The sequence below is a fragment of the Zootoca vivipara genome, chromosome 1, assembly GCF_963506605.1.
Source record: "Zootoca vivipara chromosome 1, rZooViv1.1, whole genome shotgun sequence".
Lineage (NCBI taxonomy): Eukaryota > Metazoa > Chordata > Lepidosauria > Squamata > Lacertidae > Zootoca > Zootoca vivipara.
This window is the reverse complement of record NC_083276.1, coordinates 45,372,932-45,649,543: the sequence shown is the minus strand read 5'-3', so window position 1 is coordinate 45,649,543 and position 276,612 is coordinate 45,372,932. Positions and strand designations below refer to the sequence as shown.

Sequence of the window (276,612 nt, the reverse complement as noted above, 5' to 3'; positions counted from 1 at the left end):
AGAACTGGTATATTAAAGGCTTAAAATAAAGCTGTAAGATATCAAAGACTTGCACTTACCCTTTGCCCTCACAGTCCTTTATTTCCTTATTAGGCACCAGTCATAGTGCTCATTCTGTGCAGTCCAGCCTTGTCAGACACTCTCCTGCTCGTGCCTCAGTTGCCAGCCAGTCGTCATATTGCTACAGCAGTCGTCATTCATCCCTGCGCACGTCCACTACTGGCTTTGTGCCTTGCCGACGCTCCTCCACCAGCCAGATCTCCCTTCGAAATCTTCCATCGTCCATCCAGTCGCGTCTGTCCATGGTGAACCAAATGGACCCCCCAAGCCAGACAGGTGTTGTCAGCATGCAACATGGCCTACCTTCCTCAAGCAGCTCCAGCCAAAGTATCCCTGCCTGCAAGCAGCATGCCCTCGTTGGATTTCTAGGGACAGAGGGAACGAGTAATGTTACTGATGCACAGCCAGGCACACATGTCAGCCCTGTCAACCAGACACAAACCAAAAGGGAGGATGTTAGATATAGAATTCAGGTAAATCAACTGGAGGAGGAGGAGGAGGAGGAGGAGGAGGAGGAGGAGGAGGAGGAGGAACATTTGTTATTGTTTATTTATTTTATTATTTGTACTCCACAAATCTGGTTAGGTTTCCCCAGCCACTCTGGGCTGCTTCCAGCAGAATGTTGTTGTTTAGTCGTTTAGTCGTGTCCGACTCTTCGTGACCCCATGGACCATAGCACGCCAGGCACTCCTGTCTTGCACTGCCGCCCGCAGTTTGGTCAAACTCATGTTCATAGCTTCGAGAACACTGTCCAACCATCTCGTACTCTGTCGTCCCCTTCTCCTGGTGCCCTCAATCTTTCCCAACATCAGGGTCTTTTCCAGGGAGTCTTCTCTTCTCATGATGTGGCCAAAGTATTGGAGCCTCAGCTTCACGATCTGTCCTTCCAGTGAGCACTCAGGGCTGATTTCCTTAAGAATGGATAGGTTTGATCTTCTAGCAGTCCATGGGACTCTCAAGAGTCTCCTCCAGCACCATAATTCAAAAGCATCAATTCTTCGGCGATCAGCCTTCTTTATGGTCCAGCTCTCACTTCCATACATCACTACTGGGAAAACCATAGCTTTAACTATACGGACCTTTGTCGGCAAGGTGATGTCTCTGCTTTTTAAGATGCTGGAAAAAGCTTCCAGCAGAATATAAATACATAATAAAATAAATCTGATTCCCTGTCGTCTTTAAAAATTGTAGAATCACTAGACAGTGAGTGGTAAGTTAGTTTTTTTGACCTCTTGTGTAATGCAATACTGTAGAGCAGGCACCCCCAAACTTTGGCCCTCCAGATATTTTGGACTACAATTGCCATCTTCCCCGACCACTGGTCCTGTTAGCTAGGGATCATGGGAGTTGTAGGCCAAAACATCTGGAGGGCCGCAGTTTGGGGATGCCTGCTCTAGAGAATGGAGCTGAGGTTCTTATGGTAAAGTATCTGTAGAGATTATATATTTTCTACTACTTACAAATACCTGCAGGCTCCACCAGACCAAGAAAGATATAAAGGTTTGAAAGAAGCAAGCGACTTGGCATGTTTCCAACACAGCTTTTGAGCTTCAAGGCTGCCTTATGATGATTGCCATTCTTTTCCGCATAACCCTATGTCGACTAGTAACCTTAACTGATCAGTCTGTAGTTCACAAATCCTTCAAAGCATTACATCAACTAGCTGGCCTTCCCGTACTATAGGCACAGCGTAGGAGATTAGGAATGTGTTCCTGTTTTATTCTATGTACCAAAGCTTATAAGATGAAGAGATTTGCATGCCTAGTATTAACTAGTATTGGTAACAAAATTTGGAAGATGGGGGAAATGGATTTACAATGGGGGAATATTAAATTTTGCAACCCCTCCCCTGTGTACTGAAGTGGTAAAGTCCCAGTACAATATCCTTTTTCCAATAGCAGAAGTGAGAATTTAATTTCTATTTAAACAGATTATTCCAAAATATTTTAAACTCTTTATGTTGCAGATAATGGATCCCAGCCAGGTATTGGAAGGGATCAACTTGTCCAAAAGAAAGGAACTGCAGTGGCCAGATGAGACGATACGGTTAAAAGCTGGAAGAAACAGCTGGAAAGACTGGAGTCCTCAGGAAGGCATGGAAGGCCATGTAAGTTGCTCTCTGCAGTGGATTTTTGGGATTGGAATATTTATTCTAACAGTCCCATTGAACATACAGCACAGGACTATGTATACTTCATGTTTCAGAATCATTTTGAGCACTAGGAAAAGCTCAGTTTTGCAGCCTGTAAGTTATGCTACATATATGGTGATTTTCATAACCACCATATTATAAACCTTTCAGAAAGTATATAGAAAATGGAACTCATGCATGCAATAAGTTACAGCAGTCTTGCTAACCTGACACCCATGAGTGCTGCATTGTCTGCAGAGGCTTTCATTTTCCCAGACTCTGAGATTTCAGGTAAAAAAAGAAGTAAACTCTAGCCCTCCTTGAAAGAAAGTTATGAGGCAAAATGTGGAGGTTACGTTTAAGTGATTTCTGTGAAATGCGAGTGTGAGATCTGGCCGCATTGTATATTTTTCCTGGTACTGAGGAATACTCCATATTGTTATTAGATGGTAACAGCATCAGACTCTGTGTGTGTGTGTGTGTGTGTGTGTGTGTGTGTGTGTGTGTGTGTGAGAGAGAGAGAGAGAGAGAGAGAGAGAGAGAGAGAGAGATCAGTATTGTGTACTCTCCGCAATTGGGACATAATGGGAAGCGATAAGGTTTCCAGGAGTGGATGTCTCTTTGAAATGTGCTCCCTTGTCCCAAAAAATTGCTTTAGAGATGGGATTGTTTACATTTCTTTTCTTTCTACACCTCTCCTCTTTCAGTTCTTCATGCCTCTTCTAGTGGTTGTTACACTATAAACTACTGGTCTACCACTATGAGAAGGAAAGACACCAGTGTGCGCTCTGTTCAACTGATAGATATTGAGCAGTCTTTGAGATGGGGCAGACACATCTGATGGGCAAGACATGGAAGCGAAACCTTGTTCCCCCACCAATTAGGGAGAAGATGATAATCCAGTTTGGGTCATTGCCTTGCCTCCATAGTCTTTCAGAATGAGGAAAGTTACACTATCTAAGTTTTCTGTGCTTGACCTTCCTCCAGGTGATTCACCGTTGGGTGCCTTGCAGCAGAGATCCAGGAAGTAGATCTCACATAGACAAAACCATCCTGTTGGTCCTGATTGAAGACAAATACGTTCCTGTGATTGAAACTGGAGTCCTGGAACTTGGGGCTGAAGTGTGAGCTGCTTGGACAGTTTAGCTGCTTCTTGTCCCTCCACAAGGTTTAGAAATGAGGTTGGGTTCTCAGGAGGATGCTCCTCATGCCTCAAGTAATAGAAAAAGACTTGAAATCAAAGTGGTTGTGTGTCAATCTCTGGCCCAAAAATAAATAAGGGGCGTTGCTTTTATTTTTATTTTTCAAGTTAGCTACTGAGGAAAACATTTTGCATGAAGGGTAATGTTTTGTTTTATACTTCATTTTATGCATTACAGTGCTTTAAAAGAACCCCACATTTTCCAGTTTTAAAATAGGAACATCTCGTTTTTCTAATCGTTCTGCCAAAAATGGCCATGTTTTGTCATAGTAATGTGGACTCCATTAATCTTTTCTTTTCTTAAAAAACAACCGAGTAGCGTAAAAATATTGAGTTCAGTGTAAAGCAGATTGGTGGGTTTATTCTTGGCAAGAGTGACCAGACTTAAAAGATTCTTATTTCTTGTGAGTGAGACGTTTCAGTGAGAAAACTGCACTATTTTTTTTTATGGCAATGCACTAAAAAAAAGGGTCTGAGGTTGCTCAGAACATTTATTTATATATGTATGTATAAATATATCAAAAGAAACAAATACCATTATTTAAATTGCCTTTGGGATTAACCCCCTCCCGCTCCATGTTCAAACTGGTCGTAGGACCTGTGCCATTGATCTGTTTTGTTTTTTTGGCTTAATATACTAGATTGTGCATCAGTACATTCATACTGTCCAATTCACAATATATGGCGGAGTACAAATAATTGCGGAATAGCATGCCAGACGTGCCACTCTGGGTGAAACCAATGGATGGCGCAAATGTGCAGTATTTTCACCTTGTTATGAAGGGCCCAATCACACACTACTGTGCATCTTCTGTCTCTACCTTTTGCTGCTTTCCAGCTCAGAGCCAACTAAAAGATGCTATTGGCATCCTTTGGAATAAATTTTTTACTTTTTCAAGGGAAATTGGATGAGACCCAGTGTTTTAAATGGGATAGTGGTTTTCTATGTGCATTTGGACTTCTTCCTATATTCAGTCTGGTGAAGCAGCTGGAGGGTTGTTGTTGCTGTTGCTGTTGTTGTTTTTAATTCAAGGAAAATTACAGGAGGCACAGCCTGACTGTCATATCATTTGTACCATTTCGCCTTTTAGCTCCCTTTAGTCATTCTTTTCTGTGACTTGAATTTTATTTTCAGTGATTATATATTCTATAATAACTGTACTTTGAGTATAACTGTGAAATTGAATTATGTTGCATATCTTAGGTTTTACTGTGTGTTTAGGTTTGTTTGTTTTTTTCCAGCGTGTGTGTGTGTTTTCAGGGAAACAATTTACTCAAATAACATTGGGACGAGGAGAGGAAGCCGCAGCTTCTTAATGTGCTACTATTCTGTGTCTTGCCCCCAGCAGTCATGAGAAATTGTGTTATGTAGGGATTGTTTCCTGTGTGCGATCTGGAACTCTGCAGGGCTCGATAGGAAACGCAACACAGTCTGCAGCTGTAGCTTTTAGAAGCAGCCATCTTTTTATTCTCTGGAACTTTCCAAGTATTGCCTCAGTTTAAAAGCTTTATGGGTGATCTTGCAAGGGAGTAAAATTAAAAGTAAAATTAAAAGCATTATACACCTAATGAAAGAGTTGAAGTACTTGTGACCCAATGTGTAGTAATGTCCAAATGCAACTTGCCCTATGCCATGAACTATGCAAAGGGTCAATACAATGTTGTTTCTAGTAAACTTAGGTCACACCTTAGATAAGGTCACACACTGAGCAAAGTTTTTCATTTTCCAATAATGTGAATTTCACTGCATGTTTCTCATGCATGTGAAATCACAGGCTTAACTTTGGGAGCAGGAGGCAGAACATGAATGTAAGAAAACTATTGAAAAGAATTTGCTATTCTGGCCTGGGGATACAGCCTGTTTTCATTCATTATCGCACGAGTGTCTGACTGTCTTCAGATCAGCACCTGGCTATGTTGGCATTTTCATCATTTTATAGGCATGAGAGAAACCAGCCTGTATGTTGACAGGACATTCTTGTATTCCTTCTCAATTGAAACTTTTAAATTTCATTTATCACTCCTATCTTGAGTTTCCCAAGACTGGTAAATGATGGACAACCAATCATTTTTTTTAAAAAAAACAACAACAACCCAGTGATCTCACACACTTTAACATCCATCAGTAAAAGTGTTCTTAAAAAATATATTAAAATGTCAATTTGACTAAGGCAGTGACTTGAGTACATTATGACAGGTTGTCTGTGCTAGATTTTTCTGAGGAAAAAAAATCTGCTTTCCCATTTTTAACATGCAGCTGGTGACAAGTAGCCTACAAATCTGCAACTTAGAATATTGCACTCTGGTTGCGCCTGATCCAAGACTAGATATACATAAAGATATGGTAATTTTAAGGCTTCTGATGTGTTCATATATAGATCCTTTTGTAATTTGGTGCGTTCAGTTATTGAACACAAGTCCCTAGTATGGAAGTCATTAGCTCAATGTGGTTCCAGTTGCATTAGGTAGAAATCTCATGCAGTTAGCAGTGAAAATATCACAAAAAGTATGTAACAAAAAAGTACAGTTTCACCCTCAGGTTTTTTAGGTTGCCCATATTCCATTAATTGGGAATAGCGCTCTGGCTTTCTAGGTTCTTAATGTATGGTCACCCACTTAATACATAGGGAATTTCTATCCAAAACCCATCTGCTTTTCTCTTTAAGAACTACATTAGGTGGGTTTGTTGACCAAAAAGTAAAATTCTACACAGCCTTCATTATATGGAGGCATAATATAATCCAACATTTTCATGGATTATAACCTTTCCAGCAAAATGTGCAATTTTTTGAATAATAATAACAAAACCTTAGCACTTTTCTAAACTCTGCTTTTCAGTACCTGGCAATATTGTAAGTAGCTGGTAATCTGCTGGATTAATTTTTCTCTGTGCTTAGACTAGCTTCTGCGGATAGAAATCTAGAAAGTTTGTGAAAATTAGTTTTTCTACAGGTGATATTTATAAATGTATAACGACTACCCTACCTGGGGGGAATCAATAAACATAGAAGCATGCTTAACTTCCCAGTTGATGCACTGGGAAAATAAAGCAAAGCCTTTTCTTACCTCATTTTGAAATGCTTTGTTTTTTTTCTAAAGTACACAATCCTACTCATATCTGATATTGTGGTAGTGAATTGTAGACTTTTTTGGTAAACCAGAAAATGCAAGGAAGTTTTTAACTGAAGTGTTGCTGTTTTTCATTTAAAAAAAAATCTCTTAAGAGGAGCATCTGACATGTTTCTGATTTCAATTCTGTCATGACTTTACCTCCCTGTCTTGTTATTTGGGAGCTGACAGTGACAGAAATGTACGAAAATGATGGCCAGGTGTACACTCTGAATGGTATGGCAAGAAGCCCTTAAACTTTGCTTTGGGACAAAATGTTAGGAAAACAGGCATTGAAATGAATTATTGCGAGATCAAATAGCCCAGTAATGTCAGTCTTCTTGTTAAAAGCCCTTTAAAAAAAAGGAATACCTTAACTAAATGAAGTGGTATAAATGGAAGACCCTTTCAAAGCTTATAGAAACACTTCATATTAGGTATGGGGTTAAGCCACCATGGTATTATATACCTAATTTTATTAAGGGATTTTCTTTTACCTATTATATAGGTTTCTACTTGTCTGGCCTTACTTGGTGTTTAAAAACATGATGCCCTTTGCTTTGTGATGCTAGACAGTGTAAGAAATTATAGCAGTATTTAATATGTGCCTTAGTAAAATGATGGTGGGTACATAACACCTTGGTGGGAACTACAGACCTTGACTAGTTTTCACCCAGATTTGTTTAAAAGGCTATTTTTAAGATGGCTGCTCCAGAAGGCTTCAGGGGGTGTAATGCAAATACTTTCTTTTTTAAAAAAACAACAACAACCCTGCCATTGACTTTTGACTGTGTATACACACAGCCCTGTACAGCCGCTCGCTTATGACTTCGACAGATGGAATCTCATAGCTTGAAGGTCAAACTTGTTAGCATCCTTATGAAACTTAGCCTGACAATGAACTGCAGGAGTGGGGAAAATAGAGCAAGCAAGTAAACGGAGTTTGAAACAGGATGTGGAATATATACCTTGCATCTACCAGCATATGGAGATCTTACCAGGGATAGGGGCATGTGTACTTGGTGTGTGTGTGTGTGTGTGTGTGTGTGTGTGTGTGTGTGTGTGTCTGCGTGTGTGTGCTGTTGGAAACAGCCTGTAAATATTGTAGCTGTTTAAAACTGGGGAAAGCTGGGGGGGGGCGTTGTTTTCAACATGCATTGAAAAGAACAGTATTGACAGTGGATAGAAACACTGAAATTAAAAAAAAAATCTTTTTCCCTCTTGTTGTCCTTGGTTTTGTTTTCTTTTTTACCTTTTGGTTTCTCACATCTGCTGCTTTTGTAGAAGCACAACACACGTTTTTCACACTTTACTTGTGAAGAGTAATATCAAAAAAATGGATGGCCGCCTCTTGATGCGTGAAAGGAGATGGTGACTTATTGTATGGCCACTGGCTCTGCTTGGTGCAGACTTCAGGGTTGAAGTCCAGAGCCCCGCAATCCAGAGGGATCTGAAATGTCACAAGAGAGCAACTGGCGGCTGATAGGGTGAGGGGTGGGCAAGGTGTAGCGCCCTGCTATGAAGTTAAGCACTACACCACCCAAGCTCCAGTCACTTGTGAACTTCCTTTCCTACACTGGACCCTGTAGGAATGGCATTCGCAGGGTGTGGGGCATTCTCTTCCCCCCCCCCCGGGCAGCATAAGACACACCACAGTGTGTCTCTAGCCACCGTGCCCTCTCTTTGACTTCTTTGTCTCCTCGGCAGTGTGCCGTGCCCTCTCTCTGACCTTCGCCTCCTTTGCAAAAGGGTTGCTCAACTTCCTCTTTGATGGGAACATGACGTGGTGGAACAGGCAGCGCAAGTCACAGGGCAACACCCAGAAGGCTTGGAATTGGAGGAGGACAAAGGGCAGTAGTCCTGAATGTATCTGGATGGTTTTGCCTATCTTGCTAATAAAAAGAGCTCTGCGAAGCTCCTGAGTGTGGTTCGCACAGCCCACCCGCATCAGCAACTCCTGTCTCGTCTCAAAACCTTCAGGACTCAGAGGCATTATTGGGGGGGGGGAATGGTGGGTAATCAGCCTCAGCCGGTACTTTGCTTTGTAGCTCTGTTCCCCAAAGCTTTTGTTTATTGTAAAGAGCAAGCAGGCTGGGCAGTCAAATGAATGTTCCAGCCACACAAAAGGGTTAAAGGGAAAAGGTGGGGGAGCATTTAGGGAACAGCACAGGGTGGCCAACGCAGCAAGGAAGAGAGTGACCGCCACTGTGTTGGAGGCCTCACCAGAGGCAGATTTAGGGGAGCGCAACCGGTTCAGTTACACTGGACGCCAAACCCTTGAGGGTGCCCTAGGGGCACTGAATTTTGGCATCACACAAGGTGCCGCTGAAATTTGAGGTGGGGAATCAGGTGGAGAAGCTTTAGATTTCCACTTCTTGCTCAAACTCCAGCTTCCATCAGCTCCTACAGCATGGCCCCAATCGCCAGGATCACTGGGAGTTGTCCTCCAACAGCAACCAGAGGCCCATAGCTGCTCCTTCTGTGGCCTACATCATATAAATAGTTACATTGCCTATAACAACATTATGCGATCACTGCCAATTTATTTATTTATTTATTTATTTGTCATCATTGATGAACTTTATATACCACCCTATATCTGCAGGTCTCGGGGCAGTTCACAATATATAATTACAATATGAAAACACATAATACACAGTGTATTTATTCAAGTCTAATGTGCCATTGAATCTAATGCACATCTCAAATTTCAGAACCTTGAAACCAAAAATGTAATGGCGAATATAATAATAATAATAATAATAATAATAATAATAATAATAATAATAATAATTTATTATTTATACCCCGCCCCGCCTATCTGGCTGGGTTTCCCCAGCCACTCTGGGCGGCTTCCAACAGAAAAATAAAACACAGTAATCTATTAAACATTAAAAGCCTCCCTAAACAGGGCTACCTTCAGATGTCTTCTAAAGGTCTGGTGGTAGTTTCCCTTTTTGACATCTGTTAGGAGGGCATTCCACAGGGCAGGCGCCACCACCGAGAAGGCCCTCTGCCTAGTTCCCTGCAACTTTGGCTTCTCGCAACGAGGGAACCGCCAGAAGGCCCTCGGTGCTGGACCTCAGTGTCCGGACAGAATGAAGGACGCTCCTTCAGGTATACTGGACCGAGGCCATTTAGGGCTTTAAAGGTCAGCACCATTAAAGGTGCCATCAAATGTGCCATCAAATCTAATGCACATCTTAATTTTTGCAATGTAATTTGGCCAAAAAAGGTGAGCATTAGATTTGAGTAAATGCGGTAATGAAAACAGAAATAGCCGAATAACATCCCCCTTGAAAAAACATATAAAAAGGTTTTAAACTATTTAAAAAAATTAAAAAACACAAAACCACAGTACAAATTCAGTTCTGTACTGAAAGTACAAGTCAACTTCTAAAAACCAAATTGGTGTGATTGATCATAACCATAGCACAAATTTTTCAGCTATAATTTCTACCAGGTCACATTCACATTCCCCTTGTTTTTTGAACCAGAAACCTTTCTAGAGGAAACTGCTGGGCTAGTGCAGGGCTATAATAAATATCCATAGGTTTCTCTCACCAAGTAAGACCACTGTTCCATCTTGACCAATACGGTCTACTCTGGCCATGCAGGGCCTTGGACAGAAAATCTTTCTACAGCAGCTACCTGTGGACCTTGCCTCTAGAGATAATGTACTGGATCTGGAATCTTCAGCAAGCAACCTTATGAGGTATGGCTGAACAATGAATCGTTACATTTAAAGTCTTTCAAAGCATTACATGTTCATTATTTGATTAATGTAAACACTGGCCTGTGAGCGCTCCAGTTGGAGAACAGCCTTTACCAAAGGTGTCATGGGCTTTGAAGACACTCGAACTCGGAACGCAAGGGAGAAATGTGCTAAGAGGAAGGCACGCTTGGCAAATCCACACCGTGATCAACTCCCGCCCGGAAACCAATGTCCCCACTGTGGAAGGACGTGTGGATCCAGAATTGGCCTCCACAGTCACTTATGAACTCATTGTTAAAACCGTGTTTATGGAATACAATCTTGCTCGGCTACAAGTGATCGCCAAAGAAGAAGAATGTCTCTTCTGTTATGGGTAATACCTTCTTGCAAGGGGAAGGAGGGAGTGTTGAAGGTAAAAAAATCAACATCTGTTGCTGCCTGTGTGAATTTTGGCTGAAATAAGAATTCCGTGCTCACTCCCTTACCTGCTAACTAGATAGAAAGTTGAGCTCAGCGTTGTCATTACTTTAGAGATGCTACTGAAAGCCATGAGACATAATGAAGTCTCCCCGGGGACAATGTTTATAGAGAATAACAGCAAAGTGCAAAGCCCTTGGCAACCCTAAATAAGACGAAGAGCACAAGTAATTGATGAGTAGGAAGAGAACCAGTTTGAGAACAGAATAACAGAACTTGGCAAAAAGGGAGTGAAGCAGGAGTGATAAATTCTATCAAAGGTACAGAGGAGGAGGGCTGAGTGGATTTGGGAGTGAGGAAGGCATGAGTGATTTTCATGAGGACAGTTTCAGTGGAGTGTACAGTAGTATCAAAAGCAGAACTGTAGGAGAAGTTCCTGCAAGACCTAAGCTTGTCATAGATATGAGCTTTTGTGTGCATGCGCACTTCTTCAGATACACTGAAACAGAAGTCACCAGACCCTTATGTATAGTCAGAGGGTGGGGAGGGGTATTACTCAGAAGGGTGGTGGGAATGGGTGATTGGCTGATAGGAGTGGTAAACCTGTTGACGACTGTTAACGACTGCAATTGGTCTTGCAGGAAAATTTGCAACTTATTACCAAGCTTAAAACCATGGAGAGACCTGGTCTGAATAAGGACATTGGATTCTTATCTTTCTTATGCCATCTCACCCCTTGCTTTTTCCTGCAAGACCAATTGCAGTCGTTAATAGTCGTTAACAGTCATCAACAGGTTTACCACTCCTATCAGCCATTCACCCATTCCCACCACCCTTCTGAGCATGGTTAGTAAGCTCCCTTCTCCCTCTCCAACCAGCCCCAATTTCCCTTCTACTCTGTGTTCAGTGCTCTCCCCCCTGCCCAATTTCCTGTCTATTCTTTATGCCATTGATAGCCACCTCCTCCACTTTTAAAGCCACCCATTTTGATGGCCATCACTGCCCCTTAAGAAAGCAAGTTGGTCATGCACTGTAGTTGTGGAGAAGTACTTCCTTTTCTCCTGAATCTTCCAACATTTCACTTCATCGGATGTTCATATGTTCTGCTGTTAAGATGAGTGTGTCCCAGCTTGGTATTTATTTTATTTAAAATATAACCTGCCTTTCTAGAGTCCAGGTGGTTTATTTATTGAGCAGGTGCAATGTCACATGAATAGCACTCTTTATTTATGTGAATTGCGGAGATAAAAATGAACCAGGCTATAAGTCATTTGCCACAAGCAATGTCAAAAATACAGCTTCACACTAACATGATTTTGCTCTTCCCACCTGCCAGTATACATAATTTCATGCCGAGGAAGCAGCGTTCTGCTGAATTAGGGGGAATGGGAGCCTTCATCAGTTCTTGCTGACATTTTTAGCACGGATTTGTCTGCCTAATCCTAGTGTTGATACACACACACACACACACAAACAAACAAACACACAAACACACAATCTGAGTTAAATGCAAAACCTGTTAGAAACAGGAAAATATCCAAAAAGTAATAAAGACAATTACATTTATTTTTCAAAATAGCCTCATGTATTTCAACCTGGTTCTTTTTTTATATATAAAAATGATTAGAATTACTAATACATTTTTTGATGGGGGGAGCTGTTAAGTTCAAAACACACTGGATCATTTTGAAAATAAAAACGGGTTGCCTACACACATTCAGGTACTGTACTTTTCTTCTTCTTCGGATGTTGTTTCTGGAATGAATCTAAAACGCCCAGCAGGTGGCGGCAGCAATACAATCCTGCAAATGTAAACTAATGCTGGAATTCAAGGCAGGCTTTGATTGGGAACAGTTGTGAGGCACTGTTTAATTTTGTTGAGCATAGTTCTATCCCGCTTTCCTACTGGGGTCCTCAAAGCAGCTGGAAACCTAGTCAACAAAGTGGCTGCATCTAAGAACTCCAGGTTTGTAAACCGAAAACAAACAGCAGCCCCCCCAGGAAAAGGAGCTAACAGCCCAACGTTCTTCCCCATGGGGCAGTCGATGTACTTTGGCTCTCTGGGGCTCGGAGGGGGGGGGGAGGATAATCTGACTGGAGCAGTTCCTAGGCTAGGGTCATCTCTAACTGCCTGGCTCCTCTTCTTTGCCACAGGGCAATTGCTGCAAGGTGACTGGAGAGAATTGGGGAGGGGGAGGGCAGCCCAACTAGAGGAGGTCTCAGTGGTGCCTGGGCTGGCTGGCCGGCCTCTCTTAGGAGAGGAAGCTACACTGAAGGTTTCTTTGAGAGTAAAGTATTGCCAGGATCTTCTTGAAGATGAGGCATAAATATCCGGCTTCTCCTTTGCTTGTCTTGGTCTCCTGCTCAGGTGGGGGCAGTTCTGGACCCTTCAGAGGAGCCTACGGGGCCTGTGCTTCCCTCCACCTCCTCTCTCTGCAGTGTCCGTCCCCCACTGCTTTGTCTAATTTTGCCCCCGTTCAGTTAGAGCTCCTGCTTATAAATGGCCTTGGATTCCCGCTCCAAAAAAGTTCCCTTTGATTCTGAATGTTTTGCATTAACATTTCTTTTGTTAATAACTTGCATGCAAAGATCCTCCCCCCCCCCATCTCCCTGTGCCAGACCTTTTTAACTACTGCTGTTCTGTTTTGAAAGCATCCAGATGTGTGTGTGTGTGGTTTTTTAAATATATATAAAAAAGGAATTATTGTATGACATTTCTCAGGTTTAAAGATTAGACTCTTAACATGAGATGGGTGGATCATGTCTAAGGACTCTCAGCAGCGTAGCGGGAGACTTGGTGTTGCAGCAGAGAAACTTACCTCATGTGGGGAATGAGGGAGGGAAACAGAATCCCAGCTCAAGCTAGCCACTGACATGGCCATTAAATATTTTTAAATAACATTTCTCTGACTGAAATGATTAGTTCACACTGCACCTCCACTACACCTGCTCCTTGAATCATATTTTCTTCCCCGCCCCACCACCCCCACCCCACTAAACCTTTTTTTTTATTAAGTACTGTACAGTAATTTTCAAGCTGGTATCCACATTTTATGTGGGCTGAGGCAAACGGCTGTGACAATTCTGGTAAAGCGGAGAGAACAGTTTGCTTTTGCACAAGCTTGTTATGCTATTAGTATAAATCCATAATGCAACACAATCTCTGCTTTAAAAGGGCTGCCAAATGGTGACTACCATTTCATCAGGTATTAGCCTACTAGAAAGGATTACTTTCTGCACAAGATGCATGCAGAGCTTGCTTCAGCTATAAAAAAACTACAGGCTGTATACAGTGGTACCTCAGTTTTAAAGTGTCTCAGAAGCCAAACGTTTGGGTTTTCGAATGCCAAAAACCTAGAAGTACGGTAAATGCTTACATTTTCAAACGTGCCTCGGAAGTTGAACGGCTTCCACTGCATCTTTTTCAATTTTACCCCTTGCATTTGCAGATCGCCCTTTGTGCCTCAGTTTTTGAATGTTTCAGAAGTCGATCAGTCTTCCAGAATGGATTACGTTCAAAAACCGAGGTACCACTGTACAAAATTAAAGACATTACCTATTTTGTTTTCACCAAACAGTGCCCTAACAGTTCATGATCACAACAAGGTGGTAAAGCAACTTGACTATTCATGGAAGTCGTCCCCATCTTCAGGCTTCATCTTCTATATCGGTACTTGTTGGCAGAACTGCCCAGCCTCCCAATTCTTGGTTCTGTGTATTTAAAGCCAACAGTCTTAGAGTTTGTTTGTTTTGCAAGCTATTCTCTGGAAAGTTTGTTCACGCAAACTTGTACACTCCTTAAGATACAATAACCAAATTTTGTATGATGGTTCCCAGCATCAAAGAGCTGGTTTTCAGCTTTGTTTGGACATAATTTTAATCAAGATGGCAGATTGAAGTTTTCAAAAGTGCAATTTATTTGGTTTCCAAGAATTCCTAAGCAAAGGCTGATACAAGGCTGCTAGTAAAAAATATGATTTATTGATATACTTCTTGCTAGTTGATTTTTTGCAATGGTGCCCAATTCAAAAAAGCTAATAATATTAACACACAAATCCACGTAAACAATATATATTTGGATGCAGTGAAAAGTCTATGGAAGGGGGCTCACAAAAAAGTCCCTCCTGATGCTCAGGGAACTCTGCTGAATGGAGCAGGCTGCGGTGCAGAGGAGGGCAAAGGGGAATCCCAGAAAACGGCAGAGACGCTTTCCACGAGCAAACCTAAATGAACATTTCCCCCTGTGGTCTCAAGCTATTTTCTTGTATTTGACCAAGTCTTGTTTGGGGAGCCTTTTTGCTACATATACCCAGGGAGGCAGCTACTGCCTTATAAATTAGACTCATTGCCTGAATAATTTACTGGCAAATAAATTCAGTAGTGAACAGGGATCGTCCAAGACATTTTGCTGCCCAGTATAAACACTCTGCCCCTCCCCACATAGTTCCTGTGCAGAAGCCAATCAGACTGGAAGTTGAGACTGACAGATGACTAGACCGTGGCCTCCACTGAAGTAGCAGGTTAGTTTAGAGGGTACAAGTGGGCAGCGGCAGAGGAAGGGGGGTTGGTGGGTGCAGGCCACCCCGGGTGTCACCCCTGAAGGGGGTGACAAAATGCCGGGCAGCACTCACCATGGGGCCTGTGGTGTGCCTGAGCCATGCGTCTCTCCTGGGAGAGATGCAGTGGCTTGGACATGCACAGGCTCCGCACTGCCCAAACGGTCTGCCCGCTGCCTCCCCCCAGCTGTAGGGCGGCTGAGTGGGAGGAGGCAGGCAGACTCCAGAGGCCCCACAGTGCGCCCCGCCTCCTTGCCTGGCTGGCTACTATGGTGGTCACTCAGCCGCAGACATGCCGCCCCCTGGTGCTTGCTGCCTGAGGCAATGGCCTCACCCTGTCTCAGAGTGGGCTGGCCCCGTCAGGGACTGTAGCATAGTGCTCTGATTGGCTAGAAGGGAGGAGCAAAGGAGATCGCCATCCTCACCTCACCTCTGGTTTTTCATTGTGTCGCCTTGGTCCCCTCCCTTCTAAACAGGACCCTGAAGCCATAATCACACACTCCTCTTAGTGCTCTGAGGACATGGCATCCGTCCTTCATTCACCTTACCTTCAAAGCCCTCCATTCTTGTATCACGTGACCTTTGTTCCACCACCCTTAGTTATCTGAAGGTCTCTTGAGATGCCAAAAAAATTGCTACCCTTGCTTCCTGTATGCTTGGAATTTCCTCAAAAAAAAATATCTGTATGGTACCACCTCTCCTACTTTCCTCAGATCCCTCTCAAACCCCACCTTTTGCATGAAGACTTTGGCTCAACCCCCAAGTTCCCACGCTCTACTGTATCCTAGCCTGAGCACGTAAAACTGAAATAGCCACATATTCCTTCGCTGTTTACTCCTGCCTTCACCCATATCCCATGCGTTGTGAATTTAAGACTGTAAGCTCCCCAGGGCAAAGGCCTGTCCTCTGTAGTCTGTTAGGTGCCATGAGCAGTGATTTTTTATTCTCTCTTTTGCATTTGTATGACTAGTGGCTGAATATGTAAACAATTTCCTTTAGGAATTTTGGGGGGCGGTCATTTCAAAGAGTTTTTTTAAGGGTGTTTAGAAATTGCAAGGGGGAGAGCATACTGAGTAACTAGATGCAGATTTGTTTAAGGTCGTTTAAAATGACCAAATATAAATAAAAATCACTATTAAAAACCCCAGTGCAGTCCTTGATACATCTGGGGGGGGCTACCTAAGGCGAAGCATTCCTACCCAGCTCTCCAACCCCCATGTGCAACTGTACAGTGGTACCTCTGGTTACAAACTTAATTCGTTCCGGAGGTCCGTTCTTAACCTGAAACTGTTCTTAACCTGAGGCACCACTTTAGTTAATGGGGCCTCCTGCTGCCGCCTCGCCACCAGAGCACAATTTCTGTTCTCATCCTGAAGCAAAGTTCTTAACCTGAGGTACTACTTCCGGGTTTGCGGGGTCTGTAAGCCAAAGTGTTTGTAAGCCGAGGTGTTTGTAAGCCGAGGAACCACTGTACGTATCTGAGACCTTCGCATTAGTGATGGAAGAAATCAACAAGCAGTTTGAAGTATTTCACCCCAGTGTGACACACACTTACTCAAGCCATACTGTGGTTGTGCTAGGACTGAATTGCCAGGCGAAGAAAAACTCTCATTTTAAACCCCGCTGGCATCAGTGGACTGCTGCTGCTTAAATGGCTGCCAGATTAGTCTCTCCCCCCCTCCCCAATATGCCTTTTGCTAAAGGTCAGCTACAAGGATTAAAATGTAAAGTGAATTAAGCATAGGAATATAGGTAGACTTTCTCTACTGTAACCAGCCAAGGAAAGACTTCCATGGAGAAACAGGGTTATAATTAACCTTTGTAAAAGCTATTTATTCCTTTCTGGAGACGTGTCACCTTCTGGTGTGTGGAAACAACCTCAGAATTTCACTCCCTTTGACACTTACTAATGTAACCTTATTGGAAGTTTCCAGTTCCTGTTGCAAAGCTGTGACATGACATCCCTACGAAATTTGAGGAGAGGGATGTTTGAAACTTGACTCTCTGATGGTTTAGGGGGATTTACTTATTTATTGCTGATGTTCTTTCACTGGAGTGCTATTATCAATAACCGACATTCTCTCATAGGAACGAAACGTAATGCAATGGTCCCTTTCCAGCTACAGTGATACCTCCAGTTGTGCAAGGGATCCGTTCCGGAGCTCCGGTCGGATCCCAAGGAATTTGCAACCGGAGGTGCCTGTTCTGCGCATGCGCACAGTGTGTAGAGCGCTTTGCGCATGTGCATGAGGCGAAACCCAGAAAAATACTTCCGGTTTTGCTGCGTGCATAACCTGAAGGATACGCAAACAGAGGTGTGCGTATCCAGAGGTACCACTGTATTCTTGTTCTTCAGTAGTGTTACTTATGTATGTAAAAAAAAAGCTGTAGATCAAGAATGGGAAGCTTGTGGCCCTCCCAGTTGTTGTTGGACCACCAACCCTAGAATAGTCAAGGGATGTTGTACTTCAGCAACATCCAGAGGGCCAGAGGTTCCTCATCCCTGCTGAAACATAGCTCTTCCATGAACCCGTATCTCTCCATTAGCCATGTAGCAAATGGGAGAGAGTCTCTTTATATTAGGAGCTCAATCCAACCCCCCCAGAGAACTTTCATCCACACACATCGCTCAACATAGATTCGGAACTAAGGACCTTCCCATTATGTTCCTCAGGAATTTGAATATCCTCCAAGGTTGGCACCGCAGCAATGTGGCTTTCGCAGAGTTTGCTCATTGTTATGCACACACACATAAACCATATTCAGGCATTATGCATTTTGTATGCAATTTTGCCTAATATAATGGATTTCCCTAGGTTATTTTCACTAATATGCCTTTGGCGCGCACTTCACCCTGGTAGATTTATTTTTGGACACATTTTTGTGTGCATGGAGAACTGTATTGCAAAATTCATTTCGAAGGATGGCCGTGTTTTGGTTAGTGCATTGTTTGGGGAACAGCAAATTAAGTAGATTTGCCTTTAGATGTGAACTGAACTGAATTCCTGCTCCATCCCCAGCTGCAGGTTCCCCATCTCTGTCCTATATGAGTGGGACAGCCATGCGAGCCAAACCGATGTATCTTGCCCTAAGTGGGAGTTTATACTGCACTCTCTAAACACAGTGCAAATATAAAGGTGCTGAATGATCGCCCAGATAAAGCCATTCTGAACCTACATGTCACACAGGGTTGAGATTCGCTGAGTTTCATGACAGCCGGATGTCAATAATGTCAGGAAAATGATGCCTTCTGGGATGCTCCAAGCAAAGTGGGCAAGAGCTAGGTATTTTCAGAATAGTTGGGTAATATTTTGGAGAAACTTATTTTACAGTGAATCCTAATCCAGAAGATATAAATCATTGTTGGAGAATCCGCATCATAAACTGCCTTTAGAGCAAAGCTATATTGAATGTATTCCTGCTCAGCTGTATTGCCTGGCAACAATGCATTTCTTATCCATCCTTTTCTTTTTAAACTAATTTACCTTGCTGTTTTGATAAATACTGAAGTTGAAAGGTGAAAATGATGGCGGCAGTAGTACAATGCAAAACCATGATTTTGTTGTTAAGGTGATTGCAGACAAGTTATTTCCCTTTTTCAAGGCCATGCCCTCTCGGAAACACAATTGCCTCGAGTATTAATCTTACCAAATTATCTTACAATTGGGCACAGACAGGGCCTGAATGCCAATGGAAGGAATGTGTGTAGAGCTCAACAGGTGAAAATCTATTTGCCTGTCTACTAAAGCTGGAGAAAATGACTTTGAGTTCTCAGGTGTTTAACACCCTGCTGAGCAGAAAGGTTGTCATAAATCTTACAAGCCTCTCCCTCATTCTCTGGCAATAAAAGCAAATTAAACATCTAACCATTTTGCTGCCCTTTCATGAGACCTATCTATGCTGCTTTGAGGTGGTTACTCCACTCTGCCTAATGGTAGGGCCAGCCCTGTTATGGAGACGTGCTCATGTTCAATGGGGATTGCTATGACTTATGAGTCCTAGTTGCCCACCTCCCATCCTCTGTCCCAGGGACTGTCAACACAGTGCCCTTTTGGATGTTAGATTACATCACACATCATTCCTTCCCATTGGTCATGCTGGCTGGTGCATCAGATGCATCTGAAATGTCCCATGTTGGCAACTCCTGCGCTATCCACTACAGACTTGGGAGGGACTTCAGAGGTAATGTAATTAGCATGTACTTTGGCCCTAGCTGTTGAAAAACAGGGTATGTCTGCCTTGAGCCTCAAGTCTGGTTCCTGGGAGAAGGACTGAGGCCATCCGCCACACTAGCAGAGGAATTAATGTGAGTCTAGGTGAAAACAACACTCTTGCAGCATCTTAAAGAATAACAAGTTTGTTATGGTGTGCTAGCTTTCATGGGCTGCACAGCTTATGCCATAATCATTTCTATACAGTACTGCTTTATATGTTTAAGAAAAAAAATCCCAAAGCAGTTTACAGCACATCAAAACACCAAATAAAATAAGAATAAAACATTACTGAAAAAAGACCAATCTACATTCAAAACAACGAAATTAACAGGAGACGAAAATATTATCTTAAACATTTCAAAAGAAAACATTGCAAAAGGAAGTCAACTATAAAATGCACATTTAAAACAGCATAATTAGGAAGAGAATAAGATACTACCATGAGCATTAGAACCAGGGCTGTCTTAAGTATATGTGGTGCCGGGGTGCAAAGATCCGCCCAGCACCCCACCCCACCCAGGTTGCCCAGTCCCAGGCGCGCAGGAGGGCAGAGCCGGCTGGCTGCCTCAGCGCCTCACTGGCTCAGTCGCCCCCAAACTCATGGCGCAGAGCCACCTGCAGCAGAAGAGCCCACCGCGGTGCTCTGACCGGCGGGCAGGCTCTTCCCTGGACTCAACTCTCGGGCCCCGGACTCTCGGCCTGGCGTCCCTGAGAGCCCTGCGCCTGGGTGCCCCACACCCCAAGCACCTATGGGTAAGACAGCCCTGATTAGGACGTATCTTCTGCTGTTGCTGCCAATCCCGCCAATGGTTATTCATGGTGGGTGGCAGCTGTGGAAGCTCAGGCTCAATGACCTGGGTCTGCACTAAGAGACAGTAAATATGTTGTTAAATCAGTCACATTTATGGGCTGTCCAGTTCCAGCCCAGTTTAAAGAACTTCAGTTAGATGCAGAGATTGTTTTTAAAATAGTTCAAATAAATAAATTATAAAATTACAGTTCCCAGTTTCCTTGGGGTAAAGGAAACTCTATGGAGTTAAATATTTTGATTGCACATTTTGGAGCCTTTAGTAATTCAAGCTGTAGGTTCTTCTTTAACTCATGCCCTGCGCTTGTCACATCCCTGTTTTCTCAGGGTGGCCAGCTGGAAAACTTGATAAGGCTTCTGCCACCTTTAATAGACGAGTAGAAGGGAGAATTTCAGCAGTTGTAGCTTACATGACAAATTGCCCTTGCTGAAATGCCTTCTCCTACACAGCTAGCAGGACGACTTTTCTAGACTTGGCACAAGATTCTCGTGTGAAAGAGAATGGAAATCAACGCACAAGGTGTGGCAAATCTCTTGCACAATGTCTCAAGATGTATGCACGCACTGTGCAATAGAACAACAGCACTATCAGAATTGTTGCTCCTTGCGTGCTTCCAGATCCAACTCTCAGTCTTCGGTGTGCAACAGAGCGCAATTTTATGTATTCTGTTGATTTTTCCCGCAACAGACTAATGCGGCCACTCCTCTGGAAATCTCTGCTAGTGATACGGAGCATTTTATTTTATTGGTACAAGCAGGCCTTGGTGAAAAATAGCTATATAATGTCCAGTTTTGGTTCTGGGGTCTCTTGGAGAGAAAGCAAAGGAAGGATAATTACAAAATGCCTCTAAGACCCTGAAAACAATTTGATGTTATTGTTCCAAGACTGTGTCCCATTAAGCTGAGAAAAATTGAATGGAACAGATTCTTGTCAAATTAGCAGCTTCCCGACACATTCACTAGCCAAGGCTTTTGGCAAGTTCCAGGCAGGGCAGTTTGGCCATGTGAGTTAAAGACAGATACCAACAAAATTAGCAATTCCATGTGATCACATAACCCTCTGCCCTTTGAAAGGAAAGGTTTGCCAGAGGGTTCCTATTAAAAAGTTATTTACATTGGTGTGATTTTCCCCGTTAGGCTATTTGTAACGCATTCCTTATTATTAGCCCCGTGCGCCAGAATTAATACAGTCTGTTTTTGTACCCTTTTAAAGAACTATCTGATGAATTTTCTACAGAAAATAGACATTTGCCTGCCAAAACATTATGCTGCGATAACTAAGCCTAGTTTTTGAGGTGCTAGAGGTGTGTTTGTCTGACATAGATGACCCTTAAGTACCTATCATGGAATGTCTTCCCGTGTCTGGTAGGTTTGAGGGAAATGACAGCTTCCTTTTTTAAAAATAGGTTTTTCACTTTCATGGTAAAGCAAAACATAACAGCAGCGAGCATGTTATGCGTGGACTGCCTCACGTATAATCCAGCAACCAATAATTATTGCAATTTATTGAGCATCTGCTATTAGGTATTTATGGACTGCCTGCTTGCTTCTGCCTGTGCACAGAGAAGTAAAGGCCAGTTCCATCTTCCTGATCTATGTGCATGTATAATACACACATCATATTCATCCTTTACGATTTGTATATGAACATGTCCAGTATTTTTATGTCTTCCAGAAGGGTTACATTGCGCTAGTCTGTTGCAGCAAAACAGGCTGAAGGAACTTAAAAGATTAGCACATTTATTATGACATAAGCTTTTGTGGATTAGAGTCCTCTTCATCGAATGCACGAAGCATTATCTTCACTTGGCATGTGTATATAAACATGGTGGGTGCAGAGGGAGGGGGAGAAGGAAACAGTGATGCCAAATGTCACGAAATGCAACGAGTACATCTGTTCCAAATCCACTGAAGTTTAAATGCAAGCAAAAAAAATAAGCACAGTGAAAGTTCACCACAACAGCATCTGGCAATTGCACACTCAGCTTTGCATATCTGAGTCAATTAACAGGTTAAAGAAATGGATATTAAATGCTCTGACCCAGCAAAGGAAGATTTCTGCATGCAGTTGATAGAGATTTGGATCTGTATGGAGAGGCACATCTTGATTGCTCATCCAGGCTCTGTGAAACTGGAGAGTTGTATTTAATGTAAGTGGAGTTTCACTGTTGTGGTCAAAATACTGTAATGCTAAGCAAAGCCTGAGTTCATGCCAAGTAGTTTAATTACAACAGTTGTTCAGATTCTTCTGCTTTTGGTTCTTGCCTTGCTACAAGGATAATCTGTGCATATTCTCGTTGGGTATACACCCAGGTTTTTTTGCGGTGGGAGGGACTGTTTGTCTTTTTAGTGGGTTTTTAGCTGTGGTAGTAAAAGAAAATATGATAACTGTGGACATATAAGGATTGTATGTGTTAGTGAATCTCTAACTTTATTAAAAACAGCAGAAGCTGTGTATGTGAACCCAAACACTGGTAGGTTCAGGGTAATCACAACATAATCACAACAGCTTCCAAAATATGCTTCCAAAATACTCCTAAATGCATGCTGACATTGCATAGTTCACACACACACACAGTTAGTTGTATTTATTGATTTAGGGTTTCTTTTTCCCTCAGGCTTCCCTAAATGCAATAAATAAATGCAACCATTTCTGTGCTTAAAATACTGCTGTTCTGTGTGTTTCCTCTAAAAGTTTTTGCACTTGACCAGGAAGAAATGCTCTAGCTGTGATACGCGTGTAGAATAGAATGTCCCTATTTTCATCAGAGAAATGTTGGAGGCTATGACCATTGGTCTATCTATCTCAATACTATCTGCCCTGACTGGCATGGCTCTGCAGAGTTTTAGACAGGAGTCTTCCCCCAGACCTCCCTGGAGATCAAACCCGGGATTTTCTGCATGCAAAACTGACTAGCGGCCCCATCTTCCCCATCATAGTTTGTTCTTTTCCTTTCCACCAAACAGGTTGCTTTTTCTGCCGCGGAGCATGTAATGACGCATGCTACCTTTGCTTTGCAGGCCGTGCCTATGAATAGTTCCATATGCTTGCATTAGCTCACTGTCACTTCCTCATTATGCCACTTTTGCAGAGAAGTGACTGTGCATCCTTGGGACCTTGCCTGCTGCTCCTTGCTTTCAACCAAGGAGAGCTCTAATTGCCATTCTGCTCTGCTCTCAGAAGCGCACTGGGGGTCTGCAGGGGAAAAAAATCACACTGCTAATTAAGACTACTCTAGGATGTAGAAAAGCTACAAAGTGTAAACACTCGCCCACCCTACCCCAACCCCCCGTTAAAATTTACTTGACACACATCATCAAGATGAGGGGGGTAGCGATTAAGTGAGTTTTTTTAATTCTACTGAATGGTGATGCACATGTTGAAGAAGTGATGCAGTGCTTATGTCTAAAACAGTACCTTGTCATTGTGACAAGATGCTGGGCTAGATGGGCCTTCGGTCTCACACAGCAGAGTTCTCCTTGCGTTCTAAAACTCACCATTACACAAGAACCCACAAAATATATTACAAAGGGCCTGTGCTTTCAAAACGAGACCAAGACGGCAGGCCTAAGCCTGCACACTTTGGAGCAAGTTCCATTAAACTTGGTAGGACTTCTGAAGAAAGAAGCATGTGTCCACATTGTGGCTAATTTGTATATACTAATTTAATAAATAAATAAATAAAATACAACCTATGGCCTTTTAAACTATTGGGAAGGGGGCAGGAGGCGTTTTTGTTTGCTACTGTGTTATGTATTTTTGTGAATTTATCTTGTAACAATAATAATCCTCAGATGATGACGACGATGATGATGATTTGATCCTCGGATGAAGGGCCATACAGTATATAAATTTAATTAATAAATGATGATAATGTTAGGTATGCATTTTTGGTGCAGAAAGTATTGCTCTAATGTGTAGAGATCTTTTCTATTCTAATCAATTCAAGAAGGTTCTGGAAGCTTCTCTGTGTGATACAAGTCGGTGCAAGCTGGAAGTTTATAACTGACAAGCAAGGTTATATTCTGCCTAGAAACAAGCAGAAGGTTCCTGATGTTTTGGTTATACCTTCAGAGAAGCTGTACAGCTGGTTTAAACTGGTTCTGTTATCTCTATCAAGGTCATTCTGACTATAAGAACAGGCCAGAAGAAGCCTGAGTTTCACTTTCTGTCTCTCTTTCCTTCTGGTGTAGTGGTTTGAATATAGTATTCTTAGGGTTAAGGTTTTAGTCTTATTGTAAGTTTAAGTTAATTTTGCTGCAACTGGATTTCTTATTGACTGTGGCAATCCTGAAGATATATGGATTTGTGACTATTATGCTCATTTACCTTCAGTAGTAAACCTCTGCTGGACGAAAAATTAATTGCCTCTGTTCTATTTTTTTGGGAATACTGCAACGTGTTTAAGTTTTTACTCTGCTAACTATAAGTTTGAGTCTGCTTTGGATCAACATGAGCAGTACCAAATAACAAATAATAATAACAACTATCTGAGACAGGGTTGCAAACTTTTATTCTGGTGGTGGTCTTTTGCTTGCAACATCTGCCTGAGTGGCACAAATCAAATGAATGAGATGTTTCCCACTGACTGAAAATGAAACCACTAGTACAGGGCCCCAATGAACCAAGAGAGAACTGGTCCAGATAGCTGGTCAATCTCTCCCTGTTTCAGAGTGAGGGTAACAGAGAAGCTTCTCACTGGTGTTGCCAATTCCAGCCAGCTGTGAAGTGCTGATGTGATCACTCAGTGAAGGTCTTCCCCATTTAAAAAAGAATGGCGGCAGAGAATTGCAGCACAACACCAGGGAAAGGATGGCTTTAAAAGGGCATGAAAATAGTGTGCCAAAGAGTGGAAAGTGGAGGAAGGGAAGCCGTGTGGTTTGCAAACAGGAGAAACACTTGCAGCAAACCTCAACAAAATTGGGCAAGGACAATCCAAAATAAGATGAAATGTGATAAGCGCTGCTTTGGTCATAATGCTGTGTGTTGTGACACTTGCAGCAATATCCTCAGTGTTGTCACTACTGTTCTGAATTGCCCAAATGTCACAGAAATGTTTGCAGGGCGTATGTCTTGGCAGCTATTACAGGGTGAGTTGGGAGGCATGGCAGACGTGATTAATTTGTTTGCATGCAATCTATTTGCTTTTATTCTTCACCTAAAGTCAAGCTCTGCTGGAGTGTTTGCAGACAGTCAGAGTTACCTTACAGTAGGAGCCTGTAGCAAATGGCTAAAATATTGCTCTGAATCAGAATGGCAGAATGGTTTTTTGTACACTGGGCAGCACCATGTTTGTTTTCCTGGTTAATGTAAAAATAAATAAATGGCCAAGGTCATAAATAAGCAAATAATCATGCTATATCCATGTTGGCCATTAAAAATGTGTGTCGATATAAAAAACAAAAGTGGTTAAGGAATCAACAGCAGATATAAGACAGTAACATTTCCCCTTCATCAACCAAATCTCCCAAATCACAGACTTGAATACCAGCAGTAAACTGATAGAAGCATTCAGCTTTATTTACAGAAGTCCTACAGATTTCAGTAGTGCCTCCATTTTCTGAGGAAGGCAAATAGAGGTGGCCCGTTCTGGTTATACTCTGGTTTTACCCTACCCACAACATGCAACCGGGTGTAGCCCAAACTTCCAGAATCCAAGGCTTTGCACTCTTAAGTACCATCAGCCCCAGTCACCACAACTGGGCACCAAGTTGTTATCGTTACTAATTAAATTTGTATACCACACTTCTTCATCTGAAGATCATAGGACAGTTCACAACTGAAAAATTAGACAACACTGGTGCAGAAGAAAGTGTTAGACTGGGGAGGCCTAGGTTCAGAGATTCCTTCTCAGCCGCAGCCAAACCTACATCTCAGGGTTCCTATGAGGTCAAGATGAGAGAAATATTTGTAGACTCCATAGAGGATGGGTGGAATACAAATGTTATAGGCTGTGCTGACTCTTGTTGTTTAAAAGCAGTTCTAAAGTGGCATTAGCTAACTGACCTGTTGCTATTAAGTCAGCAGCCTTTGGAAGACCAGGATATTTAGTGCTGAATGTTTCTTGTCTGCTATGGACTGCAATGCTAGAGCGGGAGTATTTTTACATAGATGATGGTCAATTAGGGAGCTAAACTGACGTGCTCGAAGTAGACATGGCAAAGATAGAATTTCACAGCTGTTCTATCTAGAGTTCTCCCTTGGGAGCCTAAGACTTAGCCAAAAGGATGACGATATATTGGCATCTGTGAAATTAATGTTAGCTGTAACTGAAATGTGGATTCCCCACTCCACCCCCCCCCCCCCCGTGCCAAGTATAGTTCTCTCAGATCTTGGGCAAATGAATGACAACTATGAAAGGAAGATGCAATAAAGAATGTATCAATTGGATTTCTGTCTGGGCCACAAGCTGAGCTTTTCACATAGGAGGGGAAATGATTCTCACCAAGCTCTAATTGCGGCCAGCCTTACCTGCTTCTGTTCACGCAAGAGACTTATGCTAGCTCGATTGATTTTGCAAATATTGCTGAATGCCATCCCAATCTCCAAGCACTGCAAGGGATTCCAGGATTCACGTTTTCTTTTGGAAATGAGGCACAGCGGAGACAGTGGTGTCTTTATGATATATGGCTTATGTACATATATATATACAACCTGAGCCTTTGATGGAGGGGTTCACAGCTTTGACACTCCAAAAGGGTCTTGTTTCTCTTGTAGCCATAGCCTTGGATTCAAACAGACATCAAACGCCGTGCTGTGCCTCTCTATCTTCCCAGCTTGCTGCTTTTGTCTCCAGCTTCTAGTTCACATAATAGCTCTCAACTCTGGCTTTATATGTTGAGGGAGCCCCGCCCCCATTTTCCATCTCATGCAACTAGCCCCTTGAGCCTTTGTTCTGTTAATCATTAATAATCATTCAGGCAATCACCTCGAAACAGGACGCTAGTCTGGTTCAATTAGCTTTTAACACTTGCTGGATCTAGGAATTAGAGAGGTCTGGCAACCATCTTAATACTCCAAACCTTGATTAAATTCTAATAGTTACAGGATCCAGGAATTTAGAAAGGTCTAGCACCCCCCCAAAAAACCCACATAACAATATCTGTTTCATTCAAAATTCTCAGTACACTAAAAACTAGTACAATATTATACCAGGATATATTGTATTCATTTTAATAAACTTTCAACCGATGCCTCTACTCCATGCAGGGATGGTCCTACCATTAGGAAGTGTGCGGCAGCTGCCCTAGGCAACCAGTGTTGGATATGAGGGTGTGGGGAGGTAGCAGCAGCAGCCCTCCCCGCTTTTCCTCCTGAGTCTCCTGGCTATTCTTCTCTGTGGGAGGAACACAGCTGTGTCACATGCATTGGGATGTGTGAATCCAGCAATTTCATTTTCTTATTTTTCCAGCCTTAAGTTCCTGAAGTATCTTTTTCCTGAAGTAACTTTTTTCCAGCCGAAAGTTTGCAACATTTTAGTGTGACTTGCTTCAAATACTGTATGCACAATTTTCTTTGCAGTCTTGTCTAATTTTTGCAATCCATTCTCTCCAATTTAATGCTTTTTATGCAGCCAGTATATGCATTTTGTACACTTGCTTGACCAGAGAACTGCATTGCAAAATTCAGAGGAGCACAAATTTTGAAGGCTTACTGCATTTCAGTTCATGTAATGTTTCAAGAAGTGTGGATTATGTAGGTTCACCTTTAAAAGTCAGTTGAGCTAAATGCCTCCTCCCCAGGGCGGCTGCCCTGTACCCCCTATGCCAGGCACCCCCAAACTTTGGCCCTCCAGATGTTTTGGACTACAATTCCCATCTTCCCCGACCACTGGTCCTGTTAGCTAGGGTTCATGGGAGTTGTAGGCCAAAACACCTGGAGGGCCGCAGTTTGGGGATGCCTGCCCTATGCTATCCTGCTGCCCTCAAGTGCAGCAGCAGAGGATGCTGTCCTGTCTCGCCTGTGTTCAAGTGAGACTCTGTACACAGAAGGTTCCCAACCCCTGATTTAGGGCCTTAAAGGCTAAAACCAACACTTTAAATCTGAGCTTGGAAACAAACAGGAAGCTAGTCCAACTGGTGCAGCAACGGCAGAACACATTTGTGAATGTGCAGGAGCCAGAATGTATTTGAAGACAGCCAAACATAGTTAGCAAATCAGTTCTGAAAAGCCCTCTAGGCACTCAGGAAGATCTCAAAATGGGTCAAGTCCATCAGCTCCTAACCTTTGCTGAAATTAATTAACTGCAGAGGGCCAAAAGGCAGGAGCAAGTGCAATCACACCTCTTGCAATGCGCTATATGTGGGGCTAGCTTTCAAGGTGACCCGAAAACTACCATTGATCCAGAATGCGGCAGCTAGACTGGTGACTGGGAGTGGCTGCCGAAACCATAGACCAGACCATAGAGTGGCGGGGTATAAATAAATTGTTGTTGTTGTTATTGTTGTTGTTATTATTATTTTTCAGAACACGATTTTGCCTACAAAATTAAGTTTCCGTTTTTATTTTCACAAATGGTGCAAAGAGATTGAGTTGTGGCCTCTTAACTTGAAAAGCAAACAAACCCACATCCATCACATGAACGCTCATCCATCACACGGATGCCACGGATACAGTAACATTCCTCTGGTGATACCTGGCATCCATTCACAAATATCCTGGGCGCTTGCCCAAGTGGAATTGCTGACAGAGGCGCTGGGCGCTCTACTGTTCTTTCTAAGCTGTTTTGCTTGTTTAATCAGCAGCTCTGAATTCAGAGGGCTTTTGCCCACCCAGTTGCTGCCGTGTGCAGTACATTTTGTACTTTGTTCTGCTATGTACAGTGCGCTGTGCTGCCTGAAGCTTCCATTGACTTCATTGTGTCTGGTAATGCACCAGGAACACTGACAAACCCAGGGCTCAATCTGACTCATGCTAAGCTACCGGAAGTCTCACTCGCTTCAACAGAACAGAGCTCAGGGCATGATTTACTCTCCTATAGAAATATAAATCATTGGGAGTTAAACATACTTATCTTTGGCTGGATTGTGCCCACGCAGATGCTGATTTCAAGTTCATTTTGCCCAACCTATGTAGAAGACAATGCAAGCATCTGCCTTAGTCACAACCATCTAATTATTACTGGTATGTATATGCTGTGGACCTCCTGAACGAAGCTCGTGAACCACTGGTGCTCTGCAGAGCACATTTTGAGAACCCCTGGCCAGGAGGCCATTGTGCAAGCTTGCCTTAGAGCCCAGGAGAATAAAGTTCTGTCAAGCCATCCCTCCATAGCTGTCAAGTTTTCCCTTTTCTCGCGAGGAAGCCTATTCAGCATAAGGGAATTTCCCTTTAAAAAAGGGAGAACTTGACAGCTATGCATCCCTCATCCCTCTAGTCTGTTTGTGGACCCAGAACTGATCTACACACAACATGGTTAGCATCAAAATGCCAACCCATATTCCACCCCACCCTCCTATTTAATCTGGGTTTACCTTTTGCAGGGGAAATCCAATACGCTTAACAAAACCTGCTGCCAACAACCCATTTGTGATATGTGAATGAGCCATTTGCAATATTAAGCCCCTGCCTGGAATCACCCTTAATACATTGCAGCTGTTTTTATTTCCCTGCTGTATGCTTCATTTGATGTTATAGTTGGAATCCATCTTGGGGGTGAGACGGGATCTTTTGATGGGGTAGGTAGAAATATGTTTTAAAACAATGGGAGGAATCCAAAATCCAAAAGAATAAAACTGGGGGGGGGGCTTGAAAAGAAAACCCCAGAGCTGATTTGAAAGGGCTCAGGGTGCAAGGGGTGGAGAAATCCCTGTTGCGCTAGCAGGAATCTCTGCACTAGGTTCTGTTAGCGGAACTATTTAGTTGAATCTGGCCCAATAAATGCCCAATAAATGCCACACAAAAGGTTGTGTTCCCCCACCTTCTCCCCCCTCAAAATGTGTCTTCTACAATGAGGTTTTGTTTTTGTTTTTTGCAATGAAAGCAGCCCCAGGTGAATCACACTCCGCCTCAGTTTCCCGTGCAAAATAAAAATAAAATAAATAGTTAGGGGATGGCCTTCATCTGAAAGTTGTTTTGAGGGAGATTTCAATAAAGAGTATAAAGGTATACCTGTGGGTATAGGGTAGTATATAATTAGTAGTAGTAGTAGTAGTAGTAGAAGTAATAAATCCATGATAAGTAGCAGTAACTTTCCCCCCTGAGCCCCATGAGCCACCTTGCACCAGTGACCTAGCAGTGCAAGCAAGACTGGAAAGCGATAGTTGTAAAGCACTTTGCACACTGAAAGAGCAGCATTAGTGATGTTAACTGTGATATTCTGGCTTGTTGAGCTAGATTGCCTTGTGGGGAGCATTTGGCTGAAAACACTAGCTGTTACTATGGAAACGCATTCTGGTATTACAGCGAGCGGGTTTATGACTCACAATTACCATAGGTAATAAACATCACAAGGAACAAACTTGAGTTGGGGCTGATGGAGGGGGAGTGGATCACATATATGTGGTCCATAGGGGGCGGAGGTTTACCAGATTCTGGGGACAAGCACATCCACTCTGCCTTCCCAGTTCTCAGGGGTATTTGGCAGCCTAGATTTGGAGACAGGGTTCAGGGCAAGGTGCATTTGTGAAGATACACATACTTCTAAAAAAAGGAAGAGTGAAATGAGCATGTGCAGAGTGCCTTTCCTGGCCACCAGGCAACCTCCACTGGCCCACCCTTGCCAGCTGCTAGTCTTGAAGTGCATCTTGAGCAGCAGTACAGCACCTCCCTTTTTAGAAACTGGCAATACCAACAGCGCTACCCTGCGCAGGTCTACTACCCAGCATGAAGTCTCAACTGCAATCAGTAGGACTTCCGCTTGGGTAAGTGCACCCTGAGAGAGATCCCAAATCACATTCATTAATCCATCTTTCAGCTGACATATTGAGCAGATAAGAAATATTGCCAAAGATTCCACAGGGTGCTTGTTGTTGGGGAACAGTTTTCTATTTATAGTAGAACACAGCCTTTTCTCAACACACAGTGTCATAAAATCTAATTCATTCAAGCATTAAAATATTAAGTGGGCAATTTATTTTACTCATTCCCTTCGCAGCGCAATCCTATGCATTTTTATGTTTGTAAACTACCCAGGGGTTATGGGCAGTCTCAGTCTAGAAATTCCCTGGGAAGATCCCTGGGAAGAGGGATTGGATGTAAATCACTCTGGAAATGGTAACTCTCAACACCCTTAACAAGTCACAGTTCCCAGGATTCTTGCGGGGAAGCCAAGACTGTTTAAAGTGGCATGATACATTTTGTTGCAGGACCCACTTGCTTGTACTATTCCCCACTCACTGCCCTAGGCTGGAATCATAGAATTGTAGAATTGGAAGATATCGCTGAGAGTCAACTAGTCCAACCCCCTGCAATGCAGGAATCTCAGCTAAAACATCCATGACAGATCCAACCTCTGCTTAAAAGCCTCCAAGGAAGGAGAGTCCACCACCTCTCAAGGGAATCCATCCCACTGTCAAAAGTTCATCCAGATGTTTAGTCGGAATCTCCTTTCTTGCAAATTGCGGCAATTGGTTGAAGTCCTACGCTCTTCCATGGGAAGAGCTACCATGTCTCCTCTCAGTCTCCTAAGCCTAGAGCAGGCATCCCCAAACTACAGCTCCTCCAGATGTTTTGGACTACAATTCCCATCATCCCTGACCACTGGTCCTGTTAGCTAGAGATCATGGGAGTTGTAGGCCAAAACATCTGGAGGGCCGTAGTTTGGGGATGCCTGGCCTAGAGCCTTAGCATCAAAAACCTGAGAACCTTCTCAAACAAACTACCAGGGAACCAGCTCCACACCCACAGAAATGTGTGGATTTACTCTGTAGAAACAGATCTGTGTGTCTCAGCTTCAAGAGGAGAGGAGAGGAGAGCAATATGTTTGCATGAGGTGGATGCTTACAGCATAATGTGCATGTCAGAGATGCCATGTTCATTTGCCTCCAGGAGCTGTTTACTTGCAACATTTCCTGTTCCAACACGTACCAACTCTGGCAAGAATCCTGTTGTAGCAGAAAATGCTACATGTTTCGGTGGACATCAGTTTATACTTCAAGCCACACATTATTCATCTCAGTTGTGATATTTATTTCATGGTTCTTTACCCTTGAAGAGTTTTTTGTGTGTGTGCTGGAATGCTTTCTAGAATAACAAGGCGATCTTTAGCAGTGCTGAATAATTCATTGCTTTGCTTGAATTTATGACTAGGCCAAAGAATTTTCCACATGCCTTGAGTGTTGCAATGATGCAAGACCTCTCTGGGATTAGAACCACACTAGTAAATCAGCCCCTTTAATATCCCTGCAATATCCTATTATAGATCTTAGCCCTAAAAAGATCCCGTCTGTGTTGTTAATTTGCTTGATGACTGCCACCTGGAGTTTTATTTGACTGACAAGTCTCTCTCATGCTAGGATGTAAAGGGTACCTTTTAAAAAACCAGTCCCTGCAAAATGACAATTTTGTCAGATAAGGCTCCCTAATAGCACTCTTTGGACTTTATGAGAGAGAATTTTTACAAGTTGCCTGCAAAAGGGGAAAATCTTCTTCCATCACAAGACCACATTAAGGTTTTCAGAGTCTCTCTCTGTTGTTTTTAATTCTTTTGAACTCCTGGTTTCAGGCTTTAGATATTCCCCAGACCACAAAAAAGTTGGCATAAAAGGGAGCTGCATAGCTGATGACTCACCACCACCAAGCCAAATACAGCCTGCCAGCAGCCATGAAGGGAGCCTCTCAACACCCTCCTGTTTTTGCTGCCTGTGTTGGACTGCCAACATAAGATTAGCACCACGCAGGGCACACTATATGACTGGAGCTGGGACCGGCCCTACCATTAGGCAATGCGAGGTGGCAGTTTGGCCTTATCACTGAAGGTTAGCAAATGGTCAGTTATTTCATTATTATTTATACCACAGTGAAAGGTACTGTTTTGCTTTGGGGCGCTGTCTCTGTATGCAGGTCAGACTCACGACATTTGTTTGCATAATTTATACACTGCTTCATATTTCAAAAGAAATCTCCAGGCCATTTGCAAATCCTAACCAAAAGGGATCAATATAAGTATGCAAAATCCACGTTCAAAACAAAACACTAGCACTGCGTTCTTGTTCTTATCCCACATTCTAAGTAATTTGCTAAGTAACATGATTAAATTACTTGTTTCTCGTAAAATAAAAGAATGCTTTCATATAAAAACATGCACATGCCAATGTAAGGGTGTATCAGGCTAGCCTGTTTTGTGCAATTTCTGCTAATATTTAAACAGGTGTCCACACCTAAACTCTTGTCCTTCCCCAAGACATTTCTAGCATGAGAGCTTTCAGAAAAATCTTATATATATACTAACTTTGTGACTGACATAGTTAAACATTGTCTCCGTTACCATCTCCTTCTGCTAGCAAGGATCCCTAGCTCATTGGAAGGGCATCTGCTTTCCATCCAGAAGGTCCTGGGTTCAAACTCTGGCATCTCCTAGACAGGCTGGAGAGACCCCTGTCTGAAGCCCTGAAGAGAGGCTGGCAGTCACTGTGGATAGTACTGAACTAGGTGGACCAATAGTCCGATTCCGTATAAGGCAGCTTTCCACATCCCTACATTAACGGTTTTGCTTCTAATTACAATTAATTTCCTAGGTAAAACAGGAAAAGTAGCATGTGGAGGAAGGGAGCAGATGGCATGTATTTGTATGCCAGTGAAACATCGATGAGTGGAGCTCAACATTTAATTAGTATGGGATGCAGGTAGCGCTGTGGTTTAAACCACTGAGCCTCTTCTTGGGCTTGCCAATCAGAAGGCTGCTCTTGTCCAGCTCCTGCCAACCTAGCAGTTCGAAAGCACGCCAGTGCAAGTAGATAAATAGGTAGTGCTGCAGCGGGAAGGTAAACTGCCTTCTCAGGCACTCTGGTTTCCGTCATGGTATTCCATTGCGCCAGAAGCAGTTTAGTCATACTGGCCACACGACCCAGAAAGCTGTCTGTGGAGATGATCGCCACAACCCCATAGTAGCCTTTGATTGGACTTAACTGTCCGGGGGGTCCTTTACTTTTACCTTATTTAATTAGTACCATTTCTTTCTTTTTCTTTTTAGGCATCTAGATTTGTTTTTTTAAAAAAAAAAAATTGCACCTGAAGATTTTTATGCAAAGTTCAAGCAGCATGACAAACCAATATCATAACATATATAAGGGGCATAGTTCAAAGACTCTCGCCAAAATGATCTACAGGTTGCAACCCCACTGACATGGGAGTAAGCCTGATTGCATCAGAAGCGAATGACTTCTAAGTAGACATGGTTAGGATGGCAACTGGAAAAGCTAAAGGCATTCCCAGCTAAAGGCCCTTCCAGGGATCCTCAGCTGGTTAAAGGTAAGGCAGCAGGGAGTAGGGACCAATTTTGCATTTCTCACCGGGGAGAGAAGTGATGAGCAGAAGGCCCCACAGGTCTGCCAAGGTGACCTGCGCAATTTAACTTCAACAGAACAAAGCAGCAACTTAAGCGGCAGCGAATGCTTGCAGTTGCAAAGGGACCCTCCTCTCAGTGACCTTTCCATTGTGCTCGGAGTGCAGGAGAGAGGAGCGAAGCAGGTGAAGTCTTGGCTCCAGCTTTTATTTCTTTTCAAGCAAAATTATAGGGCTGGATTTATTCTTTTTCTCTCTCGCACCCCCCTCCGCCTTCCTCCAGCTGCAGTGAAAATGCAGTGCATGATAAAGCACCAGATCTGACAGAGGCTGGGCTGGCGAAGCATGAACAGTAAGCAGCATTGAAAGAAAACCATGTGTTTCTTTTGCTTCACGCTTATTTTTGCTGGACCACTGCCACTGCAGGCGCCTTTCTCCGCAGCAATGTGTCCCAAAAGCAGGAGCCCAGCTAGAGAAAGAGCGAAGCAGCAGCAATGGGTCCTGCACAAACATTTGCTTTTAGCTGAATGAGAGGGCTTAGGATCGTTTTCCCATTAGACTACAGCTGAGGTTCGTATTTCTCAAAAGGGGCAGGTTCCTGGTAAGATTTAGTGAAGATAAGAAGCCAACGAAATAGGATATTTTATAGTTTGTGGAAGTTCACGGTGGGAGAAATGGAAATTGATTAGCTTTGAGGGAGGGTTGGGGGGGGCATTAAGATGGACTATACCACTGCTCTGAAAACACAGTCATACGCATGCTTATTTGGAAGAAAATCCCAATGTGACCATAGAATTTTACCCCCAGGAAGGGGGAGAAATAGATTCAGTTGTTGTTTAAAGGTGAACCTACCTAATTTGCACTTACAGAAACATTGTGAGACCCGAAACAGTCATCCTTTGAGATTTACATTCCTCTGAATTTTGCAGTGCAGCTTTCCAGCTATGTAAAGTATACAGAAATGCACATACAAGGGTGAAGCGTACATAAAAATGCATGTGTGGGTGAAAATAACATACGATCATGCATTAAAGTAAGGAAAATTTATTTGAACAAATGTGTGTATTGGGAGAAATTTACACTGAAATGCTTCTGAATTTTCATGAACATTCCTTTTTTTAAACTGCAAACTGATAGGAATATGTGAAGAAATTAGCTTAAGGGTTGAAAAATGAAAAAATGAAATTGAGAGCTTTGCCCATCCCTATGGGCGGTTGGAGGATGGATGGCGGCTAACAGATTGAGGTTGAATCCTGACAATACAGAAGTACTGTTTGTGGGGGACAGGAGGCGGGCAGGTGTGGAGGACTCCCTGGTCCTGAATGGGGTAACTGTGCCCCTGAAGGACCAGGTGCGCAGCCTGGGAGTCATTTTGGACTCACAGCTGTCCATGGAGGTGCAGGTCAATTCTGTGTCCAGGGCAGCTGTTTATCAGCTCCATCTGGTACGCAGGCTGAGACCCTACCTGCTTGCAGACTGTCTCGCCAGAGTGGTGCATGCTCTAGTTATCTCTCGCTTGGACTACTGCAATGCGCTCTACGTGGGGCTACCTTTGAAGGTGACCCGGAAACTACAACTAATCCAGAATGCGGCACCTAGACTGGTGACTGGGAGCGGCCACCGAGACCACATAACACCGGTCTTGAAAGATCTACATTGGCTCCCAGTACGTTTCCGAGCACAATTCAAGGTGTCGGTGCTGACCTTTAAAGCCCTAAATGGCCTCGGTCCAGTATACCTGAAGGAGCGTCTCCACTCCCATTGTTCTGCCCGGACACTGAGGTCCAGTACCGAGGGCCTTCTGGCGGTTCCCTCATTGTGAGAAGCCAAGTTGTGGGGAACCAGGCAGAGGGCCTTCTCGGTGGTGGCGCCCGCCCTGTGGAACGCCCTCCCATCAGATGTCAAAGAGAAAAACTGCTACCAGATTTTTAGAAGACATCTGAAGGCAGCCCTGTTTAGGGAGGCTTTTAATGTTTAATAGATTATTTTATTTCATTTTTCTGTTGGAAGCTGCCCAGAGTGGCTGGGGAAACCCAGCCAGATGGGTGGGGTATAAATAATTTAAATATTATTATTATTATTATTATTATTATTATTATTATTATTATTATTCTCTGGGATCAGGATTATGGCTTAAGTAACAAACGTAGCTAAGAGTCATTCACTTCTAAGCTGCAATTCTATACCCATGTACCTTGAAGGAACCCCCACTAACCAGCATGGAACTTGTTTCTGAGTAAATGTACATAGGGTCAGGCTGATATTTATGAGCAAGGATTTTCATAGCCACTGTGCAAAAAACCCCAAAATATCACAGGGGAACTGCAACCTTTTGAACAGAGATTAGATTTGCCTACAAAATGCAAGAGTGTGGTGATAAAAAAAATGTAAAATATTAAATCCACAGACTGTAAGTGAAAATATCTAAATACAGTATTTGGAAATTCACAGGTTTTAGGATCAAAGTGTTCAATCAAAACCAGCTGCAAAGAAAACTTGTGTAACATGCTCTTTCAGTAGTATTTATCTCCAGTCACACCACTAAAAAAATATCAATGTTGGTATGGTTATCAGTCAAGTGCAGATTTCATAATTTTATGAGAAACTGCAAGAAGATTAAAATGTACTGGAGAAAGACTTAGTCTGAAAATTAATGAAATGTTCTCCCACAATGCCCTGGGAATTAGGGTGTGTTCTTTTAGGGGGTGAAACTTAATTTTTGCAAATTCCTTCAGTGAGGGGTCTTTAAAATACGTTTTTGGGTGCGAGGAATTCAAATCTGCTATTATTATTATGATTGGAAGCTTGGTAAGTCTATGTTTGATGAAGAAGCACGTAAACTGCTTTTGGAAAGCCAAATAATTTTACTTTTACTTTTAAAAATATCAGCTAATGATAAAAAATAAAAAATAATGAATAATAGTAGTATTACTATGCAACATAACTGCAAGTACTTAGAAATCATTTTAATTTTTAATGATTTCTATGCAATTTTAAACACATTTTAAATTACCAAGTAAAACTCGATTGTATTAATATAACCAGAAAATGTTTTGAATTCCCAAGTCATGTTACAACTTTTTAGCAGCCCATATTATTGGAATTGAAAGTTGAAAAATTCAACACTCCCTCCCGAGGCATTCTTATAGGGTTAAGTCCACATTCCCAGCAGGTTTGCATTCCTGTCTCAGTGACATCTACGTTGACTTGGTCAGGCTCCCCAAAGATGTGCTGTACGGGGAGTTGGTTTCAGACACCAGGCTCTTTGGCAGACCAACTCTGTGTTACAAACAAAATAAAAAAATTCTTTCCAGTAGCAGCTTAGAGACCAACTAAGTTTGTTATTGGTATGAGCTTTCATGTGCATGGCCTGGGCCACTCCCACTCCCAACATGATTGGCTGTCTAAACTCCCAAGCTGCAAATCATGACTCAGAGTTTAAGGGCCAATGGCAGAGGCCCAAATCCTGAAATGTTCTGTGATTGGATATCATGTATCGAATCAGAACACAGGGGCTCAGAATCCTTAGTCCAGACTCAAGCTCAGTCAAACACAGACCACTGAATTCATAACATCATGCATCCATAGCAGTGACCAGAGGAGGAATAACCACTGGAAGGAGCTCAGAGAGAAGAAACGCCATGGTGCATCTGCAGCAGCACAACCAGACGCCCTCATCTGCCCCAGCTGCAAGAAAACATGTCCTCAACCATCTTGCAACAACTCCACTGTCCTAAGGGATATTGTGCAACACTTTGAGTATAAACTATTTTGAACTTCCTGCCCAAGTTCTAGCTAGGCAAGATGGGTTGCTCAAGGCGCTGCCGCCGGAATCCAGACAGAAAGTAGTAAGTGATGTGTTCAGCAAAAGGGCCAAAATGCTACCTCATCCATCTCCTGCTACAGGCTATCTGAGGAAGAAGGCAGAGAAAGAGCAAGGATAAATTAGAATCAACAGAGCGGAGAGATGGAGGTAAAAATATCAGCACCTGTTAAAGTAATAATATCCCAAACTTAGATGCTAGGAACTGTCTCAAGATTCCCCCATCTCACTTCAGTTTACTGCTGCAGTGGCCCTCTGCTTTCTGAGCTGATAGACTGGGAAGATCCTAGCGGTCCAAAGCAATATGGTTTTCTGTGATATGAGTGTTTATCTTTCAAAATACTGAGTAAACGCTTCCTGTTCAATCTCTCTGTGTTTGTATTTATTTTCACCCAGCTAATCAGCCATATTGAGCTAGTATTATTGCTGGAAAAAAGGCTATCCCATTATTTATAGCCCTTAATGCATTTTATTGATGCCTGACTCTGGGGACAGATTTTGAGCACTGAAGCAAGCATGTATGCTTGCTCAAGCTGAACAAATCTTAAATCGAGTGTGGGGAACTTTTTGGCCTCCAGATGTTGCTGAGCTACAACTCCCATCATCCCTTGTCAGTGGTCATGCTTGCTGGGGCTGACGGGAGTTGTAGTTCAGCAACATCTGGGGAGCCATATGCTCATCCACACCTGTCTTATATGGTATTAAAAATGGGGGGGGGTCTATTAGGAGTTGTAGTCCAAAGATTTGGGAGGGCACCAGGTTGGGGAAGGTTGTCCCATTGGCTGCAGTAACATATGGAGCTATTTAAGCCATCAGCATAATGGGAACTTTGGCAAAAACTGGAGCGGTTGGGAACAGAAGCTTCTGATTTTACCTGACTGTCACAAGAACCATTTGTCAGTCTGATCAATTTAAATTGCTGTCATGCTTCATTAAATGGGAGACAGGGCATAAGAAATGTATAACAATGTGCAAAATGTCCAGTCTCCAAGCAAAACTCTAGCAGAAGCCCTACAGTACATGTTTTTAAAGTTGCTTTTCAACCAAGAAAGAGCCCAGTTGTTGTTCTATAAAAAATAATAATTAAAGCAATAAGTTTGGAAACATATCTGATGATTCAAGCTGGAAAAGATATACAGTGGTACCTCGCAAGACGAATGCCCTGCAAGACGAATTTTTCACAAGATGAATGCGTCTTGCAATCTGATGGTGACTCGCAAGATGAATTTGTTTTGCGAAAAAATTATCTTGCAAATCGCGGTTTCCCATAGGAATGCATTGAAATTTAATTAATGCGTTCCTATGGGCAAAAAAAAAGAAATTACAATGCATTCCTATGGGAAACCGCGATTCGCAAAACGAATTTTTCGCAAAACGAATTGACTCGCGGAACAAATTAAATTCTTCTTGCGAGGCATCACTGTATTTGTGTCTGAGCTGAAAGAGAAAGAGGATTTTGTTGTTGGCATCCATCTGTCTCAGGAGACAATGGAGAAGTGTGCCCTTGGGGGTGAAGTCAAACCATTGGAGAGTTACAGCGCCTGCTGTGGCTGTAGAGGCCGATATGGGAGAGACATGTTTTGTTGCACCTGGGGCAAATGAAGGCGACTGGCTTTGCTGCTACAGATGCACCATAGTGTTTCTTCTCTCTGTGCTCTTCCCAGCGGTCATTCCTCCTCTGGTAGAGAAGATTTTGAACCTGGTGTGGCAGAGGACTTCATGATGAGGGGCTTGATTGAATTCAGTGGGACAGTGAATCCTAGAGCTCCAGATGTGAGGATAGGAAGGAAGGAAGGAAGGAAGGAAGGAAGGAAGGAAGGAAGGAAGGAAGGAAGGAAGGGCAAGCACTGGGTTTAAACAGCCGCAAAGAACACAAAGAACAAAAGGGACCAAGGAAAATGACACCCATTTGTCTAAGATCCTTGGAAATCTGCAACTTCAAGCTAGACAGTGGAACTGAGGCAGATACGGTACCAGAAAACACTGTAGCAATATAGGGTGCAAAAAGCAGGCACCATCAGTACATTACTTACTTGTTAAAGTACCAGAAATAAATTGAAGGGTGGAATACAGTAAAAGCTCACCGTAAAGCCTGGCTCAATGAAGCATAGCTCACACTTTTCTTTATCACTCAGAAAGAGTCCTGCACTTGCAACTAGGCTAATGTGCTGGGCCACCTGGCCTAGCTGCTGATGTGCCAAAGACTTGGGATAGACATCCATATGATGATCCACCTCTAACTGCCTAGCAATGTATACTGACAGTAATATGTTTCTGGTGCCCACTGAAAATTTAGTTATTTCTCCAGACATTTCCTATGAGAACACTGTGTATTATATATGATGATGGGTTGTATATTGTTGTTTTTTATTGTTTTAATGTATTGTTTTTTTTATAATTCTGTACACCACATTGAGTATAATAATGTGGTTTATAAATGTTTTAAAATAAAATGCTCCACCCTGGATCGCATTAGGCAAGTTCATGTGGTTCTAATGCATGCAGTGAAGAGGAAACTTCTGAAAGATTTCCTGCATCGAGCAGGAGAAAGGGCTACAAGCAGTGCATTATTTCTGGGGGTACCCAAGGGTACACAGTACCGGCCCCTTTTTTCCTAGAAGAAAAGCACTGGTTTAAAATGTGTATCAGGGTATACGAGCTGAGAAATAAGGCAGGACTCTGGAATTATGTCCTCTGTTATTAGGGACCAGAGCTTCAGGGGTCTCTAGATAGGCTGAAACAGGGGTCAGCAAACTTTTTCAGCAGGGGGCCGGTCCACTGTCCCTCAGACCTTGTGGGGGGCCGGACTATAGTTTGGAAAAATAATAATGAACGGATTCCTATGCCCCACAAATAACCCAGAGATGCATTTTAAATAAAAGGACACATTCTACTCATGTAAAAACACGCTGATTCCCAGACCATCCGCGGGCCGGTTATTGGGCCGCATCCGGCCCCTGGGCCTTAGGTTGCCTACCCATGGGCTGAAACAAGCCATTGTTCAGGTGCTCTAGCAGAGCTACAAGAAGGGCAAGTGGGCACACCCAAAAAGAGCTTGTGCTCCTGTGTGTTCCAGAGAAGACAATCCAGAGCTTGTGCATTGGGAACTTACACTCAGATTGAAAAGGAGCTGTTGGTCATTGTACTCACTCTGACCACATTCCATCAGCATGAATGTGGCATGCTTGCGAATATTCAGTCTGACCACAAGCTTCTGGAAACTATCATCACAAAGCCAATGGGGGAAATGCCTTAGAAGCTACAGTGAATAGTTCTTCTGCTACAGAAGTGTGACATACAAATTTATTACGTGGCAGAGAAGGTAACCGCAGTACTCACTCTGCATGGGCGTACCCAGGATCAAAACTAGGGGGGGGCAGGCAAGCCACGGCCCCACCCTCAGCCACCCGATTGGCTGGCTGGCAATGACATGCCCGGGATCCTCCCAGGAGGCGTGGTCACCGTCCACGCCCCCCGGAGGGGAGGGAGCGGTCACGCGGTTCTCCGCAACTCCTCCCTGCCGGCCTCTGCTCTTTTTACCCTGGAAAAAAGCAGAGTGCGCTGATGGTAGGCTGGTGTGTGTGCGCGCTCTCTCTCTTTCCCTCACACCCTCTTCCTCTCCCTCCCCCCGCTCGCTTCTGCAGCATTACAAGCTTTGCCACAGACACAGCTTTCCAGCCTTTTCCAGGCAGCCGGGGGCAACTCCCACTGCTGCCTTCTGCTGGGGTCTGTCTGCTGGGGTCTGTCTGCCTTCCGCTGGGGTCTTACGCTGTGCCCGCTGCGGCAAGATCGTGTACCCGACCGAGAAGGACAAAAGCGCGCACTGCAAGCTGTCTCCCCCCCTTTTAGCTTCTGGGGGGCAGCTGCCCCCCTGCCCCCTGGGTACGCCCATGTCACTCAGCCACTAAGCCTGCTGGGGGAATACTTGTCAAGGTGGAGCAGGGGTGTAAATGCAATCAATCAATAAACACTGAGTCAAACCTTCTGCCTGGAGAGTTTGATGGATGCTGCCTTTTATTTAAGTTAGTAAATTTATATACAGCTTCATATTTCAACAGAAATTCCTAGCCGGTTTACGAATCCTAATAAAAAGTAACCGGAAACACAATACAAACTCCATTTTCAAAACCGAACAATACTAAAAATAGTGCTTACCGTAATCCTGCATGTTAAGCAACACAATTAATTGAGCATCTCTGGAATCATCTGCTCCTGTGCTAATTATCCTGATTGGCTGTTGTTGGCATCTGTCTCGGGAGACCATGGAGGAGTGCGCCCTGATTGGCTAGGCATTGCCAATCATACAGAAAGGAACCTCAAGCCTTCTTTTCAATGGGAATATGTGGTTGTAGACCACACGGGTGCTGGTGCAGCTGGTGGTTTCCCTGCTGCTAAACAGGAATTTACATGACAGGCAGACAGAGAGTGCGTAAGTAGGCAGTGAGTGGCTTATATGGGAAGAAAAGGAGGAGAATGTGCTCTTTGGTTTCGGGAGGCTCCAGCCAGCCCTGCCAAACCTCCCTGCCACTGTACGCCAGGCCAGAGCCATGCAATGCACAAAAACTGTATGGGAGCTGTTATTTTATGGTTCATGTTTTATGGGTTCCATAGACTTTGGAAAGTGGCATTTGTCAGTTTAGCATGTTGCCTGCATTTAAAATACAAAACAACAACAACAACAACAACAACAACAACAACAACAACAACAACTTTATTTTTTATACCCCAGCCACTCTAGGCAGCTTACAGCACATTAAAAATTGTAAAACATTAGATGTTAAAAATTTCCCAATACAGAGTTGCCTTCAGATGTCTTCCAAAAGTCAAATAGTTTTTTTACTTCCTTGACATCTGATGGGAGGGCATTCCACAGGGCAGGCACCACTAACAAAAAGGCCCTCCACCTGGATCCTTTTAACCTCACTTCCAGAAAGCCCTTGGAGCTGGACCTCAGTGTCTGGACTGAACAATGGGTGTGAAGATGCTCCTTCAGGTATACAGGGCTGTGGTTGTTTAGGCCTTTAAGATTAGCACCAACACTTTGAATTGTGCTTGGAAATGAACTAGGAGCCAATGTAGGTCTTTCAGGACCGGTGTTATAGGGTCTCGGCAGCCACTCCCAGTCACCAGTCTAGCTGCTGCATTCTGGATTAATTGTGGTTTCCAAGACATCTTCAAAGGTAGCCCCATGTACTGTAGCACAAATTGCAGTAGTCCAAGCGACAGATAACCAGAGTGTGCACTTCTGGCAAGACAGTCTACGGCCATGTAGGGTCTCAGCCTGCGTACCAGATGGATCTGGTAGACAGCTGCCCTGGACACAGAATACATACGGTATTTATTTATGTATTGCTTGTGAAGCAATATATGGTTAGCCCAATATATGATAGTCCAAAACATCTAGAAGACAACAGGTTGGGGAAGACTGGCCTGGAGGCCCACATTTGGTCCCTGGACCCAAAGTTCCCCATCCCTGCTTTAATCTCTCCAGATTTTTCCTCTTTTTTTTGACATTTGGCTCCTGTCCAGATGCATAAGGCGGATGAAGGGAATAGCATCTCCTGTGCCTCTCTCCAACAGAGTAGCATTTGGTTCTACAGCTAGAGCAGTGAGCTTCTCCAAGGGAGTCCAAGCACCCGACCTCTCTGTTTCCATGGCATTTCCCTCAGGTCAGATCTTCAGCCCTAGTGCCTCCCTTGACATAATGAGTACCAAACAGGCTTCAACCAAGTGGGAGGAAAAGATGTACAGCAACTGCTGAATAAAAATGTCAAGAGTTACACAGGAACAGAGTGTCATAACAACTGGAAGGATGGAGGGGATATAGCCAAACATTTAGAAGATAATGAAAGGGTATGGGAAAGGGATTATACTTTTCAAAGATGGGAAATGGTCTCTTTTCTTTTGCAAATGTATTGCAAGAGCAAGAACAAAAAAACAAAACAAAACAAACCTTTCACAACTGGTGTGTGTGTGTGTGTGTGTGTGTGTGTGTGTGTGTGTGTGTGTGTGTGTGCATCAAGCATCTGCACTAGACGTTTAAAGCTGTATCATACCATGTTAAAATCATTTTTTCTGCCAAAGAATGTTGGGACTTGTTAAGGGTGTTGAGAGTTTTCTGACTCCTCACCAAGCTATGATTTCCAGAGTTTGCTGGGAAGAGGGATGGGCTGCTTAACTGCTCTAGGATTTGTAAGCTCTGAGGTGAATAGGGCTCCCCTGGCTATTCCCAGGACCCATAAGAAACTACAGCTCCCAGGATTCCTTGAGAGAATCTATTATTGTTTAAAGTGATATGATATTGATTTAAATGTATAGTCTGGATGGGGCCCAAGTTTGGTCCTGACAACAATGCTGCAACTGGAAATTCATCAGGCAGACTCAGCCCTATCATTAGAGAGAGTGAGGCTATCATCTCAGGTGGCAGATATGGGGAGATTGTCCTGTGGCCTTCCCTCGTGAGCCTCTGGCCTGGGATGTGTGAGATGTGGGAGGAAAACTACACTTGCTGAATTTCTGCCTGTCACGCAGCTACTCCAGGCATTGTCATGGGGCCTCTGTGGGATAGTAAATGATAGCAACCTGAATTATGAGCATGAAACTAGAGCTTGTGGGTATTCAGGATCAATTATTCCAGAACAGGAGCATCTCTAAACATCCTTCTTACTGTGCACTCATGATTATTTGTGCTCACGACGGTGTCAGGGTGCCAATACACGATCCTGCTTTCGATACTGTCAGTGCCTCCAAACGTTTTGGGGGGAACATACTGCTTCATTTCCAATCAGCGCATGTCCTGGAGCTTCCTGCTGAAATCCTGTTTCTTTTCATACCACAGATGTTCTGTGTGTGTGTGTGTGTGTGTGTACCGCTTTTATTGCGCTGTAGCACAAGAGTGCCTCACCAGCTGGCAATAATGCCTGAACACTGGGGAAGCGTCGCAAGGACAAGGCAACAGAGCCCTGCAATCCACTTTAACTGTGCAAACCTAAATACCCAGTATGTGCTTGAATCCTTCCTGCAAAATACTGATAGTCTAGTAGAAGCAAAACTATGAACAACAAGAAGGAACGTGAAAATGGCTGAAACCAATTCCTTTTCACTTGCAGTTCAACAGGCGAATACAGCCTCATTCAAAATTGACCCAGGCAGGTACTATTCACAATACAGAATACATTTTCTGGTTGAAAACTCCCATTCAGCATAAGCCCTAGGGTGTCTCACAGCTGCGCATCTCTGTGAAATCAGCACAGCCCTCTGGTCTCCTAATGTCGTATATGTATTTTAGAATTTATTTTTATAAAAACCTTTGCAATGCCATAAGGACAGAGTTATGTAAATGGGATTATTTGTCTTGAGGTTGCTGTTTGTTTGTTTTGCTGTAGAGGCAAGTTTGCAGCCTGCTTTTATTTGCAGTTTTTATCTGATTTTTAACATGTGTAGATAAAATGTACATAGGATATTCAGTAACAGAATAATGCCCCATGTCACCCACTTTCAAATTTAAGTGCTTAGAGGAGGAGAAAGCCAAGTTTCGGATGCCCAAATCAACCAATGATTTGATAATGTAAAACTAATGTTACTTTTCATACTTATACACCATAAGATTGTGTGCAGGGTATGCTTCTCACGGTGGCATGTTCCAGCCCACCAACCGGCAGCTTAGCTTCAAAGTCCTGTTGATAATGTGCTAGGAAAGTTATATTGTACAGGAATTTAGTGCTTGGCAGAGTCGAAACATTTCATTTCTGGCTACCAGCTGCATATTATAAATGGAAGTTGTACAGTTGTGGATGTTGCAAATCACCCCAGAGATCCTGCCTCGCAGAGCCCAGGTGGAGCTTACAATAACAGGACGCAGGGGGATCTTTTCCAAAATGGTGCTGGAACACAAGAACAGAAATCCCCCAGGAAGCCACAAAACCTACGTTCTGTACTGCTGGACAAAATGCCCATATCTTCACCACATAGATGCACCTCTCCAGTAACCAGTAGCCTCCAATAATATGGTGAAACAACCATCATGTTGAAAATACCAAAGATTTTTTTAAAAAATGTTGCAACAGCCGAAACATGCACTCGTTTGCAAAATGCCCCTCTCTTGAAACCTCAAAGGGTCTCTCTCTCTCTTTTTAGGGGTAATGTTTCTTTGTTTCTAGAAATACTGTATAGAATTTATTTCAATGTACGACAAGGCAAAATGGCAGACAGACCTGTAGGCTGCTGCCAACACAGACCATAAGAGAAGTTCATTTTATTAAACATTTGTTCCCTTCCAGTCAGTCCTTTTTCCTTCCCAGTGTTAGTGTTTCATCAAGAAGGGTGATCTGCAAGGCTGGAGCTTTTAAATCACTTGAGTCTTTCTCATGTGGGTGGAGATACTCAGTCTGCATTGGATGTTGCTCTAGGCTGGGAGAGGGGGAACTATACAAGAAGCAAATGCAAATTTATAAACATTTATTTATACAAAATGCCTGGAATGAAATTAATTTTGAATAAATAAAGTATTTAAAATTACTGCCTCAAATATCATCTTCATGTAGACCACGGGTGTCAAACACAAGGCCCGGGGGCCAAATCCGGCCCGCCAGACCTCGTCATGTGGCCTGCCGAGCGCCCCAGCCAGCAGGACCCAGCAGCGGGACCTTGCTGCTGAAGCGCCGCACCGACAAAGCGCCGACAAACAGCTGGGGCTGGGGGGGGGGTAGAAAGGCGGCCGGAGCAGCACTGTGTGGAGCGCCCCGAGCCACAGCAGGAGAAGGAGGAGGCAGCTTGCCGGCTCGGCGCCTGGATACAGCTGCTGCTGCTGCTGCTGCTGAAGCACAGACAAAGCACCCAGCAGCGCCGCATGGAGGAGGAGGAGGATTCAAAGTCCTACAGAGCACTGCTGCGTCCCAGAGGCTCGGGACTCTCCGCACGGCGCTGCCGGGCACCGACCCGGCAAGCCGCCGCCTCCTCCTCCTCTTGCCTCACCTCCTCCTCCTCCTGCCGCGGCTCAGCCTCCTGAACATGAGCTCAGCAGCGGCTCAGCCTCACGAACGTGCAACTCTGAGGCTTTACGCACTTCTCCTAAAACGGACACCCGCTGCCTCACGCTGCATGGGAAATGCTTTTTGCCCCTGGGTCCCTTCGCGCTCTTTTCTGGCGCTGAATCAAGGCGGCGACCCCCCTCCCTTTCTTTCTTCCTCTCTCTTGTTCTTATTCTTTCTTTCCCTCTCCTTCCTTCCTTCTTTATCTCTGTCTTCTCTCCCTCTTTCCTTCTTTATTCCTTCTTTCCTACTCTTATTTCTCTCACCTCTTTCCTTCCTCTCTCCCTCCTGCTCCCTCTTTTCTTTCTTTCTTCCTTCTTTACTTCCTTCCTTTCTTCCTCTTCCTCTCCCTCATTCTTATTCTTTCTTTCCCTCTACTTCCTTCCTTCTTTCTCCCTTTCCGTCTTCTCTCCCTCTTTCTTTTTCTTTCCTTCTTTATTCCCTTCCTTATTTCCTACTCTTCTTTCTCTCCCCTCTTTCCTTCCTTCCTCTCTCCCTCCCACTCCCTCTTTTCTTCCTTCCTTCCTCCCTTCCTCCCTCCCCTCCCCTCCCTCTCCCTCTCCCTCTCCTCAGAAACATAGGATGCTGCTTTATACTTCTGGCCCTTAAACCCTGGAACCAGGAGAGCAGCTCCAGTGAGTCAACCTCAGCCAGTCCCTTTGGTGAAGGGTGGTGGCTCACTGGCAGAACATCTGTCCTGCATGCAGAAGGACCCCAGCATCTCCAGGTACTAGTAGCTCTGCAAAGGTCCTGCATGAAACCCTAGCGAGCCTCCACCACCCAGTGCAGTTACCAAAAATCATTTTTCAATAAATTGTACAATAATTGTACATTTGAATATCTACTTGCCATTATTCTGACTATGTTTCTGCTTTCAGAGCTAGTTATTACTTACATTATTACAAAAAAAACAGTAATAATTGAATGCAGTGACAATAATTTATGATAATAAAGAGTGGACACATAGTCCTACAGATACAACCAGCCCTTTGAGGGTGACCAAACTGCTGATGCGGCCCCCGATGAATTTGAGTTTGACATCCCTGATGTAGACTGATTTGGCTTTGGGAGGTTAGTGCTTCATTCGCTACTTCCTAATCTATAAAGTTTAAATTTCTGCATTTTGGGGGGTAGGATTGTTGCTGGAGAGTCTTACATTCAGCAATAAAGCTGCGGTCTGTTCAAGTCCCAAAATACTACGCACACCCAATTCCCCATGCAGCGAGGGTAACATGGAGGCAACCTGCTCTTCACTCCTAAACTGTTGTAAATGGAGATCACTTGCCCCCCTGTTGCAGAATTGGAAGGCGGAAAAAGTTATTGTTTCCTATTGGGACAAATTTCTATGCTCATTTACCCAATGTCATCTCAGAGGGGCTGCTTACATATTTCCAGGGGGGGTGGTGGAAGGAAAATAAAATGCATAATTGAAAAACAGGGCCCTCATCTGGATAACATTGGCATTTGCTAGTTTAAGTGCAGATTTAGAAGAAATTACTATAATTTAAACACCTCATACCATAGTGGATTGGTGATTTGTCACTGGCTTTTCTTCTTATGCCTCTTTATCTTAAAAGTGGACTTGGACTGCACAGTCCTTCAAACAGAGGACTGTCCTGTATACAGTAGGACACATGGCCACCCTGAGATTTATGAACCATAGAAACTGTTGTGTATTGAGTCAAAGGATTTTATATCTGTATTACCATTGTATGTATTTGCATTAGGGTAAAGTAACTGCCTTTTGGTTCCAGAGGGTACAGCTACTATTGGTTCATTTAAGCTGCTGTATTTGGATCCTCTCTTATTGGTTTCCTCCAAAAGGCAGCCCTGTGATTGCCTGATATTGTTCCCTCCAAAATGTATCCCTTTCTAGCTAGTCCCACATCCCTATAAATGTAGCTTTCCTCTCCTCAGAGCTCAGTCTTGTTTGCTTTAATAAAAAAGTGTTACTAGAGAACTGTCTCCAGCATATTATGTCAAGAGAGCTGAAATCACGAACCCCACGTCACAACAGAAACGAACATATGTGATAAACCTCATACACAGGAAGGTCATGTCTATGCTATTTAATTATCGTTTGGGGGTGGGTGGTAGTGTAAAGAAACGTTTAGTTCTACATTTGAGCATCTCTGTTCTTTTGGGGGGGGGGGCAAGTGAACGGAACTGAAAATCCAATGTGGCAAGCTGATTCTGAAAAATGTACATGGGTGTCTCTTGACTTGAGGGATTTTGCAAACTTTCACATACATGCAATTCCTTCCCTCAATATCCAGCTAGCAGCAGCCAGGAAGTGAAGTGTTTTTGCACTGAACTCCTTCAGTATTAAGTGTTTTGATTGTTCTGCTGTCCTCATTCCTATCTCCCTTGCAATTTGGAAGCCAGTGCTTTGGAGGCCTTGCAAAGGAGAACCGAGGGTGGGGCAGGAGGGAAAGCTCCACATCAGCACATGAGCAAGACAAAGCCTGGATTAGATTGTAACTTGTTTATGGAAATGAAGGAGAAATGTACAGATCACACACATGTTAGGAGCGCAGGCACTTCCTTCCTTCAGAGGCAGAAGCCCAACAACAACAACTAATCTGTAAACACCAGATTCCTGAGTTTCAATCTTTGGTTGTAATTAGTGGTAAGAAAGAGGGGGACATTCTTTAACCCAACACCCAGGATGTTACATGACTAAAACTCCCCAGAATCTCAAAAGTTGTTGATTCTTCCCAAGGATTCAAACTTGGTCAAGTATTGTCAGATGATTTAGGAGAGCATCAATGATAGTGAATATGAAAAGCGTAGATGGCTAAATCCCTTCTTCCAGTAAGTACTAGGATCTTACTGAGTTACATTTGTGAGATGCTCAATATATGGTTACACCCCTCCCCAATCTCCGAGTGGTGCAGGATTCCAGGAGTTCCAGGCATACTTTACCCAGGCTCTATGTTTCCTTTTGGAAAACTGGGTACAGTGGAGACTGGTGTCTTTATGATATATGGTTTATTTACACATATACAGAACCTGAGCCTACCATGGAGGGGTAATAATAATAATAATAATAATAATAATAATAATAATATATTTATTCATTATTTATACCCCGCCCATCTGGCTGGGTTTCCCCAGCCACTCTGGGCGGCTTCCAACCAAATATTAAAACAGTACAGCATTAAACATTAAAAACTTCCCTAAACAGGGCTGCCTTCAGCTGTCTTCTAAAAGTAAAATAGTTACTTATTGCCTTGACATCTGCTGGGAGGGCGTTCCACAGGACGGGTGCTACTACCGAGAAGGGTTCACAGCATTAACGCCCCAAGAGGTTCTGCCTTCTCCCATAGCCACAACAGCCTGGGACTTAAGCAGACCTTAACCATTGCTGTCAAATGTTGCTTTCTGACTCTCTTTCCAGTTTACTGCTTGCTATCTCCCTAACTCCCATCCTAAACTCTGGCATTGTCTTTTAAACTAGCTCTCCGTTGAAGGAGCAAGAGAGCCAACTCATTTGCAAACGCCCTTGATCTTTTTTCGTCCTAATTGCTCATTGCCCCCAGGCTATCGGCTCACACAGGAGGCTAGTCCTGGCTTAATTAGCTTTTGACAAATTATTATTATTATTATTATTGTTATTGTTATTAGCATGTATATACCCAGTGCTTTTTTATGGGAGATGGCAGCAGGAGCACCTGAAGCCAGGATTGGGGTGCGAAGGGGGATCATCTGACATGTGTCGTCCTCTCATTGCCAACTGCCATTCTTGAAGCAAGGACCACACCTACTGACCCACCTCCCACTCACAAAGCAATATCCTGTGGGCCTTGACAGGGTGGGATAGAAAGATGCTTCACACACACATACACCAACCCAGTGAGAAATAGCAGTGATCCTGCTAGCCTGGAGCAAGGGTGGCTAGTTATTTTGAATCATCTCGTTGAGTGCTTTCCACCAGCAGATCACAGCCCTCCCTGCCACTGGATTTTATTCCTGCTTTCTTAGTATCTCCTCAGGGCCGGCTCTAGGGGTAGTCTGGGTGGCGCGGGGTGTCAGGGCACCGCCCCGGTAGGGGGGCGTTGCACGGCAGAGCCGCGCGGAAACCATGCTGCGCACTGCGCCCACCCACCAGCCGCAGCAAGAAACGGAGCGGGGAGGGGGCACCGGAGCGATCTCCGCACCACGGCACCAGGGCGCTTGGCGTGCTTGAGACGGCCCTGTATCTCCTCATCCTTCTCTGCCTTGAACTTCTCTGTCTCCTAAGCGAAAGATCCGCCTGAAGCTTACACCCCTACCTTCTCCATCTCCTATATGAGGGTTTCTCCCATGTCTTATCTCCCTTCCCTTTGCCCTTCTATTCCCACTTCTCATTTCTTTCTCTTGCAAACCATTTTATCCTACAATCCAAAATTTATCCTTTTTTGAAACAGACCAAGCTATATTTCCACTTTCCTCAGCAGCATTTTTCAACTCCCCCCCTCAGCATTCAGAATGTTTATGAATATTCCATCATAGCAGCTTGCTCAGAATCTGGAGAAGAAGGGAGTCCAGGTAGGCAAAAGTCCATGTTTAGCCCGTTGTATAAAGATTACTTTAGGCTCAGTTGTGCCACATTATTGCTCAGGTTAGAAAGTTAAATGCTGAATGGAAAGTGACTCATACAAATACTGTTGGAATGATGAAGTATTACCTTTCTTTTCATTCTCCCAATTATTTAGTGCAGCTGGAAGCTTTTATGAGTGAATCTGGAAGAAGTTCCAGAGTACTGTAAGTTGTGCTGGACTTCCCAGAAAAGGAGCTGTAAAAACCTCCAGGAATTGCCAGCAGTCATCCAGAGTTCCTTGGCTAATAATGTGAGCAAGGAACTTGCATACCCTAGTAGCATAGCATGCCTTGAAGCAGGTAAAGAAAAGCATTGTCTATCTTGGCAAAAATGTTGGTTTGAATGGTACTAGGCCTATAAAACTAGTTTGTTTTTGTGTAATTCCAGTAGGTCTCTCATTTACACAGTCCCCCTTCTCTCTCTCTCTCTCTCTCTCTCTCTCTCTCTCTCACACACACACACCAGTTTAAGTGTTCTGCGCTGTCCAAAATAACTTCTCAAAACAAGGCACCATCCAAAATCTTTTGTTTAGGTGAACAAAAATCAGGACAAGAGCCATGAAGCATATTCAGGGATCTTTTTCTCTGCTCAACTCAGAACATTTACCATCTTCTCCTTGCTCTTTTTGTGCCATTCCTTAAAATCAAATTTAAAAAACCTCTTTTCCCTTCTACTTTCTCACTGTCTTAGACTGTGCAAGCCTTTCCAAGGGGAGTGATGAAGCCCCCATATGAACTTTCTTCCTCCTTGTGCTCTCTCCTTCTCCCCTTCCATCTTTAACCCATTCCCTCTTCTCCCACAACTTCAGCTTGACTCCTCTCCACCTCCAGTTACTTGACCATATCCACGTGGTCCATGGATATATCCATCACATCCACACTATGCATTCAGAGTCCTCCTATACCATGCTACTCATGGCTTTTCCCAAAGGATCCTGGGAACCATAGTTTGTTAAGAGTGTTGAGAACTGTTAGGAGCAACAATTCTCAACACCTTTAACAAACTACGGTTCCCAGGATCCTTTGGGCGAAGTCATGATGGTTAAGTATAGGAGAGTACTTTAAATATATGGTGTGAGTGTGGCCTTGGTTTCCTCCTTCTCTACCCCTGATAATTTTTGGGAAATTTTATCATGATGGGGCAGACTACAGGGACAAAATTCTAAACACAAGTGGGAGACTTAACCACATCTATTAGAATACAGAAGAAGAAGAAGAAGAAGAAGAAGAAGAAGAAGAAGAAGAAGAAGAAGAAGAAGAAGAAGAAGAAGAAGAAGAAGAAGGCACTTACCTGCTGAATAACCCCTGCACACCATTGGCATTATTATTAATAATAATTAGTAATAATTTATATACCACCTTCATCTTCCAAGGATCTCTAGGTGGTGTACTCCTCCCCGCCATTTAATCCCCACAACAACCCTGTGAGGTAGGCTAAGCTAAGAGATGGTGACTGGCCCAACGTATCCATGGAGAGAAACAAGACCACCTGCTTTTTGCCTGCACGTGAAGCTGATTGCAAAGGTGCAGCAACCCAAATTGTAACCAGGAGGAGAGCCCAAGGCCCACTTGGAAATTTCTAGCACTGAGCAAGTTTCCTCTGTGTGGGAGTAACATTAAAAAAAAAAATGAGGCGTGACTGTGGAAAGTGTATGAAAAGTTGAAAGTTAAGAATCTGAAGGATCTATTTCTGTGTGAGGCTGAGCAGTGAGGGCAGAAAGGAGGAAACTGCTCGGAGGGACTTTTCTACCCCTGAAAACATTTCCTCCTGAGTTATTTCCTTTGCAGTGCTTTGAAAGGTTAGACTCCCAATTAGCCGTGCATTAGGCCTAACTCGCGTCCCATTATGATACGCTCAATGGACTGTGATGAATTTTCTCCCAGGTTAAAACAGACTTTCTATTAAAAGGGGAAAGAACAAATTTAAGGATCAAGTTGGTGGTAAAATGAAGGGTTCCCCCCCTCTCCTCCCTGTCAGCATACCATGCATGCCTCATTAGCTTGATTTAAAAGCAAGATATTTTTTAATAAGGCCCTTTCATATTCGCCTTTACTCTTGGTCTTCTCCAATTCATTGAATTAGTAAAGGATGCAGTTACAAGTGTTTCTCCCTGGCCTGTGATGTGCTTCCAAACCTCCATTTGGCATGCTAGAGCCACTCCTGAAGCTGCCAGCTTGGGCCTCGTCTAGACATTGTGTTTGCCATGGAGACTGGCATCCCGGGGTCAAATTCCTAATGCTCCCACACTCCCACACCCCTGCCCATCACTCTAATACGGCCTTCCCCAACCCGGCACTCTCCAGTTTCTGCTGGATCCCAATTCCCATCACCCCCAAGAGGCATGGCCAATGATCAGTGTTGATGGGAACAGTAGTCCAGCCACACCCAGAGAGCACCAGGTTGAGGAAGGCTGCATTGGACTGTATTAGAGGAGGCTGCTGTGACAGAACAACCATGTACATGAGTGGCAAACACCACTGCTGTGGAACAGAGTCTGCTAAGCTGACAGCACGACAGCCCTTCCCATTTATCCACAGTCAGAATTTGAGAATAGTACAGTAAGGAACGTCAAGCAACAGGCGGCAGCAAAGAAGCTGCAGCAGCAACTAAGGAGTACAGTGGTGCCTCGCTTTACGAATGCCTCGCACAACGAAAAACTTGCTAGACGAAAGAGTTTTGCGAGGCATTTGTAAGACGACAAAATTTTGTATGACCGCCGCTTCGTCTTACGAAGCACAGCCATAGAAAGCGGCAAAGGAAGATCAGCTGTCAGTGCGGGAAGCTGGCAGCTAATCTTCCTTTGCCAGGGGGGAGGGAGCCAAAACGCGGCGGTGCGGCGGCTCGGGGGAAGGCAAGGGGCACCTCCCCGCACCACTGGCACGGAGTGCAACTTTGGAGACCTCCAAAGTTGCGCTCCGTGTTGGGGGAGGCAGGCGGGAGGTGGCGGCGGGAGAAGGTCTTCCCCCACCGCCGCCTCTCGCCCCGCACCACCGGAGACCTCCGAAGTTGCGCTCTGTGTCGGGGGAGGCAGGCAAGGCGGTGGCTGGGAGAAGAGAGCTTCTCCCCCCCGCCGCCTTGCACACAGCCAGCATCGGACGGGGTTTCAGAGACCTTCTCCAAAGCCCCGTTGCATGTCGCTGCCAGTCCCCCAGAGCCTATAGGAATGCATTGTTTAAGTTTCAATGCATTCCTATGGGAAACTGGGACTCGCTAGACGAAAAATTCATTACACGAATTGACCCGTGGAACGAATTAATTTCGTCTAGCGAGGCACCACTGTATGAAGAAGGAACTCTAGCAGCTGACAGCAGAGGCCCTTCTGTAGTTCTGCAGCTTCAAAGCAATAGGAATTGCTAAACCAGGTATAGGGTGGTTGCAGGCTTATCTCACCAAGGTAGATCTTTGCCCATAATAACTCAGCCAGTGACGTTTGGCAATCCTCTAACTAAAGCATTTCTACAAGAAACCACTTCAACCCATCTATGTTCTCTTTAAAAGCCTACTTTCCCCCTCCCAGATTTGTGACCCTCACTTTCCAGAAGTCATAACTGGGTAGCATGAACCATCAGCAGCATTCTTAAATGAGGGTAGCTAGGGGGCAAGGCTGATCGCCGAAGAATGGATGCTTTTGAATTACGGTGCTGGAGGAGACTCTTGAGAGTCCCATGGACTGCAAGAAGATCAAACTTATCCATTCTGAAGGAAATCAGCCCTGAGTGCTCACTGGAAGGACAGATCCTGAAGCTGAGGCTCCAAGACTTTGGCCACCTCATGAGAAGGGAAGACTCCCTGGAAAAGACCCTGATGTTGGGAAAGATTGAGGGCACAAGGAGAATGGGACAACAGAGGATGAGATGGCTGGACAGTGTTCTCGAAGCTACGAACATGAGTTTGACCAAGCTGCGGGAGGCAGTGGAAGACAGGAGTGCCTGGCGTGCTCTGGTTCATGGGGTCACAAAAAGTCGGACACGACTAAACGACTAAACAACAACAAGTGGGTAAGGAGTCACAAGTGGGCAAGGAGACACCCTTCTATTTATTAATTTAGTCCAACAGTTACAATAAAAAATATTATTATTACTATCCAACATGCAAATAAAGTGTGGCATGGTGGGTTCGAACACTACCTGCTTCTCTTTGCACTATCTGCTTCTACCATTTGGTGGAGTGCATTTTCTCCACAGCTTTACATTAATTAGCGAAGAAAGTAAGCCTTCAAGGAAGTGCTGTTTTGTCGTTGGAAAGAGAGGCGGAGAGAGAGAGAGAGAAAGCTGATCAGGTTTTGGAAAGTGGAGGGGGTCTGACCCTCTAAGCCATGTCAGAAATATTGCACTTCAGCATAATAACTTGCAAGATCCTAGCAGATACAGGATGGTGATAAGAATAAAGACTGCTTGAAGTGCCTTAAAACACTTCTGAATGTAAGAAAGGTTATTTTTCCCAGATCCAGTTTCCCCCTCCCTTTGACGTGTCAGTGAAAATACACATGCTCTTAGCCATTTGCTAAACGCACATAAATCCCCACTGAAGTGAGAAACAACTTCCACAGTAATTGCTAAGGAGATGTGGAAGATCGAAGGCAGAAGCTGCCGCAGCATCGGAGTCCTGGATAATAAGATGTGATAATTGTATGGAGCCCACCTTTCTGCCTCTGCCAGAAGTGTCCATAAGCTCAAGGTCACGACACAGCAGCAGATCCCAGCAACAGTCTGGATTAATGGAGTGGAGCTGAAAGTGGCGAGTTCTTTTCCTTCAATTACCTCTGTGCTGCCATGAATGAGGATGATGACCAGTCTCTTGGGGAGATTTGTAGGAAGCTGAAGTTGGGCTCAATTATATAGCAAGTGGAAGTACACATCAAAAGCAGAAGGCCCAGAAACAGCAAATGCTTCTGTGGCTCTTTTGTGTCTACAAATGTGATAAAGAGGATTGTAAGGGTGGTTTTCCTCCGCCCCCCTTTTTCTTTTCTTTTCAGAGAAGTGAAGAAAATTATCTTTTAGGCCTTTTCGCCCATAGTTTTGTATAGCTTAATAGAAAATGATTGGGACTTAATAGAGAGTTGTATCTAAACAGAGTTGTATCTAAACAGTCACACAATGGTGAAGCCCCGTTGAGAGACGCAGTCACTAACCTCACGCCTCGGGTCAAAGTGCACCTTCTGGAATAGGGGAGGCAGCGCTGCAGATGAAGCAGGGACTCACATGATCTCAGTATAAGTTTATTAGCTGTGCCCTGAATACTGTACAACAAAACAGTCTGGCCAGTGGAACATTGGACGGGTTTAGCCTTTGTGAGACATAAATAAGTTTGATGTCTAAGAGTGAGTGGATGTATAACGTAGTGCAACTGAACCTTGATAGAGTTCCTGGAAATCTCAGGAGTGGAGAGTGCTTGTATGCTAATATTTTACTCGCTGGTTTCCCGCAGGCAACTGGTTAGCTACTGTGAGACCAGGTCACTGGACTAGATGGGCCATTGGCCTGATCCAGTAGGCTATTGTTGTGTACTTACTTAGGGTGAACTGGGGGAACCTGTAACAGCCAGGAGACCAGAGGCAGAGGCAGGAGAAGCTGCAAGACTAGAGAACGAAGAACGTTTGCAGGAGGAGGGAGAGAGAGGTCAGGCTGGTGTAGAGTCAAGGGCTTCCACACCTCCTCCTCTTCCTCCTGCCCTCACCTCTCCTGCTCCACTGCCTCCCAGGACCAAAAGAGGATTGAAGAGGGAGGAGCAGAAGGTGAAACACAGGTGGAGTCCGCACCTGCTTGTGCGCAGCTCGGATAGGAGAGATACATAAGTTGAGGTCAGGGCCTCTCTGTTGTTGTATCTGCTTCATCAGGTGCACACCTAGAAGCAGCTGAGAGACGTAGGACTATTAGACATGCCTTTTCCAAACTCCCAATTCCTCTCTGTGGACATGCCCTGCCCAAGGGTGCTGTGACAGTGGATTATGTACTATATGAGAGAAGAGGGATGGGGGTCACAAAGGGGTGCTTGCCATTCTTAGCTGTTACAAGTACTACTACTATTTAAAAAAAATTAAATCTGCCAGGTTAATCAGGGGGTACCCTGCTAGCTGATTTTTTAAATGGCTTAATCCAGCCAATTAGTGACCTGGCGTGGCTGCATTCCTAATACTCGAGACTATGAGGCAATACACTAGCAGATTGGATTTGCTGCTAGTTCCTTCCACAAAAGCGGCTCTAAGTTGAATTTAAACTAGCTTCCTTTGTACAGCCAAATGCTGAGGAAGTTGTAGACAGTGTTGCACACCTTTTCTCTCCCCCCACCCCCTTTCAGGCACATTATCTGCGCTACAAATCTTTCACATGGGTTACTGGTAGGAGATTTCTACTGGGAGAGCTACCTTTGGAGAAATGCCTCGGGCAGCTCTGCCGCCAATGCCCACGCCTCTGATTTATAGTTTTGAAATGTTTTTGCCTTTCTCCCTTATGGATTTTCTTCTCGTCTCTGTTCATTCTTCCAGAAAAGAAAAGCAACTGGTATTGACATGGGCACATGACTCTGAGCAGGCCAGTTTCTCCAGGGCGATGGGCTTCCGCTTTGCTGGGTTTCAGCAAGACTTTTCCTTCCAGTAATATGCTGTAATGTTTTAACCTTTTGGGTGGTCTGCAAACACTGTATTCCCCCCCGGGGGGGGGGCATGGTGAAGAATCCTGACCCCATGATAACAATTCCAGCCTGTCCGTGGCATGCCCTGACTGTTGTTTCATAACACGGATGCAGCCCTCCCACCTGCATCCCAGAAGGCATTTGAGCTACCTACACCAAGAAGCCAATATTAGATGAAAGGCTTTTATGCTACCCAAGAGTCAGCCTCTTCCATGTCAGGCAATAAAGCAGGGAAAGGGAAGACCAAACACCCCAATGACATTGCATGCATGCTCATCCTCACACTTACTCCTATTAATCTGCCCAACAGCCAGATCTGGAGGTCCTGTGGATTATTTGTGTGTGTGTAGAGGGAATGGAATGCTGCGGCTGAAGAGGATTTCTGATTTACCATCACCAGTCAGACTTTTACACAAGTAAAACAGCAGGAAGGATAAGCTGTATTTGCAGAATAATGATTTATAACTGAGGATTTTTGTGGGCTGACAAAGTGAAGAGTGACTCTACTTGACATTTGGGGATGGGAATATGTTATAGTTAAATAAAAAGTCTAATCAGGAATTGAAATGTATACAGCTGGTGGAAAATGAAGAAGGGGGGGAAAATAATGATAAAATGCTTTAAAAAATTAAGCATTGAAATGGTATTAGGAAATGTATGTTACATTGAGCAGTGAGTAAGGAAGGGAAAAGAAACATTGTGGGAAGTCAACTTTTAAATTTGTATTAAATTATTAATTTGATGTTAATTTGTTAACTTTTTTGAAAAGCAATAAAACATTAATTGGCAAATCATCATCACCATCATCTGTTCAACAACCCAGAGATATCACAGTGGAGGAATTCTCCCTACCAAACATTCAACATGCCCATAGTGTGGCCTTCTCTCTCACTCTGACATAACAAGAATGGCCACAATCCAAGGAGCTACAGCAAAACTGAAAGCTAGGTGGCAAATGCCTTTCATGGGAAGAGTAGGGGGCTGGCCATTGTCACACTAAGCTTGGGAAGGCATTGAGTGATGGTAGACCTACGGCCAAGTCCAGATGTTGTTGGCCTCCAGCTCTCAAAAGTTCCAGCCAGCTTAGACAACACTCAGGGATGATGGGGATCTATGGTCCAATCACATTTGGGGAGGGCTGCCGGATCCTCACCCCGGTTTAAAAAGTACAACACTGAACCAAAGGCAAAAAAGGCTAGGTGTGAAAAGCTGGGTTTTGAATTCTGTCCACAAAAAGTTGATAGTACAAACTGTTAAGTACTAATGGAATCACACAGAGATCATTATGATGCTCATCGTCACTATTTATGAAAGGAGCAGATGTGGGAAGATGACGCAAAGGGCAGGCAGCCTTTTCACTGTTGCAACTAATCGTAGACTGTGGTGACAGGCTGACAGCAGCACCACTCTAATGCAACCTTAAGCATTTTGTTCCCTGCCCCCATTGTTCCTTGCTGTTTCTATGCAGGTTTGCTGACTGTAGCTATATATGATGTGTCTGTACTTCCTTTCATGATCACCGAGCTATTCTTCCCATCTGTTGTGCAAGATGTAATGCTTTTAAAAAAAAATGCCTCAAATACATGTGCAACTAGCCTGTAGGTAGGCACTGCTAAGGTATATCCAGCTGGGCTCTATAATCCTGGTAAAGAACTGCAGAAATGGGAAGCAACCCCTCCCCCCCCCAAGACATTGTACTTGCTCCCTGAAATCGGAGCCAGGCCCAATAGCACCAGTGGGGAATCTGCCTTCTCTGTTCCTATTCTTTTAGGTAAGCTTGTACTTGCTACCTGGTGCTCAAACTATGCAATTTATGCAGAGATATTTTTCATGGCTGATGAAAGCAATATGCTGGAAAACTGATGAGCAAAGGAAAAAAGGGGAAGCCAGCATGGCAACTTTTAAAAAGCACAGCTCTCCATTTATTAACTTAAGCAATCGAAAAGACAATCAGGAGCCATGCACCTGGGAACCAAGGCCTCTGCGGTTGGCTGCATTCTTCACAACCCAGCATTTGGATGGCTTCCCAGAATAAGAAACGGGGAATGTTTTACAGAGGACAAGAGGATTCAAAAACCCTTCACCTGCCTTTTACAATCCTCTTCACTCCAATGGTTAACAGCCCAGGCCTAGCCGTGTTTACTCAGAAGTGCCCCATTGATTTAAATAGCACACATTTCAGAGTTAAATTTGCTTGGGATTGCAGCCTAAAAGCCTGAGCACAGCAGTCAAATGTGTATGACTGAACGCTTTATTTTTCAGGGAAGACCACTTTGGGAGTGGGTAAAAGTGGCGGTGGGGGGCTTAACAATATCCCTGCCTGGAACCTCCTTGTCCAGAATTGACTCACTGGATGGGGTATTAAATGTATGCTGCATTTGAACCCTGTGTTTTGCCTTCTAACATGTAATTCCGTCCTAAAAAAGATGGGCAACTTTCTCACCTTTGTTATAAGAATTCTAAGGTCTTAAATATAGAATAAATGTTGATAATTGCACAAGGTAAAAACACATACATAAGTATATAAACCACATGTCTAAAATAGTACTGGAGAGCAATCCAAAAGCCATTTTGGCTCTCCTAAAAACTAAATGATGATATTCCAGCTGAACTATTTAAAATTTTAAAAGATGATGCTGTTAAGGTGCTACACACAATATGCCAGCAAGTTTGGAAAACTCAGCAATGGCCAGAGGATTGGAGAAGATCAGTCTACATCCCAATTCCAAAGAAGGGCAGTGCCAAAGAATGCTCCAACTACCGCACAATTGCGCTCATTTCACACGCTAGCAAGGTTATGCTTAAAATTCTACAAGGCAGGCTTAGGCAGTATGTGGACCGAGAACTCCCAGAAGTGCAAGCTGGATTTCGAAGGGGCAGAGGAACCAGAGACCAAATAGCAAACATGCGCTGGATTATGGAGAAAGCTAGAGAGTTCCAGAAAAACGTCTACTTCTGCTTCATTGACTATGCAAAAGCCTTCAACTGTGTCGACCACAGCAAACTATGGCAAGTTCTTAAAGAAATGGGAGTGCCTGATCACCTCACCTGTCTCCTGAGAAATCTCTATGTGGGACAAGAAGCTACAGTTAGAACTGGATATGGAACAACTGATTGGTTCAAAATTGGGAAAGGGGTACGACAAGGTTGTATATTGTCTCCCTGCTTATTTAACCTATATGCAGAATTCATCATGCGAAAGGCTGGACTAGATGAATCCCAAGCAGGAATTAAGATTGCCGGAAGAAATATCAACAACCTCAGATATGCAGATGACACAACCTTGATGGCAGAAAGTGAGGAGGAATTAAAGAACCTTTTAATGAGGGTGAAAGAGGAGAGCGCAAAATATGGTCTGAAGCTCAACATCAAAAAAACCAAGATCATGGCCACTGGTCCCATCACCTCCTGGCAAATAGAAGGGGAAGAAATGGAGGCAGTGAGAGATTTTACTTTCTTGGACTCCTTGATCACTGCAGATGGTGACAGCAGTCACGAAATTAAAAGACGCCTGCTTCTTGGGAGAAAAGCAATGACAAACCTAGACAGCATCTTAAAAAGCAGAGACATCACCTTGCCTACAAAGGTCCGTATAGTTAAAGCTATGGTTTTCCCAGTAGTGATGTATGGAAGTGAGAGCTGGACCATAAAGAAGGCTGATCGCCGAAGAATTGATGCTTTTGAATTATGGTGCTGGAGGAGACTCTTGAGAGTCCCATGGACTGCAAGAAGATCAAACCTATCCATTCTGAAGGAAATCAGCCCTGAGTGCTCCCTGGAAGGACAGATCCTGAAGCTGAGGCTCCAATACTTTGGCCACCTCATGAGAAGAGAAGAATCTTTGGGAAAGACCTTGATGTTGGGAAAGATGGAGGGCACTAGGAGAAGGGGACGACAGAGGAAGAGATGGCTGGACAGTGTTCTCGAAGCTACAAACATGAGTTTGACCAAACTGCGGGAGGCAGTGGAAGACAGGAGTGCCTGGCGTGCTATGGTCCATGGGGTCACGAAGAGTCGGACACGACTAAACGACTAAACAACAACAACAACAAAAACTAAATACCGGTATTTTCTCTGCTTCCTTAATCCCTCTTGCCTGAGAACAGGTAGGCAGATAGCAATCAGGAGGTTTCTGAAGGGATTCCCCTCCTATATCTATGAACCTCCTTTGTATTAATTGTCATTGTTTGCCCTTTGAGGGATGTCTGACAGGCATCCTGATTGTCTTATCAAATGCTAATGTTTTGTGAAAACTGTGTCTGGAACTATGTAAAACTTGTTAAATCCTCACGAATATTACACCTTAGCCTGCCTGAGCCACAGTATGTGTGATGTGATTTCTGACTGTTTGTAGAGGGGATATGCTTCTCCAGGCCAAAATGAAAACCCTTAAAAGAGATGTTTCTTCTTGGTTCTGGGTCTCTCTTGCCTCCTTACAAGGAGGGGAGGGAACTGTTGCAACAGAAAAAGTAAGACCTGCCTTGCTTTCACCGCATTCTGCCTCCATCCATTCTTCTCTGACAGATCATTGACTTAGGGGACTCAGTCTCTTGGGGAGTTGGGCAGCAAAACTTAACCCTCCTTATTTTTTCCATATCCCGTTGAAGCAGAAGTGGGGAACCTGTAGCCCTCCAGATGTTGTCAGTGTATGTCTAGGTATAGTTTGAAGGCACACAGGTCTACCATTTTGCAGAAGCTAAGCACCTCCAGATCTGGCCAGTAACCTCCACAGTTGGAGGCAGCCATGCTTCTGAATACCAACTACAGTCATACCTCGGTTTAAGTACGCCTCGGTTTGAGTATTTTCAGTTTAAGTTTATTTTCTGTCTGGAACGGATTAATCCACTTTCCATTACTTTCAATGGGAAAGTTCGCTTCAGGTTAAGTACAGACTTCTGGAACCAATTAAAGTCATACCTCGTGTTAAGTACGCTTCTGGTTGAGTACTCCACAAACCCGTCTGGAACGGATTAATCCACTTTCCATTACTTTCAATGGGAAAGTTCGCTTCTGGTTAAGGACGCTTCAGTTTAAGTACTCCACAGACCGTCTGGAATGGATTAATCCACTTTCCATTACTTTCAATGGGAAAGTTCGCTTCAGGTTAAGTTTGCTTCAGGTTAAGTACAGACTTCCAGAACCAATTGTGTTTGTAAACCGAGGTACCACTGTACTGGAAACCACTGTGGGAGGGGAGGGTACTCTCATGCTCAAATCCTGCTCGCAGGTTTCCCATGGGGAACTGGTCAGCCACCGTGAGAACAGAATGATGGACTAGATGGAACATGGGCTGGATCCAGCAAGCTCTTCTTACTTTATTGTGGATGAGCAACTGCCTGGGAACTGTATGGACACCACCTTGGGTCGCATGATGGGAGAAATCTGGGATATAAATTCAAGAAAACGAATAATGCCTGCTAAAGAAGGTAAGAAAGTTAACACTGATTCATCCATGCACAATATTAACCACTTCTTTGTAGGAAGCCTAGCATACTTTCCCCTGTTCTACCCATCTCCAGGGAAGGAAATTCGGCAGCTTCTGCTGTTTATTGTACAGTGTTGTGTACCTGAGCAGCCCCCTCTCCCCACTTATGTACATTATTCACAGAGATGGCATCGGCATTGCAGAGGCAGAAGCTGATAATCAGGAAATGAATAGTTTGCCTTCCTCTGAGATCTCTAGGGAGAAAAGAACCCTTGTGCTGCGCTTGGAGTGACGTCTGAGCGCTGAAAGAACCCTTTTACTTAGTAAGCTAATATTGCTTCCCATCTTTCTGAATGATAAAGGGCTTGGCTTTTAATTCATGTAATGTTTCCAGTGAGAACAGTGCCTAGTTTAGTCATTTGATGAAAGCCTATAGGAGGTTAATTTGATGGGGATGGGGGGAATTAGGAGGCTTCTCTAATAGGTGAGGTCTGAGTGGCCCAAGGGGGGTGGCAGTGAGATGCCAGCTGCTTTTGAAGGTCATTTGCTCAAATTGGTCCAGGTTAAGGCAACGTCTGCGAGCTCTTTGATTGCTGTTTAAATAAAGATGAGGCTGTTACAGGTGGATGGTGTCACCACCCCAGATGTCACCTCAGTGGGTGCACTCAGGACCAAGATGAAATGAACTACTGGCCTGTTAAGAGTGAGCAAGGAGATACGTAGTCTCTCAGATAAACACAGCTATAGGCCAGTGCTCACATGCACCACCTGATTTTCCATCATTGGATTGCTTGGCAATTGACAACTTGCTGCTGAATGTGCGAATGAACAAAAACACTTGAATTTTATTTGTTTATTAAGTTTTCATCCTGCCCTTCTTCCCAAAGGAACCCCAGGTGGCAAACACATTTGTGGTATACCACTAAAAGTAAAAAAATAAGAATGCATTTAAAAACAATTTAAAGCACCCTTCATCCTCCTAGCAGTTGAGCCTATGATGGCCCAGAGCAGCCATTTCTTTGGTTCTGGGATGCATCTTGCTACCATTTGGGAATATTCTAGACCTTTTGGCTTTGCTTTTGTTTTAACCAGTTTCATATAAAATGTTTACAGGCTCCTCACTACAAGCTGCCTAAAATGGAGCATTACCAGCAATTCAGATAAACAAGGGGAGCTTTCAGGATGAAGGCAGAGCTACTCCGAGAGTTCAGCACCTCGGCAGGTTAGTTAACATATGGAAAATTAATTACCAGAAGCATGGCAGGCTTTTAAGAACTTACAAAGAAAAGGGGCCTTTGTCTGCTAAAAACGAAATTATACGCACCATCTCACTGTGTCTTTTAACACACCTTTCAAAATGTTATCACGGTGGCTAAACATTTTAGAATATCTTACGTAGCTTGTTGATTTTTCTTTTTCTAAAAGCAGAAGACCAAAGTCTTCTGACTCAAATGTATTAAGTATCTACGAGAGAAAGGCAGCATCCTGGACTATTTCCTCCTTCAATGATTGGATGTGAATGGAGGCCTTCCTCTAGTTTGCTTTTCCTGATCTTTACCCCCATGGTCTTAAAGAGCCAACCCTCTGACCTGAAGGGGAGTGATTCTTTGCCTTTCTGTGCCATCCCGCCCATAGGTGCCACTCCCTGGGGCCCTGGGTACCCGAGCACCCACAAAATTCCCCAGGAAGAGGCCAGGCACCCACAAATTTCAGTGCCAGCGCCATGCATGCTGCTTGGCACCCATGGCCCTGGGCACCCATGGTCACGGGGCCAAGTTGGCACTCCTGATCCTGCCTGTTGCACTCCCTGTGTTGACAGGCAAACATGGTAGTGCAGACGCCATTAGATTCCACCAGCAAGTCAAACTTGGCTGACAGCCTCCATGAGAGTCTCAGAATGAGTCACAAGTTCCATGGACTCTGGGACCACCAGCGTCAGACTCCGCATCAGCAACCTGGTCCAGCTGGTTGCATAGCAACCCCAGACCTGGATGGCTCCTCCTCCTCCAACTCTGAACCTAAGGATGGTGCCAGAACACTAAGTCTCCTTATTTTGGACTTTCACATTATGAGCAGGGATGAACAGACAAATCTGCAGTTGGTATTGGCAGTGCTCCTGACCTTGAGGCACCACAACACATTTACAATGTTCATGCAGCATCGAAACTGCCTCTCTGTGCTTCTTTCCCATGTGACTCTGGTGTCTGTGAAAGCTGCCCCCACATTGACAGGGATGATCTCATGAGTTTTTCCCACCCAGTTAGTACCCTGATGCTGATGAGCTGGCCAAGATCCATGCTGTCAGCCTCCAGCAACCCTGCTGCTATAAACACCCCACAACTCCACAGAGAGACAACTCCCATCTGGTTTGCTGATTTTGTGAAGGAAGCCTTAACCACCAGGGGAAAGGGGTATCAGCTACCAATGCTGCAGAGCTTCTTAAGCGTTCCACCATGGTCAACTTTTTGGAGGGCCTTTTATGTCAGTGGTGGGTGGAGCCAAAGGAGAAAGTGGGCTGAGCAACAGATGTGACTCTCCCCTTTGTACAGTAGGTTGCATCCCGCCCATGCAAAAATCAGAGGTTTCCTCTACATGCCCCACCCTCTCTCCACTTCATCATCCAGCCAGGCAAGCAAGAAGCATCGCCACACCCCGCAGAGCTGGGGTGAGGGGTCCCAAGGGCTGGATAGAGTGGCCCAGTTGGCTGCTTACAGTTCCCAGACCTGAGGTTCCTCACCCCTGACCTTGAGATGTCAATTCCCCCAATAGGCATAGCTACCAAGTTTTCCCTTTTCTCGCGAGAAAGCCTATTCAGCATAATGGAATTTACCTTTAAAAAAGGGATAACTTGGCAGCTATGCCAATAGGAATGAATTGAGAAACCAAATGTCTAATCTTTTTCAAGCTGAGAGACAGATTACTAGAGTGGTGTAGGAGCTACTTCCCTACGGTCCTCTGTGAGATGAAGCACGTGAGCTGGCTAAACATTGTGGTTCCTTTCTGCACTACAGTTGCCAGATCCAGGGATGGACCAGCTTCTGAGAGTGGGTGGAATATGTTTTTCAACTGGGCTTCAATGGAGGCTATTGTGGGTGGGAAATGTGTATGATGCCGCACAAAGTTTTTGAAGGATCAGAAAGCTGGCATGGTGGTTCCTTATGTGAGTGACCTTTGGCCCTCCAGATGTTGCTGAACTACAACTCCCACCATCCCTGGCCATTGAACAGAATTGCAGGGTCTTGTGGAAGTTGTAGTTTAGCAACATCTGGAGGGTCACTCCAGATCCTGCTGTAAGGGATAAATGAACTGGGAGTCTGTCTAGGGAGTTGAAGAGATGAGCTGGAAGGAGAGATAAATGGGGAAGTCTGGGAAGAAACCTTTTAGAAATCTGCCACAATCCTATTAAGAAACCAGAGGCCTTGGAAAAGTTGGAAAAGAAATCCCCAAGGAAGATGTTACTTGTTTTCTGTATGCCACAACAGCAGCAAGAATATTGATAGCTAAGAATTGGAAAACACAAGAGATACCAACTGTGGAAGAATGGCAAATGAAAATGATGGACTATGGTGGAAGAAGATTGGAAGAAATTTAAAGTATATTTAAAGAAATATTGCAAAATTGATTAGTATGAAGTGATTTGGAAGTGTATAGAAACTGCAGTTTTAGAATTTATAGGTTAATTTCTGAGGAAAGGTTAATATAAACTGTGTATGAGTTAAAGTTAGGGACCCAGGTGGTGCTGTGGTTAAACCACTGAGCCTAGGGCACGGGTGTCAAACACAAGGCCCGGGGGCCAAATCCGGCCCGCCAGACCTCGTCATGTGGCCCGCCGAGCGCCCCAGCCCCAGCCAGCAGGAGCACCTTGCTGCTGAAGCGCTGCGCCGACAAAGCGCCGACAAACAGCTGGGGCCTGGGGGGGTAGAAAGGCGGCCAGAGCAGCGCTGCGTGGAGCGCCCTGAGCCACAGCAGGAGGAGGAGGAGACAGCTTGCTGGGTCAGCGCCCAGCAGTGCCGCACGGAGAGTCCCGAGCCTCTGGGACACAGCAGTGCTCTGTAGCACTTTGAATCCTCCTCCTCTTGCCACGGCTCGGCGCCTGGAAACGGCTGCTGCTGCTGCTACTAAAGCACAGACAAAGCACCCAGCAGCGCCGTGTGGAGGAGGAGGAGGATTCAAAGTGCTACAGAGCACTGCTGCGTCCCAGAGGCTCGGGACTCTCTGTACGGCGCTGCCGGGCACCGACCCGGCAAGCCGCCTCCTCCTCCTCCTCTTGCCTCACCTCCTCCTCCTCCTGCCGCGGCTCAGCCTCATGAACGTGAGCTCAGCAGCGGCTCAGCCTCATGAACGTGCAACTCTGAGGCTTTACGCACGTCTCCTAAAATGGACATCCGCTGCCTCACACTGCACGGGAAATGCTTTTTGCCCCTGGGTCCCTTCGCACTCTTTTCTGGCGCTGAATCAAGGCGGCGACCCCCCCCTTGCCTTTCTTTCTCCCTCTCTCTCGTTCTTATTCTTTCTTTCCCTCTCCTTCCTTCCTTCTTTATCTCTGTCTTCTCTCCCTCTTTCTTTTTCTTTCCTTCTTTATTCCCTTCCTTCTTTCCTACTCTTCTTTCTCTCCCCTCTTTCCTTCCTCTCTCCCTCCTGCTCCCTCTTTTCTTCCTTCCTTCCTTCCTTCCTTCCTTCCTTCCTTCCGTCCTTCCCATCGTTCTTCCTCTCCCTCATTCTGATTCTTTCTTTCCCTCTCTACTTCCTTCCTTCTTTCTCCCTTTCCGTCTTCTCTCCCTCTTTCTTTTTCTTTCTTTCCTTCTTTCTTTCCTTCTTTCTTTCCTACTCTTCTTTCTCTCCCCTCTTTCCTTCCTTCCTTCCTCTCTCCCTCCCACTCCCTCTTTTCTTCCTCCTTTCCTCCCTCCCCTCCCCTCCCTCTCCCTCTCCTCAGAAACATAGGATGCTGCTTTATACTTCTGGCCCTTAAACCCTGGAACCAGGAGAGCAGCTCCAGTGAGTCAACCTCAGCCAGTCCCTTTGGTGAAGGGTGGTGGCTCACTGGCAGAACATCTGTCCTGCATGCAGAAGGACCCCAGCATCTCCAGGTACCAGTAGCTCTGCAAAGGTCCTGCATGAAACCCTAGCAAGCCTCCACCACCCAGTGCAGTTACCAAAAAATCATTTTTCATTAAATTGTACAATAATTGTACATTTGAATATCTACTTGCCATTATTCTGACTATGTTTCTGCTTTCAGAGCTAGTTATTACTTACATTATTACAAAAAACAGTAATAATTGAATGCAGTGACAATAATTTATGATAATAAAGAGTGGACACATAGTCCTACAGATACAACCGGCCCTTTGAGGGTGACCAAACTGCTGATGCGGCCCCCGATGAATTTGAGTTTGACACCCCTGGCCTAGGGCTTGCTGATCAGAAGGTCGGCGGTTCGAATCCCTGTGACGGGGTGAGCTCCCGTTGCTTGGTCCCAGCTCCTGCCAACCTAGCAGTTTGAAAGCACGTCAAAATGCAAGTAGATAAATAGGAACCGCTACAGCGGGAAGGTAAACGGCGTTTCCGTGTGCTGCTCTGGTTCGCCAGAAGCGGCTTTGTCATGCTGGCCACATGACCTGGAAGCTATACGCCGGCTCCCTTGGCCAATAATGCGAGATGAGCATGCAACCCCAGAGTCGGTCACGACTGGACCTAATGGTCAGGGGTCCCTTTACCTTTACCTTTATGAGTTAAAGTTAGGATATAGAAATTGCTAAGGATGAAGTGCAGATAGGGGGAATTCGAGGATGTCACCCCAAAATGTGAAGAAAAGATTAAGAATTGAGAAAGATATATTATTGTGTTTTTGTGTTTATTGTTATGTAATATGTTTTATTGTGGTTGCTGTTTTATTGTTTTTTAAGCATAAAAAGATTAAAAATTATTTGGGGAAAAAAAAATAGAAATCTGCCATAATCCTATGGCTGAATTGTCAGCTTACTTATCTTTTAGAGTCTTTCATGAGATGCTCTGATTGCAGCTAAGTTAATATGATCAGACCAATACGGCTGTAGCATGTGTTTGAAAAGACGTTGCACAACCGTTCAGCTTGTGGCTTCTGGCCTTCAGGTAGGAGGAATGAAGCAAAAAGCTGGAAAGCTGGCAGCATTTCCTGGCACTTCTAATGGAAGCTATAAATTATACTTTTCAGAGCAGTGGAAAATAGAAACACTCATCAATGCCTAAAAGCCAGTCCAAAAACGGGGAAATTTCAGAAGTGCGAGCGCTGGATTTCTCATGAGGAACAAATATAATATTTGCACTGTTTCCCCTGGTCTTGTGGTTTTAATAAACTAAACATATAGCTACTTCCAACAACAGTGGCTTTGCATCCAATTCCAAACCTGGCTGTCCATAACAGCTAGAAATGCAAACTATATGGAGAGGGAGCTAAACATGAAGCTGCCTTCCTAATGGTCAAGACTCAAGTGGTGGGTTCGCCATAGATTTCTATAATGGTGCCTTTTTTTAAAAATGTTGTTTTCTTTCTCTACCCCCTTTATCTCCCTGACATTCCATCTGTTTTTGACAGCTTATTATACTGATGTTTCCATGGAAGTATCCATAATTCCAACACCTGCTTTTGAGTGGTAATGGTAGTTAATTTAGAAGAAAATAGACCATTTCACATATTTTCCACTATGCACAACTTTGTACTTCACACCTGTCATTTCTCTACTTACCCTTCTAACACAGCGAGATCTTTCATTATTCCTCAGGATCTCAAATCCTGTGGTTAGCAATGCTTTCTTTGGAAGCCTGGATGTATCTAGACAAGTATGACTGCTAGTTTCTGTTTAAAAGAAAGAAAGGGGAGATCAAGATGGGGAGGAAAGAAGAGGCATCTCTCAAGGTGCTTTGCTAAAAGAAGATTGGAGCCTCCAAAATATCTGCTAAAAGACTTATGGTAAAGACAACTAGGTTATGCCGGGATTCAATAAATTGCAAAGCTACAGAAGCAGAATTACCTGACCCAAATGTTCAGAAGCTCAGAGCTATACAAACTTTGGAAAGAAAGCTGAGTCCTTTCTCTTGAAAGTTTAGAACATCTGTTTTGAAAAATCGCAAAGTAAAAAAACCCGCATTTGAAAAAGTGACCGTTGCTATTCCCAGGTTCAATTTCAGTCTCATTACGTATTAAGAATGTTGTGCCCCGCAAGATATTGGGCATAATATTCAACTTGGGAAAATTATGGAAGGAAGATCTAAAATTTACAGTGTGCTGTTCGTTGAAGGTAAACTATATGAAAATGATGTATAGATGGTATTTAACACCAGTAAAATTAGCTAAAATGTACAGAACTGCTTCTAATGTATGTTGGAAATGTAAAGAAAAAGAAGGCACATTCTACCATATGTGGTGGACATGCAAGATAACTAAAGCGTTCTGGGAAATGATGTATAACGAATTGAAGAAAATGTTTAAAATAACATTTGTGGGGAAAACCAGAGGCTCTTTTGTTAGGCATTTTAGGTATAGGGATTCCGAAAGAGCAGAAAAGATTATTCATGTATGTGATGACAGCAGCAAGAATATTACTGGCCCAGAGATGGAAAGAAGATAAAGTTAAGAATAATAATAATAATAATTCATAATAATAATTTATTATTTATACCCCGCCCATCTGGCTGCGTTTTCCCAGCCACTCTGGGCGGCTTCCAACAGAAAAATAAAACACAGTAATCTATTAAACATTAAAAGATGTCTTCTAAAAGCCAGGTAGTTGTTTTCCTCTTTGACATCTGCTGGGAGGGCGTTCCACAGGGCAGGCGCCACCACCGAGAAGGCCCTCTGCCTGGTTCCCTGCAACTTGGCTTCTTGCAACGAGAGAACCGCCAGAAGGCCCTCGGTGCTGGATCTCAGTGTCCGGGCAGAATGATGGAGGTGGAGGCGCTCCTTCAGGTATACTGGACCGAGGCCATTTAGGGCTTTAAAGGTCAGCACCAACACTTTGAATTGTGCTCCGAAATGTACTGGGAGCCAATGTAGATCTTTCAGAATGGCTAATGAAGATGATGGACTATGCCGTAATGGCAAAATTGACCGGAAGAATCAGAGACGAGGATGAGAAGAAGTTTAAGAATGGGAAAAAATTATAATTTATTTAAGAGGACACTGTAAACAGCTAAAAACTTTGGCAGGATTAGACTAATACTTGTAAGTTACAAAACACAATGGAGAAAGGTAATAATACTGTTAACAAATTAGATAAAAACGGATAAGCTGACATTGAAAACCAGAGAAGGGTGGTGGGAAGTCTAGGGATTCTGAGAATCCTAAATGTGAAGGTGAACAATATGTTTAAACTGAAATATGTTATGTAAAGCTCAATAAAAATATTTATATAAAAGAATTGTGCCCCCAAATCTGCTCCAGAGTATTGGGGTATCCTCTAGAACAGCATTGGAGGAATTAAATGGGACTCCTGGGAGGAGTTGCATGGAATCTACTATGCATTCCCCTCTCTCATCTGTTAGCCTGGCATGTGTCAACCTCCCAGTCTTGGAAGTCACCAGCTATTTTGGAGTGGAAGTTAGGTTGGGGCAGTGATCCCCTTTCCATCTCTTTTTTAACAAACCAACCCAGTTTGATGAATTTGCATGTTCTGCTCTGCAGCAATGAAATTTTCAATTTGTGCTGCTTTTCATTGTGCAGAAGACAGACTGAGTTTCTATCTAATTGAATCCTAAGTGGGGCTCTTTCTACTGCAGATAAATTAAGGGGGTGGGCAATGCAAAGGTAAAGACATTAATTGAGGCAATGTGCTGGCAGTGTGGGCCCACTGCGAATTTATCTCGCATTTGAATATATATATATATATATATATATATATATATATATATATATACACAGAGAGAGAGAGAGAGAATATATATATATGAGAATATATATGAGAAAACAGAAGATAAAAGACTCTGTGTGTGTGTGTGTGTGCGCGCACACACACACACACACACACACACACACACAAAGAGAGAGAAACGAGTCTTTTATCTTCTGTTTTCTCATTATTCAGCTCTGTTTGCAGTGGATTTTATCAAGCCAAGCAAATAATTGAAAATTGTCAATTTCCCCACAGAGAGCTTTCTTTCCTTCCCCCTTCTTTACCTAAAGGTACAGCAAATCCCTTGCCCTTTCTGAGGAGATCTGTGGAAAGTTGCCTTCTCATGGGGGAAGTGAATGTGATGTTGTTTTGAAGGACTGTGGCTAGAATTCTCTTTGCGAAGCCTAAATGGGGCCATGAAATGGAAATGCTTCAGTAATTAATTAATTAATTAATTGGCTTTTTAACTGATTAACGGATGAATTAATTGATTCCATTTAAATAAATGTACACATTGCAAACCTCAGTACTTTGCATATCCTGAAGGGGGAAATCAGTTTATCTTAAGATAAAAAGAAGAGCACCACTGAATCTGGCCCAAGGCCTTTCTGTTGTCTCCCACAGGGCCTACCAAATGTCTAGGAGAAGCTCAAAAGCAAGACAAATGGGCAATAGCCCACACTCAGTGATATTCCCCAATGACTGGTATTGAGATGTATGCTGCCTTTGAGGAGATAGATAGATATACAGAAAGAGAGGGAAGGAATAATGTTATTTTAACTTCAGATGATTTACGGACACTGAGGACCAGCGCCGAGGGCCTTCTGGCAGTTCCCTCACTGAAAGAAGTGAAGCTACAAGGAACCAGGCAGAGGGCCTTCTCGGTAGTGGCACCCACCTTGTAGTGGCACCCTCCCATAAGATGGAAAGGAAATAAGTATCTACTGTATATTACCCGTAGAAGATATCTGAAGGTCTTTTAATATAGTATAGGGAAACCTTTTAATGTGCAACCTTTTATTGTGTTTTTATATATGTTGGAAACTGCCCAGAATAGCTGAGGCAATCCAGTGAGATGGATGGGGTACAGCAACAACAACAACAACAACAACAACAACAACAACAACAACAACAACCAACATAAGTGGTAAGCACATGGGGTGGGAGATGCCAAGTTTCCTTCTTATTTCCTCGTCCAGGAAGACGAGCAGCAACTCTCCATGCCTATGTATCACAGGCAAAATACAATTTCCTCAAAAGTTCACATTTCTTCCTGATCAAGATAGGGGCTTCTCAAAAGCACGGACGGAGCCTGGCTCACTTAATCTATATCCCCTACAAAGCGTATCTCCTTACATTTTGGAGCCAGGCTCTACCTTGCTCTTTTCCAGTCAGGAATATTTTTAGAAATGCTCTTACTCTATTGATTCCAGATTATTGAGGAGGTGAATAGCATAGCGGTTGGCCGGAACCAATCCGCATTTTGCAGCTTCAGTCTCTCTGAAATCTTAGTTGGAGAAGAAGGTGAAATCTATATCCTTTCCTTGGGAGTCTTGATGAGCCAAGGGACAAAACTGATAAGAGAATGGGGACAGGTTGCTAACAGTATTGATTGTTGCCGGTAAGAGTTTCCTTTTTTTATCATGTCTTCTTGTCAAATCCTCTGGGATCCCTGAACACACTGTGGACATCATATAGGTTGAAAGGGAGAATGGCTGTGCTTTGCCTTATATATTTAATTTATGTGCTAATGGGGGGGGGGGGAGTTCCTAAAAGAGAAATGTTTATAGTTAGAAGTGCAAAAGAGCATTGGATAAGGCTTTCATGTGAGCATATAAAGTAGGGGTTGGTGCCCAGCACCCCCTATCCATCCCATGGCTTTCATCCAGGGGTACTGATCCAGGGCAATTCACCCTGGGCTAACCTGGGGACCACATATCTTACCCTGTATCCAGGGCCGTCCTTTCCATTTGGCTTAGTGGCGCGGTGTGCCAGGGCACCTCCCCATCAGGAGCGCTGGGCTGGGGCGCCCAGCAGTCCCACGCGCTGCTCATGTTTGGGGCGGGGGGAGCAGTGCCCGAAAGGGCTCCTTTCGGTGTGCTGTTCCCGCCACGTCCCCTCGCAACAGCAGGCTTGCTAGCAGTCGTTCCAACGGCGCCTAGCAAGCGGGGGGTGGGGGTGCCGGAGGGATTTTGCACCCCAGCGCTGGATACCCTTAAGACGGCCCTGCCTGTATCTAGTCCTGACGTAGTTCAGGGGCAGAGCTTATGTTTAAGAACCTTTTAACTCTTAATTGCTCTTTTCCCCACCCGCAACCTAGACCAAGCAGGGTGGTATTTTTCAGGAGTTTCTTTGTTGGTAAAGAAGCACCCGGCATCATCATCATCATCATCATCATCATCATACTTTATTATTTATACCCCGTCCATCTGGCTGGGTTTCCCCAGCCACTCTGGGCGGCTTCCAACAGAATATTAAAATACAATAATCTTTGTTGTTGTTGTTTAGTCGTTTAGTCGTGTCCGACTCTTCGTGACCCCATGGACCATAGCACGCCAGGCACTCCTGTCTTGCACTCCCTCCCGCAGTTTGGTCAAATCCATGAAGATCAATGCCTTGTCGTGGCGAAGGGGCTTGAATAACTCAGAGAAGCTATGAGCTATGCCATGCAGGGCCACCCAAGATGGACAGGTCATAGTGGAGAGTTTTGACTAAACGTGATCCACCTGGAGAAGGAACTGGCAAGCCACTCCAGTATCCCTGCCAAGAAAACTCCATGGACAAAGACAACAATAATCTATTAAACATTAAAAGCTTCCCTAAACAGGGCTGCCTTCAGATGTCTCCTAAAAGTCTGGTAGTTGTTTTTCTCTTTGACATCTGGTGGGAGGGCGTTCCACAGGGCGGGTGCCACTACCGAGAAGGCCCTCTGCCTGGTTCCCTGTAACTTCGCTTCTCACAGCGAGGGAACTGCCAGAAGGCCCTCAGCACTGGACCTCAGTGTCTGGGCAGAACGATGGGGGTGGAGACACTCCTTCAGGCAGGCAAGAAAGTCAGGTGGTGTGTTCCTACCTTCTGGGGGTGGACTGCAAGATTTCTGCAAGATTTTCCCATTCGATGCCAGATCAGGACCCATAGAGGAAGGGAGCTGTTGCTCCCATCTGTACCCCTGGTTTAGATCAGGGTGAGTTCCAATTTCACTCCGATTAGATCTTTCCTGTGTATGCAATGCTGCCATAAGATGATAGCTCTCCCTTGTAACCCACAAAGTACCTGAAGAGGACTTTGATTAAAAGTTATATGTATCCTGTTGGTCACAATTTTTAATTTTAAGAAATTATTTAAAAATACATAAAGAGTATACCTGTGCAAAATCCATTAAAACATGCAGTTGCATATTCACTTAAAACATGTAAAGCATTCATAGCAACGATTATCTGACCCAATAGAAAAATTAAGAATGGGTATTATAATTCATAAAACCATTATGCAAATCACTTACATACAATATTTTAAATATATTGTGTTACAGCCTCTATTTTTCTAGCACTAATGCATATTTTTAGATGATTTTCGTAATATACTAAAGCTTAACCCATCTCAGTTTGGTCCCCTTTTAAGCAATTATGTTATACTTGTATTTTTATTGCTCTTCTCTATTCTTGGGAAAAAATCTAATAATTAGAAGTGGGACTTGGGGAGGAAATGCAGTAAATGCTTTTCTAAAAAGTGTTTTTAAAAATACATTGAATTTTCAATAAGGCTCACCACTGCCATCTAGTGCCACATTGTAAATTGCGTTTAAAACACACTTAAAACGTTTTATTTGCAGCTGTATAGCTGAGGCCTCAGTGTTGGCCTCTCAGGGAATAAACATGCTGTGCCAATCCCCTCTATTTAACAGGGGCATACTTTTAATGGAACCATTTTTTGTTTCTAGGAAATGGTGAATTCCATCTCCCCTTGACTTTGGATAGCCCAAATGAGGCTTCTTTCTTAGCTAATGATCAGTAAATCAACTTTAATTATCCCTTTCTGAATAATTACATCTCTCCCAGTAGTCAGCAATGACAAGACAACAGTGGTATTTTGTGTTGGGGCAAAATATTACAGAAAAACACTAAAAGCTTAAAAGGGAAAGCATAAAACCACAGACTGTTTGACATTCCAAGAAAATGCATTTGTTGCGAACACTTAGGAGCTTATTTTTTTTGTTAAGGATCTTGGAGAACCCAATTGTGGGTAACGTAATTTCCATAACTGTTCTCCAGAGACTGATCCGCACAAGAGTGAAAGTGGAGGAATGAAATCTGTCCATGCAGTAATGAAGCTGCTCAGTCTGCCTCTGCTGCAGCATAGATGAGGAAACACAGAGGCATTTTATGTTTCAGTATGTACCTCCAAATGCAAAATACACAGACAAATCATCAACTGGAAAGGTTGCTGATAGAAATGAGCCATCATATCTCCCTTTAAGCTCGTTGCTTTCCTAGTTGCTGCTTTTGTATTTTTGAAAGGTAAAGGTTGTATCTTCACTATGTGGGGGTGCACTTCATAGCTGATGTTATACCTTTCTAAAAAAAGAAATGAACGAAGAGTCAGAGGTGGGCAAGTGAGAGCAGCAGTTAGAGAGGATGATTTCAGGAGCAGCGACCACTGGGGTGTAGGAGTGGAGCGAAAGTGGAGATCCAATAAATGAAAGTGGCAACAGAGAAAAGGCAAGAGGGTGACAAATCAAAGGGATCATCGGGCGCCACCACCGATAAGGCCCTCTGCCTGGTTCCCTGTAACCTTACTTCTTGCAGTGAGGGAACCGCCAGAAGTCCCTCAGCGCTGGACCTCAGTGTCTGGGTTGAATGATGGGAGTGGAGACGCTCCTTCAGGTATACAGGGCTGAGGCCATTGAGGGCTTTAAATGTCAGCACCAACACTTTGAATTGTGCCTGGAAACATCCTGGGAGCCAATGTAGGTCTTTCACGTGTTATGTGGTCTCGGCAGCCACTCCCAGTCACCAGTGTAGCTGCCGCATTCTGATGTACTAGGGTTGTTGTTGTTTAATTTCAGGGTGTGGGAACATTCAAAACGACATTCCCAGCCTGCATCTATAGCATTCTGTCATCTTCACCAAGGTTGTGAATTGAGCAGGTGACAGGAAACTTCACTATAAGGTAGACAAAAGCCAAGTGGGATTGGGTGTAACATCCTGATCAGCAACAAGCAGCTGCCAAAGAATTGAACCATGCTACAATGATGCATACAATCATTTTACCTGTGAAAAGTGAGTATGAACTATTATAACAGTTTATACCCAAGTTACCTGGCTGTATCAGGTTGAAGGCAACAGATCACCTTGCTTCACCGCCAAATTCTCATTAAAGCGGATTTACACAACCAGTTCTTCTGTTCACGTTGTTTTCTGCCCTCGAGGGAGTCACCTGCATGAGATGAAAAGGGTCCGTCATCACAGTATCACAGCTTTCAAGAATTTCATGAAAAATATGCATGACTGCATTGCATCTGTCCGTATTACATGAAAAGATCTGGAAAAGAGCTACACGGTTCTCTTGCCTGACCCTAACTGTTTGGGCTTGAGCTCTCTGGCCAGTCATTGAAGTGGGTGCTGTTCAACTCATAACCACCTAAACTTCTGATGTGAAGATCAAGGCAGCAATCAAAAGTCCACATTCTCCAGTGAACAAGAAATAATCACTGCAGTTTTTCAGGCTGTGAAAAGGGCCCACTTGACTCCCTGAAGCACTTGCTGCATTATTTCCTGTATTTTATCAGTCATTACAGCAGAAACAAAAACAACACCCATTCCAGATATAAGCAGGGAGGGGAGGAGGGTGGAAGTAATGGGGTGGAGAGGTCCGAGAGATAGCTAAACATCTGAAACCCAATGAATTCACACAGCAAAGGGAGAGGACACAGAAAGGTCACAGATGTAGCTAAGCAACAAGGAGAGAACTCCTCAGTCCTGTTGTCCCAATAAGGAATGCCACACAAAGCAAAAGGATGGCTTTGCTACTGATAAGATAAGATCGCAGTGGTGAAATGGATTCTATTCCCGACTTTTGCCAGTGTTCACCAATGACCTTTGGGAAACAAAAGTCAGATATTTTCTTCGTGAAATGTAAATCTGTTGGGACTTTTTAATCCTACATCTGGAACATGAATGTGAAACTTACATTTGCTATTGTGTGCCTTTGGCATTCAAATGGATCTCTTCTGTTCTCTAGCCTAATGAGGCACCCACAAATTGGGTGAGTGAGACACAGTGAACTAGGAATAAACTTCATTGGAAACAAAGAGCAGTTCTGAGGATTGTACAGTTAGAGGTCCTTCTCCATGTAATGCGGGGAAAACACGCATCACCCTTCTGCAGAGGCTTTGTCAGCCATGTATTTTTATATCACTTCGCTACCTCATAGAAGTCTGGAAAGTGTTAATTTCATGTTGTTTTCAAAACACCTTCGGATTCTCACATAAAAGCTGTTACAGCCATGCAGAATAATATATATATAAATTAAAGATTCCTCCCCCCTCTTTTTTAATGGATAGGCACACAACAGGAGCAGTTACAACATGTGTTTGTGTAGGAGTAAATGACTCATTTGAGTTGCTTAGAAGCTAGCTGCTAATAGTACTTAAAAACATACATCAAAATAAAAACTGACATTATAGATACGGATGGTAGAATGGTGAATGATATACTGTATGTCACATGCGACCATCTGCACCCTTATAAGTTACCGCCAGTTGCTCTAGATTGCACTTGACTACCCAATAGGTACAGGAAAGATTTCGCTGAAGGATGAAGACATCCGAAAGAGAGATTCCTAGGGAGTTCTGACCACTGGAACAATAGGCTAGTGCTGGTGAGGAATCTCTTCCCCTGAAGTGGCAGCAACAACAGCATAGAACTCAAGACTAGGAACCTGCAATTTAAAAGTGGGATTCAATGACATACTGAAAAATTCAGGTTGCACAATTAAAATAGATTTAGACTCTTGCACAGCATAGTCACTTCCAAAAAAGTGTAGTGCCTGCGTGTTATTCTACACACTTTAAACATGCATATGTACTGTCTTTATTGTAAGAGTGAGCAGCATTCTGCATAAGGATTGTTAAATGGGAAAGCTCCTTAGAAATGCAGGATTTTACAGCATTTAATCAGAAAACCCTTATGAGACTTTATACTTTGCAGCCTAGAGGGGTTTGTTAACAACTTCCTAGTATACCGGAATGTGATGCTGACATACTAGTAAAACATAATGAAGATATCCTCAGGAAGACGGGGAAAGGCACTTTGCATTTCCTCTCTTGGGAAGAAGTATTGACACTCTCCTGCTTATCTTGGCAAATCAGCCTCTGATCTTTCAACATGTGCTTCTCTTCAAGACCAAAGCGTTTTGTAGGTGTCTTTCCCAAAGCAGCAGCAGCAGAATGTGAATACAATCATTCGGGAACATAAGAACATAACGAAAGCCCTGCTATATCAAACCAAAGGCCTATTCTGTCCGGCATCCTGTTATCCACAGTGGCCAGATGCATCTTGGGAAGTACATAAGGAGCACAAGAGGGCCATAGCTGTTGTTCTTGCTGTTGTTCACCAGCAACTGGCATTCAGTGTTGATATAAGCAAAAATCTGCCCTTATGGGGTACCTTATTGTAGTTCTTATTGGGTTCTCCATCGGTCGGAGAATATAACAGAGGCCAACCAGAGAAGTTTGAGAAGCAAAGCATTTATTTTTTGCTGTTGCAACAGGGTCCTTCCCCTCACGCAGGAGAACAAGGAAGGAACCCAGAACAAAAGAGAACCTCCACTTTTATCAGTTTTCCCATCACCAAGAAACACCCCCAATACATTATTCCTACATCACAGCTATGTAATCAATACCTCACAAAAAGGAGGGTTCAAGGTAGAAATCTGAGCACTTTTGACACCTCTCCTAGTCCCCCTCTCACCTCTCCCAGGTGTGAATTCCTAAACACAAAGAGAAATTAACATTTTCGTAAGAGCTGATCACTGTCTTTTGTTTGGAGGAGTCTTCCATTGTGAATGAGATGGCTAGCAGTCTGGCACCATTGATGGGGAAATGTCCAGTTGGCAGAGCCTCCGGCTGACAGGATTATGGCTCCCAAGTTGCTAGTCATGTGGAAATGTGTGTGTGTGATTCAGTGGGGTGGGGAAAACTCCTACAACAAGATGGATATCACTTTAATTCTGGTCAGTTTGGGAGAGTCAAAATGGTTTTCAGGCCTGTCTTCCTGTACTGTTTGTGTGGTACATTTATGAACATTTATTATATATGTGTGACCTCAAAATTCTTATAACAGTGTCAATCTGTTTCTAACACTGGAGATAGTGTACAGCCTAATGGCTAATAGCCAGTGCTTTTTTTCTATAAAAAAAAACAAAAAAAACAAAAACCATTTAGGGGTACTCTCACCTCCCAACTCATATTGAAATACTGCCCCTCAATGAGGCCAAAATTAGATTCACAAAATGTTTAGGGGTATGCGTAGCCCCTGCATCCCCCCAGGAAAAAAAGCACTCTAATAGCCATTGTTAGCTTTTCCTCTGTGAATTTGAGTTTTTCCTCCTTTTTAAGCTGTGTTAGTGGCCATCATCACCTCTTGTGGTAGCAAATCCCATAGCTGATGCACTTTGTGGAGCAATATTCCTTTTTTTTTCCTTGCCCACCCTGAATTTTCCAACATTCAGCTTCTCTGGGTGCCCTTGGGTTCTAATATTATGAGAAGGAGGAAAAAACCTCTCCATCCACATTATGCATAAATATCCTCTATCATTCCCCACCCATTCTCCATTTTTTTTTCTAAACTCAAAAGCCCCCAAAGTTGTGACCCTTCCCTGTAGATGAATTTCTCCTCCACCACCCTCATTTCAGACCCTCAAAGTTAGGGCTGCCATATTTCAAAAAGTGAAAATCCAGACACAAAATTTGAAGTTTTTGAGCTATTTTTAGACTTCCCACCTGGGTTGCCATATGTCCGGATTTTCCCGGGCATTTCAGTAATATCCACCCCAGACACTGCTTCCGACTGCCGTATTCCGGGTATGTCCAGGAATTTCTGGGCATATGGCAATCCTACTCCGAGTGTCCCTATTTTCCAAGGACAGTCCTGGATTTACAGAAGCCATCCCAGTTTCTGATTTGATCCCGGAATGGAATGTCCCACTTTTCCTTAGGACGTTCCTATTTTCATCAGTGAAAGGTCAGAGCTTATGTCATTTTGGTTGCTCTCTGCCACTGCTTTTCCAGCTCTGCAACATCCTTTTGGAGAACTGCACAGAGCAGTCCAGGTATGATTACACCATAGATTGCTGTAAAGGCATTACATTATTAGCAGCTGTTATTTCCCTTCCCTTTCCTCATGAACCATTTCTATAGAATTTGCAGGTGACAGAGGAATTCTCCTATAACAGAACACGGACATGTTCTTGCACAGGTCCTTTTCACATCAGTGGGGCGTGCACAGGAGTTCATTTCCGTGGAAAGGGGAGTGGCAACCTCCTTTGCACGTACCTCCATGCACCTAGACCTGACTGCCTCTTGCATCTTCTTCTTTTAAGCAGGAATTCCTTTACAGGTGGAGGAGCTCTTTGTGTGCATTGGGGTTCCCACTCCCACAACTGGTTTTTAACAGTGGAAAATATGTGCAAAATATGCAGATTGCCTGTGGATTCCTCTCTGGTTCGTGGTCCATTTTCAATATGTTTTTGATTCTCTCCCCCCGCCCCCTCTTCATTTCTTAAACGGAAAACAACAGTGAAGATAGTTCATGACCATTATTAATGGGAAAGAACAAATCATACAAGCCTGGAGATTGTATCAGGTCAAAGGGATACTCTCCATGACAACGGGTGTTGTATTTCTCCCTAGGAAAAATAGCAAAAATAGGGACAGATAAAGCCAGAGCATGGATTGGGAAAGCTTAATGACTTTTCCAGGCATGCTTATTTATTTACCTGAGATTTCTTGGAGGGATTTAGAAATTTGAATGGCGAGGGTCTTATCTGATGCCACATGTAGCTAATAAAATGCACATCATGTACTCGGTGCATTTCTAAATGTGAGACTATGCTTGCGTTCTGGGAAGGTTCATGAAGTGATCAAAAAGAAGGTTCAGAATGAAGGACATCTATCCCTTGTCTAACATACCCTGTTTCCTTAATCTAAACTGAGTCATTCGCCTAGGAGCTTAAATCTTGTTCTGTTTCATATTGGCAACAATACACTACTAACCTCATAGTGCCAGTACTGCATTATCAGAGGCTCTTTTTAAAACAACAGCAAGAATAATATCAATAGTAATAGGAGGGGGGGCGGTGATATGTGCACTTTAATATGTGCACATGCACTTTCTTTCAGTGCTTTAAGTTAGATATAGAATTTAATAATTGCATGGCTCAAAGTTCTATGCAAAGGAAACCAGCAACTGGACTATTATGAAACTATTACAGCAAGAAGCTTCCTTCTCTTTTCCTGCAATCCTCTTAGTGCAGCTACGCTTTTTGGATGACACGATCTGCCAAGATCAGACAGTCTTAAATTGCAAGGAAATGTACATTTGTCAGCTTTATGGAAATGTTTCCCACCAATACTACAGAAAACATGCAGTAGCCATGCAAAGTACTTCCTGCCCACCTTTTTCTTTTTTTGTTCACATGTGTTGCAATCGCCTGTCTACAGGGCTTTCCCTAAATGCAACGGCAAGGGGAGTGGAGGTTTCACGAGGAGTGAGGGAGAAACTAAACGGGCGCTTGGGGTGCATATCTTCCTCTTCTGTGGTGCGTTGTCAATTTCACCAAGCTGAAATGGACAGTGCTGTACTTAGTACAGTGGAAACTTGACTTACGTACGGCTCTACTTACGTACGATTCCAGTAGGTGCTTCGACTTATGAACTTTCCTCTAGATACGAACAGAGGCCTTGCCAGCAGCCCGGAGCTCGGCCGGCTGACTGCGGAGCAGCACTGGGGCCTCTGCTTTTGGGGAGAGGCCTCCGGTTTGCCGGAGCAAACCCTGCTGGCTGCAGAGTGGCGCTGAGGCCTCTGCTGCCGGGGAGTGGGCCCCCATCCCACCCCCGAAGCTGTGGAAGAGGTGCCGCCTGCAAGAGGCACAGCAGGGCACACTGCAACCCCAAACCCCACCGAGGAACTAACCTGAGGAAGTCCAGAGAAGAACCTGGCCTGGCAAGAAAAAAAGTGACCCTGGCCGAAGTGAATCAGCTCTTTACTGACCCCAGCTTGTAGCCAGGTAAGCCTGCCTACCCTCAGTGCACATAAGGGGGGGGAATGTTAATTTTTTTCATCTACAATACTGTCTTACTTATTTTATAGTACAGTACATTGATTATTGCCTTCATTTTATGGATCTATGGTCTCGCTAGACAGTAAAATCCGTGTTAAATTGCTGTTTTAGGGGGTGTTTTTCATCGTCTAGAACGGATCAATTCACTTTTCCATTACTTTCTATGGAAAAGTGTGCCTCTACAGTACTTATGTAAGTTTCTAGTTATGACCGGACCTCCGGAACGGATTATGGTTGTAAGTAGAGGTTCCACTGTATTACTTTGTGGGCTATCGCATCGTCTTCACAATTTTAAAATAAAAAGCGAAATAACATGGAGTATTGTTGCAAGAAAGGGAGACAGCTTTGTTGATATTTCCCTCATTTTATAGAATCATAGAATCGTAGAGTTGGAAGAGACCACAAGGGCCATCCAGTCCAACCCCCTGCCGAGCAGGAAACACCATCAAAGCATTCTTGACATATGCCTGTCAAGCCTCTGCTTAAAGACCTCCAAAGAAGGAGACTCCACCACACTCCTTGGTATTAAATTCCACTGCCGAACAGCTCTTACTGTCAGGAAGTTCTTCCTAATGTTTAGATGGAATCTTCTTTCTTGTAATTTAACTGTTTGTTGGAAGAGCATGATTTCCCAGACTTAGTGAGAAAGCAGAGAGCCTATGTGGATTTTTTGTTTTTGTTTTTTAAAAAAAGATCCACAGAATAAAATTGGATGAGGGAGAAATAACTGTGGTTTCTGTTGCTAGTGAGGTCATTGGAGTGTCTGGTGTTACACGTACAACAGGTCCACAAGGCCTGTCACTGCACTGCGCAAGCACTAGTGGTGGTTGGAGTATCATTTTCCAGGCAACACCAGGCAGAAATGTATTGCTGGGACAATATGGCTTCCTCGTAAGAGAATGCTGCCTTCATGAAAGACACATAGATCCCCTGTAGCAACTGAAGAAAAATGAAATGGAAGACAAGAACAGCTAGAATAAGAATGTGAAAGCGTCAACTTTGTGTTGGACTCTCACGGCAAAAACAACAACACAGAAGATGGTGGCACCTTAAAGACTATCCAGCTGATTATAGCATAAGCTTTTGATGTACAGTCCATTTCAACAGATGCATGCCTGTTCCTGAGAAAAGGAAAGGAAAGGAAAGAAAATATCTGTTATTGTTTCAAAGAAACAGAATGGCCAAAAAGAATATTGTAGCAAGCCTCAGCTGCAAAGTTTAGCTATACAAAGTCATATTTGAGAGCAATTTCTGCTTTAAAAATAGCTGGAAGTAAAGGGAATGAATTAATGTGACAAATGACAGATCAAACCTTAGTAAACTGACACATACTGACAAGGGAATCCAATTTCTTAAGCTACCCTTCATGTTTTCTTTCCAAATCTCTTGAGATGGCAAAGTGCTCCATTTGGTACAGACAGCCCAATCTTATTTCATTTTCAGTTATTTTCCATTAGAAAAGAGTTTCAGCAAAAGGTTTCCCTCAAACATATTGTGTTCCATAAACCTTCTAAGACTTTTACAACGTTTGTTAACTAATTTGGAATTTATTGCTGCTTTCAGCTCTGTTCTCTCCACCCCTGAATCTCTTTGAGTCGTTCCGTACTGTGTTGTACCAAGGACAAACAGCCCTGTCAAAACATTTCAGCTAAGAGCTTTTTTTCCTTTTTTTAAAAGACTTTTAAATACAAATATTGACCTGAAATGTTTTAAAATAGCATTTAAACAATGCTTCAATTGCTTCTGTTCCTTAGTCTTCTTAATCTTTCAAGCATGCCTCCCCATTCCATCCCGGGAGAAATGAAACAGCAGTAATTAGAGATTAAAAAGCAAAAATTGATTTTGCAATTCCTTATTTCTAGCAGCTTCATTCTGCATTATTGGAGAATGAGAAATCATTTGGAAACACTTGCTTTCATTTTATCAAAGGGCAAGGGCTTGGGCAAGCAAAGAACAATCTGGGGATCACAGGAAAAAAACAAAAGGGTATGGTGTTGCACCTTAAACTGAGACTAACAAATTTATTATGGCCTTAGCTTACATGGACTACAGTTACCTTCATAAAATGCATGATGTGTTTATCCTGAGTTACAGATACATATCTCTCTGGATTTAGATAACTGCTGGCACCCACAGTATTTTTTATCAATATATGAGTACTGGTGCCCCAATATATTTTTTTTACTAAAAAATAATATAAAAGGCACTTGTGTGTATATATATTTAGAGAAAGAGATAGAAACAGACAGGCATGCATGGGTTCACACACACATACACGGTTGGCTTGTTGGTGGTTTGTAAACAATGGCATCCGACGGAAATGAAATGCAGGAAAATAGAGAAAGTCATAATTAAATAATTAACAGTTGTGATTCAATAAAACAGTTGTTGATAACACAGGCACCCTAGCATGGGTAAACCAGCTGAAGCATACAATGTCTCAGCTCAATCTACAAGCGAGAGCAATGAGCCTTCTGCTGTATCCGAATTCCTTGATTTCTCGTTGCATTTTCCCTTTGAAGAAAAAAGGCACTGAAGGAGCCACTGGTTGGGCAGCAAATAGCCTGAAGGAAAAGGGTGTAAAAGATGAGCAAGGTGGGTTTCAGCTGCCATTTCTCTCTTCCTGAACACGAATTTTGCTTGAACACCTTTAAGCAGAAATATCTGATGCCGCTCCAGCTTATGTGTACATGGCAAGCATTGGATATTATTTTTCACTGTTGGGTGCTATCGCAACAGATCTCAGCTCTTGGCAACCTGGATGAGGTAGAAGCTGCTTAGAACACAGATATCAGGAGGCCCTAGCAAGTTATGTTAATCTGATTCCAAACAGGCCTTGCTCAGAAGCCTCAGGTTACAGAGGCCGTCCAGTGGTAACAGTGAATGGAAACAATACTAAAAAAACTCAAAACATAAATGACTAAGAAGTAAGACATTTCCCTCTCTTTATTAATTCCCCTCCAAAGATGTAGGAAGCCTACCTGAGCATTATTTCCCAAAGTCAGAATATATTGAAGGTAATTAGCCTATACTATTAAATCTATTAAGAAGATTATTATCGATATTCTTATCAAAGCTGACATGACCGCAGCTGAGATAGACTTAGCAGAAATAAATAATGATTTCTGCATTAAAGAAAGTGAGCTTCTCTGTAATTGCACATGTTGTCTTGACGAATAAAGACGCAACATGCTTAGTGTCTTGGTATTTTTTTTTTTTTAAAAAAAGCTGTATTCCAAGTGGAAACATTTGACACAATCTCCCACTAATTACTGTTTCTCATATTTTAATAAACAGCTTAGATGCAAGAAGAGAAGGATACCACTGGCAATGATTATTCTGATTATCTGGAGTACAGTTCTAATGAAGAACAAGAGTATGGTTTAGCAGGGGCGGGGAAGGTTGTGTGTTATATACGCCTTTCTGCTGAATTAAATTAATTATTAAATTATTATTTATGCCCTGCCCATCTGGCTGGGTTTCCCCAGAGGGCTCAGACAAAAGTAAATACTGGGAAATAGAACCCAGAAACTGACAGTTCCTAAAAGATTTTGGGAAATGATTTATAATGAATTGGAAAAGATTCTTAAATACACTTTCCCCAAAAAACCTGAAGTTTTTCTATTAGGACTTACTGGACAGGAGATTGTAAAGGAGGATCAAATATTATTTTTGTATGCGACAACCGCGGCTAGGACTTTGTTAGCCCAAAAATGGAAAACCCAGGCATTACCGACAATTGAAGAGTGGCAGACAAAAATGATAGACTATGCGGAACAAGCAAGACTGACTAGCAGGATCCGAAACCAGGGAGAGGCAAAGTTCCAAAAAGACTGGAGTAAATTTGTGGATTATATGGGAAACAACTGTAGAAGTTTAAAGACACTTGCAGGACTGAAATAAATCCTACGAAATGACTTGAAATAAGGAATAAGGAACTGCGAGATAAGAGTTGGAAAGAAAACCAAATGAGGGGAGGGAGGGAAGTCAAAGCTCGGCAGAGCATTGGGAATTAGAGATATGGGAATAATTGGTAAAAAGAAAAATTTGTGTGTGTTGTATTTGTTTTTGAATGTTTTGTTTTGTTTATTTTTGTTTAATGTGTTTATTTGGAAAATTTAATAAATTGCTTTTTTTTTTTTAAAAAAAAGAAACTGACAGTTCCTTCTCCAAGGGTGGGGGCCAATGTAGGAAGATACCGGGGGGAGGGGCCAACACTCCCCAGGGACCATAGAGGGCTCAGACAAAAGTGCATGCTGGGAAACAGAACCCAGAAGCTGACAGTTCCTTCTCCAAGGGTGGGGGCCAAGGTATGGAGAAACAGGGGAGGGGCCAACACTCCCCAGAGACAACAGAGGGCTCAGACGGGGGTGGGGGAGGAGGGGGCTCGATAGCTCATGAGTCAGGACAGAGTGGGGCCAGTCACAGGGATGTGCCGCGGGGCTGGGGGGGGAAAGGGGGCTCAATAGCTCATGGGTTGGGACAGGGTGGGGGCAGTCACAGGGATGAACCAGGGGGTGGGGGAGGGGGCAAGATAAATCATGTGTCTGGACAGAGTGGGGGGAATCACAGGAAAGAATCACAACAATGCGTGGCCGGCCAGCTAGTACTAAATATAGCAAGAGATCAATTTCAAAAATGGCTGTCCCTATCTACTATTGAACCATTCTGTTAGTTTTAGAACACTCTGGAGTAAATTCTCTCTGGATTACGGGCAAAGTATGCATAATTAGGGTAAACGAGGGATGGGGAAAGTGTGGAAGATGTTGTTGGACTACAACTTCCATTATTCCTGGTCCTGCTGGCTGGGCTGGTGGGAGTTTGAGTACAAGAACATCTGAATAGGTTCCCCATCCCTGCTTCAAATAGCAGTCAGCAGAGATGGTTCACGTGCTTTGTGTATCTTTTTTAAGTCAACACAAAGCAACTGTGAGAAGGCCCTAGAACTCTACCATCTCCCACCTGCCAAGCATTTGCAAACTTATTCCTTCCATCGTGGGTAGTTAGTTACATCTACCAGCCACCCCCGTGGTTTTTCTGGCTTCTGTTAAACAATGTGCAACGTCATGACACCGAACATCCTCAACTTGAAAATAGGCAAGAGCACAACTGGTAACCATAGCAGCTGCAATTACTAAAATAAATGATAATGTGCATCTTGCTCTGTAGCTTTGCTTTCACTGCAGTATAGAATTCTGCCATGGCATTTGATGTAGAATGAAATCATCCTGTAGCTCATCACAGAAATGGGAGGGCATAGGACAAGGGCCCCAGCGAACGATATGTGTTTTATCAACTATCTCAAAGTTTAGAAGGTGCAATTTATAAGAAGGTTCTCCTGCACAGGCACCGTTAAAATGAACAGGAGCTGTGCAAGAGTTCTATTCAGCTCTGCTGCAGCTCCCATTCATTTCAATGGCCCTTGCATGGCAGAAATTCACAGTGAATGGATGTCATGCCCAGGTATCTATAATATGGAAAACGGAATCCCTGATACAGCTAAAAGATCTAAGGCACACCTACAAGATCTATCCTCTCTTTTTAAATGCTTCATAGCTTTGATAGTAGTGAGGGGCACACAGTCAAGAGCCCAGTGTTGGAAATGGGGAGTACAGTATTTAATCCTCCTCCTCCTCCTGTTTTACTGATGAACATTGCCCTCTCAAAGCTGCTGTTTGCCATATGGGGTAAAACATGCAGGTGTGGTGCCACAAATGTTGTGATGGGGGGGGGGGGATAGTAGCACTGGGAGCAATTTTCATTGGAGAAATATCACTCCGAAGATATCTAAACCCCTGTTCCAAATGTGGCTGCTCTTCTACGCATTTCCGCAATATAAGCCATACCCCCCAAAATAAGGCATGGGCATGGCGCCTCCTGGCAACAGCTCGCTGCCCTCAGCCATGCCGCACCGTGCGGATCCCTTCCCACTAGAATAAGACACCCCCTGAAAATAAGCCATAGTGTGTATTTTTGAGGAAAAATAAATATAAGACAGTCTCGTATTTTCGGGAAAACACGGTAGAATCTGAAAGGAACATAAATAGACAGATTCTCCCCTCCCCAGTGGTGCAGTGGTGGTTGTCGGTGCCTGGCCTGGCCTGGGTGGGAAGGTGCCAGCATGGCCCTCACCACTGATGCTGTTGGAGTGACTCCACCCCCACCAGAGCAAAGTGGGGCTGCACAGAGCCACCTGCTCAGGGGGGGAGGCTGGCCAGCCGACGCAGCCCTTGGTGGGTGGAGAGGAGTACCAGGCCAGCCTAGGTTCACACCCCTTGAAAAATTGTGCACTCGGAGCCACGGCCCCTCTAGCAGCCCCCCCCCCCCGGTATGCCCCTCCCCCTCCCCCTCCCTAACTCTTGACTTATTGATACCAATGGGATATTAAAAGCTTATTGATATATTGCTGCACATGTTGATTCAAAGTATGTCCCACTGAACATAATGAGGCTTTCTCCTAACTGAGCAGGTGAAGCATCACAGTCTAAATCAGGCATCTCCAAACTGCGGCCCTCCAGATGTTTTGGCCTACAATTCCCATGATCCCTAGCTAACAGGACCAGTGGTCAGGGATGATGGGAATTGTAGTCCAAAACATCTGGAGGGCCGAAGTTTGGGGGTGCCTGGTCTAAATCAATGGAATCCTATCTATGGGATACAAGTACTGCAATAATAAAAAATTAGTTTACTTATACAAGCTGTCACTGTTAATTTCTAACCTGCTGGCAACTGAAGTGATACCTTAAGACATTATTAATTAGATAGCTAGAGTTCTTTCCTAACTCTAGTCACAGGCCAATGAAAAGAAATCAAACAGAGGAGAGGCCGATCCATCCACCTTGGTGGTGCAAAGTATAGGCAGTGGAGCATTTAGATGAAGGGAAGGCAGAGCAGATTCCAATCATTGTTCAGCCACGAAGCTCTCTGCGTGGGGCTGAGAAAGTGACTACCTCAATTACAGAGTTGTTGTGGAAGCGAAGTGAGATAATTGTTAATAACTTTCATGCACCGAAATAGTCTATAGAAATTAATAATGATAGCGTTAATCATCAGTGTTGAAAATATAACAGAGAGAATAGAGATTCCATTGAATAAGCAAGCACTTACCAAAGTCAGCATTGTTGTTGCAGGCAGTAGAAATTACTGGAAGATTTGTGAAAATCTTTTGCTATCCAGCTTCTTATGTTTCTCCTCTCATTGAAACACCACTCCACGATTATAGATGTGATGGATATCTCTCCTTCTCTTCCTGATTCGGTGTTCTGTCTACCTGGGCAACAAGCACTGAGTGCAAACAGCCCTTTCCAAATTCATTTTGTAGCTTATCATTTTTAAAGCTTTCCCCCGAAGTCAAAACAAGACTTCAGAAGTATAACTAGGGTGGCAATAGATTGGTGTGTGTTTTCTTGTGGCTGTTGCAGAAACATATCAAATAGTGTTCTGGCTGACCCAAGACATTTTGCCACTTGAGGTGAAGAGCAAAGTGGTGCATTTCCCAGCATGCCCTGTAATTTTATATACAGAAGCTGAGTGGACTGGAAGCAGTTGAATCTTACAGGTCCCGGTCCCCAACCACACCCAAGAGCAGCAGGCTCTTGGGGATGAAGAGCAAGACATGTAGCACACACAGATGTGTCTTCCAGCACCTTGACACCGATTGCTCACATCTCCAGACTGACATCTGTTCACTGTTCAAACAAACGCCACATCACAGAGGCTGTGCCACCAGCACATACATTCCAGGTGTCTCTATTTTCCAGGGACTGTGGCGGAATTACAAAAGTCATCCTGGCTTCTGATTTGATTGTGGAATGTCCCTATTTTTCCCGCTAGACCTGCCGCTGCCAAGCTCAGAGAGGAGGATGAGCTGGCGCTTGTCCTGTGCAACTTCAGTGGAAGTGGCTGTGAAGGAGCATCCTGTGGCCTCTATATACTGCTGCTCCCTTGGAGGTGTGAACCAGAAGCTAGAGGCAAGAGGCTGCAGGCTGTTAAGCTGGGAGACAGAGCAATGCCACATTTCTGCTGGAATCCAGGTTTGGATTCTGCTGAAACCCAGGGTTTGTGTTTCCCTTGGGAATGAGGTACAGCAGAGAGACTGTGGTGGCTATAGTTTATTTACACATGTATATAACCTGAGCCTGCAATGGAGGGATTCACAGCATTAATAACCCAAGAGGGTCTTGTTTCTCCCATAGCTGTTGGGTTTAAGCCTTGGATTTAAACAGAAATCAAGCAGGCCTCTTTCTCTCTGGCTGCTTCTTCCTGCTGCTTTTCTAGCTCCACTGCAAACTCTCTGCCCTCAACTTCTGCTTTATTCTTCTAACTAACCGCAAGTTAGGGTCCCACCCAGTTGCATACCTGCCAGGTCTCCCGCTGGAAAATGCGGGATCAGCAGCAGCGCGGCACTGGAAGTTGCGTAGAAGCAACTTCCGGGGCCACTCTGCCCATGTGTGGACACCGGAAATAGGGCAGGGTGGCACCGGAAGTCACTTCTACGCATGCCTGGTGGCCACCACCAAGATGGCCACCAGGCATGCGTAGAAGTGACTTCTGGTGCCGCTCTGCCCTATTTCCGGTGCCCACACATGGGCGGAGCGGCACCCAAAGTTGAAACTCCCTGGCTGGTAGGAAATCCGGGGGATTTCCAGGATTTTTCTCCATTCGGGAGAACAGCAGGAAACGGATTAAAATCCGGGGGTTTCCCGCAAAAAACGGGATACTTGGCAGCTAAGCCTTTGTTCCCCTTAATGGCCCATCGCCCATGTGATCACCTCTTTAGGAAGCTAGCCTGGCTTATATTTTAGCAGTTGCTAGGTCCAGGGTTTAGAAGGGTCTCGGCATACAGCCTACTCCCCCACTCAAACTCACAATACTACTATATAATCTCTGTTTCTTTTATATTTGCTGTTGAATATGAATCAAGAATATGAACTAATTTGGCCTGTATGTTGCCCAGTCATATCTGGCTCCATGGAACATGATTGGCTTTAAAACTAAGCTGCCAATGACTAGCTTTGCAATACAAACAGAATGGATGTCAAGGAAGTATCTTTAAAATGCTGTCTGGGAATAGGAGCCTGGGGTGCACACACTTCCCAAAAACTGTGTTTGTAAAACAATTGATTGACATGCCTAGCCTAATGAGATGAGACACAAGATTGCAAGAGGTTGGCTGAAAAATACAAACAGGATATTCATGATGCTGAAATAATATTCTGAGTCAAATCTTTCAAGATTAGCTAAGGGTCAGACTGAGTTCATGATAGATAGGAATTACTGTGATGGCTGCATCCAAAACCAACTAATTTATAAGTAAAATAAAAAAATTCTTTCAGTAGCACCTTAAAGACCAACTAAGTTTATATTTTGGTATGAGCTTTCGTGTGCATGCACACTTCTTCAGATACACTAGAAACAGAAGTGTCAGACCCTATATATATACAGAGGGTGGTGGGTGGGAATGGGAGATGGGCTGATGGGAGTGGTAAACCTGTAGATGGGTGTTAATGGCTGCTGAGGTGCCATTAGTCCTGGGCTGAGGTGCTGAAGAAGTGTGCATGCACACGAAAGCTCATACCAAAATATAAACTTAGTTGGTCTTTAAGGTGCTACTGAAGGAATTTTTTTATTTTGCTTCGACTCAGACCAACACAGCTACCTACCTGTAACTAATTTATAAGTGATTAACATTGTTAAGATTTCCTATATAATAATGCTATGAAATGTTATTTCATGCAACATATATTTCATAGAGCTTCTATAAATATATATTCTTTTCATTTTAGAATGCATGATGGATTATTCTATTCTGTCTGAAGGATCTGACATGCATTACAACCTCATTTTGAAAGCATTTTGCTGCAATCACACAATGTTTCCCACACTTTTACAGTGCCATGCATAACTTTAGGCTCTGAGCAACTCAGTAATCATCTTGCCAGGCAGATAGCTGTTGCCATTTTGGACCTAAGCTGGATCTTACTGGACCACGAACAGCCTGATATCCTCTCATCTTCTCCTTCTTCCCCAGGAATTTGACGACAGGGTAAAGCTAAGTCAGACCATTGCAGGTGATGGCTCCTCCTTCTTGGGTTTTCTAGGGACCAAACTACACCTCACATTGTACCAGCTGATTGAGGGTAAGGCCAGATAACAATTTGGCCTTTGGAGCCAAAAAGGTCCCCTCCCCACCCCCGCTTGTTGTTTTCACAGAAACTGCCAGTTCAGAGGACCTGATCTGGACCAGGAACCCAGTGGGGATGAGGTGCTAGGGGACTTTAACCCTTTGATCTTTGCCATGGTCCCAATACGGACCAACCCCTCTGCACTTCCAATTTCTAGTGTTGAAGCAATGATTCTTCAACATCAACTTCGTTGGACTGGTCATGTTGTTCGGATGCCTGATTATCGTCTTCCAAAGCAGCTACTCTATTCCAAACTAAAAAATGGAAAGCGTAATGTTGGCGGTCAACAAAAGAGGTTTAAAGACCGACTCAAGGCAAATCTAAAAAACTGTATAAACACCAGCAGTTGGGAAACACTTGCCTGCGAGCACTCCTATTGGAGAACAGCCTTTACCAAAGGTGTCATGGGCTTTGAAGACAATCAAACTCAGGACGCAAGGGAGAAACGTTCTAAGAGGAAGGCACGCTTGGCAAATCCACACCGTGATCAACTCCCACCTGGAAACCAATTTCCCTACTGTGGAAGGGCATGTGGATCCAGAATTGGCCTCCACAGTCACTTACTGACTCATTGTTAAAACCATGTTTATGGAAGACAATCTTACTAGGCTACGAGTGATCGCCAAAGAAGAAGAAGAAAACTTCAAATTTACATTGGGGGGGGGGGGGAGAGAAGCTCCAGTTGGAGTGAACAGGAATTTTCTTTCAGTGCAAATTGCAGAAATAGGGGTTGATCCACCGCGGGATCGTGGGAGCGATTAAAGGTCCCTCACGATTAAAGATCTCTCACACAGGAATCAGAGGCCCCATGATGTCAATTTTGTAAAAAAACAACTGAACAACTTGTATTTAAATGCACAGCCTTGTAGCTAACATAGCAGGTAGTTTGGCCCCCAAGACCAGGAGCATGGGGGCTCCTATGCATTCTCTTTAAACAGATGCTAGCATGTAAAGCAGCTCTGAGCTGAAGCCATGATTAACTTTTCTTTAGCACCGCCAGATTTATCCAACAGGATTTGGGGACTATCATCTTCTTTAGCCTGCAGTATTCCCTGCGGATTTTACCACAGCTTCCCTTTCAGACTTTCCTTGACCTTAGCCCAACAGCTGGTTAATAACTTCAATGGGCTTCACTGCTGCCTGGAGGAACAGCCGCCTCTTAAGTTTTGTGGTTCTGAAAGCCATTCACATTCTTTTTCCTGTGGTCTTCCATTCACTGTCCCTCTGCCATTCACCTGTGGAAGAAATTCCATTACCTGAACTGAGGCTTCTCAGATGTAGGCTACAGGGGAGTATGGGGCATCTTTTCCAATTAGCACTTCCCTAGTGGCAGCTGCATTTAGTGATATTTTTGTTCCCAAGGGTTATCGCAGATAGAGTTGCTGCTGGGGGAATAAATGTTTTCTTTTTAAGTGCAGAAAAGACAATTCCAGACTCTTACTATTCTCGACTGTGGTTCAGTCCCCTACCAGCCAAATTCAGGTTGCATAATTAAAGCTGTTTGGGAGCTCTCACACAACAAACCCACAAATATTGGATGTTTTGCAATGTACAGATAGGGAAATGTACTGAAAAGCATGGGATAATGCTTGGTTGATGCCACGTCGTCTGACCTCCTTGCAGACAAATCAGAATGAAAGCTCAATAAATAGCCAATATCCTCTGACCTCCTTGCAAATGAATGCAAACAAGCCAAAGCACCTCTTCAAACTTTCTTAATTAGCCAGTCATTTTAATGATTCTTTTATGTTTTATTGTAGAAACTGTTCTGCACTACCTGGATATTTTATATGAGTTAGCAGTTTATATTTTTTTGAAAATAAATAAATGAAAATCAAGATGAATGCTCAATAAACAGTGTTTTTATTTTAGTACTGTCAAGTGGAGGGAATGTGATGGGGATAGTGGGGGAAGTGTTGAAAGTTATTTATAGAGACAAGATATTAAGATGTCCTGAGCTGTCATGGCAGGGACTTGCAATGAACTTTGCAGTGTCCCCATACTATACGGTAACCAAGGGACGCAGGTGGCACTGTAGTCTAAACCACTGAGCCTTTTGGGCTCGCCAATCAGAAGGTCGGCAGTTCAAATCCCCGCGACGGAGTGAGCTCCCATTGCTCTGTCCTAGCTCCTGCCAACCTAGCAGTTCAAAAGCATGCCAGTGAAAGTAGATAAATAGGTACTGCTGTGGAGGGAAGGTAAAAGGCATTTCCGTGTGGTCTGGCTTCCATCATGGTGTTCCATTGCGCCAGAAGTTTAGTTATACTGGCCACATGACCCGGAAAGCTGTCTGTGGACAAACATTGGCTCCCTTGGCCTGAAAGTGAGATGAGAACTGCAACCCCATAGTCGCCTTTGACTGGACTTAACTGTCCAGGGGTTCTTGGCCTTTTACCTTTGTCCTTTGACCAGGACTGATTCTGGGCTTGAAGGGAGCCTGAGTAAAGTAGCCTGGAGCCTTCCAGCTTCTCTGTTAGTGGGCCCTGACTTATCTGGTGTCAGGCATTGCAGAACTAAAACCATAGCTGCCAAGCCTCCCGTATTCACTGGGAAACCCCCGTTTTTCCAGCCATTCCCAGCTGGAAAAACGGATTTTTTTTTTGTTTTCCCCCGGTTTACTTACTGGCCGGGGGAGGCTCCTTCTGCACATGTCTGGAGTCTCTGGACATGCGCAGAAGCGATTTCTGGCACAGCGCTCATTTTGGAACTGGGCAGAGCATGCTCAGAAGCGACTTTCGATGCTGCTCTGCCCAGTTCCAAAATGGCCGCCGCGCTACTTCCGGTCTGCCGATCCCTTATTTTTCCCACAGGAACTTGGCAGGTATGACTAAAACCCAGAGACAAAATCTCTTTATAATGTATTGCAAACAAGAAAAAAATATGCATTATTTTGAAAGGTAATGATGAGAAATGCAGCCAGCTCAAGCTAAAGCATAACTTATACCTTAACAAACCTGTTGTTGGTCGTTGCAAGATGAGATTGAATGGTTCACAGTTAACACTTGTCAGCTTCTATATTAGACAGTTTTGATAGGCTAGTTGTTAAAATTGTTTTGGCTCTCACTGGCTTATCGTTAAAGGCCAACGAGCAGGCTGAGAAGGAAGATTTAAAGGTCACTGGTCAATGGGTTGTGACTGAAACTATATATAAAAGGACAGTCACACAGCATTGTTGAGGGGAATGTGATTTGGTGGTCAGTAGGGGCAGCAAGCAGCCCAAGAGCCAGGCAGAGAGTTAAGAACCCAAACAAAGCTGGTGTGAGTTAGCTAGGAGTGATCTAGGATAGCTTCTGGTCAGAATGACTAAAGTGGACAGTTGGCTTCAGGGTCAACAAAACCTGCCACACCAGGCCATCCCTCACCGACGGTGAAGACAGACGGACACGGGGTATGGAGGGTTTGTGGGGCCATGCTGTGCTTCCTGCCTACCCATGCGGGGGGGGGGAGCCCAGCTGGTTGACGCAGCCCTTGGTGGGCACATCTCCCCAACACTTGACTGCATGGCCATTCAGCGAGGAGGCCAGGCTAGGCTCTGGGGTGCAGAGACTCCTGGAGGCAAGCAGGGTAGGACAGGGATCCCAGGGGTGTGTGTGCCTGATTTGCACCCCCTCAAAATAATGTTCCCGGGACTACAGCCTCCCTGCCCCCCACTACACCCCTGGGTGAAACCACCTCCATAACACTGAACTTCAGCTTTTTATAACCTGGCTCTGTCGACTTCATACTGTCAGCCTGTGGAACTTGTTTGTTTGTTTCATCCTTGGCCAGAAGGATGAAGAGATGCCCCCATATATAGAGCGGTATCTCTACCCACTCCCTGATCCTTTCCAGCCAGCTAATGAAAGCCATCAGCTAACATCCCCCAGAAAGCCAGGACTGTAAACAAGTCCAAGGCTCTAACTAGGGTGTCACAGGAAACCCATTAACAGAAACCCAAGTCAATAATTTCCTGGCAACTCTGGTTCACCAGAAGTGGCTTTGTCATGCTGGCCACTTGACCTGGAAGCTATACGCCGGCTCCCTCGGCCAATAACGTGAGATGAGCGCCGCAACCCCAGAGTCGGTCACGACGGGACCTAATGGTCAGGGGTCCCTTTACCTTTAAGTCTATTATTTCCTGGCAACTAAATTTAGCATAGATCTGCCCCCCCTTCCCTTCTCACACTGAAAGCTCTTGCTGGGACAATGCTGTCTTAGTGATTCAGTGAGGACTATTCATTCTCCTCCACCACAGTCACTGGGTCCTGTATATTGTCACACAAGATAGCTACCAGGAAATTCTTTAAATACTCAGGCATAATTGACTGCAAAGGCATGCAATCAAATCTGTTCTACCTGTCTGTTCTAACATTGGTGCATGAGGACTGAGTGCCCCACACATCCACTGCCTTTTCTCTTGCTAGTAAGCACATGGCAGCAACAATGGAAATGCCATCATGAATGACAGAGGTGAGAAATAATGCTGAGCAACATTTTGGGGTAGCTCAAAAAAGAAAAATAAGACAGAGAAGGAGTGATAAAAAATGCTGTGAAATAGTCTCGTAGTCATCTTGTCAGTTTTTCCCTCTGCAGGGATGGGGGGGGGGAATCATTTTAAAACAATCCCACTAGTTTATTTTCCCAAAGACTCTTGGCAGGCTGTCACAGAAGGGGAAGATTATGATTAACTGAAATGTCATCAGCCTGTTATTCTCTGCAGAGGCGATATGAATGGGAATTAAGTAATGAACTTCTGCAAACACATGATAGGAGAGAAGGAGTTCCAACTAGCCAAAGCTGATTTCTTATTTTAATGCATAGCGTGTGCTGACAAGGCTGAGAGAAATTACACTCCGCCTCTCCCTCTTGATAGCTTGCCACCCAAACAGGGTGGAGGGAAAGAGAACTTTGATGGCAAATTCAAACATTAAAAAAAAGTTCTCTAATCAAACATTTACATTTCTTGAAGAATTCCTATTATTTTTCTTAAATTTTTGGTTATGCTCTGCATGCTTCCTTTTCCTTCCTTCCACAAGCATCCCATCATGATGTCTCTGTGTTTAAAGCCAGAGAATCAAAGGAATAAAGCAAACTCTGTCCTATGGGGAGTTAATACTTGATTCAATCAAACACACTTTAATTAATTTTTTTTTATCAAAAGGGGGGGGAAAGCAAATTACAAATTAGTCCATTATACAATTATAACTGGGGATGAGATCAAGCCACATAGTTTGTATCTGAATTTCAAACACGTATTATAGCTATAATGGCACTTTGCCATGTACTGTCCGTATCTAATTTCAGTCCACATCTTGTGAGTTTATAGCTACAAGCTCTGCTGCATGTACAGATCTCTGCTTGTGCGTCTTTGAGTCTGAGCCACAGAGTATTTCTCAGCTATAAAAGGCAGTCCAAATTGATAGATGCTGAAATGCCTGCACTGCAATGCAGTTGTCAGGACTTGCTGCTGCATACAGTGAAGAGGCACAAAGTCATTGGACATCATTTTTATTGCACATTCATGATGATTTCTGCTTAAGAAGCTGCCTTATCCTGAATCAGACCATTACAGTCGTACCTTGGAAGTCAAACAGAATTCGTTCCAGAAGTCTGTTTAACTTCCAAAACGTTCAGAAACCAAAGCACGGCTTCTGATTGGCTGCAGGAAGCTCCTGCAGCCAATCAGAAGCCGCAGAAGCCCCAACAGACGTTTGGCTTCCAAAAATAGTTTGCAAACCAGAACAGTAACTTCCGGGTTTCCGGCATTTGGGAGCCAAAACATTTGAGAACTAAGCTGTTTGAAAACCAGGTACGACTGTATTCCATTTAGCTCACTGAGGGTTGCCATATTTCAAAAGGTGAAAATCCAGACACAAAAGTTGTTGAGCTTTTTGGGCAAAATCGCAAAAAAGAGAGAAGTTTTTGAGCCATTTTAAAGGGAAATTGCCAAAAATGACACTGCTGGCACACCCAATTTTCGCCTGGACACTGCTTCCAACTGCAGTGTTCCAACTATGTCTGGGAAATTCTGGACATATGACAACCCTAACTCAATATTGTCTGCACTGACTGGCAGAAGCTCTCCAGAATATGAGAGATCTATCCCAGGGTATGGCAGCTCTTTCCCACACCTACCTGGAGATGTCAGGAAAAGCATGTGCTTGGCCACTGAGCTATGACCCACCCCCATGCTTCTGCATGTAACTGCTTAGCTCCTAGGTTTTTTCAGGGTCAGTGTGCTGCAAAGAGTCCAGATTTACGTAATTAAACCAAAAGAATTAGCCTATGCATCAAATTGTGTTTTATTTTTATCCTTTAGGAACTGGCTAGGCTACATTCTGTTTCGTTCCATTTTCTCAACATTGTTCTGGTGGTAGAAAGGAAGCAAGCCCAGGGAGAATTGTCCTAGTATGAAGGTTGACCCTGCAGGTATGCCCAGCTGTGTCCTATAACTGTCCCCTCATACCTCCTCTTGTAATTGGCAGAGTAGAGAAACGACTAAAACCTGCACTCTGCTAGAAAGGCACCAGTTTTACAGGACCCTGGGGAACTGATTCCATTAAGGCTCCACAAAATCAGGACAAGAGAAGCAAGTAGCTGGAAGTTTAGCAGATTTTCATTTAGCTTTCTTTGCCCGTTTTAGGCCAGGTGGTGTGCTGGTGGAAGCACAAGCATTTCCAGGTGCTTCTGAGGGTACACTTATTTCCCTGAGAAAGGATAAGAATCCTGATGGGCGCCTTATACAGTAAATGGGTGGGGTCAGATGTTTGGCATGTCAGCTTGCACACAGACACATTCCTGGTTTTTCAGTCCTGTATATTCACTGCTGATCTGCTGTTTGTTGTCCATAAAAGTGGACAGAGCTTGGCAGGAAAATATGGAGGTGTGTTTTCTATCCCATCGTATGTTTAAGTTACAGTCTTTGAGGTAATCCCTGTACTGTAAATGTATTATTTTCGGAAGAACGTCAGAAAGCAACTTTTCCAGGTTGTTGGAATTTCAATGCAACTTCATTCATGCGGCATTTGGTGCAAAGAGGCCTGCTCTTATTGTCTAAATAGCCAGAACACACACCCCCTCCCCCCAAAAATGTGCTCATCTGAGGAGCAAACAGAAGTAGGAGGCTGCCTGTCAAAATGTCATCAAGCATGTAACAAACTTCCCTCTAAAAAGAAAAGAAGCGCTTGCTAAGAAGCTTCCATGCCAGCAGTGACAGAAGATGTTGTGTGGTAAGGAGAGATCCAGATTAAATACTTTTTAAAAGAAAGTATGGGGTGACATTTTGATGACAACAATGGTGTATGAATGTGGCAAAAAACCCAAAACCCCACAGTACAGTGGTGCCTCGACTTACGAATTTAATCCGTCCTGAAGGCACCTTATAGGTCGAATAATTCGTAAGTTGAAAAGCGCCATTGGATACGTGATTTCCCATAGGAATACATTGGAAACGGAAAAATTCGTAAGTTGAAGCAACCCCAACTAAAAAATTCGTAAGTCGAAAAAACCCTATCTAAAACCTCCATGGTTTCTGTTCAGATGTTGAAAAAATCGTAAGCGTGCGGCCATTTGCCCCATTCGTAAGTCGAAAAATTGAGTTGTCAAGTCATTCGTAAGTCGAGGTACCACTGTAGTCCACAATAAACTTCCATGTGGAAGCAACCAAAGCAGGCAGAAATTCAACAGAAGCTTTCCCCTCAGTGGAGGAATGGGAATGCAGAACACTTGTTTTGTTTTTGCCAGCAGTATGTCTGCCTTTTTGGAACTAAAAACACAGGATCATAACCAGGTCCATCCCCCACTTCCTTTCAAAAGAAAAGTGTCAACTTTGATTCCTGGTAACTCACATTGATTTGTTTGTGCCTGTTCCTTTGGCCTATTGACTCATTCCTCAAGGTATAACAGTTCTCTCTAGAATTTGCTTATCCTTAACCCTTGATAGAGCCTGATGCTGATTTGGCCTGTGATCCAGTTGTGCAAAACCAAAAAGGACAACGTATCAGTATAGCAGAAAATTGAAATTTCTGTTGGTATGTCCAGCATGAGAAGCAAAATATCTGGGCAAGGGATTAATAGGATAGGAGCCTGTTACAAGGTTCCCCTGTTTGTGAAAGTTCAAGCAAGCAAGGGAATGTGGTGAGGGTCAAAGTGTATTTCAGCGAAGGATCTGAGATGACATTTAAGGCTTCGGCTTCAGCTATATGCACATCCATTTGGAAGTATCACACTTCTGAATAAAGATGCACAGGAAATGGCTGCATGAAAGATTTCATTATGTGCAGAATATAATTTCCAGACAGAAAACTGAACACTTCATGGGGCACCCCAGGATGAGATTTGACAGTGGTCACTGCTGTCTCAGTTCTGTGCTATTGATGTGTGAAAGCCTTTTAGGCATGTCTAAGAATGCATAGAATTCTGCCATCTATTTTCCTGCCAGCTCCCAATCTGTCTTTCTTCCTCCTTGCCAAAATTAGACCACGATTGTTTATTGACGAGGAGTTCCGGTTTCCTACTTACATCAGCTCCTCTTGGAATGTGACAATGGGCAGCCTGTTGCAGAATAACCTACAGCCAAGGCCAAGGGTAGAGTTCTTAAGAGAGATGGGGTTAGCAGCGTGTCTTTGGACAGGACCTGAAAAGTGCTGTTATATTAGCCTTATGGTGTGTGTGTGTGTAATATTACTGCAATGCATTATTCAACAAAGCAAGTTCAGAGTCATCGTTTTAGATTTCTATGGTGTAACCTGCCCTGGAAAATGAAGGATGGGCTAGAAATATGTTGTACACTGCTTTGTTACATTTTCAGTGACAAGTGTGGTTCAAAAATGTTCCAATAAATTAAATAAATATTTAAAGGGATACCAAACAGAGATCATATGTTGCCATGAGGAGGAGGAAGAGAAGAAGAGATGTGTGTGTGAGAGTGTGTGTGAACTGGTTGTATGCTTGTGAGTGGGATGGATGGATGGGTTGGGAGGGTAAACCTGAAAAAGTGTGATAGATTGGGGGAATGAGTTTATTTAGAAGTAATTTTGACAAATTGACTGCCTTCTGGGGTTTCTGTTGGAAAGAAAACTGCAGTTCAAATGAGTAACTTCACTTTCAGGAATGAGGAGGGGCAGAATGCAGTCACTTGAGAGTCAAAGAACATAAGGCTTTTACTTTAGCTCATAAATTTAAGGAACAACTAAGCCAATAAATGAAGCATTATAACAATAAATAACCATATCACATTGTCACAACCTCACATCAGTACTGGTTGTTCATCTCAGCACTTTTAAAAAAAGATATATGAGTCAACGATGTCAGATAACTGCTGCAGTTTGGGTGACAAAATTTCTGACCCAGTCTTTTGGTTTTTCAGAGCTCACTTTATTTTCTGCTCTCTTGTGTAATGGCTTCCTTCCCTTTCCCCCCCTTTACTTCTTTGTGACATTTGCTCTTTCTTCAGCTTCTCATCACTCTTCTCTTTCCTCACCCCTCTACACCGAGTCCTTCTTCAACAGACTTACCACCCCATACTTTTTAATTTATTTATTATTTTTTATTGAATTTATATACCACCCTATATCCAGAGGTCTCAGGGCAGTTAACAGAATGAAATCAAAATATAAAACCACAAAATACATAATCAAAATAAAAATAACAACCCAATAGCCCCATATCCCTCACAATTGCCCAGGTCATGCCAAAGAAAGGCCTTAGGCAAATTTTGCCTGACCAGTTTGAAATGGCTTTTCAGCGGAGAGGTTTTGTATACAGGAATTGATTCCCCCAACTCAGCTTGGAACTCTTGAGCAAGTTCCTTGTCCTTTGTGACTAGCCATAATCCCCATTTTCTGATGGTGCCCACAGCAATTTTTTCAAATTCTCAAATGTGCCTATATGCTGAGAAGTGAGGTGTCCCTTATTGGGGAATTGTCACACAGTAAAAAAAAGATGGGGGTGTTTCTAGGCCACACACAATGAAAAGGGCTCCAGTTGTAAAATGATTTCTCAAATATAACAAAAGTTTTCATTGCTTACACTTGCTCTAATTACACGCCTATCATCTCAAAAGGGCAGTGGGGACCCATTTTAAAAGCAAAGATAATAGATTTCACAATCCGAAACACCCTGTTAGTTGTGGCCAAATACGTTTATCTGCTCCCTGAGCCAGATTTAAATGGTGTAGATCTCAAGCAATTCCATGCAGTGTCATGAATTTATATGACAGTAATGGGTTTTATGGAACAGTTCGCTTCCACCTCTCTCTACTCCTTTGTAATTGGCAAGCAAGAAAAGGAGGCGAAGTAAGATAATTTCTCTTTAAAAAATAACAAGAAGTCATGATTTGATTGGTTAATGCTCACATTTTGTTTCAACTACCCTTCTTAGCTGGAAAACATGCTATTTTTGTAAAACTGGAGGAAGGCGACTGTGAGATGGTGTCATTCTGCAGGGAGGGGAATGCTTCCCTCCACCCCAGAATCTGTACTATCCCTCTTAGGCAGGCATCCCCAAACTTTGGCCCTCCAGATGTTTTGGACTACAATTCCCATCTTTCCTGACCACTGATCCTGTTAGCTAGGGATCATGGGAGTTGTAGGCCAAAACATCTGGAGGGCCGCAGTTTGGGGATGCCTGCTCTTAGGAGTTCAGAAACAATATTTTAACTGCCCCCCCCAAAAAAAATAAGGAAGATGTACAAGCAGATTGTGTGGTATAATATTTTGAAATAAACATAATAGATAATTTGTCTGTATCCAATTGTGTACACACACACACACACACACACACACACACACACACACACACACACTGTATTTTCTCTCCTCTTTTACTCTTGAGTTCAGTGGACTTAAGTAAGTGTGCTTAAGTTGGGGCTTAGGGAATGTTGTTCAGCCCCATGAAATGTGGGGTTTGCAATGTGAGCCTCCATAAGGTTTTATCCTCCATGCTGTTCAACATCTACATCAGGCATCCCCAAACTGCGGCCCTCCAGATGTTTTGGCCTACAACTCCCATGATCCCTAGCTAACAGGACCAGTGGTCGGGGAAGATGGGAACTGTAGTCCAAAACATCTGGAGGGCCGAAGTTTGGGGGTGCCTGATCTACATAATACTGCTGAGTGGGATAATCTCGTGTTTTTGGAATACAGTGTTAGTAATAGGCTGATGACACACAGCTCTGTTTCGTTTTTACACCTGCAGGTGTGGCAGCTGATGTGCCAGATTGTCTGGCCTGGGAAATGAACTGTTCTGAGAGCCAATAAACTGAAGTTTAAATCCAGACAAAACTGTGGCATTGTTAGTGGGTGAATCCCTAGGCAGGATGGGCAGGACATGGCCTACTGTGGATGGGGTTATACTCCAGTATACAGTACAGAGGGGGTATTTCTGGATCCATTACCATCACCAAGAATGCCCAGAGTGCCTTCCATCAGCTTTGACTGGTGGCCCAGGTGATCCCCTCTCTGGACAGAGTTAGCCTAACTTCTGTTGTCTATGTTCTGGTAACCTCTAGGTTGGATTGCTGCCATGTGTTAAACGTGGGGATACCTTTGAAGATGTTTCAGAAATGTCAGCTGGTGCAGAAATCGGAAGCCAGTTTGCTAAGCAGGGCAGGAGAGTCTGAGCATATGATAACACCAATTCCGGCACGACTGCACTGGTTATAAATTAGTTTCAAAATGCTGGTTTTGACCTATAAGGCCTAATGCCTCAAGGACTGCTTCTCTCCACATGAACTGACCCAAACCCTGCAATCTTGAGCTGAGGCCCTTCTCCATGTGCCACCTCCATGAGAGATACAGAGGGTGGCAACATGAGAGTAGGCCTTTTCAATAGTGGCTCCCTGCTTGTGAAACATTCTCCTGGCCTTATCTTTATCTATGTTAGGCACTAGGCAAAATATTTCCCCTTTGAAGGGGTTCAAGTATTTGTGGCTGCTTATAGTAGGGCAGGTTCTTGTAAGTCTTGCCTTTCATTTGTACATATATTTTTTTGGGGGGTTAGCGGTTTGTTTAAGGGATGCGGGTGGCGCTGTGGGTTAAACCACAGAGCCTAGGGCTTGCCAATCAGAAGGTCGGTGGTTTGAATCCCTGCGACCGCATGAGCTCCCGTGGCTCGGTCCCTGCTCCTGCCAACCCAGCAGTTTGAAAGCATGTCAAAGTGCAAGTAGATAAATAGGTACCGCTCCAGAGGGAAGGTAAACGGCATTTCCGTGCACTGCTCTGGTTCGCTCTGCTCAGAAGCGGCTTAGTTATGCTGGCCACATGACCCAGAAAAACTGTCTGCGGACAAACGTCGGCTCCCTCGGCCAGTAAAGCGAGATGAGCGCCGCAACCCCAGAGTCATCCGCGACTGGAACTAACGGTCAGGGGTCCCTTTACCTTTACCTATTGGTTTGTTTGCTGTAATTGGTTTTAGGGTTTAAAATGTGTTGCTAGTCACTTTGGGTCATTTTTGTGAGTAAAGTGACTAATATTAATAAATAATAACAACTTGTGGTTTGATTGTACGCCTGGCCAGGTTGCTTCACCATTGTTTTCCTGTAGTGAAAACCGTGCTGCAAACACATCCATCCAAATCTAGTCCACTGCATGATCTTTCCAATAAGAGGTTTGCAAGCAGGGCATAGCCTACCTGTCTGTCCTAATGGTAGAAAATCAGACAATTTAAACTGTCACTGTCTTTATGCAGACATCAAAACTAAGAATGGATTCAGCTGGTGACTGGTTTCTCATCAGCATCTAGCTGATCATTGGCAGTGACAAATCCCTCAAAAAGTCTAGACATCTCAAGCTTATCTCAGTTTTGGTTTATGCTTTCATGCCTTCTGAGACTAGAGAATAACAAACCTGGAGCACAGAACTTCCAATCTGTTAATGCGCTCTGTTTATTTTGTACTTTTTTATGAATCGTTGCAGTGTTGTAATACAGTCATTTCAGAGGTTAGCAACAGATGTATTGGATTTAATGAATCATACACATCTTTGTGAAGCCTAAAAAAGAGACCTCCTCCATATAACAGCATATAAAAAGAAATAGAATTTATGCAAAAAATAAATAAAAAAAGAACACCATAAGCAAAATAGACATGAGCATGTTTTAAAGGATGTTTTGCCCTGTACATTACTCAGAGGGAAATGTGCTGCAAGGTGACATTGGAGGTGCCTACCATTAAGGGATGGAAGAGAAATTTGATTTTGCTTGCATTACAATGAGAAAGTACCGAATGTGCCCTTCTTGAATCAATATGCGAATTGAAACACACCTGTCCTTTGAAAGGCAAACTCCAAATTCTGAGTTGCAGTTTTCCAAGCAAGTAATTTCTATAAAAATGCACTTATTGGGCGAAAGTGCATACAAATGCTTAGCATTTAGTGTGAACCGTGCAAAGTCCATACTGAAAATGTCAAATAGGCCCATAAAGGTAAGGTCCTGAAAAAGTAAGGCTACAATCCTAAACACACTTGCTAGAGAGTCAGTGGTACTCTTCTGAGAACTACCGTACTGCACACTGCTACCGGTAGAAGATTAGTGCATCATCTGATTTATTGCATTTTTATATTTGTTGCTGACCATCTTGGCTGATAAAGGAAGTGAGATTTAAAAGTACAGTTGTATGGAACTTGGATTGTTACCAACCAAAATGCATTTTGAAATGAAGATTAAAACAGTTATTTCTTTGGGCCACACAATACAGAACACAAGCTAATTGCTACCTCTAAAGGAGTGTCAGCTGCCCCAAGATAATTTCTTCTTCCATTGTTATGATCTGTAGAATCAGACAGAAGGGATTTCTTTAAGCTTAGAATTCCTTAGGCTCTAGTTATAGCAGCTGTTTCAGGGGAGAGAGATTTCTTGGACAGAAACCCAGATAAAGAGTTCTTCAGACATGAGAGAGGTCTTACATAGGTATTTTGTTTGGCTTGTAGTTTGTGTACTCTTGTCTTAATTAGCAAGAAGAGAATGTAGGCAGAGACATTTCTGCTGGATAGTGTTTCCTTGGGCTGGACAGGAATTTTGTAAATAAACTGGGAAGTGCAGATACTTTATTTTCCTTAACAAGGATATCCTGTGAACTTTTCTCTCTCTCCAGTCTTCTCCGTCACTGGCTAAATGCTGCAAGCTGCATAGCAGACTGTCAGACGTCCCAGAAAGTAGCATCGTTAATGGGAGCAAAGGGTCACCAGAATATTTGAAGATTCTATTTCTGAATGGTGAGCTCAGCTTTGGAGGGGCTCACTGAAGCAGATGTGGGTGTGAGTGGTTAAACAGGAATGCTGGAGCATCAAGAAAACCTTTTCATGGTTCTACAGATTCAAAACCAACTCTAGAACTACTTTTTCATTTTGTAGGGAACCCTTGTTTATAAAGTTTGAATCCAGAGACAGATATTAATATTGTTTGGGGGACATGGGCAATAATATTGTGTGTGTTTTGCATGCTTATAGTTGCCAGCTGGCTAGAATTTTACAGGCTCATTCTGAATTTTACCATCTTGGTCTCTTGCCAGAACTAGGATGTACATTGTTTGAGCTGTTGAACCGTGGTGGAAGTATGCTCACAGTGTTGTATACAAATGTACAATTTCCTGTCCAAGATCAAGCTAACAGGAGGCCAGTTCTCCCAGTTTACAGCAGAGGCTGGCTATATGCAGCACAGTTTGGCGGCACTTGAGTCGCCACTAACTTTTCTAGTCCCTGGTGCAATTTTGCAGCTCTTTTAACATGGATTTTCAGTAATAAATATAATAATGATGCAATTACCAAAATGTTTAAATGAATAGAAGATAAGTGCTGCACTTAAAACTGCTCTTTCAAAAAGCAGAAAGCTAGACAGTCCATCTGAAGATTATGGGAAGGGGTCTACTTTATGGGCAGAATTCAGTGTTGCTTTGGACGCTATTTACGACGAACATATCCCGGAAATGTCCGGAAAATCCTGGACGTATGACAGCCCTAGGAGTTCCACAGTTAAAGCCCAGTTTCTTTGTGGTTTTATGGGTGGAATATGTGCATTCACTAAGATATGCAGCTGAACCATAAGAAAATGTGGAAGCTGGAAAGCATCAGTGCGCCTTTCTCTTTAGGGGCAACTGACAGAAGCAATAAAACACAACAAAAACCATTGACGTAACCTAGTAGTTAGCATAATGTCTTTCTCTTTTTCTCTTTTTACTGTTTATCCCTCAAATGCAAGCACTGCTCAGCCTAAATAAATCTATCATACACTGATTCCCCCCCCCTTTCTCATATCACAACCTCGTCTATCTCTACATATGTCTATCATCACCTCTCAAATTTGGCTCGAATCTGTATTTTGCCTCTGCTGAAGCTGTTACTCAAACCACAGCCACTTCCTGTCACAACAGTAATGCCTATACATCTGCAGTATCTATACATAAAAGGCCAGTCGTTTTCTGTTTTCTTCAGACATGCATTGCGTGCTCAGAGAAATTAATCTTAGCGTGCATCTACATTTCCCCTGATACCAGTGTTCAAATTCTGATTTTCTTGCCAGTTGGGATCTTCACAAGAGAGGCTAATGGAAAGCCCTGAGTATATCGCTGTTTCATCTGTGTTTCTGCTTTTATCTTTCCTAGCTAATCTTCTAGTAGAGCTTTATAGTATTCACAAAAGGGCTTATTAATTGTTGGAAATCACAACATGTCTTTGGGGCACCATCAGTCAAAGAGTGCTTTTCTGAGATGAGACAGATCTGTAACTTGAGATGATGCAGCAGGACTTTTGCTACCAGATTTTGGTAGAATGAGACAAAACTGATATTCCTCTTTGTGGCTGGGTGAAGTTTCACTGAAAATTATACTGCTATACAGAAAAGTATTTGATTTATTATTACTATACAATATAATGATTAATTTAACATATTCCAGGTTATTCATTTTCTTTTAAATATTAACAATATTTGATATATTTCGGACATGCTTTCCTCTTCCAGACAACAATGCGACACAGTCTTTAGATGATAAGACTCATAGAAGCATCTGCCCTGTTTGAGAGGAAAGTTTCGGAATTTGTAAAGAGGATATGTGAGCCGTACCCCTCAGAAGTTCAGAAGGGCTGGACCATTTAAGCCGACGAGGCTTCTATCCATAATGAAAATAAAATAAAAAGTGAGAACACTAAATAAAAATAAGGCAACGAAACCAGAGTGAGTGGTTTGTTGAATCAGCTAATCTGAGAGGACATGTACATCATTGTCTAATCTTGTGCCATCAGAATTGACATATTTGTTTTAATATTTATGAATATACTTAAATCTTTAATATGACAAAATCTATGGGAGGAATTCAAAGCAGCGCTTTAGCAATCATTCAATCAACTTGCCAACTCACTGTTTTAGGGGTTCTCCTGACCACCTGAGCCAATTTAATAGTAATAGTAATAGTAATAGTAATAATAATAGTAATAGTAATAATTCTATACCATCAAAAATCACAGGGTGGTTTACAATATAAAAACACAAAAATATATACCATAATAACAGTATTGGGAGGTTTTTAACGTTTGTTGCTTTCATTATCTTTTTAGATATGCTGTAAGCCACCCAGAGTGGCTGGGGAAACCCAGACAGATGGGTGAGGTATAAATGTTGTTGTTGTTGTTGTTGTTGTTGTTGTTGTTGTTGTTGTTATCATAAGTTGCAGGTGAGTTGCTGGATCTAACAAGGATTCAATTGATGGAATAGCTAGGCAGGTTTATTGCTCATGGCCCCTACGTATGGGTCATTAGCCCTGCATGTAAAAACTTTCTATTGGTTCTTGGCTAATAGGGTGATGGGAATGGAAGTCCAGCAACATCTGGAGAGTTGAACAGATTGTTCAACCCTGCAACAGCTGCTTGTTGTAGAGAAATTAAGCAGATGGAGCCTCTGTTCCCCCCTTACTTCATCTCCTTATTATTTCATGTCCATGTCAATAAAAGTCACATTTATTTTACTTTTAAAATAATTTGGAGAATTTAGGACAGAGCTAAACTTCAAATGTATTTCTCTTTTAGAATAGTGTTAGTCAGTGCTATTTTTTTCTAGAAAAACAGGTGCCGGAACTCACTATGAACACCTCCCTTTTTGTCTTATAATGGCAATGGTACCCACCTGACAGGTGCCAGAACTGAGTTCTGGTGAGATCCAGCTTAAAAAAAGGTCCTGGTTTTACTGCCACAGATTCCCACAACAAGCCCTGGAAGCTATGCTGAGAATTCCATTAGTGATCTCTACTCCACATCACATAAATAGTGTTTTTCAGAGTTTACTGGGAGAAGGGCAATTGCTAAATTAGTTCAGGTATACAGTAGATATATCCAGGGGCAATCAGCGGCAGGGGGGGGGGTGGAATACCCCAGGAACCGACCTGGAGGGGGTGTCACTCGGGGGGCCATGCTCCCGCCCTACGATCAGCGCCTCCAAAGCCGCGCGCCTCGCCCCAGGTGTCGTGGTGCCTTGCTACACCCCTGGATATATCCCCATAGATTTAGCATGATCAAGCCTCTGGGTGGCAGCTTACTATATACAATACTCAGCTAGTAAAAGAAGGCACCCCCCCCCCCAATTTTGGTACATTTGGTACGTTTATTTACAAATATGCAAACAGATCATCACGGAAGTAAATTCTAAGAGCAGGAAGTATAAGTGTGAATCCTGTTCAGATTCTTATACCATTGCATTTCAGGGAAGCTTTGAATGTAGCCAACTCCAACTCCCAGCTCACTACATCAAATTCACAAATTCTTTTTCTGGATTTTGATTAAACCATTAATTCAAATTATGTTAAATATATGTATATGACTGTATTCACCCCTCTGATCACTTTACAATGTATCCACCAAGTTGTTATTTGGTCATGAGTGTAGCATAACTAGGCTGAGCAATCCAGCAGGGAGAGTCCAAGATGGAGGAACTGCCAATTCCTAAGTATTACTGGCTACAGTGGGATATTGTGGGGTACCACCTCCCTCCCTTGCTGTTTTTTTTTCAAAAATTCGTTCCCATTAGTTTCAGTAAGAAGTAAACAACCATTGTTGTTGTTTAGTTGTGTCCAACTCTTCGTGACCCCATGGACCAGAGCACACCAGGCACTCCTGCCTCCCACTGCCTCCCACAGTTTGGTCAAACTCATGTTCGTAGCTTTGAGAACACTGTCCAACCATCTCGTCCTCTGTCATCCTCTTCTCCTTGTGCCCTCAATCTTTCCCAACACCAGGGTCTTTACCAGGGAGTCTTCTCGTCTCATGAGGTGGCCAAAGTATTGGAGCCTCAGCTTCAGGATCTGACCTTCCAGTGAGCACTCAGGGCTGATTTCCTTAAGAGAGGATAGGTTTGATCTTCTTGCAATCCATGGGACTCTCAAGAGTCTCCTCCAACACCATAATTCAATTCTTCAGTGATCAGCCTTCTTTATGGTCCAGCTCTTACTTCCATACATCACTACTGGGAAAACCATAGCTTTAACTAAATGGACCTTTGTCCGCAAGGTGATGTCAACTATACCATAGCTTTTCTCCCATGTTGGTGGGCTTCGGATACTGTGGAGCCAGGGTCTCTTCTGCTCTGCCTCTGATGCCTTGACCTGCTGTTGGAGTGTCAGTGGAAGAGGGTTCGCAGTGGCAGAAAGACCTCCGCTGTGGACACAGGGGTCTGCAGTATTCAGTGGCTCCTCAACTACCCTCCCAAAGAGTTCAGGATTGCTCTGTTAGTCTTCCCTGCTAAACGAAATCATTGCAGGCAATATTTGTCAACAAAGATCTACCGTCAGCTAATACTAATAAGTGTCAGGCGAAAACATTCCTCTTCAACCAGGCCTTTGGATGATTAAACTATCTATGGCATTTTAAATACGTCAGGGAGGTATTGGTTTTTTACTCTTCTGATATGTATTTTGCTTTTTTAAGCTGTAAACCTTCCTGTGATCTTGGGATGCAGTATAGAAATTTAATTATTAAAAACAATTCTACTGATGCCTGTTCTCTTTAGGGAAGATAGTAAAATCCTCTTCAGCACTAAAAGAGAATAATTATTTTATAACTGTCTATATCCTAATAAAAAAATTCCTTCAGTAGCACCTTAAAGACCAACTAAGTTTTTATTTTGGTATGAGCTTTCATGTGCATGCACACTTCGTCAGATACCAATCTGTCTATATCCTGTAACTATATATAACTGTCATTTTCCTAATTATAGGCGGACCCTTAAAACACATTGCATTCTTTTGCTATGAACAATGTTGGCATTTATCAGTGAATTAATTACGCAAGTAGCCGGGTGTTCTAATCATTGTGTTTAATGTTGCTAGGGAGATCATCAAGTGATATAAAAATACTATGGCCAAATTTACAGTGCAACCAACTCAGTTCGTATTTATAATGGTTTCTATAAAATGTCTAGAGTTGTGATTGAGGCATCAATATATTTTAATCTATGAAAGGGGAAAAAGCTACAAGATGAGATTGAATAGCTCTAACAGGAACAGATTAGTTTAGGAAGATCACCGCATTAAAAGCCATATTTGCGCAGAAACCTCAGAGCTGCAAGTACAGTTAATTTTAGAAACATGTATTTATAAATGCACTTTATGTTAGTATAAGTCAGACAGATTAATTCACCCTACTGAGCTTTCAATGCTCACATGGTCGTTTGAGTCATACCAGTTGCTGGGGAACAACAGCAGGAGAAGCCTACTGTCTTCATCTCCTCCTTGCAGGTTTCCCATAAGAATGTGGTTTGTCACTGTGGGGAAACAAGATGCAGGGCTGTTCTTATGTTCTCATGGAACTCTTTGCATCACACATCCTTGATCAACAGCACACATGCTTTCTGCTTGTTGTGCACAGTGATCTGGATTAGGCTGGTTTTAGAGGAGGTGGCAGGTTCTACATTTTGGTTCGAGGTTTGACTATAAACCCTTTTGGTGACGACCAGTGCTGAGGTTCAGGGTAGAGACAGGTATGCAGCCTTGTATGTAACAACCATCCTGGCATCCATAGGCCATAGGGATTCCATGCAGATGAGCGAGTGGGCTGGCAGAGAAGGGACACTGTTCCAGCACTTGGAATTGGGACCGGGAACTAATCAGCAGCCAGTGCAGTCGGGCCACAATTGGCATTATATGTTCAAACCATTACAGTATATGCTCAAACCGTCTTGCTCTAGTGAGCACCCCCAGTGGCTGGGAGCGGTAGTGGTCTTACGGCCTCTGCGCCTGCAGCCAGTCAAAAATGATTCTCTGTAGGGATCCCATTTTGGTTGGGATGCAGGAGAAAAACTTCAGAGATGTTTTGCTACTTCTGAAAGGAACCCCAGATATGTGTTTCTTAAAGAGGTCCAAGTACCCTTTCATTTCTTCTTTTTAATGAAATAGAGGCAGCTTCCAACAGAAGGGGGGGGGGCGGAAAGAAGCCTACAATTTTCTATGTATAGAGTCGGGAAGGAAGGCGAAGGACTGTATTTATAACAATATGTTGAATGTGTGCAGAAAATAAACTGGGGGAAAAATACGTAGTATGTTTTCCCTGCTTTTTGCATGCCTACTTTATCAGCGTTAGTAGATTCTGAAAAGTTGATGGTGTCCTATTTATGTAAAATTGGAAGAAGTGTGGGCAATTTTTTTTATTTTACACACACAGGAAGAATATTTGTTGTCCTGAAATGAAAATATTATATATAGCTCCTCACCTGTGGTAAATCTTCTAATTTAAAGGCTATTTTTTGGGAATGCAACTGCGTAACTAATTTGTAATTCTTTAAACGTGTTAGGAATGTACGCTTAGCAGGCTTGTCTGCAAAGAGTGAGGAAGTGTAAGTAGATTGTGAGGAATTTATCTCCAGTTTATTATTTATTCGTTCATTCGTTCGTTCATTTGTATACTGCTTCATCATAGCTGTAACTAAGTGCTATGTATAAGATCCAATACAATAAGACTAAATATGAATTAAAAGTATCAAACTAGGATTCAAGTAAAAAGCCTGTTCACTAATTGCTGGAAGTTCAACAGGGAGTTGAACAAAGCTGGAAGGGATTTCCACCGTATTGGGCCCACAATACTGAACCCATGGCTCCTTGTGGATACAAGCCATACATCCAAGCCATGGAGGATGATTAACAGTGAATTTTCCCCAAACCTCAGTGATCAAGCAGTGACATAAGGGATCAGGCAGTCCCTGAAGTATCCTAGACCAAAGTTGTTAATGGCATTGTAAATGAATACAAGAACCTTGAAACCAGCCTGGTAGCATATGGACAGCCAGTGCAAACTTTTGAGCACCAGAGCTTTTGAGCACCAGATGCTGATGCTGTTCTAGCCATCCTCATCAGTAGTCCAGCTGTAGTGTTTTGCAGCAGCTGGAACCACTGGACAGATGAAGGGTAGCCCCAAATAGAGTGCACCACAGTAATGGGGTACTGAGGTTACCAATGCATGAATCACTGTGACCAGACTATCCCTGTCCAAGAATGGCTGTAGCTGATCTACCAGCTGTATCAGGTGAAGGGCACTCCTAGTCACTGAGGCCGTGTGAGCCACCCACGATCAAGATGGGTCCAGGAGCACCCCAAACTCAAAACCTGTTTTTTCAGAAGGTGCGCAGAACCATTCAGAGCAGGCAACTGGCCAGTCTTCTTGGCATGGGAACCACCAACCCACAGTGCCTCTGATTCTGTCCCAAAATGGCACCTGAGCCCCAACTGAAGTTGCTCTAGATGCGTAACTGGTACATAGCTGCCAAGTTATCCCTTTTTAAAAGGGATTTTCCCTTATGCTGAATAGGCTTCCTCGCGAGAAAAGGGAAAACTTGGCAGCTATGAACTGGTATTCTCCAGGAACTCCCAACAACTGCCCAGTTTTATTTTGTATCTGTGAGCTTTTCCTTAAAGATAAATATCTGTAACATCTAATATTTTGTTCTGAATAATAGAAAGTCACAATAATACTCTCACATGGATTAATTGCAATGTAATCATTTTATCTTACAGCATACCTTCTTCAAAGACTGAAAAAACAAGTCTCTATATCTATCCTTGCCATCTTGAATTAGAAGTTATATTACATTGTGACACTGAAGGCTAAATTTTTGTCTTTTATTTTATTTTTTTATCTGCGCTAATTAATGCCCTATACACCTCTCTTTTTGGAAGTATATAGTTTGCTTGCTACTGTGTTATTAACTGATAAATCACTAAAGATAGCCTACATGTCTCTTTTTGTATGCTAAACATTGGAGGGTACTTTTTTCTAATCTATTATGATAAAACCTTTTGGCACTGTTTTAGAAAGCGTAAAAAAATGATGCAGTACTTGTGGACTGCAGGACAACAAAGAAAAAAGAAGAAAGGGGAAACTTAATATTTAATATTTATGAATATGATTGAACATTTATCTGGACTAACATATGTGGCCTGCCAACATCCATCTTAACTGAATGCTTCCAGACTGATATCTCCCAAAGGATCATCCCTGAGTATATCTTTCCTTGTCATCTTTCCATTGTGTACCATATATCTGATTTCTATTCTATGATGTTTCATCTAACTTTCCTCCTTTGTAATACTTTCCATAATGCTGCATCAATACAGTTTTTATGTATTTTAAACCCCACTTTAAGGACAGGTGACAGCAATTATACACACAATAGGCTGGGTTAGCTAAACTGTAACTTGTGAATTATGTGTGGCTTGTAGGTAATTAATGTGGGGCTTCTGAGTGATTAATTAAAGTGATGAGAAATGGATTTGCAAAAACTCTGTAATGCACATGTGATAGAGGCATGTCCTTCCCACCCCCATGCTGAAGCCAAAGCAATCTAGAAGGGAAGGTAAAAGGATTTATAGTAGCAGAATCTGTGGGGATCCGGATTACAAACTCAGATTTTGCAGCAGATATTTCATGAACTAATATGTGGGAATGAACTAATTTAAGTGGTCTGCAGAAATCATAATCTCTGTTGAAAGCAAGATGCAATTATCTGCCTGAAAGCTCTGGGGAAGGAGACCATCAAGTGGGGGAGAAGGCAAAACAAGCAGAAGTTACAGAAGGAAAAGTGATAGTAGAAGCTCAGGGTCCTGTGCCTCTTGGCAAATGGAATCAGTTGTAAAAATAGGCATTGTTGTTTCTTAAGTTTAGGAACTTTAGCGATCTTTGAAATAGACAGACCTTTGTCTTATAGGACTCTTGGTTTAGCAGATCTGGAAGGAAGTACAGTAATGAGGTGCCTTCAAAATTACCGTAGTAGTGGTTGGTTGAGGGCGGGGCATCTAGAGCAGATTTGTAGGGTAGGGTGAAGGAGGAGAGGAAACAGAAGATGCATTCTTATGTTGTAAAGCTACAATTGTAGATCAATTTCTGCATGATGACCAAAATGGGAATGTAACCGAATATTGTGGATTTTAGCCACAAGACTTTTTGTAGAATAGCAGACTGATTGCCAATCCGGTCTCCTTTCCTCCCCTGGATCCTGTGTAGGTGGCCAGCATGATGTTGTTCAGATGAGAAGCTTACAGAGCAAAACACAAGTGATTCAAGAGCTGTACAGGATATAAACAGAACAAGAAGGAGAAGGAGAAGGAGAAGGAGAAGGAGAAGGAGAAGGAGAAGGAGAAGGAGAAGGAGAAGGAGAAGGAGAAGGAGAAGGAGAAGAGAATGCTGCATTTATCATCTCAAGTGGATGCTTCAAAAGCATTGCTGAAACCAACATACTCAGTATATGGGGCAAGATTCTACAGCAGCCAGAGGTTCCAACTTCTAAAAAAGATTGTGGGCGTCCAACACAATGTCCTGATGTCACACGCTCAACGTTGTGAGAAGCCAGGGGGTGGAGCTGAATGTAGTCCCAGTGGTCAGCGCCCCCCATCTTCCCCCTCCCCGTGGCGCACAAGGGAAAGATGGGAAAAGCTGCCCCTGGCCAGTGGTGGTGGCAGTGGCAGGAGGAACCACTGGCCACTGAAGCCACATCATGCCTGGCTCCACATTTGCCTTCCTCCTCCCTATGAACAATGATGGGGCCCAGCCTCCTCAAGAAAACATTGGGGGGGAGGCAAAGTGCTTATGGCGACAACTACTTCATGCACTTGTCTGTGTGCAAATGAACCAATTTAAGGTGGCTTGGTGGAGTTACCAGTACTAAGATTAGTTGGTTTAAATGCAAGTACTGTGGTTTAAGTGGTTTGTGCTTGTCACTTGAGAGGCAACTTGCTTTGAAGTGGATGGCATCCACTGATGCTAACATATTAATATCTGCAACACAAAGTGCAATCAATATTTCCAATTAATGAGACTTGGCAGCTTTTCCTATTTGCAGTGACTCAAACCAGGATGCTTGATAAGTTTTAATCTTTTCAATATTGCAATTTAAATAAAAGTCTGAAAATCTATAAGGCCTCGCTGGAAACTTTCAATCACTTCCTTTGTTTGGTTTTCAAATGACTCAGTACTTCCTTCCATATGTATATCACAAGCTGGCATCCAGTCTGATTTATATTTTGTATGAGTCCACTGGAAATTAAAATTCAAAAGTAAATAGCATGTTGATAGGAGAGAGGAGAAAGAAAGAATATTTGTGACTATGCTATTGCAAGAAGCAAACACTATAATTCACTGGCTTGTTAAGCCTTAAGGGAAGACTGGAAAACAAGAAGCCAATATGCTGTGGGCAGAGCTCAGCATGGAGAGGGAAACAAAAAATAGAAAGTACATGTTTGCCTTAAACGTAATTGATTTTATGTTAAAAATACTGAATTCTATGGTATCTTGGAAAAATTCCAAACTCTCTAATTACAGTATGAGGAAGATGGAAGGTTTGGGAGAGAAGAGTTATGTGGATTCATGTAAGCATCACTGCAACTTATATATATATGGCTTGTGTTTTCAAAGGTACCCTCATTGTTTTTCTAACTTTTTAATGAAGGGCATAAAAGCAAAGCAGGATAGGATTTTGGATATAGTGTGATGAGAGCATATTTGTGGCTATGCAGAGGGAATTAACTTGGCCAATTAAACACCATTAATACATGGGTCGTGGCTGGGAAAATTTCCAGCAAGATATAGTCCTGAGCTGCTTGAGTCTAACATTACCCTGGATTTCTTCACCTCTGATGTGTCACCTTGGATTCCCAGCACAGCAAGCAACAATAGGAATGAACTTTACTTTCCTGAGACTACATAATGAGTTTACCAGTGCTCGGGCTATGTTTTTCAATGGCTGGACACCAGGAGAAGTGATAATAAAAGAGTGACTCTGAGTATGTGTACAATGGATTCCTTTTGCTAATAAGTAACTACAACCAGGCCTCACACATTCTGAATTACAGAAAAGAGGTGGAGGGTATGCTTTCTGGGGATGTTTGACACCTACCACACCCCTCTGTTATTTAGAAAATTAAGCCCTGGAGTTCTCTCATCTTGCAAATAGCAGAGGAAGGGGAGTGTTCAGTTGGAATCATTGTGAGGTGCCTTAGACCTAGTGAAACTGTAGAATCCTCAGAAATAGGGAAGAACAGCAGTTTTATCAGCTGTAAAACATGTGAATCCCTACTCTCTTAATCCCTTAGTATTCATGCAACATCATCTGGGCTTTGCAAGCTGATGGAGTTATGAAGTGGGAACAGACTATTTCTGAGAATGCTCAGAGAACTCTCACTTCTCAAAGGGACCTATATAAAGGAAATACAAAAGCTAGCTAAGCTTCTATTGCTCCAGGTTACCATGCATGGGAAACTGGAGAAAACCCTCTCCCAAATGATTTCTGGACGCATTAGCAGAATATCTAATGGTAACGTACGTGATAGGAGGATAAGATCTGTCAGTGGAATGGACAAATATGTACTGCATTTCCTAAATTCTGCAATTATAAGATTTCACTTGTTTTGGAAAGTTCTCCTGCCGTACCTTTCATGTAATAGAAGATTCCACGATTTGGTTGGTACAGTATTGTCTTTTGATAATAATCTCCACATACATGACAATTCTTGGCCTCTTTCTATTAGGCCTACTGTGTTTTTCTCATCTTTTCCTGTACAGTCATACCTCGGTTTAAGTACGCCTCAGTTTGAGTATTTTCAGTTTAAGTACTCCGCAGACCCGTCTGGAACGGATTAATCCACTTCCACTTTCCATTACTTTCAATGGGAAAGTTTGCTTCAGGTTAAGTACGCTTCAGGTTAAGTACGGACCTCTGGAACCAATTACACTCATACCTCGGGTTAAGTACGCTTCAGATTGAGTACTCCGCGGACCCGTCTGGAACGGATTAATCCACTTTCCATTACTTTCAATGGGAAAGTTTGCTTCAGGTTAAGTACGCTTCATTTTAAGTACTCCACGGAGCATCTGGAACGGATTAATCCACTTTCCATTACTATCAATGGGAAAGTTCGCTTCAGGTTAAGTACGCTTCAGGTTAAGTACAGACTTCCGGAACCAATTGTGTTTGTAAACTGAGGTACCACTGTACCTCAGTCTTTATGCTTCTTTATACCCACACACAACCTTTCTGTAGAATGTCAGGTGTAGATATTTCCTCAGGTCTGGATTTTTGTCCTTCAGTGTTTCATTTGTGTGTACATGGTTGTTTCAACATTAAAAATAACTTATGTAGCATTTCTCTATATACAAAACCCTGTACAATGTTTCTTTATCTTCAAAGCAACACTTATGTTAGGAGAGCACTGGTATCAGGTATGTGTCAGCATTTTATTGAGGCTATTTTATTTGTAAGTTGCTAGAACAAGAGCTGTGTGCCTTACTTTGGGAACTGACCTTAATGAAGTGGAACACAATAACTTAAGTTGTGCTTCCTTTAATAGGCCATGTCTGCATTGCAGTAAACTTGTCTGTCTGATGTGGTGTTCACTTGGATTGCTTACACTGAATTTGAGCAGGCTGTCTGCTTTTCTAGTGTATCCACTAATTCTACTATTTCACATATATCTGGTGCCAGGAGTGGACTAGACCCTGCATATCAGAAATAGATGGGCAAGACAGGGTCAAGAAGGAAAAAGTGAGATGGGGGCATGCATCTTATATCCAGCTGTACTCTACTTCTAAAGGCCTTCTGAAGCATCTTAAACAATTACTTGGAAGTAAGTGCTATTGAAATTAATGAGACTTACTTGCAAATGACTTACTTGCAAATGGACAGTGTTCTCGAAACTACGAACATGAGTTTGACCAAACTGCGGGCGGCAGTGGAAGACAGGAGTGCCTGGCGTGCTAAGGTCCATGGGGTCACGAAGAGTCGGACACGACTAAACGACTAAACAACAACAACTTGCAAATGAACATTGCTAGGATTGAACCATAGACCATTCACATCACATGAAATGAACAGATTCGGGGACACTTTTTTTTTGACCAGCAAAAGCACAGAAAAATAAATATATTTGTTCAGTTTACAGGTGCATGCTGTTGTAAATGTGTACCCCCCTTTTTGCATACACAAACAGCCTGTAATCCCTCAAATTGCCCTTCTGTTCAGGGATATAATGGTTTTCCAAGTCATTGTGCACTATTTTTTACCTGTGAAAATATGGTCCTTCCCACACAGAAAGCATTCAGCGCTATTCAGATAGCTGTGTAGGATGTGGTTGCTTGAGTGCCACAGTTTAATATAGTGGTGAGCCACAAGTATCCCCTCACTCTGCAGCATTTGTTGCATTTTAGTTTAAAATAACTCTTTAATGACTGTACGGATCCAAACACATGTAGTTAAACAGCACCATGGTTACTTCCCATGCCCCCTCCCCTGCCCAATGCACGGATAGTCAGCTTGTGAAGTAGAAGGAGGTCCAGGTTCAAATCCCCCCTCTGCCATGAAGCTCCCTACACAGCCTGGGCCAGTCACTCACTCTCAACCTAAACTACATCACAGGGTTGTGTTGTGAAGATAAAACAGGGAGCAGGAGGAGCTTGTGTGTTACCCCAAGGTCCCCTTCTTGAAATGAAAAATGCATTCTCATATTTTTTTAAAAAACAAAATCTGCGTTTATTTACTTTGAAGTAAGGTCTGTGGCATCTGTTCCTGTGGCTGGATTATTGGAGCTTTATGCCTGTGTCTGCTGGTTGCAGCCGAATTCAATCAAATTGAATTTTACGCAGTTATTTGGTAGTTATTTGGGAGCAAGCCCTACAAATATCAGCGAGACTTGCAGAGTGCATAGCACTGGGTTGTTGATCGCTAATTTGTGTATCCACCCGCTGTGTGTTCGTGCATGGCTTGATGGAAAAAGCCACTGCTTTGCACGGAAGTCGCTGCACAGGAAGGCTTCTGCACTTTTTTTGCAGTAAGTTCCCAAGGACAGTCTCCGAGTCCACGCTGGATTTATGTAGGAAAAATAACGGGCGAGAATTTAGCAGCCGCATTAGGTATTATCGGTAGGTTGGCTGCATAGCCGCGAACCGGGAAGAAGCTGCTGGGGGCGCCTTTCCTCCGCCTTCGTCCGTAGAGCCACTGCTGCAACTGCAAGGGCGCGAAGCGTGCCTCGACTTTCAGAGCCGCTGCGGAGGACAGGCTACCGCAGCGACAACACCCTCCGGAGCAGAGCCCCCTTTCCCCCTTTCTTTGCCTGGGCTCGCAAGGCTTCGCGGTCCACCGCTAGGCCCGGCGCTTGGCAGTTGCCATAGTAACTGCCGAGGCTGCTCGGGTCCCACTCTTTGGCGCGGCGCGCGCCGATGGCCGCAGCCACGCGGCTTCTCGCGAGAGTTGGACTGGTAAGCAGGCGGAGCGAGGCAAGCTTGCTGGGTGAGCTCATCCCGGGCGCTGGAGAGGGAGCGAGCAGCGGCGCACGCAGAAGCAGCAGCAACTTTGTTGGGTGAGTTCTGGGGAGGGAAGCAGGGAGGCAGGTAGCTGAGCGAGGCTGGGCTGGGCAGCGGGGAGGGGGTACGGCTTCAGACCCCCCCCACCCCACTTTCCTCTGCTGCCCCCGAGTGCGGCTGAACCTGACGAGACACGCGCGCGCGCACACACACAAATATGCATGCACACATACATATTTCTAGTCTCCTCTGCATACTGACGGGGCAACGACAGCACACCAACCAACACGCCCCCCCGTCCTCCAACCTAAGTCTCCCCCCCCACAAAAAAAGCCCCTGGTAGTCGCAGCGGGAGGAACCTGAAGACCTGAATGAAACGGGTGGAGGCAACACGCCCCTCTTTCCCCGCTCTAATCCCACTTCTCCGAAAACCTTGCTCCTAAAGCGCCTTTTCCCTTCCCCCTTCCCTTTGACTCCCGAGACCTTGAGTTTTATGTGCTATTGATTTCCACCGCCCCCACCCCCACCCCGCACCTTCCCAAAGTCCTGCTGCTGCATGATGGTCGCCCCCTCTGCTCCCCAATTCATTAAACCGGGAGCCTCCCTCTCCCCCCTTCGATTCATTGGAGAGAGAAAGACTCTTTTCAGCGCCCCCTGCCCAAATATTTCCTATATCCCCGAGAATGAGCTGCACGGAAAGTCTGCGAGCTGCGCCTGCAACTGACCAGCGAGATTCGGAGCTGACTTGCTCACCCTGCCCCCAGTTTAAACAAGGAAAAAAGAAGCAGCGGTATTCACTTGGCTTTCCTTCTCTCCCCCTCCCCGGCCTTCTGGTACTCATTGGATTCATTTCTCTTCCACCCCCCCCCCAAAAAAAAGAGAGTGCGGGAGGGAGAAGAGGACTCGTATTTCTCCCAAAACCTTTTGACCAAGTTGATTATTTTTCCTGTGGGCAGAACCGATAGGCGGTTGCTGTGGAAAGGTTTTCTTCATCTGTGTTCCCCCATCATTTTTTGGGTGGTTGGGGGAATGGGTCAAAAGAGTCAGCAGTTTTAGTTGTCAGCCTTGCTGTAGTTATTTTCTTCTGAACCAGTTTGGACACTGTGATAATTATTAGCTAATTCAAAGGTAATGCCGTTGGGGATAATCTGAATGTTTATAGTGTGGGAAAGGGAGTGGAAGAATGAAACGAATGGTAGTTTCTTTCCCTGTAGTTCAGATAAGTGAATAGGGAATGCTTTAAAACTGGATCTTGTAGAACAGGTAGCTTTGAACAGGTTTGTTTTTAAAATAAAAATAGGCACACTTTTCCATTGTCTCCCGAGGCGGATGGTTGCCAACAAAATGGATTATAAGTGAAGTAAAACTACATTTTATTTTATGTTCTAAATGTTACATTTTTAGTAACAGTTCTGCCACATGGTGTAGATTTAAAATTAATGTATGCATATCTATTGGATAATCATGGATTATGTTTATTGCTGAGGAGTGCACTTGTCTGCATTTGGGGGGAATAGGACAGAAAATGCTTTTAGTAGGAAATTCTCCTTGTCTAACCTTGACTGCTGCTGTTCATTTTTTTTCTACTACAAACCCAGACTTATTTTTTTCTTACTTCATTTTGTCCAGGATGATTTAAAAATCTGACTACTGTTTCTTGGGTTTTTGGTGATTCTGCTAAGTGTGGATCCTTAGCAGAATTTCCCTTTAGAGTAGAGGTGTCAGGTTTCATTAGATTCCCAGTTAGTCTATCTGGATGAATGAAGATTGGCCCTTCCTCTTTAAATTTTGCCTTTCATGATGAAACTGACCTGGACCCTCCTCTTTTCCACTCCTGTGCACATTGCATGTGGTGCATGTTCACTTTATGGATTTAAATTGTAAACAAGCTTCATAAAGGATTTTCTTTTGGTGCTTCTTGTTGGTTGTGCAATAGGTGTCTCCAGTTTCATATAGAGTTGGGAGTATAGCAATTTATTTTTGAGCAGTGCAGTTCAACAGTACGGCTCCTTGTTCTGCCTTTGAGGCATAAGGGAAAGTGGAAACTTAAGTTTCTGACAATAGTATTTATTGCAAAAGGTTTTCATTGCATTTATATTTCACTACCTCCATTTCCTAAGTTAACTGTCCAGAGGTTAACCAGGTGCAACTTTACTATATTTTTAAAGTATTTTGAAGAAACTAGTACAGTGATGGTCAACCAGCAAGAGCCTTGTGCACACACTATTCTGTTTGAGGGGTCCTTCTTTTACCTCTGCATAGTAAATGATCAGTGCTGATCACCTGTTGGGGGAAGGAAGCAGTTGAAGAATATCCAGGAATCACTTTTCCAGATCATTTGTTTGTTGTATACAAGGTGCACGAGCACTTATACATTTGTATGTGTGTTAAATATTGGTTGCCTGCAACCAGCAGCCTTAAGTTTTTAGTTACTCATCAAATTGTGCTTGCCTGAACATGTCTATTCTTACACCCAATTGTGTTTTGCTGTGCTTATAGTTTGCCTTCTTGTTTTAACCAGTTTTTGCATAATGCAGTATAATATCATTTAGATAGTATTCAAATTTTTGTTAAAGCATCTTCTCTCTTATGCTGCCTTTGAGAGTAAACTCCTTCAAGTCAGTTTACAATAGAGGTATCAATTGTATATGCAGTTGGATTTACTTTGGGTCAGTTTACCTAAGCAGATGAACAAAGTACTGAGTAGGTAATAGCTGTATCTTTTGTTTGAAATGTTGGTGATATTGGTGGTTCAATGAATGTTACTTCTATGGTGGTGTTAGGTTTGAGCTTGATATGTAGACATTTGTACTAGCAGTTGTACATTTGAATTTGGATTAAAGAAACATATAGTACGAATTGAAATAGCATGTGGCTCTTCTTCTGTTATCCCAGCCCTGTATACAGCTCTGCATATGTGGAAAGAGATACTTTTTTTTGACAATTTCAAGCCTACCCTCCCAACTTGGATGCAGAGCTCTGGGGAAGAGCAGGGTTGCAGAATCTCTTACATAGGACCCAGAGTGGATTGGTGAACCTGTGGCCCTCTAGATCAGGCATAGGCAATTTGACTCTCCAGATGTTTTGGAACTACAACACCCATGATCCCTAGCTAACAGGGCCAGTGGTCAGGGATCATGGGAGTTGTACTACAACTCCCATGATCCCTGACCACTGGCCCTGTTAGCTAGGGATCGTGGGTGTTCTAGTTCCAAAACATCTGAAAAACCAAGGTTGCCTATGCCTGCTCTAGACACTGTTTGCCTACAACTCCCACCAACCCCAGACAGCATGGTATATTGTCAGAGATTATGTAAATTTTAGTCTGAAAACATGTGGAGGGCTATAGGTTCCCATCCCTTCCCTAGATAGAATCTAGGGGAGTATGACTGGACCTCCCACGTAATGGTCAAATGTATTACTGTATAGTGAAATACTAGAACATTTATTTTAAATGTTTTGTTAAAACCAAGACTGTTAACTTAAAAACAACAACCCCACTTTCAAACAGTTTATGAAACTGCTTTGTATCTGATGTATACCACTAGTATCTTAACTAGATTGTATCAAGTATAATTATTATTATTATTTTGAAACATGTTGGATCTTATCTTTATTTATTCTCTTCTTACTATTCTGTATGTTCAACTAGGGTTTCGTTTTTTTTGTACAGTACATGGAGAAGGACAAATTGAAAAGCTGGAAGACCGGCATTGTTTTAGACAACCTACAAACTCTGAAAGAGGGAGAGAGAGGATTGTGTGCCCCTTGAATTTCTTTTGTATCCATCCTTATTTATTTATACTACCATCGTTTGTCTCTTCAATGAGAGAAAGGGGCACAGATTTCTCCATAGCAGTAGTATAGGCTTTACACCAAGGGACTTGCTGCTTAATATTCACTGCTTACAGGACATTCAGGATACCCCACTGGGATGCAGAAAAAGCTCCAGTGTTGCTTTCAAAAGTGTAAATCCTGCAGGTTGATCACTTGTCTAACAACTATTTTCTTACCACCACCTCTAAACTATTTATAGTGAAAGTTGGGATTACTTCTGGTATGTCAGCAAAGTACTTTTTGGGTGTTATTTAGCTAGAAGCATCTATCACTGTTTATAGAAGCATCTATCACTTAACTCCAGTATAGTATATACTTGGATGTACTGAATTTTTCAAATATATAACTGGTGATTCATACCTTGGGTCCCCCCCCCCCATTAACATCATTTCAGTAGTTTTATTTTTAATTCTTCAGAAATTTGGTATATAGTTTTGTAGTGTTTTTGTAAATGTGTGTGTATGCTGGATTTCTTTTGATATCAAGCTACTGTCAACTAGGGGGAAATGCCATGCTCCTTTGAATTTTAGGTAGGGGGAGATTCTATCACAGGGTTTGTTGGCTAATTTTCTATATACTCGTAGATAGACCAATCTGTCATTTTTAAATCAGTTGAATTAATTCAATGTGAAAGGAACCTGAATGTGATGATCCATGGCTCTTGGTAGATCTGGATATATTTTTTTATTTTAAGAAGGGTAATTGTGTGTTGAGTATCATCTTATAATCAGATGAAAATGTGCTGGATTGTTCTTAGTTTCATGTTTCCAGGGAGATATGACTCAGTGAATTTGCTTCCCAAGAATCTCTGTTAACGTAAGATTCCCCAGTTGATACATATTTATACATTGTTTGCTTCATTTTGATTCTCATTTGAGATATAAAGCTGATTTTAAAAAAGTAACACTTTAGTGAATTGGACACCTGCAAGTGATAAGAAAAATAAACTTAGTGATGATTGTTCATACTGTTAATTATTTCAATAGCTATTTATTTTGTATTAAATATGGGATCTTCTAGGTTGCTCTTATTATTTTAGTTCTCTACAATTGCATCATGGAATTAACTTTCTTCACTATTGTTGGTACTCATTAGTGTGTGTTTTTTGTAATTTTTTAAATTAATTTTCACAGATAGTAAGCAATAAAAAACAGATACAGAAATCAAACCACAATTTGAACTTTTAATAAGGAATCCTACTATTTTACAAACCTTCTTTTCAGGTTCCTTAAACCTTAAGACTTCCTTCCATCCCTTTCTACTGATTCTTTACATCTTCTCTGCATTTTGTTATCATTTTTATCCAGTTGTTACTCCTTAACATTTTTTAGTTCCTTACTGCTTACAAGTACTCATTCGTTTTTGATAGCAAAGGTTTATGTACAGTAATGGTGAATCTTGTAAACATCTCATGTAACCCTGGAGCTTCCCAGATCACCTATTCAGGGTTACGTCCCTGGAATTAGATGGTGGAAAAGAAAGATAGAACTGTGTTTCATCCACATATTAATGCTACCTCTGCTCAAACCATCAGTTGCTTTCTCTCTGTGGTTTTATATACAGTACCTGTTGAAAAGCATGAGAACAAAGACAGAACTTTAGGGCTAGATGTCCAATTACCCCTAAATATCAATGGCCAAGGGATGGAACAAAAGTCTCCCAGCATCATATTCTGGGGTTTTAACCCCAGAAAGGGACCGTAGTCATATTACACTGTGCCTCCAAGTTTCATCCTAGAGAGTTGCACCAGAAAGGTTATTATGGTCAATGGCATCAGAAGCTGTAAAACGTCCAGAAGAATCAGTAGACTCACCCTCCCCCAATCAAATTCTGTGCCATAAGTTATCTAAACCAAAATTCATTGGTTCAGGTTATAGCCGGGGGAAATGAGCAAACATTCTAACAGACAAGCTAAAATAATAGAAAAAGCATACTAAAACACATGCAGTAGAACACATGAAATATAAAACATATATGCACATGTGCCATGTATCTCAGGTTGCAAGGCTAGACTCATAGGCTTTCCTGAGTTGGAAAACTATTACTGCAAACTTAGCTATATTAAACATGACAGGCAGTTGGTGTGAAGGCATTTTGATTCCTACACAAATGCAGGGGAAAATGTGGTTTGGTTTCCATTTCAAAACAAAATTTTCTTTAAGTGAAGATTTGATTTAATCCCAGCTCCACCTGGAAATATATGTAGATGCAATGATTTTGTTGAGAAATCAAATTCTACCCACCAAAGTATAATAAAAGTGTGCCACAACCATTGAGAAGGCCAGAGTTTGAAACAAATTTTAATACAGTTCTCTAGAGACCTCTCCCTCTCACCAAGAACCTAACTCTACAAACCTGACTAGGCTACGTCTAAGGTTTGATGAGGCTAATTATCCTTCTCCCACTCATCTTAAAAGTCCTTAATGATCTTAAGAATAATGAAGAGAGCTGTAGATTGAAACATGTTTGGATCTGATATTTTTCTATTAATGCTTGATACCCAGTTCTTGAGAAATGTTCTCATCACTTAACTGTCATCACTGACAGTTGACCACTTTAATTTCTGATTAATATAAATGATAGTTGTATGACTGTAGCTGGATGGGAGAACCCATGCTTTGCATGCAAAAGATCCCAGGTTCAGTCACTGGGATCTCTACTTAAGGCTGGGAATTATTCTGATCTGAAACTAAAGAGCAGTTGCTCATCATTATGATAATACTATAATCAAGCAAGATGGACAAATGTTCTGACTTGGTATAAAGCAGTTTCCTGTTTTCCCATTTGGTAATTTATCAATTGGAGAATAATGAACATGTTCATCCTTTTATTTATGCTCAGTACCTGTTGTCTGTGACTTTAAACCAGGGGTCAGCAAACTTTTTCAGCATGGGTCCGGTCCACTGTCCCTCAGACCTTGTGGGGGGCCGGACTATTTTTTTGGGGGGGGGAGAACGAATTCCTATGCCCCACAAATAACCCAGAGATGCATTTTAAATAAAAGGACACATTCTACTCATGTAAAAACACTGGGCAGGCCCGACAAATAACCCAGAGATGCATTTTAAATAAAAGGGCACATTCTAATCATGTAAAAACATGCTGATTCCTGGACTGTCTGCGGGCTGGATTTAGAAGGCGATTGGGCTGGATCTGGCCCCCAAGCTTTAGTTTGCCTACCCATGCTTTAAACCAGGCTTCCTCAACCTTGGCCCTTCAGATGTTTTTGGCCTACAACACTCATGATCCCTAGCTAGCAGGACCAGTGGTCAGGGATATGGGAATTGTAGTCTCAAAACATCTGGAGGATTGAGGAAGCCTGCTTTAAACTCTTGTTTATTCATATCACCACATTTATTTATAACATCACATAGTTTATAAACAGCATATAAACAGCAAACTGTGGAACTTACTCCCACAGGAGGCAGTGATGGTCACCAATTTTGATAGCTTCAAAAGTGGATTAGATGAATAAATGGAGAATGCTGTCAATGGCTATGAGCCATGGTGGCTATGTTCTGCCTCCACTGTTAGACGCAGTAATGCTACTGGATAGGATAGGCCTACCAGTTGCTGGAAACCACAGGAGGAGAGAGTGCCCTTGTGTGCCTCTAGGTCCTTCAAGTGTCCCAAACCATATATGTCTTTAGATGTTATAACCAGAATTTTAAACAGGGCCTGGAAACAAATACTTACGATTTTATTTTTTAAGATAGCATTAGAATATTTATTCTGAGAGTGTGTTCAGGGCACATGAGTCCTACAATCTTTGGGTTCAAATCTTTTTTTACCCTAATGCTGCTAAAAATCTTAATTTCATTCAGTTAATTGGTAGTTAGCTAAGTCAAAAGCTGACCATATCTCTTCCTTAGGTTAGGCAATATAAACTGTGTTGTGCCATCACCATAAGCAATTTAGTCTTTATATAGATCTGCTTTTGTCCTTTTTTAACTTCTCTGAGGTTTAAGTGCAGATGAGCTATTTTTGAATATAAATTGATCCAGAATTGCCATGGCTAATTTTAACTACAGTACTTAATGTTGCAATTCTGCAAAATGTAATTTTGATTATCACTACTTCTTGCAGTTGTATTTTATTGCAATCCGTCTTTGTGCCTTATAAACATGAATGAGTCCTCATGTGTTACTGGGGAATGGAGCCACTTGGATGACTCGTCCCTGAAGTTGCTTGGCTTCCCACTGTCCATGTATGGGGCATGGGCATCTACAAGGAAACAGTTTATCTGCATAGGCTCCCCTCGGAGCTGCAGTATTCCATGATCAGGGTTCTGGTTCTTGGAGAAGCCCATAGCTGTATAGACTTTCCACCTGCAGAGGTCCACACATAACATGTAGACATCAGGATAGGGTCAGGAAAGGCCATTTGACCTTACAGTCAGTTACAGTGGAACTTCGAGTTGCGGATGTAATCCATGACGGAGGCACGTCCGCAACCCGCAGCGTTCGCACCCTAAAGTGGAGCGCCAGCTCAATTTGGCGCTTCTGCGCAAGTGCGATTTAGCGCTTCCGCTTCCGCACAGGCCCAAGCAGCGAAACCAGGAAGTAACCCATTCCGCTACTTTGGGTTTCCTGCAGTCTGCAACCCAAAAACACGTAACCTGAAGCATCCGTAACATGAGGTATGACTGTATTGGTGGGGCCTCACTCCCTATGAGGACCCCTTCATGCCTTCTAAAACTTGAAAGGGACATGCTATATTTGTGCTAGCAGAATTCTTGAAAAGTGCAGAGAAACGGGTTTGGAAGTAAAAGCTTAATGCTTTTTCAGCTAAGGATTTTCTGGTTGGTTCTTTCTGCTTATCCATTTTCTGCCAGCTGTATCCTTTATATATGCCTGCCCAGACACACTGTGTCCCAGATCCTCACTACCCAGTTGCTAATCCATGGCCTTTCCCTTTGTCTTCTGTAATGCAAAAGTGATAATAGTTACTTTAATAGAGCAATTGTGTGGTCAGTGGTTTTCAAAATCTGCAATTTTATGAATTGTTCTTTTTACATATGCAGTTGTTGGGGGGGGTAGAATGCTTTAAGTCTAAGTGTTTCATAATCTGTTAAAAATGATAAAAGGAATATAAAATTAATTATTATTCGGTTATTGTGAATTGATGGCATTGTTAAGGTGGCGTTGCTGAGAGGGTGCACATGGGAATGATGCCAATATTTAAAGAACGTAGGTCCAGGTTTTTTACTCCAAAGCTAGTTTGAACCAGGAGCATCAGTACTGTTTTAAGCACCCATGCTTGGTGGGAGACAGATGGCTGTGATCTGTCTTTTTTTGAGTCTCCAAGGCAACTTCTTCAACCTAGGGCCCTCTGGATGATTTGCACTACAACTGCTGTTAGCCCCAACGAACATGGCAAGGAATGACAGGAATTGTGGTTCAACATCTGGAGGGCACTAGGTTGGGGAAGGCTGCTGTAAGCCTCGTGGTTCTGAATGCATGGGACTTGCTTGGTCCAAGGGTAGGTGGAAGGTTTGCATATTTGCCAGTAGTGTGTGATGTTTTCCAAGTGTACCTGGAGTAGCAAGATGATGACGACTGATTTACCAAATAATGAGCTGTCTGGGCAATAGCTGCCTGAGCAGCAAGCCGCTATCAATAGATCTTCTTTTTAGTGATGCAGAACTGTAATTTTGTTTTCTTTTAAAGAGTAAGTCATCGATGCAGCTGTGCTCTCACTTCTGCTGTTACTACTGGGAAGTATTTAGTACCCTGTTTCTCATATTTTAAGACATACCCATAAAATAAGCCATAGCAGGATTTTTAAGCATTCAAGGAATATAAGCCATACCCCGAAAATAAGACATAGTAATAGGCGCAGCAGCAATGCCGGCCACGGCAGGAGGAGGAGGAAAAAAATAAGACATCCCTTGAAAATAAGCTATAGTGTGTTTTTTTGAGGAAAAAATAAATATAAGACATGTCTTATAATATGAGAAACACGGTACTTGTGAAGTGGGTTGTGTTGATGTAAGTGTGCATCCTAAGGGATTTAGACCTTTCTTTAAAGGGATTCCTGGCAGTTACAATTATAATTTTCATTCTAGGTTGCCTTGACTATTGGAAAGATTGACTTTTTCGCTTATCTGCACCTCTCTGGTGTTTTATTGGAGAAAGAGCAGATTTTGTGATGCAGTGCGCACTGGTTCAACAATATTTTACAGGTGGTCGTGCATAATAGCAGCTCTTGGCTGTGCTTTCGTATGTGGGTGTTTCATGCCTATTCTTGCAGTTAAGGACTATAATATTAAACACAAACAGGGCTTGTTTTTGTATGCATTCTGTGATGCAAGACATGCATTGGAATTGGTTGGTGCACCTGCATGGGTCTGTTGATGATAAAAGGTGTGTAACAGTTTTGCTGCTGATGCTTTTTTTTTAAGTGCTCAGAAATTCACATTGATTAAAATAACAACTTAGATTTAATCTATCCCATTGCTTACAATCATTCTTAATGGCTGAAGATATTACTATATATTACTACATATTCTGTCATGCTGGCTCCCTTGGCCTGGAGCGAGATGAGCGCCACACCCCATAGTCACCTTTGACTGGACTTAACTATCCAGGGGTCTTTTATTTTTATTACTATATAAAATGAGCCCTAATTGGAGAAAGCAAATTACATGGAATATCATAGAAAGTTGAATGATTACTAATAGTATTTACACATACCTTTCAACTGATGTCACATTCCATGTTTCATTAAAAGCATTGGGGTGGGGGAATGGTACCTTTGTGTCTCTATATGAAGGGTACAGTACAGAGTTGCTCCACCTGGCCTTTGGCCTGGACCCAACTTGATTCCCTCCCCCACTTTCCCTTTCCCTTTTTCCTTTCCGTATGAGGCTGCATTTTAATTTTAATGTTGTGTTTAATCTTGTTTTTAAGTTCTATCTAAATCAATTGTTTTATATCTAGTGTTAGCCGCCCTGAGCCCGTAATGAGGCTCATTGCAATTCTTATATAAGTGTGAGCTCTTCCCCCAGCAGTCAAATACTGGCATTGTGGTATCCTAGTACAGCAGGGGAGAGGGGACCTGTGGTCCTCCAGATGACATACCCCAGCTCCCATCAGCCCCATCCAGCATGTCCAGTGGCCAGGGATGATGGGAATCTGAAAGACCACAGGTTCCATACCCCTGCAATGGAGCATTTATAGTAGTCTCTTCAACAGACATACCCAACTGACCCTTGGAAATGAGGTCCTTGTTTTTTCTATTTGTCATTGTGTTAACTGATGTGCAGAATTCCTTGCCAAAGGGCACCAGTGTAGTCTGTGACATGAATTGAATAGATTCTGTTCCCTTGATGATGCTACCGGTACAACATAATGCATTGCTTTGCTACCAGAGCTGTAGTAATAAGCTAGGATATGATTTATACGACTGGGTGACTAAAACTTGCTGATACATGTAAGTTATTCCAACACCAGTACAAACCTTTTCAAGTTATAAAGGTATAATTCACAGTGTTCATAATAACCTGTTGCCCAGAACCTGAGCTCAGTGTAAAACACACGTCTCACACTAAAGAAATACAGGTTAAAAAGACCATAGAATGCTGCATGAAAACTCAGTTTGCATATTACCTTAAGCCATAGTTAAAATAAACCATGGTTTAATGTGAAACAGCTGCTTTGCTCCTTATCTGCTTCTGCTTGTGTTGCAGCTGTGCTGCCTGTTCTTTCCAAACAAACCATGAGCAGAAGACAACGGTTCATCTTGACTTATTTCTTGCGAGTTTGTCTGGGAGAAATAAACACGACAAGTCAGACTATTGCTCTTTCCCTGGGAGTGTGGGAAGTTCAGGGGAAAAGTTTCAGCAGTGTGCACCAGCATGTTGCTCATTCACATGAAAACTGTAGCTTATTTTAATTGTGGCTTAATGTCCCATGCAAATTGCCAGTTTGTATATCTCCCCCCCCCCACTTCTTGATGACTTGGCAGAAATCACACAATCACTGCATTCTTTTACCCATGTATTTTAAACCCAATGAAACCTACTTCTGAGTAGACATTAATTTTTTAAAAAAAAATTCGTAAAATTTATATACAACTTGATTGTAGAAAAAACCCTTGAAGCAGTTTACAATATGAATATGACTGTGGTGTAAAATATCAAGCCACAGATTGGATGAAATTTAGCTATTTTTTGTGAAAAGTTTTATCTCCTTGTATAAAGGCACATAACCTTCATAATGCACTATTCAGGAAAAAAAGTTACGACAGCTCAGTGCATGTATACTGGCATACCTTAATGTTTGGTACAGAGGAGCTCCTGTACTACAGTATAATGGAGACACAAAAGTCGTGGGACTAATTTACTGGGGATTAAGTTGCATTGAATTGTCAAGTGTTGGGCTTTTCATTAATTCTGGAGAGTCAGCCTGTACAACACTTTTACTTCATTAATAAATTGGAATGAAAACACTTAAAAATTAGTCCAGTATTGAGGATGTAGTTTTATGAATTATTTCCAGCAATACAAATTATTTCCAGCATGTATTGTGAATGCTACTACCAATCTGTATCCGCATTTTTGTGTTCAACGAGGGTTGTGTTAAATACTGTGAGATGAGTAGTTGCATCTAGTTAGCTTGGAAATCTCCTCCTGATTACTTGTTTTTGATAAATGGTGAGATTAGAGCCAGCTGGGGGCCTATTGTACATAAATACTTCCTCAATTTGTTGCAGTTTAAATGTCATTAGCATAACATTAGTAAAAACTCATTCAGAAAGGATTTTGTGAGAACTGTTCTGTTCTAGATATTGACCATTGGTGTCTTATGGAAGTCTTCATTACTCGCATGTCTTACTGTTATCATTATCTCCCTATATTCTTACCCAGTTGGTAAGTGCTGTTGCTTTACTTGCTTATGTAGCCAGAACAACAGTAGCCACACTAGGAGGTATCATTAGGCTTGGAGCATCTTGAGATTTGCAAAAGTACAAAAACACTTTTGGCATATTTTCCTCCCCATCACTTTTTAATTTTTTTTTAAGCAGTCCTTGGAGTGCTCAGCATGTTCAGTGGGCAGAGAATGTTGATTAACTTGTGTGTGAGAGAGAGAGAGACCCAGACCTGGAGAACTGGAAGGGTGAGATTTGACATGAGTACCAGCATTTTGTAGATTCTTGGAGAGAGTGATGACTATGCAGGGCTTTGCATTGGATGAAGGACTTAAGTATTACCGGTAGCAAAATTTTGTTTTAAGCTGGACTGGGCATTCAAATTCTCTTTCCCTTTGGATTTGTACTAATCTCACTGTGGAACTGTGGAAATGAGTGTAGACTGGAATTCATCCCTGGACCTTTTGTATTACTAAAGAGCAAGTTGCAGGAAGGCACCAGCAATGTACCTGCAGAACTCCAAGTGAATGTTGGCATTGATTCCCACAGCACCACTTAAAAAGACGTGAATAATTAAATGTGTCGTAATAATAAATAGTTCACCTTCCATTTCGCCTAGCAGTGGTGTAATGCAGATGTGTGCTCTACCCTATTGCAGCTTTGTATGCACACTGCCAGGCCTGTTTTAGGTTGTATTTGCAAGCAGAGTCTTGTGCTGAACTTCATGTCCAAGACAGCAGGGCACCTGCCTTGCCAAGTGATTAAGAACCTCACTGAGGGGGCAGATTTATGACTTCAAGGGCAGCATTTTCCCTCTGCTAATTTCAGGCATATGTTTTTAGAAGTCACTAGCTGGCCCTGCCACACGTTGCTGTGGCTAATCCCTGTGACTGCCCCCACCCTGTGCCGATCCATGATGTATCCCGTCCCCTCCCCCCAGCTTATCCCTGTGATTCCGCCCACCCTGACCTGACCCATGACGTATCACGTCCCCTCTTCCCCCCACCCCCGGCTCATCCCTGTGAATGGTCCCACCGTGTCCTGACTTAGCCCCGTCCCCTGTCCCCTCCAACCCCCATGATATTAGGAATGCAGGAATAATGTTACCATTAGTGACACATAAAGAAAAGTGGGGAAAACTATTTGCTTCACAAGTAGTTAAAACAGTGAAAGGTGGGCTGCTCCACAACCATGCCACATTGCAATTGGTTCCCTGTTTCTCTGGTTTCTTGCAAAAACTGGAGTCCTTTCCAAGAATTATTTGAGACAGTTCAGAATGACAAGGCTCAGAGAAACAGTGGAACCTTGGTTGTTGAATGCTTCGGAAGCCGAACATTTCGAAACTCGAACGCCGACAGCCCGGAAGTGAATGCTTCCGTTTCCGAACACACCTCTGAAGTCGAACGGCTTCCGAGACGTGTTTCTCCATTTTTTCAAAGGAATTTTCCAACCGGCAATTGTGCCTCAGTTGTCGAACGTTTTGGAAGTCAAACCGTCTTCCGGAACGGATTACGTTCAACAACCGAGGTTCCACTGTACCCCCTCAGCCCTGGTTTCTCCAGCCCTTTCCCCCAAAACCTACCATTACTAATGGTGTCAGGAAGGGTAGGTTAGAGGATTCCAGCAGTGCCAGAGATACTATATTTTTAAAGGCCTGGATGCTAGAGGGGATTTCCATTGTTGCTGGGGAGCCTGGGAAATAGAGTTCTTGATATCCTCTTTGTTGCTGGAGTTGGAGGCATTAGGGATGCAGCCTCTCACATTGCCTGGTAGTACAGTGGAACCTCGGTTTATGAACACCTCGGTTTATGAATTTTCGGTTTATGAACTCCGCAGACCCATCTGGAACGGATTAATTCACTTTCCATTACTTTTAATGGGAAAGTTCGCTTCAGTTTATGAACGCTTCAGTTTATGAACAGACTTCCGGAACCAATTACACCCATGTTTCAGTTTATGAACGCTTCAGGTTGAGTAGTCCGCGGACCCGTCCAGAACGGATTAATCCACTTTCCATTACTTTCAATGGGAAAGTTCGCTTCAGTTTATGAACAGTTACTCTGCGGACCGTCTGGAACGGATTAATCCACTTTCCATTAATTTCAATGGGAAAGTTCGCTTCAGTTTATGAACGCTTCAGTTTATGAACAGACTTCCGGAACCAATTGTGTTCATAAACCGAGGTACCACTGTAATGGATTCTCTTAATGGGCACCTGGATCTCAAACATTACCTCTACTGGCAAAGATAGTATTTCTACAACATATCAGTATTCCCTGCCATTGGCCCCTACTTTTTTTGCAATGACACTTTTTGAAAAAAGGGGAGAGACAGGTGGCAGGAAGGACTCGTTGATACTGGGGTGAGCCTGTTATGAGCCATTTTTGAAATTGGGCAGGATTTGGGCCCTGCCCATGAAGGATAGTTTTCTGATCTGGGGTAATTCATTTCTGAACTTCTTCCCAGTTCTTAAATTTATCACCCTCACTGCTTAACATGTGTGCTCTTCAGGCACTACTGGCTTAAATACTGTCAGAACAATCCTGGTGTTATTGTGGTGTTTATTTTATTGGTGATTCTTCTGCACTGAAAGGAAATATAAAAATAATATCATATCATATACAGTACTGCACTTATACTGCCTTTTTATTTATATAAACTAGGCTTTGCAATTTGATTCTGGCAGGCACATGCAGGCCTTACTTCGTCTCCTTGTAGAGCTTTGTATAGCTAGGTACTTCTTTAGTTATAGAATAAGAGTAGCAGGTTGTCCCTTGCATGGTTGGAAAATAAACAAAACAGGAAGCAATGAAGAGGTTTGATGCATTTGTGTTTGGAAGTTCTTATGGTGCGTCTCATGGAGGATGTCCAAAAGAAGGTTTGATCATCTAGTGGATGGATGTGTTATATTTTGTGCATCAATATTTATATTGCTGTAATTGCACATAAAGCTTTTATTTGTTTGACACTTTCTGCTATTGATTTTGTTAGAACAGTTGGAGCAGTGCAAATTAGTTTACTACTGTAAACACTCCAGTTGTGTTCAGAGCACATTCATTATTCAGATCCTACTCAAACATGCCTCTTATTTACTGTGATAGGCTGCCAACTTTCAAAAGTTAGAGATGTGTACATTTGTGACTTGGTCCTCTGGCTTCTCATATATATTCTATTGTCTTTGATTCAAAGTTCTCAGACTGTTTCTTTTCAGGCTAACACTTTAAAAATATTTTCCATGCAGCTCTAAAAAAGTTACTGATTAAGGAATGTGGCCTTTGGGCTGAAAATGTTCCCCCACCCTGGGTTAGAGATTATGGCTTGCTTTTGTTGAAGACCTGGATTCAAGAGTTCCTAAATGTTGGCTGGTCTTTGTAATCAGCCAAAATTTATACATGCCAGGACTTTGTCCCAGAATGGTGAGATATTGTCTTTGCACTGTGGAGGCACTTGTCTGTGATCAGTATGATGTCAAAGTTAATATATCCCTTCCAAGCCAAAGGCAGAATGTTTGGGACCTTCTGTGCCACCCTGTGCTTGGAAGCATGCACTGAAGAACAATATTATAATCTGCTGCTAAGCTTGGAGTTGTCGAAGGAGTTTCTGCTCTAAAGGTACCCTTCTAGGGAAGACCTTGAACAGGGACAACTTAGTGTCTTAGCGCCTGCACACACCACCACTCTCATCTGTTAACCAGATTAAACTTTTTGATCCAAGGGCTCTTGACTGTTAACTAACCCCACACTAATCCCACAAGCCAATGGGCCAATAACAGGTCTTATAAAACCTTCCCCTCCAAATCAGCTCCTATGAGCAACTGTTTGCTTCAGTAGCAAGATCCTTGCCTCATTGCTCTCCTAGCTTATTTAACCCAGTACCAGTGATGTGGGTTTTCCAGAAATATTTGAATTGGAAAATCATCTGGAAATTTGCATAGGATAACTTGCATCAGAAAACTTTCTGATGCCCTAGAGCAGGGATTCTCAAACTTTCTTACCACTAGGGCCAACTTGAGATGGTTGACAATTACTGAGGACCACCAATCACAAAGTGGTGGTGCAGGGGTAGAGCCAATCACAGAATGGAAACAGATGGAGTCAGAATTTAGCATAATCAGCTGGAAATTGCTGACATCCCTGTCTACTGATATTTAAATTCTTTGCCTCAAAATTTTCATTGTGGAAGGAGTTCCATAATTTCCCACAAACTTCACAAATGGGGCCTCCTGCTGCGTGTGCAATTTCTGTTCGCATCCTGGGGCAAAGTTCGCAACCAGGAACAGCTACTTCCGGGTTAGTGGAGCTCACAACCCAAAGCGTTCGTAACCAGAAGCGTTTGTAACCAGAGGTACCACTGTACAGACATGTGGCTCAGCCTCCCAAATTTGCTGATCCAAAGGCTCTAAGCAGAGAAGGTGTTTTCTTTTATATTTTCCCTTCACATCCTGACATGCCTCTGAACGTATTTTACTCAGCCCTGTAATTTCTCCCATTCTCCTTATACCGTATTTTTCGCTCCATAAGACGTACTTTTTTCCTCCTAAAAAGTAAGAGGAAATGTCTGTGTGTCTTATGGAGCGAATGTGTGGTCCCTGGAGCCGAATTGCCCAGGGGCTAAAGGCAGATCGTGCTTTTTTAAAAAAATATATAGAAAGAACTAAAGGCTAACAAGGAAAAGAGTGTTGAAAGGAACCCGCTCAGCAGCTGATTGGAAGAGATCGGGGAGGGAGATAAGGGAGCTAGTTGTCACGGTCCGGTCGGCGGGCGTCAGGACCAGAGGCAAGATGGTGGTGAGGAAGCAGCAACAGGTGCAGGGCTGAGGGTCCAGCAGCAGGCAGTTGCAGGGTCAAGGAGCAAGGCAGAGACGAAGGTCCACGGGGCAAGAAGCAAGGCGAAGTCTCAAGGAACAAGAAGCAAGGCGAAGGTCCAAGGAACAAGAAGCAAGGCGAAGGTCCAAGGAACAAGAAGCAAGGCGAAGGTCCAAGGAACAAGAAGCAAGGCAAAGGTCCAAGGGTCGAGGAGCAAGGCGAAGGCGAAGGCAAAGCAAGGGTCCCAGGAGCAAGGACAAGGCGAGGGTCCAAGGAGCAGGAGGCCAGATGCAACCAGGCAGGGATAGCGTTGCTGTGGCAAAGAGCTGAAGGGAAATGCTGGGCTTTTATCCTTCCCAGCTCCTGCCACCAGGTGCAGTGAGATCTCAAGTGGCCTCACCTGGGTGACTACTCCTTGCCTCTCCAGCACAAGCTGAGGTCTTCACCTGTGTGGCCACGCCTTGCTTCCCCAGCACAAGCTGAGGCAGGCCCCAGTCCTGCAAGGCACTACAGGCCCCAGAGCCTGACTCCTGCCCATACTCCTGACACTAGTTCCCTTCCTGCCCGCCTGGCCCCTTGCCTAGGCCTCAGTTGTTGTCTGCAGAGGGAGACATGTGACTGGCTGATTAGATTATCTGTCTGGAAACTGTAGAAATTGGTCCCTTTCCTAGAGAAGCTGCAGAACTGTGATTTGAACCCCATAAAAACAGGATTTTCCCCTTTGCAAGGAAACTCAACAACTTTGAGCTGATCCTAAAAAATGGAGCTTTTCCCCTTTGCAAAAAAAAGCTGCACAACTGTGAGCTGATACTAAAAAAATGGAGCTTTCCCCCTTTGCAAAAGAAGCTTCCTCAAATATTTAATTGGGGGGGGCAAAGGCACCTAGGCCTCTAGGAGTTGGCTGCTATGCCTAGGACAATTCAAGAAAGCAAAATATTTTTTTCCTTGTTTTCCTCCTCTAAAAACTAGGTGCGTCCTATGGTCAGGTGCTTCTTATGGAGCGAAAATTACGGTACCTTATTATCCCCAGTTGTTTTCATCCCACCTCCCTTATCCTCTTACATTCAGTTCTTTCTCCTATAACAGCTTTCCTCTCTTCCTTTATGTTCCCTGTTTATTAATGTATTGTATTTGTTGTTCCCAGTTAGTTATTATTCATGGGTGTAGCCAGGATTTATGTTGCGGGGGCAGGCTTAATGTTAGTGGGTGGCAGAACGTCGGTTAAGTACGGTATTTGTATTGATTTACTTGATCTGGGGTGTATGTGGCAGCCTGGTATTGTTATACCAAGGCTTCTTGAACAAACTTACTGTACAGCAATTAATATCAGTGGCTTCTTCTGAATTCTTTAGGCTCTTTCGGTGCCCCTTATTGAATGAGTGCCTTGTTCTCACTCTGGTCTGTTAGCAGCATGCTAACAGCAACCAAATTCACTGCAATCCTTAGTTCTTGGTGCTTTATAAAGCATATGCTGAGGCTAGCAGGCCCCAATATAGTAGCAGAAATTCAGATCAGGAGTGTTACTGTTGACTCATGGTATCAGATTTAAGGACAGCCAGGACTTTTAGAAAAATTCTGCCTTGAGCACAGAGATTTGATGAGAGATTTAGAAGCTTATGGTTCATCATTCATCTAGTTACAGTACTGCAATTTGAAAATTGATTTGAGTTTTGTATGAACCCAGTCTTGGAAATAAGCACACAAGTTACTTGTTGTTGTCGTTGTTTAGTCGTTTTGTTGTGTCCAACTCTTCGTGACCCCATGGACCAGAGCTCGCCAGGCACTCCTGTCTTCCACTGCCTCCCGCAGTTTAGTCAGACTCATGTTCGTAGCTTTGAGAACACTGTCCAACTATCTCATCCTCTGTCATCCCCTTTTCCTTGTGCCCTCAATCTTTCCCAACATTAGGGTCTTTTCCAGGGAGTCTACTCTTCTCATGAGGTGGCCAAAGTATTGGAGCCTCAGCTTCACGATCTGTCCTTCCAGTGAGCTCTCAGGGCTGATTTCCTTAAGAATGGATAGGTTTGATCTTCTTGCAATCCATGGGACTCTCAATAGTCTCCTCCAGCACCATAATTCAAAAGCATCAATTCTTCGGCGATCAGCTTTCTTTATGGTCCAGCTCTCACTTCCATACATCACTACTGGGAAAACCATAGCTTTAACTATACGGACCTTTGTTGGCAAGGTGATGTCTCTGCTTTTTAAGATGCTGTCTAGGTTTGTCATTGCTTTTCTCCCAAGAAGCAGGCGTCTTTTAATTTTGTGACTGCTGTCACTATCTGCAGTGATCATGGAACCCAAGAAAGTAAAATCTCTCACTGCCTCCATTTCATCCTCTTCTATTTGCCAGGAGGTGATGGGACCAGTTACTAGCCTGCACATTTTTTACTAGCCTTTAAGAGAGGCTAGTAGTCTGCATTCCTGGTCACCTATGACTCCTAGGCAAGTTATTAAAAACAAGACAGTTATGAACCAGCATGTTTGTTTTTGCTCCAGATTTCATAAAACAGCTACAGTGAACCTCGGTTTATGAACACCTCGGTTTATGAATTTTTGGTTTACGAACGCTGTGGACCCATCGGGAACGGATTAATTCACTTTCCATTACTTTCAGTGGGAAAGTTCGCTTCAGTTTATGAATGCTTCAGTTTATGAACAGACTTTCAGAACCAATTACACCCATGCTTCGGGTTAAGTACGCTTCAGGTTGAGTACTCCGTGGACCCGTCTGGAACGGATTAATCCACTTTCCATTACTTTCAATGGGAAAGTTCGCTTCAGTTCATGAACGCTTCAGTTTATGAACAGACTTCCGGAACCAATTGTGTTCATAAACCAAGGTTCCACTTTACTTGTTTCTGTTATTGCAGGAGTGCTGCCATTACTTGATCAGTGACTTGGCTAAGTGTTGTGTTATGACTGGTTTAGCTGCCCTGGATTTATCTGCCTCAAAGGCAGAATAAATAAGTACTAAGACAATAGAAATAAAGGACTTCTGTTTTTGTATGTTGATTTATGCACAGTTGATTGTTCAGAAAATCAGCTAATAAATTTAATAAACAACTCTTAGCAAGTATGTGATTTCATATTGATTACCATATACTTAGTGGATTCCAGAACTAGAAATGGAATTTTCTTCTTTTAAATGAATGATTATTATTCTGTCTCACAATAGAAAATGATATTCACACAAACACTGCATGGACATTTTCCTATATACTGTTAGAGATATGACTATAGATAACTTGTGTTATGGTTTGAGAAAAAAACTTTCTCATGTTTCAGTATTTGAAAATATGAATGATGGGTTGAGCTGCTGGGTTTTTAAATAAACTTTTTTTTTTTAAGCATCATAAGCCTCTCTAAATGAGAAGAGACACCAGTACTTCACTAAAGTTTGACTCATTAATTGGGTCCGTGAAGCAATTCCATTAACTGTATAATCCCATAACTGAACTATCCCATCACCCTTTAATCTCCAGCACGGTAGCCACCATTTAATTACGCACTGCTGCAAATGCTTGCTTTGCAGTTTGCCCTGTGCATTTTGAGATCTTTAGGGAATGTGATATTTCTAGCAAAATCACAGGTATTATCTGTTTTGTTTTCTGTAGGGTACTTAACTTGGTTTATTTGTGGTCTTAAGTCTACAGTACTAACAAAGGCTTATACTTGTGTTTTGAATAACCAGGGCAGGGGTAGCCAATGGGATGCCTTCCAGATGTTGTGAAATAAAAATCTCATAAGCCCAGCTAGCATGACTAAAGATCAGGGATGATAGCTGTTATAATTAAACAATGTCAGGGGGGTACCATGTAGACTACTTTGAACGTAGGCATTGAAAAATGTATTTCATCATAAACCTCCAGCCAAGGTGGATTTGATTTAAATCATGATTTAAATCACTAGTCAGTAAGACTTGAGTAAATCATTTTTTAACAGACTTTTTTTTTACAAGACTACTTCTTGCTGGTATAATCTTAATATTTACAACCAGATGAAGGTTTCATTTTTGGAATAATAATTTTTCAGGGTAGTTTTTACAGTTATATAAAAAATTACTGATTTGGTTATACTATTAGAAATACATAGAGAGATAATTATGGAATTGTGAGGTTTAATAAGTTAACTTTTTATATTTGGACAAATTTTCTGCTGTACTTTATTGGAAGGAGAAAAATAACAATTTCCTTAATAACAATTTATTTAACTAGAAAAATAATATAGCATTTGTATCCATCTTTAAAAAAAACTTAGACTGAGTTTTAGCACACATGAAAAACTTAAAACAAATCCTTATTTCCTGATGAATAGCCTGTAGAGGTAGTTTGACTACAGTGCTCTCTGTCCTCATGTGTCTGCCATTCTTAAAACTTTGCTTGCACATGCGTGTGAGAGAAAAATAAGATTGCTTTGATAGTGTGCACTGGATTGGAGTCTGAATGTTCTAATGTTCTAATTCAGGAAAGGTTCTTTTATAATGGTTGTTTTTTTTTTTTTTTGCTTTTTTGGGGGAACAAAATCTGAATTGTTGGCTCTTAGAATCATAGCCATGGAAGAACTTCTGTTTATAAATTCCTGTTATAAAAACTGCCACTCTGGTGCTTTCTTGAGTGGTGCTTTTAAAATAATTCTTTTGGTAGGACATAAAACTGAACTTGTTCTAGAAATTCTGTGCATGGTTTCTGTGGGAGGAGAGAGGAACTGAGAACTCCAAAACATGAAAGAACTAGGCTAGGCTAGAGGTGGTTTATTTTCAGAGCTGTGCAAATAAGAAAAAATCTGTGCCAATAAAAGCTGAGTTTTGTGATGGGTATAAAATGGAGCACACTCACTTAAAAAAATAAAATAAAATAAAAAGTTGTGTACAGTGGGACCTCGACTTACGAATTTAATCCGTTCCGAATGCACACGCATAGGTCGAAAACTTCGCAAGTCGAGTTTCCCATAGGAAAAGCGGTTTCCCATTGGAAATGCATTGGAAACGGAAAAATTCGTAAATCGAGGAAACCGCATCTAGCTGCGAACGGGTTTTCCGTTCGGGTGCCGAGAAAATCGTAAGCGCGCAGCCACTTTTTCCGCTCGTAAGTCTAAAATGTCGGATGTCGAGTAGTTCGTAAGTCGAGGTCCCACTGTACTAAGATGAGTAAAGGTAAAGGGACCCCTGACCATTAGGTCCAGTCGTGACCGACTCTGGGGTTGTGGCACTCATCTTGCGTTATAGGCCGAGGGAGCCAGCGTGCAGCTTCCAGATCATGTGGCCAGCATGACAAAGCCGCTTCTGGCGAACCAGAGCAGCACACGGAAACGCCGTTTACCTTCCCGCTTGGAGCGGTACCTATTTATCTACTTGCACTTTGACATGCTTTTGAACTGCTAGGTTGGCAGGAGATGTAATAAGCACAGGTCAAAATATCATTCCACACCTGATGTAAATTATAAATGTATGTCTTATTTTAAAAGACAAATCACCAAGTGAAAGAAACTTTGTTTAGCTAGAATTCCAAACTTGAAGCTGCTCTGTTGAAAGAGAATATATGCATGTTCTGTGTGACAACTGGAACTGGACAACGAAACTACCGTATTACATATTACATATAACTTGCCATTGGGTCTTAGCAACCTAAATCCGTCTCCCATAATGTTTTCAATGGTTCCTGTTGAAATTTCTATTAGTTTGTTGTATATATTTGAGAGTAGACTCATAACATCTAGAATAGAGTTCAAGATCAGATGTTCAGACCTTGTTAATGGGCTGGCAGATTGTAATTTGGATTTTTTAGAAAATAAAAGCGCTAATGTGCTTGCAACCACCCCCAGGTAATTTCCCCCAAGTCTAGCCTTAATTGTACTTCAGTAACATAAACACTTTGTGTCATTGATCCAAAAGACCTTCAGTCTATATTGCCCTTTTTTCTCCAAGGCTTCTACCAATTTCCAGAAATCTGTATTTTATTTTATTTTTTAAAGCTAGCATTATATGCAATAGGTGTTAGAGGGGAAGAGATAGGAACTAATTTTCTCTGCCATTCTTTCCAGACCACCTAATAAGTGGATTAGAAAGATGGTGCATCCGAGGTAGAGTAAATGTCTGAAACAGGCCCTGCTTGCAGGTTTCCCACATATTGTGGCTGCTGTGAGAACAGCATGTTGGCCTGCTCCAGTAGACACTTCTTATATTCTTAAATGGCAAGTCTTATAGCAGAAATCTTAGAGAGTCAGTGTGGTGTAGTGGTTAAGAGCGGTAGACTCGTAATGTGGGGAACCGGGTTCGCTTCCCCGCTCCTCCACATGCAGCTGCTGGGTGACCTTGGGCTAGTCACACTTCTCTGAAGACTCTCAGCCCCACTCACCTCACAGAGTGTTTGTTGTGGGGGAGGAAGGGAAAGGAGATTGTTAGCCGCTTTGAGACTCCTTCGGGTAGTTATAAAGCGGGATATCAAATTCGAACTCTTCTTCTTCTTCTTCTTCTTCTTCTTCTTCTTCTTCTTCTTCTTCTTCTTCTTCTTCTTCTTCTTCTTCTCACCACTCACCTATCTTTCTGGCTTCTGAGCTTTCAGCAGGCACTGGCTGCACACATTCTGTAACATCTTCCCAAACATAAGGGCAAAAGTGAATTACTTTAAATGATGTTTGTCACAGAGGATGTGCTGCGACTACTCTAAAGTAACGACTCTCCAGACCGTTGCCTTTTCATGCTTTTATTGTGTGCATGCTATTTACAGTGCTGGAGCTGTACAGGGTACATGTTCTTAGTCTGACCCAGAACCCTGGAGTGGCGCTTCCCGCGTTTTCTTCCAACATAAGAGTCTGGGCACCCCAAATCTCCTTCCGCGTTTCCTCCTGCGTAATTCCGGAACTGGGGGGTAAAAGGGTCTCATTTCCATGTTTTCCTTCTCCCCCCTTTCCCCCGCTCTCTCTTCCTCTCTCACGTGCAGCAGAGGCTCTGCTATCCTGCCTGAGCCCTGTCTCCTACTTCCTCCTTCCCCACTGGACTCTTCCCCCTCCCCGCTGGCTCTGCTGCTGGTGGAAGAGCTGCTCCTCAAGATGGGAGGGGGCTCTCTGTACTGTTTCCCCCTCACAATGTTGATTCAAGTCATTAAGATGAGAGCCCTTTAAAAATCACTGGTGTACATTGAATTTTCCGTTTTGTAATTCTTATATTCTACGAACAAGATTTAGTTGCTGCAGCAATGAACACAAATTGGTTTGCAGCTAAATTATCTCACCTTGAAGCATAATCCAAGATCTCTGATCATGTATTTTGCACTACTCAATTATATCTGTCTTAGAGATGAGGTGGGGATTATGAAATTAATTTACTGGCTTTCTTGTATACATGCAAAGTCTGTAAGTAATTTCATTTGGAGCAAAGGGCCATAGTCCAGCATTTTGTGTCCAGAAGCTAGGCGGATACAGTAATTATTAGGGGGGGGGAGTGCTTTCCCACATAGGAACTGTAAATATTACACGTTCTCTGGATCTCAGCAGCTAGGAATCTTGGTGTAAAACAAACTAGTCACTTTCAAAAAAAGCCTGCTTCAAACTGTAGGTTATAAAGCTGATTTACATACAATTCTTGGTTTGCACTTAATGATAAGTTGGGATTCAGGATAATAAAGTAGTTTTGGCTGCTCTCTTCCTGCTGGCCTAATAGGAAGAAAATAGGAGGTGGGTGGGAATCCGTGAGCGCAGCACTTTGCTTTGGTTTGCTGAAGTTCTCCAATTACCACTAAATCAGCATACTTAACATGTTTATTTTACATGCAGATTTCATTTTTTGGCCAACTTTTTATCTTTTAATATAACTGAAACTGAATCTTATTTAAATAATATAATATTACATTTTAAAATTTATTCACTCTTTGAAAGGACTGGAAATGTTTTACAGTATTCCTAAATGGACACCCTTAGGAAGCTGAATTTGGCAAATACATGACTTCAAAACTCCTGTGTTTTCCATTTTTGAATGCATGAATTGGATGCAAAAAATACAGTCATTTTTTCAGCTTTTGCAGCAAGCCGGTTCATTTGACCTCTGGGGATCACAACAAAATTAACAGTAAGTTAGTTAACTTAGTTGGAGAAACTGCAATATAAATGCTGTGTAGTCGCGCCAGTAGAACAAATATGTAAGCTGATCATGGAGTGCCTTGAGGTTCTGTATAATGTAATTTATACTGTGCTGGAATTGAATGTGGGAGACCCAGACAGGTTTAAATCTCTGCTTGGGGCCGTTACTCACTATGTTCCTAGAGCTTCATCTACATTTTTTCAGTAATTTTTACAGCAGCTCTGAAGAAAGGAAGCTGAAGCTGAAAGAGAGGTTTGCTTTGGCACATCCAGTGAATGTATAGCATAGCTGAGAAGAGATTTGAACTCAAAACTATTTGGCTAAGGGTAGCTCTTAACTACTACACTTCATCTGCTCTTGGTGGTAGTTATACTGTTACAGTGAAGCACTTGGTGCAGTGAAAAGATAAAGGAGGGGAAATGCTTCATGTTGTATTCTGAAGCTCAGTGTGGTTTTGTGTTTCTAAAGTTCCAACCCAGCCACTGAAACTGCTCAGCACAGATGACTAGCTATCTGCAAAGTTTTATTAGATGAAATACTAAAAAACTTGTTGCTTTTAAAAATGTTTAGGCGCATTGACTCTTAATTGTAGATTATGCTTCTTAAGCGTTGTATGTCAAAGCACTGAATTCATTTTTGTTTAAAGATGTACAGATCTTGGCCCCTGGATTCAATTAAAAAATCTATTAGATCACAGTAGGGCTTACCAAAGCTACCGCCAAATGACACTAACCTGAAATCCCCAGAACTTGTCTCTTGCCTAAATTTGCTCAGCAGATTCTCTTCCCCAAATACTTCCGTGCCAGCCTTCTGTTTATGGGATGTGTACACAGGTACACTCATGCTGAGTTCTTTCGTGTGCCACAGCTGTTGTGCATGAAGATCTTTGTGTAGGAATAGTAAATACACAATTAGCAGGCGTGCTCCTTCATCTCTCCACCACCTGTCACATGGTAAGCTCCAGTTTCAGTCTCATATGAAGTCTACCTCCAAGGAGACTAACAGAACAAATCTGGCTAGGACTGGCATCTTTGACAGGGGAATACTTCGTACTGTATGTTCACTTGTAGGGTCTAGTGAAGAACCAATAGGCTCTGCAGATGTGGAAGGGAACTAAGGAAGTAGCAGTGCATGTTCATTGACCGTGCACAAAGGTGACGGTAAGGAACTGAGTGAATCCTCCTTCCAGCAGCTGTTAGCCTAGTGTCCAGATGTGTTGTCGCTTACCTCATTTCCATCCTTTTCATCTTGTCCCACACTTGCTGGAACCAGCTCTTTTACTGAGGGCTGGAGTCAGGAATAAATGGGAAATGCTCAAGGCAGAATGGTTTCTAGCTGTTGCCTATCTTCTGACAGCATACTCTTGTATATGGTCTTGCCTCATGGAGTATGTGGGCAGATTCATACCAGATGCTTAAGGCACATCTAATGCACATACCCCAAAAGAATCCTGGGAAATGTAGTTCTCCCTCACAGAGCTACATTTCCCAGCCCCCCTAACAAAGCACAGTGTCCATTAGTCCTTGTTCCTTTGAGCATTAAGTTGGATGCATGGAGAACCCGCTTTGGGTTTATTTTAAGCATACATCTTAAAGAATACTATGCATTCTGAAGGTGAGTACATGGTTGCTTGCCCGCCCTACAAAATACTCTGTTGCATAAGAAGAGTTGGCTCCTGTCAGTCTGGTCTGTAAGTGGCAGATCATTAGAAAAACTCATGACAAGATGATTGCTATCTAGTTTCATCTGAAAAGAATAATGATCTTGAATGCTTGATTCTCCCCCCCTCCTCCAATTTGGGGGTGTTGTACTCTAAATTAAATTAAGCAAGAGAGAAAAAAGAGTTGCACAATCTGCAAACTGCTATTTTCATTTTCACAGAGAGTCCCAGAGAGGGAAGGATGGTATACTTTTTTCCTTCCGATTTATCTGTCAACCAAAGTCCTTGTGTGTATGGTGGCAACCCTTCCAGTCTGGAGGGGGTGTTTTCGAATGCCATATCAATACGTGGTAAAATATGACCTCCCAGGATCTGACCTAGAATGTATTGCAGAGCCCTGGTTGGAAGAAGCGGATGGGTAAACATATTTTAGCTCTCTGTACCAGGTTTCTCTGTAGAGCCATCAGCTGAGGCTGTGGATGTATGGGCAGGCAGGGAAGCAGATTGCTGTGGTCTATCATAATTCCATCCACCCTGACCTAGTGCCCTGTTTGAATCATGGAGTGTTTCTTGAGGTAGGTGGCTGGCACAGAAGGGAGATTCTGTTGTATAACAGGCTCTTTATGTGATCTAGCTAGGTTAGTTGCCCATGTCGTTGGAGTTTCCCAGCCTGTTGTTACTGAATGACTTTGACATCCATGCAAAAACCACCTTGTTGGAAGTGGCTCAGGACTTTCTGCCCTCCACAGAAACTGTGGGGCTATCCCAAATTATATTGGGACTCCTTCACATAGCATTTTGTTGGATTTTGTTTTTGTTTTTGTTCTGAACAAGAGGTATGTACGGTCCTCTCTTCATTGACAGACCTTGAATGCTTGAACCTGCCTTCAGTCTGACAGGAACCTTCACAGGAGCGCAGACCTATGTAAAAAGAGTTCCTGACTACCTACAACCCCCTGTTGAAACGGTCCCCTCTAAAAAAACCCATCATGTTGGACAATTTCCAACCAATCTCAAGTTTACCATTTTTGGCAAGGTACACGAAGGCGTAGTAGAATATCAGCTTCATCCATTTCAGTCTGGCTTCATGCCTGAAGTTGGAACCAAAGCAGCTTTGGTTGACTTTATTGACAACCTCCACTGGGAACTAGACAAAGGGAGTACATCCTTATGGGTTTGCTGAACTACTCAGAATGTAGCAGTAGGTCTGTCTTACACCTATCCTGCAATGTCTGCACTGGTTGTCAGTTGTTTCTGGTCACAAATTGAGATTTCAGTGATTGCCTTTAAAGATTTAAATAGTTTGGGTCCACAATATCGGAGGAGTTACTTCCTTCCATAGTAGTATTTTGCCCGCTCCCTAAGATCAGAAGGAGATCCCCATCTCTGTGTTCAACCTGGGGTGGAGGCATGGTTGATGGGAGCATGGTTGAGAGCAGTATGAGATAGGGCCTTCTCAGCGGCTGCACCAATGTTGTGGAATATCTTGTTTCTTGAAACATGTAGCCCCCCCACCCCCGCCTGCCGGTAAATACATTCTTATTTGAGCAGGCTTTTGCCTGCTAAGTATCAGCAGCTTTGTGTAAAGGTTTGGTTATGTTTTTGGTCTTTGCTTTTGTTGTGTTTTTAGTGGGGTGGTGAAGTGGGTGGTGTTGATGTGATTTTAAGTTATTGTATGCTGTGCTGAGTTGTGCATATGCACCAGAAGGGTAGGATAGAAATTTCTATACAAAATAAATATTTTTTAAAAATATAATTATTATTCACTTGTTTCCCCCCATGTCAGTTCTCCTGTTGGATAGAATTTGAAAACAGGTGTTTATTTCAGCAGCCAATTTACCACCCAGTCCAGTATTTTTTTCAGGAAATAGTGTCATTGGTACATCTAGTGTCAGTACTGTTGACACTGCCTGGCAAAGTTTCAGCTGGGATAGAACCTATGGCGTTTTGCGTGAAAAGCCCCTCTCCTGCAGCTTAACAGATGTAAATCTTCCAGGGCATAGAAACTAGTTCAAGGGCTGATCTTTTCTTGCTTGAGCCTCAACTGATGTTGCTATAAAAATTAATCTCTTGTGGCAAAGCAACTGACTGTTTAAATTAGATATAGTAAAAAAACATTCCTGATTCGATTCTAATCTGCCCATCTTTGAGATTAAAACAAAATTTCCTCTGCAGAAAAAGCAAAAGTATACAGCATTCATATTTGGTGTAATCTAGCCTGTTGTGAAGACAGCACTTACACACAAGGTTCCTATATAGCAGTGATGGAGAACCATTTAGAGACCAAGTGCCCAAACTGCAACCCAAAACCCACTGATTTATCGCAAAGTGCCAACACGGCAATTTAGCCTGAATACTGTGGTTTTCCCCTTCATGGATCAATGCCTTGTCGTGGCGAAGGGGCTTGAATAACTCAGAGAAGCTATGAGCTATGCCATGCAGGGCCACCCAAGATGGACAGGTCATAGTGGAGAGTTTTGACTAAACGTGATCCACCTGGAGAAGGAACTGGCAAGCCACTCCAGTATCCCTGCCAAGAAAACTCCATGGACAAAGACAACAGGCATATAAAAGTTATGACGCTGGAAGATGAGCCCCTCAGGTCGGAAGGCGTCCAACATGCTACTGAGGAAGAGCGGAGGACAAGTACAAGTAGATTCAGAGCTGATGAAGCGGCTGGGCCAAAGCCGAAAGGACGCTCAGTTGCGGATATGCCTGGAAGCGAAAGGAAAGTCCGATGCTGTAAAGAAAAATATTGCATAGGAACCTGGAATGTAAGAACCATGAATAGAGGTAAGCTGGATGTGGTCAAAAATGAGATGACAAGAATAAATATCGACATCCTGGGCATCAGTGAACTAAAATGGAAGGGAATGGGCGAATTCAGTTCGGGTGACTATCATATCTACTACTGTGGGCAAGAATCCCGTAGTAGAAATGGAGTGGCCCTCATAGTCAACAAAAGAGTGGCAAAAGCTGTAATGGGATGCAATCTCAAAAATGACAGAATGATCTCGATACGAATCCAAGGCAGACCTTTTAACATCACAGTAATCCAAGTTTATGCACCAACTACCGGTGCTGAAGAAAGTGAAATTGACCAATTCTATGAAGACCTACAACACCTTCTAGAAATGACACCAAAGAAGGATGTTCTTCTCATTACAGGGGATTGGAATGCTAAAGTAGGGAATCAAGAGATAAAAGGAACAACTGGCAAGTTTGGCCTTGGAGTTCAAAATGAAGCAGGGCAAAGGCTAATAGAGTTCTGTCAAGAGAACAAGCTGGTCATCACAAACACTCTCTTCCAACAACACAAGAGACGACTCTACACATGGATATCACCAAATGGGCAGCATCGAAATCAGATTGATTATATTCTCTGCAGCCAAAGATGGAGAAGCTCTATACAGTCAGCAAAAACAAGACCTGGAGCTGACTGTAACTCAGATCATCAGCTTCTTATAGCAAAATTCCAGCTTAAACTGAAGAAAGTAGGAAAAACCACTGGGCCAGTAAGATACAATCTGAATCAAATCCCTTATGAATACACAGTGGAAGTGAGGAACAGGTTTAAGGATTTAGATTTGGTGGACAGAGTGCCTGAAGAACTATGGATGGAGGCTCGTAACATTATACAGGAGGCAGCAACAAAAACCATCCCAAGGAAAAGGAAATGCAAGAAGGCAAAATGGCTGTCCAACGAGGCCTTACGAATAGCGGAGGAGAGGAGGCAAGCAAAATGCAAGGGAGATAGGGAAAGATACAGGAAACTGAATGCAGATTTCCAAAAAACAGCAAGGAGAGATAAGAGGGTCTTCTTAAATGAGCAATGCAAAGAAATAGAGGAAAACAATAGAATGGGGAAAACCAGAGATCTGTTCAAGAAAATTGGAGATACGAAAGGAACATTTCGTACAAAGATTACCATAATCAAGGACAAAAGTGGTAAGGACCTAACGGAAGCAGAAGACATCAAGAAGAGGAATTATACCAGAAAGATATGGAGGTCTCGTACACCCCAGGTAGTGTGGTTGCTGACCTTGAGCCAGACATCTTGGAGAGTGAAGTCAAATGGGCCTTAGAAAGCACTGCTAATAACAAAGCCAGTGGAAGTGATGATATTCCAGCTGAACTATTTAAAATTTTAAAAGATGATGCTGTTAAGGTGCTACACCCAATATGCCAGCAAGTTTGGAAAACTCAGCAATGGCCAGAGGATTGGAGAAGATCAGTCTACATCCCAATTCCAAAGAAGGGCAGTGCCAAAGAATGCTCCAACTACCGCACAATTGCGCTCATTTCACACGCTAGCAAGGTTATGCTTAAAATTCTACAAGGCAGGCTTAGGCAGTATGTGGACCGAGAACTCCCAGAAGTGCAAGCTGGATTTCGAAAGGGCAGAGGAACCAGAGACCAAATAGCAAACATGCGCTGGATTATGGAGAAAGCTAGAGAGTTCCAGAAAAACGTCTACTTCTGCTTCATTGACTATGCAAAAGCCTTTGACTGTGTCGACCACAGCAAACTATGGCAAGTTCTTAAAGAAATGGGAGTGCCTGATCACCTCATCTGTCTCCTGAGAAATCTCTATGTGGGACAAGAAGCTACAGTTAGAACTGGATATGGAACAACTGATTGGTTCAAAATTGGGAAAGGATTACGACAAGGTTGTATATTGTCTCCCTGCTTGTTTAACTTATATGCAGAATTCATCATGCGAAAGGCTGGACTAGATGAATCCCAAGCAGGAATTAAGATTGCCGGAAGAAATATCAACAACCTCAGATATGCAGATGACACAACCTTGATGGCAGAAAGTGAGGAGGAATTAAAGAACCTTTTAATGAGGGTGAAAGAGGAGAGCGCAAAATATGGTCTGAAGCTGAACATCAAAAAAACCAAGATCATGGCCACTGGTCCCATCACCTCCTGGCAAATAGAAGGGGAAGAAATGGAGGCAGTGAGAGATTTTACTTTCTTGGGCTCCTTGATCACTGCAGATGGTGACAGCAGTCACGAAATTAAAAGACGCCTGCTTCTTGGGAGAAAAGCAATGACAAACCTAGACAGCATCTTAAAAAGCAGAGACATCACCTTGCCGACAAAGGTCCGTATAGTTAAAGCTATGGTTTTCCCAGTAGTGATGTATGGAAGTGAGAGCTGGACCATAAAGAAGGCTGATCGCCGAAGAATTGATGCTTTTGAATTATGGTGCTGGAGGAGACTCTTGAGAGTCCCATGGACTGCTAGAAGATCAAACCTATCAATTCTTAAGGAAATCAGCCCTGAGTGCTCCCTGGAAGGACAGATCGTGAAGCTGAGGCTCCAATACTTTGGCCACCTCATGAGAAGAGAAGAATCCTTGGAAAAGACCCTGATGTTGGGAAAGATTGAGGGCACTAGGAGAAGGGGACGACAGAGGACAAGATGGTTGGACAGTGTTCTCGAAGCTACGAACATGTGTTTGACCAAACTACGGGAGGCAGTGCAAGACAGGAGTGCCTGGCGTGCTATGGTCCATGGGGTCACGAAGAGTCGGACACGACTAAACGACTAAACAACAACAACTGTGGTTTTAGTTTATTGTGTGCATGCTTGTACATTAACATCTTTTGTATTAAAATAAAAACACAATAACAGAGCTTTCAACGATACCAGCAACTTTTTATTGAAAGGTAAAAGTTTGCATTGCTTTTGAACAATTAATGTCTGGTAAACTCTGCTGGGGCAATGGCACATGTGCCCACAGACAGGGCTCTGAGTGCCCCCTCTGGCATGCGTGCCATAGGTTCGCCACCACTGCTATATAGACTATAAGAGGTCAGTCATCCCACCCCATGGCATGCATGTATGAGCATTCAACATGCTGGGCTATTACAGCGAAGAAGAGGCCTTTTATTGGATCTCTCTCCCCCCCCCAATTCCACCCTCTGTTTCATTAAGGAGCATAGTTAATGGACCTGAAGGAGGAGGAGAACTTTATGCGGATATGAGAGATAGGAAGTACTGCACACCCTTGCAACTAGCTTGCCCTGGGCTCCTATGCTTTTCCTTTTATACTTTCTCAAGCAATTTGAGATTTTGGAGTCAAGGTGCTAGGGACACGTTTAAGACAAAAGCCAGTAACACTCCCATTAATGTATATTTATGGTGTAGTGAATATGAGTTTAACAGTATAGAAAAGGGTGGGAGTCTTGTTCTAAAAGTTGTTCTAAAAGTCAGAATTTACTATGAGGTCAAACCATTTCCTACATGGTTATAAAATAATCTTTCTCTTTTCTTTGTCCCCCTGTATTTTACAGCTGAAATGCTCCCTGGGTATATTGTACAGTGATGCTGTCAAAAGGAATAGGAACTTCAATTATGTTCATGAGTGATCAGACAAACAAAACTTGAGGTAAGAATATAAACTTTGAAGAAGCAAATACAGCTTTTCTGTGTACAATGTGTCTGAAGGCAGTCCTGTATCGGGAAATGTTTTAATGTCTGATGTTTTACAAAATAAATAACATTCCTTTCAGTAGCACATTAGAGACCAACTAAGTTTGTCATTGGTATGAGCTTTCATGGATAGCTCAGTCGGTAGAGCATGAGACTCTTAATCTCAGGGTCGTGAGTTTGAGTCCCACATTGAGCAAAAGATTCCTGCATTTCAATTCAAGGGACGCGGGTGGCGCTGTGGGTTAAACCACAGAGCCTAGGGCTTGCCGATCAGAAGGTTGGCAGTTCGAATCCCTGCGACGGGGTGAGCTCCCGTTGCTCAGTCCCAGCACCTGCCAACCTAGCAGTTCGAAAGCACATCAAAGTGCAAGTAGATAAATCGGTACCGCTACAGTGGGAAGGTAAACGACGTTTCCGTGTGCTGCTCTGGTTCGCCAGAAGCGGCTTTGAGATGCTGGCCACATGACCCAGAAGCTGTACGCCAGCTCCCTCGGCCAATAACGCTGGATTAGCGCCACAACTCCAGAGTCGGTCACGACTGGACCTAACGGTCAGGGATCCCTTTACTTTTACAACTAAGGGCAGATACCCATTGGTGTCTTGCTTATGACACAGGTCTCTTTGAATAGAAATCACTGATTCTTCAACTTCAGAGGAAAAGGAATAAGCTAAACCTAAATGCTATCTATCAGTTATGGTCAATAGGAACAAAACCTGAGCCACTAAGGTTCCTTTTAAGCTACTGAGCAGCTGCTGATTTTGAACCAACTGCTGAATGTTGGTTTCCTCTCTGTAGAGAGATCAAGGCAAGATTTTTGTAACAGAAGCATTAAATAAATGGTTAATTTAAATCAGCGGCACTTTAATGGTTTGGAAACAGAAAAAAATCTACTCATTTGCTTAATAAAACATTTGTAAACAGAGGATTAGTGTAATGTGTAATGGAGTGAGCTACAGTTTAGAAAGTTGTCTTCCTATCAAGTTAGATCATTGTTCCATCTATCTCAGTATTGCTTACATTGGTGGTCAGCCGTTCTCCAGAGTTTTAGGAAAGGTTCTTTTCCAGACCTATGGTACCTGGAGATGCAGGGGATCACACTTGAGAACATCTGAACAAAAAAGCATGTGCTCTACCACTGAAATACAGCCTTTCTCTAAAGTAAAAATCAGTAGGAATGCAGACTGATACTTGCTGCCATTAGCTGATTTTATTTTTGTCGTGAGTGCAATCTTGAGAAAGGAGAATTAAAAACATTTAAACAGTGGCTAATCCTTTGGTTTACAGTCAGTATGCTGGTTGTGGTAGATAAAAATATGCTGAACATATGGAAATGGAATGAGATTAACTATTTTCGTAGACCCTTCAAGTAACATACCAGATGGAGCTAATATTGCATGGAGCTAAGACTTGCCTGGAACTAGTGATCTTGATGCAGCGATATCTTTGCCCCATGCCCATTTTTCTAAGTTATGTAACATCTTTGAGGGTATTATATGCCCAGCCATCAATTACATGATGTTCTCGTCACCAGAACCAGTCTGCTTTGGCTCTTACAGTCTACATTTTATGGGTCTTGAATCATAGCTGCCAAGCTATCCCTTTTTTACAGGGATTTTCCCTTATGCTGAATAGGCTTTCTCGCGAGAAAAGCGAAAACTTGGCAGCTATGTCTTGAATTTCTCCCGCTTCCCACATTGGGTCAGATTCTGCCTTTATAAAGGCCATTCTAGACAAATGGCATGAAACTTCATTGCATAAAAGAACTGAATCAGTTTTGTTTTTCAGGGTGAATGCTAGTGCTTTTGATCTTCTTTAATCTGATCCTTGTTTTAGTCTTACAAGTTATCTCATGTATTGGCTACAGTGAGGTTAAGAGATACTGTGACTTACAGGATATCTCTGCAGATGCTTTGGTGTTTCAAGCATAAAATATCTTCAGGCTACTACAGCTATTCAGTTGCATAATCTGTTGGATTATGTGCTTTGAGTACCAGACTGATTACATAGCTTGTATGTAAGTCACCTCTCAGAGCTTCAGAAGCAATATATTGTGATATAAAGACACAAATAAACCAGCATCTTATTTTGCAGATATCTGCAAGAGATGCTCCATTGTATACCCAAGATTCTTCATATAAGAACAAACCGCATTGTAAATGTCTTCATTTTACAGCACACAGTCCCCTCTGGCCTTACACTCATCTCCCACAAGCCTTGATCCAAGGGCAACATTCTCATAGTAAAGAGGAATGAGCTTTGGGGCAGGGAGGTTTTGATAAGGTTGCCATACGTCCGGATTTTCCTGGACATATTTGGAATACTGTAGTTGGCAGCAGTGCCTGGGTGGAAATCGTAAAAAATATCTGGTAGAATCTGGACGTATGGCCGCTCATGTTGGCAGTGCTGTTATTGCTGTTTTTCCATAAAAATAGCTAAAAATTGCATTTTTAAAAAAGCAATTTTGCCCAAAAAGCTCAACAGCTTTGGGCAAAAGAAAAAAGCTCAGCAACTTTTCTGTCCGGATTTTCAGTGTTTGAAATATGGCATCCCTAGGTTTTGACCCGTTACTCTTTTGCCACGTGGAAGAAAAGATACTGGGTGAACACACTAGTGCTGGAGTTTTGCAGTGGGAGAGTATACAGCCACAGAAGAATGTGAATGAAGTTAAGTTTGGGATTGACAAAGGAGAGTAGTGCTGCTTGTCACAATATAATTGTAAGGCTGGCCGGCAGGGTTTTCTTTCTCTTTATTCTATGTTTTTGTATTGCTCATTACCTTGTTTCTTTTAGGCATTTTATGAATAGTTTATGTTAACATTATAGACAACAAATGATAGTTGCCTAGGGTACCTGTGCAAACCACATTTCATAGCAAAGGATGTTTTGAGGAGGGGTGGCAGAAGGAGGGGGAAGTATCACATTTTTGAAAGGTACAAAAGGTGGTGTGTTTAGTGTCAAATGTATTATTTTAGCAACATAAGCACATCCTTCAGGGAAGTAGTCTGGACTAAGCACAACACGAAAAAACTGATTGTAAACAATGAAGACATGTTGCAAGAGAAACAATGGACTATTTTAAAGTTAACGTTTTATGTTTTACCAGAGTACCTTCATGTAAAGGGCTAAGATCTATTTTTTCTTCTCTTTTTAAACTTTACATAATGATGTTTTAAAGTTACTTTACTATGGGAGCAATATTGCGCCTTGTGCTCATGGAGTGACTCCTTCAGATAAACTTTTCCAAACCCACCAGTTGTTCCCACAAAACTTCACTGAGCATGTTGTGACACTGTAGGGCAGTTGCTGGACTACAATTTACATCAACCTGGACTACTGGTTGTGCTGTCCGGGGCTAATGAGAGTTGGAGCCCAGCAACATCTGGGGGCCCAGAGTCTAATCATCCCTGCTGTAGGGCCATTCAGTAGCAGCCATTGCCATTTTGCATCCTCTTCCCCAGGCCCCCCATGTATGGCACTCTTCTCTTTAGCTATTCTGCACATCTGAATCCTGGGGCAGAGTTGGCAACACGCAGGGCATCAGCTGCTATTGAATAACCCTGCTGGGCCATAGTGTGCTCTGAAGTGCTGAGTGGAGGTAGTTGGTGAGCGAGGATTGTCATGCGCAAGACTCATATAGCCTTATGGAAACTGCTGTTTGAGCACAGAGTGCGGGGTGGCATTCTATGCCTTGGATCCTAAATTACTTTCTGTCAATGGAACTGAATGGAATGAGCCTCTCCCACCTTCCCTTCCCAATCCTAATAAACAGATTGATACCTGCAGTTCTTCCATTATGAGGCAATTACAATTACAGACAAATATGTGTTAACGTTGGGGTTTTACACCCAGTTGAAAACCAGCTGTTTCTCGATAAAGCAGAATTCCTTATGATGAAATTCATTCCTTTGGAGGCACATGAGGCTCTGGCAATGACCAGCAGAGTAACTGATCCAATAATGTGATAGGCAGTTCGCTCAGTCCTGTGATGTAATTCTGAATTTGTTGCAACTTGCTGCACCCATCATGAGGCTCAGAAGAGTAGAACTGGAAATGTTTGTGTGGCCTAATCCTCAGAGTGTTCCAGCCATGTCAGCTGTGTTACAGTTGATTGGGCTGGCAGAAACATAGCACTTTAAGGGTCAGGTCACGGAGAAATAACACTTGTTGTTAAGTCTCTCTTTGGTTACGCCCTAACTAGCAGTTGCCAAGTAAGCTTTGTGTGTATGTGTGTCACGTTTTGATATTTGATAAACAACAGCTCAAACCGGCTTCTGAACATGTATAGCAACTATTCGGTCTTGTGTATTTTAAATGATGTAATTTGAATGATTTATATAATTGAAATAACACCTGGCTATATAGCTAACACACACAGCCACTTTCTCAAGCTGGTGTTAGGCAGGCAGTCTCAGGTGTGTCTCTCCTTCCAATGTAGCCTGACCTTTTCATTCACAATTGGTTCACCTCTGGGTATACATTCCCGGTGTTAGGTGAAAAGGAGGCCAGCAAATCAGTTTTGCTGCAGGCAGTATAGCTGGCTGAACGCTGTGATGCATTTGATATATTATCAGTGGACACACAACGCTTGCATTAAAGAACACTGGTCTTCAACTGCATTAAAGAACACTGGGATCCACTAGTGGGTTGCAGCCTAATTCAAGGTGGGTCAAAACAAGAGCACTACCACCATGCAAATATATGGTAAAAGATTGATTAAGAAATGGGTCCTGAAATGCATGTTTGGGTTAAAATAAGTCCTGGGATACCTGGCTTGGATGACAGGAGGATAACACTCCACCTTGAAACGTAGAAAATATCCTTAAATTGTCTCTTCCAGCACCCCACCAAATCACTCATCATTAGCTATTGCTAAATGTTATGCTAAGATTCTCTTATGAAAGGGGTGGAGTCTGGCCATACACAGTTCAGGAAGCATTCTGATAATTGTGAGGCTAAACTTTGCAGTATGCTAGCTCATCCTAGAGGTCTGCTTGGTTTCCTTTCTCTCATGCTTTCTTGGCCACAGGGGAGCATGAATTATGCTCAGTCAGTGATGCACAAACTCATTCACAAGACCAGATTTCATGCATATCCATTACAACGCGACTTCCATAAATCATCTCGTGGATCACTAATGGCTGTATGAATTGTACTGAATAGGCAAAGCTAGCATTGCTGATAATATTCTAATGTTGATGTAGTAGTACATAACCAATGACTCAGTCTGTTAGCAGTTGTGCTGTAGAGACAGATAATGTGGAGGTGCAAAGTTCAATTCAATATTTGGAAAGCTGGGTGAATTGAGTCCTCAGCTTATTTGAGACACTAGAGTGAGGTACATGTTCAGAGCACAATTCTACGTTCCATAATTGTATACTAGTTTGACACCCATTTTCAAAGTGGGTGACACACAAAATTGACTGATGCTTGTCATCAAGCACCATATTTTGCGAGTTGTAAAAATCTTTAATTTCAGGCACCTCAAAACACTTGGTTTAAGTAGTCCTTTAACAAATCATGGCTGAGGTGTAAGTGAAATGTAATGTTGTGAACAGTATTTAAATTGGGGGGTTTAGATAGAGTGTCTTGTACAATTGGAAAGATTATTAGTAGCTGCAGACTACCTGGAATCAGGCCTTTTTTGTGATACATCAGTAGAATGTTTCTTTATCTGTTTGGAGGCCATGCTGTAACAGACTGAGAGAGAAATTAGTCTCTTAACAAATATTTTCTTGATATCAGGGACTCAGTGGAGGTTCTGAGTTTGGCCGCTGTTTGGGGTTGGATGAGGGCAAGTAAGTTAAAACTTAATTTAGGGTCAAGCAAGATAAAACTTAATTTAGGGACAATGGAGGTCCTGTTGCTTTAGGATCCCAGTGGGAGTAGGTGTATATCCTATTTTGGAAGAGTTTGCACTCACCCTTTAACATAAAGTTTGCAACTTAGAAATGCCCCTGAATCTTGTGCTTCTTTCTGGATCTACCTCTGCTTCTAGATGGCTAGGTAGCAGCTGTTGTTAGGAGTGTCTTTTGTCTGGCCACTCAGTCCATGCTTTTCTTGTTGAAAGGGAGTTCAGTTCTAATGAGGAACAGGTAAAACAAGCTTCTGCTTGGTCTGCAAAATCCATACATGCCTTGCTCATAGCAGTGGGTGGCAGATGAAAACCAAACATTGGCTGGTGAAGCATTGCATGCAAAGCTTTGTGGCTCCCTTGGGATAACTCTGCAGTCCCTGCCCACAGGTTGGGAACCACCATTCTAGATATCATTCTCTTAGTGTAGCTACAGTGTTTGACAACGTTCCAGAAAACGTTCCATTTTATGTTACGGTTTATTGCTCAGTGTTGTATGGGAAAGGTGCAGCAATTCTTCAAGTTAACATACTTTATGTATGCAGTAAGTTTTTAGGAGTTAGACATGCATATAACAAAAAATTCCCAGAAATAAATTCAAGAAAAACATTAATATTCCTGGGTTTAGCCTGTGCCCTAGCAGTAAAAAAAAAAGGTACTGAAAGCACTTTCATATTAGTTATATTAAATATATAGCAGGAAACTGAAGCTAGTCTTAGTTCTTTTGTGCACAACACGTTTGTCACATGTGTACATGATGTTTGTGAGGGAGCAGGTGGTGCTGTGGTCTAAACCACTGAGCCTCTTGGGCTTGCTGATTGGAAGGTTGGCGAGTCAAATCTGCGCAACAGGATGAGCTCCCGTTGCTCTGTCCCAGTTTCTGCCAACCTAGCAGTTTGAAAATAGATAATTACTAGGTACTGCTAGTTACTGCTGTGGTGGGAAGGTAAACAGCATTTCTGTGCGCTCCGGCTTCCATCATGGTGTTCCGTGGTGCTAGAAGCGTTTTAATCATGCTGGCCACATGATCCGGAAAGCTAGCTGTGGACAAACGCTGGTTCCCTCAGCCTGAAGTGAGATGACCGCTGCACCCCATAGTCGCCTTCGACTGCACTTAACTGTCCAGGGGTCCTTTACCTTACATGATGTCTGCTGTACAGATGTATTATTGTTGTTGTTTTAAATTTCTGTTTTTCCTTTTCTCCAAAAGGAGCCCAGGATGGCAAGCAACAAAGTGATAAAACAATACGATTAAAAAGAAAATAAAAACATTAAAAAACATAAAAACATGTAAAAGGATTATGAACATGCAAACGTGTATGGAGCAGCCCTGATTTTTTGGACAATAAACACCCTCCCCCCATTCGTAAATGTCCCCTAGGTATCTTTATGATATGGAGCAGGCACAGCAGAACTTAAAGAAACAGCTATGAGAGAGGCACCAAAGCTTGTGCTAGTTAACAGATGCTATGTGTGCCTCCAGCTGAAAGAGAGGCCAAAAAAAGTCATTCGGGATTTTTTCTTTTTGCTTGCATTGCAGACACCAAGCTATTTTAGAATAATACACTTAATCCCCTTTTAGATTTGGTTTTATTATTATCATATCCCATCTAGCAAACCCGCATAGGGCATGTTATGAGTGGTAAACAAATTTCCCCTCTATTTCTTCAGGATATTTTGTGTTGCTTAGATTTGTTATGGAAAGCATACCCTGTGTTTGTTTTATGGACTGGCTTTTTATGCCTTTTTGATACCAAGCAAAAGTTTGTAGACATTCATGGGCCTGGTTTGCACATCACATTGAACTATAGTTAAAAGCAAACTATGTTTTAATATGCAGCATGCCAATGCATACCGCTGAAAAGTTCTCAGTCTCCCTTTCAGACTTCACTGCACTTTCTCTCTTCTCCTCCTTTTGACATATCTGTGGACATCTAGGGGAGATTTGTATTAGTGGTGAACTGATGATGTGATTCTGTGTGTATGTGTCGTCTGTGGAGATGAGTTGATCAAATATAAATGTATGTGAACTAGCTTAAGGTGAGTTTTTGTCCTTTTTAGATTGTACTTAATGTTGACGCTCTTGAATCTGCTATGCTATTCCACCTGCTCACACCTAGATTTCATGGCACACCTGTATTGTCCCATCTCTTTCTTGCTGCAGCTGAATTATTTGTACTGTTCCAATTCAGAGGAAGCGTCTTGAGATGCTAAACCAGTGCAGGGTGTGTGGCTGTACTGGAGCAATTCCTGTTTTGGCTGTTTGACTGGCACAGTGATCCTTACACCTTCCTTTAACCGAGCACTTAGCATTTTCAGAGATTGTATAATTTTATCTGGAACAGAAGGCCCAAATGCCTTGTGCTTCCTGTTTCTTGGGCTCTTCGCCATTGTCCAAAATGGAACTCTCATGAGCTCCCTTCTGGATGACACAGAAGAACAGGAAACACAAAACACTTGTGCTTTTCCTGTGTCATCCTGCATTCTATAGTTTATAAAACTGCTCTTCAATCAAAGATGGGTGCCAAAAAATAATAATATGTAGATTATTTTCTATTTAAAGCCAATGATAAATAAAGGCTAGAATTGAATGCAAAGATGAAAAGAATAAGCAACTTTGGTTGTATCCAGTGTTGCTTGAGAGAAGTCAGCTGGTGCAGCAGATCATTCCCTTTTTGAAATACAACTTATTTACCCTTCTAATAATAGTAAGTACTTTAATTTCATTCCTGGAAGTTAATTCGGATATTAATGATGGGAAATTGGAAAGGAGAAAAAATTGTCAGTTGCTGTAACCACATTTCCTTAGGGGAATTTTTTTTAGTTAAGAAGAAATATACTAGTTTTGAAAGAAACCTTTGTAGAATCAAGTTCAGACCACAATTGCTCTTCGGAAGGAAGATGAAGTGGAAAAATGGTTGTATTGATGGAAAAAGCTTACTGTGGCACACTTCCCAGTTCTACCCACAAAGCTTGACCCATCTCAAAAGCCAAAATGAAAGCACTATCGTAACTATATATTTAAGATCTTAACAATAATTGTTTCTTTTTGTGGTGTTTGTGCAATGTCTAACTATGTTGGCGTCTTACACCTTAATGTTGACCATGAAATGAACAGTGCTGTTTAATTCTGTGTGCTATTGTTTTGACTGCCTATAGAATTTGCATAACATCTTCGTTGAATATACTCAGTGCAAGCTTTTTGAAAAGTGGTTTTATATACCACTTTTTTGGTCCAAGCAATATACTAATATAAAAGAAAGATACAGTAAAAGTGCAATAAAGCAATATAAAATGGCAAAATCACCCGGCGGTAACACTGCAGGTGCATTTGTGAGTTGTATTCATGCTCTCACCACAGATGTAGCTCCTCATCATTCTACCTCTCACTTGGAAGCAAGGTAAATTCACATTCTCCCTCTCAACGCCTGTCCATTGCTCCAATCTCTCACCTAGGAGTAGACCCACCCATAACTGTTCACCCATGAGGAATGCCCTTGCCCTCGTCACACCCCAAAGGAGAGATCCCAAGGGACTTTTACCCTTTCACCCTTTTGGGGTTATCCCACCACAGGTGACTCTTTGCCTCCCAAAAGCCCTTAGTGGAGCTAGCTAGCCATGCTTTCTGACTGCTTCAGTAGGTTGCCATTCACCAGGTACTATGCAACAAAAAAGGTCTGGGGAGGCAAAGGTTGGTATCCACCTCCCAGACAGCACCCATCCTGCTATTGCTGCTTAACAAGTTATAGACGTTACCGAAAAGTGATGCTGATTTGATTAACTTGTTGAGAATTTGCACGGTTCAACAGCTAGGAATAGAAAATGCACAAGTAGTCAGTGCATTTCCGTAGAGACTGACTGAAGGCCTAACTTAAAACTTTTTTTTTTAAATCAAGAGATCTGGAACATATGTCCACTTAAATTTGTTGACTTGAGCAGATGCTTCTTAGTATTCAGGGGTTCAAATTTCTGGGCAAGCATTTTTGAAGATCATATATTTAACATAGACTGAGGAACTTTAATTTTAGTGACATCTCTGTAAAGTTTATACTAGAAAGCCTAATAATAATTTTATGTTAAGTAACATGAATATGATTGTCATATTTACTCAAGCTCAAGTAGCTGTTGTTGGGGTGTGGGAATTGGAGAACAAAATATTCATTCAATTCTCACCTTTTCTCAGTGAGTTCAGGAGAGTTGGTAGAGAGTAGGGGATTTCATCTGTGTTTTTGGCTATGTTTTGCTGCTCTGAAGGTGGGCAGCAATTTACTTTTTATGGCCGCTCAACCTCCCTTTGTGCACTGCTGAAATTCATGTGGCTACACATTTGGTTTAAGTGACCTGCAGGAGCAATATAATTACTAGCTACAAAAATATTAAAAGGGACTCAGGTTGAATTTACAGGGCAATATGTTGCCACCCTTTTAAAAATAAGTAATGGAATTACATTCTTTTTCTGCTGCTAATCACTCTGAAAAAATGACCGTATGAGCTGGCTTATGAAGCTAAATACAATAAAAATACATAACCACCAATTAGAACATATTCTTAAAAACAACTCGTAAAACTTCACGCAATAACCAGAAATAAAACATTACAGGCCATATGCTGCCGATTCCTCTCCATCGTCCACAAACTGCAAAGCCTAGGTCCTGCCCCCCCCCCATCTGACATAATAGGAAGATTTTTGTTTTCTACCTTAAAAGTTTCTATGCAATGCTCTCTCTGTCTTACTCTCTCTGTGTCTCTGTCTGTGTCTGTGTCTCTGTCTCTCTTTCTGACACCCACACCTAGTTAACAAGTCACTGCTTTTTGCACTTAGCAACTGATTTTTAAAACTCTTGTTTTTGAAATCCCACTTTACAAAACTGTGGGATTTCAACATTTTGAGTCACAGACCTCCTGATGAGTCCAACATCAAATGCATTGTTTGACTCTGCTGCAATTGGGAGAAAATTGTTCTGTGCTATTTTTTCCTAGGACAGGAAAATCATCACATTAGCAGCCTGCTAACAATTGTTTGTATGGGAATCCTAACCAAGGTCATAAAATGGGTAACAACGAGCAAGAGGAACTTGATTTTAATAATTGTAAATTGCGTAGCAAATTTAAATCATAATGGAGTAATTTAAAAACAGTTTGGAAACGGTGTTAGCAGCCTTAGGAAAATCTTGTTCTTATGCATGCTTCTTTGCCAATGGAAGTACAGTACGTACAATGGAGGTGAGCAGGCTAAGTTGTGAGCAGGCAATGGAGGGGGTGGAGATGTTCTCTCCTCTCTACTAATGGCACCAGCTGAAAGCTTACCATTTCAGTCAGGCTTTTAATGATGTTGATTTCGATATGATAGGCCACTGATCCTTGGAGTGTGAATAGTTATAATGTTAGTGAGTTTTTATAGTGCTTTTATGTAATCCTTTATTCCTTTTTTATTCCTGTTTTGTTGAATTAATCTGTTTTTATCTCATGTACCCCACACTGTGTTCACTTGTTTGATGAAGGGTGGTAAAAAGTATAATAATAATAATAATAATAATAATAATAATAATAATAATAATTTATTATTTATACCCCACCCATCTGGCTGGGTTTTATTTTATACAAAAATAAAAACTGAAATGAATCCCTACTGTCCCAAGTATTGGGTCCACAAAATTTTCCTTTCAGAGATGAAGCAACAAATAGTGTACACACAAAAACAAGAAGAAGAACAACAAGAAGAACCACCTGCCATAGTGCATAGTACCCAAGCCCCAGTCACCTTTGTTGCACCATCTTATGTTTGCACAAGAAAATATTTTTGGGTAGGGTCTCCCCCCCCCCACAGACCGCCATTTGCGCTGTCTGCTTCAAAACATTTCTGTTTATATGTTTAAAAATATGTACAGTTTGTGTAAATCAGTTTTATTTTAAGTATGAGTTACTATGAGACTGAAGCTGTGAAATGAGAAGTCCTCCAGTTCTGATGAACTCAGTCCAGTTGCAGTTTAGTGCACCCTTACTAGGGAATTTCTACTTGCAATATAATGAGGATACTGAACTAACTTGGAGGTTTGTTGCGAGGATTACCTAGATAATGTGTGTGGAGCACTTTGAACACGTGAGGGTGCTTCATGAGGCTAATCATTACTCATTTCCCAAAACACCAAAACAGGAATAGTTAATCACCCTATGGCAACCCAACAGAAGTTGCTGCTGTGCAGCACCATCCTAGGCACACTTGCTCACTGGGGTATACTTCTGAGAAGACTTACATGGGACTGCCCTATTAATTTAGCAAGGAAAGGGGGTATTAGAAAACCAGCAAGTGAGAAATGAAACGAAACGAAACGAAACTCTACCTTTGGCCATCAATTTATTTCTGTGTTTGAAATTTCCTGCTGTGGAGGAGTGAGGAGGACGATGATGATTTGGCAAGCACAACAAGAACTAGCCCGGGAAAAAGAAAAGTAATTTCGTTTGTGAAACTGGAACTCAGGCTAGCAGCAGGATGTGGCCACTTACCTGAATTAGACTTCCTTTTCCTTCCCTCCCAGGGAAACAAACTCCTACAAACTTTTCTTTCTCGGTTGCCCAAAGCTCCCTCAGCTCAAAGGTAAGAAGAGGGGAGATGTTGCATTAGAGACCTTGAATTTTATGTTCTTTGCTTTCTCTTACCCATGCACAAACCAGATCATGGGGATTTCTCTCCCCATCTCTGCACCTGTCGTCTGCCACCCCCTCCTTTTTTTTTTTTAAAAAAAGCTGCTTCCGCTATCACCTATTAATGGTGAAAAAGAAATGGGAAGGTGGAGGTGAAAGCAAAATCAGCATCCCATTGCCTTTCCCACACATGATGCCCACAAATACACACTGCTTGTGCTCTTTCCCTTGCCAAGAGTCTCTCCGTCTACACCAGCCACAGCGTATACCTAGAAGCAGTTGCCCAGGCAGCTCAGTGGAGAAGACAGTGACAGCCCCCCCCCCCCCAGTGCCTGAAGAGAGGAGGTGGGACCCATCACCAGGCAGGGCGCCCTGTGGACTAGCAGTGGGTCTGCAAGGCAGGGACAGCAGCTGGCAGCAAAGCTCACAGCAGCTCTGAAGGCTGACTGGCAAAAGCAGTAGCAGCAGCAGCAGCCAGCCAAATAGCTGTAGTGGGCAGGTTGCAAGGCCTGATCTGCCTCTCCCCCTGACGCATTGCATAAGACAGATGTGTCTCATGGTGCTAATAGAAGGGCTGGCCCTGCCTAGTACCACAATTATATGTAAAATAAAAAGGGTGATGAAATGCCAACTACATTTCCTTTTTAAAAATACAGTATAAAAAGTATACTGTATACTTAAGTACACAGTAGCTTCAGTTATATAACACAAGTTACGCAACTAACAGTTAAATCTAATGCTACTGGTTGTAAGTCAGTATATCATTATTAACAATGGACTGTATTAAGTAGATTGTCATATTTTGACAGTTCATTAAATAAAATCATTACATTGTTTCTGAAATCTTTCACTTACAGTGGTAGCCAACATGATGCCCTCCAGATGTTGTGAACCACAGCTCCCATCAGCCCAGACCCATTGGCCATGCTGGCTGGAGCTGATAGGAGTAGGGAGTCCAAAACATCTGGGGGGCACTGTGTTGGCTACATCTCATTTAAAATATGGGTATTTCCGGGGATATATTTCTAGGGATAGGCTATGATTTTAAACCTCACATTCTCGTAAGATACAAACAGATTATCATATTTATTTTTGATTGCTTGATTTTGAGCATTTATACCTCACCACCTGACGTTCACAAGGCAGTTTATAAAATATTTAACACAAAAAAGACAATAGTTACTTATGGTAGGGTTCTCTGCTCTTCCAATTACTGCTCAGAAACTGAATATTCTGGCTTGGAACTGTTTGCCAAAGCAGCCACATGTTAGTTCCAGGGTTTTCTAATTGGGCTGCTGTCTTTCACAGCCTCTGATTCTGGGGGCAGATACAGAAGGTTGCTGGGGAAGCAAAGGTGTTGGGGAGTCCCCACCCCCTTTCAGATGTTCCAACTAGGTACTTTAACCCTTCTCTTCCTTCACTAAATCTTGCAGATATGTAACTTAGTTCCTGTTGGCACATTTTGTGTTGGGACAATAATCATTTTTTTATTTCTCTCAAGTCTTGCTGCATTTAATAAACTGGTCTCAAATCACCTATATAAATAAGAATTATCTGGGTGATAAAGGTAGTAAATATGACGATATAATGATTCCAGCTACCCTCTTCTAGTAATCCTATTTTTTCATTAGCTATTTCAGTATGCATCCAGTACAGTATTTTTATACGTGTGTAACAGAAAATTTAAGGTTTACTGATACAGGAGCAAGTGGACAGAATAAAAAATCTAAATGTTAAAAGATAGATATGTAATTGTTGCAGAGAGGAGATAATAGATGTTCACTGGAAAGCTTAACACCTAATTTGAGGACACAATTAAAAACTTATTAAAATATTATCTCACTTCTGTTAGGACATTTACCTCTTCTACAGTGATTCTTTTAGTTCACTTGAAAGCATAATATATGCTGCTATTTGTGGATGATCTTTTTTACATTTTGCATCTTTTCCTGGAGTATTTTATTAATTTGCAGATATTGCCTGTATGGTTTGTGATTAACTTTCATTGCACTGTATTTAATATCAATTTTGCATATTTTGTACTACAATTAAGATCAGATATTGTAGTTCATTATGTATCTGGTTTGATTTTTCTGCCCCCACTTTGTTCTTGCTGATATTTTGTTATTGTCTATCCTTTGCTAAATTGTGCTGCACGTTTGATAGCCTTTCAGTAATAACTCAGTAGTCTACTTACTGCACATTTTCAGAACTTAGGGTTGTTACAATGCCAGACCTTGACTTAGGTCTAAGACAGGCTGCTGCTAAGGTTCAGAAGAGCAGCTAAGGATCAGAAGAGCAATAATCGCAAATAGGCACCAGGACAAGAAGTTGAGGAGCAAAGTGTGACAAAGTCCATTGTGGAGTTGGAGCCTGACAAAGTTGAAGGTGCAAGGTAGTAATAGAAGTTTGAAGAACACAGAAGCAAAAGTGAGGACAGAAAATCCATAAACTAAATTCAGCAATTTTAAGTTAAAACAAAATGCAGCAAGAAAATATAATTCACAACCTAAGGAAATTGCAGAACAATAAAACAGCAAAGCAGCAGCAGTGCAAGCAAAGCGCTCAGTCCCCAGTGCACTTCACTCCTCTGCAGTGACCTGGACAAAGAGGTGGCCTCATCTGCTGACACAAAGGAAACAGTGTTGAGACAAGGTGCATCTCAGAGGGTGGACCTACCACAGAGAGAGCCCTCCTATAGACTCCTGCTGCATGGGCCTCAGTGGGCACCTTGGGGACCACCAGAAGGGCTTCCCCACTCGTTCAGTTCACAATAGATACTGCACAACAGGAAGTTGATGATAGTATTTATTGCTGTTTAGTAGATTGTCATCTTGGATCCTTTTTGTAAAGACATTTTAAAAAAGCGTGCTACCTTACAAGTACAGTGGAACCTTGGTTTTCGAACGTAATCTGTTCCGGAAATCTGTTCAACTTCTGAAATGTTTGAAAACCGAAAATCAAAGGGGTGTTGGCAAAGTGAATTGTGAAAATGGAAAAACGCACCGCGGAAGCCATTCGACTTCTGAGGCACATTCGAAAGCGGAAGCATTCAATTCCAGGTTTTTGGCGTTCGGCTTCCGAAACGTTCAGCAGCCGAGACATTTGAAAACCGAGGTTCCACTGTATCTCTGGAAGTTTAAAGAGAAACTATTTCAGTTGTCATGACTGAATGATAAGTACAGTCTTTCAAAGCAAAATTAATCTACTTGTTTTTGAGGTATACTTTGTACCACAGTCTATCCTCATTCATTTAAAAAAAATAATGTTCTAAATCCTACTTTTAGTTTGGGTTACCTTAACCATTTCAGGAAGTTTCCATTTATTTTGGTCTCATGAAAGTATGTTGACTGACAGAGTATATTCAGTTATTAATTCTGTTGCCTGACTCTCTTCAAACAGTAATGTGGTAAAGCAGGTTATGTAAGCATTTTACAGATAATAAAACATATTTCCATGCATATATTACGGAGCTGATTGCTGAAACAAGCTTGTTTCTTGAGCTTCATTTGCACATCAAGGTGTAATGATTATCTGTACTGCAGATGGGTTAAGCAATTCTCTCTTTGAAAAATGTTGTAAACTAATGCAGATTTTGAAGTGCTGGGAGTATAAAGAGTTTGATTAGCAAGACCTCTAGCTCTCTGCAATAATTTTAAATGAGATATAGATATAGATATAGATATACCGTGTTTCTCCTAAAATAAGACACGTCTTATATTTATTTTTCCTCTAAAAAAACACATCGCGGCTTATTTTCGGGGATGTCTTATTTTTTTATTGAGCATGGTACAGCATTGTTAAGTATGGTACGGGGCTTTCTTGCGCCGCCCGCTGAGCCCGCTGCTGGGTCCCTGGGCTTCGTGCAGTGCGGCGCGGCGCGGCTGGGGCTGCTGCCGGCTGCTGCCGGCTCCTGCGACTTCGTGCGCCGCCCGCTGAGCCCGCTGCCGGGTCCCTGGGCTTTGTGCGGCGCGGTGCGGCGCGGCTGGGGCTGCTGCCGGTTACTGCCGGCTACTGTGACTTTGTGCGCCGCCCGCTGAGCCCGCTGCCGGGTCCCTGGGCTTTGTGCGGTGCAGCGCGGCGCGGCTGGGGCTGCTGCCGGCTCCTGCCGGCTACTGTGACTTCGTGCTCCGCCCGCTGCCGGGTCCCTGGGCTTCGTGCGGTGCGGTGCGGCTGGGGCTGCTGCCGGCTACTGCCGGCTACTGTGACTTTGTGCGCCGCCCGCTGAGCCCGCTGCCGGGTCCCTGGGCTTTGTGCGGTGCGGCTGGGGCTCCTGCTGGCTCCTGTGACTTCGCGCTCCGCCCGCTGCAGGGTCCCTGGGCTTCGTGCGGTGCGGCGCGGCTGGGGCTGCTGCCGGCTCCTGCCGGCTCCTGCGACTTCGTGCGCCGCCCGCTGCCGGGTCCCTGGGCTTCGTGCGGTGCGGCGCGGTGCGGCTGGGGCTGCTGCCGGCTCCTGCCGGGTCCTGCGGCTTCGTGCGCCGCCCGCTGCCGGGTCCTGGGGCCCGTTCAGTTGGAGCTCGGCGCGTCTCTGTGCTGGGGCTCCCGCTGGGCTGGGGCTCGGCGCGCGCTGCTGCGTTTGCCGGCTCCCGCTGGGTTGGGTAGGTACCGGTACCCCCAACATGTCTTATTTTTGGGGGATGTCTTATATTTTTTTGCCTTTAAAAGATCGTGCCATGGCTTATTTTAGAGGCACGTCTTATTTTAGGAGAAACACGGTAGATATAGATATATAGATATCTATGTCCTTACGTAGTGCCAAAGCCAAATATGAGATCCTACCTAAGCCAAAAGCCACAGTCTCCTATTTTTGGAAATGGGTGGTGGTGGAAAGTCAAACTCCTGGTTGCATACCATACACAGCAGTTATGAAACTGCTTGGCTGATTTGTGCAGCCAAGGTGGTGGTTTCAAACTTGTTGAAATTTATTGTACAGCAATTTAACAGTCATTGCTTAGAAATGAATTCTAATTTTTATATAAAAAAAGAACTGAATTATATGGTCTCTCCAGTTCCCTTGAGTGTTCAGCTGCTTGCTTCTAGGCTATGATACTCCTCTATGATGTTAGAAAGAAGATCACCCAATGGCATAAAGAGAAGTGGAGTAGTCATGGGTTAAAAATCAAATAAATTTTACTAGTGTGCTGTTTGGTCCTGGCCCTGAAAATAACTCCACTACTGCACTTACCTTGAATCTGCTAAAGGTCTTTAGGGCCTTCAGCTGTGTGTTCAAACTTTGATTGGAAAAGCAGTTGCTCCATGCAGGAGACAAGTGAAAATCAACATGCATAGGATTCTGTCACAAGACAAGCAGAAAAGAAACCACAAACTCAAGTGACGGAATGTGGACACTTGATTCTTGCTTAGTGTTTGGAGTACTTTGGTAGAGACATTTCTCCTTACAGATGGTTATGCTTTCTGGACTACAGTGAAGCAGTTTGACACCTGTTCAAAGCAGTTGCAGAGAAGTGTCGGCTTTTAGGTTTATGGGTGGTTTTTTTTTTTACATGTTGAATGCAACCTGTACTGAGCTGAAAGTTCCGAATGCACTGTTTCTAAACTTGGAACAGTAAAATGAGTTGTCCTTACTGATTTAGGGATAACTTAGCACAAATGGTATATTAATTTACCCAGTGGGACATAAAGAAGAAACCTTTTATGATTGGATTTAGTTGACTGTTAGGCAGAAAATGCCTTCTGGGTTGCCTCTATTGGTAGACAGAATCACATGACTAGTATGCTGTAGTTTCTTTTACTAATAGTGAGGATGAACTATTAGTGTATTCATGCTGAATCATAAGGAAATGAGAAGATTCTCTTCATAGGCGCTCATCCTTTTTTTCTCACATCATTTGTGATGGGTGTTTTTTGTTGTCTTCAGGGAGGTAACTGAGAGAGGTAGCAACTATAAATGGAACAATGATAAATGTGGGTGGAACATAACATTTCATAGTAAATGCTTATCTTCAGGTCTTTTAACTGTTTCCGTATGGTGGGAGTATTTTACCTGGACATAGGATTATAGTTACTATGTGCTATCTGAATTGCTTGCTTCTGAAACCATTATTTATTAGGTGCAGTTACTGCTTAATGCCACTGCTAGATATATTATGTAACATAAAATATAGAAACTATGTTACCATGTTAAATATTGTGCCTTGCTTACGTGGTGCTTAGAATAATGTTTTTTATGCTGCAATATTTGATATACATACAGTATAAACAAGTGAGTCCTAACAACTGTTTGGCAGCCCTGTTTAGGGAAGTTTTTAATCTGTGATATTTTAATGTATTTTAATGTGTGTTGGAAGCCGCCCAGAGTGGCGGGGGGACCTGGCCAGATGGGTGGGGTCTAAATAATAAATTATTATTATTATTATTATTATTGGCATGAAATCTTCAGTGAGTGACAGCATTATATCCACTGGCACCTGCCGGTGTTGTGAGGCACGGGCAGCATTAAATCATGACCTGGTTTCGCCCTGTAGTGGCTTATTTGGGGGTGTAAATCTCAAATAAATTGGCTCCTGAGAATGGCTCTGAAATCTTTGGATGTTCATGTTACGCATTACATCCAAGTGTTTTGGAACTTGAAGGAGAGACACCAAAGCTGGATCCTGCACACTTTATTGGTAACTAACCAACAGGTTTTACAGCATTGGAAGGACTGGATGGCTCCTCTCATAGCTTGTTGGTTGGAGAATCTTTGCTCTCTTGCAGTTTATGAAAAAGCTGCTTTTGCCTAGAGGTGCAAAGGGCACGACTTTTCTGAGATCTGAGATCCCACCTAGAGCCATTGGTGCGATATGCATGTAGTACTGGCTCTGCCAGAGCTTTATCCTTTCCTGTCTGACTCCTCTCCCCTCTTCCTTCTTTTTTATTATTGGTTTCCACATGTGCCTGATTTTGTAAAATGGTTTTATGAATAGACATGTTTTGCTAATATATTTTCTTTTTCCTTCTTTGTGCTGTTAAGGGGGGAAACCAGAAAAACCAATAAAGGATGAATTTTAAAAGAAGACTTTTTAAAAGAAAATGTTAGCATGCTGAGGTGTCCATATGGCTTGATGTTGGCAGAATAATCAGGTTGACACTAGTTTTTATTTGGAGCTGTAACTTGATATATCTTTGAGTGGTCAGGATGGTAACACTGGAAAGTGATAATGAGTTTGACATCTGTTGGGACTGGTATAATTCTCAGGTTTTTGTCTTGCATGCAGCTGCAAATGAAAAGCCATTGCCCAATCTTAATGTAAAAGAGTTAGAGTTGGAAATTAAACAGAGCTGAGCCAAAGAAGTAATATGTTTGGTTTAGTTTTCTGTTGTTAGACAATATCTCTGTTTTTCGGGATGCTTTCAACTGCCTCCTTCTATTTTTCATCCAAATTCTGGACACTAGAAGGAAGTGTGCAGAAGCTCCCAAAGACTGACTTCTAAGGTTCCTATGACCTTTGCAGCCCCTGAGCTAGCTCATCGGGCATGACTCATGGAAGCTCCCAGGCCTTTGGAACAAAGGTGATGTGAAATTCCTGAGTTTGTCTTCTTAATGCTAGGTAGAAACCTGAAGTGTTGTGTAGGATTAATGCAGAACTCTTACTAATTACATCATGGCCTTGAGGGTTGCTTCCTGAGAGTAAATTAAGAAGTTCTGCTGAAGCTGTTAGTTTCTCTGGGATAGCAGTTTCCAAGAGTTGGGAGTATGGAAGCTTCCATGAGCTCTGCCCTTTTTGCTGGTCCAGGGATTGCCCTGGGACTACTACATAGCTGTGTCTAAGCTATAATTAGATGACAAACAGAGAAACACTCTTCATGTGATTTTCTTACCGTAGCTGTTGAAGGTCTCTCACTGAACAAACACATTCCTCCTTAAAGTGAAACTCGTGAAAATGCAGCTTGGCCTTTAATTACCGTCAATGAAGTGAATGATTTGAGGAGGGCTGCAGATTAGTTAAGACCTCTTTCCTTGCATATAATAATACTAACTAGAGAGGTAATTCCAAGAATAGAGCTAGTAACCACAGTTAGAAGCAGGTTTCTCAATGTTGGTTTTAACAACTAGAGGTTTAGTGCTGGTATCAGTACAGGCATAATGTTGCTTCATAGTTCTGAACAGGAAAATGTTAATTTGCATCTGAAGGGGTGGGGGAAAGGAGATGAAGAATGCTTCAGATTTCCTAACTGTAGTTAGGAGATGGGAAATGTTATGGTTGTAGTTATTATGATTAATACTATGCATCTGCCAGGATGTCATATGGCTTGTTCTTAATTGTGGTTGAAGGATTGTGCTGGCTGTAAGAGTGTGTGCTCCTTCCCGTCTTGAGTACAGATTCCCTCTCCCCTATTCCTCCTGGTCTGAGCCATTATTACACTGGCACCGCGATTTACCATGGCTAGGGCTACCCATAGCTTCCTTTTATCTGGGATTTGAAGGTGGCTTCGTATCCTGGCTAAGGTAGAGAACTCTGTAATGTGAAAAAGGTCTAGATCTAGTAGTATGTACTTGTAGAAGAGAACAGGAGGCCTATGCGTATGAGCCTCTCAGTTAAGGTAGAACATCAAGAGAATTATTAAAATTCTGTCTGGTGATTGTGACGTGTGAAAGTTATGTAAGAGAGATGCTAGAGCAGGCACCCCCAAACTTTGGCCCTCCAGATGTTTTGGACTACAATTCCCATCTTCCCTGACCACTGGTCCTGTTAGCTAGGGATCATGGGAGTTGTAGGCCAAAACATCTGGAGGGCTGCAGTTTGGGGATGCCTGTGCTGGAGCTTACTATCAGCACTAAAGAAAAAGGAGAAAAACGCACACTGAAGGCTTTCTAGTGTTTTAGTGAAATGCATCATAAGGTTGGAGGTTGCATTTGTAGTTGTACAGTATATCACTAAAGACCTGAGAGATGTTTGTGTGGGGGTGTTGATCAGAATGGAAATGACAGAGGTTGCATATCTTTACTCACTCTGAATATACACGATCTGGATTTTTGGAGAAAGATTGAGCACAAATTTACCTTAGCATTGTGGGGTTTTCTGGCTAAATTTGTATTACTCATTCATTCATTCATTTATTTCATTTTTGATCACTTCTCCTGAGGCATCCCAGGAGGGACAACAAAAACATTTTTGTTTACAGGACAGCAGTAACATACACAGAACAGCTAAAACATTTTTGTATAGAAAAACCAACCATGTACATCAAAACAATTTAAAAGAACAGCAAAATCCAAACCAGCTGGGCGAAAAGTCTCTACTTAGAAGTCTTGTTGAAAGAAGAGTGTTTTCAACAGGTACCAAAAAAACAATAGAGGAGGCTCCTGTCTGTTGGGAGGGAGTTACCTACCTTGGCGGGTAGATGCCGCCAAGCTAAAGGTAGGTAACAGAACTTGTCTGTCTGGATGAATTTATAGTTGTGTAGCAGAACTTTGGCTGTATTCTACTTACTTCAATTACATTAAGTAATGTCGTGCTGTTGGAAGACTACTCAAGAGTTCTGTTAATGATACTGAAACAGGTAATAGATTTCTAAAGCTATTTCCACATTCTTCAAGGTGGATGAAATTCCGGAAGTCTGGTTCCGGAAGTCTGTTCATAAACTGAAGCGTTCATAAACTGAAGCAAACTTTCCCATTGAAAGTAATGGAAAATGAATTAATCCATTCCAGATGGGTCTGCGGTGTTCATAAACCGAAAATTCATAAACCGAGGTGTTCATAAACCGATGTTCCACTGTACTTTGAATCAAGAGAATGTTTTCAATGGTGGTGCTAATTAAAAGACATATAGAATGGATGTGTATAAACAGTGAATGTAAAACAAGGACGTGCATGTTCATAATGTACTATATAATTCTATATTATATAATGTCCTATATGTTGTTTAGTCGTTTAGTCGTGTCCGACTCTTCGTGACCCCATGGACCATAGCACGCCAGGCACTCCTGTCTTGCACTGCCTCCCGTAGTTTGGTCAAACACATGTTCGTAGCTTCGAGAACACTGTCCAACCATCTTGTCCTCTGTCGTCCCCTTCTCCTAGTGCCCTCAATCTTTCCCAACATCAGGGTCTTTTCCAAGGATTCTTCTCTTCTCATGAGGTGGCCAAAGTATTGGAGCCTCAGCTTCACGATCTGTCCTTCCAGGGAGCACTCAGGGCTGATTTCCTTAAGAATTGATAGGTTTGATCTTCTAGCAGTCCATGGGACTCTCAAGAGTCTCCTCCAGCACCATAATTCAAAAGCATCAATTCTTCAGCGATCAGCCTTCTTTATGGTCCAGCTCTCACTTCCATACATCACTACTGGGAAAACCATAGCTTTAACTATACGGACCTTTGTCGGCAAGGTGATGTCTCTGCTTTTTAAGATGCTGTCTAGGTTTGTCACTGCTTTTCTCCCAAGAAGCAGGCGTCTTTTAATTTCGTGACTGCTGTCACCATCTGCAGTGATCAAGGAGCCCAAGAAAGTAAAATCTCTCACTGCCTCCATTTCTTCCCCTTCTATTTGCCAGGAGGTGATGGGACCAGTGGCCATGATCTTGGTTTTTTTGATGTTCAGCTTCAGACCATATTTTGCGCTCTCCTCTTTCACCCTCATTAAAAGGTTCTTTAATTCCTCCTCACTTTCTGCCATCAAGGTTGTGTCATCTGCATATCTGAGGTTGTTGATATTTCTTCCGGCAATCTTAATTCCTGCTTGGGATTCATCTAGTCCAGCCTTTCGCATGATGAATGTCCTATATAAATTCAATAAATAATAAAATTATAATAATAATTCAATAGCATAAATACACACACACATACATAATCACCAACCAGTTGCCAGTCTTCCCTTCTTGGACAAGATTCTTGAGTTGCAGGCCAGATCCAGGCACTCTTGGGGGAATCAGATTTGGTATATATATTTCAATCAGGGTTTAGGCCCAGTTCTCACACAGAAACTTCTTTGGGTTGTTATGTATGATGACGCACAGCTCTTATTTCTCCATTACATCTCCAGGTGTGGCCGTGGATCTGCTTGACTGTTATCTTGCATTGGTAATGGACTGGATGAGAGCCAACAAACTGAAGCTCAGTTCAGATAAGACTGAGGCCCTGTTTGTGGATGATTCCCTAGACCAGATCGATGGTATCGTGACCTTGAAAACAGCTGCTGCCTGTTCTCATTTACTTTACACAATCTACTGATTCTGTCATACAGAGGCGCTCCAAAGTTTTCAACTAGCACCATAATATTGTCAGGGATAGTGCTGAGTCTTATGCCAATATCAGAAATGCTTCTGTGACATCAGTAAATATGTTCCACATGTCCCAAGCTGACTTTTTGCTATTCTTGGCAAAGAATATGCTCACATCACAGCCAGTGAACACATGAAACATAGTTAATACCTATGATTTCCTTTTGCCCAAAGTGGTTGCAGTTTAATATGCTGCAATGTACCTGTGGCATTTGCCTTTGCTTTAGTCACTGGAATGTGTTGGAAGTTGGACACAGTCCCATCTGACCATGAACATTTGGTGCCCAGTATGTGCTGCATTAGATGGATGCAACATCATTAGACGTGTCAGCTTCCTTGTGTGAACTTTTGTCCTTTCTGCCAGGTGAGCATAGTATTTGGACCCCCGCAAACTACTGTACACTTGTTTGCCTTTTTTAATGGATGCAATATGGAACAGATCAGTTTTGTTTTCTTTGACTATGAAGGAAGCTGCCAGTTACTAGGCATTATTATAGCAAGATCAATTCTCTACTTAAAACTGTTCTCTTTTCTCTATATTTGCTACCTTTTGCATATGTTTGATGTAGGCATTCCGTTCTAGCGGCCTGTCCACATGCTCTAGCTGTTGATGTAGTCTAGGAACACTTCTGAGTTTCCCAGTAAAAACATTTTACTGGTAGTTGTTATGGTGTGGGCCTGCCACCATCCAACAACTAAGTGCTGTTTGCCCTATTGTACCTGCAGCTCTTTTACTAGGGCATTCATCTGTTATTTAGCCTGATCTTCCCTGTTCAATGTACACTTTGTTTTGTGTGCCACAAACAGAACAGAATTATTGGTATGCAGTTGGGTAGATTTGTGGTAATAATAATAATAATAATAATAATAATAATAATAATAATAATTTATACCCCGCCCATCTATTAAACATTAAAAGCTTCCCTAAACAGGGGGGGGGCATTCCACAGGGCGGGTGCCACTACTGAGAAGGCCCTCTGCCTGGTTCCCTGTAACTTGGCTTCTTGCAGCGAGGGAACTGGCAGAAGGCCCTCAGCACTGGACCTCAGTGTCCGGGCAGAATGATGGGGGGTGGAGACGCTCCTTCAGGTATACTGGACTGAAGCCATTTAGGGCTTCAAAGGTCAGCACCAACACTTTGAATTGTACTTTGAAAACATACTGGGAGCCAATGTAGGTCTTTCAAGACCGGTTAGTTGTAGTTTCCGGGTCACCTTCAAAGGTAGCCCCTCATAGAGCGCATTGCAGTAGTCCAAGCGAGAGATAACTAGCACATGCACCACTCTGGCGAGACAATCCACGGGCAGGTATGGTCTCAGCCTGTGTGCCAAATGGAGCTGATAAACAGCTGCCCTGGACACAGAATTGACCTGCACCTCCATGGACAGCTGTGAGTCCAAAATGACTCCCAGGCTACGCACCTGGTCCTTCAGGGGCACAGTTACCCCATTCACTACCAGGGAGTCCTCCACACCTGCCCGCCTCCAGTCCCCCACAATCAGTACTTCTGTTTTGTCAGGATTCAACCTCAATCTGTTAGCCACCATGCATGTAGATATTAGAAAGCATGGGGGAGAGGACAGAACCCTGAGGCACCCCACAAGTGAGAGCCCAGGGGTCTGAACACTCATCCCCCCCCCTTTCTGAACACAGCCCAGGAGGAAGGAGCGGAACCACTGTATGACAGTGCCCCCAGCTCCCAACCCCTCTAGACGGTCCAGAAGGATGTTATGGTCGATGGTGTCAAAAGCCGCTGAGTGATCCAGCAGAACCAGGTAACAGCTCTCACCTTTGTCCCTACATGTAAACCAAACACGTCCCTACATGTAAACCAAACATGTATGGTAGTCCCCTTCACAAAATCTTAGGATATTCTTAATTACTGTGTTCAGTCTTGTTATGCCTGAAATAAGAATAATAGATAGTAATAAACAGTGATGGTTGTGAACATGATTAAAAATTACTTCATGAGTATAGGCTAATACTTTTCATTAGCATTTTAAAGTTGTATTATCCAACTACAGAATCATCTCCTCCTCCTCCTCCTCCTCCTCCTCCTCCTCCTCCTCCTCCTCCTCCTCCTCCTCCTCCGCACAGTTACCATTGTGCCCTAGATATTTTCTGATATGCTTATTTGAAATTGTACCCATTTTTGTTATAGCCTAATCAGCTAGTAAGTTTGCTGCCTGAAATGGAGAACTTGTTGCTAAATTCCAACTCCTATCAGCCTCAACCAGCATGGCTGCTAGCTTTCCAGTGCTTTATTTTTCTGTGGAGAATTTGCCATTTTAAAAGTTTGGTTGCAACAATGAACCAGATGCCAGTTGCAAATACAATATTAAGAAAGCTTGGCACTTTCACTATTTTTAGGTTTGCTTAATAAATGCTTGTAAAATAGACATGCTAAATTAGATCACTCTGAAAGGCGGGACCCAGGTGGCGCTGTGGGTTAAACCACAGAGTCTAGGGCTTGCTGATCAGAAGGCCGGCGGTTCGAATCCCTGCAACGGGGTGAGCTCGGTCCCAGCTCCTGCCCACCTAGCAGTTCGAAAGCACATCAAAGTGCAAGTAGATAAATAGGGACCGCTCCGGCGGGAAGGTAAACGGCGTTTCCGTGCGCTGCTCTGCTTCGCCAGAAACAGCTTTGTCATGCTGGCCACATGATCCGGAAGCTGTCTGCGGACAAACGCTGGCTCCCTCGGCCTATAGAGCGAGATGAGCGCCGCAACCCCAGAGTCGGACAGGACTGGACCTGATGGTCAGGGGCCCCCTTTACCTTTAATAAATGCTTGTAAAATAGACATGCTAAATTAGATCACTCTGAAAGGCAGGGATGGAGAACCAATGATGAGGAATGATGGAATGAAGTGACCTGGACCCTGTGATCATCGTATGAGACCCTTATTTGTGTGCCTCTTCTGAGAGAGGTCCAGAGGTGGTAACACAAAAACTGACTTTTCCGTGGTGGCTCTCCCCAGGGAGGCTTGTCTGGCACCTTCCTTACATATCTTTAGGCACCAGGCAAAAACATTCCTCTTCTCCCAGGCCTTCGGCTAAACAATCTACGGTGTTTTAAACTGTGTATGGTGGGGGCATTATTGTAGGTCAGTAAGACCCGGAGGGTCACAAGTTGGTTCCTCCTTCCTGCTCTAGGGGCATCAGTAGGTTTTCTGATGCAAATAACCCTAATTTTCACAGGTTATGTTTTACAGTTCAGAATTTTCTGGGGAACCAACATTAGTGGTTGGCATACAGTATAACAATTTAAAGCTACCAACATACTGTAGAACCATGACACGTTTATGCCATACTTGGTCACCTGTTTTTCTGCTCTCATTTGCTATTAGGTTTGTGGTGCAGGCCACCTCCTAAGGGTTGTATTTGGGTCTACCACCTGTCCTTCCCTTCCTATTGTGCAGTCAAAGGGGTACTTATTAACACTCACTGAGGGTGGTATAAGGAGAGTCACCCCTGTGTCCACAGGGATTCCTGGAGACTCTCGGTTGTGAGTTACTCCACAGTGACTCATGCCCTGAAGGGCAGTGAGGTGTCTCTGTCTGGTTGTGTGTGGTGTGACACACATTGGCGGTGTCTCTCTGTATGGATTTGCATAGCCCATGCATTACTGATCTAACGGGAATGTTGCCTTGTTCTCTGCAGCTGATTTTTATGGGTGCTTGGGGAATGGCTGTCAGAATTGCAGTGTTCCCTATAGCATCCTAACAAAAAGCAATGCAGATATTAAGACTGCGGCAAGTGGGCCATAATTGTGGCGGGCCCATAGGATTGCTAGGACTGTGTCTATGATTCTTTCTGATTGCTTCCTGTGTTTCATATGAGTTGTCCTTGGCTTTATCATGCCTGTTTGGACTAAAGGGTAGCTCTATTTGTTTCCAGGCAACCAGTTACCCCATGTTTGTGAAGCCTGTTTGAGGAGGGAGGAGAGAGGCTACAATAGAGTTCAGTTTTCTTCCTTCTCGCTTCCATACACGCCTACACTATTGTGTTTTTTACCCAGTTCGGCAAGTGGTTTTTATCACTTTCTCTGCTGTGTAGGCGGCCTTCTGTGTCATACTTGAACTTTGTAAGAAATTTAAACCCTTTTTGTACGGCAGATCTATAATTTAACATTAAAGAAAAAGAAAATGGAGGGGCTGTTTTCAGAGTTGTGATGCATTTCAGTTCTAGCCAAAAAGGTTGCAGCTCTGAGAAAAGTATAAAAAGAAAAGAAAGTATTATGCAGATATATATTATGCAGATCTAAATGATGACATCACTGGGTTCCTCTTGTGAAAGATAGTCATCATTTTCCCCCCATTTGAGGTTTCTACCAAAGTAAATCAGGGCAAGATAAGCAAAAAGAGGTTTCGGTAATTTTAGAGCCCCTGATTTGGATTTCACAACCCCCTCCTACCTAGCAGCTGAAATGTTTGCCTTTTTAAAGCATGCCACATTTAGTTTACTAAACTCTAAATATCTATAAACATTTCTGGATTTGGAGTTCATTTGAGTGTCTTTCAATACATGCTCATTTATATTATTACTAATGGTATAAACAGCCTGAGCCATCTGGATTTGTTTTTCTTAAATGTCTACCTTTTGACAATAGATGAACAGGGCTTGGCTTCTCCTGTTGTCTATAAGTGGCACACTGGATCCCAGTCTCTTACTAGATTCACAGCTTTGTTTTGTTGTGCAGCATTTGACACTTAGTTGGAAACAGTGTCAGGATTTGTGATGGACTGGATTCTCATTGGAGTCAGTGGCTCAGGTACGGCAGCTTAATGTTCTGGCTTCCATTTTAGGAAATCAGCAAAACTTGGGGGTGGGGTGGGAATTCACCTAACCAGTCTCATCAGCAGAAGCCCTGTGCAAAAACTTCCACTGTTGTAATGGGGCTTCTCCCTCCTTCTGGCCCCTTTACCCCCACCCCAAATTGGCTGGAGAGAATTGGGAAAAAACCCAGAACAAAGTATGAGTGGGGAGAGGTATTGTTCTGTCTGGCAGGCTGGATTTGATTATCTTTATTTACATGCAACATTCAGGAAATGTATTAAGGACATAGCGGTGAAGAGGTATACCGCACACTGATAACTTTATAGCTGCATCCCACCCCCTATGTGAGGCACAGACAGCTGCTTGCCGTGCTGCACACTTGTAATGATAAAGGTGGTTAAGCAAGCATTTGGGCCTGTGTTGGGTTAAGTTGCACAACCTACCTCTTATGGCACATACTCTGCAAAATGTTGCATTGTTGAAGTGTACTTCATGCCTTCACTTCTGCGCCATCCTCACCTCTTTCTGCTAGGCTACGTGGCACTCCCTCCCCCAACCAAATGCACTGTGAAGCACCCCCCCCCCTTTGAGGTTCTCCTTTTGCTTCCACCTCTGTCAGTACTGAGTTAGGTAGCATAACCTCCTCCTGCCCAAGCCAACTGTGCTCTGTGTGTGCTGCAACCCTCCTCGGCCTTTCATTCTCTCTCACACACACTCACAGACTGCTGCTTGGCAAGGCATAACAGTCTAACCCAGTATAACTCATTTCCTTGCACATGGTCTGCGAATAGGCTTTGCCTCCTCCTGCCACAAAACGTGGCAAAAGGATGGCGCTGTGAAGTGATGCACAGCATTTTAGAGGGCTAGAGGGTTTACCAGGGTGGTAGGGGTGGGTCCCCCTGCCCACTTTTCCCCATTTTAAACCTTCACTCCAAGAACGAAAGGCGGTGGTGACAGCAACCAGAGCTCCATTCCTCTTCTATGCTGCTGAGCTTTTAAATAGTAGAAGAAAGAGGGGCAAGGGAATAAACATCCCAATCAAACTGTTTTGAGGCGGTCAAATCCTCCTAAATAGTCCTCAGTTCAGCACCCCATTTAAATATTTTTTTGTTTAGCAACTGTCAGCCTTTTAGATTATGTCTTAACATATTACAAAATTATGAAAAATCTTGCTTCTCTCTCCAAATCTTTTTCAGGCTAGTAATGTTTTGAATATGCAAGATAACACAGACCTCAAGTTCTGTCAAGCAGAAATAAGTAAGTTCGTACCTGCAGCTAGTCTAGAGATCAGTAATACTTAACTCCGGAAAACGAAAAAACGATTCCCCCTCCTCTCTTTAGTGTTGGCCTCAGATTAAACAGTTCATTTGCTTCAGCTGACTTTTTATGAACTTGCCATTTTTAAATACATTTCCATATCTAAACCCTCAAGTGTTTCTCTGAGTTATACTGCAAGAAGTGGGAGGACTAACAATTTAAGTAACAAATTACCACTCCTTGTAAGCCAGTGCAGTGGGAAGTGAAGCAATTTTCTGTGATTGTCCCTCTCCTTTACAGCTTTCCCCTAAAACTGCTCTAGAGCATCTTCAACCTTCTAGAGCACATTTAGGAGGGGTGCATGGAGCTGCAGGGCTAAAGAAGAATCACCAAAAATGGCTTCCCTTTTAGTTCCACTGACAGAAGCCTTGCCACCATTGGATACAACCCTGTCTTAGTAAATCTCAATCTCCCTCTCCATCCCCCCCTCCCTCTCCCTCTCCCTCTCCTGAATGGGTGCTCAAGAGTATAACTTCATGGCATGCTTTCTTGTTCACAGTACTTGTAATAAACCACAAATGGCTTTTGAAATTCCAGACAGGATACCAAGCGGCTTGCTTGGCCACTCTTTAAACATAAATAAATTGGTAGCCTGAGCGCATATGCAGTTTGCCACAACTTTTGGCAAGCTTTGGTAGCTAGCCAGAATTTGTGGTGGTCATATCTATGACCCTGCCCCTCCCTCAGCATGGAGAAGGGGTTGGGTCTCTGACATGGAGATTAGAAGCGTGTCTATGTTGTGCGAAGTTCTGTGATGCTGAGAGCTCCTCTGAAGTGCAGCATGACTAAAAGGGTGATACCATTTCTTCCCCCTCTGCCTGCCTGTAAACTTGGGAGAAGGAAGTAGCCTCCTCATGCTTGCCAGAGATGGAGGGATGGTTTGGTGGGTGAATTTGTGGAATTCTGGCCACAAGACTTTCTACACTGCATCCATAAAGTACGTATTTTATAGTATGCCGTATTTTCTTTCGAATCACACATAGTGTATTTTGAAGTTGTCTGACAAAGCATGTTACTCCCTGTGCTGTATTCGAAGTTGGAAGACTGTGCTGTTGCAAGCAGGATTTTTTTTTTTTTTAAAAAAAGGTTTCGGTAAAGCAGCAGTCTCAAAAAGCTTGTTTTGTGGCATGTATTTCTGTCGTAAATATAAATCAGTCCAGTAAACAAATACTTTGTTTGAGGAATGTAACTTGTCTTGTGACACTTTCACTTTAGCACATTTGAGTTGGTTATTCAGGGGGAAAATTGGTCTGTTGTATGCACCCTTCACTTATTTCTCCTATAAGCTATATTTTTTTTAAAAAAAAAAAGTTTACTTGTACGGCAGATTTGTTTCCATATGCGCAATGTTGTCTTCTGTATAGTTCAAAGTTTATTTGACTTTTCCTTTATTGTTTTTTCCAAGTCAGTTTAAACAGACCAGATTGCTAGGTATGATAAAGTATATCCTTTTGCTGGCTCCACAAAATATAAGTATCAGGAGTATGTGGTTATTTGCTGAAAACACTTCTTCGCATATTTGAAAACATAGGGTTTAGGGGAGAAGTTGATAGGTAACAGCTACATTCACTAAGGCAGTGAAAAACCTATAACGTGTATGCGTTAGGTGGAATTACTTATTTTTCATCCTGATGTTTCATCATTTTGTACTCCTGTGTTTCATTTCCTTTTGTTGTGCTTTCAATCAATGTTTTCCCCATTATCAGTGTAAAATCTCAGTGTAGGAAAGAGATGCCTCTGAAAAATGTGATCATATCTTGAGTATTTCTACAAAGTCGAATAAAAATATTGGCAGCGTGCCCCTCCTTGTTGGAAAGCAGTCTGGTGAAACACAGTGCGTGTCATCAAGAATGCAATTAGCTGTAACAAAGAATAGGACGATACACAAACACCTTCCCCAGTGGCATTGACCCCTACATAAAATATCAGGTATGAACCGTGTGCAGAAAGTCAAGAGAATACACATTTTTTCCTTGTTAGGAGACCTGTACAGTACTTGGGCCCATGTGAGTTGTGCCTTACTCTATTACCATCACCATATCCCTTCAGCCTAGCCCAGTACTGTAACCCCTTCTCTTCCACCACCTTTTTCTCTGTGCGTGGTTCCACTGTCTAAATCAGTGGTTCCTAATTGGTGGTCTGTGGACCCCAAGGGCTCCATGTAACCCACCCCAGGGGTCTGTGGCACCATTCACTAGGGCTGGGCAATGTCAGCTTTTCAACATCGCGGTTTGGTGATATACTGTGATGTTGAAAAAACAAGATGCCTTGGCCTCTGTCCGTGAGACACTGGGTGAAACTGCCCCAGCTCTCACCTTATGAGTTGAGGCGGTTTCACCCAGGATTTCAGGCTGGGACAATGCAACTGAGACAGCCCCGGTGCCCGCTGGAGGAAGGAACACAGTTGCCGCTGCTAGCAGAGAGACTCAGGAGCCGTGGCAGTTTCACTAGCAATATACCGTTGAGTGAAACCGACATCGCGATCTGCTCCTCATACCAGCCCTGGGCGATATACCATCCACATAACAAAAACTACCATAGAGATATCAAAAATTTCAAAAGTATGGGGTCCATGGCTTGGCTTTTGAAAATCAGGGGGTCCACAGTACTTGGAAACCATTGGTCTAACCTTTTTGCCGACCTGAAGCAGTTGCCTGTGCATAAAGGACAACCTGCACATTGCTGCTAGTTTACTAAGCCTTCATTTGTTTCCTGCCTTGCTTCCTGCTCAGCCTTGATGTTGCGCAGCTTCCATGTTAGAATCATAGAATCATAGATTTGGAAGAGACCACAAGGGCCATCCAGTCCAATCCCCTGCCAACCTGTCTTAGGTTTTAAGGTTAGGTTGGGTTGGGTGTGTGTGTTAGGTAACTGATACCTACTTGTTTTTTTTTAACAGTGACTGCTTATGCCTGTGGAAACTATGCTCCAAACTATGATGCATTCTTTTTCAGGGCTTATCCAGATGAATAAGTCGTTAAGTATGTAAATGTTTGTCTTAACTGGTATCATATCTGAAGAAGTGTGCATGCACACGAAAGCTTATACCTTTTTTTAAAATATATTTTTATTAATTTTTCCAATTAAAACCAATTATATCACATTCATTATTTCAAATTATACACATATATATCAATCAAACCGAATGTTATGCCAAATCATCTAAAAAAAATTTTTTGGGTTCCCATGCTTCAAGAAATTGGGGATTCCTCGCAACCGTCCACTGCCGTATTTTTTCTAAAGTTCAAATCGTCTCTCCGAGTTCATAATAATCCAGATCTTTCCCTTACAGTCACATAGATGTTTTCCTCTTTCAACCGATTATTTCCCAGCTGCTGAGATAAATGTCAAACAAAGTTTCACAAATGTTCTTTCTCCTGTGTGAGTTAATCAGTCCAGCCTCCCCATAAATCTTCTTGGTCTGGAGCGTCCCTATTGCGTCGACTCTCAACACGAAGCAGCGCCATCTTAAAAAAACTCAAATCACTTTCGTTTTCTCTCATAGATTAACGATCTTTATAAAATTTACAGCTTTTCCAGGCAGAAGAACCAGACCTCACACCATGCATAGACTCTTGGTAAATTAATGGATCTCCTTGCCCTATAGCTGAACTTAGCTTCAGGTCGCTGCTCCAATTCAAAGTGCGTCACAACTCATAAATCCTCCGAACGCGTCCAGGCACTCCTCCCATCCAACTAGAGGGGGGCTTTTCTCGTCAGCAACTCCTCATCTTCAAAAAATATGCTCAATAACAACAGTTTATAAAGTTCAACTCACACAGTCTTTTGCTTCTCTTTCACTCCAAACAAGCCAGGACATCACGTCTGGGAAGGTACGAAGTAACTCATATGAAAAATAAATAAAAAAGACTCGCTTCCCTTATCGCTCCGTCCCCATCAATTCTTCTTCCAGATGAAATACAGCCTTTAACTCCTCACCCTCAGCAGCATAGATTTCTCGGCAGTAAACAGAGCTTCTGCCCCTCCTTCTGAAGTATGTCCATAGATTTAAGCCTAATTATCTTCTTTAATCATGGAAATCCCCGCCATGCAGATTAGTGTCCGGGAGTCCTGGCCCTCGTAAGTGCTTCAGCCCAAGCTCCCCCCACTCCATAAACAGTTGGAGTGGGTCTGGGGGCATCGCGGGCCAGCGGCCCCTCTCCGTAACCCCCGGAGAGGGTAGGGGGTTGCCATTTACTCCCCTAGCAACCGCCAAATTCCTTACGAAGGTCAGAGGGATGGAAAACAGGTCCGCCATTCCTGCAGGCGGAAACCGGAACCCACACGAAAGCTTATACCAATGACAAACTTAGTTGGTCTCTAAGGTGCTACTGGAAGCAATTATATTGTTTTGTTTTGTTTTGTTTCAACTACGTCAGACCAACATGACTACCTGCCTATAACTGGTATCATACTGTTTGCAAACCAAGATGCAAAATCCTTTAAAGGTTTGTAGGTTCCCTGACTTGAGCAGCTGTCAATGGACCGTTAACCCAGTCTTGTTCTTCATAATGGTTTCTTGATCCCTTTAAAAATTAAGCTGTGAGCTCCCTCTTTACAGGGCTGAAGGGGAATAATGTGGTACAGGCTTTCCCCCTTCTCACCAGCAAATTTCTAGACCTGTTGCAGCAGTGTCTGCTGGGATTTCAGTCATTTCAAAAGATGCACAGCCCTAGCAGCTGTAATCTTTCCTAGCTCAGATTTGTAGCTTATTCTGATGCGGCTAGAGAGATTGGGTACATTTAAGAATTCTGCTGTGTATCCATCCTAAATAAATTGTGCTTTCACTTCAAATGAAAGACAGTAAAGGATAAAATATTTTTTAAACCATTCTCACTGCATTCCGAAGGGTGATAAATGCACTTTCATGCACTGTATTGTGGTTGGAATTTTAATTATAAAGGGATCTGCACATTCATCTTTCCCCCCTCCTTTCCCCCCTGAAGTGACAATGGTGGAGGGGGGGGAATTCACTTGGCAAAATAGCAGGCACACACTTTTTTAAAAATCTTGCTTAGCATTCTGGTTATAAAAACATTATGGCAATAACCATGGGAACATAAGAGCTGGCTAGCACTTATGTTATGTATTATGGAAGAAAGTTGTAAACGTTGAATCCTACTCGGTGTGTGTGTGTGTGTGTGTGTGTGTGTGTGTGTGTGTGTGTGTATTCTCAGTTGTACTCATACTGATATGTCTCTGTGTAGTTTCAAACTTTAAACCGAGAAAAATGTCTATCCTATTAATGATGAATTTGTTGTTGTATGACCTGCCAAGCATGGTGGTTGTCTAGGATGTATGTTGTGAATCATATTACTGCAGGAGCAAAGACATATAAACCCTTATGTATTTGAATTCTGGGAATAGAAAGGATGAAGGCTATTGATCGCAATGTAGACACAAAGAAATTGGAACCACAGATTTAGAAACAGTACAAAAGGAAATTTTCTGGATTCAGTCAGTAGACAGCCTGCAGCTTTATTAAATCAGCGTCTCTGGGAAACACATGGATATGTTTTTGTCCCATTCCTTGATTAATTCCGCCTTGGTTGGAACTCAAATGTTATCCTCAGCTGGTTACCATCATTGTACCTTCACAACTGTGCAGAGAAGAGTTCTCACAGGAATATCAGCCATGCAGCCTTATTCATAAAGGATGAAATTTTGGTCACAAAATTTAAATTTGGTGGAATGGGTGAAGATGCAGGCCATATTCTCTCTGACTGTGCCAAAGCTATGGCAATAGATCCTTGCAGGGAAAGTGAAAACTCGCAAGACCAAAGTACTGGTATATGTACTTTAGATATTTTTGAGATTGTCTAATTCAGAAATACTGCAGAATGTATTTTTTTTAATCAAGCTTGGAAACAGCCACTTGCCTGATAGCTGACAAACAGAGCTTTATTTGGAAGTTAGAATGTTCTCTACCGATAGGTGGGGCTACCTTCGAAAACTGTTTGGAAAATTCATCAGCTTAAAGGCTGGAGTTGGCTTCCGTGATCATGTGATTCCTCATTAGAGACAACTTCATGGCCTTTCAGTCTGTTTCCTGGCCCAATTCAACATGCTGGCTTTTGTTTTTAATCAGATGAGCCTGCTTTCATTTGCATCTGGCCAACCTATTGTGTGAAGAGATGAAGTTGTGGGGAAGCAGGAGGGAGCTTTCTTTGTAGCCCTGCTTTGGAATTTGTTGCCTGTCTTCCTGCTGCTTTTTATGTGGAAGACTTTTCCTTTCGGCAATCAGCCAGGACGTGTTTTTTTTTGTCAACTGGAAGAGAGTTGTTGGCCCTTTAGTCATAGGAAGGAAGGTGGGAGCAGCAGTGGGTGAGCAGAGTCCTAAGCCAACTGATGAACAGAAATTCTCTCCTACCATTGCTGCCGATTCTCTAGCTGTTTTATTTCCTGGAAAGAAACAGGGGTATAGTCAAAAGGTGGGCAACCGGTTTGGCTGCCAAAGATCTGAATTTGAGGGGCTTATTGACTGGAAGGGGGGAAAACAGCTTGTTTACAAAATTGCTGTTAGTAAAATTTACTATCCATTCTGTCTCCCTTTCTCCAAATGAAATTTTTCTCAGGGCAGAGTATGTGTTTCTGCAGTTCCTAGGAGGGGTTTGTGTAAGGAGCAGGAATTTTTGGGTACTTGATTCCATAAACCTTTTCTTTGAAAAGTGTCCAGAATGCAATTGTATGCATTATTTATATATATAAAATTCTTAGATATTTGAAATTTCTGTTTACAAGTTAAAGGCAGGTATTAGACCCAATACAGTGGTACCTCGGTTTTCTAACGGTCTGCAGAAAACTGAAAAACAAAACAAAACATGTACAGAGAGCAGAAGCCATTCGACTTCCGAGGCGTGTTTGAAAACAGAAGCATTTACTTCCGGGTTTTCGGCGTCCGGAAACCGAAACGTTCGGCTTCCAATACGCTCGAAAACCGAGGTACCACAGCATCTATTTTACAGTTTGTGATGAGCACATTTTTCGTGGATTTGGTCAGTCGGTATAGATATCCGCAGTGAAGTGTTGATAAGTTGAAACCACTTTGTTAGTTTGCCATATATTTTAGAAATTGGTTTCACAAAAGAACACCTGCTGGGCATCTGGTAATGACTCATGCAAGGTTACTGTAACCCCAAAATAGATTTGCTACCATGAGAGATTAATTTTACTATCATTCCTGCTGAGGAATTCATGGAGCCTTGATAAGTTATTCCTGAGTTATTGACCTGGAGGTGGCAGACTGGACCAGGTGGTATTGTAGGTGTATGTCTCTAGATGGGGGACTTTACTGTGGGAAATTGCTTTTTACTATCCCTGTTAAACTTATCCATGTTCCAGAACACATAGAAGGAGAGTGGCTGAAGTGTTATAATGAGATTCTTTAAAAAGCACACATTATTTTGAATACACAAAGAGAGAAGCGGGGGTTGAAGATCATGTCTGATCCTGCTGCAGCTAATCACTTCCGCTTACCCCACCATGCCCCTTCTACCAACTACCCCGAGTGAAGGATGCTGATATTTTATGTTAATATTGATTGCTGTGTGGGTTTTTTAAATTAAAAAATAGTTTAATGTTACTTGTAAGCTGCCATGGGAGGATTTGTAACCTGAAAGTCCGCACATAAATAATGTTAATAAATCAGTTCACATATATTCCTAGTAAATCCATGCCACCTCCCATATCCTATTAATATCGAAAGTTAATAAGGAAATCAGCCCTGAGTGCTCACTGGAATGACAGATCCTGAAGCTGAGGCTCCAATACTTTGGCCACCTCATGAGAAGAGAAGAATCCTTGGGAAAGACCCTGATGTTGGGAAAGATTGAGGGCACTAAGAGAAGGGAACGACAGAGGACGAGATGGTTGGACAGTGTTCTCGAAGCTACGAACATGAGTTTAACCAAACTGCGGGAGGCAGTGGAAGACAGGAGTGCCTGGCATGCTATGGTCCATGGGGTCATGAAGAGTCGGACACAACTAAACGATTAAACAACAGCAGCAGCAGGTTTATAGATCTTAGTTCTAAAAATGTTGATGTAAAATCAATTCAATGCAATTTAATTAATGCAATGTTTTTGATAGGGATAATATAAATTATGAAATATTAACCACATTCATGTAGTGTGCATGCATGTGGGGTTGTGGTTTAATGGAGGGATATGGATTAGTTACTAATTAAATCAGGAGCTTAATTCTTTGTTTAATTCTTGTCTCAATCAATGGTAAACTTCTCCATGCTTGTTTTATAGCTTTATAAATGCATGCTGCATTATGAATGATGGACATTGTTGTGTGTTAAATACTGCTGTTTGCTCAGAAAGAAAATAATACAAACTACTGACACTGCAAAATTTTCAGTAGATTTTTATTGATTATAGCCAATGGCCATCACAATACAATATATGCACAAATCATAGTTCTAGTAACAGGTAGGTAGCCGTGTTGGTCTGAGTCGAAGCAAAATAAAAAAATTCCTTCAGTAGCACCTTAAAGACCAACTAAGTTTATATTTTGGTATGAGCTTTCGTGTGCATGCACACTTCTTCAGATACACAGTGTATCTGAAGAAGTGTGCATGCACACGAAAGCTCATACCAAAATATAAACTTAGTTGGTCTTTAAGGTGCTACTGAAGGAATTTTTTTATTTTGCACAAATCATATAACTACAGAAGGAAAGACATTACACACATCAGACCAAGAGAGATCTACAATGTCCAGAATTTTTAAAAAACATTCCTTCTGTTCATCATCCCTAGGGTTTGGCTCTTGCACTATCCATAAAGGTTGCCCTTATATTTCTTGCCGCTAGTGCAAATAGTGCCACCCTATAACTGGTGCATTTATCAAGATCTGCCAACAGCCATTTAATTTTAAAGACATCTGGTTGACCTTCTGAGGCGGTCTGACGCTAGCAAGGTTATGCTTAAAATTCTACAAGGCAGGCTTAAGCAGCATGTGGACCGAGAACTCCCAGAAGTGCAAGCTGGATTTCGAAGGGGCAGAGAAACCAGAGACCAAATTGCAAACATGCGCTGGATTATGGAGAAAGCTAGAGAGTTCCAGAAAAACATTTACTTCTGCTTCATTGACTACGCAAAAGCATTTGACTGCGTTGACCACAGCAAACTATGGCAAGTTCTTAAAGAAATGGGAGTGCCTGATCATCTCATCTGTCTCCTGAGAAATCTCTATGTGGGACAAGAAGCTACAGTTAGAACTGGATATGGAATAACTGATTGGTTCAAAATTGGGAAAGGAGTACAACAAGGCTGTATATTGTCTCCCTGCTTATTTAACTTAAAAGCATAATTCATCATGCGAAAGGCTGGACTAGATGAATCCCAAACCGGAATTAAGATTGCTGGAAGAAATATCAACAACCTCAGACCAACTGGTCCCATCACCTCCTGGCAAATAGAAGGGGAAGAAATGGAGGCAGTGAGAGATTTTACTTTCTTGGGCTCCATGATCACTGCAGATGGTGACAGCAGTCACGAAATTAAAAGACGCCTCCTTCTTGGGAGAAAAGCAATGACAAACCTAGTCAGCATCTTAAAAAAGCAGAGACATCACCTTGCCAACAAAGGTCTGCATAGTTAAAGCTATGGTTTTCCCAGTAGTGATGTATGGAAGTGAGAGCTGGACCATAAAGAAGGCTGATCACCGAAGAATAGATAATTATGGTGCTGGAGGAGACTCTTGAGAGTCCCATGGACTGCAAGAAGATCAAACCTATCCATTCTGAAGGAAATCAGCCCTGAGTGCTCACTGGAAGGACAGATCGTGAAGCTGAGGCTCCAATACTTTGGCCACCTCATGAGAAAAGAAGACTCCCTAGAAAAGACCCTGATGTTGGGAAAGATGGAGGGCACAAGGGGGACGACAGAGGACAAGATGGTTGGACAGTGTTCCTGAAGCCACCAACAAGAGTCTGACCAAACTGCAGGAGGCAGTGGAAGACAGGAGTGCCTGGCGTGCTCTGGTCCATGGGATCACGAAGAGTTGGACACGACTAAACAACAACAACAACAACAACAACAACAACAACAACAACAACAACTGTTGGGATTGAATCAGATAGAAAACCTGCCCTGCCAACTCTACTTTTAATGTCAGTATTAGTATAAAGTTGTTTCACAAGATACAGCAGGTGTTTTATCAACTGAAATGGCATCTAGTTTCTTCCATAAGTGTTGCCAGTCTATTAAGTCAAACAAAGATGAAAGCTCAATAAATGTAACATAACTTCTTTAAAGCGCTGTTTACATACTTTTGTATAAGGTAATTCAAGACAAAGCACTGATCTATTGTGCTATACCCCTTACAAAACCTGCCTGTAATGGAGACAAAACCTGATGTTCTTCTACCCAACTAACTGTTCTGATTTGTGTAGTAGATGCCATACATATATATTAGCAGGGACATCAGGGAGGCTTATTGGGTGGTAGTTCTATGTGTCCTCTCGGTCACCTCTCTTATGAATTGGAACTATAATGCTAGATGTCCAACAATCTGACATTATTCCAGTTGAATGAATTGATGTGAAAAGTTTTGCCACGATTGGTGCCCAATCGGATAGAAATCCATATTTCCAAAATATGAAACCCATTTGGCCAATGGAATTTATCGCCAAATCACGATGTTGGGCTGGTGATAACATTGTGATGTTGAAAACCTGACCTTGCCCAGCCCCAGCTAGGGGGTGGTAATGGGGTGAGATCAGTCCTGGTGAAATGGTCCCATCTCTTGCTTACCTTACACTTACTGTGGTAGTGGCACCTAGATCACTACCTGCCAGATGGTGAAGAAGAGGAGATGAACCCTGTACCCCCAAATCCTTCTTTCAGGCATTGTCTGATTTCAGGAATCTCAACCTTCCTATAAACCATTCTCTGTGTACTGAGGAAGATGGTAAGCCAGGACTGGGTTTTATGTATGTGATGGCTCATCTATAAAATTAAAGCAAAAATGTGCTGAATGCTTAAAGAAATGCACAATGCAAAGGCTGTCCTTTGTATATGCTTCATATGCTGACTGAGCTCTCTGAAAAAATGACACTTCAGCCTGCCCCCCACCCCCACTTTGGCTGGTTGCATTTTTGGAAGCAGTACAGTGAAATGATTGAAAAGCTTGCATTCTTTTCATAGTCTCATAAATTAATTTTCTTCTTGTGTGAATGATTGCATTCCTGTGGCATACCATATTTCCTGGATTAATAAAGATCATGGTAGTCTGTGTTGGTATGAGTATCAGATATCCGACTTTAGGAATTACACTCAGTTTTACTGAGAGATGTTTAAGCATGTTCTCTATGCATGGTGTTAGATTTTAATTAAGTGCTTGTGATAGTTTGAATGGCTTTAATAGCAATTTTAATATGTTTTAAAGTTGTCACATGGATCTGTTCGGTTAACACCAACGGGTGGAATGCAAATTTTCTGTTGCATGAAAGTAAGGACTTCATATCCTGCTCACACCTCTAGTAATGGAAAGGGGGTTATTTTTCCAATTCACCTTTCCCCCTGCAGCCACTTTTGTTCCCTGAAAATCTGCTCCACAGGGTTGGGGGGGGGAGAGATGTCCCTCCAGAAGTGTGTGGAAGGTGACACAGTAGGTGCAGAGAGAATCACCCCTCCTTCTATTAGCAAAGACCTCTGCTAGGGTAAAGATATGACACACTTCTGTGAATGGAAGGACTCCTGTTTGCATAAGGGTACAGTTTGATACAACCCAGTTTGCACAGGTAAACTGCATAAAGTATCTGAAATAAAGGCAGGAAGACTGATTATAGTGTTCAGTGTTTTTAGAGGAGGGGAATAAAGCAAAAGTGGATGACCTTTTGCCTCTAGATATAGTTGGACTACAAGTCCCATCATTCCTGACTATTAACCATGCTGGCTGGGACTGGCGTAAGAAATAAAGGCTTGTTATTTCATTTCATCTGCATTTCTTTGTTTCCTGAAGCCTGTGGTTTTGCATCTCCCTCTAAAGCTGCCCTGGGGGCTATAGGCTCTGAGGAGGGATGTAAATATGAAAAATAACTTAACTTTCAAGGTCAGTGGGCAACTAGCTTTTGCACTCTTTCTCTACCCCACCCCTGCTGCTTCTGGGGTGCCTATTTTCCAAGACTTAACAGTTAAGTTCCAAGACTTAACAGTTTTGTCAATGAGCATCTCCATTTAACCCAGGACCTTAAGCTAATTTCAAACCCTGTTCTTTGTGGTTTTAATTCAATGTGTTTTAATTGGAAAATTTAATTAAAAGTATTTAAAAAAAGAAACAATATTTATTTAAAATACTTATTTCAAGGTGTCTCACAACAGAAAACAACAAAATGCAGTAAAATCAACAGTATATATTAAAAAATCAAATTGGAATAATCGACAGTTTCTTTTATGAGAAAATGTTTCCCATAAACACTGAACTGAGAAACTACTGTATAACATAACTTTTTGAAAAGTTGAAATACTTTCTTCTGAAATTGTTGTTCTAAAAACAGGCATGGGATTTCAAAAACCAGATAAATTTCTCGTTTCCTTTTCCAAGGATCTTTTAAGTCAAAAGAGCTGTGCAAGTAAGTTAATTGTGGGAAGAACAGAGTGAGGCATTCAATATCATGTTCCATCGGTGCAGACATTTCAGCTTGCCTCTTCTCCTCCCACTGTGTGCTGTTCAGTGGTTCTCTCGACCCTCCAGAGCAGATTTGGGAGACGTCGGCAGGAGAAGAGGAGAGGAAAACCCCATTGTGCTAGTAGAAGCCCTTGTGCTGGCTTCTGCTGGCACGCTGGGTTATTTAAATCTGGGGCCACAATGTTTTACTATTGCAAATCTAGCCTTTCCCTCCTAGACATCACTTACAGTACCTTTTCAGATATTCTTAAAGTAACCTGTAAGCCAAAGGGAGAACCTGACGAGTCTCTAAATACGCTCATCGTATTTAACATATACTCATCAACTTCAGGAACATTGGATGCAGCTGGAAACAAAGCATATGGTATCTAAACATTTTCTGTACATCTTAAAATAGCACTAAGCTGGCTGCTGGACACTTCCTATAGATTAATAACCATCTGGGCTTTCAGTACAGCCCAGCTGGCTATTAATCTGCAGAATAATATAATGGACACGAGCTTGTTAGAATTTGGCTGCTATTTGGCTGTTCTTTTGTGCATTCTTTGAGCAAAACAGAGAACTACTGTAATTGTCTTGGGCTGTGGTGTTGATCACACCTACTTGGAAGGTAGCCCTGATGAAATTAGCTGGACCTAGTTAATTGTGAGTGGGGCTGGAAATTCTTGCTTGCAGAAAATAGGTGGTTGCTTGCTTGCTTGCTTTTCAACTTTATACTGTATTTTTGTTATGACTGAATCAGTAGTGCACACTGAAGTACCGAAATGCAAAAGCTTTGTGCCAATCAGAGGTGCTGATATCTGGAGGAATTTACTGACATTTGTCTTCTTTCTGGAAAGCAGGCATTGGACTAAAAATAACAACAACCCGGTGATCTTTCGGTACAACCCTGTTTGACACAACTTATGTAAAATGTGCTCAAACCTGCATTGAAATCCTAAGGGTAGATACAGTGATGCACATTTAATTGTGTAGAATTGCTAGGTCCCAAAGGAGGAAATATTATGGATGGGCTTTTCTAACTACAAAGAGAAAATGAAAGAGAAGTTCTCTGAAGCCATGTTCGGGAGTAGATGCAGAAGTACATTTACTAGTAACAAGTATACTGGGGCAAGTTCCTATAAAAGCAAGAAGCACTTTTTCTTCCCCAGTGGGTAAGATTGCATGGGGAGCTGTTCCCTTTGTTTCTAGCTCTAGCAGGGGAACAGTTTATTGCTGGGAGCAGAAGGGAAATGTTGCTGGGTATGAATCTTTTTCTGCATCAGCCATTACATGCCCACATGCCACTTGCACCAGTCCTTTTTTTCCAATATACCATTGACAACATATGATTGTTGTTCTCATTTTAATTAGTGGGGTTTTTTTAAAGCCCAAATGTTAGTATTGTGAGATGCTGAGGATGATTAAAGTAACACCATTCACACACAGCAGAATGCTGCAGTTGGCAGTGAGCTGTATGACAATTGCACTGCTGTGAAACAATGTAGTAGCACTCTTCTGGAACAATAATAATTGCCAAACAGTTATCAGAGTTTATCTGACATTTCTATGGTAACAAATCTCTTATTTCTACATCTATGTTCAGGTACATTTCTTTCTTTTTTTAAAGAAAAGCTGTCATCTGAATCTCTTTTATCTATCCTTTTAACTTTCAGTGTTTACTGTGGTGTGTAATGTTTTAGAGAAGTAGGCCATAATAGCTTTCTTTGAACCTTCAAAGCAAGGTGCAAAGGGAACACTTGCACAGCAAATGCTTATTTGATGCTCAACAGCATATTTTTAATATGCCATGAAACATGAAGGCATTGCTGCATGCATGCTTACTTGCATTTTGACATTCAGTTGCACGACAAGTTTTTAACCAGAGGGTTGACAGGTTGGGGGTGGGGTAGTGAAGCGTATTTGTTGTTGCAATCAAAAGGAAATCTCTGCGCGAGTTTATCTGGTCCAAAAAAAGACAGGTGTATAATCTCAGGATACTGCAATTGGAAATCAAAGTTAAAAAACAAAACAAAAGAGTTTCGCTGAATGAGGGCCAACTGTGGTAGAGCGTATTCCTCTTTTTAAGATGCAAGATTTAGAGATGATCTCTTGTTCTTTCCTATATTGTCATGTGTATTAGTGAAAGACCCTGAGGCCTTTCCATAATTAATGATACTTGATCATGACTTCTTGCAGTTTATGTAATTGGGTGCCTTTAGATTAAGGTTACCAGATTTTTTTCAATGAATCCGGGGACACTTTTCAACTTCAGTGGATTTTGTATGGGGACTGATTTGTAAATCCGGGGACGTCTGGTAACCTTACTTTAGATAGTAATTTTGGTCCCCAGTAAAGGTAAAAAATGACCTCAGAGATCTTTGCAGACTGTTTCTTCATTTTATCCTGAATAAATAGAGATTGACACCATAATAATTTCTGTATAATTAATTTTAGGTTTTTTTAGGTCAGTTTGGTTGCTTACCGGTTTTTGCTTTATCTTTTGTCAAATTAGACTGGCAGTGGGATACTGTTTTGCCATATGCTTTGTTTCTCATTGCTGTATTGTGTTTACAGCAAAACAAACATAGCTGAAAGCAAGGCTAACTTCTCTTCTTCTTTGTGCATTTCTTTTTGTGTGTGTGTAAGCCTCATACCAGTGACCATTGGGTGGTTTTAGTTTGGAACTTATTTTGTTCTTATATGATATGTTTTGTATTTTATTTTTTTAAGTAATATTCCTGGTTCAAATCAGCATGAGAAAAACAAATTAAATGTTTAATTTGTTGCCTCAAAGATTATCAAAGCCTCCTTTTCAGCAAATTGATTTGGTGGGATTAAGTTGTACGTTAGGATGAAAATGTGATGTGCAAAGCCAACAAGTATAATAACATTCCATAATGAACTACTGTAAATTATATGGACAGGAGGGAGGTTCTGCTGCAATATCACAAAATGACTAAACTCAAGTGATGTATAGTAATTGGATTACTTTAGAAATAAATATATTTCAAAAGGAGGAACTACCACATGGTTTTAGCCAGCAGGATTCTGTTTTATGCACCCTTTTCATTTTTGTGTGGCTATGCCCTCATGCTGACATAAATGGAAAAGTTGAAGCCACAGTCTAGGTTCCAATTCAGATGCTTTTAAGCTGACTCATTGGAACTTGAGAAGCTGAAAACAGAATGTTTTAGACCCATGGACACATTTGTGGGGGTTTGTTTGTTTGTTTGTTTTTTGCTTTAGTGCCTTGGGTATTGTCAGGGGATTGTTGTGGCTACTCCTGAGTAAACATGCCCAAGTCCGTTCTGTCTTTAAGGGTTTTAATTGTGCATAGTATTTACAGTGCAGAGATAGCAGGAAACATGACCTCCTTGTCACTCGCAGAATCCGGCAGTGGCACCCTTCTGCTCTGGGGCCAGCATAAAAGCTTGGGCACCCTGAAACGCCGCCCTCTAACCTTGCATTTGGGCGCGCGCCTCAATTCGGGTGCCGGAAGCAGCTGTGCTCCCTCTCCTACTTGTTGGCTGGAGTGGTGCAGGGGCTCTGATACATCGCTGAGCCGTGCCTCCTCCACTCCGCTCCCATCCTCATTTCCTCCCCCGACCCGCTGCTGCCATTTTCGCTGGGCGAAGTGCTGGTCAGGATGATGGGAGGCCCTGTAGGGGAGTCCCCCTGACAGGTACCATCATGCATGCCCCCGCCCCCGGATCAGCCAGAGAAAGATGGAGAAAAAGCACACACATACACAATACTTGCTTTTCCAAGGGATCTACCTGTAAGTAAAAATCAAATCCGGTAGATTTAATTTGAGCCTTGAAAAGCCTAAAGTTAAGCAGGAAACTGTCACCCTTCCAGCTTCCTCCTTTAACAGTTTGCACTTTTCAAGAGGAAAAAGAAGTAACTTTTCTCATCACCTCATGACCAAAGGCAGTGTGTGGGGAACTCAGAGCTTTCATGGGGACCAACAGGAAGACCTCAAGGGCCACTGCACTCACAGCTACCACATTGGCTGCTGCTGCTGAACAATAAGCTTTACTAAGCCTGAATACGACCCAAAATGTTGATCTCAGAAAAGGTCTTTAGAAATTCCAAGCTTGGTCTGATGTGTTATGTTTGGCCTATACATTAAAGTTCTATGCTAAGCTTAGTTTTGAATCTCTTGGTGGCTGGCGTATTGAGTAAATGCGGAGATGAGTAAGACTGGAAGAAGCAGGGAGACTCTCTGATTTCAGCAAAGTAAAATGTCTGGGTCATTGAGATATTAGACAAACATAGGTAATGCAGTGCTCTGTTAATTCCTTTAAAAGGAGTTGAAAGGAACTGCTGCTGTGTGATAGCATCAAGCAGTATCGCTGAGGGATATCTATTAGCTGATTATGCCATGCTGACACAGCAACTAGAGATGCTTCCCCCCCCCTTCCTCCTTGAAGCTTCTCAGCTTAGTACAAAGTCACCTTCATGGGTTTGTTTTTTTGTAATGTTCCAAAGAATCTTACAGTGGCAGTGCTTGTGTAAATGGAATACTTAATATAACAAAAAAATTATTTATATAGCCCATTTCAAGTTTTCAAATAGTTACTCACACATGATCTCAGTAAGCCTCACAGCATCTCGTATTATTCCCCATATTGTCAATTAGGATGATTTACCTAAGATGTCCTGTGAGTTCATGAATTTGTGATTTGGGACAGTATCCAACAAACATGTCCTGTCAGCACAAGGATTTCCCCATCCCTCCCCAGATCTTCTCCGGAATTTTGGGGGAACCACTAGAACAGGTTTAGGGGAGGAGAGGGGGGAAGTCCTGTTGCACAAGGAGAAATCATTATATTAATGACACGTAACTTCGGTACTACTTTGGATAGAACTCTAGAACACTACCTACACCAGTTTGCATAATGCTTAAGCTTATATGCTTCTCTCTTCTTCTTTTTGTCAAAAGTTTCTGCTTTTGATTTTATGTTACAGGTGGCACCCACTTTGCATGGAGGGTCCGTTACTGGCCCCCACGCACGTCGGTGGAGTGCGCATAAGCCTGTTCTGTCCCCCATTGAGCCTTCTACCACGTCCAAAAGGACCCACACATCAATTGGATGTGTGCAAAATGGTCACTGCCTGAGATCACAGTTTCCTGTGATGATCAAATTGTGGCTTGTTTAACCTGTGTTGTGTTTGACAACCAACAAGAGCAAACCATGTTTTCAGATTCTGGTTTGTTTTCATCCCCTAGTTTAAACAGACCATAGTTCCCCAAGTTGGGAGAACATGGGCAATTCTTTCCTTTTATATCTAGACTACACTACATCATCTTTAGATGTGTCAAGTACTAACTGTGTCTCTGGGTAACTATTTCCAGTTACTTTCAATTAAGTTAGCACTTCTAAACATTTTCTTCAAATCATATCTGAAGGCGGGGATGTAAATAGTGTATCCTCTTCAGCTGTATACAAGATGCTTTATGGCACATTCTTATAGTTCATAGTAAAGAGCATTTTTAAAATGTCTCTGAAGTGTATATGTTTAGTCTGAATAATAATTGGAAGCTTTTGTACACACACCAACAACATTTCACTGCCATGGAAGGTTTCTCTCCCCCCTTCCCCTTTATTGTAATGTTGTTATCTGCCACTCATAGGAATTCACATCCATTGCCTAATCTATCTTTATTTTCTTATGAAGCCCAGCTATCCAACTGCATTCTGGTTAGTATTTCCACTAACGAAGAAAAAATTCTAACAATATTATATATATATATATATATATATATATATATATATATATATATATATATATATATATATATATATCAAGGATAAAGACCTTCCTAGTATAGAATATTGGAGCACAGATTATTTTGCTCTGAACATGTTGCATATAGTGGGTTTCAGTGTGGTGTTAAACTGTTTGCAAATCAGGTGTCACTAAGATTTGCTTGCCTAATATTAACCTGCCAATGTTCAGCACATTTGATATTCATGGACTCACCTGTAGCATTCTTTTGTTCTCATGAACCCTACCTAATTTATAATTAATAAAGTATGTTGTACATACTTATGCAAAGCAGATTCCTTGGATTCTCTTTTGCAGTTACAGAATGTTACCCAGAAATATACTCAGAGGGTTTGAAACTCGCTTCATGAGCGCTGTGACCTGCTCTGTTCCAGTCTTGCATGAATTTCCGCAGCAGGGACTTGTAAAGTTGCCAGCTGGGTGCCTGTTAGATATCTTCAATTCATTAAGCATTACACTCTTGATTTAGCGGTTAGATAAGAGACTCAGTTTGAAAAGCTGTGCTTCAATCATTTTTTGGATCCAGTGTGGTGCCTCCTAAGAGGTGACATTCTTGCCTGGAGAAAATAGCACTCTACTCATTATTTTAGCAATAGAAGGGATGTGTTGCAGCCGGCTTGCTTTAAACTAGAATTCAGTCCATTCACACTTCCAGTCCGCCTTCTGCATTATATTGGAGCCCTTCAGGCACTTACAAAAACCACACTAAATCTGGATTAATTAGTCCAGAATAAATCCATTCCCTGCTTCTGACCTAAATGCTAACTTCTTATAATTGCAACTTCGCACATTAGGGCTTTGGGCAATTCACCAGGATACCTGAAATGCTTAGCAGGGCAGAGTGCATCTTTATCCCAACTCCCAGTATGCCAGTTGTTTCTTGAAAGTTTAATTGAGCTGGAAGACTAAACCCACATAATTAAAAAAAATGGGTATCAAGTGACTTCAGCAGAAAATGTCAGATCACGGTGCATTTCAAGCTAAGGCACTCTTCATTGTAGGTTACAGTATGACATTAATAATAAAAAATGAACTCAATCATACATATACATACTCAATTATCTTATTAATAGAGAGAAACAATGTAAAACGTCCTGCAAACATGAGAAAATGGATAACCATATAAAGCTCCCATATAGTTTTTAATAACAGTTTTTTATTTGGGAGAGAAGACTGCACCCTGTACATAATTCAGCAATAAGGGAAATTGTTAAGTGATTCAAAGTGTACATGTCTACTCAGAGGTAAGCCCCCTTGGGTTCATGGGAACTTATCCCAAGTATGTTTGTACAGGATTGCAGCCTAGTTTGAATGAATACAATCTATTATTACTAGTTATTTTCTTAGTACTTACTAAAGACAGTGGTTGGTAAAAAGTCTTTCTACTGTTCTTAATGAACCCAAGTGGTTTTGGGGGTTTTGGATTAAGAAATGTATTTTATTTTATTTTAGTTACAATTGAAAATTGAAGAAAAATACTCATAATTCTTGCTAACGAATTACAGTATGTAAAAGGTTCCATTCTTTGCAACAATATACAGTATTATACACTGGATGTTAGTGAATTAAACCTGAAAGTGTCACTTCCCTATCTATATAGGCCAAGCTAGACAGTGTAGTTAATGTATTTTGGTTTTATTATTTAAATAGTAACAGAGGAGAGGCAGGGATATCAGTACTGGGACTCCACCATGTTGAAAGTGTGTGGCAGTGCAGAGTGGGAATTTTGGTCCCAGAGAGAAGGAAGATGATACAGCATGGAGATGTGGAGGGGAAGAATGAGAAGAATGAGGGGTGGGAAGTAGTGTCAGATAGAGGGAAGGTTGAGAAGCAATGGGAAGGATGGATGGAGATGAGTTGATAGGGGCATGTGCTCTATGTGGAGAAGTAATTTTCCACAGGTAGATAACCAATATATTTTAAGTCCAGTGCATCTATTTAACTTTCTTTGGCAGCCAGCCACATACTGTTTCTAATAGGGTATGTGCTTTCAAGGAACGGGGGAAAGGAACTTACTTGTAAGAGGACAAAGTTGCTGGCAATCAAACACAGTCTGTTAGAAGCTCTGTTTCTAAATCCACCATGTCTAAAACTGGCAGCCGGAAAGCAGAGCAGAATCACAATAGTGCAGTAATGTTGTTTTATTTTCTTAAACTCTTTATTTAGTCAAATTATTAGGTTTCTGTGCCTGGAAAGTTCTGATGAGACTCCCAGAATATGGCAGCCACTTTTCCCTGGAAGTATCTAGCAAATATTTTACTCAGGTACCGTCTTGTTTCAATAAATAGACGTTTAGCTGTCCCAACAACATACGGATTCTTGAAATTTACCGTAGCAATTTAAAGTCTCTCAGACGCCTATGTGGAGAGGCCATGTGGGGAAACATTGAAAGTGAGTAATGCACAAAGCACAGGAACTTTGTGATAAGATAGGAGTTCTCATAATTGGTGGATACTTTCCTTGCTTCTTTACTGTGCTTTGCTATGTACAAGCCAGTAACTGAAATAATTTTGTGTTCTTATATGTGTGGCTTTTGATGAATAATGAAAATAATAAAAATCATTGGTGTTTTTTTTTGAGATTTCTCTCCTAAAGAGATGTGTCATACCAAACATACTTGGAATTTTGCTTCGACTACATTGCAATGTAAACGTACCTTATACAAAGACTGTTCCACTCACAATACGATAGCACAGCAAAGGAGATGTGTCATATGACAGATGATGCACTAGAATTCTGGTAAGGTAAACAATGTTGTGACACTGTAGTGCTAATCAGATGATATACCTGTACAAGGAATGACAAGGTGAGTAAGCGCTGTAGAGCTGCGTGTGTCAGCCATGAATGCTGCACCATCAACCCTCCTGTGTTGAGCAGGAAGGTCTATGGACCTTCTAAGAGCACTCAGCTGAACAGGATCCTTGATAACACAGCATGTCTCTGCATATCAGTTGCTGGGAATCTTAAGTGGGGAGAGTGTTGTTGCACTCAGGTCCAACTTTGAGCTTCCCGTGAACACCTGGCTAGCCACTGTGAGTACGGGGTAACATAAGAAACTTATGGGGTATGCATGGTAGGGACAGGGTTGTTGGGGGCAGGAGGTGACATTCCCCACCCCATGTTAGCATTCCCTGTACAGATAATTTTGTGAGAAAAGCCTGATCAAGCCTCCTTGACTAAGGATGTGGTAGCAATATGCATGCATGAATTTGAGGTACAGTGGTGCCTCGCTAGACGAAATTAATTCGTTCCACGGGTCTTTTCTTATAGCGAAAAATTCATCTAGCGAATCCCATAGGGATGCATTGATTTTTTTTTGGATTTTTTTTTGCCCATAGGAACGCATTAATTGAATTTCAATGCATTCCTATGGGAAACCGCGATTCACTAGACGAATTTTTCGTAAAACGCATTCGTCTAGCGAGGCAACCTCTGCTCGAAAAATCCTTTCGTTAAGCGGAAATTTAGTTAAGCAGGGCATTCGTTAAGCGAGGCACCACTGTATTCTGGATGATGGAGTGAGTTAAAATGTGGGGATAAATAGAGCAAGAAAATAAACTTCTTGGCTTTCTTAGCAGGAATCAAAGCAATATATACTAAGCAGTTTGCAAGAATATTAGTAAATAATAAACTCTTAGACCAATGCCAAATAAAGAAGGGAACTAGACAAGGCTGCCCTCTATCCCCATTATTGTATATTACAACGTTGGAAATACTGTTGCAGAATGTAAGGGAAAACAAAGAAATCAAGGGTGTAGAACTTATAAATCAAAGGCTTTTGCGAATGATGTGGTCTTAACAATGGAACAACCTAACGTAAGTGTTCCCAAGGTTTTTAGAAGAAATTAAAAAGTTTGGAAAAGTGGCAGGCTTTAAAATAAATGTAGAAAAGACTTGTTGATTAAAAACATAGATGAGCAGTCGAAAGAGATTTTGGAAAGGTTGTCTGGTTGAAAGAATAGGTTAAAAAAAGAAGTATTGGGGGATTTGGTTGACAGTGAGAAACTTCAACATATTTCAAGATAATTATATTAACTGTGGAAAGACACTAAAAAAGAGATAAGAGATATGGGAAAGAATTCTTTCCCTATTAGGTAGAATTTCAGCCATTCAAATGAATGTATTATCTAAGATGTTATTTTTATTCCAATTGATCCCATTTGTCAACAACCCAAGCTGCCTCAGAGAATGGAAAAAAGATATTTCTATATTTGGCAGGGGGAAAAGTCTAGGATTAAACATAAAATTTTGATTGATAAAAAAGAAAGAGGAGGCTTTGCTCTGCCAAACTTGCAAATGTATTATGAGGCAGCTTGTTTATGTTGGTTAAAATAATTTGAAAGAGAACTATATGAAAATGATGCATAGGTGGTATTTAACTCCGAGTAGGTTGGTTAAAATGTACAAAGTAGGATTAGATCTGTGTTAGAAATGCAGAGAAATGGAAGGAACATTTTTCACATGTGGTGGAAATGTAAAAAGGTTTAAGACTATTGGGGAATGATCTACAATGCGTTTTTAAAAAAAGTTTAAAACAACATTCCCCCAAAAACCCTGAGGCCTTTTTGTTAGGAATAGTTCAGTCTAAAGTTCCCAGTTGTTAGAAAAAAATTATTTATGTATGCAACCACGGCGACTAGAATTTTGCTAGCCCAAAGATGGAACGTGAACGAGATCCCTAGTAAGGAAGATTGGCAACTTAAGCTGATAGAATTTGCAGAAGCAGCAGGTTTAACTTACAGAATAAGAGAGCAAGAAAAATATTTATTCAAAGAGGAGTGGAATTTTTTTGCTGAATATTTAGAAAATAACTCTGTACAATTGAAAATGCTGGTAGCATTTAGATTAATTCAACAGTACTGAATGGTAAATATTTGAAGGGTGAAAAATGGAGAAACGATTAGATTGGTTATAGTAAAATACGCAGGAATGAGAGATAAGTAAAATGAGAGAATGAGGAATGAGAGATATAGTAAAATACGCAGGAATGAGAGATAAGTAAAATGAAGTTAGTTGTTACATTGTATTATGTAAAATGTTTGTTTTGAGATGTATTAACTAAAAAATTAATACAAATTGGTATAAAAAAGAAAAAAAAAACTTCTTGAAGTGCTAAATATCCACAGTATTTTCCACGAAATGTTATACTATAAAGTTAAGACATTATTTCTGAGCAAGTGCAGAATTTGATTGTGGATGCATTATTTGAGCATCCTGACAACCTCTATTTTTCTTTTCAGCAAAAAAATTATCTCATCCTCAAACTGCAGACTAGCTCGAGCAATTCCTGGACTAGTAAAATATCTGAAGCCAAAGGGGAATTGCGGCCAGTAGCTGTGGCTTTAGCACTTTGAATTGCTTTTCGCCCTTCTTCATGACCTGCAGAAGCAGAATATATTATATAAAATAAGCAAATACATACAAGCTTGTCTCATTTGCATAATCACACAATCCATCGTGGGTTTTTTTTTTTTGGCACAGATTTAAATTTGTACAGATAGCCATAGCCCTTAATAATGATGAAATAAGGGGTACCTAATTTTGTAGCAAGTGTAGCCTGCAGCTCTTACTTAGATGCTGAAAATTCTAATGCCCAGGGCAAATCTTCTCATTAAGTGCGTTTTTATTTTGGTGATGCAAAGCATCAAATTGGTGGCATACCGTATTTATTATTTTATTACCTTTCAGAATAGAAATCGTTTGAAGACAGGTTACATGTAGCAATGCAATTTTTTTGAAACTCATGGTAAACAAACAGGACTTCTCACTGTTGGTGGAGAAATGGGAAACCGGAGTAGGATTTGAGGTGGTCCTTTCCATAGTTATGCCTGCATTGGGTTCCTTCTTCTATAAGACTATTTAGCCACTAAAATGAAATATAAAATAAAGTGATTTCTGTTCTAAAATTGTACTATTTTCAAGAAATGAGTTCAGTTAATACCCTTTTGAGCTCATATATTGTATAGAATTTTTATCTCATACCAACACATTTTGATTAATTTGGTAATTCCTTGGAATGTCAATTAAGTCTGTATTCTGCCAGTATATTGGTCCTGGCTGTTGATACCTCGAGTGATCTTTACAGTCAATAGAATATGCATAGCTCTTTTTTCATTTAAATATCACAACCTTTCTCTGTTTAATTAAGTTCTGCTCTGTTATTGTCCTCCTGTTAGATGAAACTTTTTAAACAGAAGCAATAAGGTTGTTACTTGAGGGTGTGATGAGAGCTAGGCTTAAAATGTATGTACAGTACGTTGTACGTTATGTGGATTTTAAAACGTATGTACGTTGTGGATTTTAAAATTGGCCAAGGCACAGGTTCCACACACTGTTTGTCAGGCTACCTGGCATCTCGTAAGCTCACATTTTGAATTGTAATATTGGTGATACTTTATACATGCCAAACTAACCAGCAGACTCTGCAGTGCCAAGCAAAATTAATGTGATGCTAATACTGTTTGTGGACTGGACCACCGGTCGAAGCTGATGGAAGACACTCTTAGCCCCTGAGGCCACCTGAGCCTCAAGTGACATCAATGGATCCAGAAGTACCCCCAAGCCACTCCTTCACAGGGAGTCTAACCCCATCAAGAGCAGACCACCTCCCATCCATCTGTGGTTGCACCCAGAATGGGGGACTTCAGCCTAGGGAGGTTTAGTTGGCTCCCTTCTTGATGCTTTTGCACCACCTTGTGAAGGCCTTTTATTATTCTGACAGGCATTTGTCTTCCCAGGTGGCTGGTTGATTTTGTTTAATTTTGTTAAATAAATAAAAAAAACCTTTTAACTTGCTGTCTCTGTTCTCCAATACAATTGAAAATATCATGGTTTTATTGTTTTGTATTTCTTACTGACGTAAGCCACCTTGAGTGACTCTTTTGAGACAGAAGTATGGATATAAATGAAATAAACCAGCCAAATATACTAAGCGCTATCCAATTTCCCTCATATTTTGCATCTATTGAAGGGATTGTTTTGTGGTTTCTCTCACACACTACTTTTTTTTTTTACACAACAGCAAGGTATCACCATGCTTAGTACAAAGTATACCTCTTGTTTTGGTCGGCATCCCAGTGTGTATCCTCAGGCTACCATTATGCATTTTCAGGAGTTCAAAAACAGTGAATAGATTTTTACAAAATGAAGTGAATAGTTGTTTAGAATTCAATACGTCTGCCCTCTGTTTGCACCCAGTTGGTTTGAACCCTGTCCCTGGATTTTTGGAAATTGTTTCTCTTACATCGACTTAGCCTTTCCACCCTTTCTTCTTGATTTGCATTATCATTGTTGTCTTTTGTAACAATTGATTGCCCCCGAACGTTTTGTAATAGTGGCATATTGTTTGTTTTCTCTAGGTTTTACTTTTTACTGTGTGGATGCTGAAAATGAAGTTCATGAATTTGCCAGGATGCCATGAAACTATAGTAGGTGCTTCTTTCTTTCCCATTGTACCTCTTATATGCCAGATCCATATGTGTACATGTGAAACCATTTGGCTTCATTCCTAGGCTTAAATCAAGACTTCGGTTCTACAAATAGAAAGAGAGGGAGGTGACCTTGGCTGGTTTTCTCCTTCCATTGCAACCTGTTGCATTGCATTCTCTGAAAACCTGCTCTGGAGGGTTTGGGAACAGTGTGGGAAATGACACTGAGGTCTACAGGAGGAGAGGGGACTCGTCAAGTGTTGCCTCCCACTCCATCAGCTCCCAGGATCCCCCTCCTGGTTCAAAAGCCTTCAGTGAAAAGAATGGACATTCCATTTGTGGAAGGGGAATTCTGACTCCAACCCATAGGATAGGGTAGTGGTTTAGGCTACCACGCCAGATCCTTACCTCCTTACTCCTGTGCCGCAACTTCGACAGATGGGCAGGATGTCAGTCAACTGATGGTACAGTGGCATCTTGGTTCAATCAATAATAAAGTTTGTTGTGAGGACGAGGCATCTTGGTTGTAAGTCCTGAAAGTCCTGCTCCCTCCCTGCCTTGCAGACCTTTTTTCACCTGACTGGGAGGGTAGGTCCTTGACTGACTCCAGCTACAAAAGCTGAGGCTTGGGCTAGGGGATTGTTTAGGAGGTTTGTTGGCTGGGGTTGTTGTTGTTGCTGTTAATATTTTATATCTTTATTTTGGATTTTAGGATTTGTGTGGAAGTTGTTTGATTTTGTTGCATACTTTTTGAAGTTTTGTTTATTGTTTATGACTAGTTTTGTTATATTCATAGTTAGGTAGTTTTTATACGTTGTAAGCCACCTTGAACATGGTTTTAACTTTGGAAAGGTGGCATACAAATAAAATGACTGATTGACATCAGGTGATTTGTTTTCCTTTTCTCACATGGTTTGATATTGAACTGTTTGAGCAAATGTATAGGGCTTTGCAGGCACCACCAATCAGCTGGTTGCCAGTGCTTGCTAATCCCTGTTGTGCCTTTGCAAGCAGCGACCATCATGGTGCTTGTAGAGACAGCTGATAGCTGGCTCTTGCAACTCCCTTCTGTACAATTGCAATGATGACCTATTAGCTGGTGGTAATTTGCAAAGGTACAGGGTTTTTCAGGCACCTTTACCCGTCCCACACCTGACAACACCTTGTGGACCAAACGTGGAGGCCTAATTAGGCCTGTGGGCAAAAGGTTCCTCATCACTGCCATAGTATAGTGTGTTGTGTTGTTCTAGTGTGTTGTTCTAGTGAGCTGTAGAACATACTAAAATACATATTTTTGTTGGGTTCAAATTGTTCTAGTGTGTTGTTCTAGTGAGCTGTAGAACATACTAAAATACATATTTTTGTTGGGTTCAAATTAAGTCTGGACATCTGAAATAAAATCTGGGTTCATCAGCAAGAAGGTTGATTAATTTCACCTCCTGTGAAATAGCACACTGCTCAGGCAGTTCACTTGAAATGCAAATCTCCTTTTTATTTTTAGCAAACAATTAATCCCTCACAGGGGAATGTGGGTGTAATTGTCAAATCTAGCAAAGGACTGCTATTAAGCCAACTGCAACAGCAGGTGTTGGGTGGAATCTCCTCCAGCCCTTACCAACTATTGTGCTGATTTTTCATTCTTAAGATAGCCAGATGAAGCTCCCACAAAAAGGAAGGTGTTTCATGTATGCCTCCTTTCCTCCCTTATTTATTTTGATTGTTTGGGAGAAGTTTGTCTCTCTATCTTGAGGTTTTGAGTCTTATTGATTTCCTCTTATGTATTTATGAAAGTAAAATTAGTCTGTGCGGTAAAGTTGGGACAATTGATTTTGAAGAAGGGACTTTAATTAGACGTATGAAAATGAATTTTTAGGACAGAGCCTGGGGGCCTGTTGGCTGCATCAGTGCTAGGAGGATACAGTTGCTGGGGTTACCTTTTTCTCTGACTGCTTCCCATGCACTTCCTACAGTGTGCTTTGTATAGCTTAGGTGTTTAACGTGTGTGTATTGTCTAAGTCTAAGAATATACTAGCCATATCTAGAACTGTTAGAATTTCACTGCATTTATATTCTGGGCCAAATTATATGGTTCTTTCCAAAGGTGGTAGGATATTCTCCAGACGACCATAACCTGTAGATCATTTTCAGCCACCTCTTACACCAGAGGACAAGGCTTAGAGCAGGCATAGGCAACCTTGGCTCTCCAGATGTTTTGGAACTACAACTCCCATGATCCCTGACCACTGGCCCTGTTAGCTAGGGATCATGGGAGCTGTAGTTCCAAAACATCTGGAGAGACTAGGTTCCCTATGCCTGGCTTAGAGCTTCTCTTGGCCCATGCTTTGGACCTGAGAGCCCCAGCTCATTATAGGATAGGATTGAGGATATCTTTCTGTTTCTCTCTTTGCCCTGTCCTCCACCTTCCTCCCTCTTTCTCTGTGGCTTATAAAGCAGAAACAGCCTGTCTCCTTCCTCTGTTCTTCCAACCTCACCCTCCTGACATGGGTGGGGAGAAAAACTGCCTCAGCATCTCTTCCAGCCTCATCACAGGAGGCTTTGCACTAGCAGACATGTCACTGATTCCTCCAACACAGCCCCCTCTGCCCCCAAAAGCTTATCTTGCTCATGGAGATAACAGAATGGGATGTGCCATAGTGGGCTGGTAGGGTTGGGGACTTGATGTTTCAGCAAAAACAGCTAGCCAGAAGTCCACTAAAGAATCTTGACTCTTGGACTCTGCTGGTTTTGCAATTTCTGATGACACCCCTGCTGTCCTACTTGCAAAAACATTCAGATGTGTTCTTTCAGCATGTCAGTTACAGGTTGATATAATGTTGTAGTCCAGAGTGATGCAGCAGTTGTAGTAATTGTGGCCTAGCATGTTTTTGAACCTATCCCTGACTTGTACCTCCTGCTCCCAAAGTTTCCAGAACTGAAATTGCTGCTATAGAAGATATTGTCTATACAAACTTTGTGGCTTCTTCTGTGAATGCAGTGTAGAAACTGCACTTTGAGATAAATTTGATGAGTTCGCCTTCATTTTATAAGAGGTGTTTTATATTTTTCAACTGTTCGGTAGCACTTCAGGTCATTTCCTCCACTTCTCCAAAATGTTTGGACTATGCTTCCAATTTTGGATAGGCTTTCTTTTCATTCTCTTGGCATTGTATTCCCCAAGCAATGATCATAGCTTCTGCTGTTGCTTTAATCAGTCTAGCTATCAGTATTACAACACAAAGTTAAACCCTACCTGAGGTTGGGGCAGGGACAAGGTGAGATGCTGGTGTTCAATATCTCCTCCTACAGGCCCAGAGGGCAATGTGCCAGCCAAGTTTGCTCTGGAATAGAAAAAGATTATTCAGGAACAGGTGGGTTATAAACATCATTCTAAGAGTTTGAGATGGTGCTCAGAGAATGCAGAGTTTCTTGCAGAGTTTCTTCCAAAGCCACAGCTATTGGAGACGTTGCTATAATCTCAAGCCAAGTGACAAACACTTAGCAGGTTACTGGCATCTATTTTATAGTATGTGTGTTTTTGTGATTCCTGGAAAAAACATATGAAACTTCTAACTGTTAAACAAAATTGTCAGATTCTGGTCCTTTCACATATAGACCCTATCACTGATTGACTGAGAATAGACTTTCAACCAGGCTTCTGCATAGTCTGAAGTGGAGATTTTCCCACTTCTGCATCAAAAATCATCACTCTCTAATATTGTGGCTTGCACTATAGTTCTAGTACAGGTATAGTTCTAGTAAGTGAAAAAGCTAGGGGCCTAATCTTTTCCCAGTAACTTATCACATGTATTTAACAACAAAAATAGTTGCTTCTGTACAGATGAAAGTTCTCACTTGTCCTGCAAAGCACATATTTTCTATTTTGCATTCTGTATCCAGGTAAAAAGCATGACACAAGAAAACACTCTCAAATATTTGGAGCAATTTCTGCTTTCAGGTACTTTGGTATGAAATATAAAAGTCAATTTATAAATATTGCCTTGGATATCGTTTAGGGCTAAGGATGTCCGCTCTTAAATAATGGGTGAGTGTGTGGTGTGTATGCAGAGCTTGAGAGCAAAGGACCCTTACACTCCCCTTTACCATCAAATGTCACACCAGGATGCCAATGAAAAGGTAGGCAGCAACCTACACAAGAGCCTTCTTGGCATCCTGAAGGACTTGACTGCTGTGAAATAATAGGAGGCCGAGTTAGCGATACTGTTTGATTAGTGAGTTGACCGGCTTCCTCACTTGGTGCTTTGCAAAATCCACTCAGTTGAATGCTTTTCCTTTTTACATGCAAATGCATGTGCGCACTAGTGCTGTCTTTCATTTGCTCGCATTAATTATAAGTTTGGTTAGTCTTTGAGATGCCACAAGGCTGCAGCAGACTAAACACAGTTACTCCTCTGGAAATTAATTATAAATGTATCTGTGACAATTTGAAACTACTTTTGAGTGAAATCAACCCATGTTTCTTACTTCTTTGTTACTCTTAGTCTCTCTGCAGATTAAACATATAATTTAGCTTTAGTTTAGGAGGGCGTGAGTTATCAGGCAAATATGAATTAGTGCAAAATTGTTGTGATTTGCCATATCTCAGCATCTGCATTCTGAAGTGAAGACCCAACCTCCACATTGTGCCGCAGTATAGAGTTTACAGATGAATCACATAGGTTTTGCATATCTCTGCAGTTTTATATTTATCTTTTATACCACTAAAAGCATTAAGTTGATGATAATAGCTATTTCCTTAGTGTGACTGTGTGTGTGTGTGAGAGAGAGAGAGAGAGAGAGAGACAGACAGACAGACAGACAGACAGACAGACTGACAGACAGACAGACAGACAGACTGACAGACATGGAAGATGCTGAAAGAAGGAGCCTTAAAACATGTTAAATTTCATTTTTAATGCTTTTGGTATCTCACATCAGCAGCTCATACCCCTAATTAATTAAATCTTCTAGAACTTTATAGTCATGGAGAGTGCAGCCAATAGACAGGTGATAAATTATGTGTAACTAGTGTATTTCAGCCCGTTCAATAACGGGCGCTAGAAACCTGGGGTTCGGAGAAGCGCTTGCGCAGCGCTTCTCTGAACCCTAGGACCTGTCCTTGTTGTCGGCGGCAGGGGGGCAGCAGCGATTCACTGTGTAACAAAGAGACAAAAATGTAATTGGATGAAAAATTGGAGCTGACTTTAATAGATATTGGTCAAGAAAAGTAAAATAAATTCAGACCTGCATTGAGATACACAAGGCTTGATTGACACTGGATGGAACCCCACAGCCAGCTCCAGATGGAAGGGCAACACAGAGGATGGTCAAGTCTCACAGCAATGTTCTTGTATTTGTATTAATAACACCTGCTAGAGGAGGAGTCTCCTCTAGTCTTTTACCTTTTTTTTTCTTAGTGCAATAAAGCTGGTCCTATTCTATGGTAGTGATGAGGAGCTGCTCGTCAGGGGGCTGAAGGATTCCCATCCAGCCAACTGAGCCTCTGGATCTAGACCAGGGGTGGGGTGGGGGTGCAGTTTGCATTGTGGGAAAAACATCTATTTGCGTGACAGGAAAGGCTTCTGTTCACTCTACTGTGAAGCATACTCCACTGTGTTATGCCCTGCCCCCCATTACGCCCCCGTTCTGCCCTCTTCTGGGTCCAAAAGGACCCATGCTCTGGCGATTGTGGATCAGTTGGACGTAGATGAAATGGTTGCCACCTGTAGGCTAATGGTTACGGCAGTAAAATAAAAGGGCTGGAATATTAATTGATAAATTGCCACCTATAACCTTTTAATTGTGAAAATTAAAGTCCATTGATTTCAGTGGGTTTAACAGGATAGCACCCTATGCTGTGATTTTATCTTTTTAAATTAACAAATTATTGACTTTTTCTCTGTCTCATCTGTGGGAGGCCTTTTTTTCAGTCACAAAAAACCAACAGCCAAATAGGCTTACAAAATTCCATCCTAGAATGAGTTAAAATTACTTTTATAGACCTCTTACCCATGTGACGTTATTATATAAAGTGCAATCAAAAAAATAGTGTGGAAAGGTTGATTAAAGCTGTTCAATGCAGAGGAACAGGCATACGCCTACACATGTGCCTTAGGTAATTTGCTTGTGCGGATTTTGAATTTGAATCTAAATCAGATTGTTTATGTGCATGTGTGTGAGAAGTAAAAATAAAAGCAGGCTGGAAGAGATGTGAATGATTTCCTTACGAACCATAGAGTTGGAAAGGATTTTAAAGGTCATCTCCTCCAAAGTCCTGATCAGTGGCCATCTACCCTCTCTTTAAAAACCTCTAATGAAGGGGAGTCCACCATCTTCTGAAGCAGTCTGTTCCACCGTTGAACAGTTAGTACCATCTGGGATTTCTTCCGAATGTTTGGTCAAAATGAGAAAAGCAGAATATTTGGGGGCAGGGACCTATCCACTGGCATCCACCCAGCATTGTTTCTAACTGGTTCCTTGTTAAATCAAAGTAATCGAATATCACTGCTTACTAGAATTGCTGCCTAACTAGAAATGCCCAAAATAATGGATTTAGAACTATCAGTAGATCCCCAGGGAGAGCTGACTTCAGGCCCCAGGCCCTTTGGCTAAGCAGAGTAGGAATGACCACTGGGAGGAGCGCAAAGAGAAGAAACACCATGATGCATGGTTGTGAAGCAGCACAGCCGGACACCTTCATCTGCCCCAGCTGCAACAACACATGTCTCTCCCTTATCGGTCTCTACAGCCACAGCAGGCGTTGTAACTCCCCAACAGTTTGACTTCACCCAACAATGGATGCCAACCAACCAACCAACCAACCAACCAACCAACCAACCAACCAATGGATTTAGAACTATCAGTAGAATTCCTAGGCAGCGTTCCCTTGGGTTCCATGCAGTATCCTCATTTGCAGATTCAGCAGGCCTTTTAAAAGAATCTGGAGCTTTGACGAACATGCAGCAATGGCTAGAGACTCCTGAGGGGGCTGAGGCCTATGCAAAATCATCTCGGGTGGTTAAGAGAGAACATAGGGGTCTTGATCTTTGTGCAGTTTGTTGCCTGACTGAAGTTACAGAGAGTTCCATGCATATGTAGGGGCATCCAAAGTGGTTCTTCTAACTCAGGTTTGGGGAACCTTTGGCAGGGGCCAAAGGCTTGAAGGGTCTGGAGTTTAAGCTCCTGCTTAGCTGTGAAGCTCATTGAATGGCCTTGGGCATCGCTGTCTCTTCAGCCTACCCTTAGCTCTTTGGAGGAAACATGGGACACAGATGTTATTGCTAGATTTGTATTGTTTTGATTATCATTATTTGCGTTTTGCTGGTGACTTTGAAGATCATGGATTTTGAGGAAGGGATCCCGCATTGATTTACAGCATTAACATTCTAATAATAAACTTTGCAGTGTGCAACTTGAGCATCAAGGTCAAAAGGCTGGTGTGACTTGTGACAGCCAGTTAATAAGGTGGAAATGACTTTACTGATTTTATTTTAAGATCCCTAGATCAGTTTTCATTTCAATATAAATTATAAAAACAAACAGTTAACACAAAAAATAGAGCCACTCCCTTCCCAGCTCTTTCCTAACCTGATTAATATCCAGTACTTTTAAAGCTCTGGCCCCACCCTACAATGTCACTTTGCTTGTTTTTCTTTGCTTCTCCCTTCTCCCCACTCCAGTATTTAAGAGGCTTATTTGTTCCATACCTCCCCTTTGGCCAGGATTCTTAGGGAATTGTTCTTAGATGTTGATTGCCATCCACCAGTCTCATAAAGTTTCAGTGCCTATAGGAACGTAAAAGTTATAAATCTGTAGGCTTGCCATATGTAAGGAAAATTCATGACACGTCCTGGTTTTCGGGTGTAAAAATGGCGTCGGGGAGGGGGGATTTTGCCAAATCGGGGAAATCTCTATTAAAACCATTTTGAAATATGGCAACCCTATGAATCTGGCATAATGCTCAACATGTTTCTTCTTTGACAATCACTGATAAATTGCAGTCAAGCTGGAGAGCACAGCTGACATTAAGACAAGAGCTAGATTTGTTTTTGCAAATATTTTGTATTTCCAGTCAGCTTTACATGTGAAACAGCACAGAGCATGCAGAAATCTCTCCTTAAATAAGCACCAGGCAGCTGGATTTATTCTGAGTAACAGACTTATAAAAAATACATTGAATAAACCCCATTGAATTACCCCCTCTTTTTTTTACTCTTTTTTAAAATGCCAAATATTTACTTTACAGATTATGTTTGGCATGGAGAAATTATTGAATTATATTAAACATGAAATACTGTGTGTCCCCCCTTTTTTCTTCATCTTCTTTTTCTGAGCAATTGTGTTTTTACAGTGAGTTGTGATCAGTTGAAGCCAAGGAAGGAACAGTTACAACATCACCAAACTCAGTGGATACCCCCCCCCTCTCTCTCCCTCTCCCTCTCCCTCCTCCCCTCCACTTTCTTCAGAGTTCATCTAGGCACCCCAACTATTTAAATACTCATTTCGAAATAAAAACTTTTCTGAAGAAGTTTTGATTCTCCCCTTCCCCTTGATGAGTATAGCGTCACATAATATTTCTTGCCAACAGTAGCAATTCAGCTATTTAAATCTATGAAAGTAATGTTCTTTTTAAAAGGTTAGGTGATTAATAACCCTTTATGAAGACACTCAATGTGGTCATTACTGATTGTGAGATGTCAGTCTCCTTTTGGAACAAAAATCTGCCTGCACAGTGGGACTTCTGGTTTGTCTCGGCCCCCCTTCAGCACCTTTGTGTCACCAAAATATGCTCTAGAGAGTGTCCATAGACACTCCAGGGCAGATTTTGGGGATGTTCAGAGGGGATAAAGGGGGACGAAAGGAAGGAGAAGCCCCATTGCACGAGCGAACACCCATTTGCAGTGCATTGCTTCTCACCCTGTGTGTTTTTAAAACCTTAATTATAGATTTTAAAATAGCAATTGGCTTATGAAAGGCGTCTTAAACATGGGTTGTTTGGAATGGCTTGTTTAATGAACAGTCTAGCCATTGTGTTGCCTTAGCAGATAAAGCATGGGGATTGTTAACTTAGACATATAAGGCCTATTATTCTTTTAATAATGGATAATAGGAAATTGCAAGGAAAGCGTGTGAATATTGCAGCAAACCTGTGACGCATTTTATTGCAGTTTTAAACATTTTGCCTACATAAGGGAGGCCTGCGACAAAACGTTGCAGCCTAGGGTGCTTCCATTAACTGTTCCTTTTTGACAGCCATGCCCTCTTCCAGATACTGCATTCCATGGAACTCTTTAGAATTTGCTGGTTGTTGGAGGCAGGATATGTTCTGGCTAGAGGTTTAATTACTGTGGTAGCAAGCACTTGTTACTTTTGGGAAGAGGCTGCAGAAAGTGCTGGTTTCCCTAGAACTGCCAGAAGCCTTGATTTGTACACAATACTTCTCTGTCAACGTGGTGCTGGTTCAGCAGCCTCCTTGCATGCATAGACTTGGCAACTATTTGAAGGCCACATTTTGTGTAATTGGTTGAGTCTCTGAATAGGATTCTCTTCTTTGTGTTAAAGGGTGTATACAGCAGAGCAGGATTTTATGCTGACATTCTCTTGCCTTTGTCTACTCCCTGCCAGGGTGCATTTCTGGAGGTGGCTTTTGTTGTTGTTCCTGTTAAGACGCTTTAAAAGACAGGCCATCACTTTGTAATCAGTCCGGAGCCAATGTAGGAAGCGCCGTTTGTTTCAGGAACCTTATAAAATTGGAATTTGAAAGGTGCTTTGTTTTGACGGAAGATAATACATTTGTATTTTAATATGTAAGATGAGTGTAGAAAAATTTCATTCGTGTATTGAATCACTAGTTTGGGGCAGGGAGGGTTTGAGTACAGTGGTACCTTGGTTTACAACCATAATCCGTTCCGCAGGTCCATTCGTAAACCAAAACAGGCGCGCTTTCGCCAATGGGGCCTCCCCCCAAAAATTGTTTGTAATCTAAAAAAAGGGGGGGGTTGTAATCCAATTTTTTTTTGCAAACCGGGACACGTACTTCCGGGTTTGACATGTTTGTAATCCAAAATGTATGCAAACCAGACTGTTCACAAACCAAGGTACCACTGTATTTGTATTTTCTGTTTTGTGAACCTTCAGGTAAAAATATTGCAGAAATGCTTCAAAATGTTTTCATTTGCTTTTTGCTCTTTGTTTGGGCAACAGTCATAATCGAGGGCTTTGGGCCAGAAAACACTTCTGTGGAACCTCTTGATTTTTCACCCCAGTTATGGTCCCAGAACTGCATCCCATGCTGTTCCAGAAGGTTGCTTGACCTTCAGAAGCGATTTTTCAGAAGGTGCAAGGGGCTGTGCTAGGAAGGAAGTTGAAAACTCAGTTGCACATGCAAAACTCGTGGTTTTATAGCTGCCCGTGGGGGAAATGCTGCGATAATTTGTTCTAAGCAATACTTTTTCTCACACCAGAGTGCCACATGGCTGTCTGGAGCCCCACTGGTGCTAAGCAAATGTGTTATGCACATTGATGACTTGGATGATTTGTGAACCATCACGCCAGATACAGCCCACTAACCATGTATTGTGGGCTACTAAGGTCTTATAAAACTACTTTTGTTTGCTTAGAATAGCAGAAACAGGGGAGCAGCAATAAATGGTTTGAAGGCTGTATCCAGCCTGGCAGTTGTCAGGGGGCTTCTCTATGGCTCCAGTGTAAAACTTCTCTGTGACGATTCTTGCACTGCCACCCATTAGCAGTAAGAGCTTGTTTGTGCAAATAGAGTTCCAATGTGGGAATGAGAAGAAGATTTGGGGTGGTGGGTAGAAAGGCTGAGAGAGGAAAATAAGTTTGGGAACATGAAGCTAGTAAGGCCATCTTTGTAACAGGCTGAGCGAGCCTGATTTGGAAGTCTACTGTTAACTATCAGTTTCATAGCTGCCAAGTTTTCCCTTTTCTCGTGAGGAAGCCTATTCAGCATAAGGGAAAATCCCTTTTAAAAAGGGATAACTTGGCAGCTATGATCAGTTTATTAATATATATTTGGCACCATGAAGGTGACATTTGGATATTCTGCCATCAGCAAAATGTCTTGAGTCATCTCTGAACACTAACCTATGCCAAGGTTTACAAGGAGAAATGCTCTGGGAAGACTTCCTAGTCATCGTCCAGAAGGTTGACTTGGGCTTTACTCTTAATTGGCCACCTTTGAATTTTGCTCAGAAACTATCTCAGTGTTCACCCTTCTTTTATTCCCCTAATCTGGTTTCTTTTAGAATTTTATGTACCTAGTGATTGTGGCTCCTGCTTTCAAGGAGGGGGGTCTCTTTTAGATGATCTGGGGAAAGAGGTGATCTAAGCCATCTCTAATGCAATTGGCACTACCAGGGCAGGGCACCTAGCCTGCTTGGGGGGGGGGCATCTTACCCAGCACACTATTCCCCCAAGATATCCCACCTCCTGATTAATCAGCTCCACATAGGGACACTGGTCAGGAGAGTGGAAGATGATTTGGCTCTTTCTTCTTATTCTCTGAGCTTGGCAGAGGAATATATGCCTCGTGTTGCCTTATTTTCAGTCAGGGCTCAGAGTCATTTAGTGGTAGCTGCAACCCCAGCAAACAGGAGGAGCCACTCACAAAGACCCCTCACAAACTACTGCTGCCTCTCTCCGCTACCTATTCATTTCTTCACCCTCTTGAGTGAAAGAACAGCAGGGAGGCAAAGGACCCAATGCCACAGGCAGTGGCAACACCAAAGATGGGTGTCACTGGAGAGGAGAGCCCACCCAAATCATCATGCCAAGGGCTTCACAAAACCTAGAGTTGGTCCTAATTTTGAAAGTGAGATTGGTGATCTGCAGCAACATCTTCTCGGTAGTCACACCAGCTTTTTTACATTAATTGTGTGAAAATAATTGATGTGTAGTTTTTGAAATGTAGATAGCTGCCACAAGGTGAGCCAAGCGAACAGGATCAGGTCCATGCACATGGGGGGGGGATTAACTCTTCAACTCTTCCTATCCACTGCCACACCCCCCAAAAAAAAATCACTCAAGGTATTTTTAGCTTTTGTTTTGTTTGGGGAGGAGGGACGTTTTCATTGGGACTGTGATCAGAGGAGGGTGAAACCCTCACGCATTTTGATCCCAGTCTTGGGTGGTCATTTACATTTCAAAAACTGATTTCATGCAGTTAATGAAGAGCTTTTTCTGAAATACTGTAACTGACTTTCATTTCGCTTTGCTGCTACTGCTGAGCTTCAAGATACGTCTTTTTAAAGATGTCTTCTGAATTTTGAGTAGAAAACCAAGCAGTTAATAATAATAATAATAATAATAATAGCCATAATAATTATAGTAACTAATAAATAGATGAAAATGAATTGCTTCTCAGGTCTACCCTTGGGATATTGAAGGTAGCAGTAGCAGCCTGGTTCAGCAGTCATCTCCAAATCAATCCTGCATACTCCATACAAAAACTCAAAATTTACACCTAGTCTTCCTCAATCATACATGTAGACAATCTGCTAAGAATGGCTTGCATCCTAAGTGTCCCATTCCATAAAAGTTTTTAAAAATGGAGCTTTCATGCTTCCTCCTTTCCTCTGCAGCCTCCTGTGCCCCCCAAAATCATCTATTGAGGGTTGAACATGAGAAGGGAGAAGGAGCAATTGCCAACAATAGGGGGTGGAGAGTCCCACAGTAAGGAACCAAAAGTGCTTTCCACTGGCAGAACAGCAGCTTTGGATCCAACTCAGTATCTCTTAATTTAGCAGCAAATCTGTTCTTTCTCCATATTTATAGATGGTAATAGCTTTCCTACAACTTGTTGATCTAGAGAGAAGTCTGTTGTATATATTGAAAAGCAACTTGCATCATTCTACATTCAACGCTGTAAAATACAGTACAGTCATACCTTGGTTTAAGTACGCTTCAGTTTGAGTACTTTCAGTTTAAGTACTCTGTGGACCCATCCGGAACGGATTAATCCACTTTCCATTACTTTCAATGGGAAAGTTCGCTTCACGTTAAGTACACTTCAGGTTAAGTACAGACTTCTGGAACCAATTGTGTACTTAAACCGAGGTACCACTGTATGTTAAGTCTCAATCGCTGATATTTGTGGTGAAATGTACTGAGAAAGCAACTACTGTATTGGAAGCTTTCAGTTTTCTGCTTTATATAACAGTGAATGTGCTGGCTAATTACTTTCTCTTCTTTATTTGCTCTAGGATTAAAGCAAGTTTACCAGTTGAAAGTTCGTTCCTCAAACGAAGATTATTATTTTTTGACGTATGGAAGGATGACTGCTTTTTAAAATGGATGGATTAAGACTTCTAAGAAGTCAAAAGTGATTGAACAACAGTCGTTCGTAGAAAAGCTGCATCTGTAGAACATTTGCCATTATATTACATGATCATAACTGGGATCTCATGCAACCTTTGTGTTTTCTGGATAACCTTCTCCGGAAGAGAGTTATTAATGTGAAAGGCAGAGATGGCTGTGTTTTCTTTTGGAGCTTACTAAGGATAAACACGTTTTCCAATAATGACCAGTTTGAAGCGGTCCCAGACTGAAAGGGCTGTTGCCACTGGAGTGTCAGATGGAAATCCTAAAGTCCATTCAGATGACTTTTATATGAGACGCTTCAGGTCACAGAATGGTAGCTTGGGATCTTCAGTGATGGCTCCAGTAGGCCCTCCACGCAATGAAGGGTCTCATCACCTTACATCTACTCCTGGAGTACCTAAAATGGGGGTTAGGGCAAGAATTGCTGACTGGCCCCCAAGGAAGGAAAATGTCAAAGAAAGCAGTAGATCAAGTCAAGACATGGATACATCAAGCTGCCTTGATAGTATGTCTTCAAAAAGCAGTCCCGGGAGCCAGGGGAGCTCTATTAACTTGAATTCTAGTGACTCTGTCATGTTAAAGAGTATCCAAAACACACTTAAGAGCAAAACAAGGCAGTCTGAGAACCTAGATTCTAGGTTTCTCACTCCTGATGGATACCACAGCTCCCCAAGAAAAGCGCTTCGCAGAATAAGACAGCGAAGCAATAGTGACATTACCCTAAGTGAGCTTGATGTAGATAGCTATGATGAATGTATCTCACCCAGTTATAAATCTGGACCATCACTGCACAGGGAATATGGCAGCACTTCATCAATAGATAAGCAGGGTACTTCAGGGGAAGGTTTTTTTGACCTATTGAAAAGTTATAAAGATGAAAAGTCTGACCAGAGAGGCCCAGGCACCAGCAAATTCTGTGAACTCCTTATAGCTAGTGGAAGTAAGGGTTCAGGATTTTCCTTGGATGTGATAGATGGGCCCATAACTCAGAGGGAGAACCTTCGACTATTTAAAGAAAGGGAGAAGCCACTGAAGAGGCGTTCAAAATCGGAGACGGGAGATTCTTCCATTTTTCGAAAGCTGCGTAATGCCAAAGCTGAAGGGGAACTTGGGAAGTCCTCAGATCTTGAGGACAGCAGATCAGAAGACAGTGTCAGGCCTTGGACTTGTCCAAAGTGTTTCGCCCATTACGATTGTCAGAGCATATTATTTGATTTAAATGAAGTGGCAGTTAACCGGCACAATGTGATCAAACGAAGGAATACAACGACTGGAGCTTCTGCTGCAGCAGTTGCGTCATTAGCTTCTGGACCATTGTCCCATTCTGCAAGTTTCAATTCCCCAATGGGCAGTACAGAAGACCTGAATTCCAAAGGAAGTCTCAATATGGACCAGGGAGACGATAAAAGCAATGACCTTGTTATGAGTTGTCCTTATTTTCGTAATGAGATTGGTGGGGAAGGAGAAAGAAAGATCAGTCTCACAAAATCAAACTCTGGATCCTTCAGTGGCTGTGAAAGTGCCTCTTTTGAGTCCACTCTTAGCTCTCATTGCACAAATGCAGGAGTGGCTGTTCTTGAAGTACCTAAGGAAAATCTGGTGTTGCACTTGGATAGAGGGAAGAGATACATCGTTGAACACGTGGATCTTGGTGCATATTATTATCGTAAATTCTTCTATCAGAAAGGTGAGCAGTCATTTAATACCTTGAACAGCATTATTCTTTGCTATTTTACAAAATGTTCTCAAAGTACTGCCTCCTGCACAGAATGTTCCCCGATCATTCTAGGCATAATTCATATAAACGCTTAAATTTTGCAGTTGGCTTTTTAATGATATGACAGGGATTTTTTAGACTTTATAGTTTAGGCAGCTTTCTAACGTACATGGCACGAGACCAAATCGAAAGGTACAATCTACAGAAAGACGCGGAGGTTTTAAAAATATTTTAGAAATGGAAATGTAATTAAAACTTGTTTAGCAGGGACTGTGATAATGTTCAGGCATTCAGGTATTAAAATAGTCAAATGGAGGTTTCTCTATGGTAATATATTTCCTTATATTAAAAGGTTTTTCCAAATCCCCAGTTGACACTTAATACTTCTTACTGTTCTAGAAAGGGGAGTATAATTAACATATTGTATTGTGAGCGGAATAGTATTTGTATGAGGTACGTTTTTTACATTGCAATGTAGTTGAAGCAAAATTCCAAGTATGCTTGTTACTTGGCCAATAAATTATTCCTATTCCTATTCCTATAATTCTGCTGTGCCTTTAATACAGAACACAGACCTCAGCCTGTAGGTTGGAAAAATGTCTGCTATACCTGGAATATGGTTTTGTGCTTTACAACATTCAAATATTACACTGAGCATGTGAACCAGATGTTCATAGTTACAACTGGTAGCAGTTTCTGTTACCACAGTGGTTAGAATGAGTATCACCAAAATCTTTAGAATTGTTTCCCAGCTGTATTTGCATGCTATATTTGCCCATGTGAGCATCTGCCCATGGATGGTTGGAACTTGCTCACATGTAGAGCAAGACTGTCCTTAATCCTTTTACTTATTATGGAAATGTAAAATACAGAACCCTTTTTTCTGAGATGGAAAATAAAAATTTCTCCTCCTCCCGCACCCCTTTTTTTTAAATGCACAAGAACACTGGAACTACTTTGGGGCAGATGAGAACCTTGGTCCTGTAGCTGTCAGCCTCAGAAGAGAAAAACCTGAAGAAATAAAAGAAAATGGATCTCAATACAATTACCGCATCATTTTCAGAACTAGTGAGGTAAACAATATATGGAAAGTATAAGAATAAGAAATGCAAAAATGTATTTTCTCTATACTCTTAAGATTTACTGCAAATGTGAGTTATATAAGGGTTATTTTCATGTTTTGCCTGTGGTCTAAAATGTACTGATCCTTTAAATCAGAAAATATATAAAGATGACAGAAAGAGCTACTCAAAAGTGGAATGGACTACCTCAGAAGGTGGAGTCACCTTCATAGGAGGTTTACAAGTAGAGATTAGATGGCCATCTTTCAGGGATTCTTTAGCTGTGATTCGTGCATTGCAGGGGATATGATTGGATAACTCTCAGAAATCCTTCCACCTCTATGATTCTGCACTGGGTTGTTTTATATCTGGGTATCTATTTTTAATTGCCTTCCCCCCCCCCCCAATATTGTAAACTGCCCTTGAGTATATAATATTTTATATCAGGAGAAGGCAACTTGATCTCCAGATGTTCTTGACTACAAATCTCAACACCCTTGACTATTGACCGTACAGACTGGGGTTGATGAAAAGTTACCATTCATTAATAACCAGGCCTGGTGTCACACATACCTAAGCCACAGTTTGTTTAGCAAACACGTGGCATATTTAAAGAATAAGCCAAAACAATAACTTTTTGTAAACCGCTTTGAGGTTTTGTTACTCAAGTGATGTGTAAATGTTGTGAACCAAGCTTTAGAGAAACAAATAGTGGCTTATTCTTCTGTGAGATGACACATGGCTTGTTGAACACAGCCTATGTCTGCTTAAATCATATGTACATCTTCTGTTTCTGGTACTTGGATTGATTTTTTTTAAAAAAATCAGCTAGGTGTAAATCAAGAGAACATGCTAGCTTATAGACCAGGCATCCCCAAACTTCGGCCCTCCAGATGTTTTGGACTACAATCCCCATGTTCCCCAACCACTGGTCCTGTTAGCTAGGGATCATGGGAGTTGTAGGCCAAAACATCTGGAGGGCCACAGTTTGGGGGTGCCTGTTATAGACAGCCTTTAATATAGGAAGAAACCTGTAAGGGTCAACGTGGTGGTTGCTCACAAGTAACTACGCAGGACTCCAACCTGGTTTTTTACAGGTTTATTGTGCATACTATATACAGTGAAGAGCAAAGAGTTTCATGACTGCCCTAGTCACTGGCAGAATCCGGGAGTGCCTCCTTCCGGTTTTTACCCCAGCATAAGAACTTGGACACCCCAGCCTCCACCTCCCCTCCTTGCGTTTCAGTCCTCTGCGCAATTGGGGTGATGGACGTAGCGTCTCCCTCTCTGAGCCCTCTTGGCTAAGGTGGTGCAAGGGCTCCGAGCAAACATCCTGGAGCCCTCTCTCCGTGGTGCTGACCACCTCCCTGTCCTGCCCGCTGGAGGTTTGACTGCTCTCCCGGCTGGATGAGGTGCTGCTGAAAAGCAGGGGCCGGGGATCCCTGTAACCCTATCTCTTGCCTCCCTCCTCCCACGTACCCGGTGGATCCCCCCTGACAAAACCCAAGTAAAAAGAAATATGTACAGTGAGGTTTCTATCATATATATAATAATAGTACTAACAACAATAAATTAACTAGTCCAAATGTTAAGTTTGGGCAGGCGGGGAGGATTGTTCTTGTTTTTACTTCTGCGTTAACAATAGCACAGAGGTGCTTGACTTCATGAAACAGAACCATTTTGCACATTCCTGGGAAGAACCAAAAAGTGCATGCATGAATAGCTTGTCCATCTGTTTTCCGTATTTCTGGATAACATATCGAGAGGAAAATTCCTGCATCTTATAGGAGCACAATGCCTGCTTTTCCATTTAAGGAATCATGCAAATTGAACTTGTGTAAGTTCTTCAGATATTGGTACAAAACAAGACAATGATGCACACATGCACAACTTAGTATAATTTACATCAGGCATCCCCAAACTTGCGGCCCTCCAGATGTTTTGGCCTACAACTCCCATGATCCCTAGCTAACAGGACCAGTGGTCAGGGATGATGGGAATTGTAGTCCAAAACATCTGGAGGGGCGAAGTTTGGGGATGCCTTATTTACATATTGGAATTTCTTATAACATTTGAAACACAGCACCCAGGAATCCTTAGTTCTTTGGATTACTAGCCTACCCCCACCTTCCCTTCATATATCTAAGTAAATAACTTTTGTTTCACAGCTTACAACCCTAAGAGGTTCTGTCTTGGAAGATACTATACCTTCAACTGCAAAGCACTGTACAACTAGAGGGTTGCCCTTGAAAGAGGTGCTTGAGCACGTGGTTCCTGAACTGAATATACATTGTCTCAGGTTGGCCTTCAACACTCCTAAAGTCACAGAGCAACTTATGAAACTTGATGAACAAGGGGTAAGTTCAAAATAGCAAACACCAGTCCTTTACTAGGCCAGCATTGCGATAACAGATCTACATATCTTTCTTTCACCATGTTTGGAAATTCTGAAGAAATCTACCAAGTCTATTCAATGCTACAGAATAAACGGTTTGCCTGAGATCTCAGGACTTAGAGTTTGCTGCCAAAAAAAGTGAATTAGGCAAACTCAACAATAGATATTCTGAAATGTGTACTGTTTAAAGCAGAATATTATAACTTAGCATGTTTAATTTCTTTCTGCATTGTATAATGGAAGACAGTGTGTAAGACATTGATACAAGAATTATGCCTTATTTCTCCTGCTTATGTCATCCATGACATATTAGGCACTTCTTCAGTGTTGTATCTGAAGAAGTGTGCATGCACACAAAAGCTCATACCAATGACAAACTTAGTTGGTCTCTAAGGTGCTACTGGAAGGATTTTTTTTATATTAGGCACTATCATCATACATTCTAACTAACAACTTAAACCTCTTACGGTATTAGACCTGACTTTTTAATATCTGAAGACTCTTGATACTGCTTTTTTATATCTTGAATTTCATAACTTAACTTCCTTCACTAGCTTGTATTTAATAAAGCTGTTTAGTTGGTGGTGTCCAAAACCAAAGTATTCAATTCATTGTTTGGATCTGTTCCAACTTGGTTTTCTGGCCTCGTTCGGAACTGAAAGTAGCTTCATTACTCTCTTGAATGGCATATGCTAGGAGATGGACGGGTCAGTGAGACACTGTTTAGTCTCCAGAACCTCTCAGCGGCTATCAGTAGTTTATTTATTTTATTATTGATTGAAAATATTTATATCCTGTCCTTCATCAATACGGATACCAGGGTGGAGTACAACATAAGATAACATAACAACCAAATTAATATCAATCAATCAATAACCTTTATTAGGCATGACAAGTTCAGAAGTTTCAGAACAAAATTATGGATAAAACATTCACGTTATAGACTTCATGAAAGAAAATACATATTAATTAAATTAATATTTTAGAATGATATATCAATTTTCAATTAGCATCCCCTGGTCCTCTCCACAGTGGCCCAATCTCTCTGCATAAACCGAGCACAAAAACTCAGCCACCACTAAAGTAACTCTATCATTATTATCCAACCGATGTCCTTTGCAGAGTGATTTGAAATACGTGCCTACATTTATTAGTCATAGTATTCTCATTGTTAACAGGGAAGAGGAAGAAGGCAGTAGTGACTTTTGGAAGGACTCTCTATGTTAGTCTTTTAATGCAGCATAGATGCTGCATAAGCTGATGAGAATGCAAAACTTGAGTTTCTGTTTGTGTTTACAGCTAAGCTATCAACTTAAAGTGGGGATCATGTACTGCAAGTCTGGACAAAGCACGGAAGAGGAAATGTACAATAATGAATCAGCAGGCCCGGCCTTTGAAGAGTTTCTTCAGTTACTGGGAGAACGGGTTCGGCTCAAGGGATTTGAAAAGTACCGTGCTCAACTAGACACAAAGAGTAAGGGACCCTCTCTTATGCAGATTAATAAGACACAGTTACAGCCATGGTCAGCAAACAGATTTTGACAGTGGACCTAGTGGGGAAGTAGAGAGTGGCAAGCCGCCACTCTCTCTTGTCTTTTCAGTGTGAACTTCTCAGAAACCTCCTCATGACAACACTGCAGCTTGTTCTGAGAATTTGGTTGATTGGTACAGTCGCTCATGTTGATCTTTATGGCATCTTCTCTTATTAGCCCTGAAATTTAATTTTGCTTGTTTGTTTCCATCAGTGTACACGGCATTTCACAAAATAACCTAATCAAAAGACAAGTTCCTGTCCCAAAGAGCTTTCAGCATAAATTCCTTTCTTTCTTCTTAATCTCTACATAGTTTCCCCTCAATTAAGTGCGTTAAAACATAGTTCCTGGCTTGGTTTATGAATTGCATGGCTCAAATGAAGTAAAGAGGTGACTTTTTGCCAAGATCTTGAATCAAAATGCATGTTTTTTAAGGTAAGGGGAGGAATTCGTAAAATTACTCCTGTAAACACCTCCTCAGTGTGTAGTCCTCCCGTGAAATACACACACCTATAGCTGTGAGCTTTCATTATGTAGTATTTAGATTGAGGTCCATGGTTATCTCACTTCCAGTATAGGAAATTAAAGTAAAGAATGTGTCATGACAGTATAGAAAAGCATTCGCAAACAGTGCAGTGAATTTTCTGTTGCCATGGTTTCTGCTGTTACTGATGTTTTGACTATAGGCAGCAGAGAAGGAAACGATTAAAACATGAAATAACCTAGAATATTTTAAAGCCTGTTAGATATATTTAGAAACGCCGATAAATGTCAAAATCTGTAGTACAAAACTGAAATTACTTATTCCTTTTGAATTTAAACGACCTTCCCCTATTTCTACCTAGTTATTGCCATGCAATTTACCTGTAATGTGAGGGGTCTCATGCAGGAAAATATTTAACAGGAGAAAAGGGGGAAATAATGCTGGTTCTTCTAGCGAGAGTTGAAGCACTGCTTACCCACCTACCCTGGTCTTTTCTTTAAAGTTGAACTGTGCTAAAATGCGGCTAATGTTGTTGGTGCTTAAATTTGTTATCAGCATAGACCTTTTCTGTTTAATGAGCCCTGAGTCCCTTAGTTTTTGCATGAGATGACACAAAATTGAGTAGCTATTTACAATCAACAGGTCTAACGTGATTTGATAGATGCTACATATTGCTTCGAACAGCTACAAAATGTGTTTATTATTTGGATTATTTATATGCTGCTTTTCAAACTGGCAAAACAACCATATGCTCTTTTACTCTGAAGGAAGTCCCATTGAGATCAGTTGTGTTCATGTCTAAGTAAGCGTAGATAGGAATGCAACCTAATTTTCAAAAGCAACTGATGTGATGCATGCTACTTTTGATTGATTTGTTTTTTTAATGCTCCTGTCCTCTCCCCTAAAAAAAAAAAATCTTCAAGAGTAAATCATGTTGAGATCTTTCCCAGCCCCCTGGTACCTGTGATCCTTAACTGGCTATAACAAGGAGTGTAATGATCATATTGACCAACTGTGTACTTACAATTTTCTACTTTCAGCTTGAAGATTTTCATTGCATCCCCCCAAATGTTTGTTTCCCCTATGTTTTTCACACAGTAGACTTTTTCTTTTGCTTTAAGTCGACAATGTTGACTTCAGATATAACCTCACTCATGGTTGAGGAGGACTATGGTTACTTACATGATTCCCCAGACACGAGTGTTTTATGATAAGCACTTGTTGCCTTGCTTGTAGTAATCTGCTAGTTCAGGTCTCGTTACTTAAGCGGCAAATGGCCTGGAGCCATTTGAAGATTCGGTTACTTGATTTTTATTTTCCCCTGTGTTTTAGTTCACTGCTCCATTTAGATCAGTTCTCAAAAGTTTCTCTGCACACCAGAGCTATGATTATAATCATTTATGAAGTAAAATGGATTGTTAAACTAAAAATTGTTACTATTCTGGACTTTTAAAACTTTCAGAAACTTGGTCGCATTTTACGTTCGACAAGAACCTTTTCCCAAATACTTACCGCTGTGTGAAATATGCTGCGATCCTTTCCCATCTGTTTCTCAAGTTTTAGGCCTAGGTTTTGATGTTTTCCTTCTACCAGGCAGGCAAACAAGGGACAAAATCAGCAACCCATCTAATTTGGAAGAGGGCACAGTGCAGATGGACTTTCATTAAACCATTCTGGTGTCAGCAGCAAGAGACCACCCCTGCAGAGACCAATGCTGGTTCTGATTTTAAAATGTAGTCTTGAGAGCCATATTGAGAGTAGTACTAGGGCCCAGATAGACAGTTAAAAGAGGCCTATACAACTTGTGACCCATCATAGAAAACCATTTAACAACAGTCATAAAAGGCTTATCCTCCTGGTTCCCCCCCCCATATGACTGCAAAATTGCAGAACTTTTAAGCACCTGGCACAGTGTATGTAGTAGGTGTAGATTGGTAGGTCACAAATTGTGCAGGCTTGTGTTAAAATATAAATTTATTGTTCAAATATTGAAATGGGTGGGGTTTAAAAAAATTAAATTGTAATCATAGTTTTCCTATATCAGAGCTTTAAAACTAGTCTGTTAGTTATTATATGTATTCTTTGGGTAGAGGGGATTGTAAATATCATACATAATGCATTATATTAGGGAACATTTATTGTAATTATTATTTATTTATTTATTTATTTATTTATACCCCGCCCATCTGTCTGGGTTTCCCCAGCCACTCTGGGCGGCTTCCAACCGAATATTAAAAACAGTACAGCATCAAACATTAAAAAGTTCCCTAAACAGGGCTGCCTTCAGTTGTCTTCTAAAAGTAAAATAGTTACTTATTGCCTTGACATCTGCTGGGAGGGCATTCCACAGGGCGGGTGCCACTACCGAGAAGGCCCTCTGTCTGGTTCCCTGTAACCTCACTTCTCGCAATGAGGGAACCACCAGAAGGCCCTCGGTGCTGGATCTCAGTGTCCAGGCTGAATGATGGGGGAGAAGACGCTCCTTCAGGTATACAGGTGTATGTTAGGAAAAAGGCATTCAGACATGTACTTCAGGAGAAATGTGCAGTAAAATCATAGCTGCCAAGTTTTCCCTTTTCTCGCGAGGAAGCCTATTCAGCATAAGGGAAAATCCCTTTAAAAAAGGGATAACTTGGCAGCTATGAGTAAAATGCTGGTGAATTTTTGTGCCGTCTTTCTTTTTTTAAAAAAATCACAAACTGATGCCGAAATATATCATACTCAGATTAAGATTGGGGCGAAATGAAAAAGTGGAAGCAACCAAAGGTGATAAATGATTACATCTCTACCCTGTTTCCCTGAAAATAAGACATACCCATAAAATAAGCCGTAGCAGGATTTCTAAGCATTTGCACAATATAAGCCATACCCTGAAAATAAGACATAGTGATAGGCGCAGTTCTGGAGGGCGCCAAGGAAGAGGCGAGGCTGGACACGTAATAAAAATAAGACATCCCCTGAAAATAAGCCATAGTGTGTCTTCTTGAGGAAAAATAAATATAAGACAGTGTCTTATTTTGGGGGAAACACGGTATTAGGTACTACTGTACCTCCCTTTCAAATTTTGTTTGTCTTTTTCATGTTGTTATTGCACGATTGTTCCCATAGCTGATGCTTATAACATCGTGCAGTTTTGCAACTTATGTAAAAGTATTTTAAAATAGTAAGTTGAATTTCTTTTGTTATTTGAATCTTAGCTGATTCAACTGGCACCCACTCTCTTTATACAACGTACAAGGACTATGAAATCATGTTCCATGTTTCTACTATGCTGCCCTACACACCTAACAACAAGCAACAGGTAGGATTAATTTTCACTGTGTAAAGAATTATGTAGGTCCATTGTAGATGTAACAGTAAAGCATTATTTAGCACTGTGTGAGTAAGCGGAAGAAAGCTTTTGACAGACATGATTTCCCCTCCCCTCCCCTCCCCTCCCTAGTGCAGCCATGAAAAAGAGATTAGAGGCATTTGTTTCCTGTTTTAAACTAACAGAAATGTACCATTGTATCTGAATTAGGAGGAACTAGGTTTTCTTTTGACTGCTTTGTGAACAAGTCATGGTCATAAACCTCTATTGAATTCTGTCATGTTTAAACAAGCCATAGTTTACACTAACTGGAGAGTTTGGTTCATTGCAGAATAAATTTCATGAGGTATGACACCATAGCATAAGTCTATATACAACATACAGCTATAGTATTCGAGTGTTAATTCCTAGCAACAAGAAAATACTTTGCTACTTACTGCAGTCTTGCATCTGAATCGGTATAAATGCACCAAGTAGGTTTGGAACGCTTTGAAATGACATTGCTCATTGAGTGATAATGTTTTCGCCACCCATTTGCATTGTTTCATTAAGATCCTCCAAGATGTTTGAGCTGTTTAAAAAATGGTTTTGGCGTAATAAAGAAACCTTCCAAGTGGCTGCAAGAAGTTATATTGCAGTAGACAAGTTGGCTAATGATGGCTTAAGATTTTAGGAATGAACAAATCTGGGGCTGATTTAAAGTTTGTTTCTCTTTAGGAAGCGTGAGTTAAGTAGTAAATCCGATCAGAATAGCTTTTTCAAGATCATTTGCTTTCATGTGAGAGCTGTGATGGAGTCAGAGAGAGATATGGCAGTCTGGGGTACAGAAGGGGTGTTCTCCCCTCCCCCCTTTGAAGTTTCCCTCCTTGTGAACTATCTTTTGCTGGAAAACCTTGTCTTCTTCAACTATTGCACTCGAAAAAATGAAACTTCAGACAGCCTTGGGGGAATCTTGTGTTTTTACTGCTTAGAGCCAGCGACTAAACTTCAGCCTAGTTGATATATTCAGCTTGGGGTAGCGCTATGATAGTGTGGTGTAAGTTTTGTACAAGAGCATATGCAAATTGAAGAATTTGCCTAGGTTTGGGGTAGGAAGCAGCCCTTTCATGAGTGGAAGAAATTGTGTTATTGGGGGGGGGGCTTTTTTCTACCAAGGACTGCATTCCAGGGGAAGTTAGGGTCAAAGCCAGTGCGTGGGCAATGCCAAAACCAAAAGTACATGGGGTATCCTCTCTTTTCCCCGCTTGCCATTCACATGTGGCGCTTGGCATACAGGTTGCGTCCCCATGTGCTAGAAGAAGGGCGCACTTGGATCCACCCCATGTGTCCCATGGCACTTTTCTACATTCGTAAAGGCAATGTCCAGGGGACACGGGTGGTGCTGTGGTCTAAACCAAAGAGCCTAGGGCTTGCCATTTGGAAGGTCGACAGTTTGAATCCCTGTGACAGAATGAGCGCCTGTTGTTCGGTCCCAGCTCCTGCCCACCTAGCAGTTCGAAAGCACGTCAAGTGAAAGTAGATAAATAGGTACTGCTCCTGGGGGAAGGTAAACGGTGTTTCCATGCGCTGCTCTGGTTCACCAGAAGCGGCTTAGTCATGCTGGCCACATGACCCAGAAGCTGTCTGTGGACAAACGCCGGCTCCCTCAGCCTATAGAGCGAGATGAGCGCGCAACCCCAGAGTCGTCTGAGACTGGACCTAATGGTCAGGGGTACCTTTACCTTTACCTTTAAAGGCAATGTCCAGTTTCTTTAATGAGTGATTACTATATACTTTGCCACATACATTGCCCTCTTTGATATCATTTTAATTTCTTAAATTTTTGCTAATCATTGTTTGAACTGAATGGATCTGCGGAAGTCTATGTATAGCTGGAATTTATATCTGATTTTAAAAAAACAAACAACAACACAGCACACAAAACAATTGTTAATTCAAGGAACTAACATGGAATTCAAGGGACAATAAACACGGTTCAGTTGATTGTGCCTGCTCATGAACATACTTTAATCTCATATTTTAAATACTCAGTTCTATCATATAGATGGTTAGTGCAATGCTGTAATTTAAAGGAAGCTTTCTGGCATTCTTTTCAGGAGAAAAAGAATAAGTTGACTAAAAAGCATAACAATAATTTGTTTGGTAACACTGCCACTATCAAATACAAAAACACAGTTTTAATGCACAGAAGAACATTGTCTAGGTTATGAACAATTTCTAATGGTTGGAAGAAAGTAGCAAGTAGACAAACATAGTGTTATATTACGATAAAATTGATTTTGGAGACATTCAAAATCTGTCTGTTAGGAAGACATTTCTTGGTATTAAAATAGATGTGTAGCTGTTGTTATGGAAACAGCGGGTGCAATATGCTAGTCGTTAGTTTCAGCATGTCAGATATTGGCCAATTTCTCATTTACTTGCTCAGAATAAAGCATTGAATGAAATAATTTAAAAATATTCCATGATTCGCAAACATTAATTAACAGGAATAATGCACAATATGCTATAAGGGGGTACTTCCCCCCCCCAGTACCTTATGTTTCTTTTCTTTACCCTCATAGCTCTTAAGAAAACGACATATTGGAAATGATATTGTGACCATCGTTTTCCAAGAACCTGGAGCAGAATCGTTCAGCCCAAAGAATATTCGCTCTCACTTCCAGCATGTCTTTGTCATTGTCCGCGTGCACAATCCATGCACCGACAACGTCTGTTACAGGTACCTATTACTTTGTGAACACACAGAGGCTAACTTCATACTGTTGGAATTTTGTAATGCTCCATTTTACAAAGCTTTCTTACTGTTAATTTTCAAGAAAACTATTTTTGGGTTTAACATTAAGTACTTGGCAGGCTGAGAACCAGTTAACGTTTCTACTTTTTCTTCACAGAAGAAAGAGCATGCAAGTTAATTGGATACTTTAGAACCAGATTTAGTTGCCTTGCATTGAGGCCAAGCTTGAAAAATGGCCAAGTGGGCTTCATATTAACCTGGTGATAATCCTAGCCTAGGTTAATTCAGTGTGTATGAAAATAAAATAATAAAATTCTGGCAAGTTGAAAAGCAGCCTGGAAACCATGTATGCCAGATTCATGGTGGTTTTCTTACATTGTTTATATGCATGGAGTTTCTTAGGAATTCACACCTAGGGAGCAGAGAATGTGGTTGTGAAAGATGGCAATATATTGCTCCCTCTGGAAAACATCCAAGAAGAACAGATGAACAAATTTAACATACTACCCTTTGGAATAAAATACTGGAGAGGTCAATTCTTAAGAAATAAGGCATAGTATTTCAGTAGAAATACTTTTTAGGACTGTTGTCCATGACGTCTCAGGTAGTAAATGTCTTAGTTTTTAAGGTGCCACATGACTCTTGGTTGGTCTTGCTGCGGAAGGCTAACACGGCTGCTCTGCTGTAAAGTAGTACTGTTGCTTGTTTGTTAAAGCATTGGTTCCCATGTGAAGTAGGGAACACTAGAATGCTGTTACATAAATCCCCAACCAGCAGTTCATTGTTGAGTGGGGTCGAGGTCTTTGATTCGGGAGAGAAGAGGCTGTGGCTGTTTTCTGTTCTTGTTTGTACTGCTAGGCCATGCTAACCTGTTGTAGATCATAAATTTTGCCATTTCTAAAGATCAAAGCAAAGAAGTCAAAGGTAGAATAGAAAGGTAAGTTCCGTGGAGTCAGCTCATCATTAAATCACATTTCCTTTTCCTTTATGTAGCGTTGCTGCGACGAGATCCAGAGATGTGCCATCGTTTGGACCACCAATCCCTAAAGGCATTACCTTCCCCAAATCCAATGTATTCAGGGACTTCTTACTTGCTAAAGTGATCAATGCTGAGAATGCAGCTCATAAATCAGAGAAGTTCCGTGCCATGGCCACCAGAACCCGTCAGGAATACTTGAAAGATTTGGCAGAGAAGAATGTGACAAACACACCCATTGACCCTTCGGGCAAATTCCCCTTCATCTCACTTGCCTCTAAGAAGAAGGAGAAGTCCAAGCCTCATCCAGGAGTAGAACTCCACAGTTCTGGTGCTGTTGTATGGAGTCTCCGTGCTAAAGACTATAGCAAGGGTGTAGATATAGACTGTCTTCTGGGGATTTCTAATGAATTTGTTGTTATCATTGAACAAGATACAAAGAGTGTTGTGTTCAATTGTTCCTGCAGAGATGTCATAGGGTGGACTTCAACAGACACAAGTGTCAAAATTTTCTATGAAAGGGGTGAATGTGTTTCTGTGGAGAGTTTCAAAAACCCTGAAGATATCAAAGAAATTGTCAAAAGGCTAGAGGTTAGAGTTTGTTCACTTTCTCTTTCACTCTAAATATGTAGATCTGATCTTCAGGCATGAGTAAATTCAAAGAACTGTGATGGAAACATTAACATGGTTTAGAGCCATTCTTAGATTTTGGTAGCAGATCCGTTGATAGTGAAACAGTCCCTCAACCTGTGATGTAATTTTGCAAAAATATTAATGGAAATTATTTTCTAATTCTTTTCCCAATTCTCCAAAGTTGCAATTGGACTAGGACAAAGAATACTTTTTTACTTATTGCCCGTTGCTTGTTCAGGTCCCTGACATGTATCAAATATTATGCAAGACTTAATATTATAGTTTTTACTTATTCTAGTACAATACATAGCAACTGCATTTTACTCTCTTATTCAGAAAATAGCAGTCTCTATGTCATAAAGAAAAGCTGCATTTGTCTATTGCATTCAAAAATATTCATAATTAGCAGGATCACTTAACCAATAGAACAAGTTTGCATTTTCTGTAGATAGCTGCATGCCAATAAATAAGATGACTAAATTATAAAGAATCACCAATTTATCGAATCAATAGGGATATAATAATAAAAAGAAACATTCTGTCAGCCTAACAATGAATATTGGTATATAACCCCACCCATGAATATTCCATGTGTATTGCTACATTACCTTAATGCTTCCATAATTTTCATAAAGTTCTAAAGCCAGTCATTGTGTTTTATTTTTCTGTTGGAAGCCGCCCAGAGTGGCTGGGGAAACCCAGCCAGATGGGCGGGGTATAAATAATAAATTATTATTATTATTATTATTATTATTATTATTATTATTATTATTATTACAAAATCTGACAGTGCCTGGATTTTCATCCACTAGTAACCTAGCCAACTTGCACTGAAAACTGTACACAGCAGTAGCTGTCAAAATAAGGAATATAATTGTCCCATCTTGCTTCATGTACCGTTTTTTTATCGCCCCATGTATTTGTCTCCCATTGAATGTAATTAATTGCACTAAACTCTTCCCATTGCATCCCCCCAACCTCTCTCTCTCCACTTCTCAGCTTGTGACAAAGGGCTGTGAGTCAGTGGAAATGACTTTACGTCGCAATGGACTAGGCCAGCTTGGTTTCCATGTGAACTATGAAGGAATTGTGGCAGATGTTGAACCTTATGGCTACGCTTGGCAAGCAGGATTACGACAAGGCAGCAGATTAGTGGAAATTTGCACTGTGGCTGTAGCTACTCTGAGCCATGAGCAAATGATTGATCTCCTGCGGACTTCAGTTACTGTGAAGGTTGTCATTATCCCACCTCATGAGGATTGTACCCCACGAAGGTAATTTTTTTGCTGGGGTGGTGGTGGTGGGGATAAATGAGTTATATCTGCTGCTGACTTTTTCAGGGTATTCTCTGAATTTATAAAGCAGAAATTTTGTTCTAACTTAGTCTACTTTATATAAAAATAAAGAGTCTCGTTTCACATTAATTTGGCTATAGGTGTAGAGTCGTAGGTGGTTACTGTTTTTAAAGGGGACCTATTTATTCTTATGGTATGGGAGTGCTTCTGCATTGCCGTTGATATGTCAAAGCATCCCACTGGATTGTGTTACATATATAATGTCTCTGAAGGAAGCATTGGTGATGCTGAGTATTCTCAAGTCAGAATGCCAGTGCTTCTGTTTGCTTACTTTCTCACTAGTCAGTTAATATTTACGTAGCTTTTGAATAGCTGCATCTCATCGCTGCATTTATGTCGGTGATGCTCACTTTTTAAATAAATGCATGTGAGATCCTGCAAAATCTTTAAATGTCATATGGCCATTTTAACACTTCACTGAATAAAAATACCATTTGCACTTCAAGCTGGGGATATACATATATACTTATTTTGAAGGAGCCCCTGCCTGTTTTTATTATTTGGATCCTTCAGCCTGACCTCAGAATAACTTGAGACGAGTCTCACCTTTTACTTTAACTCTCTATACAAAAGTCAAGTGCCAGGGTATGAAAGAATAGAACCTTTTTCCTGTAGAAGGATGAACAAGTATTATGTGGAAGGCTATCTCATTTTCCTAGGTCTGTGTTAAGTGCATGTTTTAAGATAAGTCAGCTCAAAGTTAGGGCAATTGATGTTTACAATTTGGCAAATGTTATTAGCCATCTTTCATATTGTTGCTTTCAGATATTTTTTCAAAAACCACCTGTTGATATAATATAAAACTTGCATAGCCTTGAAGTAGAAGAATAGAACAGCAAGGCAAGAAAACCCTGTCATTTTTGAAGTTCAATATTTTCAGTTATTTCCTAAATGCAATTCTTAAAATAACATTTAGGCTCCAATCCTATACCCAGTTTCCTGAGAGTAAGCCCCATTGATCTGAGTTCCATTTCCAGGATCTCTGAATCCAAACCTTACTGCATAACCCTAAGCATATTTATTCTGCTGTAAGTCCCACTGAATTCAATCGGTCTTTCTTCTTTCTCTTTTTACGATTGTAATTGATTTTTATTTTTGGGAAGTTCAGGTGATATGACCAGACTTCTGTTCCAGAGACTATGGGAGATAACAAGTATTAGACATACAGAAACATTAGTTAGTTTAAGTCAGTTGATTTCCTTGTGCCTGAGTATGACTTGATTGGCTAGTGCCCTATAAATTAGGGATAGAATTAATGTGTAATTAACCAGCCTGGGCCATATTTAGCATTCAGAGTAGGGGTATCACAATTGCTGTCATATAAGGGTTGGGCAGTGTTCTCAAAGCTACGAACATGAATTTGACCAAACTGCAGGAGGCAGTGCAAGACAGGAGTGCCTGGCATGCTATGGTCCATGGGGTCACGAAGAGTCGGACACGACTAAACAACAACAACAACAACAACAACAACAACAACAACAACAACAACAACAAAAGGGTATATGACACGGGTGGTGCTGTGGGTTAAACCACAGAGCCTAGGCTTGCCGATCAGAAGGTCGGCGGTTTGAATCCCTGCGACGGGATGAGCTCCCGTTGCTCGGTCCCAGCTCCTGCCAACCTAGCAGTTTGAAAGCACGTCAAAGTGCAAGTAGATAAATAGGTACTGCTACAGCGGGAAGGTAAACGGCGTTTCCGTGTGCTGCTCTGGTTCGCCAGAAGCGGCTTTGTCGTGCTGGCCACATGACCTGGAAGCTGTATGCCGGCTCCCTTGGCCAATAAAGCGAGATGAGCGCTGCAACCCCAAAGTCGGTCATGACTGGACCTAATGGTCAGGGGTCCCTTTACCTTTAAAGGGTATATTGCAAAAACCTTGGTTTTCGAGCAGCTTAGTTCTCGAACGTTTTGGCTCCCGAACGCCGCAAACCCAGAAGTGAGTGTTCTGGTTTGCAAACTATTTTTTGGAAGCCGAACGTTCGACGGGGCTTCCGATTGGCTGCCAGAGCTTCCTGCATCCAATCAGAAGCCGCGCTTTGGTTTCCGAACATTTTGGAAGTTGAACGGACTTCCGGAACGGATTCCGCTTGACTTCCAAGGCAACAACTGTACTTTTCTCCCTTATTTCAGAGCTGCATTATGCTTTCTTCTTTCTCTTTCAGAAGTTTTTCAGAAATTAATCGCATGCCGGTGATGGAATACAAAATGAACGACGGCGTTCCATATGAGTTCAAGTTCCCTTTCAGGAATAACAACAAATGGCAGCGAAATGCTAACAAGGGACAAGGGCCTCATGGGCAGCAAATGCCATCCCAGATGCAAAGTCCCGCTACCACTAGGGTTGCCTCAGGGAAAGGTGAAGGGAAAATGCCTCCCCCAGAGCGAGCAGCCAATATTCCACGGAGTATTTCTAGTGATGGGCGGCCACTGGAGAGCAGAAGGTAGATAACTAATTTGTGTGTTGTCTTTCCTCCAAGGTATGTTGCAGCATTATGAAACTTTTGAAACTACAGCAATAAGAATCCTCAGGCACACAAGTTCATATTCCAATTCCCCTGCTTCTTATCCAGATCAAATCTGACCCCCCCACCTCACCAAAATGTTTTTATTCACTTCCAGAAAGTATTTGGGATCTGAAAGAAATGACACTAAACTAATTCACAGCGTTTGGGGATTAACTCATAGTCTTCAGGTGCCAATTCTAGTCATTCCACCTTACTTTTCTAGTAACTGGAGTATGAATAAATGCACATATACTCATGTCCCTCTATTGTTGAAAAACTTCTTTTTTAAAAAAGAAAAACACCCCTAATTATATTTTCCTCTCCGAACCTGCATAAACACATATGCCTGTGTTGTCTATCTATATTATGTGTGTTATCTTTATTAAGAAAAGAGCATCTTGTACGGCAAGAAAGGCAAAAGCTGTTCATACTGGAATATGAAAGAATCACCTATAGGTGTGCCATTTAGCCCTTCTGCTTGTGTTCACATTTGGCAAATTGCTCCAGCACTCTTAAACCTTATTTTGCACATTGAAATCAATGGATTTTGAACTTTTTAGGGGATTAACACATGTTGAAGTTTGGTTGGGGAAGTGGAAGGGCTAGCTTTAAAGTACTGTATATGAATAACACAGTCCATTGGAAGAAAGGCCTCACTATAGTAGCCTTATGAGCTCTAAGCCTGTGGTCAGCAAAGAAGGGGGATAGTTCCAAGATAATTGTGCTTCTCTTTCCTCAGATATTCTTTGCCAGCTTTTAGGCGAAATGTCATTATAGCATTGCAGTGCCCTTTACTTGGGGTACCAATACCTGTTGTTGCAATTTTAGATCTCATCAGAATTCTCTTCCTTCTGTAGAGAGCGTGTGAAGTCTCTGGCTGATGCTGTTTCTACAATACACAATTAGTTTTACACGTAAAAAAGCACCAACCTGTTTTGTTCATTCTGGATTTTCCCAACATTGCTGAAATGCAGAGCGAATGTAGTCTGAAACACACCATTTCTACACTCTCTTGTGCACACCAATAGGACCAAGTAAATTGGCCCTTTTTTTTTCTTTTTTGATCACTTGATACCAACTATGTTATGCTTCCTGCCATTTCATGGTATCATGTGGCACAGCCAGTTTTGCCTAGAGAGCCGAGCTTTGACTAAAGCTCAATTGACATTGATAGAACAAGCCTGTGTGCTCTTGGCTGTCATATGTTCTGCTCACAGCAAGTCCTGAGCACCGTAGAGTGTTGCTGCCATGAAATGTACTTTTGCTTTATCTCTCCTACATCCCTTCTCCCCTCAATGAACTAGTTCACAGCTGAAAAGAATCACTGAAATTAAAAGTGTCAGTTATTACTTTCTACAGTATACAGTATACCCTTGATGTTGGGTTTCTGCTGTGTTCAGGTGGGCCAGTTTCATTTCTTTGTTTTGTTTTGTTATTTATATGCCACCCCTTCATCCAGTATAACCACAGGGCCACTTCTTCCAAATGTGTTAGGAATGCTGGGAGCTTGTTGTTAGTTGTAATTTAGTTACTGCTTTTGACAAGAATGGGCTTCTGTGGTACCTCCCCATCTGTGTAATGCTGTCCTCGGGGAGGCTCTCCTGACTCCTTCATCACATATCTTTAGGCACAAGGTGAAAACATTCCTCTTCTCCCAGGCCTTTGGCTAGTTAAGCCACCTATGACCCTCTAGACTGGGGTGTGTGTGTGTTATTGTTTTGTTTCTTATTATGCTTTGTATTTTGATACCGTAAGGCTCCCTGTGCTTGCATGAAAAGTGGTATATAGACAATAAATAAGTAAAAATAGAAAGTTGTTGTGATAACAAACCTGATGAGCAGATAGGGTTGCCAGACTCAATAGTGGACAGGACTTCTGTGCCTTTAATTGACCTGCTCTCTTTTGAGTCTGGAAACCTTAAAGAGAAACCAGCAAGACCCTTTGTTTAATTTCCAAGCAAATGTTCTGCTGGTTTCTCTTTAAGGTTTCCAGACTCAAAAGAGAGCAGGGCAATTAAAGGCACAGAAGTCCTGTCCTCTATTGAGTCTGGCAACCCTATAAGCAGACAAAGATTGGAAAACGCTTTATGACGCACATTTTGCACTTGCTCAGGAAAAACTCCTATTGAAGACAGTGACTTGTAGCCAGTGTATATTTGCAGTAGCAGAGAGCACAAGGTGTGGCATCCAGATTTTGCAAAACCACCCTATCCACTGCAGCAGCTCCCTTGCCATCTGAAGAGCTATTCTTGAGGGGTGAAGCACCCTCTGGAACTCTTGAGGATGGAGTAAAGAGGGCTGTGGTAGGTGAGGAGGAATCACTGGAAATCAGGTTCTCCGCCTTGTAAAATAAAATCACTTTCCAGGAGCACAAAGCCACCTTTGGGTAGAACCCTTCGGAGCTTGCTTCCAAGTGAACCTGTGTTTAATTGAGCTGTAAAGGCACTATATTGGCAGTCACTCCTTAGGCAGCTTGCAAATAACATTTTTAGTTTTCTGCTGCTGCGTATATCATTACCTAACCCATTTTATAACTATAGAATTCAGGGACAAGGCATAGCAGGAGACGTTTTGTAATATGTCCAACATATTTTTGAGGCAAGTACAGGAAGCAAAAAGCAGGCGCCCTCAGGCACAGAAGCAACAACTAAAATAAATATTTAAAAGAAACGCAGGCAGAAGAACTGCCAAAGAACAGCATTACGAAACCTCAACATGAATTTCAGAACAAAATATTTTCGGTATAAGCATATTATTTGTCTGAAAAAAATAAACTTTGCAAATGGGAAGCTTAGAAAATGGCTTTAATGCCTCAGTGAATATGCAGAGAGCTTGAACTGATTCAAACTGTCTGGTTCTCAATAATAGCACCTCAAAGCCAATACTTTTGCTGCTGTTAAATTGGATTTCTGCCCCAAGATGCAGTAGAGAATTTTTTAAAATGAAATTTAGTCTCTTGCAGCCAGGCAGCCAGCATTTAGTGATTAGCAGGCAAAATGGTCGGGACATGAACTTCAGAGCAGTCATCTGGTAATAATAATGTTTTGCCTGTTTTTTTTGGGGGGGGGGAACAGCCAAGACTAAAAATACTGATTTGAGCAAAATGGCAGACACCTCATTTCTAGGGGTGCTAGTTGACCAAATAAAACAACCACCCTGCTTAGCTTTGCAAATATGCTAGCCGTTTAATAGTGGCACCATATTGCCCAAAACAATCCTAGTCTACTAATGGTGTTTTTGTTGGGTTTTTTTACTCCTAAGATAGCAGTTCCGAGACAAGAAAGGAGAGAAGCTGAAAGTTTTGGCTGTGCTAGGTTTTTTTTGTGTGTGTGTTTATTATTTACATTTAATATTATGTACATTTCAAATCTTTGTAAGCCACTCCACCTTAACAGCAGTTGTATCGCATACCGTGGAAGGCGGGGGGCATGACAAGACCGAACCTTCCCAGCTAGCCAAGCCGCCTGTTTTTTTTCCAAAGGCAAGCCTGCTGGCCACCAGCCCAGAAGAGTCTTATCTGGCTGTTATTTTATATTATATTTGTTGGTTGATTTTCTTGCAAAGCAATCCAATGTCATTAAAGCCCGTTATAAACAATAATGAAAACCTAAAAGCACAGCCTGTAAACGCAGGTAAGCAAAAGGCAGGGCTATGGGTCCCACCCCACTTGAAGAGGCCACAATGACATCCTTCAAGTGAAGGGCCAAAAGTCAGGGAATAGGCCTTTTCATTTGTGGCCTCCTGCTTGTGGAATGCTCTCCCCAGGGTGGCTTGCCCAGCACCATCTTTATCCAGCTTTAGGCATCAGGAAAAGACTTCTCTTTTCTCGTGTTGCCACCTTCCAAATCAGAGCTTTCCAAACTTTTCATGTTGTTGACACACTTTTTATACATGCATCATTTCGTGACACAGTAATTCAGTTTTACTACCAAACCAGAGGTTAAACTAATCCCTTTCCAGCCCCGGGAGGAGCACAGGGAGTGTTCGTGTGACACACCTACACACTGCAGCCGACACACTAAAGCAGGCATGTCAAACCTGCGGCCCTCCAGATGTTTTGGCCTACAACTCCCATGATCCCTAGCAAGCAGGACCAGTGGTTGGGGAAGATGGGAATTGTAGTCCAAAACATCTGGAGGGCTGCAGGTTTGACATGCCTGCACTAAAGTGTTGTGACACACAGTTTGGAAAGCTCTGCTCCAAATAGTCCATGGACAAGGCATACAAAGAAGGGACTCAGATGGTGATCACAGGGTCTAGGTGGCTTCATGTGGGGAGAGGCAGTTCTTGAGGTAGTGGATCCTAAGCTACATAAGGCTTTAGGGGTTAGAACCAGCACTTTAAATTGAGTCCAGGAACTAAGTGGTACCCAGAATTTGTGTTATATGTTCCAACCATCCTGCCCCAATCAATGGTCTGGCTGCCAAATTCTGTACCAGCTGCAGTCTTCTTAGACTGTCTTCATAGGCAGTCCAGTGTGTAACACATTGCATTAGTCCTAGAGTTTACCAGAGCACAGACAACAGAGGCTAGGTAGTTGCTGTGCAGTGGTAAAGCTGGGCCACCATTGGAAGCTGAAAGAAGGCTGTGATCTACTCAGAACCCACCTGGGGTTGAGCAGTGCTGCGCTCATCTGTCAGCTAGCCAGCCAGCAAAGAAAGTTTCCTTTTCATACATATGTTTTGCACTGTCTCAGTTGTACGACTATCTCCCTGCTGGACAGTTTAAAGAACGCCCAGGGAGGCTCATATCATAAAAACAGAAACCGTTTTGAATGTATCACCACCTGTGAAACAGTGTGTGTAAGTAAATCAAAGTGCAAAGTGAGTTCAGGGACTGGTTGGGTGAACAGGCCATTAAGCTACTGATTATGCCAGGTGTGGGGAACCCATAGTCCTTCAGAAGTTGCTGAACTACAATTCCCAACATCCCTGGCTATTGCTCATGTTTGCTGGGGCTGATGGGAATTGTAGTTCATCAACATCTGGAGGACCAAAGGCTGCTCACACCCGGCTTATGGCAAACAATTGTCTTTTTATACTTGTTGAGAGCTATTAAAAACGAAGTATTCCTGTGATGCAAGGACTTGTATCTGTAAATAACCTGCATCATGTTTCTTGACTGTCCGAGGAAATATGATTTTGCAAAGTTGTGGCATGTTTTGCAGATCATATTGGTAAATACAAAGTTTTTAAAAAATGGTTTGCTAAAACTTCTTCTGATGTGCTTAGTTAAATCACATTTTATTTGGGATTTGGATAAAATATGCTACATGTTAATATTCCTTGCTTGCAAATAGCAAATGCAACTCAGCAACTTTATTTCTGGAACTCCTTGGATACAGTCATTTCTCCCCTTTGTCACTCCCTAATCTTTCCCACTGTTCCATAGGGAGCAGGTTAATAGAGGAAAATGCATACTGTCCTCCAGCTGGCTTCGTTTTTTTACAGTCTCAATGAATTGACACCGCTGATGTGGCAGTTCCCACAAAAGTGTTGCTGCTTTGTGCTGCAATGGTTCCTTTAATAATGTAACGTTTGGGATTGTTTGTATTGAACAGATTATCCCCTGGCTCTGATGTCTACGTCACCGTTTCATCCATTGCCTTAGCAAGATCACAGCAGTGCCGTAACTCTCCCAGCAACTTATCATCTTCTAGTGAAACTGGCTCTGGTGGAGGCACCTACAGGCAAAAATCTATGCCCGAAGGGTAGGCCCTCGTATGTTTATTTTGTGTATTGTTTCGTTGAAACTGGAGAAGGGTATAAATTAGTACGGTACTCAGCCCCTTTTCAAGTGTTGTTAAACTCACTGGGCTGGTTCATACATAGCACTACACTATGGTTTACTGCTATGTGTATCAGGAGGAAGAAGCCCAGAGAAGACTCATAAACTCATGCTTTCCCCTCCCCTTCTCTCTTCATCCAAGTAGCTTGGAGAAGGACTTTGCTAGCGTTTCCCCTAATTCTGAGTGGTTTTCTACAACCAGAGATATTGGTTTGAAACAAGCCAGAGATAATGGTTTGAAACAAGCTTTAGTCAAACCAATATCTCCAGCTTTCATAAGCAAGCCATGGTTTGAAGTTGGCTTGGTTAGAAACTGACCAGCGTTTGTTTTGACTTAGCCTAGGCATCCCCAAACTTCGGCCCTCCAGATGTTTTGGACTACAATTCCCATCTTCCCTGACCACTGGTCCTCATAGCTGCCAAGTTATCCCTTTTTTTAAGGGATTTTCCCTTATGCTAAATAGGCTTCCTCGCGAGAAAAGGGAAAACTTGGCAGCTATGCTGGTCCTGTTAGCTAGGGATCATGGGAGTTGTAGGGCAAAACATCTGGAGGGCCGCAGTTTGGGGATGCCTGACTTAGCCTGTCTTTAACTCTTAAGGCAGATCGTATATTAAAACTCAATAATTGTTTTATGGAGCCAATTCCCCGAATAACATTCTGCTTCCATGAGGTAGCTTTCAGGCAATTCCTACTGGTGAGTATATGTGAAAATATTTCAGAAGACTTGTATCTTCCAGTCTTGAAATACAGTGTTGCTGAAAGGCAACCTATCAACAGTCCCAACTCATGAAATTGTCTTGAAAACGATAATATATATTGACATATTATTTCCACTTCTAGACATCTTTTTGTCCATCTTCTATCACCTACCCCCCAAATACTGTTTATGTAAAATGTTGTACTGCAACTGGCCCTGTATGTCTTCGCACTTTGTTATTTGTGAAAAATATCCAATTTTGCTAGTTGACATGAGAAGGCCATTGTCCCTCCACATTGTTTATTAGCTGTAGTTTTGAATGGGAACCCCAGAATAGGAGCAATTATGCACTTTCAGAGTTGCGATGGCATTCTTGCATGACAGCTGCTATGTCTGAATCAGAAAATGCATCACATCCTTGATAGAGTTGGTAGGATTCCTGGCTATGGCTGTGTTCTGAAAGTCCAGATTGTAAACTTGAATAAACAAGATAGCAGCAATAATAAAAGTTTCTATCCATAGTCACCAGGCCAACAAATCTTCATTATCACCTTTCCACGTTACTCATCTTCTGTCGACTCACTCACATCTTTTCTCTGTGGCTATTTACCAGTGCTGAAGCTGTGAGCCACAGGGGATTATAGCATTGTTAAAATGAATGACGAATTTGATTGCAGCCAACAGTTCTGAATGGTTTAAGTGATTGAAATCTAGTGGTTACAAAGTCTACCCATTTTCAGATTGTTAGTATGAAGGAAATTAGAGTGCAATTGTTTCATACAAGTGGCAATCAAAAATATTGAAAGCTGTAGTGAAGTGACTAAAGCAGAGTGCAGAAATTCACCCATGAACAGCCACTTCCCAAAAGCATTCCAGTATCATACAGGGCAATCATATGCATATTTACTCAAAAGTAAATCCAATTGTGTTCAGTGGGAATTATTCCCAGGAAGGTGTGTATAGGGTTGCACTCTGAGGCTTTCAAGAATGGAAACCCCTTACTGTCAACTTTTCCCTTGAGAAAAGACCAGGTAGAGGGAGCACACCCATTGGATTCCACTGCTTTCTCTCCCCTTGTTCAGTGTTTTCCCAATGAGAAGGTTGGGTGGGGCAAGGAAGCTCACCAATTGGACTTTGCTGCCTAACAGCACCCTACACACCTCAGGAGCCTCACATTCGTGTTGTAAAATTATGTTAAATAAATCAGCTTCAATGAGAGAGTTGTCTATGGGAAAGGCCAGGTGCAGTGCTCTGCTAACACTGCTTCTAGACTCAAGGTGCTCTACACACCTGGCTTGTCTAATTGTAATGTATTAGATGTGCAAAGTTCCTGCAAATGCACACTGATAATGTTGATCTATTTGGATGCCCAGGATGCATTTTTAGAATTAGTGTACCCACCCCGGTTCAGTGGGGCAACAGTTCTTTTGGTACCATTTCTGGCACTGAAACTGCAAGGATAATTCCACACCTGTCACTGTCTTACTGTGCTTCCCCTGATATCTGTGCTGCCTCCATCCAAGTGGGAATCTGAGCCACCACCTGTTCTTTTCCTTCAGTAACCCACAAAGTCACAAGTAGGAGTGGTATGACAGATGGGCCCACTCCCTCAGATTGCACCTCCATTGTGTACAAATCTCAGTTGTGTACCATACAAAACTTTTCCATTTTCACATTTGGGAGGTCTACTGAAAGGACTGCTTGCCAATTCATGGTGAGGTGTCTTTTGCAGAGAATCCTTAAGTATGACTGAAGCCCTTTGTTTTGTTGCTGACTTTGGCTCTGATGGCCTTTTGGGGTTAGCAATGAAAGGAGTATTTGTTGTTCATGTTCCATCTTTAAGACCAGGATGTCCAGGAATGGCCATCACAAGATCACATATTTCATGTTTGGGTCAGTTATTACCACAGTCCTTTAAATCCCGGCTCTTCATACACTTGGCTGGCAGTAGTGGAATTTACCTATGAAGGGTGTTTGGCAGTTGAAGTATATTCTCAATTCATAATCCTAGAAACAGAAAGTCAGAAACCTCCACAATAAGAAAAGCATAGCTTTTTCTTCTTTCATCCTTTGTATCAGAAGTACATTGTGTAAGTATGGCTTCTTGATGTAAAGAGATGTTTGCTGTATATCACATTTACCATGTATGGGACTAAAGAATAATTCTTTACCACAGGTTTGGAATGAGTCGAAGATCTCCTGCCTCCATCGACAGACAGAACACAGATACGAGTGGCAGTGGCAAATCCACCCCCAGTTGGCAGAGAAGTGAGGATAGCATTGCTGACCAGATGGGTAAGCAATAACTTCTGCAGCATTTAAATGGTTTCCCCCACAAGGTGACTTTGGCAACCTGTTCCTTCCTTCAAAGGAGCAATTCCTCTTTTTTTTAAATGTTACTCCTGTTAGTGAGAATGAATGATTAAATGTGAGGTATACTGTCATTGCACTTTGTGTCCTTGAGACCTGGGAACATCATGTGATGTAGAAATAAAGTTCTCTAGAGAATAGATCAGTTCAGTGCCTGGGGCATCTTTAAGAACCAGTGCAGGCACAAATGTTACTTGGCCTTACAGTGGAACCTCGGTATATGAATTTTCGGTTTATGAACGCCGCGGACCCATCTGGAACGGATTAATTCATTTTCCATTACTTTCAATGGGAAAGTTCGCTTCAGTTTATGAACGCTTCAGTTTATGAAGAGACTTCCGGAACCAATTACACCCTTGCTTCAGTTTATGAACGCTTCAGTTTAAGTACTCCGCGGACCCGTCTGGAACGGATTAATCCACTTTCCATTACAGTGGTACCTCGGTTTATGAACACAATTGGTTCCGGAGGTCTGTTCATAAACTGAAGCGTTCATAAACTGAAGCGAACTTTCCCATTGAAAGTAATGGAAAGTGGATTAATCTGTTCCAGACGGTCCGCAGAGTACTTAAACTGAAGCGTTCATATACTGAAGCGAACTTTCCCATTGAAAGTAATGGAAAGTGAATTAATCCATTCCAGATGGGTCCGCGGTGTTTGTAAACCGAAAATTCGTAAACCGAGGTGTTCATAAACCGAGGTTCCACTGTACTTTCAATGGGAAAGTTCGCTTCAGTTTATGAATGCTTCAGTTTAAGTACTCCACGGACTGTCTGGAACGGATTAATTCATTTTCCATTACTTTCAATGGAAAAGTTCGCTTCAGTTTATGAACGCTTCAGTTTATGAACAGACTTCCGGAACCAATTACACCCATGCTTCAGGTTAAGTACACTTCAGGTTGAGTACTCCGCGGACCCGTCTGGAATGGATTAATCCACTTTCCATTACTTTCAATGGGAAAGTTCGCTTCAGTTTATGAACGCTTCAGTTTATGAACAGACTTCCGGAACCAATTGTGTTCATAAACCGTACTGCTTATTTACCCTGATCTCTTTTCAGCACTGCGTTAGCTTAATTTAATGTAGCTCTTTTTGTAGTGCTTCCTTTCTAATGGTGCTATATGCTGTCTATTAGACGGTTGAAAGTATAAACAACCCATGTGCAGATTTTCTAAAAATATAAGTAAAAATTTACAGTTGGGTGAGAATCACTTTTTATTGCTGGGTGTATTTGCATGGTGCTTTGCAGTTAAGTAGTTAGATGAAAGAAAGATCCTCAGCATTCAGCAGATTAAATGAAGTCAAGCCTTCATTTGGCATCTTAGTACATGGGCCTGCTTCTCTTCGTTTGTAGCTGCTGGAGCAGTGACCTTACACTAGTAGATCCAGCTGAGGCTTTTGCATTAATAGGAATTTTACTATGGGTTCATTCGTCTTGGCAGTGACTCTGATGCAGTGTGACTAGCTTTGATTAAGAATTCCAGCGTGGAGAGTGTGGCTTCCTGGTTGGCAGTACACCAAATGCGATGCATCCAGCCTGCTATCGTGTTAGGTCTGGGAGGGAAGTCTTTTGCATCATCAGTTCTCAGGTTCTCAAACTGGCATGGTTTGTGTAGTGTGGTGTAGTGTAGGCTGGAATAGGAGCTGGAAATGGTGGTACTTCGACTGGATATTTTTAAAAATAAAACAAAAGAAGTTCTGAGACAACCTGATTCCAAAAAACTGTAAGATCTGACACAGGCTCAGCTTCTCTATAGCGGCTTACCTGGAATCAGAGCCTGAACAAAAGTTCAATTCCATATTATGTTACCTTGAAAGCAGAAAGGTTCTGTGACTTCCTAGGATAATTGGGAGTTGGGTGGTCCTTCCTGTTATCCAAGGTATCCATAATTGACAGCTAGATTGGTGGGTCGGGGTAACTCCATCGTCCTAGGTTAGTTGAATGCTAGAAGAGGACACGACTAGAGAAGCTGAAGATGCTCAGCTTTTACTATCATTCTTGTCATCACAACAGACTGCTACTGTGTAAATAAGGTAGGCTTCAAGACAGATTGAAGTATTCAGCGAATGCCTCGGGAGTTCAGGAAATGAAATGCGATTCTCAGATTCAAAAGATACACTTTTGTTCTAGTAACTTCAGAGGCTCAGCGAGCTGCGCCTTATTATTAAAGCCACCTGGTAATTCCCCATCCCCCATATCTGCTTAACAGGAAAAACCTGTGATTATACTGATCTCTAGTTTCCATTTTGGCAGAATACTTTAATCACATGTGTTTTTATACTGTTGAGATGGTAACAACATGTGTAAAGTTAATCTTACTCAGAATTGCTTTTGCAGGCCCTCCCTTGTGTGTTAATGCTGGCACTGGACATAGCTGCCCAAAAAAATCTGCTGTGGAAACTAAAATGCCCCCTTATCAACCTGAACACAATGGAACAGGTAGAGAGGAAAAATTGTGGTTTTGCAGTGAAAGGACAGTGTCATATGTAGAAACCCAAATACAGTGATACCTGTTGGTATCTTTGAATAGTTTCCAGCTTTAAGGCAGTTAAAAGTACTCTCTCCTAAACACTTTTTTTTTAAAAAAAGGTCAATTCTAATTATGTAGTTGAAAATAATTAAGATACAAGCTGTATCAGGTCAGCAACTTTAGTTCAGGAGGTGAAGAGGTGGCATACTCCTTTTTTTACTTTATTGCTTATATATTGGTATTTTTGTAGTTATTTTAAAGTTGTCACAGACCATTGCTAGTACAATAATTTTGCTGATGATGAGAAAGCATACTCTGCTCTCTCTCTCTTGGTTCTAAGCTTCTTCTTTTTTTAATGCCAAACTTCCTGAAAGCGAATGTTGTATTCCACGCTACATTGCAGAACCAACATGCCATCTCCCTGCAGTGTCGAAGGTGCTTCCATCCTTCAGAGAGAGCCCCACCGGAAGACTGATGAGGCAAGATCCAGTAGTCCACTTGTCTCCAAATAAGCAGGGTCATGTAAGTTCACTTTCAAAATTGTTGTGCAAAGTTTTGCTCTCCCTGCAGTTCTCCCAAAGGTAAAACATCCTTCACTGTGTGTCCTTGTTAAAAGTATGGAGGAAATGGCAGTAGAGCTGACCTCAATATTTTAAGAGCTTAATGCAGCTTTAAGATAAAGTTTATTAATAGAAATGTTTTGCTGCCAACTCAAAAGTAGAGTTATGCTCCAGTATAGTGTGATAGTCCAAAGATCTGTGGGAACCTTCATTATTCTAGAAACAAGATTCCTCCTGTTCAATCCCTCTGGCTTGTTACTCATTCCACAAGCAAGACTTTGGTGACCTACCAACATTTTTTACTGGCTAAAGTTGAGCAGTCTTATAGAATTAGTTCTGGTATGTTCTTTCAGCACACTATTTATAGCTCTATATCCCTTTTTTATTCTGTTTAGTTGAGATTCTTGCATTGCAGTGGTTTGGACTAGATGGCTCTTGGGGTACCTTCCAACTCTACAGATCTGTGATTCTGTCCCCCTTCCCCCCTCCTGCTGCCTTAACTTTTCTTTTGAATATTTCTGCTTAGAGAGATCTGGTTCACATGTCATGGTAATAAACCATGGCTTGCCATGACATGTGAACTGGCTCATAGTTTGAGTCCTAAGCCCTTGTGGTGTTTGACTATAACTAATCCACACTCTCGAAAGTGCACAAACACTACCCTTGTAACAATGTGCAAAGAATGGTGCATTGCCAGATTTCTAAAGGGGAAGGAACTAGCCCGAGAACTAGGAATTTTCCCCAAAACATTAAAATCCTTTTTTTATTTTAATAGTACATAACATCACACTTTTGCATCTGGAGCTTAAACATACACTCTCTTTTAACTGTTGCAGACATTTGCCAGTGTAACTTGTTTTATTCATATTCTTCAGCATGGCTTCTTACATACCGAGCTGTTGCTGGCCTCTCCTTCATTAATCAGTTGCTTTGAGGAAAGATGCAAAAGTTTCGCTTCAGATGCTGTGAAATGCATGGGATATTGTTTGGCGTGTTCTGTTCCCCTAATGTCTTGAACGTCTGAATCCAGTCTTGGAATCCTTGTGGTTCACGTCACCTAGTTCAGCTCTGAACATGTAGATTTTCATGCTCATAACTTTCCACTAATGATTTGTTTCTTTCTGACAATATGACAAATTGTTCTGCTCTGTTTGAATATGAATATATTAAACGATGAATTTAAAGTGGACTTGACTTGCATTTCAAAGCAAATTGATGGAAAATTATTGTAAAGGTAAAAAAGTAAAGGACCCCTGGATGAACCGCCAACCTTCTGATCAGAAAGCCCAAGAGACTCAGTGGTTTAGACCACAGCGCCACCTGCGTCCTGCCTGAAAATTATTGTGGAAATGGCTGTTCCATTTATAAAGTGGTCTGTTGATGGGTGTTTCAGGCTCATAACTCTTGTAGCATAAGTCTTGAGTTCAGTGTTCATGAATTTTGTCTTTGTTAATTTTATATTTGAGCTTATGTATGCTTGGTCTTCAGTAAAAGGTAAAGGACCCCTGACAGTTAAGTCCAGTTGCGAACGACTCTGGGGTGGTGGCGCTCATCTCGCTTAACTGGCTGAGGGAGCCGACATTTCTCTGCAGATAGTTTTTACGGGTCATGTGGCCACCATGACTAAGCCGCTTCTAGCGAAAGCAGAGCATCGCATCGCATGGAAACGGCGTTTACCTTCCCGCCGGAGTGGTACCTATTTTTCTACCGTACTTGCACTTTGATGTGCTTCTGAACTGCTAGGTTGGCAGGAGCTGGGACCGAACAACGGGAGCTCACCCTGCCGCAGGGATTCGAACCGCCGACCTTCTGATCAGCAAGCCCTAGGCTCAGTGGTTTAACCCACAGTGCCACCCGTATCCCCTTTGGTTTTCAGTACTGTACAGGAGGCAGTAGAAGACAGGAGTGCCTGGCGTGCTCTGGTCCATGGGATCACAAAGAGTTGGACACGACTAAACGACTAAACAACAACTGTACAGTTATTCCCATTTTATTTCATTTTCTCCCGAAACCTTGAATTTATCTACACTTTCTCCTTTTTTTTACAGTCTGATAGCCACTACTCCAGTCATTCAAGCAGCAACACACTGTCCAGCAATGCATCCAGTGTCCATAGTGAGGAGAAGTGGTATGACAGTGGAGATAGGACTGAGTCAGAGCTGAATAGCTACAACTATCTTCAAGGTACTTCTGCTGACAGTGGCATTGACACCACCTCCTATGGCCCCAGCCATGGCAGCACAGCCTCCCTGGGCAACTCGGCAACATCTCCCCGATCAGGACTTGTAAAGGAGAAAGTGGCACCACTATGGCACAGTTCCAGCGAAGTAGTCTCTATTGCAGACCGGACTTTAGAAAAAGACAGCCACATGATGGACAGGAAGACAGAGTCATCGTTAAGCTTGGACATTCATAACAAAAGCCAACCAGCCTCCAACCCTTTAACAAGAGAGAACAGTGCTTTTAGCCTTAGTGATGCCGTTTCCCATACAAGGTAATTTTCTTTAAAATGATGATTGGTGTCTCTAGATCTTTCTAGCAGACATGGGGAGTGAGTGCTGTGGATAATGACATACCTGTGATTCTTGGCAGCCCAGCACTTTGAAAAGAGGTACAATGCGGAGGGTTTGGAAATAGGAAGCAAGTTTAGTATTTCCATATGTGGATGGAGATCACTTTCCTTTATTGTAGGGGGGTCTTGGAACACATGGGAATCTGGATCTGAGCATGGCAGAAATATACATTATGTTACAGTGCACACAGTGTTGCAGATGTACAAGACTTGTGCGAATATGACGCTCTTGATCTCTTCACCATAGCTTCAGTGATTGGGAAAAGGTTACAGGATTTTTTGTTCTGTTTCCTTTCCAGCTCATCTTCTTCCTTCTCTCTGTCTCTCTCTCTCCCTCACACACATACACCACATTAAATTTAAGGCTAGTGAATATTACTTTACATCCAGGTATGGGACCTGGATGTGTAAAGTCTACAGAATGCTGGGACCTTTCTAAAGGAACTTCAGACTTGCATTTCAGAGCTACTGGTTCACACATAATGCTTAAATCATGGTCTATGAGCTAGAATTAGTACAAGCAAAGCCTTAGGCCAAGATTCCCCAAACTTGGGTCTCCAGTTGTTTTCACACCACAATTTTTATCATCCCTGACCACTGGTCCTGAGAGCTTGGGATGATGGGAGTTGTAGTGCAAAAGCAGCAGAATGAGGGAGATAAGATAGATACACAAGCAGCTTCAATTTCGCATTAAACTCCACTGTGGATGAGCTCTATGTTTCCAGCATTTACAGTATAGAACATGAGAGATGAGGCAAAAATGTGCAGACAGGCTTCTGCTCATTCGTTTTGTGAGAAACTAGCTTTTTTAAAATTTGGAGTATTAATACACCCAGCCAAACCCGGAAATATTCCCATGGACGTCCATGACTTGATCTGGACAAAATGAATAACACTTGTAGAGGTGAGAGGAGGCTCCACTTTGGCTTGATTGTTCTGTTAGAAAGCTAGCTATGACAAGGATAGATGCATCACCTAATCATGTAAATAGCCTTTCCTTCAACATACCAACTTTTCTCAAACAGAATTAGCATTCCTCAACACACCAATTATCTTGTCATTTCTCTATGGATATTAAGATTGCTGCCATTCAAACAGAGTGCTTCTTAATGTAGAAATTTCTATATCTATTTATATCTACTCATATATACTTGTCCTCTTAATTTTATTATCTTAACAAGCTGACTTGCAGACTGGTGCAGTGTTCATTGCTTTTTCAACCTAGCCCTTTTTGTGGGAATTTGTCAGTCTGATGACTTCACCCTCTTCAATTGCATGTTGAGAAAAATAGATTCATCACATGGTGATCTGTCTGAATCTTTTCTTCAACTTCTGAAATCTTAGAACTAGCATCTATAGCATTAGACAACCATCCATTTTGTAAAACAGTGATTCACCTCTGATAAGATCTCTTCTTCCCCTGCCCCCCCATCTTGATTTTTAGATGTAGAGAAGGTCTTAATGTACAATTAAAGCACAGGCTTAAACACTGATGGCGTTGCTGAATTTATGTCACCAACACAGTGTTCTGCAGCACAAACACTCAGCATATGAAAAAGATGGTTTCTTCAGGCCATTTATCTTTTCCATCATCTTATCTGCTTTTTCTAGGGAATAAATAGGAAACAACATTTGTTGCAAGCATTTGTAATATATGGTGGCTTCTCAAGTTTATCTAGTTTTGCTATATAGTAGGCAGGGTCGTTTATCATCGCTGTGTAATGCTAGCATTCTCAAGTAGTTACCAAGTAGTTTAGAACCCTTTAAACAGGATGATGTAAACAATAATAATAAGGCTGCAATCCTATTTAAAATCTGGAAGCGTGTGTCATTGAACTCAATGGGGCTTGCTTCTGAGTAGACATCTATGAGATTGTTCTGTAAATATTAATAGGACCATTGTTAAAGTGGAGGCCATCCAGGAAGCAATGTGTATAATTGGAAAGAGGACTTGCCCGTTTGGAGCTGTGAAAAGATGTGAAACCACTAGGCAGCTTCTCTGTAAATTGGTTAGTGCACTGCAAAGACCCGCCTTCCCAACACAACCTTGGCATGATGTAATGATGTAAAAGAGCTGTTCGCTCCCTTATCAGTTCCAGTGTTTGAATAGGCAGTGTTGGAGTGCATTTCAGAAGAGTCGCAGAAGAAGCTGGGCAGCTATATTCAGCAAAATCTTCTAGACCTGGCTTGACCTCAGAGCAACAAAGCAAGTCAATCAGTGGAAAACTGGGAATCTAAGATAACAGCAGAATAAATCAGAATGAGTAATTTCTTAGAGCAGTTTCTCACATTATAGTTTTTGCTCAGGGAAGTCCTCTCTTACGTCCCTTCCATATGGGAATATTTTACCACGCAATGGATTTATGCCTGGATTCTTAAAAGCCAAATGGAGACTGAATAACATGAGAGTGTCCTAGCGTACTGTACCAGTCTTGCACATGAAGACACACCAAATCACAGTTTTGCTACAGGAACAAAGTGATGAGAGAAAACTAGTTAGTCTGTAGAGTCATTTCTCTCTCTTATTAAGTTTGTTGCAAGGAATGGGTGGGTCTCCTGATAGGTAACTAAGTTATGTGGTTAATCTTTCGGTGCCTCTAATTTAACAGAGTGAATGATTTGTTTTCCAGCTATGGTGTTTTGTTTTGTTTTTAAGGCAGCAAAGGTGTCTGCCCAGCATAACAAAATGCAGCTTTGAAATGAATTGCACGTGATGCCAGCATGTACACTTAAGCTTTGTCTTTGTTATGCTTCTCTCCCAGTACCATGAGTTCCCGACACTCTGCCAGTCCCGTTGTTTTCACCAGTGCCAGAAGTTCACCTAAGGAAGAGCTTCATTCTGCCACTTCACCACAGCTTGCGCCTTCTTTCTCCTCCTCTTCCTCCTCCTCTGGTCCTAGGACTTTCTACCCACGCCAGGGTGCTACTAGCAAGTACTTGATCGGATGGAAAAAACCTGAGGGGACAATAAACTCTGTGGGGTTTATGGATTCCAGAAAGTAAGAGCATTTTTTTTGTTCTGTTTTGGTGGGTGCTAATTTTCAACATGAAGAGGCCTCTAAAATGTATAGTAATTTGATACATTATGGGGTGGAAGCTCTTTTAAGGGGTAGTACAGTGATTTAAGTTCTTAAAGGAGCTGTAGAGCAAAAACTCATCTCAGAATTCTATGGAGATTATTAGAGTGTTCAAATAAAGTAAAATGGTTTAATTTAATGACTTTTAAAACTCTTTGTTCTGTCGCTTCAATTGCACATTTAGTCCTATGGCAGGATGTTTTAATTGAACTGAAAAATCCTGAAAATTCACCAGTAGTGTTTAGGATCCTCCATCTGCAGTTTTTAGATGTATTGAGAGGAGGAGCTTTGTTTAGAAAAAGTGGCTTTGGTAATAGAAACTGAACTGCTGCACAAAGTGTTTTCACGACATGGTTAATCAGCAATCCTCCCCCCCCCCCCAATGTTGCCTCGGTGTGTATTGGCCATTTTGTATGGTTACCACCAATCATCTCCTCTCTATGCAGGGAGCTTAAATTAGAGGTGAGTCTTCTCTCATTTGTGTTAGGTTATGGGAAAGGTAAGAAAGAGTGGGAGGGAGCCTGTTATTCCTAATTTTCTCCAAACCACAACATAAAGCACCAGGAGAATCTGTGTCCTGCTGGCCATACTACTCATCAGAGCTGGTGAACAGATTTGTGGACAACTCTTACTGGTGAAAAAGAAACTCCCCACCCCACCCCTGCAAATAATGCCAATAACCCTTCAACTGAGTGCCAGTGGGAATGCTGGGGGCCAGTGGGGAGACTGCAACAACAGTCTTTTGCAAATATGGGCTTTCAAAGATGATCTGAATAGGGGTTTTTTTTTTCTTTTGTACTATTTCAAAAGGATTTGCCAATTAGGTTTTTAGCTATTGTGGAAAAAGAGCTGCTCTTTTATGCCAAGAACTGGTGCTATGTGAAGAACCAAGATCATAATTGAAGAGTCAGGATGAGATCATGGGTAAAATGAAAGTAAGGTCAAAGGTTAATCACATTCCAAGTCATAAAGCATTACAGAGTGGGCAGACTAGGTTACAGATTGACTAAAAAGGGCTTTAATACAGGTACAGTGATACCTCAGGTTAAGTTCTGAATTGGTTCCGGAAGACCGTACTTAACCTGAAGCGTAGTTAACCTGAAACGAACTTTCCCATTGAAAGTAATGGAAAGTGGATCAATCCATTCCAGATGGGTCCGCGGAGTACTTAACTTGAAAGTACTCAACCTGAAGCATACTTAACCCGAGGTATGACTGTAATAGTGTTCAGTGTGTTCTCAAGAAGGCATGTCGTTGGGATGCTGAAATGGTACTATGGGTGAAACAGAGAAAAACCAAAGCACAGGAAACCAAAGCAAAGGGAATGAAGCAGATAGCAGCAAAGCCTCTTAGACATCTCTTTGATAATCATACAGCTTCACATTAGCCAGTAAGGTGACAGTCTGATGTCAGTTGCCTTAACTGTGGTTATATGGTGGCGATGTGGTCAGCCTTTCTGCTATTAGGATGAGCTTCTTATCGAGATATGGAAAAGCCAATGTACTTAACAGGTTTATTCCTTTCAACAGGCATTCCTATACAACTTTTCTCAGTCCCTCTCCCCATCCAAGTGCCCACCTTCTATGCAAACATTTTCTCTGAATAACTGGAGGGTGCTGCAAAGGTCTGGCCGCCCCAAGGGCTTGGATCCCTAAGTGTTTATCTTCCTTCCTTTAAAGGCGTCACCAAAGCGATGGTAATGAAATGGCACATCCTCGGTTGCGCGCATCAGCCAGAGATCTTCGGGCCTCACCAAAGCGAGCATCTAAGTCAAATATCGAGGAAGAGCTGAAGAAGCTAATAGATCTAGACAGCCCGACACCAGAGTCTCAGAAAAACTTTAAGGTAGGTGTTACAGAATGGTATCATCGCCTTCCTGCTGAGAAGTGGGTGTCAAAGCCAGCAAGCAGCTGCTGCAGTTGGTGTGAAAGAGCAGATTTTTCGCAGGCCCATGACTGCTGAGCTTATCTCTTTTTATGATTAAGTATAAACAAGTGTGGGAGTCACGGTGTGCAATAAAAGCTACAACTGTCAGTTACCTTACCCATACATTAACTTGCATTTCCTGTAAATAATTGATCAGTAGGTTCTGAGTGTAATGGCCAGGATGTTAACTTGATTTGGCCACAGAGATTCCCTTAATTTTCTTGAAGGGCTTCTAATTGCTTTCTCAGACTCGGTTCAAAGGTCTAGTCCTGATCTTACATGGCATGGTGGTAGCGTATCTTAAGAATCACTTTCTCCCAACTGCATTCCTGTGTGCCTAGAGATTTGCCAAGGTGTGTCTGCTTTTGCCCTCCTCAGGGTGGGTTGGGCCACAAGGAATAGGGTGCCTTTTGTGTTTGCCCCTCATTATGAAACAAAATTAAATAAGATCCAAAGTGCAAAGCCGAGTAAAGCACTAAATCTGAAAGTTTCTGAATATCTGCTAGATAGAAAACGCTTCTGTGGTTCAACACCAGACAGAGTAGGGAAGGATATGAATGCTTTCTGTTTTAAAGAGCTTTTGCAGTATCTCACATTACAGCATCTTAACAGCATCTCATGGAAACCTTTTACAGCCTGATCTGTGGTCAGGTGAATGGTACAGAGCTTCTGACAGGGTGTGAATTTTCTTCATGAATTACAACATTGCCACTGGCTTCCTTTGGTTCTTGGGGAGTTTTAGTTAGGGAAGGTTTCAATATACTGCATTAGCAGGTGCCACAATTGCACCTGATAGTTCTGCATGCAGCCTTTTATCAGAAGGAGGTATCACTTGCTGAAAAGCCACTAGTGCTAATGGAATGTTTTCTTCCAAATGCCGCCTTCGTTCAGTTGAGTGGGTCTTCCACTTTTCTGATCAGAGCTCTTGAGTAATGGCATGCTTGGAGTGAGCAGACCTTTTCTACTCAACCCATGCCTCATTTTGTGAGGGCCAAAATTGCTTCCCAAACTTTAAAACACATGAAACAAATCCACCCAGAACAATTCCTTAAGGTTTCACCAGAAGTACTAATGATTTAACCATCTTTAAACATCCAATGAATAATCTTGAAGAAAGAAAGAACCTTGATTTCTAAGGCCTCTGTGCTGAAAGCCAGTGCTTAACATTTCAAGCTTGTCAGAGACTAAATGGTTTCCACAGCAACCATGCAAAAGAGGGCACTCACAACTTCTTTCTTTGCTTGTCAAAACCCAAAGAGGCTTATTAAAACTTGTAAGTATGAGGTTCCATATACAGATTATTTTTCAGTGTTGTCTTTGAGGCTGGAGCAACGGCAAATTGCCACAGGCAAGTATCCCCCCCCCCACCCAACTGCCTACTGGCATTTTGAGGAGAAAGATCAACAACTTTCTCATGACTCGTCAGACAAGGACTGTTCTCTTTTCACAAAATTGCTAATCATTTAAATGATTGAGTGTCCTAGTAGCTGTTAGTACCTGTCTCTTGTGGAACTCCTCATGATCAATGGAGTCTGCTCTCTCTCAAATTATTTTCCTCATTTAGACGGTAGTCACTAATTTAAACAAATAACCTGCCAAAATTCATGAATCCTGATACCAGTGTTACTATTACTGCCTATTCTCTTGATTTAAAAAATCCTCTTAGTAGACAAGGGCATTAAGATAGCTCCTTGAAAGAGTTCATTACGAGCACTTACATTGTCGTTGTTCAAGATTAGCTGTTTTCTGAGGGGACATTCTTTCTTAACCGCTCTTTTATATAATTTCCTTCACTTTCCTGCTGTCAGAAAGGGGGTGGGGTGGGCTGTGCTGCTGGGTCCCTGCAGTGAGACTCCTCTTCACTACGCCAGTGTGGTGTAGTGGTTAAGAGCGGTGGACTCGTAATCTGAAGAACTGGGTTCGTGTCTCCGTTCCTCCACATGCAGCTGCTGGGTGACCTTGGGCTAGTCACACTTCTTTGAAGTCTCTCAGCCTCACTCACCTCACAGAGTGTTTGTTGTGGGGGAGGAAGGGAAAGGAGATTGTTAGCCGCTTTGAGACTCCTTCGGGTAGGGATAAAGCCGGATATCAAATCCAAAGTCTTCTTCTCTTCTTCTTTTGGCAAAGTGCTTCCAGTCCAAGAGAAGAACTTGTGCTGCAACATCCACTCCGCCACGTCCTAAAATTGCTAAGGGGAGCACTTTTCACAAATGACCAAAAAAAGTTTGTGAAACTCCTCCCTCCCAACCCCCACATTTGTCTCAGTCACATTTCAATTAGGTGGGGATTTTTAAAAACCCATGTACACAATGGTCATATGTTTCAGCATCTGCAGTGTAAAGTGAGGTCTGGTCCAGAAAGAGTTTCACCTCTTTGATAAGTTGTTTGTCTACCAAGCTTCTGAGTTACCACCATGCCTGAACAACTATAGAACTTTTGGCAGAAGACATGCAGTAGCAGAGTGGGCTTGCTCTTTCTCTCTCTAAAGATACTCATATGCATTGCTACAGCTGTAGAGTAGCTGCCTGAAACCCTGGAGACCCACTGCCAGCCATTGAAGACCATACCAAACTAAATGGACCAATGTTCTTGATTCTGTATGAAGAAAGCATCTTCCTATGTTTGAGGTCTCTTCCCTTTTCTTCTCCTCTCTTCTGATAAACAAGCCATACAGCAGCAACTCACTTCAGGGATGCGTACTTCTGCCCCGGGGACCAGGTACAGCCCTCCCAGCAAATTTTATTTCCCCCCACTCCAATGAGCCCAGCAATTTTGGCAGCAGTAGAAGGAAATGAGAAAAAGTATGCAGTCACAGCATTGGAGTAGGTAGAGAACTTTTAAACCTCTCTGTGAAGCCCTGAAGGGCATGCAAATTGACCCCTCCCTACTCATCAGATTAATCTTAATGAATGGAGAGGTGGCAATAACTCCCCCAGCAACTGAGGAGGGGAGCTGTGTGTATCTGTTCTGGGTGTGGAAGTGAGAAAGTGTTGGTGGCATGCAGCTCTCAGACAAAAGAAGAAGTTTGCCCTACACTATGGCTTTTATCCACAACAACTCTTGGATAACTTTTGTACATACAAAAATACAGAACGTAAAGCTTCATAAAATTTCCTACAGGAGAAATCATAAGCTTCTGATTTGGAGGCTAATTCTATTTTGGCACACTGCTATCCCTCCCTTCTGGTGCCTACACGCCACCCAATAATTCCTGCTACAACCTCACTATACAGCACTTGCAGCCAATCAGTGATGATGATTGAGAGATTTGGGACTTGGGAGATTGAGGAGATAAAGGACTAAGGGAGACTTCTGCTTTTAGCATTGTTTACCATGCAGATGTAAGAGCCATTCCTTCCACATCTTCTCTGTGTAGGAGGAATACTGCTGAATTGATAGATTTCCTTCAGCACTGTATTGAAAGTTTATTGTATAATAAAATAGAAAATGCAGGAAGTAAAAGAAATGAGAATTGCTTTTTCCATCTTAGGGGCCTTCTAGAGGATGTTTTTTTGTGCAGTAAAGGCACAGATGCTACTCATTTATTGTAGTGGATCCACCAAGCAACTTTCACAGGTTAATGATTTCTGCTTCCTGGAGATAATGTTTACCTAGCGCTCTGGCCATAATATTTCATTGTTGAGAAAATCAGCCTCTCCAACCCTGCTGCTCTCAGCACCCAACAAACACTGTATGGTGGAACATGGTTGTGTGAGCACTCAAGTGCAGGAATGTTCAGTGACCCCTTTAAAAAGTGACAGACAGACAGGCTTACCCCCCAACACGCATACCAGTCTTAATGAACGTTGTGCTTTCTAAAATGTATTTTATTCTTTGGAGGATGTATGCAGCGTCAGAACTGTTAGGACCTTGGCAAAGACACATGCCCAACTGGCATTTTCTCTCCCACCTGGTCAATCGTCCAGGGGCTTCAAAGGCTTTCTCCAGCCCAAAAAGCATTTGCATGCTTAGGGATCCGCAGAGTCTTCGCAGTTTGCGTAACAGACCTCAGGAACTCGGCATTTGGCTAATCTATTTTATTTACATATAAACACACACGGAGCACTGCAACATGGCTCCCTCTCTCTCTAGCATCAGACAGCAAAAAGAAAGAACAAAGGACAATAGTCCCACTTCAGGAAACACAGTACAGTAACACAAACATCCTGTCTCCGTCACTTCCCACTCTGTAGAATGAAAACATATACCATCATGTGATAGACAACAATCCCATGACTGCAGACAAGGGGAATGAATCTTCAAACATGCTTACTTAAAATTAGACCAGTGTACATCCATAAATGTTCTTCTACATTGTGGCTATGGGTATAAATGCCTTTGGATGCAGACACGTGTAACCTTTGAATCGGTACAAGTTAACTACAATTTTCTGTGCACCCATTCGGAAAGACCTGAAAGGGACAGAAATGCTATACCGGAACTGGTTCCCACTTTAAAAGGGACATTCTAAAATCACATGGTGTTGTGGTGGTGGTCGTCATCTTTAATATGCTGCCCATCTGACTAGGTTATCCAAGCCACTCTGGGTGGCTTCCAACAAATTAAAAAAATGCCATGCATTGCAATGCGCTCTTGACATGTGATTGCTCCTTTCTCTTCTTCCAGTCTCCGTTCCCCAGCACTCCTACCTCAAGGCGTGCGTTGCAGAGGACTCTGTCAGATGAGAGTATTTACAGCAGTCAAAGGGAACACTTCTTCCCCTCGCGAGCTTCTCTTTTAGACCAAGCCCTGCCAAATGATGTCCTTTTCACCAGCACATATCCTTCCCTTCCCAAGTCACTACCATTAAGAAGGCCGTCGTACACATTAGGAATGAAATCTTTACATGGTGAGTATGCTTCCAACTTCATTATTATTGTGAAAGTGCCATGCATTGATTCAGCCGGCATCCTACTCTGTCCTGAGAACTCGGAGTTCTAAGCTTTTATGCTTAAAGAGATGGGTTCAAAGGTATGTTGGTCGTGCCTTATGTAACCTTGAAACATGAATATTGCAATGTATTCTGCTTGGTGCTGCCTTCGATGGCTACAACTGATACAGAATATAAGACCTGCTTTTGAACAGGGTGGTCATTATTGGCTTATTATGCTTTATCTTAGACATATCTTAGAAACTTAGACCTATCTTAGACATATCGTAGAAACTCTTCAGACCAAGAACAATCTTTAAAATCAGTGGTATGTTCCTTTTTCACCATACCACCGATATGCCAAGTCAGAGCAGCAATGGCAAAAAGAATGGCATGCTCAGTGGCTGGACCTATTAGTTTAATCTGGCCTATAATGCTCAGTTACCTTCCTTTTCACTTTTGAATAACTTCCATGTGGACCTGAAGCTGTGGAAATTCAAGAAGAAAATTGTTTCTTTAGAATATTTTCTTAGCTGAATTTCAGTGTTGATAGCTTTTCCTGATTTCTGCTTTTAATTGTGTGTTTGTCTATGTTCTTTGTTGCTTCAGGAGAGTTCTCTGCCTCTGACAGCTCCCTCACAGATATCCAGGATCAGAGAAGGCAGCCCATGCCAGATCCTGGTCTCATGCCTCTGCCCGATTCTGCTTCTGACCTAGACTGGTCAAACTTGGTAGATGCTGCCAAAGCCTTTGAGGGTAGGTCTTGGCAGGTCACTGCTTCAAAAGCTCTTACACCCTCTTTACAAATTTGTTTTAATTTGCCATGTCTTGCATAGGTTTTCCAGCTCTGAAACCCAAGTTTCCTCTTCAGTTGCAATGACAGTCTTATGCCACTTAACACTATTCCCGTGTAGTTTCTTTTTGCATTTTTGGTGTGCTTCCAATTTTATTATTGTATCTGAAATGCAATAGGTGCTTTGCTGTCAATAAGTGTTTTCAGTTCATCCTTATTTTGATTTGCAAATATCAAGGCTTAAATGTGCAGCCTTATTTTGATTTGCAGATATCAAGGATTAAATGTGCAGCCTTTTGCCACAGGGCCAGAAAGACTTTTTAAAAGGAATGTGGACCATTTAGTGATATAACTAGCATTTTCAGCAGAAAAGGCTCCCAGAGCACCTTATACATGATCAATTAAAACAGGATTGTTCCTGCAAGGAGGCTTATAGTCTAGAATACATGACATAAAAAATGAGGAGGAAAGAGGAAAACTAAATCAGACACCACTTCATAAAGTTACATAGTCATTTCTGTAATGATTATCTGAAATGGAAGCATTCTCAAAAGAGGATTCCAGTTATTGGCTTTGTTACAGGACATTTCCCCCCCCCCCCGTCTTCCTGCTTTGTTTTCATTTGAAAGAAGACTGCTTTCTTCTGCTGAAAAAGAAAAAATAATTATGTTGTGGCATGTGTTTTTGTGTGTCTGTCTCTCTCCAGTCCAGCGAGCCTCATTTTTTGCCACTAGTGATGAAAACCACAGACCTGTCAGTGTTGCTTCCAACAGTGATCAAACCGAAGATCAGCTTCCTGCTCAGATGAAGCCTTACACTGGGTATGTAAAATGTTAAATAATGCTTAACAGTTTATTCTAGGGAAGGAGTGAGGAATCTGTGACCATCCAGATGTTCTTTGACTCCAGCTTTCATCAGCCCCAGCCAGCATAGCCAACGACCATGGATCATGGGTGTTGTGTGTAGGCAGTCCATCAACATCTGGAGGGCCACAGGTTCCCCATCCCTGATAGAGAGGATGAATTCAAGGATCTGCTCATCAGCATCTCAAATAATCATTGTCTGGTTGATGGAGAAGACGACATGTGTAGTATTACCATACGATAGCTATGGCAAGGAGCACACATTGCTTTAAAACTCTAGAACAGGTCCACCTTTGAGAGAGTCTTCCTATGTTTTTAGATCAGTCTTTCCAGAAGGGGTATTAGAAACACCCAGTTGTTGTCATAGATGCCAAACCAACCTAAAAGTCCATACAGCTGTTCCGAAACATGTTGTTTAGGCTTCCCGCAGACATAACAGGTGGACCCTGGTTAGCACTAACCTTGATTTAGTGCCTTAACCCTGGTTAACAAGATGCAATAGGTTCAGAGCAAAGGAAATAACTGCTCCAAACAGTGCATAATTAACCTGGCAAATTCACTGCTGCAGAATGTGGTAATGTCAACTAGCTTATATGACTTTTAAAGAAGGAGAAATACAGTGCTTGTTATCTAAATGGATCCTTCCTGATCAGAACCATGAAAAAAGAAAGGGACATATGCTTTTCTGGGGCAGGGGGGGTAGGGAATGGGTGGGTTGGTATACCTATGAAAACCAGCTCCTGAAGACAAACACCTGCGGAGGATGCCCTGCTCCACGGCTTCCAAGAAGTGCCTGATTGGCCGAAATTGGAAATGTTGGCTTCAATTGACACTTGATCTGTTTCAACAGGGGCCTTGCATTCTTACTGATTAAATCCTTTCCTTACCATGGGTTATATATGCAGGTGTAACACTGATTTGTGATTAAGGAAAGCAAACCACTGGTTCTGTCTGCATAAGACAGAGAATGGGGGACTTGGTGCCCTTCAGACATTTTTTGACTCCAGCTCCCATCATCCCACCATTAGCCACAATTACTGGAGTTGATGTGAGTTGGAGTCCAAAACCTTTGAAGGGCCCCTGGCATAAGGCCACAGAGAAAGTAAACAACTCTGTGTCTGTCTCCTCCTTCTTGCAGTAAAGAATCTCCTCCTTCTCTTGCTTCTAAAGTGAACCAGCTGGAAGGTATGCTGAGAATGTTGCAGGAGGATTTAAAGAAGGTAAATATTTTGACTTAAATAACTTCTGAGTTATTTCTGTTTAAATGCTAGTCCATGCTAACAGCTCTATGAGCCCTGATCTCGTGCTGTATTTCAAAACAGAGGTTTTAAGAAGCCCTGGAACTAAAACACAGATAGATGAAATCAGAAGGTGTACTTTCTTACAGCCAAACCAAGTGCAAAACCCTTCACTTGAAGTGTTACTGGTGCTTTTTGTTATGCGTAGCTGCTCGGGGGGGAGTGTTTGTCAGAAGTGCAGAAAGAGAACTTAACCCAGATGTTTTGGACTACAATTCCCATCATCCCTGACCACTAGTCCTCTTAGCTAAGGATCATGGGAGTTGTAGGCCAAAACATCTGAAGGGCCGCAGTTTGGGGGTGCCTGACTTAACCCTTTATCCGCCCACCACAACACTCCAAATAAAATCTACCTTCCACAGCAGCTATTAGTCTCAGAAGCCCCATTGAGGCTAGTGGCACGGGGTGCCAAGTTCTGGAGGGCGCCAGGGAAGAGGTGGAGGCTGGACGTGGCACCTCCTGGCATCAACTCACCGCCCTCACCCGCCATGCCACGCCCGGAGCCTCCGTCTGCCGTGGCTACCGCGGCATGAAGCAACCAGCTGAGCCAGGAGGTGCCGCATCTGGTCTCTGCCTCTTCCCCGCCAGAGGAGCCGCCCTCTAGCCACTGCCCGCCTCCTCCAGCCCCGCCGGCAGTGCCATCCTCCCTAAAAAACTGGGAAATAGGGGGGCGCCGGAGGGAGCTTTGCACCATGGCGCCAGATATGCTTAAGACGGCCCTGCTCAGAAGACAAGTGTCTGGGGGAGCTTACCTCCTGTAACTAATAGCCACTAAACCAGAGGTGACAGTGGTGGTTTTCATTGAGAACATGACAGGAAAAGATAGATTTAAGCCCACATACTGTAATTCTAATGAGAATGGAGAGACCTGTGGCAGTTAAGCATAATTGTATTAATAGAATAATATCGTGGTAATTTGGAAACTCAAGCACTTCTGATGAAGTGTGTGGTTTGGTGCCATATATTGTTTGAAACACGGAATAACATTGAGTCCTACTGATGGCGGATGAAGAGGAGATGTTGCTTTGCATCGGCCAGTGGTCCATTTTCTGCTTGGCAGAGGGAGGAAGCCTTGGATTTACAAGGGAAAACTCAGCAGAATTGATGGCACAAGGATCTAGGAAGAGGGACAGGAATGTCATCGCAAACACCAGAAAACTTGGCATGCCATCTCAAAACACTGTAGCTGTATCAGGAAGTCTTTAATGTTTGGCATTTTATTCTGTTTTTATATTTTGCTTGAAGCTGCCCAGAGTTGCTGGGGAAACACAGCAGAGTAGAAATAATAAAATTAGTAGTAGTAGTAGTAGTAGTAGTAGTAGTAGTAGTAGATTAGTTGGGAAGCCTGAGGAGGTTGGAGAGAACACCTTTTTGATGAAGGTCTGCCCTGGTGATCACTATAGGGCTTGTCACATAGAATCCACATCTGAGATCTTTTATCTTTTGCTCATTCTTCCCAGGAAAAAGAAGACAAAGCCAGTCTTCAGGCCGAAGTCCAGCATTTGCGAGAAGACAATTTACGGTTACAAGAGGAATCCCAGAACGCCTCTGAGAAACTGAAGAAATTCACAGAATGGGTTTTCAACACAATTGATATGAGCTAAGAACAGCACACATTGAAACAAACACATTGGCAAAAAAAAGCGAAATCACCTCTGTAGTGGGACTTTGCTTTAATACCACACTAATCATGACCTTTGAAAGTCCAGTCAGAGCACTTTTACATCTTTCATACTCTGATTACCCTTTTTTTGCATCTCTGCAAGCACCCAGAACTATTGCAGATCAACAATCATTGTCTGCCTTTTGTAGGAAAAAAATAAAAGCAACAAAAAAATTAATTTTAAAGAAAATAAAAGTTTAACTGCTAAAATGTGAATGTCTTTATTTTTTTGCACATTCTCTTTACCTGTCCTGTACAAAATGACTTGGGAGAGTGGACCAGAATAACTGTCCACCTGCCTCTATTTATTTCTATTCACTCCTTTGTATCAGTTTCAGATTAATCTGCTTTATTCTTGCTGCTTTGGCAAATATTACAACTTCTAGAAAACTAGAGAGATGTTTGTTTTGCTGCTTCCTTTCTATTGTTTCTGACGTATTCCACAAGCCAGAGGATGTGAGCTATGTTTTGGGTGTCACCTTAATGGTTTGTGCTTGGCCATCCTTAGTGCTGTCTCCACATACCTTGTATAGAGCCATTTCCCCCTAGAGTGTGCACGTGTACACGTGTGTACAGTGTAGCCAGTGGAGACTTGAGCCATGGCTATGGCAAGTTACCAAATTCCATTTTTGCACATCTCTTTGAATCGGTGGTTGTTGCGCCTTCGTTTTCCAGTGGAAGTGCATGGGCTTCCAGCTACCTAAGGGAAATAAAGGCAGTACAAATTTGATATGCTGAACAGATATCCTTTCTCAGGCTCCTTGAGTGAAGAGAATACTCACTCCTTTTGTAAGAACTGCCCTCTGTGTCTTCCTACCTAGGGACCTTTCTCTCACCAATCCCTTCCCGATAGCATTGCATATTTTACATTTCTTTAATGCAGATAGCCCACTCCTGTTGATCTGGAGATTGTGTAATTCTGTCCAGTGTGGGTTCTAGGTTTGGGGAGCTCTTTGGGCCAGACACTCTTGTAGGGTCCTTCATCTGTGGGTCTCCTCCTCTTCTCCACCCAATGCCTTTCTCTCTCCCTCTGGGCCCAGTCTGCACAACTGCCTAGAGGGAAGTAGAGGATGCTACCCTGCTTCCTCGTTTTTGTCTTTTGCTTGCATGTTTGCAGAAGACAAGTAAACAGTCAGCAACAGCAAGGAGGAAAGGGGCCAGGAAGCAGTGGTCTGTGGGCCTTGACAGGGCCTACTCCCGAGAAAGGAAATGAGCCAAAGCTCTTTCTCCGTGCCCCACCCTAGCAGTGTGGCACTTAGCCCCCTTATGCAGCACCCCTGAATTTTGCCTTGGAAAGGAGAATGAGACAGTACGGACCCACAGTTTCTATTGGTGGCCTTTTGACAGATAACGTGCTGTACTGTTAAGACTGCACACAACGCCATGTGTGCCTGAATGCTGCTGACCTCAATGGATTTTCATTTTAATAGCTTGCATATTGAGACTTTAATAGGACACACCAGTGTCGCTGCCCATGTGTCATTTCTTAGCACTCGTACATATCCAAAGTAAGGCAAAGTTGTGAAGCAACCATTGCAAGTTGCGCTCCATGCAGCAGGCGTCTGTCGTATAAGGACATTTTTAATAACTTTGTCATCATTGCCCCGAGTGAAAAGACAATGGGATGGCTTTTTTATTAATATGATCGAAGTCTTCCCTTGATTTTTAGAATCAGGAGAATCTTGAATCTTTGGCTCGTGACTTTTCCATTAGAACCGGCTAATGGGAAATGTGTGTGTGCTGGGGGGATAACTTGCCATAAAATGTCGCATCGGCAAGGAATGAAGTCTTAGCATTGGGGGAAGAAACCGGTGTGCCCTGCAGCCTGCCTAAGCTTTGTTTCAAGTGGCATGTGGTGAATCTCATTTGTGACCTTCTCTGCATGCAGCCGTGATACACCTTCCTACGCACTGTTGCACCTAACGACAGCAACCTATGCCTGTCCATTTCATCAACCCTCCTCTCCTTCCCTGTGTTCTAGGCCTCATTCATCCCTGGGAATGTTCTTCACCTTCCATTGAGTCTTCCTGGCCTTCTTTGATACACATTTTCATAACTCTTAATTAACTGTACAAACCCACATGGTTCGTTTTGACCTACAGCTTCATTTGATAAAAATCCCCTCGGGGTGTTTCTCCCCCCCCCCCCCCCGATAACATTTGGCCGTGTGAGAGGATTGGTTTGAGAGTATTTCTGGAGTGCTTTCGCAGAAAGATAGAATGTCTTAGGGTGTTGTTGTTGTTTTTCCTCTTCAATAATTTGTATGAAGGAGATCTATATAATGCCTGATGTAATTTGTAAATGGGAAATATTGCTAACATCTCTCAGCATCCTGACTTATTTTTCTTTCTCTTTAGTTTTTATTTTATTTTAAACAGTGGGACTTGGGGCAGACTATTTATTAGAGTTTTGCAACAGAGTTCTTGTATGAAGCCTCTAAAAGGCTACTTGTAAAAAACAAAAATCTGACAATAAAATTCATTTTAAAGGCTCTTCTAGATACAATATCCTGTTTGTTTTCATTCTTTGAGCTTTCCTTACATAATGATTCCCCACCACATCACCTGCCTAAGAATCCATAAAGACAAGGATTAAAAACTTTAATATATATATATATATATATATATATGCACAATTCTTTTTTACACATACCATTCCATATCCTTTGTAGTTTCCCTTCTTGCATTTGAGCACATTCCTATCTTTCTTGTAGTAGAAACAAATCCATTAATTGTGGTTTTGCTTTAATTTCCCCTTATACTAGCACTTACCAACTAGCATTCATTCAAAGGAAGGCTGATACTGGTTGCTATGCAGGGTGGTCCCAGCTACTATTTTCTGATGCTTGAGTGAGAGCGTTACTTCCTTATAGCAGAGTGCTCATCTGGAGCCAAACTACCGGTAGATGGGACATTTGTCAATGTAGTGTGCTGGCCAACCATCCCTGGACACTAAAATGCAATCGACCCTAGGGAGCAAGATTCAATTCCCTTCCCCACTTCTCCTCCACAATGAACTGG

The 276,612-nt window shown here is 42.3% G+C and overlaps 2 protein-coding genes across 7 annotated transcripts; both read left to right on the top strand.

The window, feature by feature from the left end:
* Positions 1 to 29: 29 nt before the first annotated feature.
* Positions 30 to 5,463, top strand: LOC132593234 (pecanex-like protein 1; the record flags this gene model as incomplete). Its single annotated transcript, XM_060283046.1, has 3 exons — positions 30 to 533; positions 2,027 to 2,167; positions 3,179 to 5,463. Coding segments are annotated over 3 exons (786 nt in total), but the record flags the coding sequence as incomplete, so codon positions are not given.
* Positions 5,464 to 123,193: 117,730 nt separating this feature from the next.
* On the top strand, positions 123,194 to 276,090 carry SIPA1L1 (signal induced proliferation associated 1 like 1). 6 transcript variants are annotated; one of them, XM_035113083.2, is made up of 24 exons: positions 123,194 to 123,319; positions 156,818 to 156,912; positions 180,434 to 180,562; positions 212,536 to 212,604; positions 225,825 to 227,629; positions 228,602 to 228,732; positions 230,889 to 231,077; positions 232,415 to 232,589; positions 236,329 to 236,432; positions 239,006 to 239,163; positions 240,172 to 240,745; positions 241,787 to 242,061; positions 244,302 to 244,580; positions 250,203 to 250,352; positions 253,304 to 253,422; positions 256,374 to 256,492; positions 258,579 to 259,024; positions 261,865 to 262,101; positions 263,859 to 264,024; positions 268,732 to 268,954; positions 269,585 to 269,731; positions 270,475 to 270,589; positions 271,770 to 271,851; positions 273,390 to 276,090. In XM_035113083.2, exons 5-24 carry the CDS (start codon positions 226,141 to 226,143, stop codon positions 273,531 to 273,533), a joined length of 5,322 nt encoding a protein of 1,773 aa, XP_034968974.2. In that variant the 5' UTR covers positions 123,194 to 123,319; positions 156,818 to 156,912; positions 180,434 to 180,562; positions 212,536 to 212,604; positions 225,825 to 226,140; the 3' UTR covers positions 273,534 to 276,090. The 6 variants fall into 6 exon arrangements, with proteins under 6 accessions (XP_034968974.2, XP_034968997.2, XP_060129712.1 ...); XM_035113106.2 differs by lacking the exon at positions 180,434 to 180,562 and having other exon boundaries at positions 256,398 to 256,492; XM_060273729.1 differs by lacking the exon at positions 180,434 to 180,562 and having other exon boundaries at positions 271,802 to 271,851.
* The last annotated feature ends 522 nt before the right edge of the window (positions 276,091 to 276,612 follow it).

What these genes read in the sequence shown, in the direction of transcription:
- SIPA1L1 (XM_035113094.2), top strand. Translation starts at nt 226,141, where the DNA reads ATGACCAGTTTGAAGCGGTCCCAGACTGAAAGGGCTGTTGCCACTGGA. An exon ending in TGCTCAACTAGACACAAAGA is followed by an intron (nt 232,590 to 236,328) that starts GTAAGGGACCCT and finishes TTTGAATCTTAG; the next exon opens with CTGATTCAACTGGCACCCAC. An exon ending in GAGGATTGTACCCCACGAAG is followed by an intron (nt 242,062 to 244,301) that starts GTAATTTTTTTG and finishes TTTCTCTTTCAG; the next exon opens with AAGTTTTTCAGAAATTAATC.